This window comes from Phalangium opilio, unplaced genomic scaffold (genome assembly GCF_054372755.1).
Source record: "Phalangium opilio isolate 3A_F unplaced genomic scaffold, DU_Popi_V2 ptg000009l_1, whole genome shotgun sequence".
Lineage (NCBI taxonomy): Eukaryota > Metazoa > Arthropoda > Arachnida > Opiliones > Phalangiidae > Phalangium > Phalangium opilio.
The window spans coordinates 11,045,794-11,278,034 of NW_028324146.1; the positions used below are offsets into that span (position 1 = coordinate 11,045,794).

Consider the following 232,241-nt stretch of genomic DNA (forward strand, 5'->3'; position numbering starts at 1 on the left):
ACCTAGACGACATTATTATCTCTTCGCCGACTTGGGACGAGCACATTACTGCCATTGATTACATGTTGTCCCGATTACGGAAGGCCGGACTCACTCTGAAGCTTTCAAAGTGCCAGATTGCCTGTACTGAAGTAAGGGTCCTGGGTTATAAAGTATCAAAAGATGGTATCGCCATAGACGACGAAAAAGTCGCCGAAATTAGAAAGGTTCAACCCCCCCGGAATATTAAGGAATTATCAACGTTCCTGGGAATGGTTACATGGCACGCAAGGTTTATTCCCCACATTACTGATATAATAGCACCATTACAGAAACTCCGGCGAAAGAATGTTCCCTGGGAGTGGGGGAATAACCAACAACAAGCCTTTGAGGAGATCAAAGACAGAATTGCCACAGCCGTGTTACTTCAAGTTCCTGATCCGGAGGCTAAATTCATCCTAACTACGGACGCTAGTGAGCATGCTGTTGGGGCCGTGCTTTCGCAGCTTCAGGATGGAAAGGAAGTGCCGCTTGCCTACTATAGTAAGGCTTTTCAAGGGGCCGCCAAGAATTACAGCATTCCCGAAAAGGAATGCATGGCCGTGGTGGAAGCCATACGGAAATTCCGTCCCTACTTGGAGGGTCGACACTTTACAGTGGTAACTGATCATAAGGCTTTAACTTGGTTATTTACCCTCAAGGACCAGCGAAGCAAGTTATTAAGATGGGCTATTGAACTACAAGAATATGACTTTGACATCATACACTGTCCGGGAAAAGCTAACAGGGTCGCTGACGCACTTTCCAGACCCGTTACCTCCATTATTGAGGGAGACCCTGTCCCGATCAAGACCTTCTTGTCGGTCTTTATTGCTTCCGATGGACATGAGGTGGATCCTGTATCAAAGGAGGAGATACACACCGCACAAAAGGACGACCCTCGGTGGTCCCCAATAATTACCCACCTAAAAAAGGGTCACGGACATGCTCAGTATCACCTGAAAGATGACCTTCTGTATCGCAATGGTACCCCTCATAAGTCGGCGAAGATCGTAATTCCGGAGTCTTTACATCCTCATATCCTGGACCTGTACCACAACCATCCAACCGCTGGACACCGCGGTCGTTTGGCTACCGAACGTCGAATTATGGCCCGATATTACTTCCCTGGGTTCCGGTCTATCATCCATAGGTATGTCCAGCATTGTCTCATATGCCAACAGTATAAGTCCTGTAACACCCAACCTGCCGGGAAGATGATTTCGAACACCACTACGTATGGACCGAACCAGTTGGTTGGCATTGATATGATGGGTCCTCTTCCGACCACTCAGAGGCAGAATCGATTCCTCGTCGTCATTGTTGACTACTTTACGAAATACGTCGAATTAACAGCCGTACGCAACATCACGGCTATAACCGTTGGGAATGTTTTCATGAAATACGTCTCTCGTCATGGTTCACCGGAGGCTGTCTGTTCGGATAACGGAGCCCAGTTTACTTCTGCCTTATGGTCCTCTATGTGCAGATTAATGAAGGTTAAGACGAAATTCACCACACCATATCATCCCCAGACGAACCTCACCGAGCGGGTCAATCGAGTGTTGGGTGAGATGATGAGTATGTATGTTGGGAACTGTCATAACCGTTGGGACTTAGGGTTGGAATTACATCAACTGGCCATTAATTCCGTCGTTCACAGTACGACCGGACATTCTCCCTTTTCCCTCCAATACGGTCGAGACCCTCGACTCCCATGGGATGTAGACGAGGAGGTTCGAGATTTTTCAGGCCTGCAAGCTGACGGGCCCGATATTACCTCTTATGAACGGGGGCCGTTACATGAACTCCAGCGGGTTCGCCAGGAGGCTGAAGAATTCTCAAGACTTGCTCAAATCAAGCAAAAATTTTACTACGACAGACATTATAACGGGTCCGAGATGGAAGTGGGCCAACTCGTATGGAAGAGAACCCATAAACTATCCCAAGCCGCTACCGGATTCACAGCCAAACTAGCACCTTCCTGGGAAGGCCCGTACCGCATTGTTGGTAAACATAGCCCGCTCACCTATGTCTTACGGCACGAACTATCCGGCGCCCCTGCTGGCACCTGGCACATAAATCAACTTAAATATTTCGTTACCCAGGATGATGATTCCCTGGATCCTTTGGTCATAGATGATGGGGACGATCATGTTGTCACTTCCGATCCGGAGGATGATGCAGCGACTACAACTGAGCTTTTACCGATTTTAACTAATAATTTAAATCCCTCTTTTAATTCAACCTCCAGTAGTTCTGCTGACCCCCAGTTATCACCCTCCACTACGGAACGCCGTGATCGTACCTCCTCTGAAAATGATGTTTCGCTCCTGGGAGATCCCGATAGCACCGATCTTGGCGACCAGGAAGAGGAAATTAGTCCCCTTCTCGTCCCCCTCAACTTGGGTTGGACAAGGGAAGTGGTCCGCCGAAAGGTGCCTTCTTCTTTGGGTCAAACCCATGACGTATATTATTACACACCAGGGCCGAAGAGGATAAAACTTCGCTCCTGGCCCGATTATAAGAATATATCCCATATTCATAGGGGATTTAACCGGGAGAATTTTAATTTCCGGCCCGAACCAACGCCTGGTGCATCTCCGACGCAGGAAATCTTTAGGGACGCTAATTAAAACCGAAGTCCCGTTTTAATTATATTTCTCTCTCAGGACATGGAACCGGACCCAGCTGGTGACCTTTTCGTCATTATCAGACGTAATGAGTGCCGCTCTGTCGGTATACGAACCAGTCCTCAACGCCTACGTCCTGTGAACCAGTCTCCTGATCCTTTTCCTCGCCCACGGTATTCGCGGGCTTACTCAGAGGCACATTCTCCTGGTTTTCGCCGTCGACATCCCCGACCTGCGTCGCCTGGATGTCCCCGATTTCCGTCGCCTAGACGTCATCGAACTCCGTCGCCTAGACGTCATCGATCTCCGTCGCCTAGCCGTCATCGATCTCCGTCGCCTAGACGTCCCCGATTTCTATCGTCTCGACGCTCTCGATCTCCGCCGTCCTGCGAACATTGTGGTCTTCAAGACCATCGGCGCCCTCAGTGCCCTTATTATCCGTTGCCAAGGTCCGGCAGTCAGGAATGCCCTTACTGTTCTTTCGCGGGGCATAATGACCGGGCCTGTCCAAGGTTTCGCCGATGTTACCGTTGCCGCCGACATGGACATCTCGCCAGTGCGTGCCCACACCCTCGGCGTGTTCTGAGACAAAATCCCCAGCGTCGGCTATGGGGTCTGCCGACCTTGCCGCCAGAACGGCTGCCGGAACGATGTCGCCCCTTCTATTGAACTTATTGGACTTCGTCAATTTAATTCTTCCTAACCTTTGTTTATCTTTTGTTTACTTAAATAATTTTGTTGGCTTGTGTTATTTTGGAAACGATAATATTTGATTAGTGGACGGACTGGTCTCAGCGAATAGGGGGAATATGTAAGCAGACAGTCGAGCAGACGACGATTGTGACGTCATCTGCTCGACTGTGTGACGTGCCTCCTACTATAAATAGGAGAGAACGATTAGAGAAGGAGGCAGTTGCTACCGGGTATTAGCAGAGACCAGTTCGGGTTTTTGTAATAATTAAGTGCGGGAAGAATATTTAATCGAGTTTGTGTTTAATATTGATACCGCACTTGCGAATAAAAGGAAAGTTCTTACGATATAAAAAGGTAACTTTATTCAATTTATTAACGCACGATGTATGCTCTAGCCTTTTGGTCCGTTACATAGGGTAAAATAAGATTCAAAAGCTCCACTAAAAATTGCAATTAACGTAAAGTATATGTTGAAAGTCATTTTATAACCTAAATGTACACTGCCGAAACACAATCCTACGTTAATTGTCACTCAATTAAATATAATTAACGTGAAATTAAACCAAATATATTCATTTTTTGGATAAAAACTCAAATATTTAACTTTTAATCTTATTTAAAACTACCCAAGCCATTGGTATAAATCCCAATGTTTTCTATTTCACACTTAAGTTAATTTAACCTATCTTTAAAGTACATTAATTGGCGCGAAATTCAAAAGTTTTGGGTAAAATAATGACTGGCAAAAATGTTAAACTTCACTAAACGTTGCAATTGGGGTAAAAAATTCCAATAAATTATACTTTTAAGCCTAATCCACTCTCCCGAACCGCGCTCAAATTAATATTAAAACATCACAAGTTTTTCGCACAGCCACAGATGTTTCCTATTTCACTTTCAAATTAATTTAATTCATCATTAAAATACATCGAAAGCTCTTACATATTTTAGGGTAATTGCAATTAAAGTTAATATTCTATCGAAACTTGTATCCACACTAGATAAACCGTTAAATTAAACTTAATCAAGTATAATTAATGTGAAATCAACCCAAAACACGAATGTTTTTGGTAAATTCATGGAGGCCTTATAATTAAACTAACAAATTATAATTAAAACTACACTTATCTTACACTCAGCCTCCATTTTCCTGTTTAATTCTTACACGTAAATAAATTGTCATTTAAAAGCATTTTTCCCGTATTGAAAGAGAGCCATTGAAAAGGAGCGAAACTTAAAGTTTGGGGGGGGATGTTACAGTATTTGTGCCTTTTTAACAGGAGTATTGTTACAATTTTAACACAACCAGACTTAGAAATAGCACACGTCCACCGGTCCAAAAGCAGTTTATTGGTTGCTTGGACCAGTTTTTAATTGAAAAAATTAATAATTAAGTTTTTTGATGGGAATTGAGGCGGGACCAGTTTAAAAATTCTAGCTTTCTTCCAATTTCTACTCTTAACTTTTCTATTTCAAACACAATAAACCGCATCACTCTAGAGTTTAGACCCAAATGAAGGGCTTGCCAAGTGGTACCAGGTTTTGGTAGTGGTATTAAGTTAGATTTAAAACTACACGGTAGTCGGCAGTCTCGGCACGATTGGAATTTTGAAGTCTCGCAGAGTCAATTTAGTCAAACCTATCCTTTATGGTCAAACTACCTTGAACCTTCTCGCAAGTGGGCTAGCGCCTATATATATAAATAGCCCACGTATATAAATATATATATATATACGGTAAAGCTAACATAATTATTCAAAATTTAATTACATTAAGACTGAAGTGACAGATATTATAACAAAACGTCTTGATTTGGAGTAAGACCGAAAAAACAAACGATATGTGTGAGGTTTATCAATTGGCTGAAGTTTCAGATATTGAATTTTTTTTTAGTTATTTTTATCCATTTAATCCTTAAAAAATATTAAATTCAATCAACTGATTTTACTGTTAATCGATCTATTCCCTGTAAATTAATTGAAAAAATTACATATCTACGCTTTTTCAAGAACAATTACATTTTCCGAAAACATTTTATCATGAAATTAATTATTTTCAAGGGATTTCGTGTAAGCACCTTGACGGACATAGATTTAATTGTTGCTGGCTTGACAAATTTTCAAATTTGCACCCAAAAAAGTTTAAATCTGTAAGTTGCTAAGAAGACTGATGTTCAAAAAAAATATGATAATTTAAATTTATTTTGTTCAGACTAGTTAATAAACTAAATAACTAATGTCGTCTATTTAAGACAAAGCAACATCGTTTATCCTGTGTGGTTTCATTTAGTAGGTAGCTATCTGTAACACTGGACAAATATGATAACGGTATAAAACCAAAGGTAAGGGTAAAGATTACATAATAAGAAATACGTTTCAGTACCAATGGCTTGTTATATTCATCTCCATTCATTACGAGTTAAACGAAGAAGGTCACACTTAACTTAACCCTCCCCCCCTTCCTCCATTTCCCCAATATATAAAATTTTACAATCACCAGTGGTTCCAGTGTTTTGGGTCATCTGAGCCGACGCAATACACCCAGCAAATATTACCATATAGGTCGAAACCTTTTCACATTAGTGAACGGTACATGACTCTCCGGACTTGCCCGCCAACCTTAATAACCTAAAACTATAAAACGTTCGTGTACAAGAATGATTATTGTTGTGGCTTGACACTCGCTAGCGCCTGAAGGACCGATCACTCAGTCTAATCGGTGTACATTTGTAAGAGAGTAGACCATTTTAGAAATTACATACAGAGAATTAAAACACAGGTGTGATGCCGCCATTAAGGTCCTCTCTCTCGCCCAGAAGCACCGCTATAGGCAGTGCAAGTTGACTAGCCTCCTGCCTGTAGTCAACTTTGTTACCGTCTGGCGGTGACCCTTGGTGCGAGGGATAATACCCAATGGTGGCCTCGCCACTGTGTGTTTTCCGAAATGGTATTTACGCGTGCTAAAATGATTATGCGTAATACGTTACCGGTGTACAAGTAACGCCAACAATGTAGAAAGGGGTGGTGACGTTATAAAACTCTAAAGTACGAAGATGGAAATTGCAGTGCAACCTTTCCTTCATAGTCGCGACATTAGAAATGTAGCATTTCGATGTACGAAATTAAATGTATGAATTCGTGCAGGGTGGTTTGGAATCGACTTTTAAAAATTTACATTTTCCTTTCGAATTATGTCAAAGTTCGCTTGGTCTTTTTAGACAGAGTGTTTCAAATATTCATTATTGATCCCTCAGCACGTACTCCCTTCAAAATAATTAATTTCATGATAAAATGTTTTCGGAAAATGTAATTGTTCTTGAAAAAGCGTAGATATGTAATTTTTTCAATTAATTTAGAGGGAATAGATCGATTAACAGTAAAATCAGTTGATTGAATTTAATATTTTTTAAGGATTAAATGGATAAAAATAACTAAAAAAAATTTCAATATCTGAACTTCAGCCAATTGATAAACCTCACACATATCGTTTGTTTTTTCGGTCTTGGTCCAAATCAAGACGTTTTTTTATAATTATAATGGAATCGAATAGTATATATATCCCAAAATTTGAAGAAAGCGGGCAAGAGGGGTACCCTTCACTTTAAACGTCAATATTAGTAAAGTTTGAGATGCTAATAACTATAACTTTATTTTAAACGATTTTACTATTATTAATGTTAATTATTGAAGATTAAAATAATTAAAAATAATTATATTTATTTAAATATTAAAGATAAACCACTCGTACAAAGAGAGATTATCACTGCCTCCTGTATCAACCAAGGCCCGTGCATGCGATATATTTCCTTCATTGCCTCCTATATCTACCAAGGCCCGTGCATGCGATATATTTCCTTCATTGCCTCCTATATCTATCAAGGCCCGTGAATTGTGATATATTTCATTCATTGCCTCCTATATATATAAAGGATGAGGGCAAAAGTGTTTTCATTGGATAATTTTGTTTATATAATCTTCTCGACACGGAGAGGTAATATTTTGGTTTTCCCAACTTGTCTTGCTTAATATCCCTGTAAAACGGCGTGAATCACGACAAAAACGCCGTAAGTCCAATATAAAAAATTTGGGCTAAAATGCGTGTCTCTAACAGTGATAAAACGCCGTAATTCCTATACCCAAAACAACGTAAGTCAAAGTATGTGTTAACAATGATAAAAATCAATACTTAAACTTAATTTATCTTAATGAAACTAAGGAAAGGCACATCTATGGACTATTATCTTTCATTTAGTATGGTTCCCAAACGTAACGAATGAATAGTTTTCTTTATACACTATCCCTTTTAAGGTCATTTTTCAAAAAAATCCCATGTTATCTCTATGAAACAATATAGTATTTTTCACAAAATGTCTGATTAATTTTATGGATTCTAAAACCACCCTTAACAACTTTTTTCTTTATAGAATTAACTATTAGTTGGATCTCTTTGAAATTTTAACCACAAAATTAGGGCCTGAATTTTAGTTCACTGGCAAAATTTCAAAGCCGCAAACACAATACGAAAAACGTTACGGCCAATCAAAGAACCCTCCTTTAGCATTAGAGGCGGTATCAAGTCTTATCTAAGAGAGCGACCGCTCTCCTAGAATTTAGGTAAAAATAAACAAATTGAACTTGATTTATCTAACCATAAGTCCATACCTGATTTACTGTTATTCAATTAACTAAACCTGCACAATCGCAAACGAATATCTTTTTCATATCCCAGTTGCACGGCATTTTAAGGTCCGTCCACACAATCGGATTGTTTATGTAACCGTTTTAACAAATTCGCAGCAAATCAGAGAGCTTCCTTGATTGAACTTATATATAGGGGTTAACTTTAGACCCTCCGTGGTCGGCCTAAAAATTTACATTGTAATGAAGGAAGAATTCCGAAGAAATTAACAGAACAGTGAGTGGGAGGAATGATTTGGCGATTAATGAAGTGGAACTAATTTCGGAAGCGCGAGGTTTTCTGGAGTTATGGGACGTAAAACTTCAAACCTACAAAAATATCCGAAGCAAAGATGCAATGTGGACGATACGAGCGAAGCGATGTACCGCGCGCGAGCGTTATGTACGACGCGAAAAAACTTCATAATGTGGACGGACCTTCAGTTAATAAGTTTTTTACTTTCAAGAAATTTGAAGTATGTCAAAACATTTTAAATGTAATATTGGTTAAAAAAATAAGATAGATGCTTTTTTAATGAATATTGGAATATTTGAACTTCAGCCAATTCATTTTGTCCCCTTAGTTTCTAAAAGGACAATTTTTGGCTCTCCAAGAGCTTTTATCACGTTATTGCGCCTGTTTTGTAACGCCGGTCGAAATTTTAGGAGTTGGTGCAAGAATGGTGCAAGTAACATTCATTTGAGGAAGGCTAATTTATATTTTACAATTAATAAAAATTCGTTAAAAAGCAGCGCACATGGTTTAATACATATTAATTACCAAATACATTTATACTAACTGAATAATAAATTAAAAATTACAATTTAATCATAGATAGGGCTCAATTAGACAAATAATTAAGGCGAAAATTCAAAAAGCAAGCACTGTTTTACCACTCTACTATTATAAATATTTAGAGGTTAGGATGATTTTTATCACTAATTTCACTATTTTCATTTTCAAGTGTAGGTAGCTATGTACACACATGCTTGCAAAATACAAAGTTTCACAAAGATAATTGTTACTATCGTTAGCTGATCTATTCGATAGACACCTATAATCATGATTGTGATCATTATCTTTCCCTAACTCAAACTTTATTAAGTAGACATTTTAGGCCATTTATTGCCAACTACGCACATGATGTTACTTAAATAGAAGTTGGGAAACCAAAATATTATCTCTCCGAGGTGAGTGGTGACCTAACCGCAAACTTCTCTGCCTATACAGGGTGCTTCTGAAAAGTCTATCAGAAATTAGGGGTTATGTTCTTTGAGCCATTTTGTTCTATGGCATTTTGCCATCCGAGCCACTGTTATCAAGTTATAATTTGAATGCTTTATGGATGACTTCTTAATTAAATTAGAATTGTCTTTTAATTTCATAAATAAATTTAAGGGGTCATCCGTAAATAACTCCAATATTAACTTTGAAAACCGTGAATAAATGTCATAGAATATTTTCAATTCAAGATGGCCCAAAGAACATCACCTGCTAGACTTTTCAGAAACACACTATATATGTTATTATTTCTCTTTATTGAAAATCAACTGCAGAAATTAAATTAATGGATTATTCAAAGATCTGTTTACAACTACATTGGTATGTAGGCACTATCCTCGAATTATACTTTCACGATACCCTGAGCCAGTGTCAATGTTAATGTTTGACCATACTGGAACCGATTTATCTCAAGCCGCGCTGAAATAATGGAACCTCCTCCTAAGTTGTAATCCGATTATTGTTGTTTTCATGACAGTTGGTTCCATGAAAATACCTAAAACTATCCATTTTAATGTGTGTTCAACCTCAGAATAATATTAATTTGGGGTTAATTAATCAATTTGAACAGTTGAGTCTCTACAAAGAGGACAGGAAAAACAAAATGTAATTCAGCTTGTGTCGGAAATTGAGTGTTTTCTTTTCAGTCAACTAAGAACAGATAAGTCATCAATATCAAGAAAGACAATAGGCAAAACTTTGCTTCTTTATCCTAAAATGTCCAAATTAGCGTTTAGGATATATATAGATGTAGTATAGTTTAATTAATATGTAAACACCTATCAATATCAAAAGTCATTATTAGAATAACTAAATGAAACGAAGCTTTATAGCTTGAAACCTATTTAACGCCTCGAAACTCCCTAAACAATTCCCTTTATTTTCGTTTTATATTGTGAAGAAAAAAGATTTAGTAGGATTTCTTTTCATATAGATATAAGGAAAATATTGCAGACAGTATGAGTTACGGAGTAAAAGCTGCATTCCAGATATAAAACGAATTTCGCAAGATTTCTCGTTTATCATTCATCCGAAATCGACATCTCAATATCGGTTCTCATAAACATTTCGCGAAAACATTTTCTTTAATTGGCCTATATTAACTTTCGAGTTTCCTTGATATGTAATAAATAAGTAAGTTCTTAATTACTCGCTATATATTAACTATGAATTGCATGTAGTGATCTACTTCTTAAGCAATCTTCATTACTTATTAATTTATTTATATTAATTTTGACAAAAGAAATTTCCCTTAGTGGAGGTAAAATTCTAAAATAATTTAAGTATAAAAATTGATATTAATTATTTTCATCGACTGTTCCTTAAATGAATTCTAGTTAAATAATTTTAAGAAACGTTCGTCCTAATATCATTTGAAACTTAGCTACCGCCTATGTATACACCAAATTCCCGGGAAAATTCTCGCTCAGGGTTGACATATTGGGCTGGAAAGCCGCCAATTGGGCTTCTTCACAAAAGTATTGGCTTGAAATAAAAGGGTTGGCTGTTGGCTGGAAATTGGGCTTGTCGGGGTTTTTCTTTGGCTTGCTGTGCTTAAAATACCGCCAATAGGGGAAGATCACTAGAATGCCCAAAAAACTGACAAATGGTGCTGTCAAACCTTTTGAGCGGCTTATAATTCATGATTAAATAAAATGATTTCATTTTGTTTTGCGTTTTAAAAATGGTGTCAGTTTTGAATTTGCATTAAAATTTCTAAAAAAAACTAATTTCAAATTTTCACGATAAATTTTTGGCTTGTTTTTGGGCATGGATAGTTTAGATATTAGGCAGTTTTTGGGCTTCTTTTCGAAACACCGATTGGCGGTTTTTTTGGGCTTGTTTCCAATTTGATTTTGGCGGGTTGAAGGTTTTCAATCTGGCATCCCTGTTCTCGCTCTCTTGGGTTCCTCGTTCGAATTGGGGGTGATTTTATGTCGTTGGCTGATAAAATGCTATCGGTATTTGAGAAGAATTATCACGGCGTTGAAAGTTTTGATTTTCCATATATAAAAGCACGGTTTGGGGTTCGAGAGTATCGCCGTAAAAGGTCCACTGACACGCCGGTAACCATTCTGGGGTCTCGGTAAACGGAGAACAGAACCCCGTTATTTTGAACTCTCAATTTCATATTACTATAGTATATTCTATAGAGCCTATATCTTTCGACTCCTATTGTTTCTCCATTGGAACCATTATAGTTGTACAAAATAGAATGAAAAGTTAAAAGCTTTATTCTAAAGCAGCGCTTCTCAAACTGTGGTCCGTGGACCGGCACCGGTCCGCGGACATGCGGCTGGTATGGTCCGTCATACATAGTTGAAAAAAACCGGTCCGCAAGGTTAAAAAGTTTGAGAAGCGCTGTTCTAAAGGAGTGGTAGAGTATTATGAAACTTGGCTGTACAGTACATGTTATCTCAGAGCCTTTTACGGTGTAGCAGCTCCAAAGTAAAGCAGGTTAACGTTTTATATTAGAATCTTACTTCTTTTCGTACGTAAACCTACCTTTTTAATTTCCGTATAGATGAAATACTACCTTAAACCCAAATTTAAAGTCTACATCTCTGCTTCCACCTTTGAATTTTTATGATTTTGAGTATAAATCAGTGACCTAATAAGGAAAAATAAGAAAACTGACACTTGAGATATTTCGCAAAATATATGCATAGTAGGTTCAAACTTGAATGCTAGGGGTAGAGGCTAGGTCATAGCGAAAAAAAAAACACTTCTATATCGAAGAGTAGATAAATTAGAAAGGTACGCGTAAAGTTCCAATAACAGTCGGGATAATATCTCAACAGTCATGCTAGAGACGAATAATTTTAAGTTTTATTGGACGCGAAAGCGCGTTTTTGTCCGACAGCGTTTTTCAGAGTATTTCTGCAAATTTAATTTGGCTCTTATTATGGGCGGTCGGTCGACATTCCTTTTGTTAGCCATATACTTGTGAATTACTGTCCAACAATTGGACCATTGGGTCGACTGACCTTCTGATTGTCATATATTTCTTTCTCTGTAGTAAAACTGGGTCGGGTCGACTAGTCGGTGTTTCCGTCTGCCCGACATTCCAACGACTGGTCAAATATGTCCATGATGATCGTTAGACTAAGATTAAATACTACTTATGCCTTAATGCACCGGTTTCCTCCTTCGAAGCGTCTTGGTTATGAAGTAATTTTAAACTAAAAGGAATCTATGACGTTGAGGAAACAATGAAATTTGACACTGGATGAAATGTAAAATCCTCACATACCAAGTAAATTTCCACAAATGTGGAAATAGAGTCCATTTTGTTACCCCTATTGTTTCCCTATAGCGAGGAACACACATGCGTAAACATTTCACGGAATAGTACTAAAAACTAGTAAAAGTAAACTATTTTCTATTCCTTTTACATTTACGTTTCTGGATCTGAATCGCACTTGAACACGTAAACGCAAAGGAAAAACCTAATTTGCGGTGTTGAAATTCAAATCATCATTAGTCTCTTTTGGTGAAAAAGGATTAGCCGCGGACCTTTCATATGCTCATAGATTAGACCGAGGCTTAGGGTTGAAATTAATGCTACGAGTCTGATAAACTGTACCGTGCCCTAATGTATTGCCAAATAGTTTGTTCGAAAATCGTATCATTAAAATAAAAGTACCTTGTCAAAAAGATATGGAAAACTTCTAACCTTCCCTATAAATTGCGCCAAATCAGCGCTCTTTTAGGCTCTGCTTTTTTGTCCGCCATTTTTGCCAATAAAACCTCGTACGGATCGAGCATCTGATAGCCTGGAGCTTAGCGTAAAATGTTTTACGTCGGAAAAAGTTGAGACAATTTCAACTCCTTTTTCTAGTACGTTTACGTCGATGTTTACGTTTCTGTCGAACGTTTACGCTTGTGTGTTCCTCGCTTAATGGATCCATTAGAGATTACAAATTCGACTGAAAATTAAAAACCTAATATAAAACTTGGCTGTACAGTACATGTTAACTCATAACTCTTTACGATGCAGCAGTTTCAAAGCAAAGCTTGGCCTAGTTTTATGTCCTTTTTATAAGAATCTCTTTTTATTTTTTAATTCTGGTATTGTTTGTAACGACAGCGGAAAGAACATTTCTATTTTGAAAAGAAGATATTATTTGGGGCCAATGCAACTTGTTGACCGACATCATTTTTAAGTGTATTTCTACAACCCTATTTTGGTTCTAATTGTGTTCGGCCGCCACTCCTTTTGTTGGCCATATTCTTGTGAATTACAGTCCAACAAATGGTCCATTTCGGCCGACTGTCCTTTTGATTGCCAATTATTTCTTTCTCTGCAGTAAAACTGGGTCGAATCGATTTGTCCGGGTTTCAGGGTAACTAAAGAATAAACAGAGATTGTTTAGGAAAAAATTAAAAATCATGCAATTTAATGTTAGTCCATTTGTATCGATTCCGATTGTTTCTCTAATGGAACCAACACACCATTAGCGAGATTCTAAATCGTGGGGAAATTACTAGCGCAATACTTCATGTACGTCAATAAACATGTTGTTAAAGAACGCTATCATTGCGAACAAAAACACCGCTCTACTTCGAAAGGTGGATTGCATTAGAAAAGGTAGTTCTCCAATTGCCTCTTTCTAGGCTTTGAAATGTTTCGGAAATCGTTTTGAATTTCCTTTTTATAAAGAACGAAGACAAACAAGTCGTTGCTGATTTCCCTACGACTCAAATATGTCCATGAGGGTCGTGATATTAAGAGTAAGTATTAATTATGCGTTAATGCACCTGTATCTTACTTTGAAGCGCCTCGGTATGCTCTTTTTTGTCACATAATTTGAAAGTGATACTAAACGGAATTTATACCGTTGAGGGAACAATAGACACTATGCAGCATGCTTTATATATAAATCACATACCAAATATTTCTCCACAAGTGTGAGAATAGACAAATTGTACACATGGTGTTAAAGACCAAGTATAATGAACCCGGAACACGAAAAAATGGTCTCGCTGATTTGGCGCGGGACCATTCGGTCTCGTGATTGTTTGGTCTCGGGACTTTTTGATGTCGGTACTATTGGTCTCGTAATTTTATGGTCTCGGTATTATTAGGTCTCGTAATTTTACGGTCTCGGTACTATTAGGTCTCGTAATTTTACGGTCTCGGTACTATTTGGTATCGTGATTATTTGGTCTCGATAGGGTTTGGTCTCGTGATTATTCGGTTACCTAATTAGTTACCACCATTTCCAAAATATTCTCTTATTAATTAGCTGCCACCTTTTACAAAATATTCTCCTATTAATTAGCTGCCACCTTTTCCAAAACATTCTCCTATTAATTAGCTGCCACCTTTTCTAAAATATTTCTATTATTCCTTATAAATTGTTCGTGTTAAGAGGGGGGTTTTGAATCTATATCAACATAAATCAAAGTCCTGACTGACTGATTGACTGACAATCAACGCCCAGCCCAAACCGCTTGCCCTAGAAGGGTCAAAATTGCAGGAACGTTACTCATATGTAGTAGGCGCGTACTAAGAAAGTTTTTTCCAATCCGCCACCATTTTAAAACATGGCGACCAGAAATGTAAAAAAACTTCTCTATGCAACAAGGTCCGCGTGTTTGAAGCAAATTCAAAAATATTTAGTACCTTTAGAATGGTCTTTTAGGTTCGACTTGTTGCCATCTTTTTAAATGACGGCCACAAACTTAAAAACCCTTCTTTATGGAATTATGTCCGCATGGAATATAATAAAAAATATCCCGACGGGCAACGCCGAGTTCCTTTGCTCCTAGGTTGCTACAAAAATTTTAGTCATCAGTAAAATCTACCCATTCTTTATATCGTTTTGATGGAAGTTCTTATTACACGCGAGCGACGCCGCGGGCAACAGCTAGTACTCATATAAATAATCTTCTTACCTCCAAACAAGGTTGGGTTAGGTTTGGTTAGTTTAGGTTCGATTTGGTTATATTAGATTTGGTAAGGCAAGGTTTTGTTTCGTTTGGTTCGGTTAAATTTGGCTGGTTAAAAACATACTGAAGGGATATTTTTTTTAAACGAGACTGTCGTGTCCAGAGACCAATTTGTCCCGGGACCTAATTATTCTTGGACCAATTTGTCTCGAGACGCAATTGTTCCGGGACCCATTTGCCCCAAGACCCAATTGTCTCGAGACCTAATTGTCCTGAGATCAATTTGTCCCTAGACCAAATTGTTGTGTACCGTAATGAACCTATATAGCGAGCTGATTTCTTGAAATTGGACAATATCACATAGTTAACGCTTCAATAATAAGAATGCGCTCCTATTACTACTCGAGGCGATATCATCACTATCTTATCGAGTTGAAAAAATGAAATGTAAAATATTATTTCAGAAAGATTATGACGTTGAGAAGAAAGTTTTGGACATTGGAAAATTTCACCCAGGGGATAGGCTCTCTTTGGAATTTCTATATTATCCTAATGGCAGGTAAAATTTGAAAATGTTACCAGATTACTTTAGCATAAGATAACCGTTAAATATTGGTAGACTGAACGTAACGTACATTCCCAGTGATGATATTTTTAAGACGGTAAGTTTGGTTTTCGGATTGAAAAGTATGAGGAAATATTTCGATTACATTAAATTTGATTTAGGATGGAGACGTTTATCTTAGAGGGTCAACAGTTAACTCTAAAACTCTGGCGTCCTTATGGAGGCATAATCGAACTTTTACCTACCCGAAGTGGTTCTACGAGTCGAACATGCTGTCTTATTTCCAAGAAGCCGATTACCAAATATCACTTAGTGGAATCTTTGAGGTCTTTTGTCCGGAGGTGTGTACATATTTTCATCATTAGGAGAATTTATCTAGTAAGAACTCTGTCTTTCGAAGGTGTGGACGATTATCGTTCTTTTTCTCTTCGTGTTCAATTTCATGGCGATTGCGACCCGTTTCGTGCCGAGATTAAGCAGGCCTCTTGTTTTGCTCTCTGACTATTTCCGGAACAGATGCGAAGCTGCCAAGAAGGCTATCTTGGCCACCTACTTCGTCGGCGGTATCATTTTGGTGGAAGTCTTCAAAGCCCACTTGTCGACCAAATTGACAGTGGACATTGATCGCAACATAAATAACTTGGACGATATATTTAAATACCCAGGCATACGGATTGTTATTAATCCCAGCACGCTGCAGGATATGCGGGTATGAATCTTTGTTTCGGAACAAGAAGTTATATTCGAGGATACCAAGGTATACAATGTATCAAATCAGTGATATATAACCTAGAAATCCTTGATTTTGCTCCTTGTTTTAAACTATTGCCATTCTATATCGTCTTTAAGAGAATGTATATGTTGAAACAATAAAACCTTATAAATTTATATTGGTTGGAGATTGGATTAGCATGGACTCATGGACATATTACCGACACTAAGATTCTCGATAGCTATGATCCCGACACCAAAATCCCATGGAAAAAGATCACAACAGATTATAAATCTCGACTGCGAAAAGTCTCGACATTTAGAAACAATTTTAAAAACGCAAAGACTTTAGCAAGTACACATTAAAATTTGATTACGCAAGTGTTAAAATGTTCTTTAGTTGCTGTAAAATGAAAAGGTTTTTCTAGTTATTTCAGTCTCTTTTTCACATATATTAAGGTAGGAAATGAAGGTCCTTATTTTCAAGTTCGTAAAACTGGTATTTATTTTCTCTATAAATAGAGGATCCGAAAAGACGTTGTGTTAGAATACGAAAGAAGATTCAGAAAATTCAAACGAAGAAAGGGTGACGACGACGACGTATTCAATCGAGGGAAAGCCGTCTTCATTGCCACTCTTACTCATCTGGAATATTTTTGCCTTCACGCCTACGAAGCGGAAAAAGCTTTACACTACGGCATAAATCCTTTCCTCTCGGTCGCCGCCGCTTACCACTTGTCCAAGGCGGCTTCGACTATAGTGAAAGACGTCGTCAATATAAGGTAATAGGGCCTAGTCTTTTTTGAACGGCGAAAATAGTTAGATGACACCCTCTTTCTCGACAGACTAATGAACTTTTGGGAAACTGGACATCAAATGAGAGCCAACTACCTATTGAACGAGCACGCTTGTTCAAAATACCTCAAGACAAAGCGAAGCTCGGAATTTGCGAAGATATCTCTCAGTGATGTTGGCGCTATATTTCTCGTGTACATCTTCTTCAGTGACGATGTCCCTTTTCTTAATGCTTGGCCAGTTACGACACGTTTTCAACAACAGAGATGTGAAACGAAGACTTCAAGCTCTTGAACTGCGGACCTACAGCATGCGCTGAAATTTATTAAAACCACTCTTGTCATACTTCAAATGAACAAAACTTTAAAATAATGTGTTAAAATTTAAAAATAATTTATTTCAAAAAGTGTTTAAGTCACTTTAAAATGGTTCAATTTTACGTCAAACATGGCAAATGGGTTTCAAATTGAAGATATAAAATATATTCACTCATTTCTATTTATATGTAAAACATGTTTCAATTGATAAAGAATATTAATGAAATATTTCTGTTTGTGTATAATATATAAAACATGTTTCCATTTATGTTTAGTATTTGAAACATGTTTTCGTTCTTGTAGAATATTTTAAACATGCTTATATTTGGGTAGAATATTAAAACCATATTTGTATTTGTGTAGAATTTTTAAAACATATTTATATTTGTGCAAAATATTAACTCATGTTTATCTTTATGCTGACTATATAAAACTTATTTGTGTAGAATATTTAAAACATGTTTCTCTTTATGTAAAATAATTTAAACATGTTTCTAGTTATAAACGTTAAACATTTGAAACGTTACCCTAATCTTATAAGAAGTTTGCGTAACGAAAATAGAGCATTTGGACTAAATATTGGCTAGTGTCGTCGGCGATAATTGTTTGTTTTCGGCCAATTGGCTGAATTCCTTGCTATTAGATGCAAGTGAAATATCACGTAAAATGTTTAGTCTTACCCCTCCATAGTTACTAAAACACAGCTTTGCAAGCTGATGAATATCTTTAAGGTAGAATTGAGAGCTCTATTTCACAAGTTCATTGTTAATGTCTCTGTGTAAGTTACTTTAGTGCATCGCGTTAATTTGGTCGATTCTGGGTTATATCAAAATACAATTTCTAAAAACGTCGCGTCCTCAAGCAAGATTTACTAGAACAAAGGAGTTCTTTAAAAATTAACGTAATAAAGTTAATAGTTGGATATAATTATCGGGACAAATAATAAAACCATTGTTTCACAATATTAAAGATAATGCATAGTATGTTCTAGAGTCCATTTCTTTCAATCCCTATTGTTTTTCTAATGGAAGCATTAAAGTTGCACAATATCGACTAAAAATTAAAAACTTCATATAAACCTTGACTGTACAGTACATGTTATCATCTTACGGTGTAGCAGTTATGAAGTAAAGCGACTTAACCTTTATTTAAGAATCTCAATTCTTTATGTACGTATACCTTCCTTTTCCATTTCGCTATAATTTAAATACTACCTAAAACCCAAATTTAAAGTCTCTATCTCTTCTACAATTTCTTCTTGGAATATTGATGATCTGTTAGTTCAGTACATGTTATCTCATAACTCTGTACGGTGTAGCAGTTCAAAAGTAAAGCGTGTTATCGTTTCTTGTTAGAATATCACTTCTTTCCGTTTTCCAATTCTCTTTAAATTAAATACGACTTAAAACCCAAATTTAAAGTCGCTATCGCTTCTAGAATTTCATCTTGGAATTTTGATGATCTGTGAGAGGAAAAATAAGGTCACATTTCGCTAATCATAATAGGTTCAAATTCGTAATGTTAAGGGTCATTGTGAAAAAAACGTTTCTATTTCGAAAAGTGGATTATATAAAAAAGTACCCCTATAAAGCATGAGTCCCAATAACAATCGTGATTGTCTACCCGGACGGGCTAGAGACGAATAATTTTGAAGTTTATTCGAGGCGAAATCATCTTTTTGTCCGACACCGTTTTTCACATTATTTCTGCATACTAATTTTGGCATGGGCGATCGATCCACAATTCTTTTGTTGCCCATAATTTATAGATTACAGTCCAACAAATGGCCGTTTATAGCCAGCCTCCTTACACCACATTTTTCTAGTTTTTCCAGTAATCTTGAGTGTGGAACGTTGTAAAAGGCTTTTTCTAGGTCTAGAAGTAGACCTTAGCAATATTTGCTCTTATCTAATGCGTCCAAAATAGTCTTATAGACATTAGCGATGGCCAGTTTCGTAACACGATTTTCTCGAAAGCCAAACTGGCGATCTGAGAGGATGTTACACTTTTTTTTTTTAACATTTGATTTTCGCATTTGTCAAAGACTTTAGCTATACTTGAAAGCACTGAGATTGGTCTCTAATTATTCGGGTCAGACGGGTCCCCTTTCTTATGGATTGGCTTTATTGATGCCATTTTTAAATTATCCGGATATATGCCGGTCGGAAGCAATAAATTGATAAGGAAGAGGAGTGGGGTGATAATAATATCCAGTATATGACGTAGGGGTCTGGGGTGTATTTCGTCTACTCCTGGACTTGAGGACACTGGCAGGGATAAAACTATATTTCTTAGTTCTGGTTCAGTCACTTCGAACAGTGCACATATTAATTTCTATATCAATTGGGGTGTCTAGTCTGAGAAGAATCTATAATGCTAGTAAAATGATCATTTAATTGTTTTGGGGTGATACTATCCGGGATCAGTTTTTGTTTCTGTTTCCTATTTGTTACTTGATTAATTATCCTCCACTTGGCCTTAACGTTTGTGGCGTCGGCAAATGTTTTACTTATATATGAGCAGCGGGCATTTCTAGTTTGATGATTGTTACAATAATTCCGATATGTAGTGTAATTTTTTATATTTTCGGTCGTTGGGTATCGTTTTGAGGTTTTGAGCAATTTTCGCTTTACTTTTTAATTAGTTTTAGGTTATTAGTCATTCAGGATTCTGAACTAAGTGTCATAGTCTTCATAGGAAAACTAGAATTATATGAGTCAGTCAAAGTGACCTTAAAGAGGTCATACGCCTTGTTTGCATTGTTACAGTCGTACAAGTAATTCTACAGGGCCGGTAGGCCCTTGTAGATATGACTTGATACCCGTTTGTAATGCTTAACGAAAAAATCACCTTTTTAGGGTTAGCGTCCCATAGAAAAAGCATTACATTTTACCCGGTTTTTTAGGGAAATTGTCATAGGCGATACGCAAAAACTACAGCGAAGTTAGTTTTCGGAATACTTTCAAATTAACAAGAATTTACTAAATGAGAAACTTACCTGTTTAGTTTTTAAATAAATGAAGCCTAATTTTTGTAATCTAACTAATTAATTATGCCTCGAATTCCCTATTTCATAGCAGACGACAGTAAGAAAGTTTATTTCATAGCAGCATAGCCCACTCGATCCGCGCTCCCGGACGCTGCGCTGCTCGAGCGCGAGCAGCTTGCGTCGTGACGCGCGTGATCGAGTGGGCTATGATAGCAGACGACTGTAAGGCAACGCTAATTAGTTTTTTGATATTTCATCCGAGCTTTAACACCTTTATTTGGATTTTCTATATGAACTATAACGCCCTTAAAAACCAAAATTGTTTTTATCAGGTCCAATTTTCGTCTAAAAAAGTAATTCAGGTAAATAATTACAGTTAATAGAGGTTTTAATATCGTTTGAAGTAATTTTTCGACGTTCGTTTTGGCCAAGGCTTAAGTTGAATTTTGGTAAGTCTGTGTAATATACTCTTTATAGCGTCTTTCGTCCTTTATGATTATAAAAAAAGCTGATTTCCAGCTCTGTTTTGGAATTTGATTTAGTCTGCTTCGTTTCATGCTAGAAACATATCCTAAGTTCCCAACCCTAGGTTTTACACTTAAAATACTACTGGAAAGATGACAAAAAGTGTTTTCGCTTGGCAGTTAAGACAGTGGTGTTTACGTAAGCGCAGTTAATTCAACACTTCCATATGAGGTATACAGGGTTTCATTATTTTTTAATTTTTATATTAATTTTATTTTGGCTATTCTCAGTGAGCATTCATATGTTAGAACGCAATTTCGGATTTTTGTGGTCTCCCAAGTCTCCAAAACTGTAAGTTTAACATATTAGGGCAAATTATTATAATAATCAAGAATATGTATAGATCATCAAGGGTATAAATAGGCAACCTAAGACCCATTTGATTTATGATGTAATAGATCATGTTAGGTTTAGATACAGGGTTAAGCTTATGTTAGGCTAGGTTGTTATGAGCGGCTAAATGTTCACCTGTTTTTGGAATTATCAAGTTTTATCAACTGAATATATTTCCCCTGCTCCAAAATTTTACTAAATTGGATTTGTTTTTACCCCTGATTATTGCTAATTATCTTGTTTATTGCCACAAATTTTCTAAAAAAAAATGGTATTTTAGCTTCTTTCTACCCTAAAAAGAGGCGCACTTTTAGCCATAATCAATGCACTTATGTAAGAAGTAAACAGTTCTACGAAATTAACTTTACGATTTTGAAAAGGCTATTAATTTTATTTAATACTCACTAATATCTCGTGCCATCATTATCAATAATGTATGACAAACCAAAGATGATTTCGATTTATATTTTATTCAAAACCGCTAACTAATAGCATTTTTGGTTCCTTAGATAATAGGGACGGGAAATGACATTTTCAGCCTGTTAAGAGTTGACTACTGCCTTAAGACTGAAGTGACAGATATTATACAAAAACGTCTTTGTTTGGACCAAGACCGAAAAAACCAACGATATGAGTGAGGTTTATCAATTGACTGAAGTTCCAGATATTGAAATTTTTCTTTAAGTATTTTTAGTAGTTTAATCCTTAATCACTTTTAAATTCAATCAACTGATTTTACTATTAATAGATCTATTCCCTCTAAATTTATTCAAAAAATTGCATATCTCCGCTTTTTCAAGAACAATTCCATTTTCCGAAAACATTTTATCATGAAATTAATTATTTTGAAGGGATTTCGTATCGATGTTCCTTAACTTGTAAGCACCTTGACGAACATTGGTTTAAATATTAGTGGCTTGAGAAATTTTCAAGTTTGCACCAAAGAATGTTTTTGTCAACGGTCACAATTTGTTGAGAAGACTGATATTCGATAAAATATGATTAAGAGTAATTTATTTTGCTCGGACTAATAAAATAATATCTTTTACCAAAGGAAAAGGAACAACTTTTTCATATTTCTGGGCGCCATTTTTTAAGATGGCGGCAGATTGGAAAACTCTTTCGTAGTACGCGCCTACTACTTATGAGTAACGTTCCTGCAAATATTCAACCTTCTAGGGCCACTTTCTCAAACTCTTTGGAAAGTCAGATTTTTCCGTACCAAATAAGTTACTGAAGTGATCAAGTAGACCAACACATAAAGTTTGAACTATTGCCAATCTATTGCACCCATTTTCAGATTGCTAAGACGCATACTTTTCCTGCAAAATGTGTTATAGATAAGGTCGATTTCAGCCCTAACTTGGAACGGTCCGTCCTAAATTGGAACGCCCCGTCCTAATTTGGAACACCCTAATTTAAATAAGAAAAAACCTGAGATTTCGTAGCTAACAATAAGCAAAAATAATTTGTTAGCGAGGCTACGACCATCTAGCAACCAACGTTTACCCTTTTACACCTGTAAATATATTTTAAAGGGCACTGAGTGGTTTTTTTTGCTCTGTGTGGGATGACGAGCTAGGGTTTGCAATAAACCTTACAGCTCCAGGTAATAGTAATTGGACAGGAAGGGAGGTGGGTTTGGGACTAAATTTTGAGGAATTTTCTGAGTCCTAGTCGGTCCTAGTTTAAAAGCGGCTAATGAGGGGGCCAAAACCAGCTCAGAGGGGAGAGAATTCCAGATGGGAATAACCCGCCGAAAAAAGGAGAACTTCATGGGGTCTTTACAGGATGAGGGTAGGAAAAGTTTACGCCCATGTCCTCGGGTATTGTGAGTTGCTGGAGGTGACAACATCTGCTTAAAGATCCAAAAATTGGCGCGCTGTCAGTCCATTACGGTTAAACATTGTAAATTTAATGCGCTCTAACGCTTATGTACGGTATTTCAAATGAAATAATTACTAAATTAAGTCAAAGAAACCTACACTGCTATGTTTTTGTGGAGAAAAAGTTGTCGATTCTACATTTTACATCAAGTGAGTCATGATATGGTCTATGGAAGTATAGTTACACCCAAAATCACTCGGCCAACATGCTAAATCAGCTAAAATTGGCATCACGTTGTAGCAGACGACGGTAAACCCCTGTAGCAGACTACACTAGGGGATGAGATTTAGGGTATATAAAGGAGAGATGCCCGCTTGCTAGGGAGGTCATTTTTATGGTGTCGAGCTACAGAGTCGGTTGGTTAGTAGTCAATCCCGGGGTAACGCTGTTAAAAGATAAGTTGGAAATAAATCCTTGTTCAAGTACCAAAGTATGAAGTCTTTATGATATTTTATTATTGCTAAAAACCTCGGAACCTATCCCATGATGTTAGCTCTCGCCTCTCCCCATGTAATATACTCATGGATTTATAATAGAAGCTTACGCTTCCTGGATATTCCACTCGCCTTAAAACGCGCACAACATTTATTCCTCGTCTGAAATGGCGCGAGCTAGTACCAGCCTGGAACAAGCGTTTGTGACGTAGAATTTGAGGCAAATTCAGAGGGGGGGGGGGTTGGAAGTCGACGTGTTTCAATCTCGCGCGCGAAGTAACTTTTGAATTGCGCGTGCGAAATAATTTTTGAAAAGCGCGCGCGCACGCGCGCCGAGAGAAAAAAATTTCCCTCAATTTCTACGCCATCAGCCCCGCAGTCCCCACGCGCGCGAATTTTTATGACATAAATGTGTTTAAAATCAAAATGCCTTACTGAAGGCTACAGTGGAATATCCACGAAGCGTAAGCTTCGATTATAAATCCATGATATACTGTTACAACGTTTATGACTAAATCTGGATACTGGGCTAATAATTCGCGTATCTTTTCCGCATTTTAATCTACGCTTACGGGACCAACATTATTGGACAGGTATCGAATCTACCCATCTTCTAAGGTCTTTCTTGTTGCCCTTTAGTGAGTGAAACTTTAGTTATGGATGTAAAAAATAGAGTAAATTTCCGTGTTACGGGGTGTTCCATTTTAGGCAAATGAAGAAATATTTTCTTTTCGAGTTTTCTCAATAATATTTAGACCTAACCTGGCGTTTAAGGTCTTAAATTTGAATAGAAACGTCCGACGTTTTCAATGGAATTGTTTCCGTAAGCCTATGTTTTCCCTTTGGCCGTGAAAGCTTATTTCCCTAGACCCATGGTAGAACTTTCCCTTCATTTTGGAAAAAATAAATTATGCGAAATATGAGGTTGTCTAATTACGCTTGTATCTTCTCTGGATTTTATGATAGAGTCTTAAGGCCAAGTGTTTGCATAGAGAGATTTTCAATCTTCCAAACGAGCCCTTAAAATATTCATTTGAAACTCTCAAACTTAAGTTATGACCATTTAAGAAAAGTGTTCCAAATTAGGGCTGCCGATTCCCCTAGATAACAAAAAGTACACTTCGTTGAAACTTGCTTGCGCCGTGTAATATGAGAAGCCCCGCTTCCTTTATCCCAGAATAGTGTCGACCCCCATTGCATATGATTACCTTCCCGACCGTGGAGAGCACAGGGAATAGGCTCCCAAAGTAGCGGATGCTAGCTGTAGTACCAAATATTAACGTTTGGATCGCCAGTACCATGTACTACTTTCTAAAAACCATATGGTTTATATAAGCCATATGGTGGCCCATGGGGGAATCGGCTACCGAGGCCCGTGTTAGGCTTAGCGTTTACCACGCGGTTGGGCTGTCATGCTTAATATTTCGCCCTTGGCTTTTGTACGTCCCAGCGTTTAGGACAACTCCGTAATGTCGTTTATGCCGTCGTTGTTTTTTAACGCCACACGTGGTCTCTCTAAAAATGGCCGTCTGGTCGTTACGCAGTTATTCGAGGAGATAATATTTTATGTAACCATGTTTATGGTAGGGGTATGTGAGTTATTGGATTTATTCATATGCAACCCGTATTGTCTTAAAACCTTCCCACTGTTAGTCGCCTTAAAGGTTATGAAGTTTGCAGTCTGTACTATTTTACGCCCATATACGAACGAATCCTTTCATAAGTGTTGGGGCCTTCTTATGGACTTCCCCCTTATCGTACTCAAATATATTATTAGTTGCTTTTGCCTTAAGATCCGATTTGTGATCGAACCTGTTTTGCGTCTTTTTAATTCCTTAATGGATTTTATCCCTACTTGGATGGGTACAAATTCGACAACAGGGGGTATTTCAACACCTGTTGGGTCTGGTCCTGGTCCTACGGCTACTGCTCCTGCAGGTTCTCATCCAGGCAATACGGACTTGGCTGCCTTATTCCTTTCAATACAACAGATCCAACAGGCAGGAACTAACCACTGCCGTTAAAGCCCAGAAACCCATATCAACTTCTGCTGATTTTACTGACAATTCCCAGCGTTTGTCAAGTATTTTTGGGTCCAATACTGCCTCACAGAGGGGACCACAGGAACATCGCTCAAGTGGGACACAATCAGAGCAGCATCCCCTCCGACTCCAATCATCAGACTTCAGAATGCGAGGCCACCTCGACGCCTTGTCAATCTCGGCTTTCGTATGGTACCAACCCTGAGACTCCCAGCTGTGAAATGGGCATGGGACAAGCTTCTATGTCCCAGGAAATGCACACATCTACCCCTGTAACCACTAAAATGCCTCTCCCAAGTTTTTCAGATAATTCTGATGATAATCCAAAAAAGTACCTTGAGGACTTGAGTACATACATCCGACTACGACGCATATCAGAGGTGGACCTGAAATGGATTTTACAACAATCTCTTTTGAACCGGGCCGCTGTATGGTTTAATGGCTTAAGAAGCGCTCTTGGCCCGTTTGATCTGCGTTGGGACCGATTTGCCGCTGCATTTAATGATAAGTATCTTTCCGAGGAACGTGACAATACTATTCGTATGAATATGGTACAAGACAGACAACAAGAGGGGGAATCGATTACGAACTACGAATGTCACGCCGCAATCAGGGCTTACGAAATCCATACAGTGAATCCGAAATGCTTCGACTTATTTTAACTAATATACTGCCTAGTTATAAAGCATCCTTCTCTCCTGCCTGGTGTACATCTTTGAACATCTTTGAAAACGACGCCCGTCGGTTAACGTCCCATGTTGCCGTACCACAACACTCTCCAAAACGAGTACAGTTTAGCGAAGGAAGTGTTCCACAAGTCGAGGCCCGTAGTTATAACAGCAACAGGAGTCAGTCCCGAGGCCGGGGTAATATTAGTAAAAACCGGTATTTCCGAAATAGTGGGCCGAGTTATTTCAACCGTAATCAACCTTTACCGAGCAATGGGAATGGGGTTCGGCAGTCACCTGTTCGGGACCAGTCTGGTACTCCCTCCCGACTTCCTCGCTTCGCTACACCACCTCGACCTACAGGCACCAATCAGGGCACTTCTCGGTCACCGACCAACCAGGAAAACTGAATACGGAGGCGGAGCCTGCAGGTACCCGTACTTCTCCGAAAGAAAACCCTGCACTATTAACACTTGAAAAAGGATTTGGCTTGAAGTTAACTATTAATAATATTAATAATATTACTAATCTTGCTTTTATCGACTCTGGGGCTAACTGCTGTTTTATGAGCCTGAGAATGGTGAGGACTCTAGGATTATATGGGTCTATGGAGCGGGCTTAGGATATCTCTGCAACTGGTTTCATTTCGGACCTACCGTTGGTCGGTAAGATTAATATTGGCGTTCCTTTGGAAGGAGGACTTGTGATGCGTGAGACGGAATTTGATGTTGCTGAATATCTACCATACCCCATCGTTCTGGGTAGCAACGTTTTGGTTGACCATGATATCATAACTGATTGGGGTAAGCACGTAGCCTGTATAGGAGGGAATACCATATCCTTATATGAGATTGAAACACCACGTCACACTATGGAACCGTTGTAAACGGAGTTAACCTCACAAGTTGCATCAATCATAGGCCCGTCCGTAACCTCTCTACAAAAGGACGAGCTTCTTCACCTTTTTAAACAGTTTCCGGATGTCGTCACTGAACGCATGGGACGAACCACTTGGATCAAACACAAAATCAAGTTAATACCCGGGGCCATGCCTGTCGTGAGACGACCGTACCGTACCAGTCCCCGCAATAGGAAGCTGATTGAAGATCAAATAGAGGAAATGTTGCAGCAAGGGGTTATTGCTCCCTCGAACAGCCCTTTCGCCAGTCCCGCAATCGTTGTCCCGAAGAAGGACAGCCCTGAGGGTCGGTTCTGCGTCGACAGCCGGGAGGTCAATAAGTTAACCATTACTGATCCGTATCCCCTGCCAAGGATCGACGATATTTTGGATACATTTCAACAACCCGCATACATATCAAAATTTGATCTCCGGTCCGGTTTCTGGGAAATACCGATGGACCCCAAGAGTGCTAAGTATACTGCTTTTATTACACATAAAGAAAAGTTCCAATTCACTGTAATGCCATTTGGGTTAAAGAATTCCCCAGCTACTTTTCAACGTCTCATGGATATGGTCCTGAAACATGGTCGACACCTGGGGATCGTTGCTTATCTGGATGATATCATTGTCGTTTCCCGTTCCTGGAAGGATCATATGACGGCTTTACGGTATTTACTAACGCGTCTGAGGAAAGCCGGTCTAACGCTAAAACTCACGAAGTGTGAGATTGCCTGTAGTTCGGTGAAGGTACTAGGATACGAAGTTTCCAGGAATGGGATAGCCATTGATGAGGACAAAGTGAAAGAAATTAGGGTCGTGAAACCACCCCGGAACATTTCCGAGTTATCTACTTTCCTTGGTATGGTAACCTGGCACGCGAAATTTATACCTAACCTTACGGACGTGGTAGCACCCCTCCAAAAACTGAGGAGGAAAAATGTTCCCTGGACGTGGGGGTATCGGGAAGATACAGCATTTGAAAGTATCAAGTCTGAAATTGCCGATGCTGTACTACTCCAAGTACCCGACCCCGAATCCGACTATATCCTCACTACGGACGCCAATCGGAGGAATGCTTCTTTACGTACAAATAACTCGTTTAGAAGTCGGGATAACGAAGAGCACCAATTATTTGGAGGTCCATCACCTTTAGAAGAATAAAACATAGATCTAGTTGGGAAATTTCCTCTCGATTATATGCATTTGGTTTGCCGTGGGTGGTTAAGAGAATTCTAAGGTGCTGGGTTAAGAAAGAAACTTTTGTTGTACGTCTGAGCCACCAAATGATAAACGAGTTTTCTTCTAAACTTAAATTGTGCAGAGAATATTTACCCTCAGAGTTCGCTCGTAAGCTCAGATCTCTCAAATATATTGATCGGTGGAAAGCCACAGAATTCCGACAGTTTCTGCTGTATTCGGGGCCAATTTTGTCCAAGGGAATTCTATCTAAAGATGTGTTAAGTCACTTTAGACTATTGCACTGTGCGATTTATATTCTTCTCCAGAACATATTAAAACATTTATAGATTATGCTGGGCAGTTGTTGGAAATGTTTGTTTCGTCATGCCCAAACTTTTATGGGAATGAATTTGTATCTTTAAATGTTCATGCTTTAACTCATTTACAAGCTGATGTAGAGAGGTTTTGACCTCAAGACAGGTCCTTTCGAGAGCCATCTACAAAAACTTAAAAAAATGTTGCGCTCCCCTAACAAACCTCTTAAACAATTGTTCAAAAGGGCCAACGAAGGTAAACATTTATTGCTTAACAAATTGGAGAAAAAAGGTGTTGTTCTTTTAAAACCTTTTAAGGACCAAAGTAAAAATATACCGAGGGGGGTTGAGTCTTTCAAAAATTAGAGTTAGGGTCTCTTAATTTAACAACACGCTCTGCCGATAGCTGTGTGAAATTGACAACGGGTGAGGTAATTAAAATTCGACATATTTATCGACGCATAGATAGAAAAGTGATGGTGGCAGGCAGCTTAGGTAAATTACGTGAAGATATATTTAAATACCCACTTCGGTCGTCTCTGTTAGGAATGTTTAACGCCACTGTTTCTAAACAAGTAAAGTCATACCCCTTAAAGGAATACCGAACTGATTTAAAAATTATCTCAAATCTGAAGAAAACCTTACTTTTTTGAGAGTTTAAACTTTTCTGATTCCGAAAATATGCTTAATAAATACTTAAATATGAGGGAAAACACAGAAAAAACACTTCGAAAACTTGAAATTTGGGGCAAAAGCAGATTTGTGGAGAAGATATTTGACCGGTTTTTCTCCTCGCTACGTCACTCACGGCATCTCGCGGAAAAGCCAAGCGCGTGCGCCCGAGACTCTCGGAGCCTACTAATGCCGTGCTAATCTGAATAAAATTGGCTTAACGCGGCGCTGAGACACTAACAGGCGTCACGTGAGCAACATCTAGAGTGAAAATTTCTCCTTACTACGTCATCAAACGAAACAAAATTTAGCTAGGCCTTTTCCAAACACAAAATTTTGATTGCAATTAAATAAATTTCTACGAAACCAAATACAAAAGTAAACATATCATAATAAACTAGATTTTTCGAGGATTTTTTTCGTATTTTGAGTTTGTGGTTGACCAAAATTATGGCAGTAACTCTTTAAGTGTCATAGATAGGAAGTGCTTCGCATTCCCGAGCAAAAATAAAGAGGTGATATCTATTGTTCCACTACTGCATAACTCTTAGTTAATTTTTCTCCCAGATGTTTGTCATACTTTCATTTGATGCCGGAACTGTGGAGGTTGTCCCATTGTCATGGTGCCCTAGTGATGGTTTTTGTTATTGGCCTCCATCACACTTGCATAAAGAAATTAAGAAACTAATTACTAGCTCTGCAAATCCACATTCTGATTGGGAAAATATGATGAAAAAATAATTTACAGAACAGGTAAATTTTTCCTAATTTTTTTTTAATCGTATGAATTCGTTCACTGTAGCGCAATACAACAACGCACGACAATATCTGGCCTAATCAGAGCAAACCTCGGATTTAGCAAGTGAACTTGAACTGGGTCGTGGCAAACGAAAATGTAAAGTAAAGAAAATAAGTTCACCAGTTAAAGAATTAACTGATTATTCTAATTCTTCATCCGAAAGTTCAAGTAAGTTGTCAGATGTTTAGAGGATTAATTGGAACTTCGAGTATATTCGAAATATAATGCTAAAGAGTATGGTATGATTTTAAACACTGATATAGCTCGTTATCCAATTAAAAAGAAAGTACCAAAACATAAACCTTTGCCAAAGCCACCTCATCTTCCATCAAATTGCTCCCAACGTTTTCTATACTTTGTTGTTGTAAGTTCCTATATTTAATTCTGTTGTTTTCTAATATAAATCCTTAAAACAACTGCTTTTATAGCTTCTTATCTGGATTTGCATCAAACTGTGGCTCAGATTTTTCAGACTGGTCGTAAGTTAACTAAATTTAAGAGTTTTAACGAAGTTAAAACGTGTTTTTTTAGGTTCCAAAAATGATATTGAGGCTGAATCATTGTTGCTTTCCAATTAAAAAAATGCATCTGATAATCCAGTACGAAACGGTTTCCATGATTTTAAAAACTCTGGTGGTAAGTTCCAAATTTAATGCTTTTGTAGGGAAATATTATAAGAATACTTTGAATTAGCTTCCTGCAAAAACACTGACATTGAAGTTAGACCAACGTTAAATAGCAATTACTCTAAAAACGCATCAAGTCGTTCACCTTTGAGCTCCCTAGCTTTATCTAATTCTAATGGTGAATTTAAAAAATTTAGTATTAAATATCAATTTTAAAATATCGTGTTTTTAGCTCCTTTCAAAAAAAACTAATGGTGGAACCTGATTGACGTTTAATAGCAACCCAAAAATTCATCTGAACTCTCACGTAGCTGCTACTCTGGTTTTTCAAACTCTTGTAAGGTTCAAAAAAATAATCCAACGGAAATATTTTTTTAAAACTTGTTATTTTAAGCTTTGTCCAAAAACGTTGATAACGAAGCCAGACTAATGAATAATGGAAACTCAAACAGTGTACCTAGTCTTTCACCAATGTGCTCCGAGTAGTACAGTCATTTTAGCCCAAAAATAGAGGGAACCCGGAACAAATTGAAACAAAGCTGAAAATTTCAGATCTTATAGATTTTTGGGCGTTCTTTAACGTGGTGTGGTCTCCCACACTCTTCCATTGGAGGAATTATATAGGCCTGTGCGAGTACTCGATCAAAGGCGAGTACTCGATCGAGTCTCGAGTCGAGTACTCGACTCGAGACTTGAAAATCAAAATTTTAGGACTTGAGAATAATTTCGAGTCCTCAAAAACCCACAATACTGGACTCGAGGAGGACTCGAACTGAGGCTTAAGGTGAAGCCTCATAGATTTCAGGATTTTCAAGCGCCCATAACTCGGGTTCTACGCATCGCAGCTTCATTTAGTTTTGTTTTTCTTAATCTAGAGTGCCATTGCCAGGGCATCATCGAGTTCAAACAGTGATACCTATATACTTTAAAATGTTCAAACTAGGGCATCATCGTGCAAAATTTTAATCGCGCTAACGGTTAATTTGTTAATGACTCTCAAACATGCGGCCTAAAAGTTTCGATTTAGATTTTCTAATTTTATAAATTTACTCAAACGTCATAGGACGAACCTTCCTAGACCCGAGGAAAAAAGAATTATCACTCTAAGTGAAATAGCCTTCGAGATATAACCGTTAATGTGAACCACTAATTTCGCTCTTTTTGAAGCAAAATTTTTAAAATACGCGCAATTTCACTAGCGGTGCCATGCGGCTAAAGAGGGGAACTATTAAAATTTTCAAACTTTTGTTATTAAACGGAATAAAGATGTCACTCTAAACCTTTACAAAAATTCTTGGTAGTGAAAGGTTTTGTTGGGCCCATTCGACCCCCCCCCCTACAACATGAAAGAATGTAACCAAGGAGGATCGATGTAACCGCTATCACTGCTTAGTTTACGAATGACGTATCAGCCCTCTCCTTTCATAACAACAACCTCTGAAATACACACGTGTCTACTATGACTGACTCTAGTTCGAAGCATCCTTATAACATGTGGATCCAATTTTGAGACAAGCCCTATACTTCACATTATAACCTAAGAAACAGACAATCTCCACACGGGGAACAGATCTTTCCTCAGGCAAAATAGACCCACTCTAAGACTGATTTATACAATGCTAAAAGCCAACTTGTCCAATCTAATTTTATTGTCCCGCCGTTCTTTCGCGACAATTAGGATGCCTCGAAAACCCTCTTTCGGCACCATAAAAGGGATGGAGCTTCTGTATTGTTAAGTTTATCTTAAAACGGGTGAAAAAGGTCTTTCTTGTACGAAAATGTTGAAAATACTTTTTGCAGCCAGTCATATATAGTACTGAAATAAAAGGAAAAAGCAAACTTCAAGAATATAGGATTTACTTGGAATCCCAACAAATGTAGCTTAATGCTTGACATTGCGCGCTCGCAAGCTTATGAATAGTACGAAAACATACTTCCTTGAAAGCGGAGTTCTTGCTCATTTCATTTTTGTTTTCACGAGACCCTGCAAACATCGACTTTTTACTTTAGTCTATCCAAACCACTGTCAAATCTCAATTTAGAAAGAAGAATCGTTAGATTTCAAAATATCTATTATAGTACAGGAAAAATAGGTTTTAACCCGCAACAAATTGAAAAAAAGCTGAAAATTTCAGATCTTATAGATTTTTGGGCGCTCTTGAACGTGGTGTGGTCTCCCACACTCTCCCATTGGAGGAATTTCCGCCATATTGGAAAATGGCGGACAAAATCGAGAAAACGTTTAATAACTCCGGTTCTACTTAACCGATTAACACGTAATTAGGCTTCTATTGTAGATCACCTTCAAACACATAATTCACCTCTTAAGATAGTTTGTCCTACAACTAACCGGAAGTTCACAATCTGACCCTGAAGATTAGCCTCATATAAAAAATGGGGATTTAAAGCATTTATGGTTTCTATTTTCAGAATACGTTTCGAAAATTAAACAAATAGTTCCTATTACTGACAAATTTTGTTTCTTTTCTGACAAGAGCTATAATGTATAGTACGGGAAAGGGTAAAACAGCCTTTGTACCATCATAAAACTTAATGTTTTAATATATACCATTGTTCGCCCACACTTGTCAATACGGCTTAAGTTGAGTTAAAGCGTGTGAAACAAAGTTGACATAACCAAGTGTATACTTTAAATGAAGATTATGGAATTGAGCTTTTGAATTAGCTTCTCTTTCACCAACAAGTGCGGCAGCAAAGCAGCATTTAAATAGAGTTTATCCCAAAGTTCAAACGTGGCTTGGAAGCAGCCTAAATGCTAGAGAATGGGGTTGGAGATAAGTAGGATCTGAACTGTAACCAATCGTTACCACTCTACAACCTGCTGCAGCTGAGCTTCTGCAGGTGATCCCTCTTAAATGCAAGGAAGTCTGTGACTTGAAATGTGAATGCGGTAAAACTGGTCCAGTCTGTTCTTCAATTTGTAGAGAACGCAAGGGAGTATCTTGTTCAAATGAACATGGAGATTTTGAGGCTCAACCTCAATTAGAGGACTATGTTTAAACTTAAGCTTAACCAATATTGATAAATGTACTAATATACAAGTTGGTTAAACCAAAACAAACCTCTCCGATACGAGACGCAATTAAGAGGTTATTCTTAAATAATTAAGAAAATATAATTGATATTAATTACTTTAGTCGTCAGTAGTTTAACGTAATTCTACTGAAGTCGTTTTAAGAAACTTAATTCCCAAAATAATTTTAGACATAGCTATTGTTGACGTTTGAATTTTAGTGTAAGCCTCTTTAACAATTTTTCGAAATTTAGGATATATAAGGCGATTGATTCACAATAAATGATAAGAAATCCGCAATTGCATGAACCTTTGGTTGAAGCCCTGAATTGGGAGGCTAGAAGTTTCTCGTAACCCTAGCCGATCGCCACGCACTTCTTGATCCTAATGTTGGGAGTAGAAGCCAAAAATTACTGCGAACACGTTTGCTCCGATTTGCCAACTGCGGACGCGGTGACCGACACACAGACAGACAGACACCCCCCACACACGTCCAGTATAATACCTCTCCGTGACGTCATCGTCACATAAAGAGGTAAAAATATAATGGGAATAATATATTTTAGGTTTAAAACCCTCTTTGCATTTATTTCGCTTGAAACCGTTTCGAAATACTCAAAAATTAGATTTGCCTTACCTTTCGGGCTGGATTGTGAACTTCCGGTTAGTTGTAGGACAACATATCTTAGGATCAATTATGTATTTGAAAGTAATCTACAATTGAAGCCTAATAACTGGTTAATCGGGTTAGTAGAACCAGAGTTATTAAACTTTTTCTCGATTTTGGAAATGTATTCTGAAAATAGAAACCATAAATGCTTTAAATTAGAGATGGCCGATACCAGGCTTAACCTGATACCGATCGATACCGATATGGTATCGGTTCATCCCTTCAGGCCCGTACTAAGAAAGATTTTCGCTTATTAGTTGTTAGATAAACTGAATTCAGGTACTTTTTATATAAATATGAACTCGTCACGATTGTAATTCATAGAAATGAGATATTATCACCATCATTACGTTACGAAAAGACCTAAAAATGTCATGTAGCGTCATATAACGCATTTTTAACGAGTATTGGTTTAGTATCGGTATCGAACCAACCGATCCGATACTATCGGGAAACCCCGAGTATCGGTGCCGATACCGATATGGTATCGGTACCGGTTCATCCCTACTTTAAATCCCCATTTTTCATATGAGGCTAATCTTCAGGGTCAGATTGTGAACTTCTGGTTAGTTGTAGGACAAAATATCTTAAGAGGTGAATTATGTGTTTGACGGTGATCTACAATTGAAGCCTAATTACGTGTTAATCGGTTAAGAAGAACCGTAGTTATTAAACGTTTTCTCGATTTTGTCCACCATTTTCCAATATGGCGGAAATTCCTCCAATGGGAGAGTGTGGGAGACCACATCACGTTAAAGAGCGCCCAAAAATCTATAAGATCTGTAATTTTCAGCTTTGTTTCGATTTGTTGCGGGTTCCCTCTATTTTTGGGCTAAAATGACTGTACTATTATTATTATGCCTAAAACTAAGGAAAGACGGCGCAAGAGTGCGGGATTCGTGAAATCGGCTTATCGGAAAAATTATTTTAATACATAGTGTATTTTTGTCTCTATTATTTTATTGTTATTGAAACCTTGGTGTCAGTAAAGTTAAGTAAACTTAGTGAAGAATTAATAAAGTATAACTTTTGTTTTGTCAAATTACGTTTCCTCAATTACACTTCAATTGGCTACGTAACCCCACGTATCGGGTCAAGTTGTTTTGGGATTGGAATGTTTCAGTCCGCTCCTATCTGAACAATTAAGACTCTCCCAGAGCCGTTTTGGATGAAAGTCATAAAATGTGGGGTATAGAGTAATTTCGGTTGAGAGGGGGAGTGAACTGTGTATCCCCTACGTTAGGGGCAACATTGTACTAGAGAATACTATTTGCCCCCGGAAGGGAAGGGAAGGGGGATATCACTAAGGTAAGAGATAGAGGGTTATGACGTTGCCGTATATGGGAAAGAAATTACTCTATAGGGCTTGTCTCAAAATTGGATCCACATGCTTCGAACTAGGGTCAGTCATAATAGAGTCGTGTGTATTTCAGAGGTTATTGTTAAGAAAGGAGAGGGCAGATACGTCAGTCGTAGACTCAGCAGGGATAGCGGTTACATTCTTTCATGTTGTAGGGGGGGGGGTCGAATGGGCCCAACAAAACCTTTCACTACCGAGAATTTTTGAAAAGGTTTAGAGTGACATCTTTACTCCGTTTAATAACAAAAGTTTGAAAGTTTTATTAGTTCCCCTCTTTAGCCGCATGGCACCGCTAGTGAAATTGCGCGTATTTTTAAAATTTTGCTTCAAAAAGTGCGAAATTAGTGGTTCACATCAACGGTTATATCTCGAAGGCTATTTCACTTAGAGTGATAATTCTTTTTTCCTCGGGTCTAGGAAGGTTCGTCCTATGACGTTTGAGTAAATTTATAAAATTAGAAAATCTAAATCGAAACTTTTAGGCCGCATGTTTGAGAGTCATTAACAAATTAACCGTTAGCGCGATTAAAATTTTGCACGATGATGCCCTAGTTTGAACATTTTAAAGTATATAGGTATCACTGTTTGAACTCGATGATGCCCTGGCAATGGCACTCTAGATTAAGAAAAACAAAACTAAATGAAGCTGCGATGCGTAGAACCCGAGTTATGGGCGCTTGAAAATCCTGAAATCTATGAGGCTTCACCTTAAGCCTCAGTTCGAGTCCTCCTCGAGTCCAGTATTGTGGGTTTTTGAGGACTCGAAATTATTCTCAAGTCCTAAAATTTTGATTTTCAAGTCTCGAGTTGAGTACTCGACTCGAGACTCGATCGAGTACTCGCCTTTGATCGAGTACTCGCACAGGCCTAAATACTGGTGACGAACGTCGTGAGACTTGACGAGAACGAAGACAACGACTGTTGAGAAACCAAGAAGCGCAGACCGAGTCGTCTGGAGAAGAAACCAGGAGCAATCAAACCTCATCTTCATCCAATGATGGATCCTCTTATTTCCCCTCGGAAGAAGTACCAGATCTACCTGAGGAATCTGAGCCAGACGCATTCGCCTTATTCTCAGATCCTCCAGCGGTTTTCCGAGTGAATCGGATACCGCCAGACCTTTCTCCACCTTCCTCTCCTGATAGGAGCTCGAGGGAGAAGTCTCTCCCTCTACCCTCTCCTATATCTCACCCTGACGATTCCAGTTCTTCCTCTAACTCTGAGGAAGACGATAAGGAATTGTCCAATCCTGTTCCCATAAATCCTATGAGATTTGTCAATCCTTTTCGTAAAGGATGGAAACGTGAGATAGTACTGAGGAAGAATCCAAATCCTGGAGGTCCTGAAATTGACATTTATTATCACCCTCCAGCAACATATCCGCATAAGACTCTTCGGTCTCGCGCAGACGTAGAACAATATTTACGCGTGCATGCTATCAGAGATGTGACTTCTCGTGATTTTAACTTTTCGCGTCAAGCAATCTCGCGAGAACGATGGGAGACTGTGCGGGACGCTCATTGACAAGTATCTTTGCAAGGGGATTCAGCATCGGCAACGCCGTTTCGCGTCGAACCCTCCGTGAGGCCCAAGACTACTCCACCGCACATGGTCCCTGATGAAAGGTACATAGCCCGCCGAAGATACAGGCCAAAGTAAGATGGCGCCGAATCTGCGCCGCCTGACACACACGGGTCCACCCCACCTTGCAGCAGACGACTTTTCTTTGGGGGAGGATGTAACCGTCCACACCAAGCACCTCCTTCCCGTGAAAAACCGCGTCGTCTGCTTTGTTCATTTTTCATGTTTTACAATTATTTTTGTATAATGTAAAATTGTCCCGAAGTGGCGCCTTAAGCGCCACTGCTGTCAATGTATAAAATACATTTTTAGCGGGAATAGAAACCCCCACCTACGTCTGTAACGGGGTCATTTGTCAGTAGTCAGTTCCTTGTAATCGCGCTCCAGTTCGGACGTGTTTGTTTTGGTTTTAGAATAAATCTAAGTTATTATTGTAAACCACACTGCGTTTTCTTCTACAATGGTAAATATTGCTAGTCATGGACAATAAGTCCTTTAAACGGGAACCTGGGAACTTCTTAGTTTTTCTAGTTTCAATTTAAATTCTTTGTGAGCCGTGAAACTAGGCCTCCTTTCCTACATTTTAATTTTACGGTTACAAATGGTTTTGAAAACAGTCTTATATGGTAGGCTTGAGAAAGGATATAGGACACTAATAACACCATATCTGTGCTTATTTCTAAGACCCCCATAGGCTTATTTTTAAACCAATTTAAGAAATATATAAATTATATATAAAATTTCAATTTAAATATTTATTAATTTTGTATGCAAGGTATATACAAGTTTTGAAAAGTCTGGCCAAATTTAGGTAGCGTGTTCTCGGAGTCACTCCGAGTGAAAATGTCCAAAGAACCATGTTCCTAAATTACGCCATTTCAGAGTTATGAGCTTTCAAAAGTAGCCCCAAAATCAACAAAATAATGAAACTTGTATTATGTCTTGCTCATCTTGTTTTCGATAAAATGCGCAATTGCATAAGCCAACCGAAAGAAATGAGAGGTTAAAAGTTTGGAACCAGAAGGGGGCGATTGTGTGTAGAAGTGTGCTGTCGCTAAGAAACAGGTACATTTAATTCTTATTAACACAGGTACATTTAATTCTTATTAACACAGGTACATTTAATTCTTATTAACACAGGTACATTTAATTCTTATTAACACAGGTACATTTAATTCTTATTAACACAGGTACATTTAATTCTTATTAACACAGGTTGTACAGAGAGCTTGAAATGCAGTTTACAAGAATTGTTAAAAGTGTTCACCATTAACGTTTATGCAAACTTGGGCACGTCTTGAAAGGACTCTCGAACACGGTGAAAGATGTCAGGCGTGTTTCGGATACTCACAGATCCGTCAATTATGCGTTGTCTCAGGTATTGGACATCACGAGCTTCGGTGCGGTAGATCAAGTCTTTGATATGTCCCAAAAGAAAAAATTGCACGGATTTAAATCCGGAGATCTAGCTGGCCACTCAACAGGTCCACCTCGGCGTACTCACCTCCCGGGGAAAGTGACATAAGATGACGTCTGAAATGTGGTGGCGCCCCGTCGTGCATGAACCACATTCGTTGATGCAATCTTAACGGTAGGTCGTCCTGTAGGTCTGGTAAATCATTTTTTAGGAAGGTCAAATAAGCCTCACCATTTAGTCTTGGTTGTACAAAGACCCTTCCGATCAAATTATCGCCGACAATCCCGCACCATACGTTTAGACTAAACTGTACTTGGTGTTGGTATGGTAGGCTTGAGAAAGGATATAGAACACTAATAACACCATATCTGTGCTTATTTCTAAGACCGCCAGAGGCTTATTTTTAAACCAATTTAAGAAATATATAAATTATATATAAAATTTGAATTTAAACATTCATTAACTTTGTATGCAAGATATATAGACGCCAATCTAGGGGTGTGTCTGTTTGTGTTCGTCCGTTGTTACACTAATGCACTGAGTGAGCAGTTCTCATTGTGTTGATATTTTATATTGAAGAAATCCTACAAAACCTTAATATTTTCTTTTTTCAAAATTTAAAATTAATATATCGAATTACTTTTCGTAATTTCGATGCCTTTAGTAGTTTTATAGCTTTAAGCTCTATTTCATTTTGATGCTCCAAGAACATTTTTTTAAATATTATTTGAAATGGCTGTTAATATTTGGGCTGTGCGAGCCTTGAATTTTTGGTTTCGAGTCGAGTCTCGAGTATTGAAAATTTCCCTTATTGAGAATCGAGCTGGGTCTTGAGTATCGAGTAGCTGGAAAATTTGTTTCGAGTATTTATCGAGTAATTGGCAATTTGTTTTTTTTTGGATTTCCACACTTTCTGTTAATTTATAGCTCTAATAATTGGCATTTAGAGAAATTTTGATCATCGACAACTACATCAAAAAATTCCCAGACGGTATAAGTATTAATCCCTTTAAGTTTAACAAACTTAATTCCTCATGAATATGTTCTTCGGAATCTCATTCGTCACCGAAGTCAGTTCTAGCTATTATTATACTTCACGCAAAGTCTCAAGCGAAAATTACTAAGATGAACTTCGTAAAACAATGGAATAGAAGAGATGGTTTATTTGCATAAAAAGAATCGCATAGGATTCACGAGATTATACACAGAAAATTATTATATACATGAAAAAGAATCTATTCACAGTAAAATGAGAAAACATTAAAAATTAAAACAAAGTGCAGTTTGCAAAATTGAGTAGAACAAATTTCAAAATTTTCAGTGAATTTGCTACATGTGTTTTTCATTCGAGTTAAGAGGTGTAAGCTTTTGTGCGGTAAATAAAAGGTGGAGCGATGGCGCGATCTCTGATGGACCTGAAAGTTCAATTTTTCTAAAACGGCTGGTAAGGATACAAAGTAGTGGATAAGTTTATAAACAAATTTAACATCATAAAGATTTAAATGACAACGTAAAGTATAAAGGGCGAGAATCTCAAATAGGTATATAATAGTCATAGTGAGCTTAGGGTATTAAAAACGTGTGGCAATATTCTACAAATTTTCTTTGAACAATTTATACTCTATCAAAGAGGTGGGCACTAACGCCACCCCAAGCAACCCATCCAAATACGACACGATAACGAACAAGACTAAGATATAAAATTCGGAAATTAATTAGAGAACCAAGTTTCCATGTAATTTTTAGAGCTACACAGAGAGTTCGCCTACATCTATTGACACAGCCATGGATATGATCAGAGAAAAGGAGATGGAATCAAAGATAACACCAAGATATTTGGTTTTATCTTTAATCAGTATAACTGAGCGTTCAATGACGTAAAAAGTGCGAACAGCCCTACTAAATCGGCGAGTGTATGCAACATGAACAGATTTTAACGGATTGATGGGAATGTATTTACGAAGACACCATTGGGCCACTGCGTCAATATCCCTTTGCAAAAGCAATCCGTCATGAGCTGAATCAATCACTTTAGTAAGTTTATTATCGTCGGCAAACTGAAGTAGATTGGAATGACGAACTGCCTAATGAAGGTCATATAGATAAATGTTAAAAAGAAGAGGCCCCAGGGGCGAACCCTGTGGGACCCCACAATGTACTGGATATGACACAGAACTAAGCGCACCTTTGCACTTGACACCATAATGCTAATAATTACAAATCCAATCAAGTAGTTTGCCATGAAAACCAAATGTAAATAATTTATCGCGTAAAAAAATCTACGGGGAACTCTGGCAAACGGGTCTCAACCACAGGTGCAACGCTGTCCATGAAAGCAGCATGATTAGTATCCACACTTTTGTTTGGGGCAAAACCATGCTGGCAATCATTAGGAAACATGGTAAACCAACGCTGGACATGGACATGCATAACAATATTAAAAACCTTAGCAAGTGCACACAACAGGGAGATCGGTTGGTAATTTTTTGAGTCGCACTCGGAACCAGATTTGAAAACCGGTACAACAACAGCCTGTTTCCAAATGGAAGGGAATATTCCGGTAGAAAGAGACAAATTAAAAACGTGTTCTAACAGAGATAGTAGGAGATCCCCACAGCCCTTGATAATAAAAGCAGGGACACCATCGACCGCTGTGGAGAACTTAGCAGGGAGTTTAACAATAGCCCGACGAATGTCCGCTTGTGTTATAACCTGATTAGAGTAAGGGTGATTAGCTAGAGGCGTCAAAAGTGTATGTCCCAGTACGGTCAGTGTTATCGACAGCAATACCAAAAAAGTGGGCCCTGAAAAGTTCTGCAAGTTCGCAAGGTTCAGTCACCAAAGGTTGTCCCCGCTTTAAAGCAATGGTGTCAGACCTTAACCCGAGGTTGCCCTTGATATATCTCAAAAGTGTTTTAGGATGCGAAAGTGCGTACTGGCACGTGGCCGTAGCCATAGCCATAGCCATAGCAGTACGATCACGCGCGAGAAGGCGCCGCCTAGCTGTAGCACGAAGTCTACGAAATTCTATGGCATCAGACAGAGCACCGGTTTTTTTGTCTTAAAATAGTAACGTTTTTGTTTCAGTGCCATTCTAAGATCTTATGAATACCAATTGGGAAATTTCCTATTGCCGCGCTTAAGTTTCTTAGGAATTCCCCCAAGTTCATAGCTGTAACAAGACGATTGGTAATTAATTCAGCACAATAATCAACATCAGTAGAAGCTGGAACATTAGACCAATCATGTGGTATAGAGGAGATTGTAGTCTTCTTGAATGTAAACGTAAGCAGGTCCCTGAGGCGGAGTCACAGAGCCAAGGTTAACAGAAAAAGTCATAGTGAACGGTGTCGGTGGGTGATACTTATCAATAGCAACAACTAGTCCATTAATATTAGTTAGGCAAAGGTCTAAAAGATTAACTGTGCTAAGGGTAAGGTTAACCTGGGTAAAATTAAGAGCAAAACACAAATCCATAATGGAAGTAGCTTTAGCTTGGGTAAGGGAGGAGCAGCACTGATAGCCATAAAGGTTCCAATCGACTCCCGGTAGATTAAAATCACCGAGTAAAATTACATTTGTCAATGAGGGGTCTATGACAGATACTAATCGGTTATAATACTCTTTGTACTCCAAGTTAGAAATTCTGGAATAAGGGAACGACGGGAATCAAGTCTAATATCTACAAACACACTTTCAGAAGTAGCCTCAAGGGCATGCCTCCGAAGGCAAACAATAGAATTCTTTATAGCAATCAGGGAGCCCCCACCTCGAACATTTTTAAAGTTGAGGGTCAAGGCGATCGGCAAGATGTTACCGTGTATTGGGACGGAAAATAATCACTTGAAAATGTGAACTATTCAACCACGTTTTTGTGATACAAATTATGTCCAAGTAAGTGGTAACAATTTTTCTGAAAAACTCATCAGATTTTGTATGAAGACAGCGAACATTTTGGTTAGCAATGGCAAGCTCTGGCATAATATTATGCATAAGTTTGATGAGTAGTATCACTTAATCCAGAACTATGTTTGTGAGTATCCGGAAGAACACCGTGGAAGTCAGTGATTATGCAATGTAATGGCCAGATCAGAACGTTTTTCAAACTCATTAGCATCAGTACAATTAACGTAAAAAGAGGAATGGTCTGCCGCAGGGTTTTTAGGTTTAAGTCGAAGACAATGAGCAGTCATTATACCAGCTTCTTCAGAGAGTGTGTCCTGTTAGTCTTTGGAGAGCAAGGGAACGTTGAGGCGACTAGTTAGTTATTGCTTTGAGCTTTGTGGTACTGGCAGACCCAGTCTGCACAGGCTAGGATTGGTTTTTGGTTGAAGCCAAACGGCCATCGCGGGACAAGTGAGCAGAACAAATGCGGTAGGACCTGGAAACTGAGCGGGAGGAACAGTAAAGTTGGTGTACAATGATGAAGATTGATGTCGGGTGGTGACGTCAGCAAGTGACTATGGAGCACTTCGCTCTAATATACTTTAATTATTACATGAGAGACAATATAATTTTATTACTATTAAAGATACAATATACTTTAATTATTATTAGAGAGACAACAAACTTTAATTATTACTAAAGATACAATATACTTTAAATATTATTAGAGAGAAAATATACTTTAATTATTATTAGAGAGACAATATACTTTAATTATTATTAGAGAGACAATATACTTTAATGATTATTAGAGAGACAATATACTTTAATGATTATTAGAGAGACAATATACTTAAATTATTACTAAAGAAACAATGTATTTTAAATATTATTAGAGAGACAATATACTTTATTATTAGAGATACATTCTCTAACTCTTATTAGTGATACAATATAATTTAATTATTATTAGAGAGAAAATAACTTTAATGATTATTTGAGAGACCATATACTTTAAATATTATTAGAGAGAAAATATACTTCAATGATTATTAGAGAGACAATATACTTCAATGATTATTAGAGAGACAATATACTTCAATGATTATTAGAGAGACAATATACTTCAATGATTATTGGAGAGACAATAAACTTTAATTAAAATTGAAAGGAAAAAAATTATTATTAAAAAGACAAAAATTATTTTTACAAAGACAAAAATTATTATTAGAAAGACAAATATTATTATTAGAAAGACAAAAATTATTATTAAAAAGACAAAAATTATTTTTACAAAGACAAAAACTATTATTAGAAAGACAAAAATTATTATTAGAAAGACAAATATTATTGGTAATGCAATAATTGTTATTAGAAAGACAATAAATATTATTCGAAAGACTATAATTATTATTAGAAAGACAATTATTATTAGTTGCACAAAACTGTGCGTGGTTTAATTGACTACATACAGGTGAATAAATAAATTACCATTATTTTCCGGAAAAACTGTAATCTAAATTTCAAAAATTTTAATCGGTAATTTACCTTCATTTATTCGAAAAAATTATTAAGTCTAATTCTTCTGACAGGTGGCCAAACCCTTGTGTTCTTCTTAACATACCAGATATTGCTGACCAAAGACAAGATGGACAGTATTTTTGACGCCGCGAATACTATAAATACGACGCTAATGTCTTGAAAGGTCATCTTCGAAAATTCCGTACTTTTCTGTCCCATTAGATATTTCGTGCAGGATATCTTGTTCGCTCGGATACGATGTCCAGTTTCCCAAAAGTGTTGAATTCTATAAATATAAAATAAAACTGAACTTCAAGAAAGACAGACATTAGATTAATTTAGACCCAGAATGCCTCGCAGTGGCGTTGCCAGGGGTTTTTTGGAGGCGCTTGAGCCCCCTGAAAATTCTCTGAAGCCCCTCCTAAAATTTCTTAAAAGGGCTCCCTTACATTTACCTAAAGCCTCTCCTAATTATTCAGTTGAGGTGAATTGAAGTTTTTACTATATGAAAGTGAAATACACATAGAAACACTATATCATATTTATATCATCTAGAGCGTATGTATACAGTCGTAACAGTCTATTTTCATGATTTGTCTATAGTATAGCTACCCTACACCGTCCCAAGCACTGATGGCAACATCTTCCCTCTTTCGTCTCAATCGCCTGCCTTCCGAAGCCAGGTCTAAAAAATAACATCTCCCCGTCCTTACCCACTAAAGTACCTAGGATCTCCGAATCGAATAATTGAAATTATGCCATTAACGCCCCCCCCCCTTCAATTAAGCACGCCCACTAGTCACACTCGAGTTTAGTCTATAGTCCTGATATTGTCTAGGGATGCACCGATGTGGGTCCAGCCGATAAATCGGCCGATATTATCGGCCCATAAAAAAATAATATTTCTCCATAAATATCGTTTCCAAGAGTAGAATCAGCATTATTTTGGACCATTTACGTTTTTACTTTGTTTTATTAGAGACACGTGTCACATTTCTAACGTTTAATGTGGTACCTATACATATTTTAGCCCTAACCCCCTTCCTTAAAAATGGTGTGGTCTAACTTAAATCCTTGCTTGGTTTTTAGTAGAAAAGCAGCTCCTTTCCTTGTTTAGCATGAAGTAGCGTTATAAGCAGACTTTTGGACCACAAGTGAAAAGTTCAAAATGTAAATTAGTGACACCAAACACATTAGAGAGCGTCAGTGTCGACCTCGATTGTCTACGGGAGGTATGGCGAACTAGGGAAATTACTTTCTCATAGTCGTAAACGGCATAGAACTGAGATTGTGGAAAACCTTGCATTTTTCAAGGCAAATGTTAAATTGTGGGCATAAATATTTTTGATGTGTTTCAATTAGTATTCATTGAGTACTTTTTTTCTTGTAAATTTTTTCCCGGAAATATCGGTTTACATGAAGCCGGTATTGGCCGAAACCGATATAAAAAACATAGGCCGATAAATTGGTCGATATATCGGTGCATCCCTAATATAGTCAATGTCAAGTTATATTCAAACATTTTCAGACTAATAAAATTAATTTGTGGGATTCGAAAGCTTTTGTGATAAAACATGCGTTCAGTCCTTAATTACTTTTCCTTATTTTATTACTCTAATATTCGCCTTATAGACAAGAGGATGTCATGATAAAAGTGGTGTGTTTTGAAAAATTGGAAACACAATACTTTAGGGAGGGCTTAAGCCCTCCCAGTTTCGAGACCCACGCCACTGATGCCTCGGGGATTAGGCATTAAGCTGAAATAGCAATCCAAGGGTGACTAGGATGGCTGCTTTAAAACGTGAGGCAGCTGGGAATTATTAGTGCTGTGCGAGTACTCGATAAGACTCGAGTACTTGATCGACTCGGAAAAGTTTCGAGTATCAAACCAAGGCTCGATAAATACTCGAACCTGCTTTTCGAAGGCCTTTAACTCTGAAATTGGGATGCAGTAGCTATAAAAATCTACTAGAAAGTCCAGCTTATTGGTTAACAGACGCGAGTTAGCGCTCATTGAGTAGTTTAGATCACAATGCCAGTGTAATGTAGTAGGGTAGGAGCTCCTAGCTGGTTCAATAGTGGAAGTATAAGTAATAAGATACAGTTAAAGGCACGTTGACTATTATTATTATTATTATTATTTTTATTTAATTTTATTAATTTACTCATTTATTTTTTTAAGTTCAGCGTGGGAGTTGCGCGATGTATAACAATGGCTAGGAGGGACTTTGGTGTGGAATGAGATTCCGAAGAAGATAAAGTTTGTTAAATTTAAAGGTAATAGGACTAATAGCGTCTGGGAATTGTTTGAAGTAGTTGTCGATGATCAAAATTTCACTAAATGTCTATTATGAGGGCGATAAATTAACAGAAATTGTGATAATACTAGAAAATCAATTCCCTAATACTCGATAAATACTCGAAGCAAATTTTCCAACTACTCGATACTCGATTCGAGTACTCGAGACTCGGCTCGATACTCGATAAGGGAAAATTTCAATACTCGAGACTCGACTCAAAACCAAAAATTCAAGACTCGCACAGCCCTAGGAATTATCTTCAAGACCATGCAAATTGTTCGCAAGGTTTGTAAATTTTTATCTCGGCTTGAGTAGTTGAAACATTTTTGGGGAAATTTGTGCCCAAAGAGACTAAAGTGCACAATTTCTGGAATAAGTTACCTCATGTTTATGACGTTTTGGATAATAGGCGATGCCTTATTTGACATTTCAAAAATCTTGTAGGTCGATAAGAAAGGATCTTTTCCGTAATGTAATGACTTGTTCTGGGTATAACCATAATGACAGAAAAACTCCAAATGACTAAGACTACCAAAGTAGACTGCGTTTCCGTTGTTGAAGACGAAATCCTCGTCTTCTCCCGTCTTCCTCGGGAAAGTCTTCAATCTTCTCTGGAACTCTTGAAAAATATCTTGACGGTTGGCCTGTAGAAGAGGGAATTTAGTTTGAGCTTAATAGACAACAATGACAAAATGAACTTTAAGTTAGGGTTTTCATTCGGATCGGTCTATGCTATGTTCGGACAAGAGCAAATGTGTCTTAACCCGCATCGCCAGATCTGTACCACGGTGTGAGTAATTAACGAAGACAAAAGTCACTACATTCTACCTAGGTTACGGACTTTCCAGTTTTAGGGTTATGATAAGTTATTTTTTTTCAAACCGAGGAATTAAAACTCACTAAACTTGAAACAACTATTTACCTTAAGAAAGTCAACTAATGCATTGTTCTGTTGAAAAACTATGCGCGTTTTAGGGTATTTGAAGATATCGTTCATGTGATTTATGTTTCGATCTACCTGGACCGTCAATTTGGTCGACATGCTGGCCTTGAAGGCTTCAACCAAAAGGAAACAACCGACGAGGTAGGTGACCCACAGAATCTTTTGGGCACTATCGTATTTGTTAATAAATAAATCACAGTCACTTAAGGAAACCAATCGGGGCACCAATCGTTTGCAAATCGCGAACAAAAGTTTCAAATTGAACAAAATAAGAAACATATTGATAAAAATCCATACCTGAAAAAGTCAATACATCAGTTAAAATTTTAAAAAGGTTAGCTTCTGCCTGTTTTTGGGTAAAATGCCAAGTTCTGTTATATTGACTTTTACATCCACTTGCAGGCAGGGTTGGCAGATTTTCCCTAGGGTCGGTTCTAACCAAGAATAAAACCGGTTAAAAGGGTCCTGGGAAAACCAATTCTCCCCAGTTTTCGAAGTTTCGAACTAATATTAAACTATTCCTTTCATAAAGAAGGGTAAGGCGCGTTTTACTGTTTTAGACAATTAGTTTTGGTACATTTTTTTAGTTTTACTTTTTTTTGGAAAAATGTATCGCTACTTTAAAGAAGTAAGATGCGAGCCGCGTAGAATATATTTTTTCAATTAATATTTAAATTAAACTTCTATAAATTAATTTTAATTTTAAATGAACTCTCAATAGGACAAGCCTTGGATTTAGGATGCCATAAGCCTTTGTGGTAAATGAACTTTGAAAGATTTTCAGGTCGTAAATGGTTTAGACCTGTGAAGCCCATTTTCTTGTAGTGTCCTGGGAAAAACTAGTTTTTCTCATTTTTCCCACTAACCTAGTTTTTGACGGGAAAACCCGACCCTGCTTGCTAGTGACTAGTGGGCAATTAAGAAATAGAGAAGAGATACACCAAAGGTCGAAAGATATCAAAAATTTCGGTCAATGATATTTGGTATTCGTCTTATTCGACAGGATGTTATGTTCGGAGTGAAAATATGGTTGTGTGTAAGTTCGGTTATACTCAGCCCGAAGGATATCATAAACTTGAAGAGCAAAGGGACCCAAGTAGAAATCACCGGTCTAAAATGACATATAAAATTAATATAATTTTCTTCAAATGTATCATAAACCAAAACATTGCCTGTTCGAAGTTCCTTATGACGACGGGAATGTACGATATATTTACCCTTTTATTAAATTTGAATTAAAATTAAGGTCTCACTTTAAAAAATTACTTTAAACGCCAGAAACACTTACTTTCCAGTCGGAAATAAAATGAATTCGTTGATAAAAGTATCTTCACGGGTGAACTTTTCATAAGCAAATGTTCTCGTTCTGTTGCTGTAATGCTTCTAAGGAAAAAAATGCGGAAAACAATTGATAGTAATTTTTGAAAGCATTTCGAATTGGACAAGTCCCCTTTTAATAAGTGAAAGATTGATGTCGAAAAACGTCAACGCATATGCACTATGTTATAAAGGACCGATATTTCGGCAAAAATTACACAAGGCTCATAGTGACATTATTTAGCCCTGTTTGACTTCCACTGAGTTCTAGGATGATGCCACACTAAATAGTTTTCGGGTGCGCCATATTGTGGACAATTTAGCCTACCTAGTAGGTTTAATTGAGTTTTGACGTTTGTAATGGTAAGAAGCATGAACTTTCTTTATAAGTAAAGAGCTTCATTTCTCTGTTATGTTAAAAGGTCCATTAGTAAATATCACTTAACATTAGAGATAGGGCGAAAAAACAATCGAAAATAGTGCAAAATGGGACATTTTTGATCATTGATTACTCTTAAAAGCGCGAGTGAATTTCGACGCGCTTTTCTTTAAATGTAGTGAGAATGTCACGCTATAGAAATACCTGAAAGGATACTTGCGGTTTTTTGCTGGTCTTTTAACAGTTGGTGTCACAATGTCTAAATTAAAAATGGAACGAAATATGCAAAACGGTAAACGGCTCATTTAAAAACATAAAACACCTTTGTGCCAACAATAAGGGAAACATAAAATTCAAGATGAAACAGAATATGTTTGTTTATTAAATTTATAGTATATTTTGGTATGATAAGACTATAACAGTTTACTCGTAATCAGTTACTTCATATCCGTTCTTCACTCGGTGGCCAAACTGAAACAATCGATATTCGGCAGTAAGCATATATCTTCTGTTTTATGTTCTTCAGTAGGTTTCGGGAATATCCGGTGTTATCATACTAACAGGTATTAAAAGTTTGATAAACATATTCTGTTTCATGATGAATTTTAGTGTTGCCCTTATTGTTGGCATAAAGGTCCTGTATGGTTTTATGTGAGTCGTTTACCGTTTTGCATATTTCGTTCCATTTTTTTAAGACATTGGGACACCAACTGTTAAAAGACCAGCAACAACCGCAAATATCCTTCCAGGTATTTCTGTAGTATGAAATTTGCACTTCATTTTAAAGGAAAGCGCGTCGCAATTCACTCGCGCTTATAAGAGTAATCATTGATCAAAAATGACCCATTTTGCTTAATTTCCTATAGTTTTTTCTCGGTATATCCAATGTTATGTGATACTTAATAATGGAACTTTTAACATACCATAAAAATGAATCTCTTTACACATTACTAACGTCAAAACCCACTTAAACCTACCAGGAGGCTAACTTGGCCGAAAATGGCGCAGCCGAAAACTATTTAGTTTGCCAACATTCTAGAACTCAATAGAAGTCGAACAAGCTTAAATATTGTAACTATGAGACTTGTGGAATTTTTGCCAAAATATCGGTGCTTTATAACATAGTGCATATGGCAAGGACACTTTGCACTTGTCATTCCTATTATCAAGGAAGGCGCTATCGCGTAGAAAAATCTAACTGGGCAGTAAAATGCTAAGAAACTTTAAATACCCAGGGTTTGCAAAAATACAGCTATTTCCAAAAAAACTAGATCAGCCTAAACTTTAGTCTCATTAAAAATAAAGGTTTCAACTCTGGCTTTTTTTCTCGATAGTGAAAACTCGTCTAGGTGGTTCTTGCCAACCCTGCAAATACCAAGCATAATTTTGCCTTGGTCAATCTGGTTCATGAGAATTAAGAAATATTTAAAAGCGTTGTCGCTATAAAAGGCGAAATTTTAAAATGTAGTATGATATATGAAAGAGTACTTACCATTAACAACACGACTTTCATTAAAACTCGGTTATCCATGACTGATTATTTTTTAAGTATCAAGAATATGTCCAAACGAATAACAAGCTCTAAAAGTTCAACGGAAATCGTGGAAAAGAAACAAAAAATATACTGAATTATTTATAAACATTTCTTTAATAAATAGTTCTGAAATCTAAGAATTCTAATCTATTTTTTTAACAAGCTCATTCGCAGGTTTGAAACCATATAAAATAGCATTTTAATGGAAATTAAAAGTGAGTTTCCCTATTCAACATTATTATACAATATACATTTCATCATTATTTCTCAAAACTCTACAAATATAGCAGCGATAAAAATCAATATTTTTACCTCTTTATGCTCTAGTCTAACTCGGCCTTAACACGCTCAATATTCTGCACTGTATCCCCCTATATCACCCGACATCATTTTCCCCAATCAGAAGAATTTAACCCAAATCATATATTCTTTCTTCAACCAAATGTATTTATCCTAATTCCCGTTTGCCATAAAAGGCGATAAAACAGAAGTTGGCACAAAAAGCAAAACCAATATTTTAAAATAAGATTTTTAAAATTAGTATACAAGAGACTGTTGATCAGTGTAATTTATTAAATATGGAAGTCGAATGGCTTAAAACTTCAAAAGGAAACTATAACCCCGTAATTCGTGGCCAGATAATTACGATAAAAAGCACAGTTCTAAATCGCAAATACTGGCAATGCCCGATAGCGGAATGCAAGTTGATTATGAAGGATAGAGTTATTTCAAAGCCACTGGATTCTTTTAACAAAGTACGTAAGAGATATTTAAATACCTTTTTCTGAGATGGGGTTAGGTTAGGTTTGGTTTGGTTTTGGTTGGGTTATGTTGGGTTATGTTTGGTTAGGTTTTGGTTGGGTTATGTTTGGTTTGGTTTTGGTTGGGTTATGTTTGGTTGGGTTTGGTTCGGGATACGTTTGAGATTAGTGAAGAAGTGACACTAGTGGCAACTTGAAAACGGAACCAAAACCGCCGAAGAATTCCTAGAAATTATCAAATGGGGCTTTAAAATGGATTAAAATGTATCCCTTATGGAATGAAAAAATAAATAAACCCATCAAATTCTACTCTATTTGAGTCTTTTTTGGTATGCTATTTTGTGTTAATTGGAATATGAGAACTGGGAATTGGGATGAATGAGATTTGGGTAAATGGGTATTATGGAATTAAATTGGGTGAAATGGGGTAACCTTTTGCACAAATTAAATGGGGGACATCTTTAAAATTCTTGATCTTACAGATTATTCCCAAAAACTTTTCACTAATTGTGCAAATAAAAATCCTACATGATGTTGAATGCCTAATATTTAGAAGAAAAAAACCCTAAAACTTTATTGGACAAATATATTGATAAAATTACACATGATTTAGTCAAGTATATTGAATATACTTTGGTCACATTAAAAGTGTTGATATTGAATCCATCGACCGGGTAAAATTTTATTGCCTAAACGCGTCGAAAAAAACAGACTTTAATGTTATTCGAAAGCGAAATATTGTTCAATTGTTTGAATAACATTATGAGCAATAAAAAGACTTATTGAATGTATATTTTCAGTTTATTACGCAAATATTTTTCAAAAATAACCGAGAATGGGGTTCCATTTCCTAAAACATATTGTGGCATTATATTTGAACTTTACACAAATGTTAGTCTGAATAAGGTTTTACTTTTACTTTGTAACTTAAACAACGGGCCCAACGTTTTTCTGTGCAAATTTTCGAACGTGTAGGGTCCTCTTAATTACATATAACACGCTACAATAACAAAAATATAACGGTTTTATTTATAAGAAAATGTTTTTATTTAATTTGGAAGAGAAATATCAGTTAAGTTTTAAACATAATTCATGGATTTTATTGGGGAATATTTTGTCCATTTTAAGAGTCCTGAAGCATCCCTGTTACGCTGAATTAATAAAAATCTTCTGAATTACCAAAATGTAGGCCAGTAAGAATTGGTTTAAAGATGCCTATTGAGTGTTGCCAAATGCTATATTATTTCCAACCATTTTTCACGGAAAATTATAATTTCGTGTACTTTTCGCCATTTGAGCTTTTATAATAATATATTTGGATTCTTTTCCACTTTATTGAAAGGATAGTCCTGACGAGAGAAACGTCCTCGCCTGTAAGGAACCCGCGATTTTCATTGAAAGCCTATCCCCAAAATATTTTAATTCATTTACCGATATGCTATAGATTACTTCCTAATATTTAAAATCTGGCAATATTCCTTTTTTCTCTGTGAACGTTTGACAATACAAATGTAGGCCTAGTAACCAACTATAGGTCGGAATTAATTTCCTATAAATAACCTGAAGTAAATAAACGATGAAACGAGAAACAATCAATGTAATAGACGAGTTGTATAACCATTACCTACTCAAACGTTTTTTATTTGATAGACTGCAAGTCGTCTGTGAAATTTATATTTGAAAATAATTATGGTGCTAAACGAATATAAACTATCTCGAATAGTTCTTGTTATTTTAACTGAATTTTGGAGGATTAGTAATTGGCCTACCATAAACTGAAACCAAAATTCAAACTTGCAATTCGTATACACGACACGAAATAGTACTCTCCTCCATGCGCAAACCCACTCATTAACTTCAAAGATCTCTTTTTTTCGATGATAATATTTCATGGATTCTAACCATAATTGTTCTTTTAATACAACTATTATTATTACCACATTATTCCTACAACGCATGAATAATACATTATTTTAAATTTAACGTCTGCAGTTTAAGGTATCCCACAGTTCGGTTCAAATCGGTTTTGGACTAAAACCGACACTGAACTGAAACTTTTCAGTTGAGATTTTCAAGAACTGAAACTGAACTGAAATTATCAGTTCGGTTTAGCCAGGAAACCGAACTGATCAGTTCAGTTTTCAGTTATAACTGAACTGAACTGAGAACCCCAGATTGTAACTATTAACCGCTAACATTTTATACTACTACTAAGTATTTTGGAATCTCACCAAAAACATCTCTGTAAAAATATGCCAAGTTGTTTGGCCGTAAAAAGAAGTGAGATCTAAAATACGGCCAAGTTATTATCTCCATATCAAGGATTCGTTTAATTCCAGATATGGATCGAAATTAAAATATTAAATCAAATTGGTTAAATATTCTTGATAAGCCTTTGTGGTTAAACTTGTAATTTCCGTTATTAACCTTCACGGGTGCAAAGAAGAAGGATGCAAGTTTGGAATGCTAATGGCCAAGTCAGAAAAACATTCTTGAGAAGTTTTAAGTCGAATAAAATGTTGGTTCACCTGGAGATAATAACTTGGCCGTATTTTAGATCTCACTTCTTTTTACGGCCAAACAACTTGGCATATTTTTACAGAGATGTTTTTGTTGAGATTTCAATCCTTTTTGTACGTGCATGTTCTTGTAGATTTATAGAAGTAGGATTATGAAGTGAAATAAACATTTGTACTTTTAGATTTTTATTTGTTCTTTCCAAGAGTTTTACTTGGCTTTGCCTTTTTCAACTTTTTTGCATTCAACTTTCTTTTTTTTTCTCAGGCTGTGATAATTGTTAACCGTATTTCTATTCGAAGAACACAATATATTGGCAAGTAACACTTTTAATCAACAGAATAGATTTAAGAAAAACTAAATGAATCAAAACACGCTTAGAACCATTTCAGACGAAATGAAAAGGAAATGAGTAAAAAATTTAATTACTAAAATATTATGTAAAAAACATAAATTTTGCAATAATACGAAAGAATCATATTAGTAAAAAATATTAATATTAAAAGACGAAAAAATCTATATCTATATAAATCAAAGTCCTGACTGACTGACTGACTGATAATCAACGCCCAGCCCAAACCGCTTGCGATAGAAGGCTGAAACTTTGCAGGAACGTTACTCATAAGTAGTAGGCGCGTACTAAGAAAGTTTTTTCCAATCCGCCGCCATCTTAAAAAATGGCGCCCAGAAATGTAATAAATCTTCTCTATTCATCAAATTCCGCGCGTTTCAACCGATTTCGCAAATATTTAGTACACTGCTTTCCTTTAACCTATAGACGGGCTGAATGGTCTTTTGGGTCCGATTTGTTGTCATCTTTTTAAATGGCGGCCAGAAATTTCAAATCCCTTCTTTATGGAATAATGTCCGCGTGAAAAGTAATAAAAAAATGTTCCAACGGGCTGACGGGCAACACCGAGTGCCTTCGCTTTTAGGGTGCTACAAAAAATTGGTCATCAGTAAAATCTGCCCATTCTTAGTATCATTTTGATGGAAGTTCTTATTATACGCGAGCGACGCCGCGGGTAACAGCTAGTTAAATTATAATGTCCTATTACGAGGGGATATAAATTATAAAACCCCCATTTCAGGGGCTAACAGGGGAAAATTCCCGCTTTTGGGACTTTTTCCTTTCTTTGTATGCTAAGTCCTACTTGTATGCCAAATTTTATCATTCCCGCAACACCGGAAGTGCCCTAGAGGTTTAGATGATGACTCTAATTCTAAACCCCAATTTCATGGGCTAAAAGGGGAAAACTCCCGCTTTTGGAACTTTTCCCTTTCTTTGTATGCTAAGTCCTACTTGTATGCCAAATTTTATCATTCCCGCAACACCGGAAGTGCCCTAGAGGTTTAGATGATGACTCTAATTTTAAACCCCCATTTCAGGGGCTAAAAGGGGGAAACTCCCGCTTTTGGGACTTTTCCCTTTGCTTGTATGCTTAGTGGTACAAGTATGCCCAATTTCATCATTCTAGCACCACCGGAAATGCCCTAGAGGTTTAGATGATGACTCTAATTTTAAACCCCCATTTCAGGGGCTAAAAGGGGGAAACTCCCGCTTTTGGGACTTTTCCCTTTGCTTGTATGCTTAGTGGTACAAGTATGCCAAATTTCATCATTCTAGCACCACCGGAAATGCCCTAGAGGTTTTGATGATGTGTCAGTCAGTCAGTCAGTCAGTCAGTCAGTCAGTCTCATAATGTGTCATTTTCACATAGGATTATCACAGAAACCAAATGAGTTAGAAAGCTGGATGTTGGAGGACTTCCTAGGATTAACACTGTGCCCTTGAGGTGCAAATATGAGTGGTGTACTATTCCCCAGTACCGAGTTAAGAGGGGGTCAAAATGAGGCTGAAATGTTTCGGGTAAAGGATTGCTGGTAGTGCACGACAACTTGGCGGGTGCACTGCTGTGCACCCAGATCTATGGAGGCTTTCTTTCTTGGCTTTCTAGATTTTTCCGTTAAGCAGCCAGTACTTTCAGCCTTCTTCAATGAAGGTGTCTTCACAATGCTTCTTGTTGATTTGGCCTTGACAGCAGAATCAGCCGACTTGCACCTCAACCTCTGCTTGTGGGTTTGTCTGGAAATAAAATTTAATCCCCACTATTAATATATTAGTAACTTGGGGGTTAAGCCTAAAACTTACTCGATGGATATCTCCATCTCACTATCATCATCATCATCCACAGCATTTGCTTTGGCTCCCTCTTCCTCTTGAAGCTGAGCTATAAGTAATTATATATATATATTAGTAATTACCAGTAACTAGAACAACGCGAGGCAAGTTAATAATCCCTTACAACTTTGACCTCAATAACACGACCTTTGTTCGACCCTTATTGGAATCAGCCTCTTGCCTATGGAACCCCTATCGTGTTCGGGACATAAACCACCTGGAGAATGTTCAAACGGTCAAACCCGGGCTTCAAATATCCCGTATGTGCTGAAATCCTTTAGGCGACAAGACAGACTGAGGTCCCTAAACTGGCAATCTCTCAAAGACCGTCGACTTTACATAGACTTGGTTTTATTATTTAAAATACTACGATGCCCGGACCAAACGTATTTTTCCTATACGGCGTCAACTTTTAAAACACGGGGGCCCAGATTTAAATTACGCCTTCCCCACTCTCGATGTGATGCTGCGAAATACTCATTTTTCCGTAGGGTAATCATTCCCTGAAATAACTCACCTGAGGATGTTGTGTCCGCTACTTCAGTTGCGATTTTCAAGCATAAACTAATGGAATACCTCAACACCACTTAAATTAACGCAATTACATGGCTCTATGGCACCATGCCCCTAGCCATTCCCGGACAATGAGCAAAACAAAATCAATACAATCTATCCGAAAGATTCAATTAAAAGTGAATAGCCCCAAAAACATTTACGTTAATTTTAGGATGAAACTTTTCTCTATCATAAAAATTTTATGACTGACCCCTAAAATATCAACGATAGTTTAAGGAAGACCCCTGTCACAACGGTAATGTAAGCGCCATCTCGTACACATATATGGTGAAAATATTTACCTTGACAAACTGGATATTTCCCCACATAAAATTTGACATGCATGGGCCTAGTTCATTTCGGAGGCTCCGTTTTTACCCACCCGCCGATGCCTTGATTACAGTCTCTTTAAAGGGAGGGTGAAGTGGAAAGTCAAGTGATTTTTATCGATTCTTCTAGTTATTATAAGACCAGTCTGCATAGTGAAACATCCAGGTAATACCTCCGAATGATTTTAAAATTAGGCACCGATACTCGGGGTTTCCCGATAGTATCGGATCGGTTGGTTTAATATGATACTAAACCGATACTCGTTTAATATGCTACTAAACCGATACTCGTTTAAAATACTTTAAATGGCGCTACGTGACATTTTTAGGTCTTTCAGTAATGTATTGATAATATTTCATTTCTATGAATGTCAATCGTGATGATTTCTCATTTATATAAAAAGTACCTGAATTTAGTTTATCTAATAACTAATAATATTATTTTGGAAATACCTCTAAACTGTGTACTTAGAAGTATAATTCATGAAATTACACTTTAAATTAAATTATTTCCTTGATCTGTAAATGGCACTGTCCTACTAAAAATATCGGCATCGGTCGAAGTATCGAGTTTTTGGATCATAGTGAGTAAATATCGGTATCGGTTCCTGTTTGCACCGGCACCGATCGGTATCGGGTTAAGCCGGGTATCGGTCATCTCTAATTTTCGTCCAAAATACTTACAGGTAGTTGACATTTTCAAGGATTTCTCGATGAATTCTTTTGTTGAAAAACATATGAGCGAATATGGGCTCGTAAGTTTTCTTTCCGACATAAATCCGTCTTTTCTTCTCATCCAATTGATTCCACAGGTTAAACAAATGTCCCCGACCAGGATCCCAAAACATTTGCGTTTGATCAATGATAACCGATTTGCCATTCGCCAATTGGTCCGTTACATTCGGATCATTGAGGAAATGAAATAGTCTCCCCCTTTTTTCCTCAAACCTGGATACGCAATTTCGTTTTGCTGAAAAATTAACGCGTGCAACTGTATCACGAATTAGCCCAGAGACAAGTGTTTTTGTCGACATAGATTTATTTACTGTTAATAGGGATTCATGTAATTTTAGAAGCAGGAATAGAGAATAGGGTATATTGGGCGCGCATCAAAGTCCACGACCCCCTTCCCGGGGGGGGCATGAAAGAAGAGACGGGTCATAGCGACAGAGGTAAAAAGGAATAACGTATTTTTCGCCGTCTCCGTCAGAAACGTCATCAAAACGTAGTTTAGGTGAGCCAATAAGATAATTTAAAATTTTCGTTTCGTGTTAAATTGACGCCTTTTCCAAAATATAGTTGAAATAAATTGACGCCTTTTCCAAAATATTGTTGAAATAAATTGACGCCTTTTCCAAAGTATAGTTGAAATAAATTAACGCCTTTTCCAAAATATAGTTGAAATAAATTAACGCCTTTTCCAAAATATAGTTGAAATAAATTGACGCCTTTTCCAAAATATAGTTGAAATAAATTGACGCCTTTTCCAAAATATAGTTGAAATAAATTGACGCCTTTTCCAAAATATAGTTGAAATAAATTGACGCCTTTTCCAAAATATAGTTGAAATAAATTGGCGCCTTTTCCGAAATATAGTTGAAATAAATTGACGCCTTTTCCGAAATATAGTTGAAATAAATTGACGCCTTTTCCGAAATATAGTTGAAATAAATTGACGCCTTTTCCAAAATATAGTTGAAATAAATTGACCAAAATATAGTTGAAATAAATTGACGCCTTTTCCAAAATATAGTTGAAATAAATTGACGCCTTTTCCAAAATATAGTTGAAATAAACTGACGCCTTTTCCAAAATATAGTTGAAATAAATTGACGCCTTTTCCAAAATATAGTTGAAATAAACTGACGCCTTTTCCAAAATATAGTTGAAATAAATTGACGCCTTTTCCAAAATATAGTTGAAATAAATTGACGCCTTTTCCAAAATATAGTTGAAATAAATTGACGCCTTTTCCAAAATATAGTTGAAATAAATTGACGCCTTTTCCAAAATATAGTTGAAATAAATTGACGCCTTTTCCAAAATATAGTTGAAATAAATTGACGCCTTTTCCGAAATATAGTTGAAATAAATTGACGCCTTTTCCGAAATATAGTTGAAATAAATTGACGCCTTTTCCAAAATATAGTTGAAATAAATTGACGCCTTTTCCAAAATATAGTTGAAATAAATTGACGCCTTTTCCAAAATATAGTTGAAATAAATTCACGCCTTTTCCAAAATATAGTTGAAATAAATTGACGCCTTTTCCAAAATATAGTTGAAATAAATTGACGCCTTTTCCAAAATAAAGTTGAAATAAATTGACGCCTCATATATATTGATGTTGACATTTGCTAACTGCCCAATAATTTGCAGCCTTTTCCGAAATATTGTTGAAATAAATTGACGCCTTTTCCGAAATATTGTTGAAATAAATTGACGCCTTTTCCAAAATATTGATGTTGACATTTGGTTCTTTCTCAATAATTTGTCGCCTTTCCCAAAATATAGTTGCAAAAAAACTAGACTCCTTTTCTGAAATATTGACGTTGACATTTGCTAATTTCCCTATATTTTGACACCTTTTCTCTACGCCTTTTATTTAAATTTTTTTTACAAAAAATCATATTTACCAAGGATTTGACACATTTTCCCAAAAATAATGTTGAGTGAATTAAAAAAAATCCCGAATAATTTGACGGTTTTTTCAAAATTTACCGTTTTCAATTATTGAATTCCCAAAAAATTCAACGATTTTCCCAAAACATTTCAGTTTTTCTCGCATTTATATTTCCCTCCTTTTATCAGAAATAAATGTTTCCGTAAGCTTAAAAAAATCCATAGCTATAAAACTCCGGCGCGAGTCCGGCAATTTTTCACAGTCCCCTCTGGCTTATTTTGCAAGATTGAGTGCAGAATGCGTTAAGCGGATAGCGGCTTCAATGGCGGTAAGTGCATGGATTTTAAAATTTTCAAAAATTTTTTTGACCAACTTGCGGCGGCCAAATAATTTTTTAACTATTTTTTTCGGACTCCTCATGGTCCAATTAACTAGAAACCATTGTTAGTTGGGTGGGTCACGTAAAGTGCAATCCTACCAGCTTTTCTTTATAAAATCCCTTACTTATTGACAGGCCACAGCTGGATTTAATTTAATAGAAATAGAAATGTATACTTTGTTTGCGTTCATTGCCCTGTTACGGAAGAAGCTAGTTTCCATTTTCCTAGTGTTCTGTTTATTTTGAAGCTGTTAGTTCTTTAGAATTATTGAATGTGTATGAACTAATAAGGCTATGTAGTTCTTTTATTTGTTAAAACATTGGCTTTAAAGTTGAACATGAAATTTTTGAGTTTAGTTCATAATTTTGCGCATTTTCTTGAGTTTAGTTCATAATTTTGCGCATTTTCTTGAGTTTAGTTCATAATTTTGCGCATTGTCTTGAGTTTAGTTCATAATTTTGCGCATTTTCTTTAGTTTAATCCATAATTTTGCGCGTCTTAAATTAAAATTAGATTGACGAATTGCTCAAATCAAATGAAGAATGAGAAAAAGATAAAAGCGCCTTAAAGAGCACAATATTCTTCAGCAACATAATGCTTAAACGCGGCGAAGATGATCGCATTTCTGACTACCAAAAACTTAAGAAAACTTTCGAGGAAATGCAAGTTGAGAAAGAAAAAATTCGATAAACTTCATAAAGATCTCGAAAAAGAAATCAAATCCCTTCAGAAAAAACTCGACCCCCAAGATATGCAAATCGGTATCCAACACCACGAAAACGACATTTTGAGAACAGATTGTAATGATAAAGAATGTGAAGTTCAATAAATTTAACTTTTTTTCCATTTATTACTTCTTTTTTCAACTTTTTATGTCTTTTGAAGTTATTATGTGTGGTCCTTAAAGAAACAAGTTGGGAAAACCAAAATATTACCTCTCCGAGTCGGGGAAAAGACTAGTATACGACTCAATTTCGAAATACTAGAGCAACATTTTTTCGCTTTGTTTTGTCTAACGAGGCTTAAGTCATTGAATAGTTTTCTCTACATTGTCTAAATATATAATCATCCGCTAATCCTAGGTTTCAAATCATTATTTACAAATAATATAAGTTCTATGTTAAATTATTATGTATCAATTATTTACTCTTTGGTTCACTAAGCCTATTGCGGATCAAACTTGATTTACCCGATAGAATCCAGGCCTTAGCTTTCTTCTTGAAATAACTAAACCAAGGATTATTCTATATACAGATGTAGTATAGCTTAAGTAATATATAAACAGCCATTTCAAATAATAATATTAAAAAACATCCTTGGAATATGAATGGAATGAAACAGAGCTTTAAAGCTACAAAAGTACTAAATGCATCGTAATTACGAAAAAGATTTCCACATATTCACTTTATATTATGGAAAAAGTGAATATTAAGGTTCTGTAGGATTTCTTAACACATCAAAACAAAGCGAACTGCTAACTCGGCGCACTAGTGTGACAACGGACAGACACACACAGACAAAAAAATAGACTACTTTTTAACTCTCCGTATTAATTTTGAATTGAGAAAAGAGATTATCTTAAATATTAAAATAAATATAATTAATATTTAATATTTTCTTCGTTAGTTGTTCGCCTTATTGAGCGTTACATCGTTTTGATAAAGAACAATTAAACATTCTTGAGAGACTTGACTAATATTGGCGTTTGAAATGAAGCATACGCCGGTTGCTTCGCCTTACTCAAATAGGTAGTATATAAGGGTGTCGAACTACAGTTAAAAGCAAGAACAACCGCAATTGCGTGAACCTTGGAGGAAGACCCCTCCATTGGAACGCTATACGTTTCTCGTAACCCTTGCCGATCGCCGCGTATGTCTTAACCTTAAGGATGATGGTGGTGTTAGAAGCCAGGTGTACAGACTGGTGTCCATGTGAGATGGACAAAAAAAAAGACCAGAAGATGGTGGTGTTAGAAGCCAGGTGTACAGACTGGGGTCCATGTGGGATGGACAAAAACAAAGACCAGAAGATGGTGGTGTTAGAAGCCAGGTGTACAGACTGGTGTTCATGTGGGATGGACAAAAACAAAGACCAGAAGATGCGGGTGTTAGAAGCCAGGTGTACAAACTGGTGTCCATGTGGGATGGACAAAAACAAAGACCAGAAGATGGTGGTGTTAGAAGCCAGGTGTACAGACTGGTGTCCATGTGAAATGGACAAAGACGAGAAGGTGGTGGTGTTTAGAAGCCAGTAAGTACAGACTGGTGTCCATGTGGAATGGGCGAAAGACTAGAAGATGGTGGTGTTTAGAAGCCAGGAAGTTCAGACTGGTGTCCATGTGGGGTGGATAAATGAACTGAGTTGTTAGACAGGCAATGGAGTAATAGCCTGTAAGTGGAATACAATTTCCGGGACTGTAAATGCGATCTGGAAATTGAATACACGTTTTCTCCGATTTGCAAACTGCGAACGCGGTCACGTGGGTGTAACAACGGACAGACAGACAGACAGACACGTCGAAATTAGAACCTCTCCGTGACATACGTCACTCGGAGAGGTAATTAGAACCTCTCCGTGACATACGTCACTCGGAGAGGTAAAAACATTTTCTTACTACACTACATCTTTTAGCTGTCGCACATTTTTACCTCTCCGAGTGACGATGACGTCACGGAGAGGTATTACACTGGCCGTGTCTGTGTGTCTGTCTGTCTGTCTGTCAGACCCCACGTGACCGCGTTCGCAGTTTACAAATCGGAGCAAACAAATACCCGATTTCGAAACGCGTTCGCGGTTCACGGAAATTTGGCCATTCATCTACCAACACCAGTCTTTACTAACTGGCTTCTAAGGACCACAATCTGCTAGTCTTTGTCCATCCCACATGGACACTAGTCTGTACTTGCTAGCTTCCAAGCACAACCATCTTCTGTTCTTCGTCAATTTCACCTTGACACCAGCTTCTATGCACCACCATCTTCTGTTCTTCGTCAATTCCACATTGACACCATCTTCTATGCACCACCATCTTCTGTTCTTCGTCAATTCCACATTGACACCAGCTTCTATGCACCACCATCTTCAGGTCTTTGTCCATTCTGGCTTCTTTTCCTTCGTCATCGTTTGGTTTCAAGATATACGCGGCGATCGGCTAGGGTTACGAGAAACGTCTAGCCTCCCAATGGCAGGGCTTCCATCATCGGTTCACGCGAATGCGTTTTTATCTATTATTGGTTTCAAGATACACGCGGCGATCGGCTAGGGTTACGAGAAACGTCTAGCCTCCCAATGGCAGGGCTTCCACCATCGGTTCACGCGAATGCGTTTTTATCTATTATTATAATGGAAACGAATCGTATATATACCCCGAAAATTGAAGAAAGCGGGCAAGAGGGGTACCCTTCACTTTAAACGTCAATATTAGCAAAGTTTCGAAAGTGATAGATATTAGGTCCTCATTAGACTTATGACAATACACAGGGAAATGCTAAACGATTAAACTTTTACAAATGGCCTTCGCGATATACCGCCAATTTGAGCTACGTATTTCCGGTTTTCTCATTGGCTGGTGGACCCATGGACGAAGTAATACTGAAGAACCAATGGCAGCCCATTACTGCCCCCATTACTAAGCGACAAAACAACCAATGTAAAGCTTACAGCTCCAAAATGGAGGGGGTTATGAAAATGCGGAGTCAAATCCCGGAAAACGCTAGCGCCATCTAGACTAAATAAGACGTTAGCTGCTTCCCTCGTTAGAACGTTGATTCCCCCACTATCCGGTTTGCTACTATCTGCCGCTAGTAGGCGAATCAACAAGTATTTTTCAACTTTCTCCATCTGCCATCCGTCCTTCAAGTATTATTTCGTCCATGGTGGACCTGTGTTTGGAAAGTAAATTCGTCTCGACTCGGAGAGGTTTATTTTGGTTTCCCAATTGTTATTAATATCTGTTACTTCACTCTTAATATTAATTAAAATAGTTTAGAAACCTTAGGAGAGAAAACGTTTTAGGGCGTTGCACTTACATTAGTTAAAGCTTTTGAACTGACCAAGCATCTATTACATAACTTCAAACCTCACTGCTTGACTTGACAATCAACGTCCAGTCAAAGTAAAATTGCTTTCCCGTCATTTTCACATGCAAATCACAGAGCAAAGTTATACCAGAAAAAGATTAAGTAGACCTGAGCATTCCATAGATCTGAGCACCAACAGATCTCAAAGAATTGTGCACCAACACAAGTCATATGCTTATCGGCAGTCTAGCTTAATTACCCGCCATCGGTAATCTAGTCTAATTACCCGCCATCGGTAATCTTGTTTAATTACCCGCCACCGGTAGTCTAGCTTAATTACCCGCCACCGGTAATCTAGCTTAATTACCCGCCACCGGTAATCTAGCTTAATTACCCGCCACCGGTTATCTAGCTTAATTACCCGCCATCGGTTATCTAGCTTAATTAACCGCCATCGGTAATCTAGCTTAATTAACCGCCATCGGTAATCTAGCTTAATTACCCGCCATCGGTAATCTAGCTTAACTACCCGCCATCAAAAATCTAGCTTAATTACCCGCCAACGGTAATCTAGCTTAATTACCCGCCATCGGTAATCTAGCTTAATTACCCGTCATCGGTAATCTAGCTTAATTACCCGCCACCGGTAATCTAGCTTAATTACCCACCCCCGGTAATCTAGCTTAATTACCCGCCACCAGTAATCTAGCTTAATTAACCGCCACAGGTAATCTAGCTTAATTACCCGCCACCGGTAATTTAGCTTAATTACCCGCCACCGGTAATCTAGCTTAATTACCCGCCATCGGTAATCTAGCTTAATTACCCACTATCGGTAATCTAGCTTAATTACCCGCCATCGGTAATCTAGCTTAATTACCCGCCAACGGTAATCTAGCTATATTATCCGCCAACGGTAATCTAGCTTAATTACCCGCCGCCGGTAATCTAGCTTAATTAACCACCACAGGCAATCTAGCTTAATTACCCGCCACCTGTAATCTAGCTCAATTAACCGACATCGGTAATTTAGCTTAATTACCCGCCATCGGTAATCTAGCCTAATTACCCGCCACCGGTAATCTAGCTTAATTACCTGCCACCGGTAATCTAGCTTAATTACCCGCCACCGGTAATCTAGCTTAATTACCCGCCATCGGTAATCTAGCTTAATTACCCGCCATCGGTAATCTAGCTTAATTACCCGCTATCAGTAATCTAGCTTAATTACCCGCCTTCGGTAATCTAGCTTAATTACCCGCCATCGGTAATCTAGCTTAATTACCCGCCACCGGTAATCTAGCTTAATTACCCGCCACCGGTAATCTAGTTTAATTACCCGCCATCGGTAATCTAGTTTAATTATCCGCCAACGGTATTCAAGCTTAATTACCCGCCAACGGTAATCTAGCTTAATTACCCGCCAACGGTAATCTAGCTTAATTACCCGCCGCCGGTAGTCTAGCTTAATTACCCGCCATCGGTAATCTAGCTTAATTACCCGCCACCGGTAGTCTAGCTTAATTACCCGCCACCGGTAGTCTAGCTTAATTACCCGCCATAGGTAATCTAGCTTAATTACCCGCCACCGGTAATCTAGCTTAATTACCCGCCACCTGTAATCTAGCCTAAATACCCGCCACCGGTAGTCTAGCTTAATTACCCGCCACCTGTAATCTAGCTTAATTACCCGCCACCTGTAATCTAGCTTAATTACCCGCCACCGGTAATCTAGCTTAATTAACTGTTATCGTTAGTCTAGCTTAATTACCTGTAATCGTTTATCTTGCTTGATTACCTGTAATCGTTAGTCTAGCGTAATTACCTAAAATCATTTAGTTTTTGCAACGAAAGAGAGTAAAACAGCGTATGTGCAAGAGTGGCTATCTACTCGGATTATATTAACTCTGTAACTTAAGAAATGCGATATTAGTTTTTTAACCGGTTAATAATATCTTAATACTGTTTTTTAGTTACTGCTATAAATAGCAATGTTATGTTATCATTTGATCACTCTCACTCTCTCACTTGCTTAATAAACAGTTCGTTATTTTATTTGGTCTCTCTCTTCCTTATGGATTATCTCTTTAATATAAGTTAGGTATAAGGCTATCAAAATCTATCAGGTAATGGGCTCAGCCACGTGTAAATACTTATGTTAAGGAAAGTCGGGTACCAGTTAGTATTATAGTATAAGACTTAGTCTTCGGTCAACACGTATACAAGACGGCTTCAAGCGACTTGAAATCTCTCGTCACGAAGTTGAACAATACTAACTATCAGCTTTGGAAATTCAAAATGAAGATGGTACTGACCAGAGACAATCTAAGGGAAGTCGTCGAGAAAGCGAAACCTACGTCGGAACCTCCTGCTGACTGGGATAAGAGAGACAAGCAAGCCCAAGCTGCTATAGCACTGTCTGTGGAAGACGATCAATTAATTCATATCGTTCACGAGAAGACTGCCCGTTCCATGTGGGAGACACTCCAGAAGCTACATGAGCAAGCAAACATCACAAGCAAATTATTCCTGCTACCGAAGATGCATCAAATGCGCTTCAAGGACGATGACCAAAGTATGCAAGACCACATAGGGTCCATGTTGGAGATAGTCGAGAAATTACGAGGAATCGGAGAAAAACTGCCTGATACACACGTCGCTGCCATGTTACTCTGCAGTCTACCAGAATCTTACAATGTCTTGGTCACAGCCCTCGAAGTGAGACCGGAAGCAGATCTGACACTAGACTTAGTGAAAGCGAAATTACTGGACGAATTCAATCGACGTCAAGAGACTAGAGCAGCTTCCACTAGGAATGACACAGCGTTGCAGACTTCAAGTCAAAGCAAAGGTCGAAGATTCAATAATCAACGGCGTCGTCCAAGCAGAGGAGTCTGTTATCTTTGTAACAAGCCAGGGCACTATATGAAGGACCGCCGAGGTTACAAAGATAAGCTGTATCGAGAACATGCTGCATCCCGAAGTGAGCGAAGTAAAGCAGCGGTAGAAAAGAGAACGAGAGGGGAGTATACAGCCTTCAAGGCTTCGAATGGCTCACAAGCGAACTCATGGTATGTGGATTCAGGGGCCACCAGTCACATGTCCAGCGATCGGAAGAATTTCAAATTCATAACGCCGAAATCAGAGAAGATTCATCTCGCATGATTGACTGCCTCGCTCCAAACGGAGAAGTACATAGCATAGCTGTGAAGAACATCCTTTATGTTCCAAAACTAGGAGGCAGCTTACTTTCTGTACACCGTTTGACGCAGACAGGACACACTGTCATCTTTGAAGGCGACGAATGCAGAATCATGGAAGGTCAAAACGTTGCAGCTTTCGCCAAGATGGATGGATTCCTTTATCGACTTCAAACCAAGCAAATAGCAAAAGTTTCCAGCAACTCGCATACAGCCGATTGCATTCACCTCTGGCATAGACGGCTAGGGCATCGGGACATAGATGCCGTGAAGTCTCTTTCATCGAAGAATCTTGCCGATGGTATCAAGATATCCGAATGTCAGCGGAAGCTTATTTGCGAATGTTGTCTAAAGGGAAAGATGACAGCTAAACCATTCTTAACATCTACATCGAAGACCAAGGAGCCTATGGAACTAATCCATACGGACAGTGACACCTGGCGGTAATCGATACATACTAACATTCATCGATGACTACTCAAGATTTACACAGCTCTATCTGATGAAGACCAAGAACTCCGTTCTAACTGCAGTCAAGGATTTCATTGCATCCGTAAGGACCAAATTCGGAAGATACCCGAAAGCTCTTCGATCAGACAATGGTGGAGAATATATCAGCCATGAAATTGAAGATTATCTCAGGGATCTTGGCATCGAACACCAGTTGACCGTACCGTATAATCCACAACAGAACGGAGTTGCGGAACGCAAGAATCGATCCTTGACGGAAATGGCCAAATGCATGCTGTTGGACGCACAACTCGAGAACCGTTACTGGGGTGAAGCTGTCACGACCGCCGCCTATCTTCAAAATCGTCTGCCAACAAGAGCCATTGACGTAACACCTTATGAGCTTTGGAGTGGTTCAAAGCCACGTATTGGACACATCCGTGTATTCGGAAGTAAAGCCTATTCGTACATTCCCAAGGAGAAACGAGTAAAATTCGGAGACAAAGCTTTTAAAGGAGTCCTGGTCGGAAATGGCTTAGCAACGAAAGGCTATCGTATTCTCAATCCTGAGACTGCCAAAGTTCACTTCAGCCGTTCTGTCACTTTCGACGAAGGAACAGAAGACAACACCTTTGAAGAAAGCATCATATCAGAGCCAGAAGGGGAAAAGGAGACTAATTCAGCTGACTCCTTGATCACGTCACATCCGAAAAAGGAACAATCAGAATCATCATCTGATGGAGAACAAGAATCTGAAGAAATACCATCAGTTCCTATTCTTCCAAGACGATCGGAAAGGGATAATAAGGGCATTCCACCAAAGAGATTGACGTACAAGGCAACGGTTCAATATCCTCGCGAACCAAGCTCATGAGAGGAACTCGCCGACTTAAATCCGAGAGAAAGGAAGAACTGGACAGATGCTGCTAAAGAAGAAATATCATCTTTACATGAAAGAGGAACCTGGGAGTTAACAGACCTACCACCAAATCGGAAGGCCATTGGTTGTCGTTGGGTTTTCAAAGCCAAACATGATCAAAATGGAGCACTCAGCAAATATAAAGCCCGATTAGTCGCCAAAGGCTATTCTCGGAAGTTTGGCGAAGATTTTGACGAGACGTTTGCACCTGTCGTGAAGTACGAGACTGTACGACTTCTACTCAGTATCGCCGCAGCCAAGAACTTACCGGTCAAAAACTATGACGTCCAAACCGCATTCCTGCATGGAGACATAGTCCAGGACCTGTATATGGAACAGCCTCCGGGTTTCATCCAACCTGGAAATGAAGAGAAGGTCTGCAGACTCAAGCGCAGCTTATACGGATTGAAGCAATATGCAAGGTCCTGGAACGTCAAAGACAATCAAATTCTACTTGACGAAGGATTCAATCGTAGCAAAGCCGATCCAGGACTTTACTCGAAATTGGAACAAGACGGTACCTGGACGTATATCCTACTATACGTAGATGATCTGTTGGTGTTGAACAAGAATGAAGCCACCATCAACAATCTGTACGAGAAACTAAATAAGCACTTCGAGCTAAAGGACCTAGGAAACGCCTCGTATTACCTCGGTATCCAGATTGAGCGAGGAATTGACGGAAGCTTTACAATCCATCAAGGAACTAAAATAGCGTTCATGCTCGAAGACTTCGGCATGCAAGATGCGAAGATATCCAAAACTCCTATGGATCCCTCATATCCAAAATTGTCTGGAGACGAAGATATCCTACCTAACAACAACCGGTATCGAGAAGCAATTGGAATACTTCTACACATCGCTACCGTTTCACGATCAGACATTGCAGTTAGCATCAGCTACCTATGCCGAAGAGTCTCAAAGCCGAGAGAAAGAGATTGGACGGCCGTCAGACGAGTAATGCGTTATCTCAAGGGAACAAAAGATGTCCGACTTCATTTCCCAGCTTTGAAGAAAACACCAGAACTTGTCGGCTACGTCGATGCAGATTGGGCCGGTGATCATCAAGACCGGAAATCAACGAGCGGATACCTATTCCAATTCGGACAGGGAACGATCGCATGGTCAAGTCGGAAACAATCAACTGTCGCGCTCTCATCGACAGAAGCCGAATACGTCGCAGCAGCTCATGCCGCCCAAGAAGTCATTTGGCTACGACAGCTTCTCGAAGATGTTGGATTCCCGGCTACCACGCCAACCTACTTATTTGAGGACAATCAAGGATGCATCAAGATGAGTCTTTCCGAACGGATCAGCGCTAGGACGAAACACATTGACGAACGATACCACTTCCTCAAGGATATGAGAGAAAACAACATCATCGATATCAACTATTGCCCAACCGAGGAAATGACCGCCGATATGTTAACCAAGCCTTTAACAAAAGAAAAACTTGTACTTGATGTCCAAAGCCGGATTATCCGATAATCGTCGAGAAGGGGTGTTGGAGAAATCGACTCTTATCTACTCGGATTATATTAACTCTGTAACTTAAGAAATGCGATGTTAGTTTTTAACCGGTTAATAATATCTTAATACTGTTTTTTAGTAACTGCTATAAATAGCAATGTAATGTTATCATTTGATCAGTCTCACTCTCTCACTTGTTTAATAAACAGTTCGTTATTTTAACTTGGTCTCTCTCTTCCTTATGGATTATCTCTTTAATATAAGTTAGGTATAAGGCTATGAAAATCTATCAGTTTTAATATTCGCGAATAGTAGGCTTAAGTCGAGTGAGGTCAGATGGAAGAAGTATATCGTTATAAGAGGTTATCTGTCGCAAAATCTTTAAATCATCCGCGAATAGACATAATTGGGAAACAAGTTTATCAGGCAGGTCGTTAATAAAGATTAAAAACAAAAGTGGTCCAAGCACGCTCCCTTGTGGGAGGGGGTACTGAGACTGGCTCGATATTCGATTTAAAAATCATTATTCGTCTCGGTATTCGATAAGAAGATTTTTGGGTATTCGATATTCGTCTCGATAGTAAAAAAGTGGTATTCGCCCATGCTTACAATATAGGTTCCTAACATTTCCAGGCTTGTATGAACCCTGCTTAATTCCTTTAATAATTAAATTAAAAACCTTAATTACCCTTGAACTAGATGGTGATTTTGTTTTAGGAACTGCTGCTCTTGGGATTTTACTCTTTCTCCTATGCCCGCAATCTTTTTGATGAGGTTTACGTCCTTTGGCAGGACTGTTTTTCTGAAGTTGCTCTTTTAACTCCGTTTGTAACCATCTTAACTCAAAAATCAAATTAAATTTTCGATAAATCTTTAAATTAATAACAAATACCTTAAATTAACACTATAAAGATAATACAAGCGCTTTAAACTTAAAAGTATCCCTTTAAAATAAACTGAAAAGAAATTCTTTCGTACAATAGAAAAGGAACTAGCCCATCAATGTTGACACAGAACTTTCTAGAACTATCCTACACCCCTATATCCCCAGTGCAAAATGAAACACCTAGCAACTAAAATACTTTCCAAGAACCCAGAGAAATGTCACGCTGATTTAGACCCCAAGCAACAAGTCCTTGAGTCACTATCCTGGTACCTGGCCGGAGAAACTTCTAGAACATTATTTTTTTAACCCTTAAACTGACCAATCCCAATTTGGTCCCAGATTTAAAAGTATTGCCTATTCGTTGATAACATGAATACGCCCGGCTACGTCATAAATATGGTCCACTATTCGCCAAACCAAAGTCAATCAACAAACGTTATTGTCCCACAAATCCTTGCGAGAAACTGGAAGTTAGAAAAGAAACTCGGAGACATTTTTTTTAACCCCCTAAGAAGAAGAGAAGGAGCGCGAGTGCGCGAAATATTAAAAGAAAAAGGAAATGATTAACCCTTAAATCGCGGAAAAAGAAAAAAAAAGAAAAATTAACCCTTAAATCGAGAAGAAGAAAGAAACCTGAACCCTTAAGAAGAATAAGGAAGAGGAGCAACTTGTAAGAAATTGAAAACTTGAAACTATTTTCATAAACCGACTTGAAACTATGGTTGACCGATTGATTCAATTTTAAAAAATCTTAACTTTCTATTTTTGAACATTATTGTTTTTAGTGCATAACTGCACGATTTTAACCTTAACACCCCTAAAATTTAACTTAAAAACCTTTCATAGAGGTTATATATTGCAAACCTCCCTTAGATATAACTTTTGATATTTTGCTTAAATTCTTATTTTGACCCATAAAAAGTTTGTGAAAATTTATGAACAAGATTGAATATTATGTTGAATATTAAAAATTTGGATTAGAATCTATTTTGACTCTCAATTGACACATACCATCAAACGCGGTCACTTTTGATTCAGAAATTTTATGAGCCCCTCGTTCCCGTTAAAAGGTCTTAACTCTCCACTACTGACTGTATTCTAACATCTTGTCTAGCGTTAGCGAGGTTGAATCATAAGTGAAAAGAGGTACGTGTTTGTCTTGCATCTTCCTTACCCCTCTAGTAAGACGTCGAACACCCCACCCCACCCCCATAAACAACAACTGAAGAAGGCAGGTAAAGGCTTATACGTTCTAAGATGACTAAGTTCTAACCTAATTCTTTTATATTGTTCCGATAGATCTTCGTCACTAGCATTCTTATCTACACTTTCAATAGAAACACGTGGTTGCTCTTTAGCTAATAATAATTAGTGTTAAAGACAATTAAATCCCTTAAATATTGTCTCAATAATTAAACAAACACGTTCATTGGCTTCAGATTGTTTTAATTTTTTTAAAAAAAAAGGGATACGTAGAGGTTTTCTCTTTGCTGTACCTTCCCTATAAACTACACGTGGTTTATGACCACTCATTCGTCTAGGATAACGTGAATTAGTACTGCGAAATGGTGTAAATGAAAAAGACCGTCCTTTAGATGCAGGAGAGTTACTATTAAACACGGGTGCTGGTTTAGGCAATTTGGCAGGATTTTTGATACGCAAAGAAGTAATTTTGTTCTTCCTATCTAGTAATTGATTATGAAGTAACGACTGAACGTTTTCAAATCGTAAATCCTCATCATTCATTGATGTTTCAACATTTGGTGGCATTACCGTCACCGGAGAAAGTGCCACCAAATTATGGGTGTTACCTGTCCCCATTAATGGTGCTCTAACTAACAGTGGCATGCGCAATGGTAAAACGTTACGAATTACGGTAACATTATCACTGGGGGCGTTGTTGTTTACTGTCAAATCTGGCCTAAAAATAGGACCAAGTAATTGGGGTAATCCAACAAAATTTTGCAAACCTTCGTCTCTGTCCATAAATGGGACGAGTATGGGTATTAAACCAGAGTTTTTTTGCGGTACAAACAGACTGGCCAAATTTTCATCGTGACTGTGATTGCTATTGCTAAAATTTACACCCAAATTACCCCGGAATACAATAAATTAGTTCCAGTTCCAGTTCCAATTTGTGAAAGTTGTGCAACACCATCACAAAAGATCTGCCTGGCCAAGGCTTAATATTTCGGTTGGGCATTCCGAAGAATCTTCGTTAATTTCATCTTCTTCTAACTCTTGGGAACTCATTATTATAAATCCTACAAACAGTTCTAGTTTCAGTTAGAGTTAAAAAAATGCGTGAGGAAATTTGTTTTTATGCTGTAGGATTATACTCTGTTTCAGCTTTGGTTGTCAGCCAGCGCAAAGGCAGGCCTCTATAAACGCAGCTTTGTACGTGCTGACAATAGACAAAAGAAATCTCAATGTCCACGATCTAAAATCCCGAGATTTAAACCTAGGCTTAGCTTTACGCGTGGTGACAACCGAAGCTGAAACCGAGTAACACTTAATTCTGACAATAGACCACGTGGAGCTAAGTCCTAAACCTAACTAGCTTCACTATTCGTTGTCAGAAATTTTATATAACTAAATAATTAAACATTAATTACATACCTTCAATCTTGTTATTTCTTCTCTAAGAAATAGTAGCCGAAAACATTGGACACGACTTAACGCGTTCGGTCCAGTCATAGCCCACTCGATCACGCGCGTCACGACGCAAGCTGCTCGCGCTATAGAAGCCCGTTCAAAGAATTCAGTTTACATGTATAAGCGCGACTTTTGAAAAAAAATCGAACTCGCCGAAAAATTAACATTAAGTTCTACGGGAGGAGGTCAGTTTTTTGGCCATATCCTCTCTTCTATTGGTCGAAATGACCTGAACTTTTTATGAGACGTGTGGTTCAACGAGTTTTATTATTCTAAAAAAGATTCAAGCTTCTAGAGTGGATAGTTTTTTTATAAAAATTATTTTCAAAATCAAAATGATGGGTTCAGTGCTAAGACTGAATTGATCTTCGGATCTACTGGTCCAAATGTCCTGAAATTTTAACGAGAGGTGTGTTACAATGTATTCTAATATATTAAAAAGGATTGAAGCTTTTAGAGTGGATAATTATTTTAATAAAATTTAATTTACAATGTCATAGTTGTAAATTAAGTACTTAATACACAATATCTTTGGATCTAATGGCCCAAGTGTCCTGAAACTTTAATTAACTTGCCTTTTAGGGAGTAATAGGTTATAAATCCTAGACGTCTTGAACCAATTTTCTAAGCTTTGTAAACGTGCAGAGGGGCAGATGTCACGAAAACCCTTGGAGTGATGCCCAGCTGACAATATCATTTTCGAGCCATTGGCCATTTTTAAATGTTATCCTTACTTGTTGGGTGAGGCATTTAAAAGATTAATCGATTAAAATATGGAGTCTATCCTCAAAATAAGAAATGATATGATATTCAAGAAAAGTTGAGAAATGTTAAAACATAGCTTCAAAACTAAGAAGCTACAGTACAGAATGTCATTGAACAAGAAGTGGATCGCTGTGAGGAAGTTTTTTCTTCTACATGGACGTCCCTGACAATTAATTATAATTTAAAACTATCTCTCCACTAAATCTTTGTTTTTTACCAATTGTAACTGGTATTATAATACTTTTGCCCAACCTTTTTCAGTTTATTAATCATGATTTTATCTATGCTTAATTCTTTGTTTTTGTAAAATATGTGATACTTTCAATAAAAACAGTTTTGAACTAAAATGTGTTCATATAAAAAATGCTTCTGGTAGAAACACAAGGGTTCTGAACTTCCCCAAAATATGTGTGTTCTAGGCTTTAGAGCCTACAATTTTGTTTAATTATAAGATTTTTAGCGTAATGTTTAAGCAATACGTTTAATCTTGGAAAGGGAGTAAAAGTACTAAATTTTTTTTGGTAAAGCTAATTAATTATGAAGAGGTTTAACCATTTTTAGATATAATCGAGTGTAACACACCTCACGTTAAAATTTCTGGACATTTGGACGTCTTAGCACTGAACCCATCATTTTGATTTTGAAAATAATTTTTATAAAAAAAACTATCCACTCTAGAAGCTCGAATCGTTTTTAGAATAATAAAACTCGTTGAACCACACGTCTCATAAAAATTTCAGGTCATTTCGATCAATAGAAGAGAGGATATGGCCAAAAAACTGACCTCCTCCCATAGAACTTAATGTTAATTTTTCAGCGAGTTCGAATTTCCCGCCAAGAATCCTGAAGTTGCACTTTTTGGCCTTTTGAACGGGCTTCTATAGCGCGAGCAGCTTGCGTCGTGACGCGCGTGATCGAGTGGGCTATGACTAGTGCCACCGTCCGGAGAAAACGCGGAGCTTGATCTAGGGGAAAAAATGGCAGGCCTGATACCTGTAGCATCAGGGGCAGTGTATGTGACGTTTAAACTTATAATTCAGTGCCAAATGAAAATTAGTACTAGAAATTTCTTGCAATGAATGAACCACAATTTTCAGAAGAGAATATTATCAAAAATGGTAAGTGTTGAAAACCTAATCACCCTAATATTAACCAGATTAGTTATGTAAACTCTTAGGCCTTGGTCATAACATGAGTATAAAAATTGGTAATACTGTTTCCGTTTTGTTTAGTACCTGTTGCTCTCTCTCTTGTCAAAATTGCTACGAGTATTACACATATTTTCCAAAAGATCCTACTGAAAAGTACCGAAGATTGGTTTTGAAGTCAACCCTTCTTATCCATTCTTGGGGTGTTCCCCTGACGGAATAGTCAACGATAATTTGGTCGAAATGAAGTGTCCAGTCATTGGTGAAAAAGGAAACTTAGAAACAGTCCTCAAGAAAACTCGTTACGTAATCAAGAAGGACGGAACATTTTCTTTGAAACCCTAACAAATGTATTATGGGCAAGTGCAACTTAGTTTGGCCCTTCTAGGACTTCAAAGTTGTCATTTTGGAATTTATTCTAAACAGGAAGATGACTGTTTTGTTATTGATGTGCCTAAAGACCAAAAGTTTATTAACAATCTTTTACCTAGATTACAAATTACTTATTTTAAAAGGTTTTTTTGCTTATTTTAATTACTACATTCCAAATTATTTGAAATCGAATAAAAATGACCGAATGTAATGACTTATGGCGCAAATAAGGCTGAAGTGATATTTTTAAGTTCCTTAAAATGTGATAGAATCTTACAAATTTATTAAATGATTTTGTTTTACAAAATTTCAGGAGTCTTGGGTTCATTATTTATTTGCATTGTTTTCACGGGTTTTAACAAGCTTGGGAACTGCGTAAGAGTTAATTTAAAATGATTTGAGGTCTGAACTTTACTTATTCCATACAAAGCTGATAGAGCGGTGAATGAAATCAAATGCGAAGTTTTAGTTTCATGAGTGTCAAAAATACCCCATTCTTGGCCCATGCTTCCTCTCTACCTTATTTGTCCATGAAAAGGGGTATGAATTTACTGTTAATATTTTTAATGATCGCATCAAATAGACCAGTACTTTGTAATCCTGTTAATGAAATTATAGAGGTGGCATTCAATATTCCATTAGAAGCATTAACATAACATGTATGATTTTCCAAGGTGTTGACCATAATGCATTTACAGGGTTGCCACGGAATATTCAAAACCAAATTCCCTGACTTTTCCAGGTTTTCCCTGACCTTTGCTCTAGAGTTTTCTGTGTTAACAGAGTATGAGAAACTTTCATTACTCTTTCAATAAAGACTTATCCCCAGCAATTTTACCTACTAAAATAAAATTCCCTGACTTTTCCCTGATCTTTTTGGCCCATTTTCAAATTCCCTGACTTTAGTAATTCTGAGTTTTTCAAGAGATCTAGCTTATTTTTATGCCCAATCACGATGGTCAAAACACGCATCTACCAGGGCTCGAACCTGGGACCTTCCGCGTGTGAAGCAGACGTGATAACCACTACACCATAGATACGTAGTCATTCTGAGTTTTTCAAGAGATCTAGATTATTTTTATGCCCAATCACGATGGTCAAAACACACATCTACCAGGGCTCGAACCTGGCACCTTCCGCGTGTGAAGCGGACGTGATAACCACTACTCTATAGACACGTAGTAATTCTGAGTTTTTAAAGAGATCTAGCTTATTTTTATGCCCAATCACGATGGTCAAAACATGAATTTAACATAGCTCGAACCTGGGACCTTCCTTGTGTTAGGCGGACGATATAACTACTACACCATAGATACTTAGTAATTCTGAGTTTTTCAAGAGATCTAGCTTATTTTTATGCTCATTCACGATGGTCAAAACACGCATCTACCAGGGCTCGAACCTGGGACCTTCCGCGTGTGAAGCGGACGTGATAAACACCTCACCATAGATACATCACCACACTGAGTTTTGCAAAAGATCTAGCTTACTTTTATGCCCAATCACGATGGTCAAAACATGTATCTACCAGGGCTCGAACCTGCGACCTTCCTTGTGTTAGGCGGACGTTATAACCACTACACCATAGATACGTAGTAATTCCGAGTTTTTCAAGAGATCTAGCTTATTTTTATGCCCAATCACGATGGTCAAAACTAGTATTTACCATAGCTCGAACCTGGGACCTTCCGCGTGTTAGGCGGACGTGATAACCACTACTCCATAGACACGTAGTAACTCTGAGTTTTTCAAGAGATCTAGCTTATTTTTATGCCCAATCACGATGGTCAAAACACGCATCTACCAGGGCTCGAACCTGGGACCTTCCGCGTGTGAAGCGGACGTGATAACCACTTCACCATAGATACATGATCACATTAAGTTTTCCAAAAGATCTAGCTTATTTTTATGCCCAATCACGATTGTAAAAAAATTTACCTACCAGGGCTCGAACCTGGGATCTTCCGCTTGTTAGGCGGACTTGATAACCACTACACCATAGATACATGACCACAATGAGTTTTCCAAAAGATCTAGCTTACTTTTATGCCCAATCACGATGGTAAAAGCACGTATCTACCAGTGTTCGAACCTGGAACCTTCCGCGTGTTAGGCGGACGTGATAACCACTACACCATAGATACGTAGTCATTCTGAGTTTTTCAAGAGATCTAGCTTATTTTTATGCCCAATCACGATGGAAGAAACATGTATCTACCAGGTCTCGAACCTAGGGCTTTCCGCGTGTTAGGCGGACGTGATAACCACTACACCATAGATACGTAGTAATTCTGAGTTTTTTATTAGATCTAGCTTATTTTATGCCCAATCACGATGGTCAAAACATGTATCTACCAGGGCTCGAACCTGCGACCTTCCTTGTGTTAGGCGGACGTGATAACCACTACACCATAGATACGTAGTAATTCCGAGTTTTTCAAGAGATCTAGCTTATTTTTATGCCCAATCACGATGGTCAAAACTTGTATTTACCATAGCTCGAACCTGGGACCTTCCGCGTGTTAGGCGGACGTGATAACCACTACTCCATAGACACGTAGTAATTCTGAGTTTTTCAAGAGATCTAGCTTATTTTTATGCCCAATCACGATGGTCAAAACACGCATCTACCAGGGCTCGAACCTGGGACCTTCCGCGTGTGAAGCGGACGTGATAACCACTTCACCATAGATACATGATCACATTGAGTTTTCCAAAAGATCTAGCTTATTTTTATGCCCAATCACGATTGTAAAAAAATTTACCTATCAGGGCTCGAACCTGGGATCTTCCGCGTGTAAGGCGGACTTGATAACCACTACACCATAGATACATGACCAGTTATTGACCACACTGAGTTTTCCAAAAGATCTAGCTTACTTTTATGCCCAATCACGATGGTCAAAACATGTATCTATCAGGGCTCGAACCTGGGACTTTCCGCGTGTTAGGCGGACGTGATAACCACTTCACCATAGATACGTAGCAATTCTGAGTTTTTCAAAAGATCTAGCTTATTTTATGCCCAGTCACGATGGTCAAAACATGTATTTACAATAGCTCGAACCTGGGACCTTCCGCGTGTTAGGCGAACGTTATAACCACTACACCATAGATACGTAGTAAGTCCGAGTTTTCCAAAAGATCTAGCTCATTTTTATGCCCAATCACGATGGTCAAAAGATGTATCTACCAGGGCTCGAACCTGGGACCTTCCGCGTGTTAGGCGGACGTGATAACCACTACACCTCAGATACGTAGACATTCTGAGTTTTTTTATTAGATCTAGCTTATTTCATGCCCAATCACGATGGTCAAAACATGTATCTACCAGGGCTCGAACCTGCGACCTTCCTTGTGTTAGGCGGACGTTATAACCACTACACCATAGATACGTAATAATTCCGAGTTTTTCAAGAGATCTAGCTTATTTTTATGCCCAATCACGATGGTCGAAACACGTATCTACCAGGGCTCGAACCTGCGACCTTCCTTGTGTTAGGCGGACGATATAACCACTACACCATAAATACGTAGTAATTCTGAGTTTTTCAAGAGATCTAGCTTATTTTTGTGCCCAATCACGATGGTCAAAGCATGCATCTACCAGGGGTCGAACCTGGCACCTTCCGCGTGTTAGGCGGACGTGATAACCACTACACCATAGAAACGTAGTCATTCTGAGTTTTTCAAGAGATCTAGCTTATTTTTATGCCCAATCACGATGGTGAAAACATGTATCTACCTGGGCTCGAACCTGGGGCCTTCCGCTTGTGAAGCGGACGTGATAATCACTACACCATATATACTTGATCACACTGAGTTTTCCAAAAGATCTAGCTTCTTTTATGCCAATCACGATGGTAAAAGTAAGAATCTACCAGGTCTCGAACCTGCGACCTGTCACGTGTGAAGCGGACGTGATAACCACTACTCCATAGACACGTAGTAATTATGAGTTTTTCAAGAGATCTAGCTTATTTTTATGCCCAATCACGATGGTCAAAACACGCATCTACCAGGGCTCGAACCTGGGACCTTCCGCGTGTGAAGCAGACGTGATAACCACTACACCATAGATACGTAGTCATTCTGAGTTTTTCAAGAGATCTAGATTATTTTTATGCCCAATCACGATGGTCAAAACACACATCTACCAGGGCTCGAACCTGGCACCTTCCGCGTGTGAAGCGGACGTGATAACCACTACTCTATAGACACGTAGTAATTCTGAGTTTTTAAAGAGATCTAGCTTATTTTTATGCCCAATCACGATGGTCAAAACATGAATTTAACATAGCTCGAACCTGGGACCTTCCTTGTGTTAGGCGGACGATATAACTACTACACCATAGATACTTAGTAATTCTGAGTTTTTCAAGAGATCTAGCTTATTTTTATGCTCATTCACGATGGTCAAAACACGCATCTACCAGGGCTCGAACCTGGGACCTTCCGCGTGTGAAGCGGACGTGATAAACACCTCACCATAGATACATCACCACACTGAGTTTTGCAAAAGATCTAGCTTACTTTTATGCCCAATCACGATGGTCAAAACATGTATCTACCAGGGCTCGAACCTGCGACCTTCCTTGTGTTAGGCGGACGTTATAACCACTACACCATAGATACGTAGTAATTCCGAGTTTTTCAAGAGATCTAGCTTATTTTTATGCCCAATCACGATGGTCAAAACTAGTATTTACCATAGCTCGAACCTGGGACCTTCCGCGTGTTAGGCGGACGTGATAACCACTACTCCATAGACACGTAGTAACTCTGAGTTTTTCAAGAGATCTAGCTTATTTTTATGCCCAATCACGATGGTCAAAACACGCATCTACCAGGGCTCGAACCTGGGACCTTCCGCGTGTGAAGCGGACGTGATAACCACTTCACCATAGATACATGATCACATTAAGTTTTCCAAAAGATCTAGCTTATTTTTATGCCCAATCACGATTGTAAAAAAATTTACCTACCAGGGCTCGACCCTGGGATCTTCCGCTTGTTAGGCGGACTTGATAACCACTACACCATAGATACATGACCACAATGAGTTTTCCAAAAGATCTAGCTTACTTTTATGCCCAATCACGATGGTAAAAGCACGTATCTACCAGTGTTCGAACCTGGAACCTTCCGCGTGTTAGGCGGACGTGATAACCACTACACCATAGATACGTAGTCATTCTGAGTTTTTCAAGAGATCTAGCTTATTTTTATGCCCAATCACGATGGAAGAAACATGTATCTACCAGGTCTCGAACCTAGGGCTTTCCGCGTGTTAGGCGGACGTGATAACCACTACACCATAGATACGTAGTAATTCTGAGTTTTTTATTAGATCTAGCTTATTTTATGCCCAATCACGATGGTCAAAACATGTATCTACCAGGGCTCGAACCTGCGACCTTCCTTGTGTTAGGCGGACGTGATAACCACTACACCATAGATACGTAGTAATTCCGAGTTTTTCAAGAGATCTAGCTTATTTTTATGCCCAATCACGATGGTCAAAACTTGTATTTACCATAGCTCGAACCTGGGACCTTCCGCGTGTTAGGCGGACGTGATAACCACTACTCCATAGACACGTAGTAATTCTGAGTTTTTCAAGAGATCTAGCTTATTTTTATGCCCAATCACGATGGTCAAAACACGCATCTACCAGGGCTCGAACCTGGGACCTTCCGCGTGTGAAGCGGACGTGATAACCACTTCACCATAGATACATGATCACATTGAGTTTTCCAAAAGATCTAGCTTATTTTTATGCCCAATCACGATTGTAAAAAAATTTACCTATCAGGGCTCGAACCTGGGATCTTCCGCGTGTAAGGCGGACTTGATAACCACTACACCATAGATACATGACCAGTTATTGACCACACTGAGTTTTCCAAAAGATCTAGCTTACTTTTATGCCCAATCACGATGGTCAAAACATGTATCTATCAGGGCTCGAACCTGGGACTTTCCGCGTGTTAGGCGGACGTGATAACCACTTCACCATAGATACGTAGCAATTCTGAGTTTTTCAAAAGATCTAGCTTATTTTATGCCCAGTCACGATGGTCAAAACATGTATTTACAATAGCTCGAACCTGGGACCTTCCGCGTGTTAGGCGAACGTTATAACCACTACACCATAGATACGTAGTAAGTCCGAGTTTTCCAAAAGATCTAGCTCATTTTTATGCCCAATCACGATGGTCAAAAGATGTATCTACCAGGGCTCGAACCTGGGACCTTCCGCGTGTTAGGCGGACGTGATAACCACTACACCTCAGATACGTAGACATTCTGAGTTTTTTTATTAGATCTAGCTTATTTCATGCCCAATCACGATGGTCAAAACATGTATCTACCAGGGCTCGAACCTGCGACCTTCCTTGTGTTAGGCGGACGTTATAACCACTACACCATAGATACGTAATAATTCCGAGTTTTTCAAGAGATCTAGCTTATTTTTATGCCCAATCACGATGGTCGAAACACGTATCTACCAGGGCTCGAACCTGCGACCTTCCTTGTGTTAGGCGGACGATATAACCACTACACCATAAATACGTAGTAATTCTGAGTTTTTCAAGAGATCTAGCTTATTTTTGTGCCCAATCACGATGGTCAAAGCATGCATCTACCAGGGGTCGAACCTGGCACCTTCCGCGTGTTAGGCGGACGTGATAACCACTACACCATAGAAACGTAGTCATTCTGAGTTTTTCAAGAGATCTAGCTTATTTTTATGCCCAATCACGATGGTCAAAACACGCATCTACCAGGGCTCGAACCTGGGACCTTCCGCGTGTGAAGCGGACGTGATAACCACTTCACCATAGATACATGATCACATTGAGTTTTCCAAAAGATCTAGCTTATTTTTATGCCCAATCACGATTGTAAAAAAATTTACCTATCAGGGCTCGAACCTGGGATCTTCCGCGTGTAAGGCGGACTTGATAACCACTACACCATAGATACATGACCAGTTATTGACCACACTGAGTTTTCCAAAAGATCTAGCTTACTTTTATGCCCAATCACGATGGTCAAAACATGTATCTATCAGGGCTCGAACCTGGGACTTTCCGCGTGTTAGGCGGACGTGATAACCACTTCACCATAGATACGTAGCAATTCTGAGTTTTTCAAAAGATCTAGCTTATTTTATGCCCAGTCACGATGGTCAAAACATGTATTTACAATAGCTCGAACCTGGGACCTTCCGCGTGTTAGGCGAACGTTATAACCACTACACCATAGATACGTAGTAAGTCCGAGTTTTCCAAAAGATCTAGCTCATTTTTATGCCCAATCACGATGGTCAAAAGATGTATCTACCAGGGCTCGAACCTGGGACCTTCCGCGTGTTAGGCGGACGTGATAACCACTACACCTCAGATACGTAGACATTCTGAGTTTTTTTATTAGATCTAGCTTATTTCATGCCCAATCACGATGGTCAAAACATGTATCTACCAGGGCTCGAACCTGCGACCTTCCTTGTGTTAGGCGGACGTTATAACCACTACACCATAGATACGTAATAATTCCGAGTTTTTCAAGAGATCTAGCTTATTTTTATGCCCAATCACGATGGTCGAAACACGTATCTACCAGGGCTCGAACCTGCGACCTTCCTTGTGTTAGGCGGACGATATAACCACTACACCATAAATACGTAGTAATTCTGAGTTTTTCAAGAGATCTAGCTTATTTTTGTGCCCAATCACGATGGTCAAAGCATGCATCTACCAGGGGTCGAACCTGGCACCTTCCGCGTGTTAGGCGGACGTGATAACCACTACACCATAGAAACGTAGTCATTCTGAGTTTTTCAAGAGATCTAGCTTATTTTTATGCCCAATCACGATGGTGAAAACATGTATCTACCTGGGCTCGAACCTGGGGCCTTCCGCTTGTGAAGCGGACGTGATAATCACTACACCATATATACTTGATCACACTGAGTTTTCCAAAAGATCTAGCTTCTTTTATGCCAATCACGATGGTAAAAGTAAGAATCTACCAGGTCTCGAACCTGCGACCTGTCACGTGTGAAGCGGACGTGATAACCACTACTCCATAGACACGTAGTAATTATGAGTTTTTCAAGAGATCTAGCTTATTTTTATGCCCAATCACGATGGTCAAAACACGCATCTACCAGGGCTCGAACCTGGGACCTTCCGCGTGTGAAGCGGACGTGATAACCACTACACCATAGATACGTAGCCATTCTGAGTTTTTCAAGAGATCTAGCTTATTTTTATGCCCAATCACGATGGTCAAAACACGCATCTACCAGGGCTCGAACCTGGGACCTTCCGCGTGTGAAGCGGACGTGATAACCACTTCACCATAGATACATGATCACATTGAGTTTTCCAAAAGATCTAGCTTATTTTTATGCCCAATCACGATTGTAAAAAAATTTACCTATCAGGGCTCGAACCTGGGATCTTCCGCGTGTAAGGCGGACTTGATAACCACTACACCATAGATACATGACCAGTTATTGACCACACTGAGTTTTCCAAAAGATCTAGCTTACTTTTATGCCCAATCACGATGGTCAAAACATGTATCTATCAGGGCTCGAACCTGGGACTTTCCGCGTGTTAGGCGGACGTGATAACCACTTCACCATAGATACGTAGCAATTCTGAGTTTTTCAAAAGATCTAGCTTATTTTATGCCCAGTCACGATGGTCAAAACATGTATTTACAATAGCTCGAACCTGGGACCTTCCGCGTGTTAGGCGAACGTTATAACCACTACACCATAGATACGTAGTAAGTCCGAGTTTTCCAAAAGATCTAGCTCATTTTTATGCCCAATCACGATGGTCAAAAGATGTATCTACCAGGGCTCGAACCTGGGACCTTCCGCGTGTTAGGCGGACGTGATAACCACTACACCTCAGATACGTAGACATTCTGAGTTTTTTTATTAGATCTAGCTTATTTCATGCCCAATCACGATGGTCAAAACATGTATCTACCAGGGCTCGAACCTGCGACCTTCCTTGTGTTAGGCGGACGTTATAACCACTACACCATAGATACGTAATAATTCCGAGTTTTTCAAGAGATCTAGCTTATTTTTATGCCCAATCAGGATGGTCAAAACATGTATCTACCAGGGCTCGAACCTGGGATCTTCCGCGTGTGAAGCGGACGTGATAACCACTTCACCATATATACATGATCACATTGAGTTTTCCAAAAGATCTAGCTTACTTTTATGCCCAATCACGATGGTAAAAGCATGTATCTACCAGTGTTCGAACCTGGAACCTTCCGCGTGTTAGGCGGACGTGATAACCACTACACCATAGATACGTAGTCATTCTGAGTTTCTCAAGAGATCTAGCTTATTTTTATGCCCAATCACGATGGAAGAAACATGTATCTACCACAGCTCGAACCTGCGACCTTCCTTGTGTTAGGCGGACGTGATAACCACTACTCCATAGACACGTAGTAAATCTGAGTTTTTCAAGAGATCTAGCTTATTTTTATGCCCAATCACGATGGTCAAAACACGCATCTACCAGGGCTCGAACCTGGGACCTTCCGCGTGTGAAGCGGACGTGATAACCACTTCACCATAGATACATGATCACATGGAGTTTTCCAAAAGATCTAGCTTATTTTTATGCCCAATCACGATTGTAAAAAAATTTACCTACCAGGGCTCGAACCTGGGATCTTCCGCGTGTTAGGCGGACTTGATAACCACTACACCATAGATACATGACCACATTGAGTTTTCCAAAAGATCTAGCTTACTTTTATGCCCAATCACGATGGTCAAAACATGTATCTACCAGGGCTCGAACCTGGGACTTTCCGCGTGTTAGGCGGACGTGATAACCACTTCACCATAGATACATAATCACATTGACTTTTCCAAAAGATCTAGCTTACTTTTATGCCCAATCACGATGGTCAAAGCATGTATCTACCAGGGCTCGAACCTGAGACCTTCCTTGTGTTAGGCGGACGCGATAACCACTACACCATAGATACGTAGTCATTCTGAGTTTTTTTATTAGATCTAGCTTATTTCATGCCCAATCACGATAGTCAAAACATGTATCTACCACGGCTTGAACCTGCGACCTTCCTTGTGTTAGGCGGACGTTATAACCACTACACCATAGGTACGTAATAATTCCGAGTTTTTCAAGAGATCTAGCTTATTTTTATGCCCAATCAGGATGGTCAAAACATGTATAAACCAGGGCTCGAACCTGGGACCTTCCGCGTGTGAAGCGGACGTGATAACCACTTCACCATATATACATGATCACATTGAGTTTTCCAAAAGATCTAGCTTACTTTTATGCCCAATCACGATGGTAAAAGCATGTATCTACCAGTGTTCGAACCTGGAACCTTCCGCGTGTTAGGCGGACGTGATAACCACTACACCATAGATACGTAGTCATTCTGAGTTTCTCATGAGATCTAGCTTATTTTTACGCCCAATCACGATGGAAGAAGCATGTATCTACCAGGGCTCGAACCTGCGACCTCCCTTGTGTTAGGCGGACGTGATAACCACTACTCCATAGACACGTAGTAAATCTGAGTTTTTCAAGAGATCTAGCTTATTTTTATGCCCAATCACGATGGTCAAAACACGCATCTACCAGGGCTCGAACCTGGGACCTTCCGCATGTGAAGCGGACGTGATAACCACTTCACCATAGATACATGATCACATTGAGTTTTCCAAAAGATCTAGCTTATTTTTATGCCCAATCACGATTGTAAAAAAATTTACCTACCAGGGCTCGAACCTGGGATCTTCCGCGTGTTAGGCGGACTTGAAAACCACTACACCATAGATACATGACCACATTGAGTTTTCCAAAAGATCTAGCTTACTTTTATGCCCAATCACGATGGTCAAAACATGTATCTACCAGGGCTCGAACCTGGGACTTTCCGCGTGTTAGGCGGACGTGATAACCATTTCACCATAGATACATAATCACATTGAGTTTTCCAAAAGATCTAGCTTACTTTTATGCCCAATCACGATGGTCAAAGCATGTATCTACCAGGGCTCGAACCTGCGACCTTCCTTGTGTTAGGCGGACGTGATAACCACTACACCATAGATACGTAGCCATTCTGAGTTTTTTTATTAGATCTAGCTTATTTCATGCCCAATCACGATGGATGAAACATGTATCTACCAGGGCTCGAACCTGCGACCTTCCTTGTGTTAGGCGGACGTGATAACCACTACTCCATAGACATGTAGTAAATCTGAGTTTTTCAAGAGATCTAGCTTATTTTTATGCCCAATCACGATGGTCAAAACACGCATCTACCAGGGCTCGAACCTGGGACCTTCCGCGTGTGAAGCGGACGTGATAACCACTTCACCATAGATACATGATCACATTGAGTTTTCCAAAAGATCTAGCTTACTTTTATGCCCAATCACGATGGTCAAAGCATGTATCTACCAGGGCTCGAACCTGGGACTTTCCGCGTGTTAGGCGGACGTGATAACCACTACACCATAGATACGTAGTCATTCTGAGTTTTTTTATTAGATCTAGCTTATTTCATGCCCAATCACGATGGTCAAAACATGTATCTACCAGGGCTCGAACCTGCGACCTTCCTTGTGTTAGGCGGACGTTATAACCATTACACCATAAATACGTAGTAACTCTGAGTTTTTCAAGAGATCTAGCTTATTTTTGTGCCCTATCACGATGGTCAAAGCATGCATCTACCAGGGCTTGAACCTGGGACCTTCCTTGTGTTAGGCGGACGTTATAACCACTACACCATAAATACGTAATAATTCCGAGTTTTTCAAGAGATCTAGCTTATTTTTATGCCCAATCACGATGGAAGAAACATGTATCTACCAGGGCTCGAACCTGCGACCTTCCTTGTGTTAGGCGGACGTGATAACCACTACTCCATAGACATGTAGTAAATCTGAGTTTTTCAAGAGATCTAGCTTATTTTTACGCCCAATCACGATGGTCAAAACACGCATCTACCAGGGCTCGAACCTGGGACCTTCCGCGTGTGAAGCGGACGTGATAACCACTTCACCATAGATACATGATCACATTAAGTTTTCCAAAAGATCTAGCTTATTTTTATGCCCAATCACGATTGTAAAAAAATTTACCTACCAGGGCTCGAACCTGGGATCTTCCGCTTGTTAGGCGGACTTGATAACCACTACACCATAGATACATGACCACAATGAGTTTTCCAAAAGATCTAGCTTACTTTTATGCCCAATCACGATGGTAAAAGCACGTATCTACCAGTGTTCGAACCTGGAACCTTCCGCGTGTTAGGCGGACGTGATAACCACTACACCATAGATACGTAGTCATTCTGAGTTTTTCAAGAGATCTAGCTTATTTTTATGCCCAATCACGATGGAAGAAATATGTATCTACCAGGTCTCGAACCTAGGGCTTTCCGCGTGTTAGGCGGACGTGATAACCACTACACCATAGATACGTAGTAATTCTGAGTTTTTTATTAGATCTAGCTTATTTTATGCCCAATCACGATGGTCAAAACATGTATCTACCAGGGCTCGAACCTGCGACCTTCCTTGTGTTAGGCGGACGTGATAACCACTACACCATAGATACGTAGTAATTCCGAGTTTTTCAAGAGATCTAGCTTATTTTTATGCCCAATCACGATGGTCAAAACTTGTATTTACCATAGCTCGAACCTGGGACCTTCCGCGTGTTAGGCGGACGTGATAACCACTACTCCATAGACACGTAGTAATTCTGAGTTTTTCAAGAGATCTAGCTTATTTTTATGCCCAATCACGATGGTCAAAACACGCATCTACCAGGGCTCGAACCTGGGACCTTCCGCGTGTGAAGCGGACGTGATAACCACTTCACCATAGATACATGATCACATTGAGTTTTCCAAAAGATCTAGCTTATTTTTATGCCCAATCACGATTGTAAAAAAATTTACCTATCAGGGCTCGAACCTGGGATCTTCCGCGTGTAAGGCGGACTTGATAACCACTACACCATAGATACATGACCAGTTATTGACCACACTGAGTTTTCCAAAAGATCTAGCTTACTTTTATGCCCAATCACGATGGTCAAAACATGTATCTATCAGGGCTCGAACCTGGGACTTTCCGCGTGTTAGGCGGACGTGATAACCACTTCACCATAGATACGTAGCAATTCTGAGTTTTTCAAAAGATCTAGCTTATTTTATGCCCAGTCACGATGGTCAAAACATGTATTTACAATAGCTCGAACCTGGGACCTTCCGCGTGTTAGGCGAACGTTATAACCACTACACCATAGATACGTAGTAAGTCCAAGTTTTCCAAAAGATCTAGCTCATTTTTATGCCCAATCACGATGGTCAAAAGATGTATCTACCAGGGCTCGAACCTGGGACCTTCCGCGTGTTAGGCGGACGTGATAACCACTACACCTCAGATACGTAGACATTCTGAGTTTTTTTATTAGATCTAGCTTATTTCATGCCCAATCACGATGGTCAAAACATGTATCTACCAGGGCTCGAACCTGCGACCTTCCTTGTGTTAGGCGGACGTTATAACCACTACACCATAGATACGTAATAATTCCGAGTTTTTCAAGAGATCTAGCTTATTTTTATGCCCAATCAGGATGGTCAAAACATGTATCTACCAGGGCTCGAACCTGGGATCTTCCGCGTGTGAAGCGGACGTGATAACCACTTCACCATATATACATGATCACATTGAGTTTTCCAAAAGATCTAGCTTACTTTTATGCCCAATCACGATGGTAAAAGCATGTATCTACCAGTGTTCGAACCTGGAACCTTCCGCGTGTTAGGCGGACGTGATAACCACTACACCATAGATACGTAGTCATTCTGAGTTTCTCAAGAGATCTAGCTTATTTTTATGCCCAATCACGATGGAAGAAACATGTATCTACCACAGCTCGAACCTGCGACCTTCCTTGTGTTAGGCGGACGTGATAACCACTACTCCATAGACACGTAGTAAATCTGAGTTTTTCAAGAGATCTAGCTTATTTTTATGCCCAATCACGATGGTCAAAACACGCATCTACCAGGGCTCGAACCTGGGACCTTCCGCGTGTGAAGCGGACGTGATAACCACTTCACCATAGATACATGATCACATGGAGTTTTCCAAAAGATCTAGCTTATTTTTATGCCCAATCACGATTGTAAAAAAATTTACCTACCAGGGCTCGAACCTGGGATCTTCCGCGTGTTAGGCGGACTTGATAACCACTACACCATAGATACATGACCACATTGAGTTTTCCAAAAGATCTAGCTTACTTTTATGCCCAATCACGATGGTCAAAACATGTATCTACCAGGGCTCGAACCTGGGACTTTCCGCGTGTTAGGCGGACGTGATAACCACTTCACCATAGATACATAATCACATTGACTTTTCCAAAAGATCTAGCTTACTTTTATGCCCAATCACGATGGTCAAAGCATGTATCTACCAGGGCTCGAACCTGAGACCTTCCTTGTGTTAGGCGGACGCGATAACCACTACACCATAGATACGTAGTCATTCTGAGTTTTTTTATTAGATCTAGCTTATTTCATGCCCAATCACGATAGTCAAAACATGTATCTACCACGGCTTGAACCTGCGACCTTCCTTGTGTTAGGCGGACGTTATAACCACTACACCATAGGTACGTAATAATTCCGAGTTTTTCAAGAGATCTAGCTTATTTTTATGCCCAATCAGGATGGTCAAAACATGTATAAACCAGGGCTCGAACCTGGGACCTTCCGCGTGTGAAGCGGACGTGATAACCACTTCACCATATATACATGATCACATTGAGTTTTCCAAAAGATCTAGCTTACTTTTATGCCCAATCACGATGGTAAAAGCATGTATCTACCAGTGTTCGAACCTGGAACCTTCCGCGTGTTAGGCGGACGTGATAACCACTACACCATAGATACGTAGTCATTCTGAGTTTCTCATGAGATCTAGCTTATTTTTACGCCCAATCACGATGGAAGAAGCATGTATCTACCAGGGCTCGAACCTGCGACCTCCCTTGTGTTAGGCGGACGTGATAACCACTACTCCATAGACACGTAGTAAATCTGAGTTTTTCAAGAGATCTAGCTTATTTTTATGCCCAATCACGATGGTCAAAACACGCATCTACCAGGGCTCGAACCTGGGACCTTCCGCATGTGAAGCGGACGTGATAACCACTTCACCATAGATACATGATCACATTGAGTTTTCCAAAAGATCTAGCTTATTTTTATGCCCAATCACGATTGTAAAAAAATTTACCTACCAGGGCTCGAACCTGGGATCTTCCGCGTGTTAGGCGGACTTGAAAACCACTACACCATAGATACATGACCACATTGAGTTTTCCAAAAGATCTAGCTTACTTTTATGCCCAATCACGATGGTCAAAACATGTATCTACCAGGGCTCGAACCTGGGACTTTCCGCGTGTTAGGCGGACGTGATAACCATTTCACCATAGATACATAATCACATTGAGTTTTCCAAAAGATCTAGCTTACTTTTATGCCCAATCACGATGGTCAAAGCATGTATCTACCAGGGCTCGAACCTGCGACCTTCCTTGTGTTAGGCGGACGTGATAACCACTACACCATAGATACGTAGCCATTCTGAGTTTTTTTATTAGATCTAGCTTATTTCATGCCCAATCACGATGGATGAAACATGTATCTACCAGGGCTCGAACCTGCGACCTTCCTTGTGTTAGGCGGACGTGATAACCACTACTCCATAGACATGTAGTAAATCTGAGTTTTTCAAGAGATCTAGCTTATTTTTATGCCCAATCACGATGGTCAAAACACGCATCTACCAGGGCTCGAACCTGGGACCTTCCGCGTGTGAAGCGGACGTGATAACCACTTCACCATAGATACATGATCACATTGAGTTTTCCAAAAGATCTAGCTTACTTTTATGCCCAATCACGATGGTCAAAGCATGTATCTACCAGGGCTCGAACCTGGGACTTTCCGCGTGTTAGGCGGACGTGATAACCACTACACCATAGATACGTAGTCATTCTGAGTTTTTTTATTAGATCTAGCTTATTTCATGCCCAATCACGATGGTCAAAACATGTATCTACCAGGGCTCGAACCTGCGACCTTCCTTGTGTTAGGCGGACGTTATAACCATTACACCATAAATACGTAGTAACTCTGAGTTTTTCAAGAGATCTAGCTTATTTTTGTGCCCTATCACGATGGTCAAAGCATGCATCTACCAGGGCTTGAACCTGCGACCTTCCTTGTGTTAGGCGGACGTTATAACCACTACACCATAAATACGTAATAATTCCGAGTTTTTCAAGAGATCTAGCTTATTTTTATGCCCAATCACGATGGAAGAAACATGTATCTACCAGGGCTCGAACCTGCGACCTTCCTTGTGTTAGGCGGACGTGATAACCACTACTCCATAGACATGTAGTAAATCTGAGTTTTTCAAGAGATCTAGCTTATTTTTACGCCCAATCACGATGGTCAAAACACGCATCTACCAGGGCTCGAACCTGGGACCTTCCGCGTGTGAAGCGGACGTGATAACCACTTCACCATAGATACATGAATACAATGAGTTTTCCAAAAGATCTAGCTTATTTTTATGCCCAATCACGATTGTAAAAAATTTACCTACCAGGGCTCGAACCAGGGATATTCCGCGTGTTAGGCGGACTTGATAACCACTACACCATAGATACATGACCACACTGAGTTTTCCAAAAGATCTAGCTTACTTTTATGCCCAATCACTATGGTCAAAACATGTATCTACCAGCGCTCGAACCTGGGACTTTCCGCGTGTTAGGCGGACGTGATAACCACTTCACCATAGATACGTAGTAATTCTGAGTTTTTCAAGAGATCTCGCTTATTTTATGCCCAATCACGATGGTCAAAACATGTATCTAACAGGGCTCGAACCTGCGACCTTCCTTGTGTTAGGCGGACGTGATAACCACTTCACCATAGATACATGATCACATTGAGTTTTCCAAAAGTTCTAGCTTACTTTTATGCCCAATCACGATGGTCAAAGCATGTATCTACCAGGGCTCGAACCTGGGACTTTCCGCGTGTTAGGCGGACGTGATAACCACTACACCATAGATACGTAGTCATTCTGAGTTTTTTTATTAGATCTAGCTTATTTCATGCCCAATAACGATGGTCAAAACATGTATCTACCAGGGCTCGAACCTGCGACCTTCCTTGTGTTAGGCGGACGTTATAACCATTACACCATAAATACGTAGTAACTCTGAGTTTTTCAAGAGATCTAGCTTATTTTTGTGCCCTATCACGATGGTCAAAGCATGCATCTACCAGGGCTTGAACCTGCGACCTTCCTTGTGTTAGGCGGACGTTATAACCACTACACCATAGATACGTAATAATTCCGAGTTTTTCAAGAGATCTAGCTTATTTTTATGCCCAATCACGATGGTCAAAACACGCATCTACCAAGGCTCGAACCTGGGACCTTCCGCGTGTGAAGCGGACGTGATAACCACTTCACCATAGATACATGAATACAATGAGTTTTCCAAAAGATCTAGCTTATTTTTATGCCCAATCACGATTGTAAAAAATTTACCTACCAGGGCTCGAACCAGGGATCTTCCGCGTGTTAGGCGGACTTGATAACCACTACACCATAGATACATGACCACACTGAGTTTTCCAAAAGATCTAGCTTACTTTTATGCCCAATCACTATGGTCAAAACATGTATCTACCAGGGCTCGAACCTGGGACTTTCCGCGTGTTAGGCGGACGTGATAACCACTTCACCATAGATACGTAGTAATTCTGAGTTTTTCAAGAGATCTCGCTTATTTTATGCCCAATCACGATGGTCAAAACATGTATCTAACAGGGCTCGAACCTGCGACCTTCCTTGTGTTAGGCGGACGTGATAACCACTTCACCATAGATACATGATCACATTGAGTTTTCCAAAAGATCTAGCTTACTTTTATGCCCAATCACGATGGTCAAAGCAAGGATTATTTAAAATGTCTAAGGATAAAACGCAGAGAAGGAAATATCGAAGGTAGATGTTCCAAACGGTACCTAGCGGGCACAATCGGGAAACCGGAAAGCCAATATTTTGAAGCGTCAACACTTGACCGGGTTCTTGAAAGTTTTGTCGCTCTCGTCTGCTCTAGCAGATGTACTCAAACAAGGCCTTGGCCTTTCCTATTAAACTAAATTAGTGTAAATTCGCCTCATATATTTCTGAACTGAATTTTTGCTTTAATCTATTATTAAAATTAAATCATGAATTTTAGGAATTAACTTCATTCTTGAATCTTGAATTAAATGTTAGCAATTCGAAATAGAATTATACAGCATGCTTTCGAAAACTATCTCTGTTTCGTCTATGCTTTCGCGATAATAAGATAGGTGGCGCCATATCGGTACTTCTTTTCCGTTTGACACACCAAAACAGTAGGTGGAGAAGAGGGGTATGGGTTAAAATATCGGAACAACTAGAGAACATTCCCTTACTATAGAGATCTGTGTGTGCGTTTTATCCTTAGACATTTTAAATAATCCTTGGTCAAAGCATGTCTCTACCAGGTCTCGAACCTGCGACCTGCTACGTGTGAAGCGGACGTGATAACCACTACTCTATAGACACGTAGTAATTCTGAGTTTTTCAAGAGATCTAGCTTATTTTTATGCCCAATCACGATGGTCAAAACATGTATTTACCATAGCTCAAACCTGGGACCTTCCGCGTGTTAGGCGGACGTGATAACCACTACTCTATAGACACGTAGTGATTCTGAGTTTTTCAAGAGATCTAGCTTATTTTTATGCCCAATCACGATGGTCAAAACATGCATCTACCAGGGCTCGAGCCTGGCACCTTCCGCGTGTGAAGCGGACGTGATAACCACTTCACCATAGATACATGATCACATTGAGTTTTCCAAAAGATCTAGCTTACTTTTATGCCCAATCACGATGGTAAAAGCATGTATCTACCAGTGTTCGAACCTGGAACCTTCCGCGTGTTAGGCGGACGTGATAACCACTACACCATAGATACGTAGTCATTCTGAGTTTTTCAAGAGATCTAGCTTATTTTTATGCCCAATCACGATGGAAGAAACATGTATCTACCAGGGCTCGAACCTGCGACCTTCCTTGTGTTAGGCGGACGTGATAACCACTACTCCATAGACATGTAGTAAATCTGAGTTTTTCAAGAGATCTAGCTTATTTTTATGCCCAATCACGATGGTCAAAACACGCATCTACCACGGCTCGAACCTGGGACCTTCCGCGTGTGAAGCGGACGTGATAACCACTTCACCATAGATACATGATCACATTGAGTTTTCCAAAAGATCTAGCTTACTTTTATGCTCAATCACGATGGTCAAAGCATGTATCTACCAGGGCTCGAACCTGGGACTTTCCGCGTGTTAGGCGGACGTGATAACCACTACACCATAGATACGTAGTCATTCTGAGTTTTTTTATTAGATCTAGCTTATTTCATGCCCAATCACGATGGTCAAAACATGTATCTACCAGGGCTCGACCCTGCGACCTTCCTTGTGTTAGGCGGACGTTATAACCATTACACCATAAATACGTAGTAATTCTGAGTTTTTCAAGAGATCTAGCTTATTTTTGTGCCCTATCACGATGGTCAAAGCATGCATCTACCAGGGCTCGAACCTGGGACCTTCCGCGTGTCAGGCGGACGTGATAACCACTACACCATAGATACGTAGTAATTCCGAGTTTTCCAAAAGATCTAGCTCATTTTTATGCCCAATCACGATGGTCAAAACACGCATCTACCAGGGCTCGAACCTGGCTCCTTCCGCGTGCGAAGCGGACGTGATAACCACTACACCATAGATACGTAGTCATTCTAAGTTTTTTTATTAGATCTAGCTTATTTCATGCCCAATCACGATGGTCAAAACATGTATCTACCAGGGCTCGACCCTGCGACCTTCCTTGTGTTAGGCGGACGTTATAACCATTACACCATAAATACGTAGTAATTCTGAGTTTTTCAAGAGATCTAGCTTATTTTTGTGCCCTATCACGATGGTCAAAGCATGCATCTACCAGGGCTCGAACCTGCGACCTACCACGTGTGAAGCGGACGTGACAACCACTAATCTATAGACACGTAGTAATTCTGAGTTTTACAAGAGATCTAGCTTATTTTTATGCCCAATCACGATGGTCGAAACACGTATCTACCAGGGCTCGAACCTGCGACTTTCCTTGTGTTAGGCGGACGTTATAACCACTACACCATAAATACGTAGTAATTCTGAGTTTTTCAAGAGATCTAGCTTATTTTTGTGCCCAATCACGATGGTCAAAGCATTCATTTACCAGGGGTCGAACCTGCGACCTTCCGCGTGTTAGGCGGACGTTATAACCACTACACCATAGATACGTAGTAATTCCGAGTTTTCCAAAAGATCTAGCTCATTTTTATGCCCAATTACGATGGTCAAAACATACATCTACCAGGGCTCGAACATGCGACCTTCCTTGTGTTAGGCGGACGTTATAACCATTACACCATAAATACGTAGACATTCTGAGTTTTTCAAGAGATTTAGCTTATTTTATGCCCAATCACGATGGTCAAAACACGCATCTACCAGGGCTCGAGCCTGGCACCTTCCGCGTGTGAAGCGGACGTGATAACCACTTCACCATAGATACATGATCACATTGAGTTTTCCAAAAGATCTAGCTTACTTTTATGCCCAATCACGATGGTAAAAGCATGTATCTACCAGTGTTCGAACCTGGAACCTTCCGCGTGTTTGGCGGACGTGATAACCACTACACCATAGATACGTAGTCATTCTGAGTTTTTCAAGAGATCTAGCTTATTTTTATGCCCAATCACGATGGTCAAAACACGCATCTACCAGGGCTCGAACCTGGGACCTTCCGCGTGTGAAGCGGACGTGATAACCACTTCACCATAGATACATGATCACATTGAGTTTTCCAAAAGATCTAGCTTACTTTTATGCCCAATCACGATGGTCAAAGCATGTATCTACCAGGGCTCGAACCTGGGACTTTCCGCGTGTTAGGCGGACGTGATAACCACTACACCATAGATACGTAGTCATTCTGAGTTTTTTTATTAGATCTAGCTTATTTCATGCCCAATCACGATGGTCAAAACATGTATCTACCAGGGCTCGAACCTGCGACCTTCCTTGTGTTAGGCGGACGTTATAACCATTACACCATAAATACGTAGTAATTCTGAGTTTTTCAAGAGATCTAGCTTATTTTTGTGCCCTATCACGATGGTCAAAGCATGCATCTACCAGGGCCCGAACCTGGGACCTTCCGCGTGTCAGGCGGACGTGATAACCACTACACCATAGATACGTAGTAATTCCGAGTTTTCCAAAAGATCTAGCTCATTTTTATGCCCAATCACGATGGTCAAAACACGCATCTACCAGGGCTCGAACCTGGCTCCTTCCGCGTGCGAAGCGGACTTGATAACCACTTCACCATAGATACATGATCACATTGAGTTTTCTAAAAGATCTAGCTTACTTTTATGCCCAATCACGATGGTAAAAGCATGTCTCTACCAGGTCTCGAACCTGCGACCTACCACGTGTGAAGCGGACGTGACAACCACTAATCTATAGACACGTAGTAATTCTGAGTTTTACAAGAGATCTAGCTTATTTTTATGCCCAATCACGATGGTCGAAACACGTATCTACCAGGGCTCGAACCTGCGACTTTCCTTGTGTTAGGCGGACGTTATAACCACTACACCATAAATACGTAGTAATTCTGAGTTTTTCAAGAGATCTAGCTTATTTTTGTGCCCAATCACGATGGTCAAAGCATTCATCTACCAGGGGTCGAACCTGCGACCTTCCGCGTGTTAGGCGGACGTTATAACCACTACACCATAGATACGTAGTAATTCCGAGTTTTCCAAAAGATCTAGCTCATTTTTATGCCCAATTACGATGGTCAAAACATACATCTACCAGGGCTCGAACATGCGACCTTCCTTGTGTTAGGCGGACGTTATAACCATTACACCATAAATACGTAGTAATTCTGAGTTTTTCAAGAGATCTAGCTTATTTTTGTGCCCAATCACGATGGTCAAAGCATGCATCTACCAGGGCTCGAACCTGGGACCTTCCGCGTGTTAAGCGGACGTGATAACCACTACACCATAGATACGTAGTCATTCCGAGTTTTTCAAGAGATCAAGCTTATTTTTATGCCCAATCACGATGGCCGAAACATGTATCTACCAGGGCTCGAACCTGCGACCTTCCTTGTGTTAGGCGGACGTTATAACCACTACACCATAAATACGTAGTAATTCTGAGTTTTTCAAGAGATCTAGCTTATTTTTGTGCCCAATCACGATGGTCAAAGCATGCATCTACCAGGGGTCGAACCTGCGACCTTCCGCGTGTTAGGCGGACGTTATAACCACTACACCATAGATACGTAGTAATTCCGAGTTTTCCAAAAGATCTAGCTCATTTTTATGCCCAATCACGATGGTCAAAACATACATCTACCAGGGCTCGAACCTGCGACCTTCCTTGTGTTAGGCGGACGTTATAACCATAACACCAAAAATACGTAGTAATTCTGAGTTTTTCAAGAGATCTAGCTTATTTTTGTGCCCAATCACGATGGTCAAAGCATGCATCTACCAGGTCTCGAACCTGGGACCTTCCGCGTGTTAGGCGGACGTTATAACCACTACACCATAGACACGTAGTAATTCCGAGTTTTCCAAAAGATCTAGCTCATTTTTATGCCCAATCACGATGGTCAAAACATGCATCTACCAGGGCTCGAACCTGGGACCTTCCGCGTGTTAGGCGGACGTGATAACCACTACACCATAGATACGTAATTATTCTGAGTTTTTCAAGAGATCTAGCTTATTTTTATGCCCAATCACGATGGTCGAAACACGTATCTACCAGGGCTCGAACCTGCGACCCTGCTTGTGTTAGGCGGACGATATAACCACTACACCATAAATACGTAGTAATTCTGAGTTTTTCAAGAGATCTAGCTTATTTTTGTGCCCAATCACGATGGTCAAAGCATGCATCTACAAGGGGTCGAACCTGGCACCTTCCGCGTGTTAGGCGGACGTGATAACCACTACACCATAGAAACGTAGTCATTCTGAGTTTTTCAAGACATCTAGCTTATTTTTATGCCCAATCACGATGGTCAAAACATGTATCTACCTGGGCTCGAACCTGGGGCCTTCCGCTTGTGAAGCGGACATGATAATCACTACACCATATATACTTGATCACACTGAGTTTTCCAAAAGATCTAGCTTCTTTTATGCCAATCACGATGGTAAAAGTAAGAATCTACCAGGTCTCGAACCTGCGACCTGTCACGTGTGAAGCGGACGTGATAACCACTACTCCATAGACACGTAGTAATTGTGAGTTTTTCAAGAGATCTAGCTCATTTTTATGCCCAATCACGATGGTCAAAACATGCATCTACCAGGGCTCGAACCTGGGACCTTCCGCGTGTTAGGCGGACGTGATAACCACTACACCATAGATACGTAATTATTCTGAGTTTTTCAAGAGATCTAGCTTATTTTTATGCCCAATCACGATGATCGAAACACTTATCTACCAGGGCTCGAACCTGCGACCTTCCTTGTGTTAGGCGGACGATATAACCACTACACCATAAATACGTAGTAATTCTGAGTTTTTCAAGAGATCTAGCTTATTTTTGTGCCCAATCACGATGGTCAAAGCATGCATCTACCAGGGCTCGAACCTGGGACCTTCCGCGTGTTAGGCGGACGTTATAACCACTACACCATAGACACGTAGTAATTCCGAGTTTTCCAAAAGATCTAGCTCATTTTTATGCCCAATCACGATGGTCAAAACATGCATCTACCTGGGCTCGAACCTGGGGCCTTCCGCTTGTGAAGCGGACGTGATAATCATTACACCATATATACTTGATCACACTGAGTTTTCCAAAAGATGTAGCTTCTTTTATGCCAATCACGATGGTAAAAGTAAGAATCTACCAGGTCTCGAACCTGCGACCTGTCACGTGTGAAGCGGACGTGATAACCACTACTCCATAGACACGTAGTAATTATGAGTTTTTCAAGAGATCTAGCTTATTTTTATGCCCAATCACGATGGTCAAAACATGCATCTACCAGGGCTCGAACCTGGGACCTTCCGCGTGTTAGGCGGACGTGATAACAACTACACCATAGATACGTAATTATTCTGAGTTTTTCAAGAGATCTAGCTTATTTTTATGCCCAATCACGATGGTCGAAACACGTATCTACCAGGGCTCGAACCTGCGACCTTCCTTGTGTTAGGCGGACGATATAACCACTACACCATAAATACGTAGTAATTCTGAGTTTTCCAAGAGATCTAGCTTATTTTTATGCCCAATCACGATGGTCAAAACACGCATCTACCAGGGCTCGAACCTGGCACCTTCCGCGTGCGAAGCGGACGTGATAACCACTTCACCATAGATACATGATCACATAGAGATTTCCAAAAGATCTAGCTTACTTTTATGCCCAATCACGATGGTAAAAGCATGTCTCTACCAGGTCTCGAACCTGCAACCTGCCACGTGTGAAGCGGACGTGATAACCACTACTCCATAGACACGTAGTAATTCTGAGTTTTTCAAGAGATCTAGCTTATTTTTATGCCCAATCACGATGGTCGAAACACGTATCTACCAGGGCTCGAACCTGCGACCTTCCTTGTGTTAGGCGGACGATATAACCACTACACCATAAATACGTAGTAATTCTGAGTTTTTCAAGAGATCTAGCTTATTTTTGTGCCCAATCACGATGGTCAAAGCATGCATCTACCAGGGGTCGAACCTGGCACCTTCCGCGTGTTAGGCGGACGTGATAACCACTACACCATAGAAACGTAGTCATTCTGAGTTTTTCAAGAGATCTAGCTTATTTTTATGCCCAATCACGATGGTGAAAACATGTATCTACCTGGGCTCGAACCTGGGGCCTTCCGCTTGTGAAGCGGACGTGATAATCACTACACCATATATACTTGATCACACTGAGTTTTCCAAAAGATCTAGCTTCTTTTATGCCAATCACGATGGTAAAAGTAAGAATCTACCAGGTCTCGAACCTGCGACCTGTCACGTGTGAAGCGGACGTGATAACCACTACTCCATAGACACGTAGTAATTATGAGTTTTTCAAGAGATCTAGCTTATTTTTATGCCCAATCACGATGGTCAAAACACGCATCTACCAGGGCTCGAACCTGGGACCTTCCGCGTGTGAAGCGGACGTGATAACCACTACACCATAGATACGTAGCCATTCTGAGTTTTTCAAGAGATCTAGCTTATTTTTATGCCCAATCACGATGGTCAAAACACGCATCCACCAGGGCTCGAACCTGGCACCTTCCGCGTGCGAAGCGGACGTGATAACCACTTCACCATAGATACATGATCACATTGAGATTTCCAAAAGATCTAGCTTACTTTTATGCCCAATCACGATGGTAAAAGCATGTATCTACCAGGTCTCGAACCTGCAACCTGCCACGTGTGAAGCGGACGTGATAACCACTACTCTATAGACACGTAGTAATTCTGAGTTTTTCAAGAGATCTAGCTTATTTTTATGCCCAATCACGATGGTCAAAACATGTATTTACCATAGCTCGAACCTGGGACCTTCCGCGTGTTAGGCGGACGTTATAACCACTACACCATAGATACGTAGTAATTCCGAGTTTTCCAAAAGATCTAGCTCATTTTTATGCCCAATCACGATGGTCAAAACATACATCTACCAGGGCTCGAACCTGCGACCTTCCTTGTGTTAGGCGGACGTTATAACCATTACACCATAAATACGTAGTAATTCTGAGTTTTTCAAGAGATCTAGCTTATTTTTGTGCCCAATCACGATGGTCAAAGCATGCATCTACCAGGGCTCGAACCTGGGACCTTCCGCGTGTTAGGCGGACGTTATAACCACTACACCATAGACACGTAGTAATTCCGAGTTTTCCAAAAGATCTAGCTTATTTTTATGCCCAATCACGATGGTCAAAACATGCATCTACCAGGGCTCGAACCTGGGACCTTCCGCGTGTTAGGCGGACGTGATAACCACTACACCATAGATACGTAATTATTCTGAGTTTTTCAAGAGATCTAGCTTATTTTTATGCCCAATCACGATGGTCGAAACACGTATCTACCAGGGCTCGAACCTGCGACCTTCCTTGTGTTAGGCGGACGATATAACCACTACACCATAAATACGTAGTAATTCTGAGTTTTTCAAGAGATCTAGCTTATTTTTGTGCCCAATCACGATGGTCAAAGCATGCATCTACCAGGGGTCGAACCTTGCACCTTCCGCGTGTTAGGCGGACGTGATAACCACTACACCATAGAAACGTAGTCATTCTGAGTTTTTCAAGAGATCTAGCTTATTTTTATGCCCAATCACGATGGTGAAAACATGTATCTACCTGGGCTCGAACCTGGGGCCTTCCGCTTGTGAAGCGGACGTGATAATCACTACACCATATATACTTGATCACACTGAGTTTTCCAAAAGATCTAGCTTCTTTTATGCCAATCACGATGGTAAAAGTAAGAATCTACCAGGTCTCGAACCTGCGACCTGTCACGTGTGAAGCGGACGTGATAACCACTACTCCATAGACACGTAGTAATTATGAGTTTTTCAAGAGATCTAGCTTATTTTTATGCCCAATCACGATGGTCAAAACACGCATCTACCAGGGCTCGAACCTGGCACCTTCCGCGTGCGAAGCGGACGTGATAACCACTTCACCATAGATACATGATCACATTGAGATTTCCAAAAGATCTAGCTTACTTTTATGCCCAATCGCGATGGTAAAAGCATGTCTCTACCAGGTCTCGAACCTGCAACCTGCCACGTGTGAAGCGGACGTGATAACCACTACTCTATAGACACGTAGTAATTCTGAGTTTTTCAAGAGATCTAGCTTATTTTTATGCCCAATCACGATGGTCAAAACATGTATTTACCATAGCTCGAACCTGGGACCTTCCGCGTGTTAGGCGGACGTTATAACCACTACACCATAGATACGTAGTAATTCCGAGTTTTCCAAAAGATCTAGCTCATTTTTATGCCCAATCACGATGGTCAAAACATACATCTACCAGGGCTCGAACCTGCGACCTTCCTTGTGTTAGGCGGACATTATAACCATTACACCATAAATACGTAGTAATTCTGAGTTTTTCAAGAGATCTAGCTTATTTTTGTGCCCAATCACGATGGTCAAAGCATGCATCTACCAGGGCTCGAACCTGGGACCTTCCGCGTGTTAGGCGGACGTTATAACCACTACACCATAGACACGTAGTAATTCCGAGTTTTCCAAAAGATCTAGCTCATTTTTATGCCCAATCACGATGGTCAAAACATGCATCTACCTGGGCTCGAACCTGGGGCCTTCCGCTTGTGAAGCGGACGTGATAATCATTACACCATATATACTTGATCACACTGAGTTTTCCAAAAGATGTAGCTTCTTTTATGCCAATCACGATGGTAAAAGTAAGAATCTACCAGGTCTCGAACCTGCGACCTGTCACGTGTGAAGCGGACGTGATAACCACTACTCCATAGACACGTAGTAATTATGAGTTTTTCAAGAGATCTAGCTTATTTTTATGCCCATTCACGATGGTCAAAACATGCATCTACCAGGGCTCGAACCTGGGACCTTCCGCGTGTTAGGCGGACGTGATAACAACTACACCATAGATACGTAATTATTCTGAGTTTTTCAAGAGATCTAGCTTATTTTTATGCCCAATCACGATGGTCGAAACACGTATCTACCAGGGCTCGAACCTGCGACCTTCCTTGTGTTAGGCGGACGATATAACCACTACACCATAAATACGTAGTAATTCTGAGTTTTCCAAGAGATCTAGCTTATTTTTATGCCCAATCACGATGGTCAAAACACGCATCTACCAGGGCTCGAACCTGGCACCTTCCGCGTGCGAAGCGGACGTGATAACCACTTCACCATAGATACATGATCACATTGAGATTTCCAAAAGATCTAGCTTACTTTTATGCCCAATCACGATGGTAAAAGCATGTCTCTACCAGGTCTCGAACCTGCAACCTGCCACGTGTGAAGCGGACGTGATAACCACTACTCTATAGACACGTAGTAATTCTGAGTTTTTCAAGAGATCTAGCTTATTTTTATGCCCAATCACGATGGTCGAAACACGTATCTACCAGGGCTCGAACCTGCGACCTTCCTTGTGTTAGGCGGACGATATAACCACTACACCATAAATACGTAGTAATTCTGAGTTTTTCAAGAGATCTAGCTTATTTTTGTGCCCAATCACGATGGTCAAAGCATGCATCTACCAGGGGTCGAACCTGGCACCTTCCGCGTGTTAGGCGGACGTGATAACCACTACACCATAGAAACGTAGTCATTCTGAGTTTTTCAAGAGATCTAGCTTATTTTTATGCCCAATCACGATGGTGAAAACATGTATCTACCTGGGCTCGAACCTGGGGCCTTCCGCTTGTGAAGCGGACGTGATAATCACTACACCATATATACTTGATCACACTGAGTTTTCCAAAAGATCTAGCTTCTTTTATGCCAATCACGATGGTAAAAGTAAGAATCTACCAGGTCTCGAACCTGCGACCTGTCACGTGTGAAGCGGACGTGATAACCACTACTCCATAGACACGTAGTAATTATGAGTTTTTCAAGAGATCTAGCTTATTTTTATGCCCAATCACGATGGTCAAAACACGCATCTACCAGGGCTCGAACCTGGGACCTTCCGCGTGTGAAGCGGACGTGATAACCACTACACCATAGATACGTAGCCATTCTGAGTTTTTCAAGAGATCTAGCTTATTTTTATGCCCAATCACGATGGTCAAAACACGCATCTACCAGGGCTCGAACCTGGCAACTTCCGCGTGCGAAGCGGACGTGATAACCACTTCACCATAGATACATGATCACATTGAGATTTCCAAAAGATCTAGCTTACTTTTATGCCCAATCACGATGGTAAAAGCATGTATCTACCAGGTCTCGAACCTGCAACCTGCCACGTGTGAAGCGGACGTGATAACCACTACTCTATAGACACGTAGTAATTCTGAGTTTTTCAAGAGATCTAGCTTATTTTTATGCCCAATCACGATGGTCAAAACATGTATTTACCATAGCTCGAACCTGGGACCTTCCGCGTGTTAGGCGGACGTTATAACCACTACACCATAGATACGTAGTAATTCCGAGTTTTCCAAAAGATCTAGCTCATTTTTATGCCCAATCACGATGGTCAAAACATACATCTACCAGGGCTCGAACCTGCGACCTTCCTTGTGTTAGGCGGACGTTATAACCATTACACCATAAATACGTAGTAATTCTGAGTTTTTCAAGAGATCTAGCTTATTTTTGTGCCCAATCACGATGGTCAAAGCATGCATCTACCAGGGCTCGAACCTGGGACCTTCCGCGTGTTAGGCGGACGTTATAACCACTACACCATAGACACGTAGTAATTCCGAGTTTTCCAAAAGATCTAGCTCATTTTTATGCCCAATCACGATGGTCAAAACATGCATCTACCAGGGCTCGAACCTGGGACCTTCCGCGTGTTAGGCGGACGTGATAACCACTACACCATAGATACGTAGTTATTCTGAGTTTTTCAAGAGATCTAGCTTATTTTTATGCCCAATCACGATGGTCGAAACACATATCTACCAGGGCTCGAACCTGCGACCTTCCTTGTGTTAGGCGGACGATATAACCACTACACCATAAATACGTAGTAATTCTGAGTTTTTCAAGAGATCTAGCTTATTTTTGTGCCCAATCACGATGGTCAAAGCATGCATCTACCAGGGGTCGAACCTGGGACCTTCCGCGTGTTAGGCGGACGTGATAACCACTACACCATAGATACGTAGTCATTCTGAGTTTTTCAAGAGATCTAGCTTATTTTTATGCCCAGTCACGATGGTCAAAACACGCATCTACCAGGGCTCGAACCTGGCAACTTCCGCGTGCGAAGCGGACGTGATAACCACTTCACCATAGATACATGATCACATTGAGATTTCCAAAAGATCTAGCTTACTTTTATGCCCAATCACGATGGTAAAAGCATGTATCTACCAGGTCTCGAACCTGCAACCTGCCACGTGTGAAGCGGACGTGATAACCACTACTCTATAGACACGTAGTAATTCTGAGTTTTTCAAGAGATCTAGCTTATTTTTATGCCCAATCACGATGGTCAAAACATGTATTTACCATAGCTCGAACCTGGGACCTTCCGCGTGTTAGGCGGACGTTATAACCACTACACCATAGATACGTAGTAATTCCGAGTTTTCCAAAAGATCTAGCTCATTTTTATGCCCAATCACGATGGTCAAAACATACATCTACCAGGGCTCGAACCTGCGACCTTCCTTGTGTTAGGCGGACGTTATAATCATTACACCATAAATACGTAGTAATTCTGAGTTTTTCAAGAGATCTAGCTTATTTTTGTGCCCAATCACGATGGTCAAAGCATGCATCTACCAGGGCTCGAACCTGGGACCTTCCGCGTGTTAGGCGGACGTTATAACCACTACACCATAGACACGTAGTAATTCCGAGTTTTCCAAAAGATCTAGCTCATTTTTATGCCCAATCACGATGGTCAAAACATGCATCTACCTGGGCTCGAACCTGGGGCCTTCCGCTTGTGAAGCGGACGTGATAATCATTACACCATATATACTTGATCACACTGAGTTTTCCAAAAGATGTAGCTTCTTTTATGCCAATCACGATGGTAAAAGTAAGAATCTACCAGGTCTCGAACCTGCGACCTGTCACGTGTGAAGCGGACGTGATAACCACTACTCCATAGACACGTAGTAATTATGAGTTTTTCAAGAGATCTAGCTTATTTTTATGCCCAATCACGATGGTCAAAACATGCATCTACCAGGGCTCGAACCTGGGACCTTCCGCGTGTTAGGCGGACGTGATAACAACTACACCATAGATACGTAATTATTCTGAGTTTTTCAAGAGATCTAGCTTATTTTTATGCCCAATCACGATGGTCGAAACACGTATCTACCAGGGCTCGAACCTGCGACCTTCCTTGTGTTAGGCGGACGATATAACCACTACACCATAAATACGTAGTAATTCTGAGTTTTCCAAGAGATCTAGCTTATTTTTATGCCCAATCACGATGGTCAAAACACGCATCTACCAGGGCTCGAACCTGGCACCTTCCGCGTGCGAAGCGGACGTGATAACCACTTCACCATAGATACATGATCACATTGAGATTTCCAAAAGATCTAGCTTACTTTTATGCCCAATCACGATGGTAAAAGCATGTCTCTACCAGGTCTCGAACCTGCAACCTGCCACGTGTGAAGCGGACGTGATAACCACTACTCTATAGACACGTAGTAATTCTGAGTTTTTCAAGAGATCTAGCTTATTTTTGTGCCCTATCACGATGGTCAAAACATACATCTACCAGGGCTCGAACCTGCGACCTTCCTTGTGTTAGGCGGACGTTATAACCATTACACCATAAATACGTAGTAATTCTGAGTTTTTCAAGAGATCTAGTTTATTTTTGTGCCCAATCACGATGGTCAAAGCATGCATCTACCAGGGCTCGAACCTGGGACCTTCCGCGTGTTAGGCGGACGTTATAACCACTACACCATAGACACGTAGTAATTCCGAGTTTTCCAAAAGATCTAGCTCATTTTTATGCCCAATCACGATGGTCAAAACATGCATCTACCAGGGCTCGAACCTGGGACCTTCCGCGTGTTAGGCGGACGTGATAACCACTACACCATAGATACGTAGTAATTCTGAGTTTTTCAAGAGATCTAGCTTATTTTTGTGCCCTATCACGATGGTCAAAACATACATCTACCAGGGCTCGAACCTGCGACCTTCCTTGTGTTAGGCGGACGTTATAACCATTACACCATAAATACGTAGTAATTCTGAGTTTTTCAAGAGATCTAGCTTATTTTTGTGCCCAATCACGATGGTCAAAGCATGCATCTACCAGGGCTCGAACCTGGGACCTTCCGCGTGTTAGGCGGACGTTATAACCACTACACCATAGACACGTAGTAATTCCGAGTTTTCCAAAAGATCTAGCTCATTTTTATGCCCAATCACGATGGTCAAAACATGCATCTACCAGGGCTCGAACCTGGGACCTTCCGCGTGTTAGGCGGACGTGATAACCACTACACCATAGATACGTAGTTATTCTGAGTTTTTCAAGAGATCTAGCTTATTTTTATGCCCAATCACGATGGTCGAAACACATATCTACCAGGGCTCGAACCTGCGACCTTCCTTGTGTTAGGCGGACGATATAACCACTACACCATAAATACGTAGTAATTCTGAGTTTTTCAAGAGATCTAGCTTATTTTTGTGCCCAATCACGATGGTCAAAGCATGCATCTACCAGGGGTCGAACCTGGGACCTTCCGCGTGTTAGGCGGACGTGATAACCACTACACCATAGATACGTAGTCATTCTGAGTTTTTCAAGAGATCTAGCTTATTTTTATGCCCAATCACGATGGTCGAAACATGTATCTACCAGGGCTCGAACCTGGCACCTTCCGCGTGTTAGGCGGACGTGATAACCACTACACCATAGAAACGTAGTCATTTTGAGTTTTTCAAGAGATCTAGCTTATTTTTATGCCCAATCACGATGGTCAAAACATGTATCTACCTGGGCTCGAACCTGGGGCCTTCCGCTTGTGAAGCGGACGTGATAATCACTACACCATATTTACTTGATCACACTGAGTTTTCCAAAAGATCTAGCTTACTTTTATGCCAATCACGATGGTAAAAGTAAGAATCTACCAGGTCTCGAACCTGCGACCTGCCACGTGTGAAGCGGACGTGATAAACACTACTCCATAGACACGTAGTAATTATGAGTTTTTCAAGAGATCTAGCTTATTTTTATGCCCAATCACGATGGTCAAAACACGCATCTACCAGGGCTCGAACCTGGGACCTTCCGCGTGTGAAGCGGACGTGATAACCACTACACCATAGATACGTAGCCATTCTGAGTTTTTCAAGAGATCTAGCTTATTTTTATGCCCAATCACGATGGTCAAAACACGCATCTACCAGGGCTCGAACCGGGCACCTTCCGCGTGCGAAGCGGACGTGATAACCACTTCACCATAGATACATGATCACATTGAGATTTCCAAAAGATCTAGCTTACTTTTATGCCCAATCACGATGGTAAAAGCATGTCTCTACCAGGTCTCGAACCTGCAACCTGCCACGTGTGAAGCGGACGTGATAACCACTACTCTATAGACACGTAGTAATTCTGAGTTTTTCAAGAGATCTAGCTTATTTTTATGCCCAATCACGATGGTCAAAACATGTATTTACCATAGCTCGAACCTGGGACCTTCCGCGTGTTAGGCGGACGTTATAACCACTACACCATAGATACGTAGTAATTCCGAGTTTTCCAAAAGATCTAGCTCATTTTTATGCCCAATCACGATGGTCAAAACATGCATCTACCAGGGCTCGAACCTGGGACCTTCCGCGTGTTAGGCGGACGTTATAAGCACTACACCATAGATACGTAGTAATTCCGAGTTTTCCAAAAGATCTAGCTCATTTTTATGCCCAATCACGATGGTCAAAACATGCATCTACCAGGGCTCGAACCTGGGACCTACCGCGTGTTAGGCGGACATGATAACCACTACACCATAGATACGTAGTTGTTCTGAGTTTTTCAAGAGATCTAGCTTATTTTTATGCCCAATCACGATGGTCGAAACATGAATCTACCAGGGCTCGAACCTGCGACCTACCTCGTGTTAGGCGGTCGTTATAACCACTACACCATAAATACGTAGTAATTCTGAGTTTTCCAAGAGATCTATCTTATTTTTGTGCCCAATCACGATGGTCAAAGCATGCATCTACCAGTGGTCGAACCTGGGACCTTCCGCGTGTTAGGCGGAAGTGATAACCACTACACCATAGATACGTTGTCATTCTGAGTTTTTCAAGAGATCTAGCTCATTTTTATGCCCAATCACGATGGTCAAAACACGCATCTACCAGGGCTCGAACCTGGCTCCTTCCGCGTGCGAAGCGGACGTGATAACCACTTCACCATAGATACATGATCACATTGAGTTTTCCAAAAGATCTAGCTTACTTTTATGCCCAATCACGATGGTAAAAGCATGTCTCTACCAGGTCTCGAACCTGCGACCTGCCACGTGTGAAGCGGACGTGACAACCACTAATCTATAGACAAGTAGTAATTCTGAGTTTTTCAAGAGATCTAGCTTATTTTTATGCCCAACCACGATGGTCAAAACATGTATTTACCATAGCTCGAACCTGGGACCTTCGGCGTGTTAGGCGGACGTTATAACCACTACACCATAGATACGTAGTAATTCCGAGTTTTCCAAAAGATCTAGCTCATTTTTATGCCCAATCACGATGGTCAAAACATGCATCTACCAGGACTCGAACCTGGAACTTTCCGCGTGTTAGGCGGACGTGATAACCACTACGCCATAGATACGTAGTTATTCTGAGTTTTTCAAGAGATCTAGCTTATTTTTATGCCCAATCACGATGGTCAAAACATGTATTTACCATAGCTCGAACCTGGGACCTTCCGCGTGTTAGGCGGACGTTATAACCACTACACCATAGATACGTAGTAATTCCGAGTTTTTCAAGAGATCTAGCTTATTTTTATGCCCAATCACGATGGTCGAAACACGTATCTACCAGGGCTCGAACCTGCGACCTTCCTTGTGTTAGGCGGACGTTATAACCACTACACCATAAATACGTAGTAATTCTGAGTTTTTCAAGAGATCTAGCTTATTTTTGTGCCCAATCACGATGGTCAAAGCATGCATCTACCACGGGTCGAACCTGCGACCTTCCGCGTGTTAGGCGGACGTTATAACCACTACACCATAGATACGTAGTAATTCCGAGTTTTCCAAAAGATCTAGCTCATTTTTATGCCCAATCACGATGGTCAAAACATACATCTACCAGGGCTCGAACCGGCGACCTTCCTTGTGTTAGGCGGACGTTATAACCATTACACCATAAATACGTAGTAATTCTGAGTTTTTCAAGAGATCCAGCTTATTTTTGTGCCCAATCACGATGGTCAAAGCATGCATCTACCAGGGCTCGAACCTGGGACCTTCCGCGTGTGAGGCGGACGTTATAACCACTACACCATAGATACGTAGTGATTCCGAGTTTTTCAAGAGATCTAGCTTATTTTTATGCCCAATCACGATGGTCAAAACACGCATCTACCAGGGCTCGAACCTGGCTCCTTCCGCGTGCGAAGCGGACTTGATAACCACTTCACCATAGATACATGATCACATTGAGTTTTCCAAAAGATCTAGCTTACTTTTATGCCCAATCACGATGGTAAAAGCATGTCTCTACCAGGTCTCGAACCTGCGACCTGCCACGTTTGAAGCGGACGTGACAACCACTAATCTATAGACACGTAGTAATTCTGAGTTTTTCAAGAGATCTAGCTTATTTTTATGCCCAATCACGATGGTCGAAACACGTATCTACCAGGGCTCGAACCTGCGACTTTCCTTGTGTTAGGCGGACGTTATAACCACTACACCATAAATACGTAGTAATTCTGAGTTTTTCAAGAGATCTAGCTTATTTTTGTGCCCAATCACGATGGTCAAAGCATTCATCTACCAGGGGTCGAACCTGCGACCTTCCGCGTGTTAGGCGGACGTTATAACCACTACACCATAGATACGTAGTAATTCCGAGTTTTCCAAAAGATCTAGCTCATTTTTATGCCCAATCACGATGGTCAAATCATACATCTACCAGGGCTCGAACCTGCGACCTTCCTTGTGTTAGGCGGACGTTATAACCATTACACCATAAATACGTAGTAATTCTGAGTTTTTCAAGAGATCTAGCTTATTTTTGTGCCCAATCACGATGGTCAAAGCATGCATCTACCAGGGCTCGAACCTGGGACCTTCCGCATGTTAAGCGGACGTGATAACCACTACACCATAGATACGTAGTCATTCCGAGTTTTTCAAGAGATCAAGCTTATTTTTATGCCCAATCACGATGGCCGAAACATGTATCTACCAGGGCTCGAACCTGCGACCTTCCTTGTGTTAGGCGGACGTTATAACCACTACACCATAAATACGTAGTAATTCCGAGTTTTCCAAAAGATCTAGCTCATTTTTATGCCCAATCACGATGGTCAAAACATACATCTACCAGGGCTCGAACCTGCGACCTTCCTTGTGTTAGGCGGACGTTATAACCACTACACCATAATTACGTAGTAATTCTGAGTTTTTCAAGAGATCTAGCTCATTTTTATGCCCAATCACGATGGTCAAAACACGCCTCTACCAGGGCTCGAACCTGACACCTTCCGCGTGTTAGGCGGACGTGATAACCACTACACCATAGATGCGTAGTAATTCCGAGTTTTTCAAGAGATCTAGCTCATTTTTATGCCCAATCACGATTGTCAAAACACGCATCTACCAGGGCTCGAACCTGGCACCTTCCGCGTGTGAAGCGGACGTGATAACCACTTCACCATAGGTACATGATCACATTGAGTTTTTCAAAAGATCTAGCTTACTTTTATGCCCAATCACGATGGTCAAAACTTGTATCTACCAGGACTTGAACCTGGGACCTTCCGCGTGTTAGGCGGACGTTATAACCACTACACCATAGATACGTAGTAATTCCGAGTTTTCCAAAAGATCTAGCTCATTTTTATGCCCAATCACGATGGTCAAAACATACATCTACCAGGGCTCGAACCTGCGACCTTCCTTGTGTTAGGCGGACGTTATAACCAATACACCATAAATACGTTGTAATTCTGAGTTTTTCAAGAGATCTAGCTGATTTTTGTGCCCTATCACGATGGTCAAAGCATGCATCTACCAGGGCTCGACCTGGGACCTTCCGCGTGTTAGGCGGACGTGATAACCACTACACCATAAATACGTAGTAATTCTGAGTTTTTCAAGAGATCTAGCTCATTTTTATGCCCAATTACGATGGTCAAAACACGCATCTACCAGGGCTAGAACCTGGGACCTTCCGCGTGTTAGGCGGACGTGATAACCACTACACCATAGATACGTAGTCATTCTGAGTTTTTCAAGAGATCTAGCTTATTTTTATGCCTAATCACGATGGTCGAAACATGTATCTACCAGGGCTCGAACCTGCGACCTTCCTTGTGTTGAGCGGACGTTATAACCACTACACCATAAATACGTAGTAATTCTGAGTTTTTCAAGTGATCTAGCTTATTTTTGTGCCCAATCACGATGGTCAAAGCATGCATCTACCAGGGGTCGAACCTGGGACCTTCCGCGTGTTAGGCGGACGTGATAACCACTTCACCATAGATACATGATCACATTGAGTTTTCCAAAAGATCTAGCTTACTTTTATGCCCAATCACGATGGTAAAAGCATGTCTCTACCAGGTCTCGAACCTGCGACCTGCCACGTGTGAAGCGGACGTGACAACCACTACTCTATAGACACGTAGTAATTCTGAGTTTTTCAAGAGATCTAGCTTATTTTTATGCCCAATCACGATGGTCAAAACATATATTTACCATAGCTTGAACCTGGGACCTTCCGCGTGTTAGGCGGACGTTATAACCACTACACCATTGATACGTAGTAATTCCGAGTTTTCCAAAAGATCTAGCTCATTTTTATGCCCAATCACGATGGTCAAAACATACATCTACCAGGGCTCGAACCTGCGACCTTCCTTGTGTTAGGCGGACGTTATAACCAATACACCATAAATACGTTGTAATTCTGAGTTTTTCAAGAGATCTAGCTGATTTTTGTGCCCTATCACGATGGTCAAAGCATGCATCTACCAGGGCTCGAACCTGGGACCTTCCGCGTGTTAGGCGGACGTGATAACCACTACACCATAAATACGTAGTAATTCTGAGTTTTTCAAGAGATCTAGCTCATTTTTATGCCCAATTACGATGGTCAAAACACGCATCTACCAGGGCTAGAACCTGGGACCTTCCGCGTGTTAGGCGGACGTGATAACCACTACACCATAGATACGTAGTCATTCTGAGTTTTTCAAGAGATCTAGCTTATTTTTATGCCTAATCACGATGGTCGAAACATGTATCTACCAGGGCTCGAACCTGCGACCTTCCTTGTGTTGAGCGGACGTTATAACCACTACACCATAAATACGTAGTAATTCTGAGTTTTTCAAGTGATCTAGCTTATTTTTGTGCCCAATCACGATGGTCAAAGCATGCATCTACCAGGGGTCGAACCTGGGACCTTCCGCGTGTTAGGCGGACGTGATAACCACTTCACCATAGATACATGATCACATTGAGTTTTCCAAAAGATCTAGCTTACTTTTATGCCCAATCACGATGGTAAAAGCATGTCTCTACCAGGTCTCGAACCTGCGACCTGCCACGTGTGAAGCGGACGTGACAACCACTACTCTATAGACACGTAGTAATTCTGAGTTTTTCAAGAGATCTAGCTTATTTTTATGCCCAATCACGATGGTCAAAACATATATTTACCATAGCTTGAACCTGGGACCTTCCGCGTGTTAGGCGGACGTTATAACCACTACACCATTGATACGTAGTAATTCCGAGTTTTCCAAAAGATCTAGCTCATTTTTATGCCCAATCACGATGGTCAAAACATACATCTACCAGGGCTCGAACCTGCGACCTTCCTTGTGTTAGGCGGACGTTATAACCAATACACCATAAATACGTTGTCATTCTGAGTTTTTCAAGAGATCTAGCTCATTTTTATGCCCAATCACGATGGTCAAAACACGCATCTACCAGGGCTCGAACCTGGCTCCTTCCGCGTGCGAAGCGGACGTGATAACCACTTCACCATAGATACATGATCACATTGAGTTTTCCAAAAGATCTAGCTTACTTTTATGCCCAATCACGATGGTAAAAGCATGTCTCTACCAGGTCTCGAACCTGCGACCTGCCACGTGTGAAGCGGACGTGACAACCATTACACCATAAATACGTAGTAATTCTGAGTTTTTCAAGAGATCTAGCTTATTTTTGTGCCCAATCACGATGGTCAAAGCATGCATCTACCAGGGCTCGAACCTGGGACCTTCCGCGTGGTAGGCGGACGTGATAACCACTACACCATAGATACGTAGTCATTTCGAGTTTTTCAAGAGATCTAGCTTATTTTTATGCCCAATCACGATGGTCGAAACATGTATCTACCAGGGCTCGAACCTGCGACCTTCCTTGTGTTAGGCGGACGTTATAACCACTACACCATAATTACGTAGTAATTCTGAGTTTTTCAAGAGATCTAGCTCATTTTTATGCCCAATCACGATGGTCAAAACACGCATCTACCAGGGCTCGAACCTGACACCTTCCGCGTGTTAGGCGGACGTTATAACCACTACACCATAGATACTTAGTAATTCCGAGTTTTCCAAAAGATCTAGCTCATTTTTATGCCCAATCACGATGGTCAAAACATACATCTACCAGGGCTCGAACCTGCGACCTTCCTTGTGTTAGGCGGACGTTATAACCATTACACCATAAATACGTAATAATTCTGAGTTTTTCAAGAGATCTAGCTTATTTTTGTGCCCAATCACGATGGTCAAAGCATGCATCTACCAGGGCTCGAACCTGGGACCTTCCGCGTGGTAGGCGGACGTGATAACCACTACACCATAGATACGTAGTCATTCCGAGTTTTTCAAGAGATCTAGCTTATTTTTATGCCCAATCACGATGGTCGAAACATGTATCTACCAGGGCTCGAACCTGCGACCTTCCTTGTGTTAGGCGGACGTTATAACCACTACACCATAATTACGTAGTAATTCTGAGTTTTTCAAGAGATCTAGCTCTTTTTATGCCCAATCACGATGGTCAAAACACGCATCTACCAGGGCTCGAACCTGACACCTTCCGCGTGTTAGGCGGACGTGATAACCACTACACCATAGATGCGTAGTAATTCCGAGTTTTTCAAGAGATCTAGCTCATTTTTATGCCCAATCACGATGGTCAAAACATATATTTACCATAGCTTGAACCTGGGACCTTCCGCGTGTTAGGCGGACGTTATAACCACTACACCATAGATGCGTAGTAATTCCGAGTTTTCCAAAAGATCTAGCTCATTTTTATGCCCAATCACGATGGTCAAAACATACATCTACCAGGGCTCGAACCTGCGACCTTCCTTGTGTTAGGCGGACGTTATAACCATTACACCATAAATACGTAGTAATTCTGAGTTTTTCAAGAGATCTAGCTTATTTTTGTGCCCAATCACGATGGTCAAGGCATGCATCTACCAGGGCTCGAACCTGGGACCTTCCGCGTGGTAGGCGGACGTGATAACCACTACACCATAGATACGTAGTCATTCCGAGTTTTTCAAGAGATCTAGCTTATTTTTATGCCCAATCACGATGGTCGAAACATGTATCTACCAGAGCTCGAACCTGCGACCTTCCTTGTGTTAGGCGGACGTTATAACCACTACACCATAATTACGTAGTAATTCTGAGTTTTTCAAGAGATCTAGCTCATTTTTATGCCCAATCACGATGGTCAAAACACGCATCTACCAGGGCTCGAACCTGACACCTTCCGCGTGTTAGGCGGACGTGATAACCACTACACCATAGATGCGTAGTAATTCCGAGTTTTTCAAGAGATCTAGCTCATTTTTATGCCCAATCACGATGGTCAAAACACGCATCTACCAGGGCTCGAACCTGGCACCTTCCGCGTGTGAAGCGGACGTGATAACCACTTCACCATAGGTACATGATCACATTGAGTTTTTCAAAAGATCTAGCTTACTTTTATGCCCAATCACGATGGTCAAAACTTGTATCTACCAGGACTTGAACCTGGGACCTTCCGCGTGTTAGGCGGACGTTATAACCACTAGACCATAAATACGTTGTAATTCTGAGTTTTTCAAGAGATCTAGCTGATTTTTGTGCCCTATCACGATGGTCAAAGCATGCATCTACCAGGGACCTTCCGCGTGTTAGGCGGACGTGATAACCACTACACCATAAATACGTAGTAATTCTGAGTTTTTCAAGAGATCTAGCTCATTTTTATGCCCAATTACGATGGTCAAAACACGCATCTACCAGGGCTCGAACCTGGGACCTTCCGCGTGTTAGGCGGACGTGATAACCACTACACCATAGATACGTAGTCATTCTGAGTTTTTCAAGAGATCTAGCTTATTTTTATGCCCAATCACGATGGTCAAAGCATGCATCTACCAGGGGTCGAACCTGGGACCTTCCGCGTGTTAGGCGGACGTGATAACCACTTCACCATAGATACATGATCACATTGAGTTTTCCAAAAGATCTAGCTTACTTTTATGCCCAATCACGATGGTAAAAGCATGTCTCTACCAGGTCTCGAACCTGCGACCTGCCACGTGTGAAGCGGACGTGACAACCACTACTCTATAGACACGTAGTAATTCTGAGTTTTTCAAGAGATCTAGCTTATTTTTATGCCCAATCACGATGGCCGAAATATGTATCCACCAGGGCTCGAACCTGCGACCTTCCTTGTGTTAGGCGGACGTTATAACCACTACACCATAAATACGTAGTAATTTTGAGTTTTTCAAGAGATCTAGCTTATTTTTGTGCCCAATCACGATGGTCAAAGCATGCATCTACCAGGGGTCGAACCTGCGACCTTCCGCGTGTTAGGCGGACGTTATAACCACTACACCATAGATACGTAGTAATTCCGAGTTTTCCAAAAGATCTAGCTCATTTATATGCCCAATCACGATGGTCAAAACATACATCTACCAGGGCTCGAACCTGCGACCTTCCTTGTGTTAGGCGGACGTTATAACCATTACACCATAAATACGTAGTAATTCTGAGTTTTTCAAGAGATCTAGCTTATTTTTGTGCCCAATCACGATGGTCAAAGCATGCATCTACCAGGGCTCGAACCTGGCACCTTCCGCGTGGTAGGCGGACGTGATAACCACTACACCATAGATACGTAGTCATTCCGAGTTTTTCAAGAGATCTAGCTCATTTTTATGCCCAATCACGATGGTCAAAACACGCATCTACCAGGGCTCGAACCTGGCACCTTCCGCGTGTGAAGCGGACGTGATAACCACTTCACCATAGGTACATGATCACATTGAGTTTTTCAAAAGATCTAGCTTACTTTTATGCCCAATCACGATGGTCAAAACTTGTATCTACCAGGACTTGAACCTGGGACCTTCCGCGTGTTAGGCGGACGTTATAACCACTACACCATAGATACGTAGTAATTCCGAGTTTTCCAAAAGATCTAGCTCATTTTTATGCCCAATCACGATGGTCAAAACATACATCTACCAGGGCTCGAACCTGCGACCTTCCTTGTGTTAGGCGGACGTTATAACCAATACACCATAAATACGTTGTAATTCTGAGTTTTTCAAGAGATCTAGCTGATTTTTGTGCCCTATCACGATGGTCAAAACATGCATCTACCTGGGCTCGAACCTGGGGCCTTCCGCTTGTGAAGCGGACGTGATAATCATTACACCATATATACTTGATCACACTGAGTTTTCCAAAAGATGTAGCTTCTTTTATGCCAATCACGATGGTAAAAGTAAGAATCTACCAGGTCTCGAACCTGCGACCTGTCACGTGTGAAGCGGACGTGATAACCACTACTCCATAGACACGTAGTAATTATGAGTTTTTCAAGAGATCTAGCTTATTTTTATGCCCATTCACGATGGTCAAAACATGCATCTACCAGGGCTCGAACCTGGGACCTTCCGCGTGTTAGGCGGACGTGATAACAACTACACCATAGATACGTAATTATTCTGAGTTTTTCAAGAGATCTAGCTTATTTTTATGCCCAATCACGATGGTCGAAACACGTATCTACCAGGGCTCGAACCTGCGACCTTCCTTGTGTTAGGCGGACGATATAACCACTACACCATAAATACGTAGTAATTCTGAGTTTTCCAAGAGATCTAGCTTATTTTTATGCCCAATCACGATGGTCAAAACACGCATCTACCAGGGCTCGAACCTGGCACCTTCCGCGTGCGAAGCGGACGTGATAACCACTTCACCATAGATACATGATCACATTGAGATTTCCAAAAGATCTAGCTTACTTTTATGCCCAATCACGATGGTAAAAGCATGTCTCTACCAGGTCTCGAACCTGCAACCTGCCACGTGTGAAGCGGACGTGATAACCACTACTCTATAGACACGTAGTAATTCTGAGTTTTTCAAGAGATCTAGCTTATTTTTATGCCCAATCACGATGGTCGAAACACGTATCTACCAGGGCTCGAACCTGCGACCTTCCTTGTGTTAGGCGGACGATATAACCACTACACCATAAATACGTAGTAATTCTGAGTTTTTCAAGAGATCTAGCTTATTTTTGTGCCCAATCACGATGGTCAAAGCATGCATCTACCAGGGGTCGAACCTGGCACCTTCCGCGTGTTAGGCGGACGTGATAACCACTACACCATAGAAACGTAGTCATTCTGAGTTTTTCAAGAGATCTAGCTTATTTTTATGCCCAATCACGATGGTGAAAACATGTATCTACCTGGGCTCGAACCTGGGGCCTTCCGCTTGTGAAGCGGACGTGATAATCACTACACCATATATACTTGATCACACTGAGTTTTCCAAAAGATCTAGCTTCTTTTATGCCAATCACGATGGTAAAAGTAAGAATCTACCAGGTCTCGAACCTGCGACCTGTCACGTGTGAAGCGGACGTGATAACCACTACTCCATAGACACGTAGTAATTATGAGTTTTTCAAGAGATCTAGCTTATTTTTATGCCCAATCACGATGGTCAAAACACGCATCTACCAGGGCTCGAACCTGGGACCTTCCGCGTGTGAAGCGGACGTGATAACCACTACACCATAGATACGTAGCCATTCTGAGTTTTTCAAGAGATCTAGCTTATTTTTATGCCCAATCACGATGGTCAAAACACGCATCTACCAGGGCTCGAACCTGGCAACTTCCGCGTGCGAAGCGGACGTGATAACCACTTCACCATAGATACATGATCACATTGAGATTTCCAAAAGATCTAGCTTACTTTTATGCCCAATCACGATGGTAAAAGCATGTATCTACCAGGTCTCGAACCTGCAACCTGCCACGTGTGAAGCGGACGTGATAACCACTACTCTATAGACACGTAGTAATTCTGAGTTTTTCAAGAGATCTAGCTTATTTTTATGCCCAATCACGATGGTCAAAACATGTATTTACCATAGCTCGAACCTGGGACCTTCCGCGTGTTAGGCGGACGTTATAACCACTACACCATAGATACGTAGTAATTCCGAGTTTTCCAAAAGATCTAGCTCATTTTTATGCCCAATCACGATGGTCAAAACATACATCTACCAGGGCTCGAACCTGCGACCTTCCTTGTGTTAGGCGGACGTTATAACCATTACACCATAAATACGTAGTAATTCTGAGTTTTTCAAGAGATCTAGCTTATTTTTGTGCCCAATCACGATGGTCAAAGCATGCATCTACCAGGGCTCGAACCTGGGACCTTCCGCGTGTTAGGCGGACGTTATAACCACTACACCATAGACACGTAGTAATTCCGAGTTTTCCAAAAGATCTAGCTCATTTTTATGCCCAATCACGATGGTCAAAACATGCATCTACCAGGGCTCGAACCTGGGACCTTCCGCGTGTTAGGCGGACGTGATAACCACTACACCATAGATACGTAGTTATTCTGAGTTTTTCAAGAGATCTAGCTTATTTTTATGCCCAATCACGATGGTCGAAACACATATCTACCAGGGCTCGAACCTGCGACCTTCCTTGTGTTAGGCGGACGATATAACCACTACACCATAAATACGTAGTAATTCTGAGTTTTTCAAGAGATCTAGCTTATTTTTGTGCCCAATCACGATGGTCAAAGCATGCATCTACCAGGGGTCGAACCTGGGACCTTCCGCGTGTTAGGCGGACGTGATAACCACTACACCATAGATACGTAGTCATTCTGAGTTTTTCAAGAGATCTAGCTTATTTTTATGCCCAGTCACGATGGTCAAAACACGCATCTACCAGGGCTCGAACCTGGCAACTTCCGCGTGCGAAGCGGACGTGATAACCACTTCACCATAGATACATGATCACATTGAGATTTCCAAAAGATCTAGCTTACTTTTATGCCCAATCACGATGGTAAAAGCATGTATCTACCAGGTCTCGAACCTGCAACCTGCCACGTGTGAAGCGGACGTGATAACCACTACTCTATAGACACGTAGTAATTCTGAGTTTTTCAAGAGATCTAGCTTATTTTTATGCCCAATCACGATGGTCAAAACATGTATTTACCATAGCTCGAACCTGGGACCTTCCGCGTGTTAGGCGGACGTTATAACCACTACACCATAGATACGTAGTAATTCCGAGTTTTCCAAAAGATCTAGCTCATTTTTATGCCCAATCACGATGGTCAAAACATACATCTACCAGGGCTCGAACCTGCGACCTTCCTTGTGTTAGGCGGACGTTATAATCATTACACCATAAATACGTAGTAATTCTGAGTTTTTCAAGAGATCTAGCTTATTTTTGTGCCCAATCACGATGGTCAAAGCATGCATCTACCAGGGCTCGAACCTGGGACCTTCCGCGTGTTAGGCGGACGTTATAACCACTACACCATAGACACGTAGTAATTCCGAGTTTTCCAAAAGATCTAGCTCATTTTTATGCCCAATCACGATGGTCAAAACATATATTTACCATAGCTTGAACCTGGGACCTTCCGCGTGTTAGGCGGACGTTATAACCACTACACAATAGATACGTAGTAATTCCGAGTTTTCCAAAAGATCTAGCTCATTTTTATGCCCAATCATGATGGTCAAAACATAATTCTACCAGGGCTCGAACCTGGGACCTTCCTTGTGTTAGGCGGACGTTATAACCATTACACCATAAATACGTAGTAATTCTGAGTTTTTCAAGAGTACTAGCTTACTTTTATGCCCAATCACGATGGTAAAAGCATGTCTCTACCAGGTCTCGAACCTGCGACCTGCCACGCGTGAAGCGGACGTGACAACCACTAATCTATAGACAAGTAGTAATTCTGAGTTTTTCAAGAGATCTAGCTTATTTTTATGCCCAATCACGATGGTCAAAACATGTATTTACCATAGCTCGAACCTGGGACCTTCGGCGTGTTAGGCGGACGTTATAACCACTACACCATAGATACGTAGTAATTCCGAGTTTTCCAAAAGATCTAGCTCATTTTTATGCCCAATCACGATGGTCAAAACATGCATCTACCAGGACTCGAACCTGGAACTTTCCGCGTGTTAGGCGGACGTGATAACCACTACGCCATAGATACGTAGTTATTCTGAGTTTTTCAAGAGATCTAGCTTATTTTTATGCCCAATCACGATGGTCAAAACATGTATTTACCATAGCTCGAACCTGGGACCTTCCGCGTGTTAGGCGGACGTTATAACCACTACACCATAGATACGTAGTAATTCCGAGTTTTTCAAGAGATTTAGCTTATTTTTATGCCCAATCACGATGGTCGAAACACGTATCTACCAGGGCTCGAACCTGCGACCTTCCTTGTGTTAGGCGGACGTTATAACCACTACACCATAAATACGTAGTAATTCTGAGTTTTTCAAGAGATCTAGCTTATTTTTGTGCCCAATCACGATGGTCAAAGCATGCATCTACCAGGGGTCGAACCTGCGACCTTCCGCGTGTTAGGCGGACGTTATAACCACTACACCATAGATACGTAGTAATTCCGAGTTTTCCAAAAGATCTAGCTCATTTTTATGCCCAATCACGATGGTCAAAACATACATCTACCAGGGCTCGAACCGGCGACCTTCCTTGTGTTAGGCGGACGTGATAACCACTACTCCATAGACACGTAGTAATTATGAGTTTTTCAAGAGATCTAGCTTATTTTTATGCCCAATCACGATGGTCAAAACACGCATCTACCAGGGCTCGAACCTGGGACCTTCCGCGTGTGAAGCGGACGTGATAACCACTACACCATAGATACGTAGCCATTCTGAGTTTTTCAAGAGATCTAGCTTATTTTTATGCCCAATCACGATGGTCAAAACACGCATCTACCAGGGCTCGAACCTGGCACCTTCCGCGTGCGAAGCGGACGTGATAACCACTTCACCATAGATACATGATCACATTGAGATTTCCAAAAGATCTAGCTTACTTTTATGCCCAATCACGATGGTAAAAGCATGTCTCTACCAGGTCTCGAACCTGCAACCTGCCACGTGTGAAGCGGACGTGATAACCACTACTCTATAGACACGTAGTAATTCTGAGTTTTTCAAGAGATCTAGCTTAATTTTATGCCCAATCACGATGGTCAAAACATGTATTTACCATAGCTCGAACCTGGGACTTTCCGCGTGTTAGGCGGACGTTATAACCACTACACCATAGATACGTAGTAATTCCGAGTTTTCCAAAAGATCTAGCTCATTTTTATGCCCAATCACGATGGTCAAAACATGCATCTACCAGGGCTCGAACCTGGGACCTTCCGCGTGTTAGGCGGACGTTATAAGCACTACACCATAGATACGTAGTAATTCCGAGTTTTCCAAAAGATCTAGCTCATTTTTATGCCCAATCACGATGGTCAAAACATGCATCTACCAGGGCTCGAACCTGGGACCTACCGCGTGTTAGGCGGACATGATAACCACTACACCATAGATACGTAGTTGTTCTGAGTTTTTCAAGAGATCTAGCTTATTTTTATGCCCAATCACGATGGTCGAAACATGTATCTACCAGGGCTCGAACCTGCGACCTACCTTGTGTTAGGCGGTCGTTATAACCACTACACCATAAATACGTAGTAATTCTGAGTTTTCCAAGAGATCTATCTTATTTTTGTGCCCAATCACGATGGTCAAAGCATGCATCTACCAGGGGTCGAACCTGCGACCTTCCGCGTGTTAGGCGGACGTGATAGCCACTACACCATAGATACGTAGTTATTCTGAGTTTTTCAAGAGATCTAGCTTATTTTTATGCCCAATCACGATGGTCAAAACATGCATCTACCAGGGCTCGAACCTGGGACCTTCCACGTGTTAGGCGGACGTGATAACCACTACACCATAGATACAGAGTTGTTCTGAGTTTTTCAAGAGATCTAGCTTATTTTTATGCCCAATCACGATGGTCGAAACACATATCTACCAGGGCTCGAACCTACGACCTTCCTTGTGTTAGGCGGACGATATAACCACTACACCATAAATACGTAGTAATTCTGAGTTTTTCAAGAGATCTAGCTTATTTTTGTGCCCAATCACGATGGTCAAAGCATGCATCTACCAGGGGTCGAACCTGGGACCTTCCGCGTGTTAGGCGGACGTGATAACCACTACACCATAGATACGTAGTCATTCTGAGTTTTTCAAGAGATCTAGCTTATTTTTATGCCCAATCACGATGGTCGAAACATGTATCTACCAGGGCTCGAACCTGGCACCTTCCGCGTGTTAGGCGGACGTGATAACCACTACACCATAGAAACGTAGTCATTCTGAGTTTTTCAAGAGATCTAGCTTATTTTTATGCCCAATCACGATGGTCAAAACATGTATCTACCTGGGCTCGAACCTGGGGCCTTCCGCTTGTGAAGCGGACGTGATAATCACTACACCATATATACTTGATCACACTGAGTTTTCCAAAAGATCTAGCTTACTTTTATGCCAATCACGATGGTAAAAGTAAGAATCTACCAGGTCTCGAACCTGCGACCTGCCACGTGTGAAGCGGACGTGATAACCACTACTCCATAGACACGTAGTAATTATGAGTTTTTCAAGAGATCTAGCTTATTTTTATGCCCAATCACGATGGTCAAAACACGCATCTACCAGGGCTCGAACCTGGGACCTTCCGCGTGTGAGGCGGACGTGATAACCACTACACCATAGATACGTAGCCATTCTGAGTTTTTCAAGAGATCTTGCTTATTTTTATGCCCAATCACGATGGTCAAAACACGCATCTACCAGGGCTCGAACCTGGCACCTTCCGCGTGTTAGGCGGACGTGATAACCACTACACCATAGATACAGAGTTGTTCTGAGTTTTTCAAGAGATCTAGCTTATTTTTATGCCCAATCACGATGGTCGAAACACATATCTACCAGGGCTCGAACCTACGACCTTCCTTGTGTTAGGCGGACGATATAACCACTACACCATAAATACGTAGTAATTCTGAGTTTTTCAAGAGATCTAGCTTATTTTTGTGCCCAATCACGATGGTCAAAGCATGCATCTACCAGGGGTCGAACCTGGGACCTTCCGCGTGTTAGGCGGACGTGATAACCACTACACCATAGATACGTAGTCATTCTGAGTTTTTCAAGAGATCTAGCTTATTTTTATGCCCAATCACGATGGTCGAAACATGTATCTACCAGGGCTCGAACCTGGCACCTTCCGCGTGTTAGGCGGACGTGATAACCACTACACCATAGAAACGTAGTCATTCTGAGTTTTTCAAGAGATCTAGCTTATTTTTATGCCCAATCACGATGGTCAAAACATGTATCTACCTGGGCTCGAACCTGGGGCCTTCCGCTTGTGAAGCGGACGTGATAATCACTACACCATATATACTTGATCACACTGAGTTTTCCAAAAGATCTAGCTTACTTTTATGCCAATCACGATGGTAAAAGTAAGAATCTACCAGGTCTCGAACCTGCGACCTGCCACGTGTGAAGCGGACGTGATAACCACTACTCCATAGACACGTAGTAATTATGAGTTTTTCAAGAGATCTAGCTTATTTTTATGCCCAATCACGATGGTCAAAACACGCATCTACCAGGGCTCGAACCTGGGACCTTCCGCGTATGAGGCGGACGTGATAACCACTACACCATAGATACGTAGCCATTCTGAGTTTTTCAAGAGATCTTGCTTATTTTTATGCCCAATCACGATGGTCAAAACACGCATCTACCAGGGCTCGAACCTGGCACCTTCCGCGTGCGAAGCGGACGTGATAACCACTTCACCATAGATACATGATCACATTGAGATTTCCAAAAGATCTAGCTTACTTTTATGCCCAATCACGATGGTAAAAGCATGTCTCTACCAGGTCTCGAACCTGCAACCTGCCACGTGTGAAGCGGACGTGATAACCACTACTCTATAGACACGTAGTAATTCTGAGTTTTTCAAGAGATCTAGCTTATTTTTATGCCCAATCACGATGGTCAAAACATGTATTTACCATAGCTCGAACCTGGGACCTTCCGCGTGTTAGGCGGACGTTATAACCTCTGCACCATAGATACGTAGTAATTCCGAGTTTTCCAAAAGATCTAGCTCATTTTTATGCCCAATCACGATGGTCAAAACATGCATCTACCAGGGCTCGAACCTGGGACCTACCGCGTGTTAGGCGGACATGATAACCACTACACCATAGATACGTAGTTGTTCTGAGTTTTTCAAGAGATCTAGCTTATTTTTATGCCCAATCACGATGGTCGAAACATGTATCTACCAGGGCTCGAACCTGCGACCTACCTTGTGTTAGGCGGTCGTTATAACCACTACACCATAAATACGTAGTAATTCTGAGTTTTCCAAGAGATCTATCTTATTTTTGTGCCCAATCACGATGGTCAAAGCATGCATCTACCAGTGGTCGAACCTGGGACCTTCCGCGTGTTAGGCGGACGTGATAACCACTACACCATAGATACGATGTCATTCTGAGTTTTTCAAGAGATCTAGCTCATTTTTATGCCCAATCACGATGGTCAAAACACGCATCTACCAGGGCTCGAACCTGGCTCCTTCCGCGTGCGAAGCGGACGTGATAAGCACTTCACCATAGATACATGATCACATTGAGTTTTCCAAAAGATCTAGCTTACTTTTTTGCCCAATCACGATGGTAAAAGCATGTCTCTACCAGGTCTCGAACCTGCGACCTGCCACGTGTGAAGCGGACGTGACAACCACTAATCTATAGACAAGTAGTAATTCTGAGTTTTTCAAGAGATCTTGCTTATTTTTATGCCCAATCACGATGGTCAAAACATGTATTTACCATAGCTCGAACCTGGGACCTTCGGCGTGTTAGGCGGACGTTATAACCACTACACCATAGATACGTAGTAATTCCGAGTTTTCCAAAAGATCTAGCTCATTTTTATGCCCAATCACGATGGTCAAAACATGCATCTACCAGGACTCGAACCTGGAACTTTCCGCGTGTTAGGCGGACGTGATAACCACTACGCCATAGATACGTAGTTATTCTGAGTTTTTCAAGAGATCTAGCTTATTTTTATGCCCAATCACGATGGTCAAAACATGTATTTACCATAGCTCGAACCTGGGACCTTCCGCGTGTTAGGCGGACGTTATAACCACTACACCATAGATACGTAGTAATTCCGAGTTTTTCAAGAGATCTAGCTTATTTTTATGCCCAATCACGATGGTCGAAACACGTATCTACCAGGGCTCGAACCTGCGACCTTCCTTGTGTTAGGCGGACGTTATAACCACTACACCATAAATACGTAGTAATTCTGAGTTTTTCAAGAGATCTAGCTTATTTTTGTGCCCAATCACGATGGTCAAAGCATGCATCTACCAGGGGTCGAACCTGCGACCTTCCGCGTGTTAGGCGGACGTTATAACCACTACACCATAGATACGTAGTAATTCCGAGTTTTCCAAAAGATCTAGCTCATTTTTATGCCCAATCACGATGGTCAAAACATACATCTACCAGGGCTCGAACCGGCGACCTTCCTTGTGTTAGGCGGACGTTATAACCATTACACCATAAATACGTAGTAATTCTGAGTTTTTCAAGAGATCCAGCTTATTTTTGTGCCCAATCACGATGGTCAAAGCATGCATCTACCAGGGCTCGAACCTGGGACCTTCCGCGTGTTAGGCGGACGTTATAACCACTACACCATAGATACGTAGTGATTCCGAGTTTTTCAAGAAATCTAGCTTATTTTTATGCCCAATCACGATGGTCAAAACACGCATCTACCAGGGCTCGAACCTGGCTCCTTCCGCGTGTGAAGCGGACTTGATAACCACTTCACCATAGATACATGATCACATTGAGTTTTCCAAAAGATCTAGCTTACTTTTATGCCCAATCACGATGGTAAAAGCATGTCTCTACCAGGTCTCGAACCTGCGACCTGCCACGTTTGAAGCGGACGTGACAATCACTAATCTATAGACAAGTAGTAATTCTGAGTTTTTCAAGAGATCTAGCTTATTTTTATGCCCAATCACGATGGTCAAAACATGTATTTACCATAGCTCGAACCTGGGACCTTCGGCGTGTTAGGCGGACGTTATAACCACTACACCATAGATACGTAGTAATTCCGAGTTTTCCAAAAGATCTAGCTCATTTTTATGCCCAATCACGATGGTCAAAACATGCATCTACCAGGACTCTAACCTGGAACTTTCCGCGTGTTAGGCGGACGTGATAACCACTACGCCATAGATACGTAGTTATTCTGAGTTTTTCAAGAGATCTAGCTTATTTTTATGCCCAATCACGATGGTCAAAACATGTATTTACCATAGCTCGAACCTGGGACCTTCCGCGTGTTAGGCGGACGTTATAACCACTACACCATAGATACGTAGTAATTCCGAGTTTTTCAAGAGATCTAGCTTATTTTTATGCCCAATCACGATGGTCGAAACACGTATCTACCAGGGCTCGAACCTGCGACCTTCCTTGTGTTAGGCGGACGTTATAACCACTATACCATAAATACGTAGTAATTCTGAGTTTTTCAAGAGATCTAGCTTATTTTTGTGCCCAATCACGATGGTCAAAGCATGCATCTACCAGGGGTCGAACCTGCGACCTTCCGCGTGTTAGGCGGACGTTATAACCACTACACCATAGATACGTAGTAATTCCGAGTTTTCCAAAAGATCTAGCTCATTTTTATGCCCAATCACGATGGTCAAAACATACATCTACCAGGGCTCGAACCGGCGACCTTCCTTGTGTTAGGCGGACGTTATAACCATTACACCATAAATACGTAGTAATTCTGAGTTTTTCAAGAGATCCAGCTTATTTTTGTGCCCAATCACGATGGTCAAAGCATGCATCTACCACGGCTCGAACCTGGGACCTTCCGCGTGTTAGGCGGACGTTATAACCACTACACCATAGATACGTAGTGATTCCGAGTTTTTCAAGAGATCTAGCTTATTTTTATGCCCAATCACGATGGTCAAAACACGCATCTACCAGGGCTCGAACCTGGCTCCTTCCGCGTGCGAAGCGGACTTGATAACCACTTCACCATAGATACATGATCACATTGAGTTTTCCAAAAGATCTAGCTTACTTTTATGCCCAATCACGATGGTAAAAGCATGTCTCTACCAGGTCTCGAACCTGCGACCTGCCACGTTTGAAGCGGACGTGACAACCACTACACCATAGATACGTAGTCATTCCGAGTTTTTCAAGAGATCAAGCTTATTTTTATGCCCAATCACGATGGTCGAAACACGTATCTACCAGGGCTCGAACCTGCGACTTTCCTTGTGTTAGGCGGACGTTATAACCACTACACCATAAATACGTAGTAATTCTGAGTTTTTCAAGAGATCTAGCTTATTTTTGTGCCCAATCACGATGGTCAAAGCATTCATCTACCAGGGGTCAAACCTGCGACCTTCCTTGTGTTAGGCGGACGTTATAACCACTACACCATAAATACGTAGTAATTTTGAGTTTTTCAAGAGATCTAGCTTATTTTTGTGCCCAATCACGATGGTCAAAGCATGCATCTACCAGGGGTCGAACCTGCGACCTTCCGCGTGTTAGGCGGACGTTATAACCACTACACCATAGATACGTAGTAATTCCGAGTTTTCCAAAAGATCTAGCTCATTTATATGCCCAATCACGATGGTCAAAACATACATCTACCAGGGCTCGAACCTGCGACCTTCCTTGTGTTAGGCGGACGTTATAACCATTACACCATAAATACGTAGTAATTCTGAGTTTTTCAAGAGATCTAGCTTATTTTTGTGCCCAATCACGATGGTCAAAGCATGCATCTACCAGGGCTCGAACCTGGGACCTTCCGCGTGGTAGGCGGACGTGATAACCACTACACCATAGATACGTAGTCATTCCGAGTTTTTCAAGAGATCTAGCTCATTTTTATGCCCAATCACGATGGTCAAAACACGCATCTACCAGGGCTCGAACCTGGCACCTTCCGCGTGTGAAGCGGACGTGATAACCACTTCACCATAGGTACATGATCACATTGAGTTTTTCAAAAGATCTAGCTTACTTTTATTCCCAATCACGATGGTCAAAACTTGTATCTACCAGGACTTGAACCTGGGACCTTCCGCGTGTTAGGCGGACGTTATAACCACTACACCATAGATACGTAGTAATTCCGAGTTTTCCAAAAGATCTAGCTCACTTTTATGCCCAATCACGATGGTCAAAACATACATGTACCAGGGCTCGAACCTGCGACCTTCCTTGTGTTAGGCGGACGTTATAACCAATACACCATAAATACGTTGTAATTCTGAGTTTTTCAAGAGATCTAGCTGATTTTTGTGCCCTATCACGATGGTCAAAGCATGCATCTACCAGGGCTCGAACCTGGGACCTTCCGCGTGTTAGGCGGACGTGATAACCACTACACCATAAATACGTAGTATTTCTGAGTTTTTCAAGAGATCTAGCTCATTTTTATGCCCAATCACGATGGTCAAAACACGCATCTACCAGGGCTCGAACCTGGGACCTTCCGCGTGTTAGGCGGACGTGATAACCAATACACCATAGATACGTAGTCATTCTGAGTTTTTCAAGAGATCTAGCTTATTTTTATGCCCAATCACGATGGTCGAAACATGTATCTACCAGGGCTCGAACCTGCGACCTTCCTTGTGTTAAGCGGACGTTATAACCACTACACCATAAATACGTAGTAATTCTGAGTTTTTCAAGTGATCTAGCTTATTTTTGTGCCCAATCACGATGGTCAAAGCATGCATCTACCAGGGCTCGAACCTGGGACCTTCCGCATGTTAAGCGGACGTGATAACCACTACACCATAGATACGTAGTCATTCCGAGTTTTTCAAGAGATCAAGCTTATTTTTATGCCCAATCACGATGGCCGAAATATGTATCCACCAGGGCTCGAACCTGCGACCTTCCTTGTGTTAGGCGGACGTTATAACCACTACACCATAAATACGTAGTAATTTTGAGTTTTTCAAGAGATCTAGCTTATTTTTGTGCCCAATCACGATGGTCAAAGCATGCATCTACCAGGGGTCGAACCTGCGACCTTCCGCGTGTTAGGCGGACGTTATAACCACTACACCATAGATACGTAGTAATTCCGAGTTTTCCAAAAGATCTAGCTCATTTATATGCCCAATCACGATGGTCAAAACATACATCTACCAGGGCTCGAACCTGCGACCTTCCTTGTGTTAGGCGGACGTTATAACCATTACACCATAAATACGTAGTAATTCTGAGTTTTTCAAGAGATCTAGCTTATTTTTGTGCCCAATCACGATGGTCAAAGCATGAATCTACCAGGGCTCGAACCTGGCACCTTCCGCGTGGTAGGCGGACGTGATAACCACTACACCATAGATACGTAGTCATTCCGAGTTTTTCAAGAGATCTAGCTCATTTTTATGCCCAATCACGATGGTCAAAACACGCATCTACCAGGGCTCGAACCTGGCACCTTCCGCGTGTGAAGCGGACGTGATAACCACTTCACCATAGGTACATGATCACATTCAGTTTTTCAAAAGATCTGGCTTACTTTTATGCCCAATCACGATGGTCAAAACTTGTATCTACCAGGACTTGAACCTGGGACCTTCCGCGTGTTAGGCGGACGTTATAACCACTACACCATAGATACGTAGTAATTCCGAGTTTTCCAAAAGATCTAGCTCACTTTTATGCCCAATCACGATGGTCAAAACATACATCTACCAGGGCTCGAACCTGCGACCTTCCTTGTGTTAGGCGGACGTTATAACCAATACACCATAAATACGTTGTAATTCTGAGTTTTTCAAGAGATCTAGCTGATTTTTGTGCCCTATCACGATGGTCAAAGCATGCATCTACCAGGGCTCGAACCTGGGACCTTCCGCGTGTTAGGCGGACGTGATAACCACTACACCATAAATACGTAGTATTTCTGAGTTTTTCAAGAGATCTAGCTAATTTTTATGCCCAATCACGATGGTCAAAACACGCATCTACCAGGGCTCGAACCTGGGACCTTCCGCGTGTTAGGCGGACGTTATAACCACTACACCATAGATACGTAGTGATTCCGAGTTTTTCAAGAGATCTAGCTTATTTTTATGCCCAATCACGATGGTCAAAACACGCATCTACCAGGGCTCGAACCTGGCTCCTTCCGCGTGCGAAGCGGACTTGATAACCACTTCACCATAGATACATGATCACATTGAGTTTTCCAAAAGATCTAGCTTACTTTTATGCCCAATCACGATGGTAAAAGCATGTCTCTACCAGGTCTCGAACCTGCGACCTGCCACGTTTGAAGCGGACGTGACAACCACTACACCATAGATACGTAGTCATTCCGAGTTTTTCAAGAGATCAAGCTTATTTTTATGCCCAATCACGATGGTCGAAACACGTATCTACCAGGGCTCGAACCTGCGACTTTCCTTGTGTTAGGCGGACGTTATAACCACTACACCATAAATACGTAGTAATTCTGAGTTTTTCAAGAGATCTAGCTTATTTTTGTGCCCAATCACGATGGTCAAAGCATTCATCTACCAGGGGTCGAACCTGCGACCTTCCTTGTGTTAGGCGGACGTTATAACCACTACACCATAAATACGTAGTAATTTTGAGTTTTTCAAGAGATCTAGCTTATTTTTGTGCCCAATCACGATGGTCAAAGCATGCATCTACCAGGGGTCGAACCTGCGACCTTCCGCGTGTTAGGCGGACGTTATAACCACTACACCATAGATACGTAGTAATTCCGAGTTTTCCAAAAGATCTAGCTCATTTATATGCCCAATCACGATGGTCAAAACATACATCTACCAGGGCTCGAACCTGCGACCTTCCTTGTGTTAGGCGGACGTTATAACCATTACACCATAAATACGTAGTAATTCTGAGTTTTTCAAGAGATCTAGCTTATTTTTGTGCCCAATCACGATGGTCAAAGCATGCATCTACCAGGGCTCGAACCTGGGACCTTCCGCGTGGTAGGCGGACGTGATAACCACTACACCATAGATACGTAGTCATTCCGAGTTTTTCAAGAGATCTAGCTCATTTTTATGCCCAATCACGATGGTCAAAACACGCATCTACCAGGGCTCGAACCTGGCACCTTCCGCGTGTGAAGCGGACGTGATAACCACTTCACCATAGGTACATGATCACATTGAGTTTTTCAAAAGATCTAGCTTACTTTTATTCCCAATCACGATGGTCAAAACTTGTATCTACCAGGACTTGAACCTGGGACCTTCCGCGTGTTAGGCGGACGTTATAACCACTACACCATAGATACGTAGTAATTCCGAGTTTTCCAAAAGATCTAGCTCACTTTTATGCCCAATCACGATGGTCAAAACATACATGTACCAGGGCTCGAACCTGCGACCTTCCTTGTGTTAGGCGGACGTTATAACCAATACACCATAAATACGTTGTAATTCTGAGTTTTTCAAGAGATCTAGCTGATTTTTGTGCCCTATCACGATGGTCAAAGCATGCATCTACCAGGGCTCGAACCTGGGACCTTCCGCGTGTTAGGCGGACGTGATAACCACTACACCATAAATACGTAGTATTTCTGAGTTTTTCAAGAGATCTAGCTCATTTTTATGCCCAATCACGATGGTCAAAACACGCATCTACCAGGGCTCGAACCTGGGACCTTCCGCGTGTTAGGCGGACGTGATAACCAATACACCATAGATACGTAGTCATTCTGAGTTTTTCAAGAGATCTAGCTTATTTTTATGCCCAATCACGATGGTCGAAACATGTATCTACCAGGGCTCGAACCTGCGACCTTCCTTGTGTTAAGCGGACGTTATAACCACTACACCATAAATACGTAGTAATTCTGAGTTTTTCAAGTGATCTAGCTTATTTTTGTGCCCAATCACGATGGTCAAAGCATGCATCTACCAGGGCTCGAACCTGGGACCTTCCGCATGTTAAGCGGACGTGATAACCACTACACCATAGATACGTAGTCATTCCGAGTTTTTCAAGAGATCAAGCTTATTTTTATGCCCAATCACGATGGCCGAAATATGTATCCACCAGGGCTCGAACCTGCGACCTTCCTTTTGTTAGGCGGACGTTATAACCACTACACCATAAATACGTAGTAATTTTGAGTTTTTCAAGAGATCTAGCTTATTTTTGTGCCCAATCACGATGGTCAAAGCATGCATCTACCAGGGGTCGAACCTGCGACCTTCCGCGTGTTAGGCGGACGTTATAACCACTACACCATAGATACGTAGTAATTCCGAGTTTTCCAAAAGATCTAGCTCATTTATATGCCCAATCACGATGGTCAAAACATACATCTACCAGGGCTCGAACCTGCGACCTTCCTTGTGTTAGGCGGACGTTATAACCATTACACCATAAATACGTAGTAATTCTGAGTTTTTCAAGAGATCTAGCTTATTTTTGTGCCCAATCACGATGGTCAAAGCATGAATCTACCAGGGCTCGAACCTGGCACCTTCCGCGTGGTAGGCGGACGTGATAACCACTACACCATAGATACGTAGTCATTCCGAGTTTTTCAAGAGATCTAGCTCATTTTTATGCCCAATCACGATGGTCAAAACACGCATCTACCAGGGCTCGAACCTGGCACCTTCCGCGTGTGAAGCGGACGTGATAACCACTTCACCATAGGTACATGATCACATTGAGTTTTTCAAAAGATCTGGCTTACTTTTATGCCCAATCACGATGGTCAAAACTTGTATCTACCAGGACTTGAACCTGGGACCTTCCGCGTGTTAGGCGGACGTTATAACCACTACACCATAGATACGTAGTAATTCCGAGTTTTCCAAAAGATCTAGCTCACTTTTATGCCCAATCACGATGGTCAAAACATACATCTACCAGGGCTCGAACCTGCGACCTTCCTTGTGTTAGGCGGACGTTATAACCAATACACCATAAATACGTTGTAATTCTGAGTTTTTCAAGAGATCTAGCTGATTTTTGTGCCCTATCACGATGGTCAAAGCATGCATCTACCAGGGCTCGAACCTGGGACCTTCCGCGTGTTAGGCGGACGTGATAACCACTACACCATAAATACGTAGTATTTCTGAGTTTTTCAAGAGATCTAGCTAATTTTTATGCCCAATCACGATGGTCAAAACACGCATCTACCAGGGCTCGAACCTGGGACCTTCCGCGTGTTAGGCGGACGTGATAACCACTACACCATAGATACGTAGTCATTCTGAGTTTTTCAAGAGATCTAGCTTTTTTTTATGCCCAATCACGATGGTCGAAACATGTATCTACCAGGGCTCGAACCTGCGACCTTCCTTGTGTTAAGCGGACGTTATAACCACTACACCATAAATACGTAGTAATTCTGAGTTTTTCAAGTGATCTAGCTTATTTTTGTGCCCAATCACGATGGTCAAAGCATGCATCTACCAGGGCTCGAACCTGGGACCTTCCGCATGTTAAGCGGACGTGATAACCACTACACCATAGATACGTAGTCATTCCGAGTTTTTCAAGAGATCAAGCTTATTTTTATGCCCAATCACGATGGCCGAAATATGTATCCACCAGGGCTCGAACCTGCGACCTTCCTTGTGTTAGGCGGACGTTATAACCACTACACCATAAATACGTAGTAATTTTGAGTTTTTCAAGAGATCTAGCTTATTTTTGTGCCCAATCACGATGGTCAAAGCATGCATCTACCAGGGGTCGAACCTGCGACCTTCCGCGTGTTAGGCGGACGTTATAACCACTACACCATAGATACGTAGTAATTCCGAGTTTTCCAAAAGATCTAGCTCATTTATATGCCCAATCACGATGGTCAAAACATACATCTACCAGGGCTCGAACCTGCGACCTTCCTTGTGTTAGGCGGACGTTATAACCATTACACCATAAATACGTAGTAATTCTGAGTTTTTCAAGAGATCTAGCTTATTTTTGTGCCCAATCACGATGGTCAAAGCATGCATCTACCAGGGCTCGAACCTGGCACCTTCCGCGTGGTAGGCGGACGTGATAACCACTACACCATAGATACGTAGTCATTCCGAGTTTTTCAAGAGATCTAGCTCATTTTTATGCCCAATCACGATGGTCAAAACACGCATCTACCAGGGCTCGAACCTGGCACCTTCCGCGTGTGAAGCGGACGTGATAACCACTTCACCATAGGTACATGATCACATTGAGTTTTTCAAAAGATCTAGCTTACTTTTATGCCCAATCACGATGGTCAAAACTTGTATCTACCAGGACTTGAACCTGGGACCTTCCGCGTGTTAGGCGGACGTTATAACCACTACACCATAGATACGTAGTAATTCCGAGTTTTCCAAAAGATCTAGCTCATTTTTATGCCCAATCACGATGGTCAAAACATACATCTACCAGGGCTCGAACCTGCGACCTTCCTTGTGTTAGGCGGACGTTATAACCAATACACCATAAATACGTTGTAATTCTGAGTTTTTCAAGAGATCTAGCTGATTTTTGTGCCCTATCACGATGGTCAAAGCATGCATCTACCAGGGCTCGAACCTGGGACCTTCCGCGTGTTAGGCGGACGTGATAACCACTACACCATAAATACGTAGTAATTCCGAGTTTTTCAAGAGATCTAGCTCATTTTTATGCCCAATCACGATGGTCAAAACACGCATCTACCAGGGCTCGAACCTGGGACCTTCCGCGTGTTAGGCGGACGTGATAACCACTACACCATAGATACGTAGTCATTCTGAGTTTTTCAAGAGATCTAGCTTATTTTTATGCCCAATCACGATGGTCGAAACATGTATCTACCAGGGCTCGAACCTGCGACCTTCCTTGTGTTAAGCGGACGTTATAACCACTACACCATAAATACGTAGTAATTCTGAGTTTTTCAAGTGATCTAGCTTATTTTTGTGCCCAATCACGATGGTCAAAGCATGCATCTACCAGGGGTCGAACCTGGGACCTTCCGCGTGTTAGGCGGACGTGATAGCCACTTCACCATAGATACATGATCACATTGAGTTTTCCAAAAGATCTAGCTTACTTTTATGCCCAATCACGATGGTAAAAGCATGTCTCTACCAGGTCTCGAACCTGCGACCTGCCACGTGTGAAGCGGACGTGACAACCACTACTCTATAGACACGTAGTAATTCTGAGTTTTTCAAGAGATCTAGCTTATTTTTATGCCCAATAACGATGGTCAAAACATATATTTACCATAGTTTGAACCTGGGACCTTCCGCGTGTTAGGCGGACGTTATAACCACTACACCATAGATACGTAGGAATTCCGAGTTTTCCAAAAGATCTAGCTCATTTTTATGCCCAATCACGATGGTCAAAACATACATCTACCAGGGCTCGAACCTGCGACCTTCCTTGTGTTAGGCGGACGTTATAACCAATACACCATAAATACGTTGTAATTCTGAGTTTTTCAAGAGATCTAGCTGATTTTTGTGCCCTATCACGATGGTCAAAGCATGCATCTACCAGGGCTCGAACCTGGGACCTTCCGCGTGTTAGGCGGACGTGATAACCACTACACCATAAATACGTAGTAATTCCGAGTTTTCCAAAAGATCTAGCTCATTTTTATGCCCAATCACGATGGTCAAAACATGCATCTACCAGGGCTCGAACCTGGGACCTTCCGCGTGCTGGGCGGACGTGATAACCACTACACCATAGATACGTAGTCATTCTGAGTTTTTCAAGAGATCTAGCTTATTTTTATGCCCAATCACGATGGTCGAAACATGTATCTACCAGAGCTCGAACCTGCGACCTACCTTGTGTTAGGCGGACGTTATAACCACTACAACTTAAATACGTAGTAATTCAGAGTTTTTCAAGAGATCTAGCTTATTTTTGTGCCCAATCACGATGGTCAAAGCATGCATCTACCAGGGGTCGAACCTGGGACCTTCCGCGTGTTAGGCGGACGTGATAACCACTACACCATAGATACGTAGTCATTCTGAGTTTTTCAAGAGATCTAGCTTATTTTTATGCCCAATCACGATGGTCAAAACACGCATCTACCAGGGCTCGAACCTGGCTCCTTCCGCGTGCGAAGCGGACGTGATAACCACTTCACCATAGATACATGGTCACATTGAGTTTTCCAAAAGATCTAGCTTACTTTTATGCCCAATCACGATGGTAAAAGCATGTCTCTACCAGGTCTCGAACCTGCGACCTGCCACGTGTGAAGCGGACGTGACAACCACTACTCTATAGACACGTAGAAATTCTGAGTTTTTCAAGAGATCTAGCTTAGTTTTATGCCCAATCACGATGGTCAAAACATGCATCTACCAGGGCTCGAACCTGGGACCTTCCGCGTGTTAGGCGGACGTGATAACCACTACACCATAGTTACGTAGTCATTCTGAGTTTTTCAAGAGATCTAGCTTATTTTTATGCCCAATCACGATGGTCGAAACATGTATCTACCAGGGCTCGAACCTGCGACCTTCCTTGTGTTAGGCGGACGTTATAACCACTACACCATAAATACGTAGTAATTCTGAGTTTTTCAAGAGATCTAGCTTATTTTTGTGCCCAATCACGATGGTCAAAGCATGCATCTACCAGAGGTCGAACCTGCGACCTTCCGCGTGTTAGGCGGACGTTATAACCACTACACCATAGATACGTAGTAAATCCGAGTTTTCCAAAAGATCTAGCTTACTTTTATGCCCAATCACGATGGTCAAAACATGTATTTACCATAGCTCGAACCTGGGACCTTCCGCGTGTTAGGCGGACTTCAGATCCTTAAAACATCCCGGGCACCGCCGGGTTTCTTGGCTAATGCAGATTTAATAGGAAACATATTTTTGTTTATATCTTAGTTACGCTTAATATAGTGTCGTTATTTTATCCTGGGAGAACTACCTAATCCAAACAGTAAAAAACTTATTTTGTCACAGGCTGGATTCGAGCCTGTGCAAAAACCTGGAGCTGATCTACTGCAAATCGCTTACTGGCCACTTTAAATTAAATATGTTTATTTGTATCAATGGCAAATAGAGATAAAATGGAGTGAGATAGTATGGACATATGTCAGCAAAGAGGGTACAAAGAGGCTACCCTCTTTGCTTGGCTGGAGTGTTCTCGCTTAGGAAGTCTTTCTCTGCACTCTTATTGGTTGAAATGCGGTGAACCGGATATAAAGAGTGAACTATAACCTGAGGATAAAGCAGTACAGCGAGAACTCCCACAATGCCTTGCCCAAGCAGTTAGCTTCAACTCCTAATCTCTTTGATGTTAGCTGCTTCGGAATAAGCGTGTTTAATTTTGATTTAATTAGAGAGGGGGTGAGCCGATCCTGAATGTAAGCCCGTTAAACTTCGCCCAGTTCCAAAAAGCGAGTTAATATCGAAGGGTCCCAATGGAACCCGATCAGATATTAAGCTGATCAGAACAGATACTACACATTATCTTAGCTAAAAGGCCGAGAAGCGATACTAATTGCACGGTTAATTAAGCTTAAATATTTCATTAATTAACGCTAATTAATTAATTAAATTAAGAACCTAATTACTCGAAATTATACAAAAAAAGCTATTTACTGGATGAAAAATTGCTCTAAAATAGTCTATGCACTGCGGACAGAAGTACCACATACCCAATCTTAATTATTTATCAACCCTATATTGATTAATTTAATCATATTACATCAATTAGTTTTAATTGCTGCCTTAGTGGACACATTTCCTTGAACATCTGTGTTCGGCAGAGTAAACATCTTTACAGGCGCTCATTGAAAACCACTGGGATTTCAAAACCCTATAGGATGGCTAGATTTATCTTGATTTCCCAATACACCATTTTCAAAAGTCTGGAAGTAAAATAGAGTCTGATGTGTTGAGTACCTTGTTTTCTTACGCGGACAACAAATTAATTAAGATAAGTCTTCTTACAATACGTAACAAATTTTGACTGGTGATATTTAAGCCCTATTTAACGTCTTTGCGTCCACATAAATATTCAATGTTCCGTCTAAACTCTATATATAAGCAGACGACACTGCGATCGACTTCGCCCCATTTTGAAAACAGTAGACCTATTTGATATCGTCGGATTAATCAACTTTTGTTGGGTAATGCATAAAGGGTATCGAGGAAGTGGGCTTATGAAGGAATAAAAGGCTTGTCAATAAGTGTATCGAGGCTTCTCTGCACGCGCTCTGCCATATTTCGAAGTTGGGTAATCTGCAGCTGGTAACCAATGGCAACCGAAGCGACCGGTTCGGAAGGTCCTTGAAAACAGCTTTCAGCTCTCTTTCTCTATTTGTTAACCCCGAATCAGCCTTTTCGTTCGGCCTTCCTTGGTTCTCAGGACTGTTATTGTTTGAAAATTTAATGATTCCATTAGGGCTTATCTCTCCCTTAAGTAACTATAGTTTTTTTGATTTCATTTCCAAGAAGAATTCGTCATCCCGCCCACAGTTCATCACATTTAATCACAGATTTATCAACTTGTAATCTTATTTCAGATTGTTTTTTCTTCATGACCTACACAGTTGCAATTGGTTACAGAATATGAATGGTCAAGCTGTATCAAGGACAGCCATAAGTTCATAAGATATGTTCCATAATAAGTTTTCAAACTCCTGGTTACAAACTGGAGTTTGACATGAAGTGATTGAAGTAGGTCATAGATTGGAGGTAAAGCAACATACGCCTGATGAGGCGCTGTCAAAGGCTTAGCAATTCAGACTAAATAGGAAGATGGAAGTCCTGCAAAATTAACCACCGAATGTAGGACTTCAATACTCGCTTCCGTCGTTCTCGAACTAGCTCGAGCTGTAAGTCTGTAGCACTACGAAGTATGGGTAGTCTCATACTTTTGGAACATATCTTATTAACTTATGATATCAGTAACACTAGGGAAATCAAGTTCATTAGAAGTAGTTTGGTTCAGTTCTTCACAAGGGTTGGGACTTGTGCTAACACCTAGCCATTAAGCCTATTAAGAACTTCTTGTTGTATACCTGTAACCTTTATAATTAACTTCTAATTGAGCATCGTTTAATTAAAATTGATAGTTGCAATATAACTGGTTAAAAAGAAATGCCTTCAAGGAGATGTTTTATTTGAGTGGGCATCTACATAGACTTCAGATCCTTAAAACATCCCGGGCAACGCCGGGTTTCTTGGCTAATGCAGATTTAATAGGAAACACATTTTTGTTTATATCTTAGTTACGCTTAATATAGTGTTGTTATTTTATCTTGGGAGAACTACCTAATCCAAACAGTAAAAAACTAATTTTGTCACAGGCTGGATTCGAGCCTGTGCAAAAACCTGGAGCTGATCTACTGCAAATCGCTTACTGGCCACTTTAAATTAAATATGTTTATTTGTATCAATGGCAAATAGAGATAAAATGGAGTGAGATAGTATGGACATATGTCAGCAAAGAGGGTACAAAGAGGCTACCCTCTTTGCTTGGCTGGAGTGTTCTCGCTTTGGAAGTCTTTCTCTGCACTCTTATTGGTTGAAATGCGGTGAACCGGATATAAAGAGTGAACTATAACCTGAGGATAAAGCAGTACAGCGAGAACTCCCACAATGCCTTGCCCAAGCAGTTAGCTTCAACTCCTAATCTCTTTGATGTTAGCTGCTTCAGAATAAGCGTGTTTAATTTTGATTTAATTAGAGATGGGGTGAGCCGATCCTGAATGTAATGCAATATCAGGTCGACTCGTGGCGAAGTCGGGCAAGCCCGTTAAACTTCGCCCAGTTCCAAAAAGCGAGTTAATATCGAAGGGTCCCAATGGAACCCGATCAGATATTAAGCTGATCAGAACAGATACTACACATGATCTTAGCCAAAAGGCCGAGAAGCGATACTAATTGCACGGTTAATTAAGCTTAAATATTTCATTAATTAACGCTAATTAATTAATTAAATTAAGAACCTAATTACTCGAAATTATACAAAAAAAGCTATTTACTGGATGAAAAATTGCTCTAAAATAGTCTATGCACTGCGGACAGAAGTACCACATACCCAATCTTAATTATTTATCAACCCTATATTGATTAATTTAATCATATTACATCAATTAGTTTTAATTGCTTCCTTAGTGGACACATTTCCTTGAACATCTGTGTTCGGCAGAGTAAACATCTTTACAGGCGCTCATTGAAAACCACTGGGATTTCAAAACCCTATAGGATGGCTAGATTTATCTTGATTTCCCAATACACCATTTTCAAAAGTCTGGAAGTAAAATAGAGTCTGATGTGTTGAGTACCTTGTTTTCTTACGCGGACAACAAATTAATTAAGATAAGTCTTCTTACAATACGTAACAAATTTTGACTGGTGACATTTAAGCCCTATTTAAACGTCTTTGCGTCCACATAAATATTCAATGTTCCGTCTAAACTCTATATATAAGCAGACGACACTGCGATCGACTTCGCCCCATTTTGAAAACAGTAGACCTATTTGATATCGTCGGATTAATCAACTTTTGTTGGGTAATGCATAAAGGGTATCGAGGAAGTGGGCTTATGAAGGAATAAAAGGCTTGTCAATAAGTGTATCGAGGCTTCTCTGCACGCGCTCTGCCATATTTCGAAGTTGGGTAATCTGCAGCTGGTAACCAATGGCAACCGAAGCGACCGGTTCGGAAGGTCCTTGAAAACAGCTTTCAGCTCTCTTTCTCTATTTGTTAACCCCGAATCAGCCTTTTCGTTCGGCCTTCCTTGGTTCTCAGGACTGTTATTGTTTGAAAATTTAATGATTCCATTAGGGCGTATCTCTCCCTTAAGTAACTATAGTTTTTTTGATTTCATTTCCAAGAAGAATTCGTCATCCCGCCCACAGTTCATCACATTTAATCACAGATTTATCAACTTGTAATCTTATTTCAGATTGTTTTTTCTTCATGACCTACACAGTTGCAATTGGTTACAGAATATGAATGGTCAAGCTGTATCAAGGACAGCCATAAGTTCATAAGATATGTTCCATAATAAGTTTTCAAACTCCTGGTTACAAACTGGAGTTTGACATGAAGTGATTGAAGTAGGTCATAGATTGGAGGTAAAGCAACATACGCCTGATGAGGCGCTGTCAAAGGCATAGCAATTCAGACTAAATAGGAAGATGGAAGTCCTGCAAAATTAACCACCGAATGTAGGACTTCAATACTCGCTTCCGTCGTTCTCGAACTAGCTCGAGCTGTAACTGTAAGTCTGTAGCACTACGAAGTATGGGTAGTCTCATACTTTTGGAACATATCTTATTAACTTATGATATCAGTAACACTAGGGAAATCAAGTTCATTAGAAGTAGTTTGGTTCAGTTCTTCACAAGGGTTGGGACTTGTGCTAACACCTAGCCATTAAGCCTATTAAGAACTTCTTGTTGTATACCTGTAACCTTTATAATTAACTTCTAATTGAGCATCGTTTAATTAAAATTGATAGTTGCAATATAACTGGTTAAAAAGAAATGCCTTCAAGGAGATGTTTTATTTGAGTGGGCATCTACATAGACTTCAGATCCTTAAAACATCCCGGGCAACGCCGGGTTTCTTGGCTAATGCAGATTTAATAGGAAACACATTTTTGTTTATATCTTAGTTACGCTTAATATAGTGTTGTTATTTTATCTTGGGAGAACTACCTAATCCAAACAGTAAAAAACTAATTTTGTCACAGGCTGGATTCGAGCCTGTGCAAAAACCTGGAGCTGATCTACTGCAAATCGCTTACTGGCCACTTTAAATTAAATATGTTTATTTGTATCAATGGCAAATAGAGATAAAATGGAGTGAGATAGTATGGACATATGTCAGCAAAGAGGGTACAAAGAGGCTACCCTCTTTGCTTGGCTGGAGTGTTCTCGCTTTGGAAGTCTTTCTCTGCACTCTTATTGGTTGAAATGCGGTGAACCGGATATAAAGAGTGAACTATAACCTGAGGATAAAGCAGTACAGCGACAACTCCCACAATGCCTTGCCCAAGCAGATAGCTTCAACTCCTAATCTCTTTGATGTTAGCTGCTTCAGAATAAGCGTGTTTAATTTTGATTTAATTAGAGAGGGGGTGAGCCGATCCTGAATGTAATGCAATATCAGGTCGACTCGTGGCGAAGTCGGGCAAGCCCGTTAAACTTCGCCCAGTTCCAAAAAGCGAGTTAATATCGAAGGGTCCCAATGGAACCCGATCAGATATTAAGCTGATCAGAACAGATACTACACATGATCTTAGCCAAAAGGCCGAGAAGCGATACTAATTGCACGGTTAATTAAGCTTAAATATTTCATTAATTAACGCTAATTAATTAATTAAATTAAGAACCTAATTACTCGAAATTATACAAAAAAAGCTATTTACTGGATGAAAAATTGCTCTAAAATAGTCTATGCACTGCGGACAGAAGTACCACATACCCAATCTTAATTATTTATCAACCCTATATTGATTAATTTAATCATATTACATCAATTAGTTTTAATTGCTGCCTTAGTGGACACATTTCCTTGAACATCTGTGTTCGGCAGAGTAAACATCTTTACAGGCGCTCATTGAAAACCACTGGGATTTCAAAACCCTATAGGATGGCTAGATTTATCTTGATTTCCCAATACACCATTTTCAAAAGTCTGGAAGTAAAATAGAGTCTGATGTGTTGAGTACCTTGTTTTCTTACGCGGACAACAAATTAATTAAGATAAGTCTTCTTACAATACGTAACAAATTTTGACTGGTGACATTTAAGCCCTATTTAACGTCTTTGCGTCCACATAAATATTCAATGTTCCGTCTAAACTCTATATATAAGCAGACGACACTGCGATCGACTTCGCCCCATTTTGAAAACAGTAGACCTATTTGATATCGTCGGATTAATCAACTTTTGTTGGGTAATGCATAAAGGGTATCGAGGAAGTGGGCTTATGAAGGAATAAAAGGCTTGTCAATAAGTGTATCGAGGCTTCTCTGCACGCGCTCTGCCATATTTCGAAGTTGGGTAATCTGCAGCTGGTAACCAATGGCAACCGAAGCGACCGGTTCGGAAGGTCCTTGAAAACAGCTTTCAGCTCTCTTTCTCTATTTGTTAACCCCGAATCAGCCTTTTCGTTCGGCCTTCCTTGGTTCTCAGGACTGTTATTGTTTGAAAATTTAATGATTCCATTAGGGCTTATCTCTCCCTTAAGTAACTATAGTTTTTTTGATTTCATTTCCAAGAAGAATTCGTCATCCCGCCCACAGTTCATCACATTTAATCACAGATTTATCAACTTGTAATCTTATTTCAGATTGTTTTTTCTTCATGACCTACACAGTTGCAATTGGTTACAGAATATGAATGGTCAAGCTGTATCAAGAACAGCCATAAGTTCATAAGATATGCTCCATAATAAGTTTTGAAGCTCCTGGTTACAAACTGGAGTTTGACATGAAGTGATTGAAGTAGGTCATAGATTGGAGGTAAAGCAACATACGCCTGATGAGGCGCTGTCAAAGGCTTAGCAATTCAGACTAAATAGGAAGATGGAAGTCCTGCAAAATTAACCACCGAATGTAGGACTTCAATACTCGCTTCCGTCGTTCTCGAACTAGCTCGAGCTGTAAGTCTGTAGCACTACGAAGTATGGGTAGTCTCATACTTTTGGAACATATCTTAGTAACTTATGATATCAGTAACACTAGGGAAATCAAGTTCATTAGAAGTAGTTTGGTTCAGTTCTTCACAAGGGTTGGGACTTGTGCTAACACCTAGCCATTAAGCCTATTAAGAACTTCTTGTTGTATACCTGTAACCTTTATAATTAACTTCTAATTGAGCATCGTTTAATTAAAATTGATAGTTGCAATATAACTGGTTAAAAAGAAATGCCTTCAAGGAGATGTTTTATTTGAGTGGGCATCTACATAGACTTCAGATCCTTAAAACATCCCGGGCAACGCCGGGTTTCTTGGCTAATGCAGATTTAATAGGAAACACATTTTTGTTTATTTCTTAGTTACGCTTAATATAGTGTTGTTATTTTATCTTGGGAGAACTACCTAATCCAAACAGTAAAAAACTAATTTTGTCACAGGCTGGATTCGAGCCTGTGCAAAAACCTGGAGCTGATCTACTGCAAATCGCTTACTGGCCACTTTAAATTAAATATGTTTATTTGTATCAATGGCAAATAGAGATAAAATGGAGTGAGATAGTATGGACATATGTCAGCAAAGAGGGTACAAAGAGGCTACCCTCTTTGCTTGGCTGGAGTGTTCTCGCTTTGGAAGTCTTTCTCTGCACTCTTATTGGTTGAAATGCGGTGAACCGGATATAAAGAGTGAACTACAACCTGAGGATAAAGCAGTACAGCGAGAACTCCCACAATGCCTTGCCCAAGCAGTTAGCTTCAACTCCTAATCTCTTTGATGTTAGCTGCTTCAGAATAAGCGTGTTTAATTTTGATTTAATTAGAGATGGGGTGAGCCGATCCTGAATGTAATGCAATATCAGGTCGACTCGTGGCGAAGTCGGGCAAGCCCGTTAAACTTCGCCCAGTTCCAAAAAGCGAGTTAATATCGAAGGGTCCCAATGGAACCCGATCAGATATTAAGCTGATCAGAACAGATACTACACATGATCTTAGCCAAAAGGCCGAGAAGCGATACTAATTGCACGGTTAATTAAGCTTAAATATTTCATTAATTAACGCTAATTAATTAATTAAATTAAGAACCTAATTACTCGAAATTATACAAAAAAAGCTATTTACTGGATGAAAAATTGCTCTAAAATAGTCTATGCACTGCGGACAGAAGTACCACATACCCAATCTTAATTATTTATCAACCCTATATTGATTAATTTAATCATATTACATCAATTAGTTTTAATTGCTTCCTTAGTGGACACATTTCCTTGAACATCTGTGTTCGGCAGAGTAAACATCTTTACAGGCGCTCATTGAAAACCACTGGGATTTCAAAACCCTATAGGATGGCTAGATTTATCTTGATTTCCCAATACACCATTTTCAAAAGTCTGGAAGTAAAATAGAGTCTGATGTGTTGAGTACCTTGTTTTCTTACGCGGACAACAAATTAATTAAGATAAGTCTTCTTACAATACGTAACAAATTTTGACTGGTGACATTTAAGCCCTATTTAACGTCTTTGCGTCCACATAAATATTCAATGTTCCGTCTAAACTCTATATATAAGCAGACGACACTGCGATCGACTTCGCCCCATTTTGAAAACAGTAGACCTATTTGATATCGTCGGATTAATCAACTTTTGTTGGGTAATGCATAAAGGGTATCGAGGAAGTGGGCTTATGAAGGAATAAAAGGCTTGTCAATAAGTGTATCGAGGCTTCTCTGCACGCGCTCTGCCATATTTCGAAGTTGGGTAATCTGCAGCTGGTAACCAATGGCAACCGAAGCGACCGGTTCGGAAGGTCCTTGAAAACAGCTTTCAGCTCTCTTTCTCTATTTGTTAACCCCGAATCAGCCTTTTCGTTCGGCCTTCCTTGGTTCTCAGGACTGTTATTGTTTGAAAATTTAATGATTCCATTAGGGCGTATCTCTCCCTTAAGTAACTATAGTTTTTTTGATTTCATTTCCAAGAAGAATTCGTCATCCCGCCCACAGTTCATCACATTTAATCACAGATTTATCAACTTGTAATCTTATTTCAGATTGTTTTTTCTTCATGACCTACACAGTTGCAATTGGTTACAGAATATGAATGGTCAAGCTGTATCAAGGACAGCCATAAGTTCATAAGATATGTTCCATAATAAGTTTTCAAACTCCTGGTTACAAACTGGAGTTTGACATGAAGTGATTGAAGTAGGTCATAGATTGGAGGTAAAGCAACATACGCCTGATGAGGCGCTGTCAAAGGCTTAGCAATTCAGACTAAATAGGAAGATGGAAGTCCTGCAAAATTAACCACCGAATGTAGGACTTCAATACTCGCTTCCGTCGTTCTCGAACTAGCTCGAGCTGTAACTGTAAGTCTGTAGCACTACGAAGTATGGGTAGTCTCATACTTTTGGAACATATCTTATTAACTTATGATATCAGTAACACTAGGGAAATCAAGTTCATTAGAAGTAGTTTGGTTCAGTTCTTCACAAGGGTTGGGACTTGTGCTAACACCTAGGCATTAAGCCTATTAAGAACTTCTTGTTGTATACCTGTAACCTTTATAATTAACTTCTAATTGAGCATCGTTTAATTAAAATTGATAGTTGCAATATAACTGGTTAAAAAGAAATGCCTTCAAGGAGATGTTTTATTTGAGTGGGCATCTACATAGACTTCAGATCCTTAAAACATCCCGGGCAACGCCGGGTTTCTTGGCTAATGCAGATTTAATAGGAAACACATTTTTGTTTATATCTTAGTTACGCTTAATATAGTGTTGTTATTTTATCTTGGGAGAACTACCTAATCCAAACAGTAAAAAACTAATTTTGTCACAGGCTGGATTCGAGCCTGTGCAAAAACCTGGAGCTGATCTACTGCAAATCGCTTACTGGCCACTTTAAATTAAATATGTTTATTTGTATCAATGGCAAATAGAGATAAAATGGAGTGAGATAGTATGGACATATGTCAGCAAAGAGGGTACAAAGAGGCTACCCTCTTTGCTTGGCTGGAGTGTTCTCGCTTTGGAAGTCTTTCTCTGCACTCTTATTGGTTGAAATGCGGTGAACCGGATATAAAGAGTGAACTATAACCTGAGGATAAAGCAGTACAGCGACAACTCCCACAATGCCTTGCCCAAGCAGATAGCTTCAACTCCTAATCTCTTTGATGTTAGCTGCTTCAGAATAAGCGTGTTTAATTTTGATTTAATTAGAGAGGGGGTGAGCCGATCCTGAATGTAATGCAATATCAGGTCGACTCGTGGCGAAGTCGGGCAAGCCCGTTAAACTTCGCCCAGTTCCAAAAAGCGAGTTAATATCGAAGGGTCCCAATGGAACCCGATCAGATATTAAGCTGATCAGAACAGATACTACACATGATCTTAGCCAAAAGGCCGAGAAGCGATACTAATTGCACGGTTAATTAAGCTTAAATATTTCATTAATTAACGCTAATTAATTAATTAAATTAAGAACCTAATTACTCGAAATTATACAAAAAAAGCTATTTACTGGATGAAAAATTGCTCTAAAATAGTCTATGCACTGCGGACAGAAGTACCACATACCCAATCTTAAATATTTATCAACCCTATATTGATTAATTTAATCATATTACATCAATTAGTTTTAATTGCTGCCTTAGTGGACACATTTCCTTGAACATCTGTGTTCGGCAGAGTAAACATCTTTACAGGCGCTCATTGAAAACCACTGGGATTTCAAAACCCTATAGGATGGCTAGATTTATCTTGATTTCCCAATACACCATTTTCAAAAGTCTGGAAGTAAAATAGAGTCTGATGTGTTGAGTACCTTGTTTTCTTACGCGGACAACAAATTAATTAAGATAAGTCTTCTTACAATACGTAACAAATTTTGACTGGTGACATTTAAGCCCTATTTAACGTCTTTGCGTCCACATAAATATTCAATGTTCCGTCTAAACTCTATATATAAGCAGACGACACTGCGATCGACTTCGCCCCATTTTGAAAACAGTAGACCTATTTGATATCGTCGGATTAATCAACTTTTGTTGGGTAATGCATAAAGGGTATCGAGGAAGTGGGCTTATGAAGGAATAAAAGGCTTGTCAATAAGTGTATCGAGGCTTCTCTGCACGCGCTCTGCCATATTTCGAAGTTGGGTAATCTGCAGCTGGTAACCAATGGCAACCGAAGCGACCGGTTCGGAAGGTCCTTGAAAACAGCTTTCAGCTCTCTTTCTCTATTTGTTAACCCCGAATCAGCCTTTTCGTTCGGCCTTCCTTGGTTCTCAGGACTGTTATTGTTTGAAAATTTAATGATTCCATTAGGGCTTATCTCTCCCTTAAGTAACTATAGTTTTTTTGATTTCATTTCCAAGAAGATTTCGTCATCCCGCCCACAGTTCATCACATTTAATCACAGATTTATCAACTTGTAATCTTATTTCAGATTGTTTTTTCTTCATGACCTACACAGTTGCAATTGGTTACAGAATATGAATGGTCAAGCTGTATCAAGGACAGCCATAAGTTCATAAGATATGTTCCATAATAAGTTTTCAAACTCCTGGTTACAAACTGGAGTTTGACATGAAGTGATTGAAGTAGGTCATAGATTGGAGGTAAAGCAACATACGCCTGATGAGGCGCTGTCAAAGGCTTAGCAATTCAGACAAAATAGGAAGATGGAAGTCCTGCAAAATTAACCACCGAATGTAGGACTTCAATACTCGCTTCCGTCGTTCTCGAACTAGCTCGAGCTGTAACTGTAAGTCTGTAGCACTACGAAGTATGGGTAGTCTCATACTTTTGGAACATATCTTATTAACTTATGATATCAGTAACACTAGGGAAATCAAGTTCATTAGAAGTAGTTTGGTTCAGTTCTTCACAAGGGTTGGGACTTGTGCTAACACCTAGCCATTAAGCCTATTAAGAACTTCTTGTTGTATACCTGTAACCTTTATAATTAACTTCTAATTGAGCATCGTTTAATTAAAATTGATAGTTGCAATATAACTGGTTAAAAAGAAATGCCTTCAAGGAGATGTTTTATTTGAGTGGGCATCTACATAGACTTCAGATCCTTAAAACATCCCGGGCAACGCCGGGTTTCTTGGCTAATGCAGATTTAATAGGAAACACATTTTTGTTTATATCTTAGTTACGCTTAATATAGTGTTGTTATTTTATCTTGGGAGAACTACCTAATCCAAACAGTAAAAAACTAATTTTGTCACAGGCTGGATTCGAGCCTGTGCAAAAACCTGGAGCTGATCTACTGCAAATCGCTTACTGGCCACTTTAAATTAAATATGTTTATTTGTATCAATGGCAAATAGAGATAAAATGGAGTGAGATAGTATGGACATATGTCAGCAAAGAGGGTACAAAGAGGCTACCCTCTTTGCTTGGCTGGAGTGTTCTCGCTTTGGAAGTCTTTCTCTGCACTCTTATTGGTTGAAATGCGGTGAACCGGATATAAAGAGTGAACTATAACCTGAGGATAAAGCAGTACAGCGAGAACTCCCACAATGCCTTGCCCAAGCAGTTAGCTTCAACTCCTAATCTCTTTGATGTTAGCTGCTTCAGAATAAGCGTGTTTAATTTTGATTTAATTAGAGATGGGGTGAGCCGATCCTGAATGTAATGCAATATCAGGTCGACTCGTGGCGAAGTCGGGCAAGCCCGTTAAACTTCGCCCAGTTCCAAAAAGCGAGTTAATATCGAAGGGTCCCAATGGAACCCGATCAGATATTAAGCTGATCAGAACAGATACTACACATGATCTTAGCCAAAAGGCCGAGAAGCGATACTAATTGCACGGTTAATTAAGCTTAAATATTTCATTAATTAACGCTAATTAATTAATTAAATTAAGAACCTAATTACTCGAAATTATACAAAAAAAGCTATTTACTGGATGAAAAATTGCTCTAAAATAGTCTATGCACTGCGGACAGAAGTACCACATACCCAATCTTAATTATTTATCAACCCTATATTGATTAATTTAATCATATTACATCAATTAGTTTTAATTGCTTCCTTAGTGGACACATTTCCTTGAACATCTGTGTTCGGCAGAGTAAACATCTTTACAGGCGCTCATTGAAAACCACTGGGATTTCAAAACCCTATAGGATGGCTAGATTTATCTTGATTTCCCAATACACCATTTTCAAAAGTCTGGAAGTAAAATAGAGTCTGATGTGTTGAGTACCTTGTTTTCTTACGCGGACAACAAATTAATTAAGATAAGTCTTCTTACAATACGTAACAAATTTTGACTGGTGACATTTAAGCCCTATTTAACGTCTTTGCGTCCACATAAATATTCAATGTTCCGTCTAAACTCTATATATAAGCAGACGACACTGCGATCGACTTCGCCCCTTTTGAAAACAGTAGACCTATTTGATATCGTCGGATTAATCAACTTTTGTTGGGTAATGCATAAAGGGTATCGAGGAAGTGGGCTTATGAAGGAATAAAAGGCTTGTCAATAAGTGTATCGAGGCTTCTCTGCACGCGCTCTGCCATATTTCGAAGTTGGGTAATCTGCAGCTGGTAACCAATGGCAACCGAAGCGACCGGTTCGGAAGGTCCTTGAAAACAGCTTTCAGCTCTCTTTCTCTATTTGTTAACCCCGAATCAGCCTTTTCGTTCGGCCTTCCTTGGTTCTCAGGACTGTTATTGTTTGAAAATTTAATGATTCCATTAGGGCTTATCTCTCCCTTAAGTAACTATAGTTTTTTTGATTTCATTTCCAAGAAGAATTCGTCATCCCGCCCACAGTTCATCACATTTAATCACAGATTTATCAACTTGTAATCTTATTTCAGATTGTTTTTTCTTCATGACCTACACAGTTGCAATTGGTTACAGAATATGAATGGTCAAGCTGTATCAAGGACAGCCATAAGTTCATAAGATATGCTCCATAATAAGTTTTCAAACTCCTGGTTACAAACTGGAGTTTGACATGAAGTGATTGAAGTAGGTCATAGATTGGAGGTAAAGCAACATACGCCTGATGAGGCGCTGTCAAAGGCTTAGCAATTCAGACTAAATAGGAAGATGGAAGTCCTGCAAAATTAACCACCGAATGTAGGACTTCAATACTCGCTTCCGTCGTTCTCGAACTAGCTCGAGCTGTAACTGTAAGTCTGTAGCACTACGAAGTATGGGTAGTCTCATACTTTTGGAACATATCTTATTAACTTATGATATCAGTAACACTAGGGAAATCAAGTTCATTAGAAGTAGTTTGGTTCAGTTCTTCACAAGGGTTGGGACTTGTGCTAACACCTAGCCATTAAGCCTATTAAGAACTTCTTGTTGTATACCTGTAACCTTTATAATTAACTTCTAATTGAGCATCGTTTAATTAAAATTGATAGTTGCAATATAACTGGTTAAAAAGAAATGCCTTCAAGGAGATGTTTTATTTGAGTGGGCATCTACATAGACTTCAGATCCTTAAAACATCCCGGGCAACGCCGGGTTTCTTGGCTAATGCAGATTTAATAGGAAACACATTTTTGTTTATATCTTAGTTACGCTTAATATAGTGTTGTTATTTTATCTTGGGAGAACTACCTAATCCAAACAGTAAAAAACTAATTTTGTCACAGGCTGGATTCGAGCCTGTGCAAAAACCTGGAGCTGATCTACTGCAAATCGCTTACTGGCCACTTTAAATTAAATATGTTTATTTGTATCAATGGCAAATAGAGATAAAATGGAGTGAGATAGTATGGACATATGTCAGCAAAGAGGGTACAAAGAGGCTACCCTCTTTGCTTGGCTGGAGTGTTCTCGCTTTGGAAGTCTTTCTCTGCACTCTTATTGGTTGAAATGCGGTGAACCGGATATAAAGAGTGAACTATAACCTGAGGATAAAGCAGTACAGCGACAACTCCCACAATGCCTTGCCCAAGCAGATAGCTTCAACTCCTAATCTCTTTGATGTTAGCTGCTTCAGAATAAGCGTGTTTAATTTTGATTTAATTAGAGAGGGGGTGAGCCGATCCTGAATGTAATGCAATATCAGGTCGACTCGTGGCGAAGTCGGGCAAGCCCGTTAAACTTCGCCCAGTTCCAAAAAGCGAGTTAATATCGAAGGGTCCCAATGGAACCCGATCAGATATTAAGCTGATCAGAACAGATACTACACATGATCTTAGCCAAAAGGCCGAGAAGCGATACTAATTGCACGGTTAATTAAGCTTAAATATTTCATTAATTAACGCTAATTAATTAATTAAATTAAGAACCTAATTACTCGAAATTATACAAAAAAAGCTATTTACTGGATGAAAAATTGCTCTAAAATAGTCTATGCACTGCGGACAGAAGTACCACATACCCAATCTTAATTATTTATCAACCCTATATTGATTAATTTAATCATATTACATCAATTAGTTTTAATTGCTGCCTTAGTGGACACATTTCCTTGAACATCTGTGTTCGGCAGAGTAAACATCTTTACAGGCGCTCATTGAAAACCACTGGGATTTCAAAACCCTATAGGATGGCTAGATTTATCTTGATTTCCCAATACACCATTTTCAAAAGTCTGGAAGTAAAATAGAGTCTGATGTGTTGAGTACCTTGTTTTCTTACGCGGACAACAAATTAATTAAGATAAGTCTTCTTACAATACGTAACAAATTTTGACTGGTGACATTTAAGCCCTATTTAACGTCTTTGCGTCCACATAAATATTCAATGTTCCGTCTAAACTCTATATATAAGCAGACGACACTGCGATCGACTTCGCCCCATTTTGAAAACAGTAGACCTATTTGATATCGTCGGATTAATCAACTTTTGTTGGGTAATGCATAAAGGGTATCGAGGAAGTGGGCTTATGAAGGAATAAAAGGCTTGTCAATAAGTGTATCGAGGCTTCTCTGCACGCGCTCTGCCATATTTCGAAGTTGGGTAATCTGCAGCTGGTAACCAATGGCAACCGAAGCGACCGGTTCGGAAGGTCCTTGAAAACAGCTTTCAGCTCTCTTTCTCTATTTGTTAACCCCGAATCAGCCTTTTCGTTCGGCCTTCCTTGGTTCTCAGGACTGTTATTGTTTGAAAATTTAATGATTCCATTAGGGCTTATCTCTCCCTTAAGTAACTATAGTTTTTTTGATTTCATTTCCAAGAAGATTTCGTCATCCCGCCCACAGTTCATCACATTTAATCACAGATTTATCAACTTGTAATCTTATTTCAGATTGTTTTTTCTTCATGACCTACACAGTTGCAATTGGTTACAGAATATGAATGGTCAAGCTGTATCAAGGACAGCCATAAGTTCATAAGATATGTTCCATAATAAGTTTTCAAACTCCTGGTTACAAACTGGAGTTTGACATGAAGTGATTGAAGTAGGTCATAGATTGGAGGTAAAGCAACATACGCCTGATGAGGCGCTGTCAAAGGCTTAGCAATTCAGACTAAATAGGAAGATGGAAGTCCTGCAAAATTAACCACCGAATGTAGGACTTCAATACTCGCTTCCGTCGTTCTCAAACTAGCTCGAGCTGTAAGTCTGTAGCACTACGAAGTATGGGTAGTCTCATACTTTTGGAACATATCTTATTAACTTATGATATCAGTAACACTAGGGAAATCAAGTTCATTAGAAGTAGTTTGGTTCAGTTCTTCACAAGGGTTGGGACTTGTGCTAACACCTAGCCATTAAGCCTATTAAGAACTTCTTGTTGTATACCTGTAACCTTTATAATTAACTTCTAATTGAGCATCGTTTAATTAAAATTGATAGTTGCAATATAACTGGCTAAAAAGAAATGCCTTCAAGGAGATGTTTTATTTGAGTGGGCATCTACATAGACTTCAGATCCTTAAAACATCCCGGGCAACGCCGGGTTTCTTGGCTAATGCAGATTTAATAGGAAACACATTTTTGTTTATATCTTAGTTACGCTTAATATAGTGTTGTTATTTTATCTTGGGAGAACTACCTAATCCAAACAGTAAAAAACTAATTTTGTCACAGGCTGGATTCGAGCCTGTGCAAAAACCTGGAGCTGATCTACTGCAAATCGCTTACTGGCCACTTTAAATTAAATATGTTTATTTGTATCAATGGCAAATAGAGATAAAATGGAGTGAGATAGTATGGACATATGTCAGCAAAGAGGGTACAAAGAGGCTACCCTCTTTGCTTGGCTGGAGTGTTCTCGCTTTGGAAGTCTTTCTCTGCACTCTTATTGGTTGAAATGCGGTGAACCGGATATAAAGAGTGAACTATAACCTGAGGATAAAGCAGTACAGCGACAACTCCCACAATGCCTTGCCCAAGCAGATAGCTTCAACTCCTAATCTCTTTGATGTTAGCTGCTTCAGAATAAGCGTGTTTAATTTTGATTTAATTAGAGAGGGGGTGAGCCGATCCTGAATGTAATGCAATATCAGGTCGACTCGTGGCGAAGTCGGGCAAGCCCGTTAAACTTCGCCCAGTTCCAAAAAGCGAGTTAATATCGAAGGGTCCCAATGGAACCCGATCAGATATTAAGCTGATCAGAACAGATACTACACATGATCTTAGCCAAAAGGCCGAGAAGCGATACTAATTGCACGGTTAATTAAGCTTAAATATTTCATTAATTAACGCTAATTAATTAATTAAATTAAGAACCTAATTACTCGAAATTATACAAAAAAAGCTATTTACTGGATGAAAAATTGCTCTAAAATAGTCTATGCACTGCGGACAGAAGTACCACATACCCAATCTTAATTATTTATCAACCCTATATTGATTAATTTAATCATATTACATCAATTAGTTTTAATTGCTGCCTTAGTGGACACATTTCCTTGAACATCTGTGTTCGGCAGAGTAAACATCTTTACAGGCGCTCATTGAAAACCACTGGGATTTCAAAACCCTATAGGATGGCTAGATTTATCTTGATTTCCCAATACACCATTTTCAAAAGTCTGGAAGTAAAATAGAGTCTGATGTGTTGAGTACCTTGTTTTCTTACGCGGACAACAAATTAATTAAGATAAGTCTTCTTACAATACGTAACAAATTTTGACTGGTGACATTTAAGCCCTATTTAACGTCTTTGCGTCCACATAAATATTCAATGTTCCGTCTAAACTCTATATATAAGCAGACGACACTGCGATCGACTTCGCCCCATTTTGAAAACAGTAGACCTATTTGATATCGTCGGATTAATCAACTTTTGTTGGGTAATGCATAAAGGGTATCGAGGAAGTGGGCTTATGAAGGAATAAAAGGCTTGTCAATAAGTGTATCGAGGCTTCTCTGCACGCGCTCTGCCATATTTCGAAGTTGGGTAATCTGCAGCTGGTAACCAATGGCAACCGAAGCGACCGGTTCGGAAGGTCCTTGAAAACAGCTTTCAGCTCTCTTTCTCTATTTGTTAACCCCGAATCAGCCTTTTCGTTCGGCCTTCCTTGGTTCTCAGGACTGTTATTGTTTGAAAATTTAATGATTCCATTAGGGCTTATCTCTCCCTTAAGTAACTATAGTTTTTTTGATTTCATTTCCAAGAAGAATTCGTCATCCCGCCCACAGTTCATCACATTTAATCACAGATTTATCAACTTGTAATCTTATTTCAGATTGTTTTTTCTTCATGACCTACACAGTTGCAATTGGTTACAGAATATGAATGGTCAAGCTGTATCAAGGACAGCCATAAGTTCATAAGATATGTTCCATAATAAGTTTTCAAACTCCTGGTTACAAACTGGAGTTTGACATGAAGTGATTGAAGTAGGTCATAGATTGGAGGTAAAGAAACATACGCCTGATGAGGCGCTGTCAAAGGCTTAGCAATTCAGACTAAATAGGAAGATGGAAGTCCTGCAAAATTAACCACCGAATGTAGGACTTCAATACTCGCTTCCGTCGTTCTCGAACTAGCTCGAGCTGTAACTGTAAGTCTGTAGCACTACGAAGTATGGGTAGTCTCATACTTTTGGAACATATCTTATTAACTTATGATATCAGTAACACTAGGGAAATCAAGTTCATTAGAAGTAGTTTGGTTCAGTTCTTCACAAGGGTTGGGACTTGTGCTAACACCTAGCCATTAAGCCTATTAAGAACTTCTTGTTGTATACCTGTAACCTTTATAATTAACTTCTAATTGAGCATCGTTTAATTAAAATTGATAGTTGCAATATAACTGGTTAAAAAGAAATGCCTTCAAGGAGATGTTTTATTTGAGTGGGCATCTACATAGACTTCAGATCCTTAAAACATCCCGGGCAACGCCGGGTTTCTTGGCTAATGCAGATTTAATAGGAAACACATTTTTGTTTATATCTTAGTTACGCTTAATATAGTGTTGTTATTTTATCTTGGGAGAACTACCTAATCCAAACAGTAAAAAACTAATTTTGTCACAGGCTGGATTCGAGCCTGTGCAAAAACCTGGAGCTGATCTACTGCAAATCGCTTACTGGCCACTTTAAATTAAATATGTTTATTTGTATCAATGGCAAATAGAGATAAAATGGAGTGAGATAGTATGGACATATGTCAGCAAAGAGGGTACAAAGAGGCTACCCTCTTTGCTTGGCTGGAGTGTTCTCGCTTTGGAAGTCTTTCTCTGCACTCTTATTGGTTGAAATGCGGTGAACCGGATATAAAGAGTGAACTATAACCTGAGGATAAAGCAGTACAGCGAGAACTCCCACAATGCCTTGCCCAAGCAGTTAGCTTCAACTCCTAATCTCTTTGATGTTAGCTGCTTCAGAATAAGCGTGTTTAATTTTGATTTAATTAGAGATGGGGTGAGCCGATCCTGAATGTAATGCAATATCAGGTCGACTCGTGGCGAAGTCGGGCAAGCCCGTTAAACTTCGCCCAGTTCCAAAAAGCGAGTTAATATCGAAGGGTCCCAATGGAACCCGATCAGATATTAAGCTGATCAGAACAGATACTACACATGATCTTAGCCAAAAGGCCGAGAAGCGATACTAATTGCACGGTTAATTAAGCTTAAATATTTCATTAAATAACGCTAATTAATTAATTAAATTAAGAACCTAATTACTCGAAATTATACAAAAAAAGCTATTTACTGGATGAAAAATTGCTCTAAAATAGTCTATGCACTGCGGACAGAAGTACCACATACCCAATCTTAATTATTTATCAACCCTATATTGATTAATTTAATCATATTACATCAATTAGTTTTAATTGCTTCCTTAGTGGACACATTTCCTTGAACATCTGTGTTCGGCAGAGTAAACATCTTTACAGGCGCTCATTGAAAACCACTGGGATTTCAAAACCCTATAGGATGGCTAGATTTATCTTGATTTCCCAATACACCATTTTCAAAAGTCTGGAAGTAAAATAGAGTCTGATGTGTTGAGTACCTTGTTTTCTTACGCGGACAACAAATTAATTAAGATAAGTCTTCTTACAATACGTAACAAATTTTGACTGGTGACATTTAAGCCCTATTTAACGTCTTTGCGTCCACATAAATATTCAATGTTCCGTCTAAACTCTATATATAAGCAGACGACACTGCGATCGACTTCGCCCCATTTTGAAAACAGTAGACCTATTTGATATCGTCGGATTAATCAACTTTTGTTGGGTAATGCATAAAGGGTATCGAGGAAGTGGGCTTATGAAGGAATAAAAGGCTTGTTAATAAGTGTATCGAGGCTTCTCTGCACGCGCTCTGCCATATTTCGAAGTTGGGTAATCTGCAGCTGGTAACCAATGGCAACCGAAGCGACCGGTTCGGAAGGTCCTTGAAAACAGCTTTCAGCTCTCTTTCTCTATTTGTTAACCCCGAATCAGCCTTTTCGTTCGGCCTTCCTTGGTTCTCAGGACTGTTATTGTTTGAAAATTTAATGATTCCATTAGGGCTTATCTCTCCCTTAAGTAACTATAGTTTTTTTGATTTCATTTCCAAGAAGAATTCGTCATCCCGCCCACAGTTCATCACATTTAATCACAGATTTATCAACTTGTAATCTTATTTCAGATTGTTTTTTCTTCATGACCTACACAGTTGCAATTGGTTACAGAATATGAATGGTCAAGCTGTATCAAGGACAGCCATAAGTTCATAAGATATGTTCCATAATAAGTTTTCAAACTCCTGGTTACAAACTGGAGTTTGACATGAAGTGATTGAAGTAGGTCATAGATTGGAGGTAAAGCAACATACGCCTGATGAGGCGCTGTCAAAGGCTTAGCAATTCAGACTAAATAGGAAGATGGAAGTCCTGCAAAATTAACCACCGAATGTAGGACTTCAATACTCGCTTCCGTCGTTCTCGAACTAGCTCGAGCTGTAACTGTAAGTCTGTAGCACTACGAAGTATGGGTAGTCTCATACTTTTGGAACATATCTTATTAACTTATGATATCAGTAACACTAGGGAAATCAAGTTCATTAGAAGTAGTTTGGTTCAGTTCTTCACAAGGGTTGGGACTTGTGCTAACACCTAGCCATTAAGCCTATTAAGAACTTCTTGTTGTATACCTGTAACCTTTATAATTAACTTCTAATTGAGCATCGTTTAATTAAAATTGATAGTTGCAATATAACTGGTTAAAAAGAAATGCCTTCAAGGAGATGTTTTATTTGAGTGGGCATCTACATAGACTTCAGATCCTTAAAACATCCCGGGCAACGCCGGGTTTCTTGGCTAATGCAGATTTAATAGGAAACACATTTTTGTTTATATCTTAGTTACGCTTAATATAGTGTTGTTATTTTATCTTGGGAGAACTACCTAATCCAAACAGTAAAAAACTAATTTTGTCACAGGCTGGATTCGAGCCTGTGCAAAAACCTGGAGCTGATCTACTGCAAATCGCTTACTGGCCACTTTAAATTAAATATGTTTATTTGTATCAATGGCAAATAGAGATAAAATGGAGTGAGATAGTATGGACATATGTCAGCAAAGAGGGTACAAAGAGGCTACCCTCTTTGCTTGGCTGGAGTGTTCTCGCTTTGGAAGTCTTTCTCTGCACTCTTATTGGTTGAAATGCGGTGAACCGGATATAAAGAGTGAACTATAACCTGAGGATAAAGCAGTACAGCGAGAACTCCCACAATGCCTTGCCCAAGCAGTTAGCTTCAACTCCTAATCTCTTTGATGTTAGCTGCTTCAGAATAAGCGTGTTTAATTTTGATTTAATTAGAGAGGGGGTGAGCCGATCCTGAATGTAATGCAATATCAGGTCGACTCGTGGCGAAGTCGGGCAAGCCCGTTAAACTTCGCCCAGTTCCAAAAAGCGAGTTAATATCGAAGGGTCCCAATGGAACCCGATCAGATATTAAGCTGATCAGAACAGATACTACACATGATCTTAGCCAAAAGGCCGAGAAGCGATACTAATTGCACGGTTAATTATGCTTAAATATTTCATTAATTAACGCTAATTAATTAATTAAATTAAGAACCTAATTACTCGAAATTATACAAAAAAAGCTATTTACTGGATGAAAAATTGCTCTAAAATAGTCTATGCACTGCGGACAGAAGTACCACATACCCAATCTTAATTATTTATCAACCCTATATTGATTAATTTAATCATATTACATCAATTAGTTTTAATTGCTGCCTTAGTGGACACATTTCCTTGAACATCTGTGTTCGGCAGAGTAAACATCTTTACAGGCGCTCATTGAAAACCACTGGGATTTCAAAACCCTATAGGATGGCTAGATTTATCTTGATTTCCCAATACACCATTTTCAAAAGTCTGGAAGTAAAATAGAGTCTGATGTGTTGAGTACCTTGTTTTCTTACGCGGACAACAAATTAATTAAGATAAGTCTTCTTACAATACGTAACAAATTTTGACTGGTGACATTTAAGCCCTATTTAACGTCTTTGCGTCCACATAAATATTCAATGTTCCGTCTAAACTCTATATATAAGCAGACGACACTGCGATCGACTTCGCCCCATTTTGAAAACAGTAGACCTATTTGATATCGTCGGATTAATCAACTTTTGTTGGGTAATGCATAAAGGGTATCGAGGAAGTGGGCTTATGAAGGAATAAAAGGCTTGTCAATAAGTGTATCGAGGCTTCTCTGCACGCGCTCTGCCATATTTCGAAGTTGGGTAATCTGCAGCTGGTAACCAATGGCAACCGAAGCGACCGGTTCGGAAGGTCCTTGAAAACAGCTTTCAGCTCTCTTTCTCTATTTGTTAACCCCGAATCAGCCTTTTCGTTCGGCCTTCCTTGGTTCTCAGGACTGTTATTGTTTGAAAATTTAATGATTCCATTAGGGCTTATCTCTCCCTTAAGTAACTATAGTTTTTTTGATTTCATTTCCAAGAAGAATTCGTCATCCCGCCCACAGTTCATCACATTTAATCACAGATTTATCAACTTGTAATCTTATTTCAGATTGTTTTTTCTTCATGACCTACACAGTTGCAATTGGTTACAGAATATGAATGGTCAAGCTGTATCAAGGACAGCCATAAGTTCATAAGATATGTTCCATAATAAGTTTTCAAACTCCTGGTTACAAACTGGAGTTTGACATGAAGTGATTGAAGTAGGTCATAGATTGGAGGTAAAGAAACATACGCCTGATGAGGCGCTGTCAAAGGCTTAGCAATTCAGACTAAATAGGAAGATGGAAGTCCTGCAAAATTAACCACCGAATGTAGGACTTCAATACTCGCTTCCGTCGTTCTCGAACTAGCTCGAGCTGTAACTGTAAGTCTGTAGCACTACGAAGTATGGGTAGTCTCATACTTTTGGAACATATCTTATTAACTTATGATATCAGTAACACTAGGGAAATCAAGTTCATTAGAAGTAGTTTGGTTCAGTTCTTCACAAGGGTTGGGACTTGTGCTAACACCTAGCCATTAAGCCTATTAAGAACTTCTTGTTGTATACCTGTAACCTTTATAATTAACTTCTAATTGAGCATCGTTTAATTAAAATTGATAGTTGCAATATAACTGGTTAAAAAGAAATGCCTTCAAGGAGATGTTTTATTTGAGTGGGCATCTACATAGACTTCAGATCCTTAAAACATCCCGGGAAACGCCGGGTTTCTTGGCTAATGCAGATTTAATAGGAAACACATTTTTGTTTATATCTTAGTTACGCTTAATATAGTGTTGTTATTTTATCTTGGGAGAACTACCTAATCCAAACAGTAAAAAACTAATTTTGTCACAGGCTGGATTCGAGCCTGTGCAAAAACCTGGAGCTGATCTACTGCAAATCGCTTACTGGCCACTTTAAATTAAATATGTTTATTTGTATCAATGGCAAATAGAGATAAAATGGAGTGAGATAGTATGGACATATGTCAGCAAAGAGGGTACAAAGAGGCTACCCTCTTTGCTTGGCTGGAGTGTTCTCGCTTTGGAAGTCTTTCTCTGCACTCTTATTGGTTGAAATGCGGTGAACCGGATATAAAGAGTGAACTATAACCTGAGGATAAAGCAGTACAGCGACAACTCCCACAATGCCTTGCCCAAGCAGTTAGCTTCAACTCCTAATCTCTTTGATGTTAGCTGCTTCAGAATAAGCGTGTTTAATTTTGATTTAATTAGAGAGGGGGTGAGCCGATCCTGAATGTAATGCAATATCAGGTCGACTCGTGGCGAAGTCGGGCAAGCCCGTTAAACTTCGCCCAGTTCCAAAAAGCGAGTTAATATCGAAGGGTCCCAATGGAACCCGATCAGATATTAAGCTGATCAGAACAGATACTACACATGATCTTAGCCAAAAGGCCGAGAAGCGATACTAATTGCACGGTTAATTATGCTTAAATATTTCATTAATTAACGCTAATTAATTAATTAAATTAAGAACCTAATTACTCGAAATTATACAAAAAAAGCTATTTACTGGATGAAAAATTGCTCTAAAATAGTCTATGCACTGCGGACAGAAGTACCACATACCCAATCTTAATTATTTATCAACCCTATATTGATTAATTTAATCATATTACATCAATTAGTTTTAATTGCTGCCTTAGTGGACACATTTCCTTGAACATCTGTGTTCGGCAGAGTAAACATCTTTACAGGCGCTCATTGAAAACCACTGGGATTTCAAAACCCTATAGGATGGCTAGATTTATCTTGATTTCCCAATACACCATTTTCAAAAGTCTGGAAGTAAAATAGAGTCTGATGTGTTGAGTACCTTGTTTTCTTACGCGGACAACAAATTAATTAAGATAAGTCTTCTTACAATACGTAACAAATTTTGACTGGTGACATTTAAGCCCTATTTAACGTCTTTGCGTCCACATAAATATTCAATGTTCCGTCTAAACTCTATATATAAGCAGACGACACTGCGATCGACTTCGCCCCATTTTGAAAACAGTAGACCTATTTGATATCGTCGGATTAATCAACTTTTGTTGGGTAATGCATAAAGGGTATCGAGGAAGTGGGCTTATGAAGGAATAAAAGGCTTGTCAATAAGTGTATCGAGGCTTCTCTGCACGCGCTCTGCCATATTTCGAAGTTGGGTAATCTGCAGCTGGTAACCAATGGCAACCGAAGCGACCGGTTCGGAAGGTCCTTGAAAACAGCTTTCAGCTCTCTTTCTCTATTTGTTAACCCCGAATCAGCCTTTTCGTTCGGCCTTCCTTGGTTCTCAGGACTGTTATTGTTTGAAAATTTAATGATTCCATTAGGGCTTATCTCTCCCTTAAGTAACTATAGTTTTTTTGATTTCATTTCCAAGAAGAATTCGTCATCCCGCCCACAGTTCATCACATTTAATCACAGATTTATCAACTTGTAATCTTATTTCAGATTGTTTTTTCTTCATGACCTACACAGTTGCAATTGGTTACAGAATATGAATGGTCAAGCTGTATCAAGGACAGCCATAAGTTCATAAGATATGTTCCATAATAAGTTTTCAAACTCCTGGTTACAAACTGGAGTTTGACATGAAGTGATTGAAGTAGGTCATAGATTGGAGGTAAAGAAACATACGCCTGATGAGGCGCTGTCAAAGGCTTAGCAATTCAGACTAAATAGGAAGATGGAAGTCCTGCAAAATTAACCACCGAATGTAGGACTTCAATACTCGCTTCCGTCGTTCTCGAACTAGCTCGAGCTGTAACTGTAAGTCTGTAGCACTACGAAGTATGGGTAGTCTCATACTTTTGGAACATATCTTATTAACTTATGATATCAGTAACACTAGGGAAATCAAGTTCATTAGAAGTAGTTTGGTTCAGTTCTTCACAAGGGTTGGGACTTGTGCTAACACCTAGCCATTAAGCCTATTAAGAACTTCTTGTTGTATACCTGTAACCTTTATAATTAACTTCTAATTGAGCATCGTTTAATTAAAATTGATAGTTGCAATATAACTGGTTAAAAAGAAATGCCTTCAAGGAGATGTTTTATTTGAGTGGGCATCTACATAGACTTCAGATCCTTAAAACATCCCGGGCAACGCCGGGTTTCTTGGCTAATGCAGATTTAATAGGAAACACATTTTTGTTTATATCTTAGTTACGCTTAATATAGTGTTGTTATTTTATCTTGGGAGAACTACCTAATCCAAACAGTAAAAAACTAATTTTGTCACAGGCTGGATTCGAGCCTGTGCAAAAACCTGGAGCTGATCTACTGCAAATCGCTTACTGGCCACTTTAAATTAAATATGTTTATTTGTATCAATGGCATATAGAGATAAAATGGAGTGAGATAGTATGGACATATGTCAGCAAAGAGGGTACAAAGAGGCTACCCTCTTTGCTTGGCTGGAGTGTTCTCGCTTTGGAAGTCTTTCTCTGCACTCTTATTGGTTGAAATGCGGTGAACCGGATATAAAGAGTGAACTATAACCTGAGGATAAAGCAGTACAGCGAGAACTCCCACAATGCCTTGCCCAAGCAGTTAGCTTCAACTCCTAATCTCTTTGATGTTAGCTGCTTCAGAATAAGCGTGTTTAATTTTGATTTAATTAGAGAGGGGGTGAGCCGATCCTGAATGTAATGCAATACAGGTCGACTCGTGGCGAAGTCGGGCAAGCCCGTTAAACTTCGCCCAGTTCCAAAAAGCGAGTTAATATCGAAGGGTCCCAATGGAACCCGATCAGATATTAAGCTGATCAGAACAGATACTACACATGATCTTAGCCAAAAGGCCGAGAAGCGATACTAATTGCACGGTTAATTAAGCTTAAATATTTCATTAATTAACGCTAATTAATTAATTAAATTAAGAACCTAATTACTCGAAATTATACAAAAAAAGCTATTTACTGGATGAAAAATTGCTCTAAAATAGTCTATGCACTGCGGACAGAAGTACCACATACCCAATCTTAATTATTTATCAACCCTATATTGATTAATTTAATCATATTACATCAATTAGTTTTAATTGCTGCCTTAGTGGACACATTTCCTTGAACATCTGTGTTCGGCAGAGTAAACATCTTTACAGGCGCTCATTGAAAACCACTGGGATTTCAAAACCCTATAGGATGGCTAGATTTATCTTGATTTCCCAATACACCATTTTCAAAAGTCTGGAAGTAAAATAGAGTCTGATGTGTTGAGTACCTTGTTTTCTTACGCGGACAACAAATTAATTAAGATAAGTCTTCTTACAATACGTAACAAATTTTGACTGGTGACATTTAAGCCCTATTTAACGTCTTTGCGTCCACATAAATATTCAATGTTCCGTCTAAACTCTATATATAAGCAGACGACACTGCGATCGACTTCGCCCCATTTTGAAAACAGTAGACCTATTTGATATCGTCGGATTAATCAACTTTTGTTGGGTAATGCATAAAGGGTATCGAGGAAGTGGGCTTATGAAGGAATAAAAGGCTTGTCAATAAGTGTATCGAGGCTTCTCTGCACGCGCTCTGCCATATTTCGAAGTTGGGTAATCTGCAGCTGGTAACCAATGGCAACCGAAGCGACCGGTTCGGAAGGTCCTTGAAAACAGCTTTCAGCTCTCTTTCTCTATTTGTTAACCCCGAATCAGCCTTTTCGTTCGGCCTTCCTTGGTTCTCAGGACTGTTATTGTTTGAAAATTTAATGATTCCATTAGGGCTTATCTCTCCCTTAAGTAACTATAGTTTTTTTGATTTCATTTCCAAGAAGAATTCGTCATCCCGCCCACAGTTCATCACATTTAATCACAGATTTATCAACTTGTAATCTTATTTCAGATTGTTTTTTCTTCATGACCTACACAGTTGCAATTGGTTACAGAATATGAATGGTCAAGCTGTATCAAGGACAGCCATAAGTTCATAAGATATGTTCCATAATAAGTTTTCAAACTCCTGGTTACAAACTGGAGTTTGACATGAAGTGATTGAAGTAGGTCATAGATTGGAGGTAAAGCAACATACGCCTGATGAGGCGCTGTCAAAGGCTTAGCAATTCAGACTAAATAGGAAGATGGAAGTCCTGCAAAATTAACCACCGAATGTAGGACTTCAATACTCGCTTCCGTCGTTCTCGAACTAGCTCGAGCTGTAACTGTAAGTCTGTAGCACTACGAAGTATGGGTAGTCTCATACTTTTGGAACATATCTTATTAACTTATGATATCAGTAACACTAGGGAAATCAAGTTCATTAGAAGTAGTTTGGTTCAGTTCTTCACAAGGGTTGGGACTTGTGCTAACACCTAGCCATTAAGCCTATTAAGAACTTCTTGTTGTATACCTGTAACCTTTATAATTAACTTCTAATTGAGCATCGTTTAATTAAAATTGATAGTTGCAATATAACTGGTTAAAAAGAAATGCCTTCAAGGAGATGTTTTATTTGAGTGGGCATCTACATAGACTTCAGATCCTTAAAACATCCCGGGCAACGCCGGGTTTCTTGGCTAATGCAGATTTAATAGGAAACACATTTTTGTTTATATCTTAGTTACGCTTAATATAGTGTTGTTATTTTATCTTGGGAGAACTACCTAATCCAAACAGTAAAAAACTAATTTTGTCACAGGCTGGATTCGAGCCTGTGCAAAAACCTGGAGCTGATCTACTGCAAATCGCTTACTGGCCACTTTAAATTAAATATGTTTATTTGTATCAATGGCAAATAGAGATAAAATGGAGTGAGATAGTATGGACATATGTCAGCAAAGAGGGTACAAAGAGGCTACCCTCTTTGCTTGGCTGGAGTGTTCTCGCTTTGGAAGTCTTTCTCTGCACTCTTATTGGTTGAAATGCGGTGAACCGGATATAAAGAGTGAACTATAACCTGAGGATAAAGCAGTACAGCGAGAACTCCCACAATGCCTTGCCCAAGCAGTTAGCTTCAACTCCTAATCTCTTTGATGTTAGCTGCTTCAGAATAAGCGTGTTTAATTTTGATTTAATTATGTAATGCAATATCAGGTCGACTCGTGGCGAAGTCGGGCAAGCCCGTTAAACTTCGCCCAGTTCCAAAAAGCGAGTTAATATCGAAGGGTCCCAATGGAATCCGATCAGATATTAAGCTGATCAGAACAGATACAACACATGATCTTAGCCAAAAGGCCGAGAAGCGATACTAATTGCACGGTTAATTAAGCTTAAATATTTCATTAATTAACGCTAATTAATTAATTAAATTAAGAACCTAATTACTCGAAATTATACAAAAAAAGCTATTTACTGGATGAAAAATTGCTCTAAAATAGTCTATGCACTGCGGACAGAAGTACCACATACCCAATCTTAATTATTTATCAACCCTATATTGATTAATTTAATCATATTACATCAATTAGTTTTAATTGCTTCCTTAGTGGACACATTTCCTTGAACATCTGTGTTCGGCAGAGTAATCATCTTTACAGGCGCTCATTGAAAACCACTGGGATTTCAAAACCCTATAGGATGGCTAGATTTATCTTGATTTCCCAATACACCATTTTCAAAAGTCTGGAAGTAAAATAGAGTCTGATGTGTTGAGTACCTTGTTTTCTTACGCGGACAACAAATTAATTAAGATAAGTCTTCTTACAATACGTAACAAATTTTGACTGGTGACATTTAAGCCCTATTTAACGTCTTTGCGTCCACATAAATATTCAATGTTCCGTCTAAACTCTATATATAAGCAGACGACACTGCGATCGACTTCGCCCCATTTTGAAAACAGTAGACCTATTTGATATCGTCGGATTAATCAACTTTTGTTGGGTAATGCATAAAGGGTATCGAGGAAGTGGGCTTATGAAGGAATAAAAGGCTTGTCAATAAGTGTATCGAGGCTTCTCTGCACGCGCTCTGCCATATTTCGAAGTTGGGTAATCTGCAGCTGGTAACCAATGGCAACCGAAGCGACCGGTTCGGAAGGTCCTTGAAAACAGCTTTCAGCTCTCTTTCTCTATTTGTTAACCCCGAATCAGCCTTTTCGTTCGGCCTTCCTTGGTTCTCAGGACTGTTATTGTTTGAAAATTTAATGATTCCATTAGGGCTTATCTCTCCCTTAAGTAACTATAGTTTTTTTGATTTCATTTCCAAGAAGAGTTCGTCATCCCGCCCACAGTTCATCACATTTAATCACAGATTTATCAACTTGTAATCTTATTTCAGATTGTTTTTTCTTCATGACCTACACAGTTGCAATTGGTTACAGAATATGAATGGTCAAGCTGTATCAAGGACAGCCATAAGTTCATAAGATATGTTCCATAATAAGTTTTCAAACTCCTGGTTACAAACTGGAGTTTGACATGAAGTGATTGAAGTAGGTCATAGATTGGAGGTAAAGCAACATACGCCTGATGAGGCGCTGTCAAAGGCTTAGCAATTCAGACTAAATAGGAAGATGGAAGTCCTGCAAAATTAACCACCGAATGTAGGACTTCAATACTCGCTTCCGTCGTTCTCGAACTAGCTCGAGCTGTAACTGTAAGTCTGTAGCACTACGAAGTATGGGTAGTCTCATACTTTTGGAACATATCTTATTAACTTATGATATCAGTAACACTAGGGAAATCAAGTTCATTAGAAGTAGTTTGGTTCAGTTCTTCACAAGGGTTGGGACTTGTGCTAACACCTAGCCATTAAGCCTATTAAGAACTTCTTGTTGTATACCTGTAACCTTTATAATTAACTTCTAATTGAGCATCGTTTAATTAAAATTGATAGTTGCAATATAACTGGTTAAAAAGAAATGCCTTCAAGGAGATGTTTTATTTGAGTGGGCATCTACATAGACTTCAGATCCTTAAAACATCCCGGGCAACGCCGGGTTTCTTGGCTAATGCAGATTTAATAGGAAACACATTTTTGTTTATATCTTAGTTACGCTTAATATAGTGTTGTTATTTTATCTTGGGAGAACTACCTAATCCAAACAGTAAAAAACTAATTTTGTCACAGGCTGGATTCGAGCCTGTGCAAAAACCTGGAGCTGATCTACTGCAAATCGCTTACTGGCCACTTTAAATTAAATATGTTTATTTGTATCAATGGCAAATAGAGATAAAATGGAGTGAGATAGTATGGACATATGTCAGCAAAGAGGGTACAAAGAGGCTACCCTCTTTGCTTGGCTGGAGTGTTCTCGCTTTGGAAGTCTTTCTCTGCACTCTTATTGGTTGAAATGCGGTGAACCGGATATAAAGAGTGAACTATAACCTGAGGATAAAGCAGTACAGCGAGAACTCCCACAATGCCTTGCCCAAGCAGTTAGATTCAACTCCTAATCTCTTTGATGTTAGCTGCTTCAGAATAAGCGTGTTTAATTTTGATTTAATTAGAGAGGGGGTGAGCCGATCCTGAATGTAATGCATTATCAGGTCGACTCGTGGCGAAGTCGGGCAAGCCCGTTAAACTTCGCCCAGTTCCAAAAAGCGAGTTAATATCGAAGGGTCCCAATGGAACCCGATCAGATATTAAGCTGATCAGAACAGATACTACACATGATCTTAGCCAAAAGGCCGAGAAGCGATACTAATTGCACGGTTAATTAAGCTTAAATATTTCATTAATTAACGCTAATTAATTAATTAAATTAAGAACCTAATTACTCGAAATTATACAAAAAAAGCTATTTACTGGATGAAAAATTGCTCTAAAATAGTCTATGCACTGCGGACAGAAGTACCACATACCCAATCTTAATTATTTATCAACCCTATATTGATTAATTTAATCATATTACATCAATTAGTTTTAATTGCTGCCTTAGTGGACACATTTCCTTGAACATCTGTGTTCGGCAGAGTAAACATCTTTACAGGCGCTCATTGAAAACCACTGGGATTTCAAAACCCTATAAGATGGCTAGATTTATCTTGATTTCCCAATACACCATTTTCAAAAGTCTGGAAGTAAAATAGAGTCTGATGTGTTGAGTACCTTGTTTTCTTACGCGGACAACAAATTAATTAAGATAAGTCTTCTTACAATACGTAACAAATTTTGACTGGTGACATTTAAGCCCTATTTAACGTCTTTGCGTCCACATAAATATTCAATGTTCCGTCTAAACTCTATATATAAGCAGACGACACTGCGATCGACTTCGCCCCATTTTGAAAACAGTAGACCTATTTGATATCGTCGGATTAATCAACTTTTGTTGGGTAATGCATAAAGGGTATCGAGGAAGTGGGCTTATGAAGGAATAAAAGGCTTGTCAATAAGTGTATCGAGGCTTCTCTGCACGCGCTCTGCCATATTTCGAAGTTGGGTAATCTGCAGCTGGTAACCAATGGCAACCGAAGCGACCGGTTCGGAAGGTCCTTGAAAACAGCTTTCAGCTCTCTTTCTCTATTTGTTAACCCCGAATCAGCCTTTTCGTTCGGCCTTCCTTGGTTCTCAGGACTGTTATTGTTTGAAAATTTAATGATTCCATTAGGGCTTATCTCTCCCTTAAGTAACTATAGTTTTTTTGATTTCATTTCCAAGAAGAATTCGTCATCCCGCCCACAGTTCATCACATTTAATCACAGATTTATCAACTTGTAATCTTATTTCAGATTGTTTTTTCTTCATGACCTACACAGTTGCAATTGGTTACAGAATATGAATGGTCAAGCTGTATCAAGGACAGCCATAAGTTCATAAGATATGTTCCATAATAAGTTTTCAAACTCCTGGTTACAAACTGGAGTTTGACATGAAGTGATTGAAGTAGGTCATAGATTGGAGGTAAAGCAACATACGCCTGATGAGGCGCTGTCAAAGGCTTAGCAATTCAGACTAAATAGGAAGATGGAAGTCCTGCAAAATTAACCACCGAATGTAGGACTTCAATACTCGCTTCCGTCGTTCTCGAACTAGCTCGAGCTGTAAGTCTGTAGCACTACGAAGTATGGGTAGTCTCATACTTTTGGAACATATCTTATTAACTTATGATATCAGTAACACTAGGGAAATCCAGTTCATTAGAAGTAGTTTGGTTCAGTTCTTCACAAGGGTTGGGACTTGTGCTATCACCTAGCCATTAAGCCTATTAAGAACTTCTTGTTGTATACCTGTAACCTGTATAATTAACTTCTAATTGAGCATCGTTTAATTAAAATTGATAGTTGCAATATAACTGGTTAAAAAGAAATGCCTTCAAGGAGATGTTTTATTTGAGTGGGCATCTACATAGACTTCAGATCCTTAAAACATCCCGGGCAACGCCGGGTTTCTTGGCTAATGCAGATTTAATAGGAAACACATTTTTGTTTATATCTTAGTTACGCTTAATATAGTGTTGTTATTTTATCTTGGGAGAACTACCTAATCCAAACAGTAAAAAACTAATTTTGTCACAGGCTGGATTCGAGCCTGTGCAAAAACCTGGAGCTGATCTACTGCAAATCGCTTACTGGCCACTTTAAATTAAATATGTTTATTTGTATCAATGGCAAATAGAGATAAAATGGAGTGAGATAGTATGGACATACACTCAGAGAAAAAACTGTAGTTTTTGCAGGAAAATTTAACATGAACCGTGCGTATTTCCTTCTTACGGAATAATTCTGTAAATACTACTGTTCTCCTGTATTATTTGCGCGGAAAAAGTGCGTGCATTGCTTGTATTCTCGGAATACGAGTAGGTCCTGTAATAATTTCAGCATAGTATTGTAAAATTTACAGTTTGTAAAGCTAATTGCACATGAAAGCCCGTTTTAACTCAATATCGGTAGCTTATGTAAAAATTATAGTGATTATCTGAAAAACAATATTACATGATTGAAATTGTAGTTACTGCAGTAGTATTTACAGGTATCATTAATGTAAAATTTACAGTTTGAGAAGTCAAATCTACATTTAAAGCCCGTTTTCCTAAAAATTACTTAATATTCTGTAAACCTTATAGCAAATTTAAAGCAAGTAAAAAAAATAACTATAGGAATTATAGGACAAAAATTCCAAAGTTATAGGATTTTATAGGATCAGTGTATGAAGTAAAGTGACGTTATGTGGTCTCGAGTTTAAGGGGTTACTGAAAATCTAAAGGATGAGTGTTGCTGGAACGATAATTGCGTGGCCGCGTTAAAGTAAAAACTCCAAAACGAATAATTTTAACTATATAAAAAAACCACTAAGTTTATTGTCATAAATAAAAATGGTCAAACTGATAATTCTAAGTGCCAAAGGGGGTTTTGTTTAGCGAGATCGGGGACACGAGGGTCCAAGGTTAACAACCCGTACTTTGGTTGGAAAAGTTCGAGCGACTTCCAATACAAGGCAGGGTATAGCGACGGACTATAGGGGGTCCGTTTAGAGGCGTCGTTCTCGGGGGAGCGAAAGTGAGAGTGAGCCTATACCTGTAGTGTAGAGCTCGGGCTATTTATAGTTTTTGGGATGATTTTTTACCTTGGATCATGAACGCTGGATCTCTAAAGGGACCGGAAAACGCCCGCCTTCCACTGTACAAACCGAGTCCTCTCTAGCATAGCGTCGGGGGAAGGGATGGGGGTTGTGAATTTGGGAACACTCAAGGCCATTCGGTCTTTTGTGATACTTCAAAAACCTATTGAAAAGAAATTTAAACGACCTTGGCCGTACCCGTTTTTTTTTTATTTATTTTTTTACAAAGCAAACGTGCTATAGAGAAAAATCTATTCCGTTTACCAGTCCCTTTAGAGATCCAGCGTTCATGCTTGGATAAAGGGAAGGGTTAGGTCAATCACTCCGATGACGTACGGGGTATTTTTTGACACAAAAAGATTTTACCAAAGAAAATAAATACAAAAAATACAGGAATTGAAGTATGAGTAAGGTGAAAAAGAATATAACAGAAGGTTATAAACTGAAGTATTGGTGGATTTAGCGAGGAATTATTTAAATTTAAGTTAAGTGTTGTTTGTGATTTAACATGTTACGTTAGAAAACGCTAAATTTTGACCTTAATTATTTGTAAAAAGTAATTTAAATTATTTTCAACCCTATTATTTAATGAGACTAGGTCATGATAAACATCAGGTAATGAACCTATATTCTATTTTTAGCCACATCGTATGATGAACATCTACGATGAGGGTCTTAGTTTGACCTGGCCTGTTGGTGGTGGTGGCGTAAAAGAGAACTGCCTTAGACAGTATAAAATTTTTCGATCGTCATTGAAGGGAGAGTGAATGGGAGAGAATTGTGGTGAGGTGATATTTTTCGTTCGTGTATTTTAAAAGGAAGGAAATGATGATAGTTAGGTTAAGCCATATAGCCTCCCTTAAATTCCTCTTACCCGTCGACAATAAGAGTTTCACGCTCCCCTCTTTCAACATTCAAAGAAATCGAGGGAAATTTTGAAAGCAAAAGCAAGTATTTACTGACGTTCTTTTTAGAATGGTCTTAAGGCACCGGGATATTACAATTATTGGGTGTTTTACCGAATTCTTTCTCTTTCAAACTCTTCTGACCATAAGTTCATGTTAGAAATTTATAAGAAGCGATAAGTGTGCATCGGCATAAGTCTATGTTGTAAACTCATCGAGAGGATAATCACTAAAACTACCTGTTCTTCGATTCGCCGGAATATTACAATTACGGCATAAGTAAATTAATACGGGTAATAATTCTATCACCGTTTAGGGTAGGGCATCGAGGGGCTATTCACTCTGATTTTATGCACGGTAATTTATTTAAGCATTGTAAAAGATATCGCTATTCACTCATTAGGGTAAAGTATAGAGGGGTTATCCACTCATTAGAGTAGGGTATAGAGGGGCTATTCACTCGTACGATGTGGCTACTATTACGAGCCCTTGGGTCGCCTTGTTTACTTGAAAATTCCCCAGTTTCGTTATTTTGGGAGTATATTTATATTTGATTGACTAAGTGCAGCCCTAAACACTGAACTAGCTGAAAATATAGGAATTATAGGATCAATTTCAAAATAATAGGAGTTTATAGGATCATCTCGAAATAATAGTAGTTTGTAGGATCATCTCGAAATTATAGGATATTATAGGAATTATGGGATCACTGGGAGCCATGTTATAAAAATGGTCGGCATTGTTTTGAAAATATCTGCGCCAACTTGAAAAATTTATTAATCAGAGCTACCTTTTAACGTATACCCCATGTAATTGGCTTTCGTTTCGGGATTCTTTGCAGATTAAAAACTATTTTCTGTGGGCCGTTTTGTTTTTAATAGACTCTTTTTCTTCCTGAAACTGACATATAAATCTGAAGTGAAACTTAAATCAGTAGCGTCGCTAGGGTTTGAAATTTGGGGGGAGGGGCTAAATCTGGACAAACTAGTTATTATAAGAACTTAATTAAAAAATTGCATAATGGGTTCATTGGAAAATGTGTAGACCTTTAAAACTATCCGTAAATTTGTGTCAACGTGAAATTATTCGTATTTTAAAGATATACAACCTTTTATTGATAAAAACTACGGAACCTATTATGAGAATTTTAGTCCACACTAATGGGACTTCCTTCGAAAGAACATGAAATACTTTACTTGTCACCATCTGTTCTTATCTTCAAAATTGTACTGTTTGATATTGAAATTCATCTCTGCAGAGATGAAACTTAACGAATCTATCATTATAATTTTTTATATATTGCCCCAGAATTTTAGGTTGCTAACAGCAATTTTTTGGTAGGGTTTGCGGATTATTTTTTTTTGGGGGGGGGGGGCTAAGTTTGGAATTTGGGGGGGGGGCTATAGCCCCCAAAAAAAGGCCTAGCGACGCCACTGACTTAAATTGTCGTTTTCCTGATTGCTTTGAAATTCCTGTTTAAATTATTACGTATCGATGATTTTACACAAAACCAGCTAATTTATTTTGTTGGTGTTTCGATTTTTTTTTTGTTTGTTCATATTGTTCTTTTTTATGTACTACTACGCTGTTTTTTGTTTTTACCATGGAGGGGGGTTGTACCCAAGCCCTGGCGGCTTCACAACCCTATCCCTTGAGTTGCATTAAATAAATAAATAAACTAGTCAACTACGCACTTGGAGATAAAAATTTGCTCGTATGAAAGGCCCTTAAGGCACTGGTCGACAATCTTTCGCGCCAAAATGTGGACAACAAAAGGTTCCTTTACCCTCTTCTTGCAAATATACTCAAAGGGATGCTTGGCGTCTCTCTTATGAGTCTTATTCCAAAAAGGAGAAACAGAGTAAGCGGCTGCATGCTTACCGTGTTTCCATAACTGTTGAAAAAAGAGGAAATTTTTTAGGAAAGTCGCGCTTAAGTAATTTTTCGGCCACAGTCAGGCTACAACATTGTAGCTTCAACTTTGCTTCAAATTTCTATTTGTGATAAAGTCCAAAGGTATTTATGTTTAGTTTTTTTTGGAATGCATTTTTTCGTGTCACCTTCAACTAATTTATTCTAACTATATATTATTCATTTAGGTGGTTTCATCTCCTTGGTATTTTTATTTGTACAAAGAGATTTAGATTTCCATTCAAAGGTACGTGATTATTTGCCTGTTTTCTAAATCTATATGCGTATGTCGTGTTATTTATGTAAGATACTATTATTTATGACTATGATATTGTAAATCTTTCACTTTTATTTTCTTCGCGAAATAAGAAAGCGCGACATTAGGTTTTTTCAGGATCGGCCTATAGATAGTTTTCACACATGGAGGATTCATACCATTTACACAAGGAAGCCGGACTATCTGGAGGACAAAAGCAGACGGGTTTTTGTCCGCCAGATAGACCGGCCTCCTGGTGTAAATGGTATGAAACCTCCATGTGTGAAAACTATCTATTTCGTCATTGGAGGTAAAGCTAGAAATGTGGCCAATTTATCAAAATAAATTTATAACTTCCTCTTTCTCGTATGAAGACTCTCAATAGCTGGATCGTGGTTTTAAGGGGAGGGGTCTGAGAAAAGCGTGACGAAGCGTGATCTGGGGGGACGGGGGGGGTCAGAAAATACTTTTTTTCGCGTGACGTAGTTTATGGACGGTCCCTCAGCCTGTCCCTTTCAATCAAAAACCCCTCATCCATTTTTATTTCTCGGAAAAACCGCCATCGCTTCGGCAATGTCACTAGTTATGCCACGGGCAGGTTAAATTTTTAACCCAGGGCCCAGCGTCTCTTTCCCCTTTCCCCTTTAACAGGTGATAGGAAGTACAATTTTATATCTTGGCTGATTTAATGCGGGTTAACGTAAAGGTTACTGGTCATGAAAACCATTCCTAAACGCTGGTTGATTTATTAAAAATATTATGCAATTTATTGTGAGATTATAATTGTAATCGTAACTGTTCTTAGTACAGACTGTTAAAGAAGTCTTTGCGCGTTGCGTTTTTCGCACATATTTTACTATAATTCAAAAACTATTAGAGCTAGCGCTCTGGAATAAAGTGCGTTATAAAAGTTTTGCATTTCTCTTTCATATTTTACCCGTTCCAAAGTTGTCCTTTGCATACTTATACCGGAAACCGGAAATGTCAAAATTATCAACTTTGAAAATATTGATTTCTCGAGGATATAAATGTGATTTTCGGATTCCTTGGGGTCGATTCATATTTGAAAAGTGTTCACCAAATTCAATTCCGATGAATAGGTCACGAGTAATCAGCCTTTATTCAAAATCTGGCAAACTTGGTTAGAGTGGCGATAATTCATCATCGAGTATCGAATCTTTGTCGTAATAATGCTTGTTAGATGGTATGGCACCTTATGCGTATATATGTGATTGGTCTTGTGACGCAATACTTTGAAACAAATCAGACGTTCATTAAAGGGATGGTGAAGTGGAAATAAAGTAATTTTTTATTGATTCTTCTATAAGACCGATCTGCATAGTGAAACCTCCAGGAAAAAACACCGAACGATATTTAAACTACGATTAGTTTGAAATTTCATGGATAATTTTAAATATGGATCTCCGACCAATCGCGTAGCGCCCCGCCTTTTTATCAACAATTTTCTCTTGGAACGCTCCGTGTTGAATCAATTTATGGCGAGATTTGAAAAAAATTGCACGATGTGAAAATTGTGGCGCGAGACATGGAACGTGCCTCGAGAATTTTGTTAACAAAAAGGCACGGCGTTACGCGATTGGTCGGAGGTCCTTATTTAAAATTATTTTTAAAATCTTAGCCTAATTTGAATATTAAAATCAATGGGAGGTATTTCCTAAATTTTTCATTATACAGACTGGTCTTATAATTAGTAGAAGAATCGATAAATAAAATCACTTAATTTTCCACTTCACCCTCTCTTGAAGAGAAAGCTCGCGTCTTTTGAAGAGGAGAAGCGGTTTGAAAATGTTGTTATTTGGGCCATGATATCATAATATTTAGAACTCAAATTAATTACGTCTGGGTCTTCAGCCCAGTCAAAATCTCATTCATGATGGGATATGCGCTGCACGAGATCCCTTCAAATAGACAAATTCGACTATTCCATACATGAAACAACTTCAGAAAAGAGGGCTTCTATGTTAGGAATGTTCGCTACGCGATTGAGCTTCTTTAAACGGAGCCTGAGACTGGCTATAGCCTCCCGCGTTTATCGCAAATGTGAGGCCAGGGATAGATTTAATTTTAGAAGTGGGAATAGAGAATAGAGTAATCTAGGAGCGCGTCAAATTCCCGGACCCTCTTCCACGGAAAGGAGGGGTATGAAAGAAGAGGAGTGTCAAAGCGACAAAATTTAAAAGGAATAACGTCATAAAAAACTAGTTTAAGTGAGCCAATCTGAAATTTTAAACTTTTTATTACCTGTTGGAGGGAGGGGCTCTATACTGGGCTCTGAGTCGGACTGAATTAAACGCTAACCGTTCTCTATTCCTACCTCTAAAATTAAATCTATCTCTGTTGAGGCTTTATAATAAAGCCGACCGCAACCAAAGCATGGGCAAAGGCGTATTTCACAACTGACGTTCAAAGCTACCGATGGAAAAACCTAAAAATTAAATGAAAAAAAAATGAATGCCGGTAAGAATGATCACAACTGAAAATAACAGCTTACAGCTAAAACGAACCCGAACGGTAAACACTTGAAGTTGGCCTCTCTGCGCTGCTGGTCTGCTACTCCTTTCGTTTATTTTCTATGGCAAAAATACTAACTTTGGGAGGTATTGGGATATTAGGCCATTTTGTGGTTTAAGACTTTTATTGTGTAGGAAAGATAACTAGCCTTTTTAAAGAAATTTTGGATAACTATTAATATCATTATTGATAACTAGTTAAAAGTTGAAAAATATTTATAAAATTTGGACGAAAATTTTCAAATAACAAGACTTCCTTCGAGTTTCAAACTGAAGAATGCTCGTGTGCTTTATTGAACTATTTTATACAAACAAGACAGTCACTTTCAGCTTGAATTGTTGCTTGATATTTTATTGGACATCCCCTAGCCCTTAAAGGGGGGATGAAGAGGACAATAAAGTGATTTTTTATCGATTCTTCTTCTAATTATAAGACCATTTTGCATAGTGAAACATCCAGGAAATACCGTCTGCGTTCTTGAACTATCTATTACAAACAGTTCAATTGTAGCTTAATATTTTACTTAACCTCCCGTAGCCCTTAAATACATTTTTAATCTTTTATTAAATGACAGACATAAACACTAAATCGGGTTCAAGTCGGGCCAATCCAAAGCGTTAATTCCTTCGTTCTCCAAAAATCTTGCAACGAGTCGGGACGTATGGGTTGGACAATTGTCCTGCTGAGCCTGAAACCATACACTAAAACAATGTTTTAAGTTAGTCAAGAATAACTATCAGGTTATTAATATTAATACCGGTCACGACGTGGGCTGGTTACTCATACGGAGAAAAAAATACCAGCGAACAGGGCGCACCACTATTTTTAATATTACAATGCTTTACCTCCTAATTTCATTAGAGTTTATGTCTGTCTTTTAGAATACGATTAAGAATGTGTTTAATGGGAGGGTGAAATGAGAAATCAAATAATTTTTATCGATTCTTCTACTAATTATAAGAGCATTCTGCATAGTGAAACATCCAGGAAATATATCCGAATGATTCAAATTAGGTTCAGATTTTACGGAAAATTTGAAATAATGACCTCCGACCCATCGCGTAACGCCCTGCCTTCCTATTGACAAAATTCTCGTGGCACGCTCCACGCCGAATGAAATTTATCGCGAGATTTAATAAAAGTTGCTTGCGATGTGACTATCGTGGCGCTAGATATAGAGCGTGCAACGGAAATTTTGTTAACAGGAAGCCAGGGCGTTAAGCTATTAGTCAGTTGTGCTTATTTCAAATTATCTTTAAAATCTGAACCTAATTTGAATTTTAAAATCATTCGGAGACTGTATTCTCTATTTTCTTCAGTATCTCCGATGTGGGATTACCTTCCTTCAAAAATTTAACGAAACAGTTTAGATTTAAGAAAAATGGCAGAGTTTAGATTTAAGAAAAATGGCAAACCACGCCTTTAAAAACTAGAATAGATCCCTTACATCAAATACTGGAAATATTTTTTCGGAATCTTCTTTAAAATGATTCATAATCATTAGCATAACCGATCCTATAATATTAGCGTCCGTACGATCAGCTTTTAATTTTGCAATTACGTCCGCGCAATATTTTTTTTTGCTTTTCGCAAAAAAAGTTAAAAACAATGGACATTTTTCTTTAAAAAATCCGCAAACAATTTAAGAACATTGTGCCCTAAAGGTTTTTGGAGGTGAATTTCCATTCCACTTGATGAGAATAGAAAGGGCCACCGAATTTGGATTTCCTTAATTTCCATACCATTATTTATATCCATCCTTTGAAGAGGGTACGATAGTCTCATTTTACTTTCTACCTCTTCGTGGTTAGGATTCATTTCCAAATGAAGTTCCAAAAGTTCTTTTCTTAGCTTTCCACATTGGATCAAACATTCTTCGCTTGTTTCAGGGTTAAATTTGTATTTTTCTGAATTTTGTAACTCCAGCCGTGGTTTCTTCATCCGAGGCATGGCATTCTCCGATCTCCGAGAGAGGTGCTCGAGGCGGTTGTAGAGTTGATGAACAAAACTATTTATCCAATTAATTTGTCCCGGACCTTGTCCACTATAGCATTCGGAAATCTCTTGGTGAAATGTTCGGCAATTTTACGCATGTCACTCCTTCATGGCCGGATACATTTTTTTAAAGAATCATCGACTAATTGTCTAACGATTAAATTTCGATCTTTCAAAGTCAAATTATCATTTATCATGAGACTTCGTTGGAGTGGCTTTGTAGAAATGTCAATCTTTATCCTATACTTATTGGCCCAGTTTTCGTTAGTTTGTTCCATAATCTGAATAATAATACAATTGGTATTAGAAATATCAAGTACCATTATTATTGAATATATGTTGCTTATTATACCTGGGTAGCATCTATTTCCTGGTTTATCTCTGAACCACTTGCTCCAGCTTGGTTGCTGACAGACTTATCTTTCGGTGAACCTCGGTTTTCTTCGGCTTTTAAATGTTAAGGTAAGTTTTATAATCCCACTGCAAATAAATTTTCCAAAATTGTTACCGGGAAACTTACTTGGTACGACTTGAGTTTCTAAAGTTTTTGCATACTGCAAAAGTTTTCGAATTTGCAAAGGTTTTAATCCAGTCTCTTTTAAATCCAATTCTGTGACATGCTGCAGATCGTTCACGTTTTCAACACCGATTACTATCAATTTCTTAGCCATCTACTACAGTTGAATCGATTGTAGTTAAGGCCTTGGTTATTACAGTTTTAAGGTTTAATTCAAGAGAAACGGAATTGTTTCCCAAAGGATCAGTTGAAATTTGTGTTTTATCACTGTCCGCCATCTGCAAATATAATTGAAAAATTATTGTGCGAGAATAGCAGAATTAAAATTGTAAATTTCAGTCAATTATATAGAAAAAAAAACTGTCTATCAATTATATAGAAAAAAAACTGTCTATCAATTATATAGAAAAAAAACTGTCTATCAATTATATAGAAAAAACTGTCTATTAAGTACTCCAAAACAATTCTTTCTTGCTGATACTATTTTTCGCGAAGTCCTACAGATGTCAAAAATCAGCACTACCTATATCGCAAACTTTTGTCAGATATAAAATTTTAGACAATATTGAAGAAAAAGCGAAGAAGCAATGTGCATTGGAAGCCCTATCAGGTTTTTGAGCACTACCACCCACAATGAGGCGAAAGAAAAATGGCATGATAAACATCCTTGTAGAGGCATATTTGGATGAGTGCCTAATCTCCCAAATTATTTCTTCTCCCTATTTAATTTCTCCATGTTAAAACCAAGTATATGGGTTATATGAGGAAAGGCATAGCTCTTATTAAAACCCCGTCATTTTTTTATATATCAAACCAACCTACCTTAAAAAATTATTTAACAGTGCTGTACATTGTGTTTTAGCGTGATTATTTTCTTGCCAGATATATTATAGCATGGCAAAGGGTAATAATCAGCTAAGTTTTTGATATTTATTAACAAAACAGGATTGGTTTCACACAGCTCGTAGACGTCTAAATTTAACGAACGGTTTGACTCAAATAATGTGAGGAAACATAAACCTTTTTCATAGTTCGTTCCCTTGTAGTCCAATCGGTTCAAATAAACGGTGTTTTCACTTTGAAGGTTACATCTTTGTAATTCTTGCTGCAGCTCAGTTGAAATTGAGTCTTCGTTAATACTGGAGCTTAAGTAGTTAACTGTGGGTGGAAATGGCGTTCCAGCCATAAAGTAAGCCTGTTGCATTTGGTGTTTTTCTGACAGGGTCTTTGTAATATTCACAAAGTTTTTGGTGTTTTGGGCAAATTTTTATATATGGTGTGTTTACTCTCGAAGCGAAGAGTCCAAATTCGTATCAGAGGCCCGTAATGAAGTATAAGTTCAGGATAGTGTTCTAGGAAGTAATGATGTTTTGCTTTTAACTTGTAATTCGGGAAAATGTTCAACAGGTCTTTTTTATATTGCCAGAGCAAAGTTACTAATAACGCGATGTTGATTTTGGAAATTTTGGGTGCCATTATTATTTCAACTATCTTTTTCAGTTGTAGGTAAAGGTCCCAAACCGGATCTAAATAGTCTTTTATCTTGTCTTTTAGGATTAAAGATAGAAGTCTCAAAAGACACCAGATCTGAGAAGCATCTCCAGTTAGCTTTTTACAGTTCGGTCTTGCAGCGCAGGGCTTATTAGCGGCATCTTTTCCTACGTATTTAAATTTAGATAATTTCCAATTTAAATAATTCCACGAGAACCATTTGTTTACAGAAATAAATTGATATAAGAATTGATACAAATCGTAAGCTACAACCCCCTCAAATAAATCATGGGCGACACAAGGGCCTAATCCAGGATTGCACACGTGGAAATATTTTAGTTCATTTAAGATGGATTGTCTCATTATCCCATTCACTGATTTCAAGTCGGGCCGCTCAGCTAATTCTTTTAGACTTTCTCTATAATTATCAGGTGTTCTCTCTGGGAATGGTCCGTCTTCGTGAAGCTTGTCAGATGTAACGAGGCAGAAGCGACAGATATGTCCGTTAGTAAAATGTTTCTGAAATCCTCCAATTTCATGGTTTCCGAGGTTATCGCCTATAAGGCTCGTTACAAAAACCTTGTAATTTTTACCCCCAATTTCCAACCCCTCAGATTCTAGAACTTTAAGGTTGGTGACTAGCTTTCTAAGACAATTATTGACATCTTTGAAATATGAATCTCTACACAATAAGATCAACTGTATGTGGTTAATTGTTGATCTATACTCCACGGGTATATTAATCAAAGTGTAATACACTCCCACGATCTTGTGTATACATCTAGCTGACCCTAATGGGTTGACAGTCTCGAAAGCGTCTTGAAAGATTATGAGATGAATAAAGTTTTTGCTATCTTCAATGTACATATAGTCGCGACAAAACACCTCTCCATCGCTGATGTCTTCCAGAATTTGATTTTTGCCAGGTACAAAAGCTGGTTTGGGAAAATTGAGGATTTTGGCCACTTCCTCGTTTGATATTAATTTTGTCAAGGAATCCTTTATGGGTACGTAATGATAAAACGTCTTTTGCCCATTTTCATATCTAAGAAAAATTTGGACGGGGCTGATATAGTTTAAAGTCTTCTTGATGAAATTGTGACGCAGATGTATTGTTTTTAATTTTTCCACAGCTACTTCCATAACATCTGTTTGAGAAAATACATCCAGGACACGGTTAATGACGTTTTCATTTACTCCGCCTGCAACTAGATCCGTTTGTAGCTCATTCACCATTTGAGATTTTTCGACATACAGCAAACTGGACATCTCTTCGGCAATAAATTGTATTGTACTGCTGGGCAGGAACTTTTCTGCTTGTAGTTTCAGGAAAAACATGCCTAGATTATCTTCAAAGTTATTCGATTTAACTTGACTGTTCTCTGGCTGAGATTCTTCAATGGTGTGGCTTATGTTTTCAAAAATTTCCTTGTTTCGGACAAGAACGTGACTGTTGAGGTCTTGATTGTCACATAAGCGCTCACAGTGCATTTTAAATTTAGTTTTGTGTTTGCGGCTTAAGTGGCAACTTAACGATGCCGTTGTTGTATATTTAGTGGTTTTACAATCTTTCATTGGGCAAGAAACGGTGAAGCCTTCATTTATGTGGACTTTTAAGTGTGAGTAGAAAGTTTTTAAAACAGTACATTCGTAGACAAAATTTGGAACTACACATCGCAAAACCTCGCTTTCATTTATATCTGGCCTTAGGCTAATGGTATTATTAGTTCCTATTTTTAGTTCAGATTTGTGTTTTCTATGAGCGTGGCTCTTAAAAGAGCTAAAAAGTTTAAAATACTTTCCACAACAAGTAAAGTTTACGTTGGGAACGTTCTTGTGCAGACAACAGTGTGTGAAATAACTTCGGAACACGTTTGTAGAAAATGAACAATCATTTTTCGAACACTTTAAATTCATGGCCTAAAAACAAAGCGAGAAAACTCTTTATTCCATCTAACTGCATTCCTCAACATTAGTCTAATAGGCCAAGATTACTAATATTTTGAAGTGTTAAGACGTATTTTTTTGTTTGTCCTTCAAAATGCTTCAACTAAGGTCAATCTCGATGCTGGTCATGCATAGTGTTTGAAAACTCATGGGGAAAACCCCTTTACGCCCCAAAGTATGTGTTTGAAGAAGAGAAAATTTGAGTGAATAGCTGCCTTTAACAGAGCCGAAGTCAAACTAATAGCCCGAAGAGAAAATTTTAGTGAATAGCCCCTCAACGCGCTACCTTTAACAGAGCTAAAAAACCTAAAGTCAAACTAATAGCCCGAAGAGAAAATTTTAGTGAATAGCCCCTCGACGCGCTACCTTTAACAGAGCTAAAAAAGCTAAAGTCAAACTAATAGCCCGAAGAGAAAATTTTAGTGAATAGCCCCTCAACGCGCTACCTTTAACAGAGCTAAAAAACCTAAAGTCAAACTAATAGCCCGAAGAGAAAAGTTTAGTGAATAGCCCCTCAACGCGCTACCTTTAACAGAGCTAAAAAACCTAAAGTCAAACTAATAGCCCGAAGAGAAAATTTTAGTGAATAGCCCCTCAACGCGCTACCTTTAACAGAGCTAAAAAAGCTAAAGTCAAACTAATAGCCCGAAGAGAAAATTTTAGTGAATAGCCCCTCGACGCGCTACCTTTAACAGAGCTAAAAAACCTAAAGTCAAACTAATAGCCCGAAGAGAAAATTTTAGTGAATAGCCCCTCGACGCGCTACCTTTAACAGAGCTAAAAAAGCTAAAGTCAAACTAATAGCCCGAAGAGAAAATTTTAGTGAATAGCCCCTCAACGCGCTACCTTTAACAGAGCTAAAAAACCTAAAGTCAAACTAATAGCCCGAAGAGAAAATTTTAGTGAATAGCCCCTAAACGCGCTACCTTTAACAGAGCTAAAAAACCTAAAGTCAAACTAATAGCCCGAAGAGAAAAGTGAATAGATAGTTTTCACACATGGAGGATTCATACCATTTACACCAGGAGGCCTGGTGTAAATGGTATGAATCCTCCATGTGTGGAAACTATCTATAGCCCCTCGACGCGCTTCGGTTAACTCTGACTACATTCCAATGCAACTAACTATTTCTTAGTTTAACTCTGCAATACATTTCTTCGCTTAACTCTAACCACGTACATTCCCATTCTCGAAAAAAACGCTCACGGAAGCTCTCACCTCCAGGACAACGTCCACCTCCACCCCCACCCCACCACCACTTCCATCCCAAGTCAACTAAGAAGAAACTGGAAATTTGAAATTTCGGAAAATAAGGAGAAATATAAAGGTTCATTATAAAAACTACCCAGTATTATCAGGGATAGATAGACTTTTTTAAGACGGAATGGGTAACAGGGTTATTCGGGTGCGCGTCCTAGTCCACGACCCCCTTACCCGTGACGGGGGGGTATGAAAGAAGAGGCGGGTCTTATTTTCATTATGGCGTTGTATGTATATCCGGGTCAAATAAACGTCGTCTGCCAAGTTGGAATGGATTGGGCTCCGATTGTAATTTTTGAAAGAACATTGTTTAAAAATGGAAGTAACACAAGACATAGGGCTTGAAATCAAAACACATTTTGAAATACGATTTATTTCTCTTTGATGAAGTTGTAGTGATGCTTTAAAAGCCTTCATAGATATTACAACACGAACAGGTTTTAACAAAACACTAAGCTCACAAAACTCCTGGCCATTCACTAAGCCTTGGTTAACTTCATCAAATTCGCTTACAAAATTATGAGGATAGTAGACATGATTGGCTTTAGAAAGAATTAGCGAACACTTTTCACCCTTTACAGATGTACTCCAAATCCAAAACACCGGCAATAAATTCCCTACCTCTTAATTGCTATTAAAAACAATTCCCGAATAATTTCCGTGCCCTTGCTTTTAGACAGCTTCATTTTGAACCCCTGTAAAGATGCTTTTCTGTACAACCATAGCCCACTCGATCACGCGCATCACGACGTAAGCTGCTCGCGCTATATAGCGCGAGCAGCGCAGCGTCCGGGAGCGCGGATCGAGTGGGCTCTGGTACAACGCAAGAGGGGTCGTAGTCATAGCGACAGATGTAAACAGGAATTACGTATTATTGGCCCTCCTTGTCAGCAACGTCACCAATACGTAGTTTTAGTGAGCCAATAAGAAAATTTAATTTTTTGGTTACGTGTTGAAGGAAGGGGCTATGTACTCGTCTATGAGTCGGACTGAAGTAAATATTAACCGTTGGGAATTCCGTCTTAAAAAAGTCTATCTATCCCTGGTATTATATAATTTTCAGTTGAGGTACAGACTGTTAAAAAAGTCTTTGCGCGTTGCGTTTTTCGCACATATTTTACTATATTTCAAAAACTATTCAAGCTAGCGCTCTGGAATAAAGTGCGTTATAAAAGTTTTGCATTTCTCTTTCATATTTTACCCGTTCCAAAGTTGTCCTTTGCATACTTATACCGGAAACCGGAAAAGTCAAAATTATCAACTTTGAAAATATTGGATTCTCGAGGATATAAATGCGATTTTCGGAATCCTTGGGGTCGATTCATATTTGAAAAGTGTTCACCAAATTCAATTCGGATGAATAGGTCACGAGTAATCAGCCTTTATTCAAAATCTGGCAAACTTTTTTAGATTGGCGATAATTCATAATCGAGTATCGAATCTTTGTCGTAATAATGCTCGTTAGATGTTATGACACATTATGCATATATATATGATTGGTCTTTTGGCGCAATACTTTGAAACAAATCAGACGTTCATTAAAGGGATGGTGAAGTGGAAAATAAAGTAATTTTTTATTAATTCTTCTATAAGACCAATCTGCATCGTGAAACATCCAGGAAATAAAACCGAACGATTTTTAAACGACAATTAGTTTGAAATTTCATAGATAATTTTAAATAGGGATCTCCGACCAATCGCGTAGCGCCCCGCCTTTTTATCAACAATTTTCTCTTGGCACGCTCCGTGTTGAATTAATTTATCGCGAGACTTGAAAAAATTTGCACGATGTGACAATTGTGGCGCGAGACATGGAGTGTGCCACGAGAATTTTGTTAACAAAAAGGCAGGGCGTTACGGGATTGGTCGGAGTTCCTTTTTTGAAATTATTCTTAAAATCTTAACCTAATTTGAATATTAAAATCAATGGGAGGTATTTCCTGAATTTTTCATTATGCATACTGGTAGAAGAATCAATAAAAAAATCACTTTATTTTCCACTTCCCACTCCCTTTAAGAGAAAACTCGCGTCTTTTGAAGAGGAGAAGCGGTTTGAAATTTTTTTTATTTGGGCCATGATATCATAATATTTAGAACTCATATTAATTACGTCTAGGTCTTCAGCCCGATTCATTGCAGCCTAGAAAAAATCTAATTCATGATGGCGTATGCGCTTCACGAGATCCCTTCAAATAGACATATTCGAGTATGGGTTGGACATTTGTCCTGCTGAGCCTGAAACCATACACTAAAACAATGTTTTAAGTTAGTCAAGAATAACTATCAGGTTATTAATATTAATACCGGTCACGACGTGGGCTGGTTACTCATACGGAGAAAAAAATACCAGCGAACAGGGCGCACCACTATTTTTAATATTACAATGCTTTACCTCCTAATTTCATTAGAGTTTATGTCTGTCTTTTAGAATACGATTAAGAATGTGTTTAATGGGAGGGTGAAATGAGAAATCAAATAATTTTTATCGATTCTTCTACTAATTATAAGAGCATTCTGCATAGTGAAACATCCAGGAAATATATCCGAATGATTCAAATTAGGTTCAGATTTTACGGAAAATTTGAAATAATGACCTCCGACCCATCGCGTAACGCCCTGCCTTCCTATTGACAAAATTCTCGTGGCACGCTCCACGCCGAATGAAATTTATCGCGAGATTTAATAAAAGTTGCTTGCGATGTGACTATCGTGGCGCTAGATATAGAGCGTGCAACGGAAATTTTGTTAACAGGAAGCCAGGGCGTTAAGCTATTAGTCAGTTGTGCTTATTTCAAATTATCTTTAAAATCTGAACCTAATTTGAATTTTAAAATCATTCGGAGACTGTATTTCCTGGATGTTTCACTGTGCATATAATGGTCTTATAATAAGAAAAATCGATCAAAAAATCACTCTATTTTCCTCTTCATCCTTCCTTTAACGGCTAGGGGATGCCCAATAAAAGCAACATTTGAAACTGAAAGTGACTGTCTTTTTTGTAAAAAAAATAGTTCAATAAAGCACACGACCATTCTTCAATTTGAAACTCAAAGGAAGTCTTGTTATTTAAATATTTTCGTCCAAATTTTATAAATGAATTTCAACTTTTAACTAAATATTAAAAATTATCCAAAGTTTCTTTAAACAGGGTCGTTTTCTTTCCTACACAATAAAAGTCTTAAAACACAAAATGGCCTAATATCCCAATACCTCCCAAAGTTAGTATTTTTGCCATAGAAAATAAACGAAAGGATTGGCAGACCAGCAGCGCAGAGAGGCCAACTTCAAGTGTTTACCGTTCGGGTTCGTTTTAGCTGTAAGCTGTTATTTTCAGTTGTGGTCATTCTTACCGGCATTAATTTTTTTTTTCATTTAATTTTTAGGCTTTTCCATTTGAACGCCAGTTGTGAAATATGCCTTTGCCCATGCTTTGGTTGCGGTCGGCTATATTATTAAGCCTCAATAGAGATAGATTTAATTTTAGAAGTAGAATTGGAGAACGGTTAGTGTTTAATTCAGTCCGACTCATAGCCCAGTATAGAGCCCTCCCTCCAACGTGTGATGAAAAGTTTAAATTTTGTGATTGCTCACTTAAACTATACGTTTTGCTGACGTTGCAGACGGGATCGACGAAAAATGCGTAATTCCTTTTTACCTTTGTCACTATGACCAGCCTCTTCTTTCATATCCCCCTTTCCGTGGAATTTGACGCGCTCATAGATTACTCTATTCTCTATTCCCACTTCTAAAATTAAATCTATCCCTGGCCTCACATTTGCGCTAAACGCGGGAGGCTATAGCCCAACTTCAGGCTCCGTTTAGAGAAGCTCAATCGCGTAGCGAACATTCCTAGCATAGAAGCCCTTCTCCTCTGAAGTTGTTTCATGTATAGAATAATCGAATTTGTCTATTTGAAGGGATCTCGTGCAGCGCATATGCCATCATGAATGCGATTTTCACTGGGCTGCAATGAGTCGGGCTGAAGACCCAAACGTAATTAATGTGAGTTCTAAATATTATGATATCATGGCCCAAATAACAATATTTTCAAACCGCTTATCCTCTTCAAAAGACGCGAGTTTTCTCTTAAAGGGAGGGGAAAGTGGAAATGAAAGTGATTTTTATTGATTCTTCTACTAATCATGAGACCAGTATTCATAATGAGAAATTCAGGAAATACCACCCATAGATTTTAATATTCAAATTAGGCTAAGATTTTAAGAATAGTTTCAAAAAAGGAACTCCGACCAATCGCGTAACGCCGTGCGTTTTTGATAATAAAATTCTCGTGACACACTCCATGTCTCGCGCCACAATTGTCACATCGCGCAAATTTTTTGAAGTCTCGCCATAAATTTATTCAACACTGAGCGTGCCAAGAGAAAATTGTTGATAAAAAGGCAGGGCGCTACACGATTGGTCGGATGTCCTTATTTAAAATTGTAACGGATCGCCCCGGGAAAAACTATGTGGCCGGTCGTGGAAGGGGATTCGCGTTACAAGTCCCTAATGTCCGATAGCGAGGGGAGTTATGTAGGCCTAACTCAAATCGTCACTATCGTCCCATAGGGGATTTAAACCAGAGGAAAATAAAACATACCTTAAAGTTGAGCTTTTGAACAATTCTTTATTTAGTTGAATGATATTTACTTTGAAAAATATTTAAGCGAAGATCCAATTGTGGAAACGCGATGTCACGCGGAATACAAATCTTGTTTTTTCTCGAAATTCGTATAAATTAAAAAAACGGACCCGTGCCTGGTCCCGCGGAAAACGCGAACTAACTCGTTCGAAACGAAGCGGATCTGACCCGCAGTAAACAAAAAAGCGAACTTATGGTTCGAGAACCAAACTTGAAGTAACTTGACTAACACAAACCGGCGTTTCTTCTCGTCTCGGTTGAGTTTTGGGGACAGGGGTTTTTCAGATGGGATAAGAAAGAAGGAGGGGAAGCTTAGATGATGGCGGGCTGAACATAGTCCCAAAGGTGGACTAGGGTGCTCAGCCCTCCATCATCGTCTGCAGCGGCTTCAGAGGTGAGGCCGCTGCAAAATTATTCATGAAATTTCAAACTAATCGTAGTTTAAAAATCGTTCGGTCTTATTTCTTGGATGTTTCGCTGTCTAATGGAAAAATCAATAAAAAATTACTTTATTTTCCACTTCACCATCCCTTTAATGAACGTCTGATTTGTTTAAAAGTATTGCGCCACAAGACCAATCATATATATTCGCATAAGGTGCCATAACATCTAATAAGCATTATTACGACAAAGATTCGATACTCGATTATGAATTATCGCCACTCTAACCAAGTTTGCCAGATTGTGAATAAAGGCTGATTACTCGTGACCTATTCATCCGAATTGAATTTGGTTAAAACTTTTCAAATATGAATCGACCCCAAGGAATCCAAAAATCGCATTTATATCCTCGAGAATCCAATATTTTCAAAATTGATAATTTTAACATTTCCGGTTTCCGGTATAAGTATGCAAAGGACAACTGTGGAACGGGTAAAATATGAAAGAGGAATGCAAAACTTTTATAACGCACTTTATTCCAGAGCGCTAGCTTGAATAGTTTTTGAAATATAGTAAAATATGTGCGAAAAACGCAACGCGCAAAGACTTTTTTAACAGTCTGTACATGCTGCTAGGAAATTTTTTACACGGTCGTAATCATTGTAAGACATAGTACCGCGACTTACATAATATTTTTGATATATATCATTCATGCGTTTTAGAATAGCTTCGTACTAGCATTTAATAAATTCGGCTTGATCATTTAAAAGCTTGAAGTGAAATCTCATAAAACTAAATTTCTCGTTCATTTTCCCTGCTTCGGCCTTTGTTAGAGTGAAGACGCTACCATCCTCGAATACTATATTCCCCTCCATAACGGTTATTTTTATTTTCAAGTTCAAGTAACGATAATTACCCCAGTCGCCAGTTTCCATAGCTGAATAGATCTCCGTCCACTCCTCCATAAATTCCTTCAAAACGTCTTCCGAGATGGTGACAATAGTTCCGTCCTTTTTTGTCAAAAGTAGGCTTGGCTCGTATCCATTCACCCCGAACATGGCTGAGCATTCATTACCTAGTCTAACGCGGGCGTTCACGCGGTAATCTCCTACTTTGGAGGACATTCCTACGACAGGTCTTTACGGCTTAAAAGCTGAGGACTGAATGATCTTTATTGCGAGATTTTCTTGAGTGCGGGGTTGACTGGTGCTTTTCTTTTTTGTATTGCCCTTTATTGGCCACCCACCAGATGGTTTAGGACCTTAAAAGGGGGCGTGGTTAAACCATTTGTATTGTTATCAATGGAATCTGTATTTAGAGTGATTTATGACTCATACAAACGTGTTAAGACATTCCATCGGCTTTTTATTTATACGTAACCACGCTCAGACGCGATGGCTTTTAGGGGCGTGGTTGAGCCAGTTGTATTGTTAAGAATGGAATTTATTTTGTGATTTATTGCTTTGTTAGTTGGTGACTCTTCCTACCACGAAACATTTAACTGATTTTAGGTGTTTGCCCCGAAGGCATTATCCTGACAAGTATATATATATGTTTAAGATATTTTTGTTGCGTTACCCGAAATTACAGTAATATTTTTAAAATACCAAAATTCAAATTCAGCTAGAAATACAGTTACTAGGATGAAAGTAACTGCCCTGGCTTTAAAGAGCTTCGCGAATTAACGTCTGCTTAGTAACAGTGTCCATTTTAATCTAACCTTTCATCCACTTATTGGGGATATAAATAGCGTCTGATTTGGTCCGGACCTCATTTGATTGTTAGACGCCGCCAGGATAAGATGAATCGAGAAATTACCCGTCTAGAAACGTTTGGTGGATTTTCGAGTACGTTTGTAAAACCGTCAGAACTAGTCCGTCATGGGTTTTACTATTTAAGTTCAGGGACCGACGCTGCTAAATGCCATTTTTGTGTCTTAATACTACGAGGATGGGAACCTAACGACAATGTTTTCGAAGAGCATCAGAAATTCGAGGCAGACTGTCCATTACTTCAAGGATTACCAACAAATAACATGCCTATTTTCATCCAAAACCCATTGACTAAAGACATGCCACCAAACAGAAAGTACATAGATGTCCCTCAAAAAGAGTGGGTGAAAGAAAAAGTCATTCCGCCAACTCAGCCCATACCAACAACACTTACTCCGAATGACGATATTGTACTAGGAATTAAACGCGTTAATCTCGAGAAAGCTATAGTTGAAATGTTTATTCAAGAACTTTTACGACATGAAAGTTAGATCCTATTGCTGTAATATATTCCATACCTTATTACGTTTTTAAATTATGAAAAGTTTTAGAAGCAGTCAAAAAACTTGAAATGTAACTCTATCAATAAATATAAATTTTCCTTAATTTGTTCTTTGTAATGCTATTATACCTACTACAGTCTTGACAAAACATTTTCAGTGGTGATAGTGTAGGGTGTTTTTAGAAGCAGTCAAAAAACTTGAAATGTAACTCTATCAATAAATATTAATTTTCCTTAATTTGTTCTTTGTAGTGCTATTATACCTACTTCAGTCTTGACAAAACATTTTCAGTGGTGATACTGTAGGGTGTTACTTAGCTTTTCTCAACACATTTCGTGTTAAAAGTAAAATATTTTTGAACATTTACATTGCATTGTACCCACACGAAACGCGTCATTTAAAATTCCTAAAATCCCATAGGAATACATGTGAAATTGAATAATCCACCGAAACGAAAACAGTTGCATTTTAGCAACACGAAACGCGTCATTTGAGAAAAACATTTCAAATGTTTAAAGCGTTGAAATTAATTCTAACTAAAATTATTCAAATCATTCCTATTTTCAGTTTGGTCTTTGAGAGTTCCTCAAAATGATTTATGGCTTTGGGGAGGGGTGAATGGCCTCTGGCCCCTTAGATGCATTGGAATTTATTTTTCTTTAATTGTGACACCCCACAAGTTGGTTTATGACCTTAAAAAGGGGGCGGAAATTGAACAAAAGAATTTATTTTGTCAATTCTTTAATTGGACCACACACCAGGTGGTTTAGGACCTTAAAAAGGCGCGGGGTCGAACCTGTTGTATTGTTATCAATGGAATTTATATTTAGAATGCTTTATGACTTGCCCAAACGTGTTAAGACATGTTTATGACATTAAGGGGGATCTATTTTTTTTTCTAATTGTATCACGAAAGTAAAAAAGGGCGGATCACGCTAGGCTACTCATTCTAGAGGGCCGGTAGGCCCTTCTAGATAAGAACGCACACCCTCCCGTAATGTTAAAGAAATAATTCACAGATTATGGGCTTAGCGTCCCTTAGAAAATGCATGGGATTTTTGGTGGTCCACTCCATCGAAAAACTCAGAAACTACTGCGAAGTTAAGGTTCGGAACACTTTTGAATTATCAAGCAACTATTGAATGTTGAACTTCTGAAGTTTGATTAAGAACAATTAAGTCTAAGTACTTTATTTTATTTAATTTATAAATCATGGTAAAACCGTTACATATATTACACTGTTTGCATAGTATTTTGTTCAGCCTTTATTGGGTTTGTGGCGCATAGGATAACGCGTCAGCCTATGGAGCTGAAGATTGCAGGTTCGAGTCCTGGCAAGATCGGTGTTGATTTTTACAGATCTTTTATTCAACATAAATGAAATAATCCTATAAATACAATGTTTGGATAATTTTTTTGTTATGAAGTACGGGCTTGTGGCGTAATGGATAACGCGTTTGCATTCGAAGCAAAACATTGCAGGTTCGAGTGTTGGAAAGCTCGTTGTCTATTTTTAATGAAGAATCTTAGTATCAAGAAGTTATATCAGTATCTCAGAGAGAAGGTATAAGATACCTTTGTATTCACGCGCCATAGTCCCAGTCCCCCTTTCAAAATACAAGGGGGACGTAAAAGGAGGCGCCGGGCTATTTCGCATCTTCTCAGTCGGAAAATATGACTAATTTTCGTCACTGGCGTCGTCGCGCTGACGTGAGTTTTCAAGAACCAATGAGATGCTGGTTGTAATTTAGAGACGGGGATTGACTCCGGACCTACGTTTGGACTGGAGATAAAGCTGGAAATCTGGCGAATTTATACCTTCTCTCTGAGATACTAGATATAACTTCTTGTTAGTATATATAAGGGAAAATAACAAACTTTCAATGAAATGTGCGCGTGCTGGCGCGTGGTTTAGAAAGAACGTGTTTTTTAAATCTATACAAAAAGGTCAACTAAACTTAATTGAGTCATCAACCGCCTTTTTATATGAAATAAGTGAATTAATTTACCACCCGCCTACCAATTGTGAATTAATTTACCACTCCTTTGCCAAATGATTTAAAATTTTAATCTTTCCCATAAAATAATGAGAGGCACTTGGAGTGAGCCAATATGCTCACGAACATCTTACTGGAACATCGAATTAATGACGTTTGACAAGCATGTAATTATTATTTTTATAGTAGATTAATACAAATTAAGGCTGAAGGAACAGATATTATATAAAAAAGACTTGGTTTGCCCAAGCCTTAAAAACAAAACGATAAGAGTTTTTCCAGTTGTCTGAAGCGCGGATATTATTTTTTTTCTATTGAATTTTAAAGACAATCCGTATTTTACTACTCTTTAGAATTTAATTCCATCACCTGATTTTACTGCTAATGGATTAGTTTCCTATAAATTAATTGAAATAAAAATTTACTTATCTCAGATTTTTCAACAACAATTCCATTTTCCTGAAACATTTTATCATGCATTTATTATTTTGAGAGATATCGTGTAAATTTAATCAAATTGACTCTTTCTTTTTTAATTTCCGAGAATTTTCCTTTCAAATGGTTTTAAACACATCAAGTTTTCATAATGTTGTCAACTAAATAGCAACTCAACCAACACTTCTAAAATCTTCCCCACAAGTACTGACATACACAGCTCAATAATTGTGACTGTGCTTAAAGAGGAAACGAACCCCTATATCAAATATAAGAAAGGTGATAACTGCCCCTATTGTATTCGAAAAGACCGCATATAATACATTATTACTGAGAGTATTATTTGAAAATTGAAGTACGTTCTTCATTGAAAAGAAAAAATTTCATGATAAAATGTTTCAGGAAAATGGAATTGTTGTTGAAAAATCTGAGATAAGTAATTTTTTATTTCAATTAATTTATAGGAAACTAATACATAAGCAGTAAAATCAGGTGATTGAATTAAATTCTAAAGAGTAGTAAAATACGGAGTGTCTTTAAAATTCAATAGAAAAAAAATAATATCCGCGCTTCAGACAACTGGAATAACTCTTATCGTTTTGTTTTTAAGGCTTGGGCAAACCAAGTCTTTTTTATATAATCAGTTTATTTCTGACCTCTGTTGATGCAAGCCAAGAAATATTCTGCTCCCAAACAAAACTTGTGAGTTATTCCGTACCCATATCTTAGTGCTTTAGTATTTTTAACTTAGTATTTTAAATTTTTTATAAGTACTTTCAATTTTTTTATAAGTACTTTCATTTTAACTTAGTTTTTTACAAGTGTTTTACTGTTTTAGTATTTGACTGTTTTTTATAAGTACTTTCATTTTAACTTAGTATTTGACTTTTATAAGTACATTACTGTTTTATTGTTTTAGTATTTTATTGTTTTAGCATTAGTGTTTTAGTATTATTATTTAGGCGTATTCAGATTTATTATTAGTATTTTGTGTTATTTGTATTTTTAAATTATTGCAATGGCCAACTCTAATGTAGAAATTTAACTCCCTATTGAAGTTGATAGTTTTTTAGTCGACTTTCCAGACTCGTTAGAAATAGCATCTTTAAATGCCGATGACACGTTCTTGGCAAACTATTCTACACACCCTTCTATGGCTAACAATAGCCCTCCTCCTACCCCCAGTCTATGGTTAACATTACCCCTCATTCTATAGGTAACAATAGCCCTCTTCCTCCTTTATCGCCTCTGGAAGAGGCCTTTCAAAACGACGACGTTTCTTTCTTAGCCGGCTATTGTACTCCCCCCATGGCTCCATCTCAAAATGAATCAATGGATCAAGGGGAAGGACAGGTAGGGGGTGGGGCTCTTACTCCACCACCTCCATCTCCGCTAGTTGCACCACCAGGTGTAAACGTAATTTCTAGCGGGGTGGTGTCCTTCCCCAATTTTAATCTTGATGGATGGGAAATACAGGTACAATTCGACAACAACATCGTCGAATCTGTAAGCGATTTCCTAGAATACGTTTTGGACGACTGTTTACCCGATGACATGATTGCAATTTCGATGACAAGCATTAGTAATCCAGGCATTCAAACCGCGGACTTTAGTTTCAGAAGAAGGGATCAAATAGATATTGGATTCATACTAGAATTAGTCGCTGATAAGGCGTATAACTCGGAAGGAGGGTCCAAGCTTTTTCTCGGCCCTATAGGAATAATCATACAGCGCGTGAGGTTGCCCCAAGCCGCCAAGCGTTTCAGGCTATTGGTATCTGTAGCTTCGAGACTTTTGCCAGGGAGAAGAAATGCATTATACAAATCAAAAATAGCGATCGGCTATGTCTCCCACGTGCTCTAATTTTAGCTAGAATACACAGGGGGCATACAATGCATCCCCTTGACTAAAGCCTCGAGGCAGATTTCAAAGCCCTATGTCGTTCCGATATTAGGAAAAAGGCAGGAGAGAGGCTTAGAAAGATGGCGGAGGAATTAGCCCTGGCGGCGGAAATACCATTGGACGAATGCGCGGGGGCGGGTGCTCTACCTCGATTTCAATCATACTTGGTTGATTACCAAATAATAGTATTTACAGTTAGAGCAAACGTCCCCTACCGTATTTTCGGGGAACCAGATTTTGATCCCGGTACCGATGGTAATCCAAAGCCGCGGCTATACCTTTTTAACTATGAAAATCATTTTGACGACATCACTAAACCTAGCCCTCTCTTCCATTTTAATTTTTTCTGCGAAAGGTGCCTTGTGGGGTATAACAACTTAGACTTTAACCACGCTTGCAACAAGTGTTGTTATTCCTGTCAAAGGGCCGAAGCTTGTGATGGGGGAGAAATAAGATGCGGGACCTGCCATCGCGACTTTAGGGGGCAAGAATGCTTTGACGCCCATACGGCTAGTGGAAGCAAAACCCTATCAGTCTGTCAAAGGGTTTTTAATTACCCCCGTTGCGCGAAAACAATAGATATGGGGAAACGCAAGTCACCTCACACTTGCGGGGAAGTTTATTGCGTTGTCTGTACTAAATTCAACCCACACCCTCACTATTGTTACATGCAGGTTACTGACTCTAAAGCCCACCCTGCGTCTAAAGAAGCTAAGACCAATCCTTCGGTTACTATCTTTTATGATCTCGAATGTGTTCAAAATACCCCAGACCCTTCAAACCCCAATTCTTTCCTACACACTCCTATCTTATGTATTTCTCAAACAATCTGTGATCAATGCATTCTCGAGAAATCCGATCAATTTAATTGCGCCACCTGCGGCCCTCGAGAACGGGTGTTTCTCGGGAATGATCCTGTTCTGGATTTTTTAAATTATCTTCAAGAATTCCACAATTCTCCCAAAATAACTGTCATTGCCCATAACGCCAAGGGCTATGATTTACAATTAGATCAATACGTAGCCGAGTACTACGAAAAGGAAGGGGTAAAACTTGATCCTAGCTGTATCGAGAAGAACGCTGGCAAGCGTACCATCGCCAAACTGTGTTTGAATTCGTTTTGGGGCAAATTTGGTGAGAGGACTCGGCTTGACAAGGTAGAAGTCTTCGATGATCCACAGAAGTTCTTTAACTTGTTCGATGACCCAGCATTTGAGGTCAAGACCAGTTTTTCTTATGAGATTTTTCTACATAAATTCCGCCAAAATAGCACTATACGTATATGGGCAATTTTGTTTCAATATTTTCCTATAAAAGCACAGTTTTTACCTCTCCGTGTGACTTAGTCAAGGAGAGGTTCTGTAACGGCCATGTCTGTGTGTGTGTCTGTCTGTCTGTCCGTAGTTAAACCCACGTGACCGGGTTCGCAGTATGCGTATCGGAGCAAACGTGTTCCCAATTTCCGGACCGAATTGACAGTTCACAGAAATTTGGAAAATTGAATTTCTCTACGTTGGCTACTCTATACTTGAGTTCTCACACCACCATGTTTGGTCTTCGTCCATCCCACATGAACACCAGTCTGGTACTTTTCTGGCTTCCAACACCACCATCTTCTGTTCTTTGTCAATTCCACATTGACACCAGTCTGCACTTACACTGGCTTCTAACACCACCATCCACTGGTCTTCCGTCTATTCCACATATACAGGGTGTTACAAAAAGATGTGTCACAAATTCAGGGGCGCATTCTACGGGTCAAAAGAAGACTAAGTCACCAAAGAACTATGGTCCAAAACTGAACACCCGCGGAGATACGGGCCATCAAAGTATCACGTAAAATGCGATGAATTTTCCCTTCAAGTGAAGCGACGAATATGGCTTGACCAACTTGTTTTCAATTAATTGGTCATAATTGAAAAAGATTCGATATTTAAGAAACGATCGATTCTGGGGCAGAGCTAAAAGCATTTTAGACCAAAAAATTAAACATTTAATTTGGTAAAGTGTTTTAATTTGGCCTAAAGTTACAACGGCGTTTTCAGATCGCTGTAGTTGCTGAGTGGCTTGGCTTTTCATTCATTAAAACGATGGCCCATTCAACTTCTTTGTCAAGCAATTATGGGCAAATTCTTGATGCTTTCTGCTTCATTTTTGCGTTACCTTGGTTCACTGATATGCTCGTTACCTCGGAAACGAACAATCCAAAAATATCCCCTGAGTTTATCTTAATAATTCTTTTTACATGAATCGATTTATAAGTATTGCGATTTGCTTTGCGAACGTTTTGAACTTATATAAATTTTGACCATTTAAAGATATTTCATAAGTTATATTAATGTATATATTAGTTATAAGATTCACGTTTTGCATAGACATATTTGTTTTCGTATTATAGAACCTTCAAAACCTTTGTAAGAAAGCCGTCTCCGAAGGGGCAAAATATTCATTTTATGGAACAAGATCGTAAGCTTATCCCAGACGTTAATTCAAGATTGTTTATGTTACCTACACATGATGATGTTCTTAAACTACAATCAATTCGTTGATAACTGTATTATTATAATTGTACCAAAATAATCATTGTATCGAAAACTATAGTAACGACTGCTAAAACTCAAATGACCATAAAAGTACAAGGTTATAAGGGTTTATCATCATATCATAAATATTTAAACATATTTCACCTCGATAAATACACCCCACTTCTTCCATATGCAAAACAGTTCGGCATAATTCCATGATACCCGAATTGTCATTCTACAGGGGGCTCCGAATATGGTGGGAGATATTGAGTTGAAAACTCTTTCAATGGCATTTCGCCGTCCCGAGTTACCTTCTATAGTTTCAATTAATATTTAATTAAATAATCAATATAAATCATTCCACCCTATTATATGAGATATGTTGATCGCTAGATGAACGATTCAGCGTGTAGAATAAACGCTGCATTTTAGTCGTAGAGATACATTACAATTTGCCTGACAAATGTTTGAGATTATGTCATCATGACCTTCACAGATTTAAGGTAGTCACAATTCAAGATTACGTTTGGAGGTTTGCGGGGTTAACTTATTCTACCTGCCTGCGATAAGGTGTCGCCACAAGCAAAAGCCACAAACTGATGATTAAGCTCCCGTACGTTTATACCACATGCTGTGGATTAAAACACGATGTTGTCCCGCGAGCCCGTTAAGAAACATTAAAGGGAGGGTGAAGTGGAAAATTAAAATATTTTTTATCGATTGTTCCTCTAATTATAAGACCAGTGTGCACAGTGAAACATTCAGGAAATACCTCCGAATGATTTTAAAATTCAAATTAGGCTCAGATTTTAAGGACAATTTGAAATACTCCCCTCAGACAAATCGCGTAACGCCCTGCTTTTTTGTTAACAAAATTATTGGAGATACGATTAAAAATCACTTGATTTAAGATTTCACCCTTTCTTTAATAGACGGTAGTTGCTGTTCAAAGCGGTGAAGATTTATTGATGAAATATTTCGGAATATTAGTCTTTATGTCACTCTTGGTATGCTTTGAAGAAATTTGTGATATTCTGTTACAAATAATAAATGCAGATACCTTAGAACTAATTTTTCATTTTATTATAATAGTTATCACGTAATTAACAGAACTTTTGGAAAACTGTTACAAATGGCGGATTTTTATTATTATTAAAAGTGTGGAATAGCAAATAGTGCGTATATATGTTTAGGCGACTTGTACCTACAACAAATTTAGAGCTATATATTAGGTATGCCTAGTTTTTGACACTGAAGTTGTCTATATTCTCTGTAAAATAAAACATTTTCGACGTGAGATAAGGAAAGCTGAGCTCTTCTAGCTCTTTCTAAGGATCCAGCGACTGAAAATAGACGTTCCACGTCGCTACTAGTTGTGGGGGTCGCTAAAAACCTTTTGGCTATGTTTGACAGATCTGGCCACGATGCTTCGTAAAAAGGCCAGTAATCTAATGGTGTCATAGCACTTCCTTGGTTTGACATCTGAACAGGCATGTTAGCATCCAGATACTGATCTAGTTGCGATAACCTTTTCGACGAGCTGCAAGGCTCGTTTTCGACAATGGCCTTTAAGAGACTAAATCTCCCAGTAGGTTTATTATTAGTATCATGTGGTGTTGGACGGCGCTGAGGTATATACTTTTTAATAATGGACAAAGCCTCCTCCATTGTATGGGTTGCAAATTCGGGATAATCCGCTATCCACTCTGGTTTGCTGAAAGGGTCTAGGGAAAGTTGTAAATAACAGGGTTATAGCGGGCAAACACACATCGTGACTTAGAACCCTATGACACAAAACTAAGAGACAGTACGTTTATAACTAGTGATAATGGCCATTTACTAACTCCCCTTCAGATCTGGCAAGTATGTTTCGTTAATTATTCGAAAGACCGTATAACATAATTTATTAGTTCCAATTGCAACTATCTTTACGGTTGAAAAAGATTCGAGGAATAACGTTTCGTGAAGGAACCCTACTCGTTAGGCTGCTCTTCAAAGAAGACGACAGATGGAGGACTACCCCAGGGCTTGTACCCGTTCTGAGTTCCTTTTTACGGAGATGCCTAAAGCGTGAAGTCCCTTCACGAAACGTAATATCTCGTATCTCCACTAATTTTATAGATGGGCAAATGGTCCCTAATTGAAATAATTATGTACGCTTTGCAAAGGTCCACAGAAAAACAACTTAGCACAAAGCTTTCCTAAAATGATTGTGTTAAACTTCAGCTTAGAGGATAATTGTTTAAAGTATTTTGCAGAACAATAACTTAAGCCGCGTTTACACGAGAGACTTTGACACCACATAGAGATATTTATAAAAGGCCGATTAATGGCAAAATCAAATTTTTATTCGACCTTTTGAAAAAATCGGTGTCATAATGTCCAGTGTGAACGCGGCTTTAATGTTGGACCCAATATAATTATAGAGTTTTCAAAAGTTTTAAGCAGTTGGTAATTTCTGAGTCCATTATTATATCGAAACTCCCATATATAAGGTTGTCAATAGGGTTCTTAGCCTCATTCTGTTTCGTAATGTGTTGTATTTGCATACTTGAAAACATCATTAGTTTTTGTCGTGGGTCCAATATTGAAGCAATAATGAAATGCTCGTCTTTAATCGTTTCGTTAAGTCTTTTTGACATCTCCTTCAAAATAAGGTCCTGAAGTTCAACAAAAAATTCTGTACTGCAACGTCGCACTTGAATGAACGTTTCAAGAAGAACCGCAATGGTATCACTTGCAGTTGGACCCGAGTCTTGTAATTTAACTGTTGCATCTTTGAGAGGCTTAAGAAGGGTTAGGAGGTCTTTTGCTTCGCCTTCCATGGTGAATAAAAGATTGGAAATATTGTCTATCTCTTTGCTTAAAGCTTTTTCTTTTCTCGCTAAAGCTAGCGCATGTTGAACACCTTCCAACATGTTGCTCTAGGAAATGCAGTGATGTTTTAAATTCACCTTCATATATTATAGAACTGATCTTACCTCTGACAATCGTTCAATTGCGTAATAGAGGCTATTCCAACGAGTAGCACCCGGCAATAGCAAATCTCGCCCGTTCGTTAAATTCTTCATTTCCTCGGTAAATTTGGGAGATTTTCTAAAGAAGTTAATTACTTTATGTGTCATTTGGATCAATTTGTTAGCTCTGCCAGTATTCTTCTCTTGTTTAATGGCGGTATTTATGCACAGTTGAAGAGAGTGCGCAATACATCTTCCTCTGTGCCATTTCAAAGCTTCACTGGGTGCAAGACTTTCAACTACGATATTCGATTGTGTTTCACTCATCTTCTCGGCTATTGTTGTTTGATCATGGTGTACCTTTTCGCCAAAAATCAGTGGCCATGGACTCCATGCTATATGTTTTAAGAACGTAATTATAAATAAATTTAACCTTTTTTCTCCAATAGACGTTTACTTTGATCCAGCTTTGTAGTGTCATCTTTCTTACAAGCAGAATCTTGATCACCTTCATGACTATCGTTGGTAAATATGGAACTGTTTTCATCATCATGACATGGCAACCAGTCTTCAGCAAATAGTTCAAACATATTCAACGCTTTTGTTATATTAGTTGCGTTGTCCGCACAAACGGATGAGATCTAATCGTAATGAATTGTCTTAACTATACTTATTAAACGTCGGCATTTCATGGAAACATATGGAATGCTGGTAACAAATATATTTAGAAACACACCCTAACATCCTCTTCAGAAGAGGTGTTAAATCCGGTCTTAATAAAGACAAGTTTGTTTCATAACCTGTTTTTAAACATTCTTACAGAAAAGATATTCAACAAACCCTTACAAAAATCTTCTTAAGAGTTCTAAAGGAATTTCTTTGGAACCCTACGGAGCCCTTGGGATAGTTTTCTAAAGAAACTATCACCAAAGACTTCCTTGGAATTTCCTAAAGAATTCTTGAGATAAATTTCCAAAGAATGTCTTGGGATTATTTTCTAAAGAAATTCTTTAGGAATTCTTGAGATAAATTTCCAAAGAATGTCTTGGGATTATTTTCTAAAGAAATTCTTTAGGAATTCTAGAGATAAATTTCCAAAGAATGTCTTGGGATTATTTTCTAAAGAAATTCTTTAGGAATTCTAGAGATAAATTTCCAAAGAATGTCTTGGGATTATTTTCTAAAGAAATTCTTTAGGAATTCTAGAGATAAATTTCCAAAGAATGTCTTGGGATTATTTCTAAAGAAATGCTTTAGGAATTCTTCAGATAAATTTCCAAAGAATGTGTAGGGAATATTTTCCAACGAAATTCTTTAGGAATTCTTCAGATAAATTTCCAAAGAACGTGTAGGGAATATTTTCCAACGAAATTCTTTAGGAATTCTTCAAATAAATTTCCAAAGAAAGTCTAGGGTTAATTTCCCAAAGAAATTTGTTAAGAATTTTAGAGATGAATTTCAAATGGCCAGATATATAGAAATGATGCTTTACATATAATTATCTCAAAACATTTTTACCCAAATTGTTTAGCTAAAGTTTTCCTAGATAGACATTAACTTGATGGTTAGGCTTGTCCCGTAGCTAAGGCTCAGCAAGCGCTGAAATGGAATGTTATATTTACCTATTTTTTTTTTGCGTTTAATCATCCGTTTATGTAAAGGATAAAATAGATTAAAAGTAAAATAAGAGTAATTAAAATCGTTATGTTTAGATTTACAGGGAATCTAAGCTGTCAGTTGGAATTGTTGCTTAATTCTCTTATGGCATGTTTTATCTTTATTTCGAGCGTAATTAGAGTCCAAAATAAATATTTTTTAAATAACATTGTAGACAAAATTAGTTTAAACGCATTTCTGATACTCGAAAAACTCTCAGTGAATATACATTATTAAATTTAACAACAACGTCTGTATCTACTGCTTGGCCATTAAAGCCTCCAAAACCCACTTAGTACCCCATACAATTGCACAAGGTAAAACTTTCTGCCGTTTACGGATGTTTTTAAGTCGATTAAATGTCTGACTTTATAAGCAATTTCACACTGCATGCGAGAACTTCCCTCGCTATAAGACATTTCCCAAGTAAATTCCAAAGACATTTCCCAAGAAAATTCCAAAGATATTTCCCATGAAAATTCCAAAGATATTTCCCATGAAAATTCCAAAGATATTTCCCAAGAAAATTACAAAGATATTTCCCAAGAAAGTTACAAAGATATTTCCCAAGACTATTCCAAAGATATTTCCCAAGAACATTCCAAAGATATTTCCCAAGAAAATTCCAAAGATATTTCCCAAGAAAATTCCAAAGATATTTCCCAAGAAAATTCCAAAGATATTTCCCAAGAAAATTCCAAAGATATTTCCCAAGAAAATTCCAAAGATATTTCCCAAGAAAATTCCAAAGATATTTCCAAAGTAATTTCCAAAGAAAAAGAGGCCAATATTCCCCAATTTCCTAAAGAACGCCTTAAGGATTTCCAAAGAAATTTGCCAAGGAATTTTCTTAAGAGTTCTTAAGAAGATTTTTGTAAGGGAAGTTCAGCTAAAGTGAAATTGGGCTTAAGAAGCCAGCAAAGTCTAGCGACGAACTTTGATATCTTTCCCGACTCTGTTTGTAGGTTGAGTCTGCTTTCCTGTCTCCGGAGACTAAACCTAAAAAACCAATTCAACCCAAATTTCGGTCAAGCATGTCAAAGTTTGTCGCGAGACTTCGCTAATTCTTAATGCCTAGTTTGAGCGTGAAACGTTCACCACACGGTTTATGAAACCCAATTTTCAAGCCTTGTCTGAATAGGGTGTAACTGTCGGAATGAAAACTTTGCAAAAGCCCAACAAATGTAATCCTTATGCAATGAAGAAAGAAAATAGAATGAGGGTTCTTATAGCTACTGGAAGGGTATTAGTAAATGGAAAGATATGTTTACAGATATAAAATGGATAAAAGCTACAAGACAATTTCGAAGAATCCAATCGCTGTCGGTGAATTGACATCTCACACCAAGTACAGGCTCCCTTCGATTACTAGACCATATATCCAAGGTTAAATGTACAGACTTTTTATCGGCCTCATTGATTAAGTCCTTTAATTTCGGTTTAATGTTTAACACTCGAGTTTCAAGTTCACGAACTAGCGTCCTGCGGCTAACAGGATTTAAATGTGGAGCTAAATATGTCATCAGTCGCCTGAATCCCCACCCTTCTACAACGCTAAATGGTACTCCATCAACATTTATGAGGGCGACTAAAAGTTCCTTCAATACATCTTGTGCATTAGAATGTATGTCCACTTGCTTGAATTTCTTCTTTGGCAATATGCAAGTGCTGAGAAAGTCTTCTTCTAATTTTCGCTTAGAAATAGCCGTAGTTATTAAAAAGTCGTTATTCTTGGACTCCTGGTGTTTAGTCTAAAAATGATAATGTAATTTAAGCAGATTTAAAGTCAGATTTATAATATTAAAAATTAAATCACAAAGTTCTTTAAAAAACCGGATATTGTAAATTACCTTAAATGACTATGCAATGGGTGATACGAACTTTATAAAGAGTGATTCAAAAAGGGTATTTGTACCGAGAAACTGTGGAATCTATGGCGATTATTAGCCGAAAACAGAGTCCTGCACGGGCCGGGCTCAAGCCCGGTCCAGCCCGAGGCCCGGCCCGATCGGGTCGGGCTGAGTCGGGCTTTCCATTTTTTGAAAATTGTATCGGGCCGGACCGGGTCGGGCTTTCAAAAATTTGGAAGTAAACGGGCCGGGCCGGGCCGAACTTGATTCTCATTTAATCCAAAGTTCAAATGAAAGATTATTTAAATGAGTATAAGCTTCTAAGAACAAATGTGACGAACAATTATCAAAAGAAATGAATAATACACGACGCTAAAGCAAATATGAATTCAAATCATTGATTTTATGTAAAAAAATATAAAAATTACAACTGAACTACGTGTAACGGGCCGGGCCGGGCCGGGCCTGTTCAATTCATTCAATATGTCGGGCCGGGCCGGGCCGGGCTTGGTTAATGCATGTAACGGGCCGGGCCGGGCCGGGCCGAAAAACCAACTATGTACTCGGACTCGGGCCGGGTTTTGGGCTTATTCAAAATTCTAAAACCGGGCCGGGCTTGGGTCGGGCCTGAAAAACTCGGCCCGTGCAGGTCTCTGGCCGAAAATAGTCTATGATTTTAAATGTCCCTTAAAGCAAAGCGCGGGTCTAGTGGATCCCCTAAAAGTTAACTTTCCTCCTGAACTCAGGGTTTAGCTTGGCGAAGGCTAGTGGGCGGGATTTATAAGTGCACTTATAAATCCCACCCACAAATGCCTCTAGCCTTCGCCAAGCCAAAACTGGAGTTCGTAAAGAAAGTCAACTTGTAGGTGATCCACTGGACCCGCGCTTTGCTTTAAGGGACAATTAAAATATAATCTCTAAAAAACAACTGGGGCGCCTTTGCAATACCAATTCACACAAGCGCGCACCCATTTTTCTGTAAAATTTATTTCATACGTATGATATTAACAACTGAGTAATTAATAATTTATCTATGCGTAAAATACCCCAATCATAACTGCTAAACTGTATCCCTTAGGGCAAAATCCCGTAGAATGTTTTGGACTTCAAATCAATCATAGAACCCACAGTTGTGCGATAAAGCTACCCTTTTTGCAACACCCTCTATAATGATTTTCAAAACTTTGTAAAAACAAGCACGTCAAAAGTAAAAACACATACCTCAATGTGTCGATTGAAGTTGGCGGCTACAGAGTGGTTACCCCCCATTTCACCCAATTTAAAACACCTAATTCCCATTTACCCAATTCCCATTCAACCCAATTCCCAGTTCGCCTATCCCAATTAACCCAATATTGCATACCCAAAAAGACTCAAATAGAGTAGAATTTGATGGTTTTATTTATTTATTTTTTCATAACATAAGGGATACACTTACTTGAAGTGTATAACCGCTCCAAAGAGGAAGAGACGTCCTCCTAACCAAACCAAACCTAACCTAACCTAACATAACAGTAATGTTTTGGAAAAGGCATATTTTTGAGAAGTAAATGAAGCTAAACATCAATATTTTGGAAAAGGCGTATCATAGTTAAATGATTTATAAAATATTACTAACCTAACCTAACATAACAGTAATGTTTTGGAAAAGGCATATTATTTGAGAAGTAAATGAAGCTAAACATCAATATTTTGGAAAAGGCGTACCATAGTTAAACGATTTATAAAATATTACTAACCTAACCTAACCTAACCAAACCAAACCTTACCTAACCTAACATAACCGTAATGTTTTGGAAAAGGCATATTATTCGAGAAGTAAATGAAGCTAAACATCAATATTTTGGAAAAGGCGTACCATAGTTAAATGATTTATAAAATATTACTAACCTAACCTAACCTAACCTAACCTAACCTAACCTAACATAACAGTAATGTTTTGGAAAAGGCATATTATTTGAGAAGTAAATGAAGCTAACATCAATATTTTGGAAAAGGCGTACCATAATAAAATGATTGATAAATTATTACTAGCCTAACCTAATCTAACCTAACCTAACCTAACCTAAACTAACCTAACCTAACCTAACCTAACCTAACCTAACCTAACCAAACCTAACCTAACATAACAGTAATGTTTTGGAAAAGGCATATTATTCGAGAAGTAAATGAAGCTAAACATCAATATTTTGGAAAAGGCAAACCATAGTTAAATAATTTATAAAATATTACTAACCTAACCTAACCTAACCTAACCTAACTTAACATAACAGTAATGTTTTGGAAAAGGCATATTATTTGAGAAGTAAATGAAGCTAACATCAATATTTTGGAAAAGGCGTACCATAATAAAATGATTGATAAATTATTACTAGCCTAACCTAATCTAACCTAACCTAACCTAACCTAAACTAACCTAACCTAACCTAACCTAACCTAACCTAACCTAACCAAACCTAACCTAACATAACAGTAATGTTTTGGAAAAGGCATATTATTCGAGAAGTAAATGAAGCTAAACATCAATATTTTGGAAAAGGCAAACCATAGTTAAATAATTTATAAAATATTACTAACCTAACCAAACCAAACCAAACCAAAGCTAACCTAACCAAATCTAACCTAACCTAACATAACAGTAATGTTTTGGAAAAGGCATATTATTTGGGAAGTCAATGAACCTAAACATCGATATTTTGGAAAAGGCGTACCATAGTTAAATGATTTATAAAATATTACTAACCTAACTTAACCAAACCTAACCTACCTAACCCTAACTCAGAATTACGGGGCATATTTTCCTTTCGAAGTTTTCAGCCATTCGACATCCATATTTAATAAATTACACTGATCAACAGTCTCTTATATAATAATTTTAAAAAATTGCTTTTTTAATGGAAAATACGAATTAATAAAACGGGTATGTTATTCGTGCCAAATTCCTGTGTTATCGCCTTTTGTGGCAAACGGGAATTGGGAGAAATACATTTGGGTGAATCAGGAATATATGATTTGGGTTTAATTCTTCTGATTGGGACAAATGAGATTGGGTGATATGGGGGGACACCTACAGAGTAGTGCAGCTTTTTCATACAGTGATTACATTGGAGGGCCACCTTCGATGTAACACTCCCATTTTCGACGATGTTACCTATGTACTGGCAGAAGCGCATGACATACGAAGTGATTTTCTAGACTCTTTGGTAGACCCGTCTCATACGGAAAGATTTTTATTTGAGTCGGCACTAGCCACCTAAGGGGGATACTGACAAGAACTGCATCGATTTATTAGGGTTGCCGTCTGGCGAGAATAAGGGGAACTATTTCTAGACGGTGATATATGCGTACGCACCTACAAAATCCACCCGAACCCAACCCGCTTGGATTTCTCGGCGCGAGAGGAAAAATAAAGTTGGAAAGGGGGCTGACATTCCCCCCCCCCCTTGATGGTAAAAGCTTTCCGTATAAGACGGCCGCTATGTTATGCATAAAAGAAAATCACTTCGTATGTCATGCGCTTCTGGTACTGGTAATGGTTGTTCAGATTACCAGAACCAAATTTTCCTCGTAGAAACTTTTCGCTAAATATATCATTCTTTCGTAATATCACTTCAGTTGAGAGTGAAGTAATAATATCATCTAATTGCTGGGATTTCTCAGTACTAGAACCCGTAGCTACTATAACCGTGGAGGAAGACATTTCGCCGCGTTTGACAAAGCCCGACTGTTGCTGATGACATAAAAACTCACCACGAACAACGTGAGTGACCGCGGATATAGATATTCATACTGAAACACACATTCTAGAGTATCTGTAGATCGCGTAGCGTCAATAGGCCAAACATTAGGTATTCTGTAAGGGGGAAAAGAAGTGGAGACAATATCACAACATTATCTGAAAGGTAGGCCTAAACAACTGTGTTCAGTGAACCTTCCGCATGCACTACCTTGTAAATGTTAACTTAAACATATTACATCATTCCTGATAAGAGAGTCTTTTATTGCGATATTCTTGAAATTCAATCAAACCAGCTGGAAACCCATTATCTTACGATATGTTTATAATCGTATGATACGTAAAGAGATTCAGTCGTATTATGGAGCGTTCACACTATCCAACTTTAGTCAGCTGACATAGCTGACCTGACAAGTCGGGCCGACATATCCGGTAGTGTGAATGCCGCACCTGACCCAACTTTTGTTAGACCACGAACCCGATTTTTGTCGCCCCGGCACCCGACTTGAGTCAGGCCGACTAAAGTCGGATGGTTCAATAGCCAATAAAGAACGCGAGAATATTCACGTGATAAATGACGTAAATAAATTTTTCCGCTCGTTTTCGTTTGTCGTCTGCTAGACTAGGGAAAAGAGGCTTAAGGCTTTAGCAACAAAGTTAAGAATATTATCATCATCATGACGTCCAAAAATAAACCAGAGGTAAGACTATGGTTTTAAATAACATAATTGATACTAAAAAACCTTCCTTTCGTAGAAATACAACTGGAATGCTGCCAACACGAGAAAGTTAATTGACGTCGTAAAAGATCATGAACATATTTATAATCCAAAGCACCAGAATTACAAAAAAAGCGGCTTGAGAGACCAGGTTTTTCAAGAAATAGGAGCTTCTATTGATTGTTCAGGTACGCTACACGTAGACCTTTTACAACGTCCTGCATGGTTGAAATGAGCATGCAGACACCATGCTTGAAATTCTGTTTACTGTTTACGTGTGGTAAAAGAAAACGTTTGAATACAGCATCCGATGTAAAGGCTCGTTGGGAGGGTTTACGAACGTACTTTCTGCGAGAATCATCCAAAGTGACGCAGTCAAAGACAAGTGGCGCTGGAACTGATGACGTGTACACACCAAAATGGGAATTTTTTAACGACATGGAATTTATCAGATCCTCTGTTCAACCAAGGAAAGGGCGGTCAAACATGGATATGGCTGAACTGGTAGTAGTTGTTTTGACTACGAATGTAGTTAAGATACATAACATATGCTTCCATTTTAAAGGCTGTCAAGGAAACCAATCCATCCTCTGTTGAAAATGCTCAATTTTTTGAAGATGAAATAATAGAGCCGTCAGACATTGAGGAGCAAGCGCTAACCAACAGCGAGACAGTGGACAATATGGCAGGGCCAAGTTCTAGCTCAAGTGCCACAGATGTAAGGTCTAATGAAAAGCGAAAAACGTCTCCGAAGCGAAAAAGAAGGAAGGATGATAGTTCGTTAGAGAATGATTTTATGGAGGAAGCCCTAAAGTGCCTCAAGTCTACGCCTCCAAAAAAAGAGGTGGTAGACGAACACGATACATTTGCGATGTTTTTAGCAACCCAATTGAGAATTTTGAGCTCGGAAGACTCCGATGAATTGAAATTAGCAATAATGAAATTAATTTTTGAGAAGAAACATAAAAAAATGTTCATGTGAATGAAAATGTATTTATTTGTTTTTAATTAAAAGAGCAGAAACCGCTAAACAATTATCATATGCCATAGAATTATTAATAATTATACAATCGTGCCCACTGTTTTTCATATGCACCCTCATTACAGAAATACGCAGTAAATTCATCTCTAACAGACTTTGCTGCTTGCGATGCATAGCACCCTTGATTTTGTAACGCTTTTAAACTGCAATCATCTGATTTCTTATTCCTGCTGGTTTCTACATCATCATCACCAATATCATCATCTAACATATTATTTGATTGTTCTCGTAAAATATTGCGCAATGTACAAATGCACAGAACAATCTTTTCTACGTTTTCAGGGCTGGCCTGAATAGTTCCCAGCAAAATGCGGAACCGTTTAGCAAGAATCCCAAAACAATTCTCAGATATCCTTCTGGCTCTTGAAAGCCTAAACATTTAAACATACATAAATACTAAAGAAATAGTAATGAATTCATTACGTTCAGTTTTAACCTGTAGTTAAACACTCTTCTTTGAAACGTCAGCTCGTGTTTCGAAAACGGTCTCATAACATTAGGTTTTAATGTAAAAGCTTCATCCCCAACAATTACATAGGGCATAGGTTTGTTGCGGCCTGTTAATGCTTTGGGTTTTGGTAATTTATCCTTATCTTTGGTAAGTGCTTCGTGGAGTTTTGTGTTTGTGAACGTGGCACTATCATGGCATCGACCATTAGTGCCAACGTCAACAAATATAGCCTAAAATGGAATATAATACTTTAAATATCATTCAATCCCTGGACAACATGGGGTTCGTTGTACTTTAGCATTAGCATCTACAAGAGCTAGAAGTATCACGCTGAAAGTGCCCTTATAATTGTAAAAATACGAGCCAGAGTTTGGTGGTGCTGTTACATTTATATGTTTGCCATCAAGAGCTCCAATACAATGATCGAATTGCCACTTAGTTTTGAAGTCTTCCGCTATTTTATACCAGTCTTCTGTTGATTGTGGGTAAAGAATGTGGCTGTCAAAACAAACAAAATTAAGAACAGTTCCAGATATTTAAACCCCGTGGCTTTAACTTTACAGTGGCGCTAGTTCATCATATATAGCTTCACAGGTCTCGTACACTATGTTGTGAATAGTACTTAGGCCCAAACGGAATTGATAGCTAAGGGAATGCATTGTTTCTCCTAAATGAAGACAAAAGAGTTTGGTCCCATTTCCACAAAAGAATCCCAAATGTGCAAAGGGATGTAACAAATCTGTGGCAAGAAATCTCAGTGTTACAGCGAGTCTCTCTGCTGCTGGTACTGCTTCTCTAAATAATGTATCTTGTTTTTCAATTCTAAATTTTACAGCGTTTAAAATGTAGGTAAAGGTCTCGTGAGACATTCGAAGATAATTCCTGTAATCCAGGGAATCTTCAAGCCTAAGTTCTTTAATTAAATTAAAAGCTCCTTTCTCGTTTCGTCTTGAAATCCATTCTTTCACCCATATTTTGCGCTTCGTTGTTTCACGTTTACGTTTCTTTTCGGCTAGTATCTTGATTCCCAGCAACGAAGCTGCTTGTTTCCTTCGATGATCGGTATGGAGATCCATTTACATAAAGGCTTTAAAATACGCAATGCAGCTTGGAGCTCAATCAAATACTACCTCAACAGTCGATAAATATAATAGTGGCAGACAACTATTCAGTCGAAAATAAGTTTTAGTTCAGTTCAGATCAGTTTATTAGGGGCATGAGTAAGAACAAATATCAGACTGACAAGTCAGATAGTGTGAACGGTGGGCTGACTCAAGGCTGACCTGACAAGTCGGTTCGCGAAGTCTGGAAGACTAGTCGGCTGACTAAAGTTGGATAGTGTGAACGCTCCATTAATGTTTTTTACACAGGTTCGAATAATTCGTAAAACAATTATACTTTTGTAAAAAGACTTGAATGGATAAATAAATGGGATTGACCCCTAAATACGGGTTTTCCCTCTTCGAGTTTGAACATTTCATTAGGTTTAAAACCAAGAGCTTTACTTTACCGAGTTAAAAAGAAAGCTTCTGGTGAATCATTTGATCTGCAATGTTTGTTCGCATTGAAGAGTCTTGGTTCTAGTAGCCAGCTTCGCTTGCAGTGAACTGATTTAAGTTTGGAAATATCAACTATTTCGTCATCAATGATGCAATTTGAGCAAAACACACGCGATATACTAATTTATTTGCATAGCTGGATAATTTTACCCTAATTTACACAACAAAATGTAAACTGATGAAACTTCGTAGGCCTTTTATTCACGTAAAGCCGAAACTTAAGGTCACGGGAGTCAATTTGTATATTCTGAAAAATGTAAAAGCGATGTTCCAGGATTTGCCCACAACTGTTGTCAAGCCAACGAGTAAAGCGCTTTTACGTGTAAGTAAGAGCGCCTAGCTATTGGAAAGATGTCGTGACAACGGCATGAACCTAGTAAAACCGGCGTTTTTAACCAGACCGTGGCACCCAATCTCGCATGTCTGTTATCGAACCCCTGTGGAAGTTACGTTTGCCATCGAACATTCGTGGATATCTGTGTCGTGGTACATTCTTCTAAGACAAATTCACTATCGGCCACGTATGCAATAAATGACGCATACGGCGACAAACGACCAATGCTATTTCTCACGTGGTTGTAATACTGTATGACGCGTAATCCTTCGAAAAGTAGTCGCCTAAGTACATTGCTGCTAGTAATGATTGATAACTACACCTGCTAGATCAAATGTCAACCAGTACATTACAATGTTTTTTAAAGGGTCTTAAAGTAGACCAATTAAAAACATTTGTTTTGCTATAAGAAGGGACTCTGCTAGTTTCAATCAGAAAAAACTTACAGTCCAAAAAGCTATGGAAAACTGTTCAAACGAGGAGCTAACCGATATGCACCTTATGTATGAACGAGCATTCGGGAATGCTCTGGAAGCCAGGCGCCTTTACCAAGAGATGTTTCCTCAACGTCGATTGCCGTGTCGTCAAACTTTCGGGGCGGTAGATCGACGTTTGCGAGAGACAGGGCAACTACGGCGAAGGGGTGGAGCTGGAAGACCCCAAGATGTACCCGAAAACTTAGAAAACCAAGTCCTGCAAATCGTACAAAATGATCCCGGAACTAGTACCCGCAAGGTGGAAGATCAACTTGATGTAAATTGTGTAAAGGTTTGGAGAATCCTAAACAATCACGGATTTCACCCGTACCACTACCAGAAGGTTCAGGCTTTAAATCCAGATGACTATCCAAGGAGGCCACAGTTTTCAAACTGGTTTATCCAACCATGTGTTGCGAACCCCCAATTTCCAGGCATGGTCTTAGTGACCGACGAGGCCACGTTTGCCCAGGACGAAATCATCAACTCTCACAACATGCATCAATGGAGCCAAGAGAATCCGCATGCCATCGTGGTAGCAAGTCATCAAGTCAAATTTAGTTTAAATGTTTGGTGCGGTATTGTTGGTAATCTTTTAATCGGACCGCACTTCCTCCCACAAAGACTTAACGGTCAACATTATCTCCAATTTCTAACTGAAACGCTACCGGAACTCTTAGAAGATGTGCCCTTGGCTCAGTGGCGCGACATGTGGTTTATGCACAATGGCGCTCCCGCTCATTTCAGGCGCGACGTTCGGGCACATTTGGACGCCACCTATCCTGGAAGGTGGATCGGTCGTGGAGGACCTGTTGCTTGGCCAGCTCGTTCGCCCGACCTCAACCCTTTGGATTTATTTCTTTGAGGTCATTTGAAGGACATGGTTTACCAAACGGAAGTTCCAAACATCGAAGAGTTACGTCGACGGATCATTGAGGCATGCGAAACCATCAGAAATACACCAGGAATCTTTGAACGAGTTCGTGGGTCTTCCGTTAAGAGGGCCGAAGCTTGCGTAAGAGCTCAAGGACAACATTTTGAACAAAGAAGACCGGCAAAAACCGGTAGACACTTGGGGCCTGTAATGTTAAAAATTATTGTCTCCGTTTTGACCATTTCTTGCTATGATATGAAAATTGGATGGTAAAGGGATGTGTTTCACAAAAAAAGGAACACTAAATAGTCAGTATTCTGGGAATGGAGGGGCGACAAAAATTTCCTCCGTAATGTTAAGTATAGGCGGAATGATCGACTTTAGCCACGGATACGACAGCCTTCCCCCACACCGAAACACTCGGAGTTTCGAATTTCTTATACAGAATTGATGTAAGAAAATTGTGGGAAAGGTATATCTTGTAACTGCAAAGGGTACAGCGTCCACGACGAAATAAAATCACTGGAATTTTGGTCTAAAACACTCGGAAAATAGTCCAAACGCCTGTAGAAGTGTTCGACTTCTCGTACACTGCTGCATTGCGGTTCGAGTGACATTCAGGGGCTTTGCACAGACTATTTAGTTGACTCATATAGTCTTTGGTTTTGTCAAACGTAACCTTAAACATAGAGAAATAATACCAAAAACGGATGCTGGAGTAGAATTTTTTATTTCAAATCAAATAGTTTACGTTTCTACATTGTTCAACAGTTTAGCATATGTCGGGAAGCCCTTCCAGCTCAGAGGCATCTTCACACACGACACGCAATTTTGACTGGTACCAACTGCCTCGATCGACATGGCGGCGATAACCGAGATACCAGATTACGCTACTAACATGAGCACAAGCGCCTATCGTCAAACATCCACCTTTGCACGTACAGTACCAACCTAGAATGGCATGAATACCATTACCGTTGGGTACATATCGAATGAGGGCTTGATGAACAACTGAGCTGGAAAACTGACTAGGCACTCGAATCCGGATTAAATCATGTTCAAGTTTGGAAGCGTCGATGTTGAAAGAGCCCGATTTCTCGACAGTCAATGCGACGTAAGACTCAGCGCGCTTGGTTTTAAAATCGCTCATGATCACCTCGCGTACATCGCTTTCCCTAAGTACCGGAAAATCATCAAAGTCAGTGTCCTCAATTCTTTTCCATAGAGACGGTCTGCGAAGTATATGTTCGCGCTCTACTAGCTCCTTCAGCGGATTTGCGTTCGTCGAAACTGCCACCATTCTTTCGACGGCGTCTTCCCATGTCCCTTTGAGATGTAAGTCTGGATGGTACGCGTTAATCAGGGCGGCTGCAATTTGAAGAAGTTCCGGTACTACTGTTGTAATAGGCACTTGTATTCTACTTTGGAACAAACGGAATATATTCTGCAAATGACCATTTCTAACTTCAACCGGCCATCTGACGTAGGTTACCTGTCGGGAACGATTAACCTCTTGGGTGTTTACTTGCTTCTCGCCTTTAGACAGGAACGACGGCATTTGTAGGTCAACACCCAATTCTGTAAGTAAGCTGTTGGAGTCTCGGAAACCTCGGTCCGCCAGTACGACGTCACCAACTTGAAAAAAGGACTTTAGTTCTTCTCTCTTTTTGATAGCATGGTTTAATATTCGAGCGTCATTATTGCGGCCATTAGCAAAGTATGGTCCAATTATATCCAGGATGTAACCAGTAGTTGTAACCATAAGAATTAACTTGAGGATATGCTGGCCTTTATGCACGCAAAATGATTTTTGAAGAACAGTATAGTCCTTGGATCTTCCAACCTTAATATAGGTACCATCTACAATAGTAATGAGGGAATTAGGCTTGTTTCTGGCAAAGAGGGTTACTGCTGCCTTTGATTGGTGGTTAGTTAGCACATTTTCTCGTGATATATGTTGAAGGCCAAAGTGACTCGGCACGAAACGCTCCACTAAACCCCTGATGCACGCCGCCACTATATTTGATACCGTACGTTCAGTTAAGTGAAATAAAGCGGATAACACTTTATTGGAGACGCCCATTCGTAGTTTCAGCAAGAATACTACTAGAGCTGTCTTTGAAGAACAGCATCTGATTATACCAATAACTTCCTCAATTGTAGAATGAACCTCTAGAAAGTCTTTCATAGATAATGAAGTTAACACTTTACAGTCTTCATCACTTCGTATGACGTTGTCAAAGCTCCTCGTCTTTAAGTCCTTAACACACTGTCTAAGGCCCGTAAATAGGTGGTTGATGTCCCTGGATGTCATGAGACTTGATCTACTGGTGCAGTGAATACTATTAATTATTTCAATGGGCAACTCCCCGTCAACAAGATGCGTGGAGCACATGCGGTTGTCCTGGTGAATAAAGATTGCCCGTTCCACAAATATCTTTAACCGATCTCCGGCTTTTACTCTGGTGCGTGTACTGGCGCCACAAATGAAGCAAGTCTTTGAATGTGGCCTGATAAAACTTTGGTTTATGGTAATGGTGTTTGATGCCGTATGACTACGTGTTACTTGCGAAACCGGCTGTTCTTGTGACATCGTTGGTACTGCTTCTTCAAAATCCGCCTGCCTTTGCACTTGTGGTGTTGGTTGGATTGGTACTAGCAAAGGTGGTACGTCTGGTACTTGCGACGTGAATGGTTCTGGTACTTGTGAAGCGAATGGTTCTGGTACTTGTGAAGCGAATGGTTCTGGTACTTGTGAAGCGAATGGTTCTGGTACTTGTGAAGCGAATGGTTCTGGTACTTGTGAAGCGAATGGTTCTGGTACTTGTGAAGCGAATGGTTCTGGTACTTGTGAAGCGAATGGTTCTGGTACTTGTGACGTGGATGGTTCTGGTACCTGGTTTAACGGTTTTGTTGGTGTAGGCGAGGGCGATGATGTCGAAGAGCCATGACCGCTACTGAAGGACGATTTGGAAGCATTTAAGAACGTTTCAAACTTTCGCGATAATCCGGCGCATTTTAAACAAATCTTTGTCGTTGTGCCGTTAATTGCAAGTGGTAATAAGTCCTTAGTGAAACGGAGAAAACGCGCGAAATTAGCTACAGCGCGAGTACCTATACGTCTACTTGTAGTATTGTTAACCTTCCGATTACACGCGTAGCATTTGTTCGGAGCCATCTCCACATTCGAACAGACATAAGTTTTGTGATAAAGGAAGCTCGTAAGATCATTCGTACAAGCTAAAATCTAAATACTTAGCCATGTATAAAAAACTATCAAGGGGAATGTGAATGACCTTACGATTTATTGCCGAAAACATAAAGGTCATCTAGAAACGTAAACGACTGCACTTAAATAAAAAGTCATTGATAAAACGGGGAATAAAGCATGTTTTTTATTCTTGTTGAACAAATGTAAAGTCTACTTTGCCAGTGCTCACCAATCTAACCAGTAACCCCCCCCCCATTCCCATTCCCCTTGATAGTTTTTTATACATGGCTAAGCATTTAGATTTTAGCTTTTACGAATGATCTTACGAGCTTCCTTTATCACAAAACTTATGTCTGTTCGAATGTGGAGATGGCTCCGAACAAATGCTACGCGTGTAATCGAAAGGTTAACAATACTACAAGTAGACGTATAGGTACTCGCGCTGTAGCTAATTTCGCGCGTTTTCTCCGTTTCACTAAGGATTTATTACCACTTGCAATTAACGGCACAACGACAAAGATTTGTTTAAAATGCGCCGGATTATCGCGAAAGTTTCAAACGTTCTTAAATGCTTCCAAATCGTCCTTCAGTAGCGGTCATGGCTCTTCGACATCATTGCCCTCGCCTACACCAACAAAACCGGTAAACCAGGTACCAGAACCATCCACGTCACAAGTACCAGAACCATTCGCTTCACAAGTACCAGAACCATTCGCTTCACAAGTACCAGAACCATTCGCTTCACAAGTACCAGAACCATTCGCTTCACAAGTACCAGAACCATTCGCTTCGCAAGTACCAGACGTACCACCTTTGCTAGTACCAATCCAACCAACATCACAAGTGCAAAGGCAGACGGGTTTTGAAGAAGCAGTACCAACGATGTCACAAGAACAGCCGGTTTCGCAAGTAACACGTAGTCATACGGCATCAAACACCATTACCATAAACCAAAGTTTTATCAGGCCACATTCAAAGACTTGCTTCATTTGTGGCGCCAGTACACGCACCAGAGTAAAAGCCGGAGATCGGTTAAAGATATTTGTGGAACGGGCAATCTTTATTCACCAGGACAACCGCATGTGCTCCACGCATCTTGTTGACGGGGAGTTGCCCATTGAAATAATTAATAGTATTCACTGCACCAGTAGATCAAGTCTCATGACATCCAGGGACATAACCACCTATTTACGGGCCTTAGACAGTGTGTTAAGGACTTAAAGACGAGGAGCTTTGACAACGTCATACGAAGTGATGAAGACTGTAAAGTGTTAACTTCATTATCTATGAAAGACTTTCTAGAGGTTCATTCTACAATTGAGGAAGTTATTGGTATAATCAGATGCTGTTCTTCAAAGACAGCTCTAGTAGTATTCTTGTTGAAACTACGAATGGGCGTCTCCAATAAAGTGTTATCCGCTTTATTTCACTTAACTGAACGTACGGTATCAAATATAGTGGCGGCGTGCATCAGGGGTTTAGTGGAGCGTTTCGTGCCGAGTCACTTTGGCCTTCAACATTTATCACGAGAAAATGTGCTAACTAACCACCAATCAAAGGCAGCAGTAACCCTCTTTGCCAGAAACAAGCCTAATTCCCTCATTACTATTGTAGATGGTACCTATATTAAGGTTGGAAGATCCAAGGACTATACTGTTCTTCAAAAATCATTTTGCGTGCATAAAGGCCAGCATATCCTCAAGCCAATGCTTATGGTTACAACTACTGGTTACATCCTGGATATAATTGGACCATACTTTGCTAATGGCCGCAATAATGACGCTCGAATATTAAACCATGCTATCAAAAAGAGAGAAGAACTAAAGTCCTTTTTTCAAGTTGGTGACGTCGTACTGGCGGACCGAGGTTTCCGAGACTCCAACAGCTTACTTACAGAATTGGGTGTTGACCTACAAATGCCGTCGTTCCTGTCTAAAGGCGAGAAGCAAGTAAACACCCAAGAGGTTAATCGTTCCCGACAGGTAACCTACGTCAGATGGCCGGTTGAAGTTAGAAATGGTCATTTGCAGAATATATTCCGTTTGTTCCAAAGTAGAATACAAGTGCCTATTATAACAGTAGTACCGGAACTTCTTCAAATTGCAGCCGCCCTGATTAACGCGTACCATCCAGACTTACATCTCAAAGGGACATGGGAAGACGCCGTCGAAAGAATGGTGGCAGTTTCGACGAACGCAAATCCGCTGAAGGAGCTAGTAGAGCGCGAACATATACTTCGCAGACCGTCTCTATGGAAAAGAATTGAGGACACTGACTTTGATGATTTTCCGGTACTTAGGGAAAGCGATGTACGCGAGGTGATCATGAGCGATTTTAAAACCAAGCGCGCTGAGTCTTACGTCGCATTGACTGTCGAGAAATCGGGCTCTTTCAACATCGACGCTTCCAAACTTGAACATGATTTAATCCGGATTCGTGTGCCTAGTCAGTTTTCCAGCTCAGTTGTTCATCAAGCCCTCATTCGATATGTACCCAACGGTAATGGTATTCATGCCATTCTAGGTTGGTACTGTACGTGCAAAGGTGGATGTTTGACGATAGGCGCTTGTGCTCATGTTAGTAGCGTAATCTGGTATCTCGGTTATCGCCGCCATGTTGATCAGAGCAGTTGGTACCAGTCAAAATTGCGTGTCGTGTGTGAAGATGCCTCTGAGCTGGAAGGGCTTCCCGACATATGCTAAACTGTTGAACAATGTAGAAACGTAAACTATTTGATTTGAAATAAAAAATTCTACTCCAGCATCCGTTTTTGGTATTATTTCTCTATGTTTAAGGTTACGTTTGACAAAACCAAAGACTATATGAGTCAACTAAATAGTCTGTGCAAAGCCCCTGAATGTCACTCGAACCGCAATGCAGCAGTGTACGAGAAGTCGAACACTTCTACAGGCGTTTGGACTATTTTCCGAGTGTTTTAGACCAAAATTCCAGTGATTTTATTTCGTCGTGGACGCTGTACCCTTTGCAGTTACAAGATATACCTTTCCCACAATTTTCTTACATCAATTCTGTATAAGAAATTCGAAACTCCGAGTGTTTCGGTGTGGGGGAAGGCTGTCGTATCCGTGGCTAAAGTCGATCATTCCGCCTATACTTAACATTACGGAGGAAATTTTTGTCGCCCCTCCATTCCCAGAATACTGACTATTTAGTGTTCTTTTTTTTTGTGAAACACATCCCTTTACCATCCAATTTTCATATCATAGCAAGAAATGGTCAAAACGGAGACAATAATTTTTAACATTACAGGCCCCAAGTGTCTACCGGTTTTTGCCGGTCTTCTTTGTTCAAAATGTTGTCCTTGAGCTCTTACGCAAGCTTCGGCCCTCTTAACGGAAGACCCACGAACTCGTTCAAAGATTCCTGGTGTATTTCTGATGGTTTCGCATGCCTCAATGATCCGTCGACGTAACTCTTCGATGTTTGGAACTTCCGTTTGGTAAACCATGTCCTTCAAATGACCTCAAAGAAAGAAATCCAAAGGGTTGAGGTCGGGCGAACGAGCTGGCCAAGCAACAGGTCCTCCACGACCGATCCACCTTCCAGGATAGGTGGCGTCCAAATGTGCCCGAACGTCGCGCCTGAAATGAGCGGGAGCGCCATTGTGCATAAACCACATGTCGCGCCACTGAGCCAAGGGCACATCTTCTAAGAGTTCCGGTAGCGTTTCAGTTAGAAATTGGAGATAATGTTGACCGTTAAGTCTTTGTGGGAGGAAGTGCGGTCCGATTAAAAGATTACCAACAATACCGCACCAAACATTTAAACTAAATTTGACTTGATGACTTGCTACCACGATGGCATGCGGATTCTCTTGGCTCCATTGATGCATGTTGTGAGAGTTGATGATTTCGTCCTGGGCAAACGTGGCCTCGTCGGTCACTAAGACCATGCCTGGAAATTGGGGGTTCGCAACACATGGTTGGATAAACCAGTTTGAAAACTGTGGCCTCCTTGGATAGTCATCTGGATTTAAAGCCTGAACCTTCTGGTAGTGGTACGGGTGAAATCCGTGATTGTTTAGGATTCTCCAAACCTTTACAAAATATACATCAAGTTGATCTTCCACCTTGCGGGTACTGGTTCCGGGATCATTTTGTACGATTTGCAGGACTTGGTTTTCTAAGTTTTCGGGTACATCTTGGGGTCTTCCAGCTCCACCCCTTCGCCGTAGTTGCCCTGTCTCTCGCAAACGTCGATCTACCGCCCCGAAAGTTTGACGACACGGCAATCGACGTTGAGGAAACATCTCTTGGTAAAGGCGCCTGGCTTCCAGAGCATTCCCGAATGCTCGTTCATACATAAGGTGCATATCGGTTAGCTCCTCGTTTGAACAGTTTTCCATAGCTTTTTGGACTGTAAGTTTTTTCTGATTGAAACTAGCAGAGTCCCTTCTTATAGCAAAACAAATGTTTTCAATTGGTCTACTTTAAGACCCTTTAAAAAACATTGTAATGTACTGGTTGACATTTGATCTAGCAGGTGTAGTTATCAATCATTACTAGCAGCAATGTACTTAGGCGACTACTTTTCGAAGGATTACGCGTCATACAGTATTACAACCACGTGAGAAATAGCATTGGTCGTTTGTCGCCGTATGCGTCATTTATTGCATATGTGGCCGATAGTGAATTTGTCTTAGAAGAATGTCCCACGACACAGATATCCACGAATGTTCGATGGCAAACGTAACTTCCACAGGGGTTCGATAACAGACATGCGAGATTGGGTGCCCTGAATGTCACTCGAACCGCAATGCAGCAGTGTACGAGAAGTCGAACACTTCTACAAGCGTTTGGACTATTTTCCGAGTGTTTTAGACCAAAATTCCAGTGATTTTATTTAGTCGTGGACGCTGTACCCTTTGCAGTTACAAGATATACCTTTCCCACAATTTTCTTACATCAATTCTGTATAAGAAATTCGAAACTCCGAGTGTTTCGGTGTGGGGGAAGGCTGTCGTATCCGTGGCTAAAGTCGATCATTCCGCCTATACTTAACATTACGGAGGAAATTTTTGTCGCCCCTCCATTCCCAGAATACTGACTATTTAGTGTTCCTTTTTTTGTGAAACACATCCCTTTACCATCCAATTTTCATATCATAGCAAGAAATGGTCAAAACGGAGACAATTATTTTTAACATTACAGGCCCCAAGTGTCTACCGGTTGTTGCCGGTCTTCTTTTGTAAAATTTAATTAATAAAATACTACCTCGATGCTCATTGCACCCTATAAAAAACATTGTAATGTATTAGTTGACATTTGATCTAGCAGGTGTAGTTATCAATCATTACTAGCAGCAATGTACTTAAGCGACTACTTTTCGAAGGATTACGCATCATACAGTATTACAATCACGTGAGAAATAGCATTGGTCGTTTGTCGCCGTATGCGTCATTATTGCATACGTGGCCGATAGTGAATCTGTCTTAGAAGAATGTCCCACGACACAGATATCCACGAATGTTCTATGGCAAACGTAACTTCCACAGGGGTTCGATAACAGACATGCGAGATTGGGTACCACGGTCTGGTTGAAAACGCCGGTTTTACTAGGTTCATGCCGTTGTCACGACATCTTTCCAACAACTAGGCGCTCTTACTTACACGTAAAAGCGCTTTACTCGTTGGCTTGACAAAGAAGTTGAATGGGCCATCGTTTTAATGAATGAAAAGCCAAGCCACTCAGCAACTACAGCGATCTGAAAACGCCGTTGTAACTTTAGGCCAAAATAAAACACTTTACCAAATTAAATGTTTAATTTTTTGGTCTAAAATGCTTTTAGCTCTGCCCCAGAATCGATCGTTTCTTAAATATCGAATCGTTTTCAATTATGACCAATTAATTGAAAACAAGATGGCCAAGCCATATTCGTCGCTTCACTTGAAGGGAAAATTCATCGCATTTTACGTGATACTTTGATGGCCCGTATCTCCGCGGGTGTTCAGTTTTGGACCATAGTTCTTTGGCGACTTAGTCTTGTTTTGACCCGTAGAATGCGCCCCTGAATTTGTGACATATCTTTTTGTAACACCCTGTAGAAAAATCTGTACCATTGGCTTCTACTCCATTATCATCGTTTGGTTTTATGATATACTCGGCGATCAGCTAGGGTTACGAGAAACGTCAAGCCTCCCTAAGGTTGGATCGGCCACCAAAGGTTTTCGCAATTGCGCTTTTTCCTTACTTTTATAAGGGAAACGATTTACGATATACCATAATTTTAAAAGAATCGGTTAAGAGGGCTACGCTTCAATTTAAACGTCAATATAAGCAAAGTTTGAGAAGATAATAGGTATAACTTTATTTTAAACGATTTAACTATTATTAATGTTAATTATTGAAGATTAAAATAATTAAAAATGATTCTATTTATTTAAATATTAAATATAAACCTCTCGTGCAAAGAGAGAAATTAATCTTTGCCTCCTATATCTACCAAGGCCCGTGCATGCGATATATTTCCTTCATTGCCTCATACATCTATCAAGGCCCGTGCATTGTGATATATTTCATTCATTGCCTCCTATATCTATCAAGGCCCGTGCATTTCCATACATTTTTCAAAACAACAACCAAAATGGGAAGCTCCTCTCAGAGACATAATATTTTCTTTTCTCTGTATATGAAAGGAAAATATGGATAATATTGCGCTCCTTCTTTAATGGTATGAATCTTTGCCTGTCTATTAATATTTTACGTAGGAGTAATACGATTTTAGCGAAGTCTAGAAAGGATAAACATAAGCGAGATTGTTTCGGGAAAAAATACTGCTTCCACTAATGGGTTTATACTCCTTGTTACTGTTGTATAGAGTAATCATGATAAAAGCTTAAAAAATTACGAGAGGACAGACCTTTTTTATCCTCTTGTTTTATTCTTACTAAGAATATGAAACATTTATTTTGTATCAAAAAATATTTTTTGGTGCTAAGATTTGTTTAGAAAAATCCAAACGGTTAGGCATTGGTAAAAAAGACATGCGTAAGCTATTTGCAGAGATGATAATTGTTTTACATGTTTTAAATAAGACTGAAGCTTCCACTATTGTGTTTATAGTCCTTGTTTGTTTGACTGAAAACGATCTAGGTGTAGATAACAGTCAGAAAGAAAATTTCAAAAATATATATTTTTATTTAATCAGATACGTCCAACTGTTGAAAATAGACCTTTTAAATTTGCGGGAGCCATTCTCGATAATTTTTCTTGGCTTGTAGGTGGTCAATTTATCTACCACTAAATATTTGTGTTTGGAAGTTGGATATTAAGTCAAATTAAGTGGTTATAAAGAGCCAGCAGGTTTTTGCCGCTTCTTTTTGTGTGTATTTGATTTTTGTATGTAAAATGGAGGAAGATAATGTTGAGAGTAAGGAAGAAATGCGGAAGCGCGAAGCGCGGGAAAGGATGAGGGCAAAAAGGTCGACGTTTATATAATCTTCTCGACACGGAGAGGTAATATTTTGGTTTTCCCAACTTGTTTTCCTATAAAATTCTATTTGTCATGAAAGGAATTTTACTAGGCTCCCTGTGTTCGTCCTCTATATTCTTAACGCCAGTGATTAGATTCAGGAATCAGTGCGACAAAACCAGCGTTCATGTGAACGAATTCGCGGAAATTGAAGCTGATGGCGTAAAGCAGACGCTTATCGAGTAAATCGGAAGCGGGAACTGCTTTCTGTTCTATCAGCAATCAGCTTGAGGTAACAGCGCCTTTGCGAACGGGCCTTAATAAGATGATACTGAGAATAAACGAAAGTGATATCTCTGCTCTAAAAGTGGCAGGTTAAACGGGAGACCGGGAGTCTTTATGTACGCGGGAACCTCGTATTTTCATTGCCGACTTACGACGACAATGCTTTAAGCCTTTGCTTTACTGAATTTTCTACTTTGATTTAAATATTAATTTTTCAAGCTAAGTATAATTTTTGTGGTCTAAGTGAGACCATTTTTGTTCGTAATATATTTTTTACTAATAGCTCCTTAGAAGATTGCGTCAAGTCTTGTTTATTTAGTAATTTTAGCTTGACCATTGCAAGCAAAACTCTGAGGCCATTGCCCAATGTTCACTGAGCCGCTTCGTCACATTATCTTACATTATCACATATAATGATAAGTTTAACCACGGATATCCTGTTGAGATTGTTTTAGATTTCCTAACTCTCGATTTTGAAGTTATATACTGTATAGTGACACTCGAAGTTCCGATTTAATGTTATAAAAAGACTAGGATCGTTAGCCGATATCGTAAATTAAACGATGTCAATATCAAAGCTTACCTGAAACACGGATACCAATTTTTTTAATTCATTAATCTGAAATAAAAATATAATCTTTCATATTTAAAAAAATATTCAGGTAGTATTTATAAAATATTAATTAAAGGACGCAGTAATTGTCTAGATTAGTAAAATCCATTATCGGTAAGTGTACTCATACAAATGGCCATTTGATTAAAGTTCCTTTATAGAAACTAGTTCAAAAGAAACGAAAATTATATTTATATTTCCCCTTCATATCACAAAACGTTAATATTTCTATTTTGGAATAGAAAAACTGTGATAAAGGATCCATTACATAATTTAAGGGAGGTGCTAGGCAGTAGCTACGAAGTCAACTTTACAATAAAAAATTAGCATTCCTGGATGATTAGGCGATTTTTATTAAAATTAAAGATGAACTAGCAGTAAGCTTTTCCCTTTTAACAAACCTGACGCGGTCAAACTACATAGTAGAAACCAAAACCATATTGAAGAGGAAAGATCTCGAAGAAAATTTCATGGAAATTATAGCAGTAAGCACTTTTCATAAGAAATATATTCATTAGTTCAACAAGCTTAATTGATATTTTTTTTTTCAAAGGAAGTTGTACCCAGCTTTACAACGAAGCTTGATCTCAGACACCTTTTGATTTCCATGCTCATAAGAATATTAAAGTTCATTTTAGCCTTGGCCCTTAAAAAAGGTCAAAAAGAAATAGAAGAACAAGAACCAAATAGATCTTTTGAGACAATTCATAATTTGGAAGAAGACCATGACACAGAAGCGGTTCATTTTGAAGGTGGTGATGTTATTAGAGCCCTGATCAACACCCTACCTCTCCCTTTGAAAACTACCGTTAGAAAAACAATGTAGAACTCAAGCAAAATATCAAAACATGGAAACTGGACACTGGGAAAGAGTAGGAGGGACTAACAGACATTAGCGATGATATTTACAACTTCTTCGTGATGCGTACTTCAATAAAGGATAAATTGTAATCACCAGAGTTTAATATAGCAGAATCTGTAGAATTCTACTGTGCTGAGGTAGCTCTTCCCGCTTTAAAAAAAATAAGGACAGTTAAACCCGAAAGAGCTCCAGACACCCGAATGTACGAATCCACGTGGAAAGAGTTATTGGCCACACCCGAAACAAATTTAGAATACTTAAAACATTTAGCCTATTGATTATTAGCCTACCCGTGGCGCAAAGTAAACGACCAAATTTGAGAAAAAGTGTTAAGGTTTGTTGCTCTTTGTGATTCTGTAGTACCATTTGATTAGACTTCAAATGTTAATATTTATGAGAAGCTTTATTGGTTTTGCGTCGTTTGCCAGCGTCAAATGGACTAGAAGGCACACAAGTTATTTTATCTCTAATGACAAGCTTCTTCGTGAGATTTCTTAAAGGGTATGAGAAGCTTCGTTTGAAAAACCTCTGATTTATATAGCAAAAGATAGAATTAATTACTGTGAATTCAAATATATCAAGCTTTTAATTCTCCGATTTCTAGTTATTTGGCAATATGCATTTGAAATGCTTCATATGAAATTATTTAAAATCCACTTTTTAAAAGTGTTTAAGAAAGGCTACAACGTTTTCTTGTTTTTGACGTCACGCACGCGAGATGGTGCCACTCTCTCCGCGGACAGAGCTCGAGACGCGTATAGCTCGGCTAAACTCGCGCTCGCGCGTAAGCCGTGTATAGCTTTCCCGCGCTTTTTTTCTCAACGTCATAGTGATGTCATAAACCAACCGAACAAGCTGACAAGACAAAATTATTTATATATCGAAACTGAGTTTTCGTGATTTTCCAATGGATTTTAAAAATAGAAACTTTGGTTCAATTATATTAAAAACATTATATTTTGAAAGTAGAGACTTGAAAGTGTAATATAATACCACTTTCGTGCTAAAATATGATATGAAATTGTAAATTCTCATACCCTTTAAAGCCATGGTTAAAAACTGCTTTACAACACAAAGATTGTACTTATTATTGGTAACTATTCCGAGTTTTAGTATTGACTGATTTGTCTTGCCTGCTACTCGAACTCATTTTAGGTTATGTATTACGCGGGTATAGAGTAACGAAAACATTGATATTATTGAAGCAAACAAGTAATAAAGAGCTAAAAGTGACAAAAGAGTACAGTTCCGATATGAGTCGTGAGATTCACGGGGCGACGTTGCCTCTCTCTCAGGAATATGTAAAAAACCAACCTATTCCCCGTAGTTTAGCGCATTAGACATTTTTCCATGAGGAAAACGACAAAAATGCTTCTACATCCGCACGGTCATGAAGTAGGAAACTTTAAACTTGACTAAAAAAGCCAGAGAGAAATTAGCAAAATGAAATTTCAGAAATATTTTAAAAACAGTTTCTCTACAAATTAAAACTATAGCAGCCCAACAAACCAAAAAATCAAACTTTTCATTTTGCCAACTCAACAAACTTTTAGGGGAGAAGGCTCCCCCTGTACCCCAAAAGATCGCCCCTGGATAAGTGGTAGAATGGCTGGGTTTGACTTTGAGTAAGCAATGCATTCCAGATATGCACTGAACTCCTGATCTGTAGCTTCTGGAGCTTCCTTCTTTCTTGCCTTAATTGTTATCCGTGAGTTACTTCCTATTAATAGACGATCCATACGTTTCCCTCTGTTTGGCTGAAGTGAAGTTAATTTCTCTAGCACGTTTAAATGGAACTTTTTTTTAGTATACGGAGCCAGCCAATGGTTGAGCCCAGAAGTACACGCTTGGTTTTTCAGCAAAAATACACCAGCATTGATGTGAAAAAGTATCGCTCCAACATTCCAGCCATACAATTACAATGAGCTGGCTTAATCTCGCCACATTCTCTGGCAAAATCCAATTATGTAAGAGTCCATTTGATTTTTGTGAATTTTTTGCCTACAGATTATAAATTACGTTAACTTGACCATAATGCTTGTTAATAAGATTATAGTACTTACCTTTCCCAAGACAAGATTTTCCTGCGTCATCGTAGACTGCGCGCAACTTTGAATGATACCAACTTCCCCTTTCCATGTGGCGTCGATAGCGAAGGTACTACATAATGCTTCTGACGTGAACGCAAGTGTCCAAGGTCAAGTTACCACCCTTACGAATAAAATACCATTCCCTAATTGAATTAGCCCCAAGACCATAAAGGATGTATAGAAGTAAGGCTTAATGTACAGTTGATGCGGAAAATTATCTGTTAACGCCGTAGTTTTTTCATGCCTTCTAAGTCTTGTAAATGTCTTATTTAAGACTTTCAGAGTATTTTATTTTTAGTTACATGTTCCCTTTTATGTCACTTGTTTAGGAGTTTATTATTGCCAACATGGGCAAATGTTTTGTAAACTATTTATGGCTCAAAAAAGAAGATGATCAAAGTCGAAAAAATCTCAAGCCTTGCTAGAGGGATAAAGCATTTGAAGGCATGCAAAGAAAAACTCTATGATAATCAACTTCGTCTAGCAGGATCTACAGTATCTGATCAAAAAGGTAATGAATAATCTTCAGGTTCTAAACTTGACCAAGGCAAATTAAAGCTTAGCAATATCAAGGATAGTTCTACCAAAGCTAAACTGATTTGGTGCATGAAAGTCGCACCGAACTATTATTCCTTGTGAAGGCCT

The 232,241-nt window shown here is 39.4% G+C and overlaps 7 protein-coding genes, 2 long non-coding RNA genes, 127 other non-coding genes and 1 pseudogene across 136 annotated transcripts; 4 read left to right on the forward strand and 133 right to left on the reverse strand.

Annotated features, from left to right (window-relative positions):
- Positions 1-15,940: 15,940 nt before the first annotated feature.
- LOC149714194 (uncharacterized) lies at positions 15,941-16,753 on the forward strand. Its single transcript, XM_089843929.1, has 2 exons — positions 15,941-16,103; positions 16,163-16,753. The coding sequence occupies exons 1-2, from the start codon at positions 16,032-16,034 to the stop codon at positions 16,475-16,477; spliced, it is 387 nt and encodes a 128-aa protein (XP_089700055.1). The 5' UTR covers positions 15,941-16,031; the 3' UTR covers positions 16,478-16,753.
- A 186-nt stretch (positions 16,754-16,939) lies between these two features.
- LOC149714195 (uncharacterized) lies at positions 16,940-17,562 on the forward strand. Its single transcript, XM_089844737.1, has 3 exons — positions 16,940-16,945; positions 16,996-17,255; positions 17,319-17,562. Exons 1-3 carry the CDS (start codon positions 16,940-16,942, stop codon positions 17,560-17,562), a joined length of 510 nt encoding a protein of 169 aa, XP_089700863.1.
- Positions 17,563-21,197: 3,635 nt separating this feature from the next.
- On the forward strand, positions 21,198-22,078 carry LOC149714196 (uncharacterized). Its single transcript, XR_016369376.1, has 3 exons — positions 21,198-21,270; positions 21,330-21,390; positions 21,942-22,078. It is a non-coding gene; the product is annotated as an uncharacterized LOC149714196 (long non-coding RNA).
- A 34,034-nt stretch (positions 22,079-56,112) lies between these two features.
- Positions 56,113-56,473, reverse strand: LOC149714197 (uncharacterized). Its single transcript, XR_016369378.1, has 3 exons — positions 56,439-56,473; positions 56,326-56,404; positions 56,113-56,259 (listed from the first exon to the last, which is right to left on the reverse strand). It is a non-coding gene; the product is annotated as an uncharacterized LOC149714197 (long non-coding RNA).
- Positions 56,474-70,595: 14,122 nt separating this feature from the next.
- Positions 70,596-73,794, reverse strand: LOC149714198 (uncharacterized). Its single transcript, XM_089844765.1, has 5 exons — positions 72,659-73,794; positions 72,361-72,544; positions 71,193-71,204; positions 70,989-71,136; positions 70,596-70,679 (listed from the first exon to the last, which is right to left on the reverse strand). Exons 1-5 carry the CDS (start codon positions 73,170-73,172, stop codon positions 70,596-70,598), a joined length of 942 nt encoding a protein of 313 aa, XP_089700891.1. The 5' UTR covers positions 73,173-73,794.
- A 3,299-nt stretch (positions 73,795-77,093) lies between these two features.
- TRNAV-CAC (transfer RNA valine (anticodon CAC)) lies at positions 77,094-77,166 on the reverse strand. Its single transcript has one exon. It is a non-coding gene; the product is annotated as a tRNA-Val (tRNA).
- Positions 77,167-77,921: 755 nt separating this feature from the next.
- TRNAV-CAC (transfer RNA valine (anticodon CAC)) lies at positions 77,922-77,994 on the reverse strand. Its single transcript has one exon. It is a non-coding gene; the product is annotated as a tRNA-Val (tRNA).
- Positions 77,995-78,748: 754 nt separating this feature from the next.
- On the reverse strand, positions 78,749-78,821 carry TRNAV-CAC (transfer RNA valine (anticodon CAC)). Its single transcript has one exon. It is a non-coding gene; the product is annotated as a tRNA-Val (tRNA).
- Positions 78,822-80,136: 1,315 nt separating this feature from the next.
- TRNAV-CAC (transfer RNA valine (anticodon CAC)) lies at positions 80,137-80,209 on the reverse strand. The gene has a single exon. It is a non-coding gene; the product is annotated as a tRNA-Val (tRNA).
- A 755-nt stretch (positions 80,210-80,964) lies between these two features.
- TRNAV-CAC (transfer RNA valine (anticodon CAC)) lies at positions 80,965-81,037 on the reverse strand. The gene has a single exon. It is a non-coding gene; the product is annotated as a tRNA-Val (tRNA).
- A 754-nt stretch (positions 81,038-81,791) lies between these two features.
- TRNAV-CAC (transfer RNA valine (anticodon CAC)) lies at positions 81,792-81,864 on the reverse strand. The gene has a single exon. It is a non-coding gene; the product is annotated as a tRNA-Val (tRNA).
- Positions 81,865-82,905: 1,041 nt separating this feature from the next.
- Positions 82,906-82,978, reverse strand: TRNAV-CAC (transfer RNA valine (anticodon CAC)). Its single transcript has one exon. It is a non-coding gene; the product is annotated as a tRNA-Val (tRNA).
- A 1,315-nt stretch (positions 82,979-84,293) lies between these two features.
- Positions 84,294-84,366, reverse strand: TRNAV-CAC (transfer RNA valine (anticodon CAC)). Its single transcript has one exon. It is a non-coding gene; the product is annotated as a tRNA-Val (tRNA).
- A 65-nt stretch (positions 84,367-84,431) lies between these two features.
- On the reverse strand, positions 84,432-84,504 carry TRNAV-CAC (transfer RNA valine (anticodon CAC)). Its single transcript has one exon. It is a non-coding gene; the product is annotated as a tRNA-Val (tRNA).
- Positions 84,505-85,269: 765 nt separating this feature from the next.
- Positions 85,270-85,342, reverse strand: TRNAV-CAC (transfer RNA valine (anticodon CAC)). The gene has a single exon. It is a non-coding gene; the product is annotated as a tRNA-Val (tRNA).
- A 341-nt stretch (positions 85,343-85,683) lies between these two features.
- Positions 85,684-85,756, reverse strand: TRNAV-CAC (transfer RNA valine (anticodon CAC)). Its single transcript has one exon. It is a non-coding gene; the product is annotated as a tRNA-Val (tRNA).
- A 617-nt stretch (positions 85,757-86,373) lies between these two features.
- Positions 86,374-86,446, reverse strand: TRNAV-CAC (transfer RNA valine (anticodon CAC)). The gene has a single exon. It is a non-coding gene; the product is annotated as a tRNA-Val (tRNA).
- Positions 86,447-86,787: 341 nt separating this feature from the next.
- TRNAV-CAC (transfer RNA valine (anticodon CAC)) lies at positions 86,788-86,860 on the reverse strand. Its single transcript has one exon. It is a non-coding gene; the product is annotated as a tRNA-Val (tRNA).
- Positions 86,861-87,477: 617 nt separating this feature from the next.
- On the reverse strand, positions 87,478-87,550 carry TRNAV-CAC (transfer RNA valine (anticodon CAC)). Its single transcript has one exon. It is a non-coding gene; the product is annotated as a tRNA-Val (tRNA).
- Positions 87,551-87,615: 65 nt separating this feature from the next.
- Positions 87,616-87,688, reverse strand: TRNAV-AAC (transfer RNA valine (anticodon AAC)). The gene has a single exon. It is a non-coding gene; the product is annotated as a tRNA-Val (tRNA).
- A 479-nt stretch (positions 87,689-88,167) lies between these two features.
- On the reverse strand, positions 88,168-88,240 carry TRNAV-CAC (transfer RNA valine (anticodon CAC)). The gene has a single exon. It is a non-coding gene; the product is annotated as a tRNA-Val (tRNA).
- Positions 88,241-88,994: 754 nt separating this feature from the next.
- Positions 88,995-89,067, reverse strand: TRNAV-CAC (transfer RNA valine (anticodon CAC)). The gene has a single exon. It is a non-coding gene; the product is annotated as a tRNA-Val (tRNA).
- Positions 89,068-89,832: 765 nt separating this feature from the next.
- On the reverse strand, positions 89,833-89,905 carry TRNAV-CAC (transfer RNA valine (anticodon CAC)). The gene has a single exon. It is a non-coding gene; the product is annotated as a tRNA-Val (tRNA).
- A 341-nt stretch (positions 89,906-90,246) lies between these two features.
- TRNAV-CAC (transfer RNA valine (anticodon CAC)) lies at positions 90,247-90,319 on the reverse strand. Its single transcript has one exon. It is a non-coding gene; the product is annotated as a tRNA-Val (tRNA).
- A 617-nt stretch (positions 90,320-90,936) lies between these two features.
- On the reverse strand, positions 90,937-91,009 carry TRNAV-CAC (transfer RNA valine (anticodon CAC)). The gene has a single exon. It is a non-coding gene; the product is annotated as a tRNA-Val (tRNA).
- A 341-nt stretch (positions 91,010-91,350) lies between these two features.
- On the reverse strand, positions 91,351-91,423 carry TRNAV-CAC (transfer RNA valine (anticodon CAC)). Its single transcript has one exon. It is a non-coding gene; the product is annotated as a tRNA-Val (tRNA).
- Positions 91,424-92,040: 617 nt separating this feature from the next.
- Positions 92,041-92,113, reverse strand: TRNAV-CAC (transfer RNA valine (anticodon CAC)). Its single transcript has one exon. It is a non-coding gene; the product is annotated as a tRNA-Val (tRNA).
- A 65-nt stretch (positions 92,114-92,178) lies between these two features.
- Positions 92,179-92,251, reverse strand: TRNAV-AAC (transfer RNA valine (anticodon AAC)). The gene has a single exon. It is a non-coding gene; the product is annotated as a tRNA-Val (tRNA).
- Positions 92,252-92,730: 479 nt separating this feature from the next.
- On the reverse strand, positions 92,731-92,803 carry TRNAV-CAC (transfer RNA valine (anticodon CAC)). Its single transcript has one exon. It is a non-coding gene; the product is annotated as a tRNA-Val (tRNA).
- A 477-nt stretch (positions 92,804-93,280) lies between these two features.
- On the reverse strand, positions 93,281-93,353 carry TRNAV-AAC (transfer RNA valine (anticodon AAC)). The gene has a single exon. It is a non-coding gene; the product is annotated as a tRNA-Val (tRNA).
- A 341-nt stretch (positions 93,354-93,694) lies between these two features.
- On the reverse strand, positions 93,695-93,767 carry TRNAV-CAC (transfer RNA valine (anticodon CAC)). The gene has a single exon. It is a non-coding gene; the product is annotated as a tRNA-Val (tRNA).
- Positions 93,768-95,641: 1,874 nt separating this feature from the next.
- On the reverse strand, positions 95,642-95,714 carry TRNAV-AAC (transfer RNA valine (anticodon AAC)). The gene has a single exon. It is a non-coding gene; the product is annotated as a tRNA-Val (tRNA).
- Positions 95,715-95,917: 203 nt separating this feature from the next.
- TRNAV-GAC (transfer RNA valine (anticodon GAC)) lies at positions 95,918-95,990 on the reverse strand. Its single transcript has one exon. It is a non-coding gene; the product is annotated as a tRNA-Val (tRNA).
- A 65-nt stretch (positions 95,991-96,055) lies between these two features.
- TRNAA-CGC (transfer RNA alanine (anticodon CGC)) lies at positions 96,056-96,128 on the reverse strand. Its single transcript has one exon. It is a non-coding gene; the product is annotated as a tRNA-Ala (tRNA).
- Positions 96,129-97,158: 1,030 nt separating this feature from the next.
- Positions 97,159-97,231, reverse strand: TRNAV-CAC (transfer RNA valine (anticodon CAC)). The gene has a single exon. It is a non-coding gene; the product is annotated as a tRNA-Val (tRNA).
- Positions 97,232-97,296: 65 nt separating this feature from the next.
- Positions 97,297-97,369, reverse strand: TRNAV-AAC (transfer RNA valine (anticodon AAC)). Its single transcript has one exon. It is a non-coding gene; the product is annotated as a tRNA-Val (tRNA).
- Positions 97,370-97,572: 203 nt separating this feature from the next.
- TRNAV-GAC (transfer RNA valine (anticodon GAC)) lies at positions 97,573-97,645 on the reverse strand. Its single transcript has one exon. It is a non-coding gene; the product is annotated as a tRNA-Val (tRNA).
- Positions 97,646-98,400: 755 nt separating this feature from the next.
- TRNAV-AAC (transfer RNA valine (anticodon AAC)) lies at positions 98,401-98,473 on the reverse strand. Its single transcript has one exon. It is a non-coding gene; the product is annotated as a tRNA-Val (tRNA).
- Positions 98,474-99,090: 617 nt separating this feature from the next.
- TRNAV-AAC (transfer RNA valine (anticodon AAC)) lies at positions 99,091-99,163 on the reverse strand. The gene has a single exon. It is a non-coding gene; the product is annotated as a tRNA-Val (tRNA).
- Positions 99,164-99,778: 615 nt separating this feature from the next.
- Positions 99,779-99,851, reverse strand: TRNAV-AAC (transfer RNA valine (anticodon AAC)). The gene has a single exon. It is a non-coding gene; the product is annotated as a tRNA-Val (tRNA).
- An 891-nt stretch (positions 99,852-100,742) lies between these two features.
- Positions 100,743-100,815, reverse strand: TRNAA-CGC (transfer RNA alanine (anticodon CGC)). The gene has a single exon. It is a non-coding gene; the product is annotated as a tRNA-Ala (tRNA).
- A 753-nt stretch (positions 100,816-101,568) lies between these two features.
- Positions 101,569-101,641, reverse strand: TRNAV-CAC (transfer RNA valine (anticodon CAC)). Its single transcript has one exon. It is a non-coding gene; the product is annotated as a tRNA-Val (tRNA).
- A 65-nt stretch (positions 101,642-101,706) lies between these two features.
- On the reverse strand, positions 101,707-101,779 carry TRNAA-CGC (transfer RNA alanine (anticodon CGC)). Its single transcript has one exon. It is a non-coding gene; the product is annotated as a tRNA-Ala (tRNA).
- A 617-nt stretch (positions 101,780-102,396) lies between these two features.
- Positions 102,397-102,469, reverse strand: TRNAV-AAC (transfer RNA valine (anticodon AAC)). Its single transcript has one exon. It is a non-coding gene; the product is annotated as a tRNA-Val (tRNA).
- Positions 102,470-103,084: 615 nt separating this feature from the next.
- On the reverse strand, positions 103,085-103,157 carry TRNAA-CGC (transfer RNA alanine (anticodon CGC)). The gene has a single exon. It is a non-coding gene; the product is annotated as a tRNA-Ala (tRNA).
- Positions 103,158-104,324: 1,167 nt separating this feature from the next.
- On the reverse strand, positions 104,325-104,397 carry TRNAA-CGC (transfer RNA alanine (anticodon CGC)). Its single transcript has one exon. It is a non-coding gene; the product is annotated as a tRNA-Ala (tRNA).
- A 753-nt stretch (positions 104,398-105,150) lies between these two features.
- On the reverse strand, positions 105,151-105,223 carry TRNAV-CAC (transfer RNA valine (anticodon CAC)). The gene has a single exon. It is a non-coding gene; the product is annotated as a tRNA-Val (tRNA).
- Positions 105,224-105,288: 65 nt separating this feature from the next.
- Positions 105,289-105,361, reverse strand: TRNAA-CGC (transfer RNA alanine (anticodon CGC)). The gene has a single exon. It is a non-coding gene; the product is annotated as a tRNA-Ala (tRNA).
- A 617-nt stretch (positions 105,362-105,978) lies between these two features.
- On the reverse strand, positions 105,979-106,051 carry TRNAV-AAC (transfer RNA valine (anticodon AAC)). The gene has a single exon. It is a non-coding gene; the product is annotated as a tRNA-Val (tRNA).
- A 203-nt stretch (positions 106,052-106,254) lies between these two features.
- TRNAV-AAC (transfer RNA valine (anticodon AAC)) lies at positions 106,255-106,327 on the reverse strand. Its single transcript has one exon. It is a non-coding gene; the product is annotated as a tRNA-Val (tRNA).
- Positions 106,328-106,392: 65 nt separating this feature from the next.
- TRNAA-CGC (transfer RNA alanine (anticodon CGC)) lies at positions 106,393-106,465 on the reverse strand. The gene has a single exon. It is a non-coding gene; the product is annotated as a tRNA-Ala (tRNA).
- Positions 106,466-107,632: 1,167 nt separating this feature from the next.
- TRNAA-CGC (transfer RNA alanine (anticodon CGC)) lies at positions 107,633-107,705 on the reverse strand. Its single transcript has one exon. It is a non-coding gene; the product is annotated as a tRNA-Ala (tRNA).
- Positions 107,706-108,184: 479 nt separating this feature from the next.
- TRNAV-AAC (transfer RNA valine (anticodon AAC)) lies at positions 108,185-108,257 on the reverse strand. Its single transcript has one exon. It is a non-coding gene; the product is annotated as a tRNA-Val (tRNA).
- Positions 108,258-108,598: 341 nt separating this feature from the next.
- On the reverse strand, positions 108,599-108,671 carry TRNAV-AAC (transfer RNA valine (anticodon AAC)). The gene has a single exon. It is a non-coding gene; the product is annotated as a tRNA-Val (tRNA).
- A 203-nt stretch (positions 108,672-108,874) lies between these two features.
- TRNAV-AAC (transfer RNA valine (anticodon AAC)) lies at positions 108,875-108,947 on the reverse strand. Its single transcript has one exon. It is a non-coding gene; the product is annotated as a tRNA-Val (tRNA).
- A 65-nt stretch (positions 108,948-109,012) lies between these two features.
- Positions 109,013-109,085, reverse strand: TRNAV-AAC (transfer RNA valine (anticodon AAC)). Its single transcript has one exon. It is a non-coding gene; the product is annotated as a tRNA-Val (tRNA).
- A 340-nt stretch (positions 109,086-109,425) lies between these two features.
- Positions 109,426-109,498, reverse strand: TRNAV-CAC (transfer RNA valine (anticodon CAC)). The gene has a single exon. It is a non-coding gene; the product is annotated as a tRNA-Val (tRNA).
- Positions 109,499-110,529: 1,031 nt separating this feature from the next.
- On the reverse strand, positions 110,530-110,602 carry TRNAA-CGC (transfer RNA alanine (anticodon CGC)). Its single transcript has one exon. It is a non-coding gene; the product is annotated as a tRNA-Ala (tRNA).
- A 1,031-nt stretch (positions 110,603-111,633) lies between these two features.
- Positions 111,634-111,706, reverse strand: TRNAV-CAC (transfer RNA valine (anticodon CAC)). The gene has a single exon. It is a non-coding gene; the product is annotated as a tRNA-Val (tRNA).
- A 755-nt stretch (positions 111,707-112,461) lies between these two features.
- Positions 112,462-112,534, reverse strand: TRNAV-AAC (transfer RNA valine (anticodon AAC)). Its single transcript has one exon. It is a non-coding gene; the product is annotated as a tRNA-Val (tRNA).
- Positions 112,535-113,013: 479 nt separating this feature from the next.
- Positions 113,014-113,086, reverse strand: TRNAV-CAC (transfer RNA valine (anticodon CAC)). Its single transcript has one exon. It is a non-coding gene; the product is annotated as a tRNA-Val (tRNA).
- Positions 113,087-113,151: 65 nt separating this feature from the next.
- On the reverse strand, positions 113,152-113,224 carry TRNAV-AAC (transfer RNA valine (anticodon AAC)). Its single transcript has one exon. It is a non-coding gene; the product is annotated as a tRNA-Val (tRNA).
- Positions 113,225-114,392: 1,168 nt separating this feature from the next.
- Positions 114,393-114,465, reverse strand: TRNAV-AAC (transfer RNA valine (anticodon AAC)). Its single transcript has one exon. It is a non-coding gene; the product is annotated as a tRNA-Val (tRNA).
- Positions 114,466-115,358: 893 nt separating this feature from the next.
- TRNAA-CGC (transfer RNA alanine (anticodon CGC)) lies at positions 115,359-115,431 on the reverse strand. Its single transcript has one exon. It is a non-coding gene; the product is annotated as a tRNA-Ala (tRNA).
- A 203-nt stretch (positions 115,432-115,634) lies between these two features.
- Positions 115,635-115,707, reverse strand: TRNAG-ACC (transfer RNA glycine (anticodon ACC)). The gene has a single exon. It is a non-coding gene; the product is annotated as a tRNA-Gly (tRNA).
- Positions 115,708-116,186: 479 nt separating this feature from the next.
- On the reverse strand, positions 116,187-116,259 carry TRNAG-ACC (transfer RNA glycine (anticodon ACC)). Its single transcript has one exon. It is a non-coding gene; the product is annotated as a tRNA-Gly (tRNA).
- Positions 116,260-116,875: 616 nt separating this feature from the next.
- On the reverse strand, positions 116,876-116,948 carry TRNAG-ACC (transfer RNA glycine (anticodon ACC)). Its single transcript has one exon. It is a non-coding gene; the product is annotated as a tRNA-Gly (tRNA).
- A 341-nt stretch (positions 116,949-117,289) lies between these two features.
- On the reverse strand, positions 117,290-117,362 carry TRNAV-CAC (transfer RNA valine (anticodon CAC)). Its single transcript has one exon. It is a non-coding gene; the product is annotated as a tRNA-Val (tRNA).
- A 65-nt stretch (positions 117,363-117,427) lies between these two features.
- On the reverse strand, positions 117,428-117,500 carry TRNAV-AAC (transfer RNA valine (anticodon AAC)). Its single transcript has one exon. It is a non-coding gene; the product is annotated as a tRNA-Val (tRNA).
- A 191-nt stretch (positions 117,501-117,691) lies between these two features.
- TRNAV-AAC (transfer RNA valine (anticodon AAC)) lies at positions 117,692-117,764 on the reverse strand. The gene has a single exon. It is a non-coding gene; the product is annotated as a tRNA-Val (tRNA).
- Positions 117,765-118,519: 755 nt separating this feature from the next.
- On the reverse strand, positions 118,520-118,592 carry TRNAG-ACC (transfer RNA glycine (anticodon ACC)). Its single transcript has one exon. It is a non-coding gene; the product is annotated as a tRNA-Gly (tRNA).
- Positions 118,593-118,657: 65 nt separating this feature from the next.
- TRNAV-CAC (transfer RNA valine (anticodon CAC)) lies at positions 118,658-118,730 on the reverse strand. Its single transcript has one exon. It is a non-coding gene; the product is annotated as a tRNA-Val (tRNA).
- Positions 118,731-118,795: 65 nt separating this feature from the next.
- TRNAV-AAC (transfer RNA valine (anticodon AAC)) lies at positions 118,796-118,868 on the reverse strand. Its single transcript has one exon. It is a non-coding gene; the product is annotated as a tRNA-Val (tRNA).
- Positions 118,869-119,621: 753 nt separating this feature from the next.
- TRNAA-CGC (transfer RNA alanine (anticodon CGC)) lies at positions 119,622-119,694 on the reverse strand. The gene has a single exon. It is a non-coding gene; the product is annotated as a tRNA-Ala (tRNA).
- A 753-nt stretch (positions 119,695-120,447) lies between these two features.
- TRNAV-CAC (transfer RNA valine (anticodon CAC)) lies at positions 120,448-120,520 on the reverse strand. The gene has a single exon. It is a non-coding gene; the product is annotated as a tRNA-Val (tRNA).
- A 65-nt stretch (positions 120,521-120,585) lies between these two features.
- On the reverse strand, positions 120,586-120,658 carry TRNAA-CGC (transfer RNA alanine (anticodon CGC)). The gene has a single exon. It is a non-coding gene; the product is annotated as a tRNA-Ala (tRNA).
- Positions 120,659-121,275: 617 nt separating this feature from the next.
- On the reverse strand, positions 121,276-121,348 carry TRNAV-AAC (transfer RNA valine (anticodon AAC)). The gene has a single exon. It is a non-coding gene; the product is annotated as a tRNA-Val (tRNA).
- A 203-nt stretch (positions 121,349-121,551) lies between these two features.
- Positions 121,552-121,624, reverse strand: TRNAV-AAC (transfer RNA valine (anticodon AAC)). Its single transcript has one exon. It is a non-coding gene; the product is annotated as a tRNA-Val (tRNA).
- Positions 121,625-121,689: 65 nt separating this feature from the next.
- Positions 121,690-121,762, reverse strand: TRNAA-CGC (transfer RNA alanine (anticodon CGC)). The gene has a single exon. It is a non-coding gene; the product is annotated as a tRNA-Ala (tRNA).
- A 1,859-nt stretch (positions 121,763-123,621) lies between these two features.
- Positions 123,622-123,694, reverse strand: TRNAV-CAC (transfer RNA valine (anticodon CAC)). The gene has a single exon. It is a non-coding gene; the product is annotated as a tRNA-Val (tRNA).
- A 65-nt stretch (positions 123,695-123,759) lies between these two features.
- On the reverse strand, positions 123,760-123,832 carry TRNAA-CGC (transfer RNA alanine (anticodon CGC)). Its single transcript has one exon. It is a non-coding gene; the product is annotated as a tRNA-Ala (tRNA).
- Positions 123,833-124,725: 893 nt separating this feature from the next.
- Positions 124,726-124,798, reverse strand: TRNAV-AAC (transfer RNA valine (anticodon AAC)). The gene has a single exon. It is a non-coding gene; the product is annotated as a tRNA-Val (tRNA).
- A 203-nt stretch (positions 124,799-125,001) lies between these two features.
- On the reverse strand, positions 125,002-125,074 carry TRNAV-AAC (transfer RNA valine (anticodon AAC)). The gene has a single exon. It is a non-coding gene; the product is annotated as a tRNA-Val (tRNA).
- Positions 125,075-125,139: 65 nt separating this feature from the next.
- TRNAV-AAC (transfer RNA valine (anticodon AAC)) lies at positions 125,140-125,212 on the reverse strand. The gene has a single exon. It is a non-coding gene; the product is annotated as a tRNA-Val (tRNA).
- A 340-nt stretch (positions 125,213-125,552) lies between these two features.
- On the reverse strand, positions 125,553-125,625 carry TRNAV-CAC (transfer RNA valine (anticodon CAC)). The gene has a single exon. It is a non-coding gene; the product is annotated as a tRNA-Val (tRNA).
- Positions 125,626-125,690: 65 nt separating this feature from the next.
- Positions 125,691-125,763, reverse strand: TRNAV-AAC (transfer RNA valine (anticodon AAC)). Its single transcript has one exon. It is a non-coding gene; the product is annotated as a tRNA-Val (tRNA).
- Positions 125,764-125,966: 203 nt separating this feature from the next.
- On the reverse strand, positions 125,967-126,039 carry TRNAV-AAC (transfer RNA valine (anticodon AAC)). Its single transcript has one exon. It is a non-coding gene; the product is annotated as a tRNA-Val (tRNA).
- Positions 126,040-126,104: 65 nt separating this feature from the next.
- On the reverse strand, positions 126,105-126,177 carry TRNAV-AAC (transfer RNA valine (anticodon AAC)). The gene has a single exon. It is a non-coding gene; the product is annotated as a tRNA-Val (tRNA).
- A 340-nt stretch (positions 126,178-126,517) lies between these two features.
- TRNAM-CAU (transfer RNA methionine (anticodon CAU)) lies at positions 126,518-126,590 on the reverse strand. Its single transcript has one exon. It is a non-coding gene; the product is annotated as a tRNA-Met (tRNA).
- A 65-nt stretch (positions 126,591-126,655) lies between these two features.
- TRNAA-CGC (transfer RNA alanine (anticodon CGC)) lies at positions 126,656-126,728 on the reverse strand. The gene has a single exon. It is a non-coding gene; the product is annotated as a tRNA-Ala (tRNA).
- A 4,067-nt stretch (positions 126,729-130,795) lies between these two features.
- TRNAG-ACC (transfer RNA glycine (anticodon ACC)) lies at positions 130,796-130,868 on the reverse strand. Its single transcript has one exon. It is a non-coding gene; the product is annotated as a tRNA-Gly (tRNA).
- Positions 130,869-130,933: 65 nt separating this feature from the next.
- TRNAV-CAC (transfer RNA valine (anticodon CAC)) lies at positions 130,934-131,006 on the reverse strand. Its single transcript has one exon. It is a non-coding gene; the product is annotated as a tRNA-Val (tRNA).
- Positions 131,007-131,071: 65 nt separating this feature from the next.
- TRNAV-AAC (transfer RNA valine (anticodon AAC)) lies at positions 131,072-131,144 on the reverse strand. Its single transcript has one exon. It is a non-coding gene; the product is annotated as a tRNA-Val (tRNA).
- A 203-nt stretch (positions 131,145-131,347) lies between these two features.
- Positions 131,348-131,420, reverse strand: TRNAV-AAC (transfer RNA valine (anticodon AAC)). Its single transcript has one exon. It is a non-coding gene; the product is annotated as a tRNA-Val (tRNA).
- A 341-nt stretch (positions 131,421-131,761) lies between these two features.
- Positions 131,762-131,834, reverse strand: TRNAV-AAC (transfer RNA valine (anticodon AAC)). Its single transcript has one exon. It is a non-coding gene; the product is annotated as a tRNA-Val (tRNA).
- Positions 131,835-132,313: 479 nt separating this feature from the next.
- On the reverse strand, positions 132,314-132,386 carry TRNAG-ACC (transfer RNA glycine (anticodon ACC)). Its single transcript has one exon. It is a non-coding gene; the product is annotated as a tRNA-Gly (tRNA).
- Positions 132,387-132,451: 65 nt separating this feature from the next.
- On the reverse strand, positions 132,452-132,524 carry TRNAV-CAC (transfer RNA valine (anticodon CAC)). Its single transcript has one exon. It is a non-coding gene; the product is annotated as a tRNA-Val (tRNA).
- Positions 132,525-132,589: 65 nt separating this feature from the next.
- TRNAV-AAC (transfer RNA valine (anticodon AAC)) lies at positions 132,590-132,662 on the reverse strand. Its single transcript has one exon. It is a non-coding gene; the product is annotated as a tRNA-Val (tRNA).
- Positions 132,663-132,865: 203 nt separating this feature from the next.
- On the reverse strand, positions 132,866-132,938 carry TRNAV-AAC (transfer RNA valine (anticodon AAC)). Its single transcript has one exon. It is a non-coding gene; the product is annotated as a tRNA-Val (tRNA).
- Positions 132,939-133,969: 1,031 nt separating this feature from the next.
- On the reverse strand, positions 133,970-134,042 carry TRNAG-ACC (transfer RNA glycine (anticodon ACC)). The gene has a single exon. It is a non-coding gene; the product is annotated as a tRNA-Gly (tRNA).
- Positions 134,043-134,107: 65 nt separating this feature from the next.
- On the reverse strand, positions 134,108-134,180 carry TRNAV-CAC (transfer RNA valine (anticodon CAC)). The gene has a single exon. It is a non-coding gene; the product is annotated as a tRNA-Val (tRNA).
- A 65-nt stretch (positions 134,181-134,245) lies between these two features.
- On the reverse strand, positions 134,246-134,318 carry TRNAV-AAC (transfer RNA valine (anticodon AAC)). The gene has a single exon. It is a non-coding gene; the product is annotated as a tRNA-Val (tRNA).
- A 203-nt stretch (positions 134,319-134,521) lies between these two features.
- Positions 134,522-134,594, reverse strand: TRNAV-AAC (transfer RNA valine (anticodon AAC)). Its single transcript has one exon. It is a non-coding gene; the product is annotated as a tRNA-Val (tRNA).
- Positions 134,595-134,935: 341 nt separating this feature from the next.
- On the reverse strand, positions 134,936-135,008 carry TRNAV-AAC (transfer RNA valine (anticodon AAC)). Its single transcript has one exon. It is a non-coding gene; the product is annotated as a tRNA-Val (tRNA).
- Positions 135,009-135,487: 479 nt separating this feature from the next.
- Positions 135,488-135,560, reverse strand: TRNAG-ACC (transfer RNA glycine (anticodon ACC)). Its single transcript has one exon. It is a non-coding gene; the product is annotated as a tRNA-Gly (tRNA).
- A 65-nt stretch (positions 135,561-135,625) lies between these two features.
- Positions 135,626-135,698, reverse strand: TRNAV-CAC (transfer RNA valine (anticodon CAC)). Its single transcript has one exon. It is a non-coding gene; the product is annotated as a tRNA-Val (tRNA).
- A 65-nt stretch (positions 135,699-135,763) lies between these two features.
- Positions 135,764-135,836, reverse strand: TRNAV-AAC (transfer RNA valine (anticodon AAC)). The gene has a single exon. It is a non-coding gene; the product is annotated as a tRNA-Val (tRNA).
- A 203-nt stretch (positions 135,837-136,039) lies between these two features.
- Positions 136,040-136,112, reverse strand: TRNAV-AAC (transfer RNA valine (anticodon AAC)). Its single transcript has one exon. It is a non-coding gene; the product is annotated as a tRNA-Val (tRNA).
- Positions 136,113-136,177: 65 nt separating this feature from the next.
- On the reverse strand, positions 136,178-136,250 carry TRNAV-AAC (transfer RNA valine (anticodon AAC)). The gene has a single exon. It is a non-coding gene; the product is annotated as a tRNA-Val (tRNA).
- Positions 136,251-136,453: 203 nt separating this feature from the next.
- TRNAV-AAC (transfer RNA valine (anticodon AAC)) lies at positions 136,454-136,526 on the reverse strand. Its single transcript has one exon. It is a non-coding gene; the product is annotated as a tRNA-Val (tRNA).
- Positions 136,527-137,005: 479 nt separating this feature from the next.
- TRNAG-ACC (transfer RNA glycine (anticodon ACC)) lies at positions 137,006-137,078 on the reverse strand. Its single transcript has one exon. It is a non-coding gene; the product is annotated as a tRNA-Gly (tRNA).
- Positions 137,079-137,143: 65 nt separating this feature from the next.
- TRNAV-CAC (transfer RNA valine (anticodon CAC)) lies at positions 137,144-137,216 on the reverse strand. Its single transcript has one exon. It is a non-coding gene; the product is annotated as a tRNA-Val (tRNA).
- Positions 137,217-137,281: 65 nt separating this feature from the next.
- On the reverse strand, positions 137,282-137,354 carry TRNAV-AAC (transfer RNA valine (anticodon AAC)). Its single transcript has one exon. It is a non-coding gene; the product is annotated as a tRNA-Val (tRNA).
- A 203-nt stretch (positions 137,355-137,557) lies between these two features.
- On the reverse strand, positions 137,558-137,630 carry TRNAV-AAC (transfer RNA valine (anticodon AAC)). Its single transcript has one exon. It is a non-coding gene; the product is annotated as a tRNA-Val (tRNA).
- A 65-nt stretch (positions 137,631-137,695) lies between these two features.
- Positions 137,696-137,768, reverse strand: TRNAV-AAC (transfer RNA valine (anticodon AAC)). Its single transcript has one exon. It is a non-coding gene; the product is annotated as a tRNA-Val (tRNA).
- A 755-nt stretch (positions 137,769-138,523) lies between these two features.
- TRNAV-AAC (transfer RNA valine (anticodon AAC)) lies at positions 138,524-138,596 on the reverse strand. The gene has a single exon. It is a non-coding gene; the product is annotated as a tRNA-Val (tRNA).
- A 65-nt stretch (positions 138,597-138,661) lies between these two features.
- TRNAA-AGC (transfer RNA alanine (anticodon AGC)) lies at positions 138,662-138,734 on the reverse strand. Its single transcript has one exon. It is a non-coding gene; the product is annotated as a tRNA-Ala (tRNA).
- Positions 138,735-138,937: 203 nt separating this feature from the next.
- Positions 138,938-139,010, reverse strand: TRNAV-AAC (transfer RNA valine (anticodon AAC)). The gene has a single exon. It is a non-coding gene; the product is annotated as a tRNA-Val (tRNA).
- Positions 139,011-139,075: 65 nt separating this feature from the next.
- Positions 139,076-139,148, reverse strand: TRNAA-CGC (transfer RNA alanine (anticodon CGC)). Its single transcript has one exon. It is a non-coding gene; the product is annotated as a tRNA-Ala (tRNA).
- Positions 139,149-140,359: 1,211 nt separating this feature from the next.
- On the reverse strand, positions 140,360-140,513 carry LOC149714313 (U2 spliceosomal RNA; annotated as a pseudogene).
- Positions 140,514-142,713: 2,200 nt separating this feature from the next.
- On the reverse strand, positions 142,714-142,903 carry LOC149714314 (U2 spliceosomal RNA). Its single transcript, XR_016373666.1, has one exon. It is a non-coding gene; the product is annotated as a U2 spliceosomal RNA (small nuclear RNA).
- A 2,207-nt stretch (positions 142,904-145,110) lies between these two features.
- LOC149714315 (U2 spliceosomal RNA) lies at positions 145,111-145,300 on the reverse strand. The gene has a single exon (XR_016373671.1). It is a non-coding gene; the product is annotated as a U2 spliceosomal RNA (small nuclear RNA).
- Positions 145,301-147,500: 2,200 nt separating this feature from the next.
- On the reverse strand, positions 147,501-147,690 carry LOC149714316 (U2 spliceosomal RNA). The gene has a single exon (XR_016373667.1). It is a non-coding gene; the product is annotated as a U2 spliceosomal RNA (small nuclear RNA).
- A 2,206-nt stretch (positions 147,691-149,896) lies between these two features.
- Positions 149,897-150,086, reverse strand: LOC149714317 (U2 spliceosomal RNA). The gene has a single exon (XR_016373672.1). It is a non-coding gene; the product is annotated as a U2 spliceosomal RNA (small nuclear RNA).
- A 2,206-nt stretch (positions 150,087-152,292) lies between these two features.
- On the reverse strand, positions 152,293-152,482 carry LOC149714318 (U2 spliceosomal RNA). The gene has a single exon (XR_016373668.1). It is a non-coding gene; the product is annotated as a U2 spliceosomal RNA (small nuclear RNA).
- A 2,205-nt stretch (positions 152,483-154,687) lies between these two features.
- Positions 154,688-154,877, reverse strand: LOC149714319 (U2 spliceosomal RNA). Its single transcript, XR_016373673.1, has one exon. It is a non-coding gene; the product is annotated as a U2 spliceosomal RNA (small nuclear RNA).
- A 2,200-nt stretch (positions 154,878-157,077) lies between these two features.
- On the reverse strand, positions 157,078-157,267 carry LOC149714320 (U2 spliceosomal RNA). The gene has a single exon (XR_016373674.1). It is a non-coding gene; the product is annotated as a U2 spliceosomal RNA (small nuclear RNA).
- A 2,206-nt stretch (positions 157,268-159,473) lies between these two features.
- On the reverse strand, positions 159,474-159,663 carry LOC149714321 (U2 spliceosomal RNA). Its single transcript, XR_016373670.1, has one exon. It is a non-coding gene; the product is annotated as a U2 spliceosomal RNA (small nuclear RNA).
- Positions 159,664-161,869: 2,206 nt separating this feature from the next.
- LOC149714322 (U2 spliceosomal RNA) lies at positions 161,870-162,059 on the reverse strand. The gene has a single exon (XR_016373677.1). It is a non-coding gene; the product is annotated as a U2 spliceosomal RNA (small nuclear RNA).
- A 2,206-nt stretch (positions 162,060-164,265) lies between these two features.
- LOC149714323 (U2 spliceosomal RNA) lies at positions 164,266-164,455 on the reverse strand. Its single transcript, XR_016373678.1, has one exon. It is a non-coding gene; the product is annotated as a U2 spliceosomal RNA (small nuclear RNA).
- A 2,206-nt stretch (positions 164,456-166,661) lies between these two features.
- LOC149714324 (U2 spliceosomal RNA) lies at positions 166,662-166,850 on the reverse strand. The gene has a single exon (XR_016373681.1). It is a non-coding gene; the product is annotated as a U2 spliceosomal RNA (small nuclear RNA).
- Positions 166,851-169,036: 2,186 nt separating this feature from the next.
- LOC149714325 (U2 spliceosomal RNA) lies at positions 169,037-169,222 on the reverse strand. Its single transcript, XR_016373682.1, has one exon. It is a non-coding gene; the product is annotated as a U2 spliceosomal RNA (small nuclear RNA).
- A 2,206-nt stretch (positions 169,223-171,428) lies between these two features.
- On the reverse strand, positions 171,429-171,618 carry LOC149714326 (U2 spliceosomal RNA). The gene has a single exon (XR_016373680.1). It is a non-coding gene; the product is annotated as a U2 spliceosomal RNA (small nuclear RNA).
- A 10,566-nt stretch (positions 171,619-182,184) lies between these two features.
- On the reverse strand, positions 182,185-182,784 carry LOC149714327 (uncharacterized). Its single transcript, XM_089844772.1, has 3 exons — positions 182,598-182,784; positions 182,430-182,524; positions 182,185-182,358 (listed from the first exon to the last, which is right to left on the reverse strand). The coding sequence occupies exons 1-3, from the start codon at positions 182,746-182,748 to the stop codon at positions 182,185-182,187; spliced, it is 420 nt and encodes a 139-aa protein (XP_089700898.1). The 5' UTR covers positions 182,749-182,784.
- Positions 182,785-183,830: 1,046 nt separating this feature from the next.
- On the reverse strand, positions 183,831-185,660 carry LOC149714328 (uncharacterized). Its single transcript, XM_089844779.1, has one exon. The coding sequence runs from the start codon at positions 185,658-185,660 to the stop codon at positions 183,831-183,833; it is 1,830 nt and encodes a 609-aa protein (XP_089700905.1).
- A 17,010-nt stretch (positions 185,661-202,670) lies between these two features.
- Positions 202,671-211,956, reverse strand: LOC149714329 (zinc finger BED domain-containing protein 4-like). The gene is made up of 7 exons (XM_089844785.1): positions 211,942-211,956; positions 211,415-211,642; positions 207,460-207,813; positions 204,864-205,047; positions 204,431-204,801; positions 204,001-204,373; positions 202,671-203,173 (listed from the first exon to the last, which is right to left on the reverse strand). The coding sequence occupies exons 1-7, from the start codon at positions 211,954-211,956 to the stop codon at positions 202,671-202,673; spliced, it is 2,028 nt and encodes a 675-aa protein (XP_089700911.1).
- A 369-nt stretch (positions 211,957-212,325) lies between these two features.
- LOC149714330 (uncharacterized) lies at positions 212,326-213,349 on the forward strand. The gene is made up of 4 exons (XM_089844790.1): positions 212,326-212,349; positions 212,405-212,555; positions 212,672-212,871; positions 212,933-213,349. Exons 1-4 carry the CDS (start codon positions 212,326-212,328, stop codon positions 213,347-213,349), a joined length of 792 nt encoding a protein of 263 aa, XP_089700916.1.
- Positions 213,350-232,241: the final 18,892 nt, after the last annotated feature.

Excerpts from the sequence above, each read along its gene's own strand:
- LOC149714194 (XM_089843929.1), top strand. The coding sequence starts at position 16,032 with ATGCTGTCTTATTTCCAAGAAGCCGATTACCAAATATCACTTAGTGGA. Across the intron at positions 16,104-16,162 it reads TTGAGGTCTTTTGTCCGGAG|GTGTGGACGATTATCGTTCT; the intron begins GTGTGTACATAT and ends TGTCTTTCGAAG.
- LOC149714198 (XM_089844765.1), bottom strand. The coding sequence starts at position 73,172 with ATGGACAGAGACGAAGGTTTGCAAAATTTTGTTGGATTACCCCAATTA. Across the intron at positions 72,545-72,658 it reads AGCAAAGAGAAAACCTCTAC|CTAAAGAGCAACCACGTGTT; the intron begins GTATCCCTTTTT and ends AATTATTATTAG. Across the intron at positions 70,680-70,988 it reads AATCACCATCTAGTTCAAGG|ATTTTGCGACAGATAACCTC; the intron begins GTAATTAAGGTT and ends GATGATTTAAAG.
- LOC149714327 (XM_089844772.1), bottom strand. The coding sequence starts at position 182,748 with ATGGCTAAGAAATTGATAGTAATCGGTGTTGAAAACGTGAACGATCTG. Across the intron at positions 182,525-182,597 it reads AGAAACTCAAGTCGTACCAA|CCGAAGAAAACCGAGGTTCA; the intron begins GTAAGTTTCCCG and ends AACATTTAAAAG. Across the intron at positions 182,359-182,429 it reads AGGAAATAGATGCTACCCAG|ATTATGGAACAAACTAACGA; the intron begins GTATAATAAGCA and ends ATTATTATTCAG.
- LOC149714328 (XM_089844779.1), bottom strand. The coding sequence starts at position 185,660 with ATGAAAGATTGTAAAACCACTAAATATACAACAACGGCATCGTTAAGT.
- LOC149714329 (XM_089844785.1), bottom strand. Across the intron at positions 204,374-204,430 it reads CAATTGAACGATTGTCAGAG|AGCAACATGTTGGAAGGTGT; the intron begins GTAAGATCAGTT and ends TGCATTTCCTAG. Across the intron at positions 203,174-204,000 it reads AAAACTAATGATGTTTTCAA|ACCCTTTCAGCAAACCAGAG; the intron begins GTATGCAAATAC and ends AACTTTCCCTAG.
- LOC149714195 (XM_089844737.1), top strand. Across the intron at positions 17,256-17,318 it reads AAAGACGTCGTCAATATAAG|ACTAATGAACTTTTGGGAAA; the intron begins GTAATAGGGCCT and ends CTTTCTCGACAG.
- LOC149714330 (XM_089844790.1), top strand. The coding sequence starts at position 212,326 with ATGACGTCCAAAAATAAACCAGAG. Across the intron at positions 212,556-212,671 it reads AGCTTCTATTGATTGTTCAG|CATCCGATGTAAAGGCTCGT; the intron begins GTACGCTACACG and ends GTTTGAATACAG. Across the intron at positions 212,872-212,932 it reads ACATGGATATGGCTGAACTG|GCTGTCAAGGAAACCAATCC; the intron begins GTAGTAGTTGTT and ends TCCATTTTAAAG.